The following is a 272,801-nucleotide window of genomic DNA, read 5'->3' as shown; positions in this document are numbered from 1 at the left end:
GCACGTAAGTATTTCACTTGATCGACTGTGCGAATAATTAATTTTTTTCGTTACGGTTATTCTTGCAAGCATGATGCTATTGTCCACGCGTACCCATGCGAATACCATTTTTTACGTTCTAACTTGCGCTGGCTCATTTAGCGCATTTCTACGCCATGCACAGTTAGCGCATTACGGTTCCCGAACACTAGCACTGGTGCTAGGCCGCGCTGATGAGGTTGACACGTTCGTTTTTGCATTCTCTTGCTGCCCAAGCACATAGACAACGCTCAAAGATGGGTGAGCTCGATGCAGCACCACACTGTTGAAGTTGTTAACTTTATGGGCAGGGCCGCGCAGGGTGCGTGTGAACACAGAGACAATGTTTTGGTAGACACAGGGTCTGCATACATCTTCCATAGGACACGATTTTTCCAGATAGTTGCGAAGCGTATTTACCGACTAGTTCTCTCGCAGAGTGCTTCAATTTGTCTTATACCGGTGTCACACGGCCACTTTTGATAGTGATCGAGAACGATCTGGATCGGAATGTTCGACCGCGATTGGCTCCCTTCCGCAGATTGAGCAAGGAAGCCAATCGCGACCAAGAAATTTGACCCAGATCGGCCTCGATCACGATCAAAAGTGCGCCGCGTGGCCCCCGTATTAGGCACTGGAATGAAGTCGTGTTTGAAAGAATAACAAATGTAGCCTCTGCCACTACATACGAGAAAATATTGCATCGAAGAGCTGACAATTCTCGCAACCTATTGGGAAATGTGCCGAAAAAGGTTTACCAAGATGCGTTATTTTACTGATGTGTGCATTGGTTCACATTAGACTGGAATGCCAAGTCATCAGGTGATGCAGGAAACCGGCGAAACGTGATGAACATATCACATCGGCAGTGGTCTTGCGGAGTGCTGTGTTATGAACACACTTAGTCCCCAAAATCGTTATTTTCCGCTGGTTGTTTGTGCACCCATAAACTGCACAGTGCTGGCCTGTAGCCTTTTGATGAGTATATATGTCATTATTTACGAGCGTAAGGCATTCGTGACAAAAATAAACGGAAACATCGAAGGAAAGCTACCACTCCGCAATGCAAGCGCAAGGCAAGCTCACAGTCCAGACCGAACAGGCAACACTGACACATACTCTCCACGCCAGACCGTCGGAAGCGCCCTCATGAAAACGTTTATAGACCGACACCACGGCGCTACGTCACGAAAATGCGGTGGCGCTGTCGTCGGAATTTAGTTTCGCTTGGTAGGCACTCCGCCGCCGAGCCGCCGCCCGTGTCGCGCCTACCACAGCAGCCGCTGGGTTTCGCGGGTGGTTGTGCGGTTCCATCTGTGAGATCTTTATTCTATAATTTTACAATGAAAGAAACGCAGTATGTGGATGAGCTGAGTTGCGTCGAAATGCGCAAGAGACTAAAGTTTTCATAGGTTTCCTGTTGATGAAAACCGTCGCAAGCAATGGGCCGCCGCGGTAAAAAGCGAAAGTTGGATTATGATACCAGATCATCCATTATGCGCAAAACATTTCGTAACCGTTAAGCTTCTCTTTTATTTTGATTGGCGTGCATTAGCCGATCTTAGGATCGTTACGATCTTAGGATCATATACGATCTTAGGATCCTCATTAGCGTGCCATTATAATTGCTTGCCGCACTGTGGGAAAGCTAGATTAGGATTAGCCTTGAATTTAGGTCGAGCGAGCAGATGCCCCACAAAACACTTCACATTCCAATTTGTTTTCATCTCAAAGAGTTGAGCCACCAGCAGTGTAAATATCCTGTCACACGTTCACATACGCAGGCAGCAGGGTCACAACTGCGTTTATTGCAGTGTGGAAGTCATAAACGCGCCTAAACGTGTCAGTTAAATTTCGAGCGCGAAACAAAATGTACAGTGTTAGTACAGAGTCGGAGCGATCGGACGGCCGCGTACAACAGCTAGCTCACATTGCGCGGGCCTACACAGGCGGCGTCGCCGTAGGGCCGGTACCTTGCCGGTCCCATCACCGAGGCGATCGCTTCTATCGCCGCTCACGGCGACGTAGAAATCGGCTACAGCTTGTTATTAACATAAAATAGTTCTTAATAGAAAAGCTATCTCGAATTTGCGCGTGTTTCGTAAAGCAGCGCCCAGTACTAAACCACTGGCGCCATCCGGAGCAACGACGCGACGGCATTTCGTCTCGCATACGGAAACCGAAGCACCGGCCGTCTCAGCGAGGCGGCTCGGCTACGTGCAAGTACTACGTTTCGTTTGTTATTCGCACCAACGACACCGACAAAACCGATTCATTTAAGCCTACGTTAATCGTGTTGTCAAAAAATGTGGTTGATCCCTCTTATATAGGAATCGGTATAGAACACGAAAGTGAAACGTGTCTTCACAGAAGTAGTGTAATGTTTATTGCACATTGATATATAATGTCTATTGGTGTTTTGTGGCTAAAGCGCCCTTAGGCGTTGATGCACCCACGCTGACGCCTGGTGGCACGTCTCCTCCATCACGACTACCAACGTCGATGACCACGAGCAACCGTCGTGCATATGGAAGCTGCACTACGCTGCACACGCTAGCACAACGCGAAAGACGAAGCACGTAACTGACACACTAATACAACGCGCAAGACAAAGCACGTAACTGAATCGTCACCGAGTCAAATCAGCGCGTACAGCGCGTCGTAATTGCAGCCTCCGCGATCAACTTCAGAAACATTTTCAGAGCTAATTGCGGAGGCCACGCTCCGCTGTGCTGAGTACGGTGAACGCCACCTAGGTGGCGTTGGTAGCGCTTCTTGATGCCAGCGTCCCTTCGAATGCTGGCATCGAGGCGTCGTAGTGCTGAGACCACCGAAGCGTTCACTGTCGGTGCGCGTTAGTGTCATAATGCAGTACTTCTCTTTTCTGCTCGTAGGCGGCGGCACCGCCCCGAGCAAGAGCGCGGGTACACGGAGGAGTGTTAGATATATAAGGCGCGTCTGTGTAGCTCTCTGCAAATGGGTTAAACGCTCGGCGATCTATCGTCGCGGACCGAGAGGTCGTGGGTTCGATTTCCAAATTTTGCATGTTTGTGGAACTTTTTCTTCTGGTTTCTTTATTTGTATTATGTTCTATGACGTATTTCCGTGACGGAAATACGTCAGTGAAGTCTTGGTGGACCCCGGCATAAAACACTTTCGTGTTAAAATAAGCGCACAATGATGAGCAGCAGGCCAGGTCGCAAGCGCTGTCGGCTGTCACTGCGGCGGTCAACGAGCTAGGCCTAGCGTCTCGTTCGGCCGTATCCCGATGGGATCGAGATGCAAGAACGTGCACTTGGGTGCACATTAAAGAATCTCACGTAGTCAAACTTAATCCGGCGCCCCCATTACTGCGTGCTTCATAATGAAATCGTGGTTTTAGCTCCCCCACGCCATTAAAGAAAATGCGCCAACCGCGCGTGCAAGCGGTGGCGGCGAACGTGGGCGGAGCCAAACGTTGGGCGGAGCCTACACTGTAAACGGAAATAACTCTCAGGTGGGAGTATAATGCTTGTCCTCTAGCGACCCCCCGGTTGGGAGTTTATTATGCTCCGAATGATCGGAGTATAATTTTTACTCCGCGCGGGCGGAATTTTTGCGTGGTGCCTTCGGAGTTTTTTTTTTTCTGTCATTTTTATTTTTTACTTCGAGCTGGACGGAGTTTTTTCGAGGTGCACCGGGAGTATAAAAAAAGAGACGTCAATTTGCGTGGAGAATTTTTATGTAGAGGCTTCGGGTCAAATTCCGAAATATACGCACAAGCATAAGCCAAATTCTGCGAAACAAGTGAACGAGACCAAACAGAGCAAGCAATACATACACACAAACATTTGAGCAACACCCGACGAAGAGCTGTGAAAGCCATCCAACGCACACTCGACACACAACAAGAAGCAACCCTGCCAGTATATATAGCCACGATAATGTGGGCCTCGAAACGGCCTAGCGAGCAGCTGTAGTGTTTCCAGAGTTACGACTCACAGGCTCGCACATATGAGATCGGTCTCTCTGAAAACAACATGAAACATAAATCCACACGGAACTGTTAACTTAGAATATTGAAAAAACAACGTTCATGGCATATTTTTTTCAAAATTAGAATGCCATTCCGTGAGCGCTGAAGCGACTTCGCACACTGCCGGCGTCCACGGCCAAAAAGTAGTGCGTTAGTTACAGTACGCAAGAAAAATGTACGTGCGCGTGCTTCATGACAAAATTAGCTTCATGCGAAAGAATTGTGGCTGGATAACAATTTATTACATGTGACCATGACCCGTAGCAGCCTACGTAACACCGAAAATTGCGTAGTCATACATTTTTTTGACCGCACTACTTGCTCCGCGTCCAAGCAACGTCTCTCGGCTGTGAAACGGAGCCATATCGCTCATCTGGCAAACGAATCCTCACGCTCGGAGCCAGCAGGTATGCTCCTAAATCAGTATGTTGGATGGAGCTGATGTTAATGCAATATCCGAAGCAACGACGTGATCAAAACAGAACTGCGCGATAACGATTCAATTCACATCGCTCAGTATTAAGAAGCTTTATTGACAGTACGTACTTACGTCCTACCGTATTTCTTGGGCGAGGATATCCGTACACAGATTCATAAAAGAGTTGCTTGCACCACGGTCTAACTTACTGGCAGCACAGCACCGTGACGAAGTCGGAATATGGCATTCATGTGCGGCTATCACGGACGTTGTCGCTCGAACCGTAGCTGCTGTTGCCATTGCTACGCAGCACTTTACACCGGACGTTGTCAGAATATACTCAAAAGGACATAAAAGTGGTATTGAACTCACTGAGGAACACAAGTCAAGGTCACGCAACACGGAAGCACAGCCAGAAACCCGAGCCGACATCACGAGTCAACCGGCAGCTTCGTGGTCACAACTAAGCCTTTTTCCGCACTTGAAATCGTTGCTCTTGCATTCATCGTTGCCAGCAGAGTGATCACAGCTAACGCACATGAAGATGAGATGCAGTGAGCTTCAGAAAGGCCTATAACACTTTCTGGAAGGAAGTATAGGAAAGAAAATCGGCGAAACGCTGGCACGGAACGACACTTCACAGATGTAAACAAACCGTCAGCCATGAGCACCGCCGACTCCGCCGAACGCGGCCGGTCGCTGGCGCGGCGCACAGCCTTATGGGAAGCACCACGTGACCAACCTGTTCTGGCAGGGGAGTTTTTTAAAACTCCCTGTCCGGAGTTCCCGGGGAGAACAAAATTTTGAAGGCGGAATAAAATCACGTCATGTCCGCCCTTATCCTCCCACAGGTTGTGAGCGGAGTGAAACGAGGGAATGCCGTTGTATTCCTCCCATACATCGGAATAAATATTCAAGGATGGGAGTATATAGGGCACATCACCTCGTTAAAATTCCCATGCGGGGGTATTTTCGTTTACAGTGTACGCGACGTCGCTATAGGGCCTAAAATATATCGACGGCGCCTACCGCTGTTTACAAACATGGTGTAGGTCTATATGCCACCAATTAATGCCGTAATATATAGCAATATGACGCGATTCTTTTCATGTATATTTATTATTTTACTTTTTTATGCTTTTACAATGCCATCGACTTCATAGGACAATGCAAGCGGCACTTATAAATCGAATAGGTCCCATTGTATTGTTGGTAATTATATTTCAGTTGTGTTAGTAACTGCACTACCGAGGTAGTATTTAGTTACTACTAAGTTAGTGCTTTTTGCTAGCTTCAGCAGGTAGTGAAAAGTACTAACCATCATTTTACTACCTGCATTTACTAAGAAGGTAGTGCTTTTTGGGACTAGTAACGTGTTAGCATTTACTTAGTGAGTATGGCGACCTTTTTTTTAAGAGTGCATCCATCCATTAATTCACCCATCCATGCATGCAGTTTTCCATCCATTCATCCATCTATTAATCCACCCATCCATGCATGCATGCATTTATCCATCCATCCATTCCAACTGTCTGACGTAGATAAAGAATGCTAATCGTAGTAAAACGTCCCACATTCTCATTCGCATTAGTTCAGGCTGGTCAACAGAAAAAAATAACGTTGCATTCTTCCTTATGTTTCTCTACCACGTTTGAACAAAATGTGAAACCGTCTCACGTGGAAGCTACGCTGATTCAGTATTTCTACCAAGGCACCGAAAGCGCTGTAAATCTCTCGCCCGGATGTGCAGTAACACATGTGCGGAAGCTTCTGTAGTTTTCCATTCATTGCCAGAGAAAGCATAGAGAAACAAATTGTGTACAAAAATGTATACACCGTGATTGAAAAGGGCCTGTGGCTCAGCGTTGGGATAAGGGGGAAGTGTAACAAAATGGTAGGTTGAAACTGGAGAAGATAAGCACATGAATTGAAGAAAGGAGAAGAAGACTATAGAAACACATGTTACAGTTGCACATTCTGTTCATTTTTTTCTCAAGAAAGCAGCATTGGCCATACTTACCTGACACGCGGAGTATTTTTCCCATGGACCCAAAGAAAAGTTTTCGGAAAGTGGCCGGTTGTCGATGAATGCCTAACCCTTTTTTGACGGGGAGTACACAACTATGTAGACCATGATAGTACATAAACAGCAAAAGCAGTGATTAAAGTAGGGTTATTTAAAAGTGTCTCAGTACATCTTGAAATGCTTCTGATTGAAATAGTAGTGCTGCAAGTTTGAATTACCCAGGCAAATTGTTTTAGTAAAACGAGTATGAAAGTAGATGGTTGGGTATTTTGCTTGGTGTGAGTATGCCATTGCACGGCCGCCTGGATCGGCGCGCGCAGCAGGGTTGCTACGGCCGTCCCATTCGAACGCGCGCCCCATTGAAAAAAATGTAATTGAGGAAGTTTCCCCGCGCGCCGCGTGGCGCCGCTGTGCTCCCACCCCTCTTAATAACCCCTATATAAAAAGTACCGCCATCCTTTGATAAACGCCGCTTCACTCTCTCCTGTATCTCCGATTGGACGATGATAGCGCGCGCTTTTCACTTCTTTATATTTTATTTTTTTCCGCCTCAGAGCCATGTTGAAAGTCCTCTGCGCAGCCGCAGTCGCCGGCGGCGGTGGCGGCGCGCGCCCGGCCTGAAAGCTTCAACGTGGACTTTCTAGGTGCGCCATCGTCGACTTGGCTTTCGCAAGCAAAAAGTAAAGAGAAAAGCAAGCGCTTTAGGAGAGGAGGCGGCGGAGGAAAGAGTAGATGGCGGTACTTTTCTCATATAGGGACTTTAACCCCCCTTGGGGAGCCTACATGCAAGATCTCGAGCTTGCATGTACGCTCCCTAACCTCTCTGCTGATGGAGTCGCGGCCATGGAGATGCTTGAAAAGATGCGCACTTGACATCGTGCACGTGGTGAACATGGCTTGATCGTGGGTGGGTAGGTGGGATAACTTTATTGTAAGGTCCTACGGGCTTGATCGTTGGCCCAGAAGTGTATTGACAGCTGCAGGAAACTGCGCGATAATCAAGGTACGTGGTGATATATTCTTCAGTCGGCTTTACACAGCGAGGGCGTTTCTCTATAGCATAATACGATCGAGACACATAGGCAGGGTGTTTACGCGACTGTGTGGCGCATTGCATCTGCCTTGAGACATGTATTCTGGCGAGTGAGTTGCCGCTGTGCCTAAGTGCTTCCCTTGACCATACTTGTCATTCTTTTCTTGCGCTCGCTTTTCGATTCTTCCAAAAGAAGCGTATTTCATTATCGTGGTCACTATATGGCTACGTTCTTGGGTCGAGCGCTGCGTTCACAGAAGTCTTCATATACAGGCATCACGGTGGTAATAATAATTTTTCAGAACATTTTCTCCGGCCTGATGTACCGGCCAAATTAATTATTCGGGGCCCTTGCACATACGCGCGTGACATTTATATGGTGAAGTTACCGCGATACACCGGTGCTCCAAGAGAACGTAGCAGATATGGCTAGCTCATGCTAACGCTTTTTATACCCAATCGAAACCTCTCTTTTATTTCATGCATTCGATTTGCTTTACAAGACTGCATCCCGCGCTTTGCAGTTTCTTTATTAAGGTGAAATCCTTAACTGGGCTCTTGGGAAGCGGAATGTGTCCGTCGGCCGATGCCGCGGTACCAAAAATATATACAAACCGCGTAACTCTCGCGGCTCGTTCACTTGGTATATATACCAAAGTATAGTGTGGAAAGGCACAAATGTGGGACATAAGATGACTGATGGGTCATGGCATTAGTAACTTGATATACTCGCATTCACGTCGCGATTAACGACAACAATATGACGTGTGGTGCAAACCCGCATTTTTCGTCCAGAAATCCCTCTTATGGTTTGGGTATGACGATAAGAACGTGTTGAATGCCAATCTCGATCTCAACGTGTCGAACTTACCCATGTATCATGAGGTGAGAGCACAGGTAAGGGATAATAATAGTAATGATAATTTCTAGGGTTTTACATCCGAAAATCACAATATGGCTATGAGAGACGCCGTTTTGGAGGGCTCCGGTAATTTTGACCACCTGGGGTTCTTGCACACGGGTGTTTTAAGCATTTTGCCTCCACCGAAATGTTAGCCGCCGTGGCCGGGAATCGAACCCGCGTCCTTGAGCTTAGCAGTCCAACCTACTAAAGCCACTAAGCTACCACGGCGTGTAGGTAAAGGGTACGCGAGAAATATACGCGGCAAAAAAACAATACAAACCAAAATAGATGAAACGCTAACAGTTGAACATCGTGTACGTACGCCTCATTTCATAATTACGAGCGAACGTCAGAAAGCGAACGTGATGTATTTCGCATGTGCAACTCGTCTTTCGCCTTCTTATGTTGCAAGAGCGCAAACACTAAGCGAATTTTCACATGAAAGTAACTTTAGGAATATTTATTGCGTATGCTCGCTGGTTCGTACACAGCAAATATACTTACTGATAAATAATTGCATTCTTGTAGTTACGTAGTTAGTTTACTGATTTGCTGATTGAAGGTAACTATTTTAGGGATATGGAGAATCAATAGCGATATTTGTTGTGCATCAAAGACAGCAATTTTCAAGACGATTTTCCACTCAATATAATGCAAGCACAAACATCGTCACGCGCCATGAATGCTTGTTATTTTACGTAAAAATGACACGTTAAGCAATAACTATGATATCATGAGAAGTTACATGTTGGTAATTTCAGAGATGATTCACGGATTATTAAAACAAGGCTATTGCAGCAATAACGTTTGCATAACAAATGAGTAAATGGCTAGGCCAGTAGTAACTATCTATTCATTTCAATGTAGAAAAATATATATTTGTTCACCTTTTTTATGTTTGTTTACCTATTGGCTGGAATGGCTTTTCTTTCGAATGTCTGAATTTAAAACAAGCTTCGCTCACGTAGAACCTTAAGGTACATCGCGCGCGAAGTTTGTAATGAAAAGATAGGGTGCAGCAAGAATTGTTAGTGTACGCTATCTCTGAAGCGAAATAGGCCAAGAATATTACGGCGTTAGGGCCGTCTCTGCTCCTTCTCTTGTTTCCCTTACACTTTTTCACTGCGCTCTGTTCATAACAAAGCATTGCCGAGGCTAAAAAATTCATGAATAAATACATATGCATATGGCTCTAAACTACTACTGACCGTGAGTGAAAAGCGCGTAGTGGTGAGCGAAGCGGTCACTGCACGCGCGTAAGTATTTCACTTGACTTCGCGAGTAATTTCCTTTTTTCGTTACCCTTATTCTTGCAAGCATGGTGCTATTGCCCGCGTAGCCATGCGAATACCGTTTTTTTACGTTCTTTCCTTGCGCGGGCTCATTTAGCGCGTTTCGCACGCCCAGTTACCGCATTACCGTTCCCGAACTCTAGCACCGGAGCTAGTCCGTGCTGATGAGTTTGACGCGTTAGTTTTATTGCGATATAGCAGTTATATGGACACTCCAAAGCGGATTTCTGCCGTCGTCGTCGTCGTCGCCGTGAGGTTCCGTATGATGTCAACGGCGATGAAATCGTCGCCGCTCTCCGGACGCTGTATGTGCGAGTGAAAGGGCGCGAGGGACGCGCGCTTTCACGGGGAGCGAACGCACGTCGGAGAACAAACGCGCGTTCTGCGCCGTGCTCCCTGAAGGGCTGCAGAATTAAGCGTCTCTTTCCTCCTTTACAATCACCTTATATAAAGAGCAAACGCGACTTCTTCCGTGGCGCGAAAGGCCGTGGGGGGACGGGAGGGAAGGAGGGGAGGCGACGTTTAGCTGCGGCACCAAATGCGTATTTATATAAAAACGTTGCAAGGTGAGAAGGTGGGTAAGATTTCCGACGCTGCTCGACGAGTGTCCCATTCTGATCTCGTCGAAAACCTCCGAGCTCGGCGGCTAAATCAGAACTCCTAGTGATGAACCTAAAAAAACAGGATATCTCTAACATTCAAGTCACACTAGATGACACTCCCATCCGCAGGGTTAATAAAATCAAAATCTTGGGTCTCAATATTTCAGACAATGGCTCCAACGCTGAAACCATAAAATTAATCCGCACTGCGATTCTCAATACAGCTTCACTAATTAAGCGCATCTCCAATCGTCATCGCGGCATGCGAGAAGCAGACACACGTCGCCTTGTTCAGGCCTTCTGCCTTTGCAGAATCACCTACTCCATCCCTTACCTCTACCTCACACCCACGGAGACCGAGCAACTCAACAGACTCATCCGCACTGCCTATAAAACTGCTCTTCATCTCCCTAAATCAACGCCCACAGAGAAACTCCTTCAACTGGGGGTGCACAACACCCTGGGAGAGCTCGTAGAAGCGCACCTCATAGGTCAATATCAAAGGTTGTCACATACGCAAACTGGTCAAATATTTCTGCACCGACTCGGAATCAACCTACCCGGTCATACCACGGCCACGCGCTCTCCTCCCACTGCTGTTAGCAATAACCTCTGCATTATGCCACTTCCCAAAAACACCCACCCGGAACATAATCGAGCAAGACGGGAAGCTAGAGCCAAGGCTCTGCAGAAGAGCTTCCCTCCTCATTCACAGGCAGTCTATGTAGACGCGGCTGAATATTCAGACCGGCCAGCTTTCGCATTAGCCGTTGTAGACGGATTCCAAAACCCCATTGTCTGTGCGTCGATTCCAAATTTGACAGAATCCCTAGAAGCGGAAGAGGCAGCAATTGCCTTAGCAATTGCTCACTCCTCCGCTAAGTATATTTTCTCAGATTCAAAAACCGCAATCAGTAATTATGCCAATCGCAAAATCCACTCCCCGGCTGCTAAAATACTCGAATCAAATCCCCCTCCTAATCACCATATCACCCTCCTTTGGGTCCCTGCACACAGCGAACACCCAGGCAACATGGCCGCTCACACCCAGGCCCGAGCACTCGTCAACCGGGCTGAGAGCGACCCGCCTTCGTCTCGCAGTGCAAGAGATCCACTCCTCAGCTACCATGACCTCACCCTGTTCTACAGAAATTCCCGCCTAATCTACCCCCCGTCGCATAAATCTCTTCCCAGAAGTGACCAGGCTTCGTGGCGAAGACTTAAAACGGCCACAGTTACGACTCCTTTCCTTCTGTCGATTATTACACACGGGGAAACCTCTCCTCACTGCCACTTGTGTCCTAGCACCAGAGCTGACTTTGGCCACATCTTTCTAAATTGCTCGAACAAGCCCAGGCCCCCGTGGCGAGGGTCAGAATACCAGGAGCGATGGGAGGCTGCTCTGCGCAGCTCGAAACCGGACTTACAGCTTCGGACAGTGGGCTGGGCCAGAGGGGTCGCCGAAGCACAAATGTGCCCGGCCATCTAGAGCGGCCTGAGGGCCCATCGTCGTCCTGCTTCCCTTTCTCCCCTCCCCCCTCCCCCTCACATGATTCTCTCGTGAATTCGTGAATCAATAAAGTTTACCCACCCACCATCCCCCAGAGCACGGCCGCCTGGATCGACGCGCGCGGCAACAGTCACCAACGCCGCGCGCGTTCGGTGCGAACGCGGGTAAAACACCGACGGCGTCGACAACAGTTCTGCGCGTTGCTGGTGCTGCTGCATGTCCAAGTTTATACAGCTGATAGAACTACTATCCTTACTCCGTATGGCTCTCTACTAATTTGCTATCGCAATTGATGCTTCGCCTGTCGGGTGAAACTGCAACAATTTTTTTTTATTCTCTTGCTGTCCAAGCACAAAGAAAACGCTCAAAGATGGGTAAGCTCCATGCAGCACCACACATTGAAGTTAAATAGACTTTAAGTACTTTGCGTGGAAACTTAACGCAAAAAACAGCGCGTAGCAGACGAAGCTCGCTTCCCGCGCGCTTCGCGAGTGCGAAAAGCCCACGGGTCTGGAGCAGCAGCGGCGCGGCGCGGCAGTTCACAGAAAAAGGCCCTCGTCGGAGCGGGTGCTTTGGACCATAGAGTTTCTCACTATACGTTATAGTGAGAAACACTATGCTTTGGACCACGGTGCTTTGGACACTCCCCAATTATTCTAGAGGTGTGTTCCAATACTCGCCTTAGACGGCTTAGACGCCGTAGACAGCATCGCGAAGACAGCATCGAAGTCAAGAACGATGCAGGCTACTTTCCTGTCTAAACAAGATGGCGACTGAGCAGGAGATTAGAGCAGGACGTTAGAGTTTCTCACTATATTAGTGAGAAACTCTATGGAGCAGGACGTAGAAACTCGACGGGAAGGTTGTCTGCGCACACAAAAACGTAGACACGCTTTTCTAAACCCTAAAAGTAAGTCACATCATGTTTTTCATAGATTTGCAGGCGGAAAAACTTAAAATACAGAACTAATGTGTGCTTTTCTCAACTTTCTTTTTGTCGCCGCGAGGTGGCGTCACGTCGCAGAAGCGTCTTCCAGACGGCTCGAAACGCGTTCCTATACTTGTCCTCAAAGCTGTCTTGGCTGTCTTCGTAGACGTCAAAGTAGACTGTCTACGATGATGGAAAGAATTGGAACACAGCCTAGGTCACTCTAGCCGTAGTGTGAGTCAGGGAGCACGGAGGGTTGAGTCGAGTCCGGCCGTGGTGTGAGCATGGCCTCCGAGATGGCGGGCGCGCGGCGGGTTTTTCTCCGGCCGTCCCAATCGCACGGAGAGAGCGTATTTCCCGAGGTGGGCGTGGCGCGCTCTTTTCTCCGCACCGCGGCGCACTTACTTGGGATCGGAAAAGCTGCCGCGCTGTTGGCGCAGCTTGCATGTGGCGAGGAAAAAAATGGTTTTGCGCTTTTATTAACCTCGCGCTGATTTGGAAATGTCTGGTCAAGGTGTACGAGAGGCCAAGTCCATGTCGGGGCCTATCGATTCTCAAATGGGCTTTTTTTTTTTTTTTTGCTGTAGATTTGCGCCGCCTTTATTAGAGCACTTAGAAAAGCGATGCATCTGCAAGAGATCCGCATGTGCTAGAAACTTACTACGAAATTTGCGGGCTGTATAGTATGGGGGCGCTAGCGAAGGAGAACAAAAAAAAAAAAAGAACGATGATGAGACTGGGCGTGATGACGCCCGGGCCTCGCGCTCGACCTGCCGCTAAAGACCGATCAGTCGTTGCCGAGGCTTCGTAAATTAAAGGCGTTTTTCTTGTCGCCTATGTGTTCTCTGAGGGCTTCGGCCGACCACTGGCCCCGAGCCCACAATAGATATGTTGATAATGTTGTAAGCTAGATTGAAGGCCTGCGACGGAAGCAGTCCGTTTGGAAGCAGTATCGCAAAAAGCAGGTATCGGTGCTTGCTTCCTTTGTGCATTTTTTCCTTTGGTGTAACAACATATAGCGAAATGAAAACACACGTACAGCAGCACTCAAATTTTTCATTAGGAACACTTTGTTTATATTTCCTTTATTAACAACTTGCAGGCACTTCCTTCTATGCGGAATGCTTTACAGGCATTGTATAACAGGTGAATGCCGTCACAGCAGCGTAAAGAAGTAAAAAAGTGACATCGGCATAAAGGAAGCATTATCCGCACAGAGTGAAGTGGCAGATTGTGGCCTTCATGCAGTCAATATACATCGTAAAACTGAAGCGAAAACTAAGATCATGAAAAAATCACGCACGCAAAGCTGCTGGTAAACACTGCGCAACGACCATTGCACTGCAATGCATGCGAGGAAATAAATAAAACAAAAAATGCAAAGACGTAAGAAAATCATTCTTCGCATAAGACAGCTCAGTGCTGCATGAATACAATACCATAATACAACTAAAATGTAAACTAAAAATAGGAAATATGCACAGAACGAAGAACAACGAATCTACGCAGTCAATACTGCACGAAGATTACGGCACCACAACGTAGCTGCCCAAACGCGACAAAAATCATGATGGCTTCATTGGGATAACATCTTAGTCGGGAAAGCATTCCCTTACTCACGAGACAGCGTTGAACTATTGTCCGATGTGTCAATATAACCTATACACGAAGCACTTTGCGATGCAGGGGCTTTGACATAAGCTTTTTACGGTAGGCTGCCCTGTCTGTAAGAGTGGTGCCTATTGTCACGTAGTAGTGACGCTGAAGTAAACAGTCGTAAAACTGTGTATGACGAAACTGGTTGTTTATTGGGCGAACCTGTGCCCACAAAAACAAGCTACTCTCAAAGCACAACGATAGCGGCGAACACAGTCGGCGATCGTCGAAAAATCTGATCAGCGGCGAAACGCGTCGGCTTTTATACCTGAGTCATCGAAGGTTCCAGATTAATCCCTGATGCCCGCGTGTCTTCCAGAAAGTTCTAGACAATTCGCGTCGCTCATACAATCAGATAACATAAGCGTCGGTGAAAACGGGCAACGGAAAGAAGCATCGATAACGTTCCAGAAACTTCCGATGCAGGCGCGTCCTGCGCCGAGCGATAACATTTGTTAGCTGGTGGAAAGCGGCCACCAGTGAAAGTCAAACATGTATACGTGTCAATACCCTCTCCTTAAAAAGCATCGTCCCGATGCTGCAAACACGAAAGCGAAAACAAAACCACGCGTACAGAAAGGGACAAAAATAACAAAGCAACAGACCTAAGTTCGTCAGCGGGCGTAGAAAGGCTTAAGACGCACCACGTGGATGACTTCAGGTCGTGCGCGGCGCCGCTGTGATTGCGAAATACCGTCTGGCACGACCTCATAGTCCAGTGCGCCAATACGTCGGATGATCTTATATGGTCCGAAATAGCGGCGTAACAGTTTCTCGCTAAGTCCTCGTCGACGTATCGGAGTCGAGACCCAAACATGGTCTCCGGGCTGGTACTCGACGTAGCGTCGTCGAAGATTGTAGTGCCGGCTGTCGGTTCTCTGCTGGTTCTTGATGCGCAGGCGGGCGAGCTGTCGACTTTCTTCGGCACGCTGCAAATAGGTGGCAACGTCGAGATTTTCTTCGTCGGAGACATCCGGTAGCATGGCGTCAAGCGTCGTTGCCGGTTTCCTTCCGTAGACCAGGTTGAACGGTGCCATGTGCGTCGTTTCTTGCATGGCCGTGTTGTATGCGAAGGTCACGTACGGAAGGATGGCATCCCACGTCTTGTGTTCGACGTCGACGTACATTGCCAGCATGTCGGCGATGGTCTTATTTAGGCGCTCGGTGAGGCCATTCGTCTGCGGGTGGTAGGCGGTGGTCCGGCGATGGCTTGTCTGGCTGTAGTGCAGGATGGCTTGAGTTAGTTCAGCCGTGAAGGCTGTACCTCTGTCGGTGATGAGGACTTCTGGGGCACCGTGACGCAGGAGGATGTTCTCAACGAAGAATCGGGCTACCTCGGCAGCACTGCCTTTTGGCAAGGCTTTTGTTTCGGCGTAGCGGGTGAGGTAGTCCGTAGCTACGACGATCCATTTATTCCCGGACGTCGACGTCGGAAAAGGCCCCAGTAAGTCCATCCCGATCTGCTGAAACGGTCGGCGAGGTGGCTCGATCGGCTGCAGAAGTCCGGCTGGCCTTGTCGGCGGTGTTTTGCCTCGCTGACAGTCTCGGCATGTCCTTACGTAATGGGCGACGTCAGCAGAGAGGCGAGGCCAGTAGTATTTTTCTTGTATCCTTGCGAGCGTGCGGGAAAAACCGAGGTGTCCAGCCGTTGGGTCGTCATGGAGAGCTTGCAGAACCTCTGGGCGCAATGCTGAGGGTACCACGAGAAGGTAGTTGGCTCGGAGAGGCGAGAAGTTCTTCTTTGGGAGAATGTCGTTTTGCAAGAAAAACGACGCCAATCCTCGCCTGAACACCTTGGGCACAATGACGGTCTTGCCTTCCAGGTAGTCTACAAGGATCCTTAGTTCTAGGTCGGCTCGCTGTTGTTCGGCGAATTCGTCGGCACTGATGGGTCCCAAGAAAGTGTCGTCATCCTGGTCGTCCTGTGGCGGCGGTTCGACGGGGGCGCGAGACAAGCAGTCGGCGTCAGAATGCTTCCGCCCGGACTTGTAAACGACTGTGATGTCGAATGCTTGAAGTCTCAGACTCCATCGTGCGAGGCGACCTGAAGGTTCCTTCAAGTTAGCTAGCCAACACAAGGCGTGGTGGTCGCTCACAACTTTAAAGGGCCTGCCATAAAGGTAGGGGCGAAACTTTCATGTAGCCCAGATGATGGCGAGGCACTCCTTTTCTGTTGTGGAATAATTTGCTTCCGCCTTCGATAGCGACCGGCTAGCGTAACTTACAACCCTTTCTAGTCCGTCAGTCCTCTGCACAAGCACGGCGCCGAGTCCTACGCTGCTTGCGTCGGTGTGGACTTCGGTATCGGCGTTTTCGTCGAAATGCGCAAGTATTGGCGGCGATTGCAGGCGTCGCTTCAGTTCTTCAAATTCTTCGACTTGCGGCGTCTCCCACTTGAACTCGACGTCGGCCTTCGTGAGATACGTCAGTGGCTCAGCGATCCGTGAAAAATGCTTGACGAAGCGCCTGTAATAGGCGCACAGTTCAAGAAATCTACGCACTGCCTTCTTGTCAGCGGGCGGAGGAAAGTTGGAGATGGCCACAGTTTTCTGGGGGTCGGGGCGCACTCCAGACTTGTTGATGACGTGGCCCAAAAACAAGAGCTCCTCATATGCAAAGCGGCACTTTTCTGGCTTTAACGTGAGTCCGGAGGATTTGATTGCTTGAAGAACTGTTTCAAGGCGCCGCAGGTGTTCTTCGAAGCTACAAGCAAACACGACGACGTCGTCCAAATAAACCGAGGCAAGTCTGCCACTTCAAGCCTGCCAGTACTGTATCCATGACGCGTTGGAAAGTCGCAGGTGCCGAGCAAAGACCAAACGGCATGACCTTGAACTCGAACAGTCCGTCTGGTGTTATAAAGGCAGTCTTCTCCCGGTCCCTCTCGTCGACTTCGATTTGCCAGTAGCCGGTTTTGAGGTCCATCGACGAAAAATACTTTGCGTTGTAGAGTCGATCCAAGGCGTCGTCAATCCGTGGGAGGGGGTATACGTCCTTCTTCATGATCTTGTTGAGGCGACGATAATCGACGCAGAAACGTAGGGTTCCATCCTTCTTCTTCACTAACGCCACGGGGGACGCCCACGGACTCTTGGACGGCTGGATGATGTCGTCGCGTAGCATTTCGTCGACTTGTTGCCTTATGGCCTCGCGTTCGCGCGCCGAAACTCGGTACGGGCTCTGACGGAGTGGGCGGACATTTTCGTCGGTTATGATGCGGTGCTTGGCGACAGGGGTTTGTCGAACTTTTGACGACGACGAGAAGCAGTCCTTGTATTGCAGGAGCAGAGCTTTTAGTTGTTCTTTGTTATGCCTGGGAAGGTTCTGATTGACGTCGAAAGTTGGCTCAGGTACTATAGTCGTCGTTGCAGGTGCACTGGGATCCGTGAAGGCGAAAACACTGCTGGCTTGTACTATTTCGTCGATGTAGGCGACCGTGGTACCTTTGTTAATGTGCTTGTATTCGGAGCTGAAGTTCGTGAGCATCACCCTTGCTTTCCCTGCACGTAGCTCAGCTATGCCTCTAGCGACGCAAATTTCACGGTCGAGCAGTAAGTGATGATCGCCCTCGATGACGCCTTCCATGTCTGCAGGCACTTCGGTACCGACGGAAATCATTACGCTGGAGCGAGGCGGAACGGTGACTTGTTCTTCAAGCACATTCAAGGCATGGTAACTTAAGCTTGTATCCGGTGATATCGCGTTGTGCGTTGAAAGCGTTATCGACTTGGACCTTAAGTCGATGACTGCACCGTGTTGATTTAGAAAGTCCATGCCTAGGATGACATCTCTGGAGCAGTTCTGCAGGATTACGAAGCTCGCCGGGTAAGTGCGGTTGTTTACCGTGACTCGTGCTGTGCAGATTCCAGTCGGCGTTATTAGGTGGCCTCCCGCTGTCCGGATATCGGGTCCTTGCCAGGCTGTTTTCACCTTCTTCAACTTGGCGGCGAACGGGACACTGAAGACGGAATAGTCGGCTCCAGTGTCGACGAGAGCGGTGACGTTATGACCCTCGATTAGCACGTCTAAGTCGGTAGACCGTCGTCTGGCGTTGCGGTTAAGTCGTGGCGTCGGATCACGGCTGCGTCGGCTTGCTCCGCTGCTGCTATGTCGCGTCGGCAGGTCTTCTTTCGGTGGCGAAGTGTTGTCGTCAAGGCTCTTGCCAGGCGGCGTGCTGATATCTCGTCGTGATGATTCGCGAATATTCTTCGATGGCGGCGGAGGATCTTCGGCATTGCGTCGTACAGCAACCGCACCTCCATCGGTTGCTGCTTTTAGTTTCCCGGATAGGGGCTGACGGACCGGCCCCTGGCTGGGCCAGTGTATGGTCGGCGCTGCGGTGACAAGTAGCGTCCTGGTGACGGCGAGCGTGAGGGTCGTCGTGGTTGCCACTGGGTTCCGGCTAGGTAGTCGGCGATGTCACGTGGCCGCTCCCCAAGTTGTGGACGTGGCGCGTTGACGGCGAACCCTCGTAGGCCCATCTCGCGGTATGGGCATCGGCGGTAGACATGACCAGCTTCCCCGCAGTGATAGCAGAGCGGGCGGTGGTCGGGGGCGCGCCAAATGTCCGTCTTTCTCGGGTAGCTGCGCTGGACGACGGACGGGCGTGCTGACGGCGGCGGTGGTTGACGTCGGAACTGCGGCGTTACGGGGCCCTGGCGCGAGCGCGGAGGGGGGCCTTGACGACGGGCGACGGCGGCGTAGGTCAGCGCTTCCAGTTGGGGTTGCGGCGATTGCGGCTGCACATCGGGAACTCCAAATGAGCGTTGAACTTCCTCATTGACGATGTCGGAGATAGATGCCACTTGAGGCTGCGACTTGGGGAAGAACTTCTGCAGTTCCTCGCGAACGACCGCTCTGATGGTCTCGCGCAGGTCGTTGCTGCCAAGTGCATGCTTGAACGTCGATGTTGTTGGCGGCCAGCGTTCGGCGGTTATATTGCCTTGTCCGCATGTCGAGCGTCTTCTCAATGGTTGTGGCCTCGGAAATAAATTCAGCAACAGTCTTTGGCGGGTTGCGTATCAATCCCGCGAAGAGCTCTTGCTTGACACCCCTCATCAAGAAGCGAACTTTTTTCTCTTCTGGCATGTCGGGGTCGGCGTGCTTGAACAGGCGAGTCATCTCCTCCGTGAAAATCGTGATGTTCTCGTTGGGCAGCTGTACCCGGGCTTCTAGGAGAACTTCGGCCCTTTCCTTGCGCACAACGCTTGTAAAGGTCTGCAGGAAGCCGTGGCGGAACAGGTCCCATGTTGTCAAGGTCGACTCCCGATTCTCGAACCACGTCCTGGCAGCATCTTCCAATGAGAAGAAGACGTGGCGCAGCTTGTCGTCGCTGTTCCAGTTGTTAAATACAGCGACCCTTTCATACGTCTCCAGCCAGCTTTCCGGATCCTCAAATGTTGATCCGCGGAACGTCGGTGGCTCCCGGGGGTGCTGTGACACGATCGGTGTAGGCGGCACTGAGGCTGTCATGGTTGATGCGGTCGTCGCGGCCATGCACTTCCTGGCCTTCTCGGGAAGAAGTCCGTACTCCGGGGGTTGGTTTTGTAGCCTGAGGCTAGCTCGATGCTCCGGGACGACGTTGGTACTCTCTTCGAGGTTCGGGCTTGGATCACGGCTTTTCGGGGGCGTCCGCTGCATGGACACAAAAGCACCTCCACCAGATGTCACGTAGTAGTGACGCTGAAGTAAACAGTCGTAAAACTGTGTATGACGAAACTGGTTGTTTATTGGGCGAGCCTGTGCCCACAAAAACAAGCTACACTCAAAGCACAACGATAGCGGCGAACACAGTCGGCGATCGTCGAAAAATCTGATCAGCGGCGAAACGCGTCGGCTTTTATACCTGAGTCATCGAAGGTTCCAGATTAATCCCTGATGCCCGCGTGTCTTCCAGAAAGTTCTAGACAATTCGCGTCGCTCATACAATCAGATAACATAAGCGTCGGTGAAAACAGGCAACGGAAAGAAGCATCGATAACGTTCCAGAAACTTCCGATGCAGGCGCGTCCTGCGCCGAGCGATAACATTTGTTAGCCGGTGGAAAGCGGCCACCGGTGAAAGACAAACATGTATACGTGTCACTATGTTCGCGAGCAGTATTCTTACATATTTGTCAATTACAGTAGACACTGTACATTCTACGTGTTCATCTTTGGCCGGGCACATAAATAGGGGGCACTTAATTAAGTATGGAGTGATGATGTTTGGAAGTTTCTTGCGTACGTCCTTCGTTCCAATGTGCGGCACAGCAAAATCAACAGCTTTTTTTCACGGCTGCTAAAACCGCTACAAATTCAGGCTTAGGGAATGTGATACCTCCTCGTGTGGAGAGGCTAATCAGCCCTACAAGTTCAGGCGAAGAGGAGTGCGCTTCGTGAAGGTAAGGGCAAGCCGTGCAAGTTCTCCGCTCTTCAGACTTCAACAGCCTTTGCCACGAAGCCGGCGATGTATGCGATGCTCGCATTTGTTACGGTTGTGAGCAGTTTCCGCGCTGGAAAAAAAATTGTGAAGTGCATGATCAATAAAAAAAGGAAATTTCATATTGTAGTAACTGGGCATTGTCAGACAACGTCGTTAGTGAGGTCAGGTTGATTTGGCGTCCATGAATAACGGGTATCGAACCACTTTCGTTGCGCAAATTACTAAGTTAAGGCCTCTTCATGCACTAATTCGAAACACACAAGGCTCAAGTGAAACTTGAAGGGCAGCTTAACTTAACAAAGAATGCGCGCCCATCTCAGAGACTGTCAGCTCTGAAACGAAAGAAACTTTAAAATTAACAGTCGAGTAAAGCATTCTGCGTATAGGAGTAAGCTTCTACTAATGTAGCGTACGATGACCTATATATTTCAGCCTGCCTGCGAGCGCAAATATTTGATATGCATAGATGAAGTTAAGGCGACAAAACAGTGCTTGACATCAGAGAAAGAAGCTGTGGACGTTATCTTGCTTTGATGTGAAGCGTTCTTTGCTTGTCTTTTATTTTCTTTCGATAAATGACTTCAGAAAGTGAATGATTGCATGCGTACTAACCGGGCATTGCACTGAGGACATTGAGCGCCGCGTCAATGTTGTCCAGTACGTCAGGAGGTGGAGCCAAACTGAAACAGTATAGGACAGGAACGTTTCTTTGCAAAGAATGTAAAAAATTCAGGATTTCTTGCCCTATTAAGAAAATAAGGGAAAGCGAAGCTTTGCGCGTGCATGCCTGGCGTGCTGTTCGCTCGGCGGCGCCGGGTTTTCCGTGTACGACGCCGCCATCAAAATGTGAGTTATAAAATATAAAAACTTCGCTTGAACTTTACCGAAACAGTGAAATTGTGTGTAGAGCTCAAGCGCAGATGATACGATACAAAAAAGCATACCTCGCTCGTACGGCTGATGCAAGTAGGCCTTCTGGTGCAGATGTGGCAGGAAACTTCACAATGACAGATGGACTATGTATGCTGCAGGCAAACCACCCTTAGTGAGCTACGTGCCAAGTAAAGCTGACATTGTATAGTCTACGTAATGAGACAATCTGCTCTTTGTGCCTTAGACATGGGTGGAACTTCCCAAATGATAAAGGTACAATATAGAGGAGTGCTTGGGGTAGGGACAAAAACTGGCGAAAGCGCACAATAACACGCAGAAATAATTTTGCCCTATGAGTAGAAGAAAATACAGCCATACCTGGAAACACTCTGCTTTGTCCCAACGTTCGAGGCATGTGATGCGCACAGAATCCCAGTTCGTAGTATCTTTTCCAGACTGAAGGTGACAGCCCTGGCATCTAGGTAGTCGTTGCCTCCTGACATTTGTCGCAGCGCACTGAAAAGCAGCTCCACTGAGTCACTTGAAAGGTCTCTTGTCAGAACATAGAAAAAGCCGCTATCTAGCAAATACTTCACACAGAGTACGGTGGACTGGCTGGTAAGGAGCAGCGCTCCTTACCAGCCAGTCCTCTTCAAGCCACTGCAGGCGCTCATCAGTTTTGCAAAAGAACTGCGTTTGGTCTGGATTTCTAAGCTCTACATGTGCGGTTCTATTGGCGACGTTGTGAATGGCAAACCACTTTTGTATCATTCTCATGAAATTTATTGTTGCGCGCAGCGCCAGCATTCCGGAACATTTCTGCTTTTTGGTGATAAGAGGGATAGTCCTTCAGAAATTCTACTGCAGAAATCACTTCGTTTGAAAAAAAGCTGCACCGCTCTTCCGTCGTGCATTTTCTAGAAGTTTGTGGGTTCAACATGCTTCTGAGTGAGGAACCGCACGGGCTTTACAGTCTCGTTCTTTTGAAGTTCGTAGAGCTGTTTCACGAACTTTCCCGTTATTGGTAGCATTCCGTCGGTCATATCGCCTTCCATAAAGAGACTTCGAACGTTCTTTAGTACGTGGCACTGATCAAAAGATAAGAACAGTTTCCTTTTTGCATTGGATGGATATGTTACTACTGGTTTAAGAGAACCATTGCCGAGGTGGCGCATCATAATAACATTTATTTTGTGATTGTCCGTGACGATGCGTACAACCTGGATTCCACATTTTCCCACTTCTGCAATCACATGAGTTGTTAACTGATATAGATTCATACAACTCAACCTATTAGTAAAAAAAAAAAAAAAGCCGCATGGGATTTTGTAGGCTGTTGACAAACCTGCGGCCACATAGCAAAGCAGGCTTGTTTGCAAGTGTTGTGTTTCCTTGCGCAGTGGGGTCATCTCTGGCAGTTTGTTGCCCAAAGAAGCAGTCCATTTTTCGGTCATATATGTATTTAGATGATATGGCCATTTCATCTACAACCAGTGAGCAGAGCCGTGCTTCTTTTCTGAGTCCATTCACTTCTGCTTTGAGACGTTCTTTCATTAGTGGAGTGACACCACTGTCGCTGCATGACTTGCCAACATAACGCAACAAAGTATTCTTCGACGGAAGTTTTATTAGACCTCTAGTGCGTATGTAGCGATATGCCTTCGGAGAGAGGTAATAAGGAACGACACATTCCCTAAGAAAATCTGGGGACCACACAGGACGTTGTCTCCCTGCATTCAAGATCTGCTCAATCAAGCAGTCTTCAAGGCAGAAGGTTGAACTGCCCACCCTCTGCAAACATTTTCTTGCCGCTGAATGCACTGTGTTATTTTCGAACTTTGCAAGCTTCTTTCTGAGTCGTTCATTTTCTTCTCGTAGTTTTCGAATGTTCTTGTTAATCCTAAACGTTTGTGATCTCATCCGATTTATAGCCATGACAGCAGAACGCTTACGTGGCGTAAGAGAATGAGTTTGTACGGCAGATTCTATTGAAACCGCAGCTTCTTGGGTGGCGTCTGAATCGACAGGACATGGCCGCGTCGGGGTTGATGAATGACTTGCCAGAACGTTTGTAGAAACAAGTGATGCGCAAATATCTTCACTGCGGAAATCTTCAGCAGCATTTTCCTCGCGTCCTTCTTTTGGTGCCGTGGTTGATGTCGGGGTTTTCTGATGAGAGATTGAAAACTGTCGCTCTAATTTACGCCTTTTCTTAGGCGGAATAGGCTGCATGTAGCGTGGGTATTCGCTAAAAACGCTAGGCACAGCATCTGGCTTGAGGCGTCGCCGCTTAATTGTGGAACTAGAGAAATCAGAATCGACAAAGTGCAGACTGCAGACTAAACTGGTGTTAGAATTTTCATTCGGAACGAAATCCTTTCTTGATATAGCCTTCAGCCATGCCTGCCGATACGTCTCATTTCCCGGAAATTCATGAAAACTGATCCCAAGCTTCTTTTTGCTATTCGATTTGCAGAAGGGTACGCAGCAGTAAGCCATATTCATGAAATTAAAGAGAAGACACAGGACCTCACAGCATTTTCTCTAACAACAACAACGAAAAAAAAAAAAGACAGCACTGACAGAGTTTCAGTTATATAGCCCCGTAAGTAGTCTGCAACTTCAATTAATAAAGCACTGCTATTGAATCAAACATTCATTTCCATTTCCACGCCAAAATTTTGTCTTCTTTACGCAGAACGCCTGCGACACAAGCATGCAAGATAAAAAAAAGCACAGCATATCCACGGGGTGAATGATGATGAGTGGGCGAAGCTCCGGAGGTTCATGACTCTTCCGTGAAAATTCGCCCATTACATCATCATGAAAGACGTGAGAACCAGTGTGTGAGGTTATATAAGAACTTTTATTCATTTTCTTAGATGAGGGATGACCGATACCGTGACGAGGTTGTTGGCAAACCACAATCTGTCGCAGACATTGCAGCTGTGGCCGAAACTGTTGTCTAGAAAGTCGCGCTTGAAACGCGCGTCTGCGCCTTCGGGCAGAGCTCGCTTGAGGCTCTTGGCAGCAGCTTCCCGCGCTCGCGCAGCCTCGGGATCCGCCCGCCTGTACGCGCGTTTCCTCGCCGCTTCTCGGGCTCTCACAGTTTCTGGATCCGCTTCTCGGCGTCGCCGTGCACCTTCTGCTTCGCGGGCTCGAACGTCGGGATCCGTTTCTCGGCGCCTCCGTGCAGCTTCGGCTTCGCGGGCTCTCACCTCCGGGTTCTGTCTGCGAGCGCGCGCTGCAGCCGCTTTCCGTGCCCTCCGCTCCGCCGCCTTCTCTTCCATATGGCGCAGCGACTCCGAGCGAAAGAGGAAGCGCGCCAAGAGCGAGCGCATTTTATAACTCTCACCCCTAGCGGTCTCCCATCGCACTCCATCGAAACATCTCGAACGATCGCCTCTATCCAATGATCTAGTGATCACTCATCACACTGTGCGCTCCCATACATCTGAATGGAGCGAGCGCCGCAGCGCCATCTCGTATTTTAATGCGTCAACTATGCTGCGCTAGCGCCATCTAGTGATATCCCGTCACACTAGCCTTTACCATGTATCTCGATGGATGGATGGATGGATGGATGGATGGATGGATGGATGGATGGATGGATGGATGGACGGACGGACGGACGGACGGACGGACGGACGGACGGACGGACGGACGGACGGACGGACGGATGGATGGATGGATGGATGGATGGATGGATGGATGGATGGATGGATGGATGGATGGATTAGGCTGAACCCTTTAAATCGGGCGGTGGCATACGCCACCTAGCCATGACTATTAACATATTTTGTACTTTGTGGTGGGTGAAATTTCACCCCTGCCTTGATTTTATCCACCAATCAGATAACCTCCGTTTGGTTATTTCTACCCGCTTAAAGTCTATTTTGCCTTCACTGTCCCTAAACCCCAATGCTTTGAAAAAATCAGCCCCGTTGCTTTGGACTGTAGGGTTAAGCCCTTTACAGAAAAGTATGAGGTGTTCAGCCGTTTCCTCTTCTTCTCCACACGCACAGCACAACGTGTCTATACCTTGGTACTTGACTCGGTACATCTTAGTCCGCAATACTCCCGTCCTGGCTTCAAACAATAAAGAGCTTCCCCTAGAATTATCATAGATATTTTCTTTGGTAATTTCTTGCTTGAAAGTTCTGTATGTTCCCAGTGCTGATTTCGTCTGCATCCCTGTTTTCCACAGACCCCTCTCTGTTTCTTTAACCTTTTTCTTAACCGTTGTTTCCTGGTTCGCACCCCTCCTGCAGTCCAAATATTTGATTGACAATTTTCTGGTCCGCTTCCTCCATTTTGTGTCAACATTCCTCATGTACAAATAACTGAAAACTCTCCTTGCCCACCGCTTTTCTGCCATTTCTCTCAATCGCTCCTCAAATTCTATCTTGCTGCTGGCTTCCCTGCCCTCGAATGACGTCCATCCCATGTCACCCTGTACCCCCTGATTTGGTGTATTTCCGTGTGCTCCCAGAGCCAGTCTACCTACCCCCTCGCTGCTTAACTTCCAACCTTGCTCGAACCTCTGATCTCATGCACAGGACCGCATTGCCGAAAGTCAAACTAGGGACCATCACCCCTTTCCAAATCCCTCTCACCACTTCGTACCTACTGTAATTCTACAGTGCCCTATTTTTCATCACAGCTGCATTTCTGCTACCTTTAGCCGTCACATATTTTTCATGTTCCGTTAGGTACTCAGCCCCATTGTTTGTCCACATTCCAAGATATTTGTACTTATCCACTACCTCCAGCGTAACCTCCTGTATCCTATGTTCGCTGCCCTGATTATCATTAAAAATCATGACTGCCGATTTTTCTTTACTAAACTTCAAACCTAAGCTATCTCCCTCTTTACCACAGATGTCCATTAATCTCTGCAAGTCTTCCTTGCTGTCAGCCATAAGTACAATGTCATCCGCGTGCATCAGTCCTGGTAATGACTGTTTAATCCATTCTCCTTGCTTGAAAAAGGAAAGGTTGAAGCCAAGTCCGCTCCTCTCTAATTTTTTCTCTAATCCTTGTAAATACAGCATGAACAACAGAGGTGACAGAGGGCACCCCTGCCTAAGCCCCTGCTGTATCCCTATAGGTTCAGATACCTTGTTTTCCCATTTTATAAGCACCTTGTTACTTTTATAGATATCTTTTAAAAGATTACTTACCCCATCTTCCACATCTAGAGTGCCCAGTATGTCCCACAAATCCTTTTGGATCACACTGTCATAGGCTCCCTTGATATCCAGAAATGCGAGCCATAGGGGCCTGTGTTCATTTTCTGGTATTTCAATACACTGCGTCAATGAGAACAGATTATCGTCTAACCTTCTTTGTTTCCGGAACCCATTTTGTAGTTCCCCCAGCACCTCCTCGCTCTCCACCCATGCCTGCAGTCTGTCCTTTATAATCTGCATCACCACCCTGTAAACCACTGACGTCACTGTTATGGGACGGTAGTCGTTTATGTCGGCTTTGTCCCCCTTTCCCTTATATATCATGCTCATCCTGCTCAGTCTCCACCCGTCTGGGGCTTTACCGTCCATTATCATTTTGCTCACTGCCTTTCTTAATGCTTTCTTAGATTTTGGGCCCAATGTCTTTATCAACATAACTGGGATGCCATCAGGACCTGTCGACGTGCTGCTAGGAACCCTCTTCTCTGCCCTTTCCCACTCGCTTTGTGCAAGTGGAGTCACTGCACTAACTAGTCTATCCTCACCTGTTTGAGCACATGCTATGTTTCGTTCTTTAAACTTTTCTGTCATCATTGTTCTTATATGTTCCATTGCCTCATCTCCCTCTAGCCGAACACCTTGAGCTGTAACTATAAACCTCTGCTCTAGGCTAGTCTTATTACTCAAGGAGTTGAGATGTTTCCAAAATTTCTTTGCTGCTTTTCTATCATTTTTGTTTACTTCTGACAACCATTTGCTCCCCTTTTCTTCTAATCTTCTCATTGATCAAATGGGATGCTTCCCTTCTACAGTTTAAGAAGTTATTCCATTTTCTGCCTACATCAGCTTCTGGTTCACCCCTCCGCTTTGAATATCTGTTCCCTGGATGCTTCCTGACGTTTCTCTATGGCCTTCTTAACCTCCTCATCCCACCAGCTCTTGGGTTTACGTCTTCTTCTGTTCCCTTTTGACCTGACTCGTACCTTAGCAAGCTCTAGCTCAAATAGCCCTGTTAAATTTGCATATGTCCATTTTGTTTTTTATCCCTTGAAATTACTTCCTCAATTTGTTGGGTTGCTATTTCAAGCTGCTTTTTCGAGTAAAATATCCCACCTGGTTGTTCATCTTGCCTCCTACCTACTTTCATTTCTCTTCTAAAACTCACCTTAATACGTTTGTGATCACTACCTAGACTTCTGGAGCCATATTCATCTATGTTCATTACGTTTAGCCTATCGTGCATCCTATGTGACATTAGTGCATAATCTATCGTTGACTGCAGGCTCCCCACCTCCCATGTTATGTGCCCTTCACACTTCTCAGTACTGTTGCATACAACTAAGTCATGCATTTCACACATATCCAGCATCATGTTGCCTGTTGAGTCTGTGTACCCATCCATGTCTTCTATGTGTGCGTTCATATCTCCTAGTATAATAATCTCGCACCCTCCTCCTAGTTCATTAATGTATGGAGCGAGCGCCACCAACGTCATCTAGTGATCACTTCACGAACTAGACGCGGTGGCTACGACGGAGGAGAGACTGACCCACGGCGCGTAAGGAGCTTCGCCCCTAAAAACCGCGCAAACGCCGCAGCATGAGCGCGTTACAAAGACATAAGGCCGAGCGCACGCTGGAGGGGAACGCTAACTGAGCCGACCAAACTCGGCATCAGCAATCGTCATGCTCTCTCCTCGCGATGTCGCCGGCGCCATCAAGTCTGGCGCGAAAGCCGCGCTCGCATAGTGCACAATACTTCGCACTCGCCCACGAGGCTTCCCCAGTTTCCCTTTCCAACGATCTCCCGTCGCGCCGCAGGAGACAGGGAGGAGGTTGCGGGCGGTCGCCATACGTCTAGACTGTGGTCTAGACAGAAAGTCGCCGGTTCTGCGACGACCACGGACTGGTTACAGGCGCGTTTTGTTCATTTATGATCGATTAATTGATTTGGATGCAGTCGAGAGCACAGTAAATGAACACGCTACTGATATTGCCATTGTGCTACCAAAACGTAAGCAAAATCCGGATGACGGAATAGGAAGCGATGACAACTCAGGCACTTTCACTGTGAACGACGTGTGGAGTAAATGTAGGTCGGCTAATCGAAGCCTTGAACAATATTCCGGCAAAATTACTTATCATCTTACTTCAGTGACATCACCAGGGCACTCAGTTATCTAGAGCGTAACCATGCTTCGGTTGACCAACTCATAAAATATCCGTACGCGATCAAATAGTAAAACGATGTGTCACGATAGGAGGGCAATATGATTCAACGACGAAAATTAGCCCAGTTTTCACCCATACACGTCTCCAGAAAGGAAGATTGCCAGAACGCCCCTGTATATTTCTCAAATCACGGTATTTTGCGCCGAGAGAAACCGGACCGTAATGAAAAAAAAAGTAACGCTACCACAGACGAATTGATAACTCCTTACAATAATTTATATCAGGAAAATTCAGCAGTTGACGTGCTGTTCTCCGTAAATTGGGCCAAAGTAAATGCAGTAACAGAAAAAAAAATACTTGCCTTCAGTGCATCCAGAAGATCCTGACGGCAATGCTTGCTCGTACGCAGAAAAAAAAAACATGCACACGCTGTAATCCCGCGCGCTCTGCTTTCTGCCGCGGTCTCCGCTGCCGCCGGAATCCTAAACTTTACGGAATCCCAAGTGAGTGCGCCATCTCGCGGTAGCCGGGCGCACGACGCGATGTTCGTATTTTTGCTGGGGAGCGCGGCGATTGGGATGGCCGGAGAGAAACGCGCGCGCGCCGCCATCTCGGAGGCCATGGTGTGAGGCGCCTAGTTGTCTGCGCTACCGCAGCGGCGCCACTGCCAAGGTCGATCTAAACCCCTATATTTATAAAAGTAGCGCCATTCTTAGATCTTGCCGCCACCGCGCTCACCCCGGCGCTTCCTCCTCGCCCTCTCTTAGCCGCCTCCTGTCGCCCCAGCCTCCTCCGCTCCCCCATTGGCCAATCCGTGTCACGTGGAAGTTCGCGTCGCGCTTTTGTATATTTTTTTCTTCCCAGCGCGCTCCGACTGCCATTCTCGGGCCTGTGCGACGAAAGTGCTGTACGCACAAATGGATCAAACGTGTTATGGACAAGAACTTCGTTGTGATGGCATGCTGCTGCGCCTTAAGTTGCCGCAACCGACAAGGTGAGGGCAAAAGGCTTTTTTTGTTTACTATCCGGCGTGCACAAACGCTTGCTGCACACTTGATATTTGCGCCGTCTCGCATCGTCGCGTTGCTACTTGCAAAACGGCATTATTAAGACCAGTTACTGACTGACGAAGCAAAATCGCGCCTCAAAAACGTCTCCGCAGGGCGCGATCGAAGTTTTCCTCGGATTTCCTCTGGTAGCGCGTTAGCTGTCGTCTGCCACGGCAGGCCCGACGCAGGCGGCGCCACTGTCGATATCGCGCCTCGATCGCGCTGGTCGCGCCGAGCGCGATAGTGGAACGGAGGAGGAGAGAAGTGGATGGCGCTACTTTTATAAATATAGGGGTTTTAGGTCGATCTAACTTGCCACTGCTCCTGGAGAGGCGCGCGGGTGGGAGCCTTTCTTTGGCAGCGTCGCACGCTTCGCGCAGCGGCCGCGCTTCGCGTTTACATTTTACTTTACACTGACGCGAGAGTTGTGCCCTTTCTGTTTTCAAAATATAAAATAAAATCTCAACGCTGCTTGCAAGGCTATCAATATACTCAGGAGTCGGTATTGGGTCGCTAATAGGCTCACCGGACGGCGCACCTCGGCCGCTGGTTTCGAGCCTTATGGTTGGCTCACCGGATGGCGCACCTCTGCCGATGGTTTCGAGACCATCGTTCAAGAGAACTGGCTAGTTCTTTGTCGAGAGGCAGTACTACTGATACAGTGGGCGCTTTTGTTGAGTGTGCTGATTTACTTGCCTCGCTTGACGCGCTTGTTTGCTGGTTAAAAAAAGAAAAAAAAGAACGTAAAATGAAACTTCCTACGCATGTGCATAATGACATTGGCTTGTATAACTATTTTCTGCCAGATTTCTGTAGTTTCATCTTTCTAGAAAAATGGGGTTAATAGCCGGTTTATAACGGATCACACATTCAGCTACATTGCCGGTGTGTGCCATATTTATGTAAAGACGATGCAATGAAAAAACGTTGTTCAGCATGAATACACTTGCAATTGTAAGAAAAAAAGAAAAAAACAACCCTGTAATATGAAACTATTTACGAATGCGTGCATAATGACATAGCTAGGTTTGTATAACTATTTTCTGCTCGATTTCGTTAGTTCCACCTTTCTAGAAAAATGCGGTAGATAAGGGATTGTACATATACAGCCAAATTGCCGATATGTGTAGCATATTTATGTAAAGACGATGCAGTGGAAAAAGTTGTTCAGCGTGACTAGAGCAATTGCAATGGTGAAAAGAAAAAAAAAGATTGAGAGAGGCTGTGTCAATTGTTATTTTCTTTATTTACACGATGGCCACGGAACATGCACCTCGTTCGACAGCTTTAAATTCGTACTACCTTGCGTGACGGAGGCTTGTAGGCGAGTTTTAACCGCTCCACAGTTGCATTCAGGTCCCCGGTCCAGTTCGCTAGTAGCGACTTTAACAATTTGCTTAGAAACACCTTACACAGTTCCACGGTGTGGCCGCCGGTGAAGTGAAGCGAACACACCAATTAAAAACGTTTTCCCTCGGCTCCCAAATGCTTCCTTTGCCACTTGTCCCTGTCGCGAAATGTTTTCAGCCAAACTGAGGGTACCGCGGATTAATGGTTCTTTGCTTGCGTTAGTAACGCGCTGGCGCTGAGCCATGCTCCCTCAAGGGCTGCAGAAGATAGTGACAACCTTTCCCTTTCCATACGAACCACTTACTACTTAGTAACGCACAGCGGCACGCAACAGTTGCACGGGATGGTACCACATGCAACACTCAAGGACCTCGACTCATTTATACAAGTTTGTATGGGTCTTCTGTGTTTATACTACCACATGTGCGGACAAAAGGCGTGCAAGCGGGACGCGAAATCTCTCCCGCGGCGCCTTCCAGGAGGGAGAGCATTGATGATGATGATTTAATGGCATCCCCTTTGAAACGGGGCGGCGACAAATAGTCACCTAGCCTGCTTGATTTAATCAGGCATATACTATACATGTTCTATATCTAGCATTTTTGTATACCTCTAATTAACCTTTCTTTTTTTTTTCAAAATTTACCGTGTACCGCTACTTATGATTTTAAGAGATCAGGTCGTATCAATCTTTTCCCTGCTTTTTTTCCCACCAGTACTCTAATCATCCCTTGCTTATCTCGACGGCGGATCTGTTGATGTTTCCTTCCACTGTAAACCCAAGCGCTTGTGGAAGTTGCACATTATCTACGGTTCTCGCTGGGTGGATCCCGTCGCATTCCATTAGGATGTGCTGAGTGGTCTCTTGATCTTTACTGCAGCATACACATGCCTCATCTAGTTCCGAATATTTGCTCCGGTATGTTTTGGTCCTCAGGCAACCGGCTCAAGCCTCAAATAGCAATGCACTGCCCTTTGAGTTATCGTACATATTTTCCCTTCTAATTTCTTTCTTCTCATTCTTGTAAATCTCCATGGTGCTTTTTGTTTCCATTCTTTGCATCTAATTCACCGTCTCTATTTCTCTCACTTTCTTTCTGATGACCCCTGGTTGTCTATTTACAGTTTCGATTATTCCGTACTTGGTTGCCAACTTCCTTGACCTCTTCCTCCATTCTGTGTCCACGCTTTTCATGTACTTGTGCACTTCAGCCACCCATTTATTTTCATCCATGTTCCTGAGCCTTTCTTCAAAACTAATTTTGCTCTGTGCTTCTCTGACTTCAAAAGAGGCCCAACCCATGTCACAGTGCACTGCCTCATTTGTGGTATTACGTACCGTGGGCTCCCAAAGCCAACCGGCCTACTGATCTTTGGTTAACTTCCAAACCCGACAAGATATCCGATTTTAAGCATATAATGGCATTTGCGAATGTTAGCGCTGGCACCATTACTCCTTTCCCGATTCCACGCACCACCTCATACTTATTGTGGCCCCACAGTGCTCTGTGTTTCATTATTGCTGCATTCCGCTTCCCCTTTATTTTAGATTATCTTGGTGGTTGGTTGAGTAATTCTTTCCTTCATTTATGTGTATACCGAGGTACGTATATTGCTTCACTATGGGTACAACTTGCTGTTGAATTGACACCACGAAGCTACTCGTCTCTTCATTAAAGATCATAATTCCTGATTTCTCTGTGCTAAACTTAAGGCCTAGATTTCTCGTTGCGTTGACACAGATATTTGCAAGTATCTCTAAATCTTTTTTATTGTCCGCTAGTAGCACAATGTCATCTGCGTACATCAGTCCAGGGACCTTCTGTTGCACCATTTGTCTATTACGCATGTAGGATAAATCAAAACATAATTCGCTGTTTTCCAGTCGTCTTTCTATACCCTTAACGTAAAGCAGTCCCGCAGCAGTGGCGCCCCCTCTAAAAGGGCGGCGGCAAATGTCAACTTTCGCTTCACTGCTGCGCGCTCATACCACGGCCGCTCGATGAAACGCTCGTCGAGCGGCCGTGCTCATACTTCGCCGCGCGACGTGAAACGCACCTCGTGAGTTTCATTGAGCGGCCGTGCACGGTGTCTGAAGACTGTGATGTTAAACACTGTGAATTCTTGCGCTAAAACTTCTGATAGCACCGGCATATTTTACAGCATAAGCTGTTATGGGCTCATTCCAATAGCCGTTTCGGTTCGCGATGATGCCGCGCGTAACCGCTATCCCCGGAAATGCGAAAAAAGTACGCAATTCCCGCCGGGTTCTAACCCGCGCCCGCAGCGTGGGAGCCAGAAATTCTACCACTGAGCCATGGAAGCGCTTGCTATCGGCCAGTGGAAATGCCCTATGAGGCAAGCGCGCAGGGGCAGACGACCCGAGCCTTCGCCAGTATGGTGGCGCCATCTGGGTAAAATGCCTGTAAACGCAGCGCGCGCAGGCGCAGACGACGATATGCGATTCAGACGAGGCGCGCAATCAACGCGCTCCCGAGCCTCCGCTAGTATGGTGGCGTCTTCTAGTTAATGTGCCTGCAGACGCGTCGTGCCCGACATGCAAGTTGCAGTTGTAAGGCTTGATCGGGCTCAGCAGACTGCTGTGCAGAGAGCATAACAAGCCGCAGCTCGCCGTCGACGCCAGGTGGACAGTTCAGATCGTTCTCGTCAAAACGAGGCGAACAGACTGCCGCGAAGACCCTGTTGAGCATGGTGCCCAAATTGGAGCTACTCTTGAGCCAGTCCACCAGCTTACGCTGTGACTGTGCTGCGTGTGCCGCGCAGGCCTGCGACTTTTTTTTTTTTCGTTCCTGTTTTTTTTTTTTTGGAAGGACCGTCCCGGATTCCGCAAATGCTTTCCTTACGCGTACAAATCACACGAATATCGCGTTGATATGTTCTCGGAATTAATTTCGTGGATATCCAAAGTGAATTTCGCACAGCAATCTTTTGACAGCTCCGGGTTTTTATTTTTCTGTTTTCCTTAAGCTGCCTTTCAGGTTTCAGCAAATAAATTCCTTACGCGCTCAAATACCACAGATGCCACGTTGAAATGTGGCCGTTGTGAGGCTATCCACAGCAAATTCTTAAGCAACAAGTTTTTAGCGTGTCAGCATAAGGAGTGCCAAAGTGTGGGTGAGTGAATTGAGAAGCCGGTGACGTAGTAGAGGTGTGTGTATAAAAAGTCAATATCCTGCTCTCACGCACTGCGTCGTGATGTCACAACACAGTTTCCTCCAGGAACCACAACCGAAACTGGCTGTGGAAAAATAGTTATATTAAATTATTAGCAGCACTCTGAGGCATGTCAGCCTTGCATGTCAAATCCAGGATATTTGTTAGAAGCCTGTAGTGGCATGCTTGAGTATCAGATCACTTTTCAGGAGTGTTTGCGAGATTTTTGTTTGACAGTAAACACATTATTTGGAGGAGCCGTTGTAAGCGCACAATTTTAGAAAGTGTTTGTACCGTTCCTTTAACCCTTATTTTCTATCTAAATGCGCAAAACACATGAAGAATAAGCATAACAAAAAGAAAAAAATATTTGGCGGTAATTTGTTCAGCAATAGGGGGGGAAACCCCAGGCAGGAAACTGGAAGTACTTCGAGTTTCACCCCAAGCCACCTAAGGCTTCGTTTTCAATTTATACAGACATGTCTCATCATATGTGAATCATAGGCATACATTTTGTTTGCTTTACATGTGTGACACCACTGCAGCTGGATATCTTGCATCAGCCTGTTTCCCCTTACCTTGCTTTCAAATAACAGTGAGTCGCGTGCCAAACTTCTTCGTCCTCCTACAGTGTTCCTGCTCTAAACCAACAAATGACGCTTGTTTCGTGTCATTAAGTGTTGGGCGAAGACATTTAGCCAGAAACTTTGTACTCAAAACTGAAACTCGACAAAAAAAAAAAAAAGATTTTCTGGTAAAGGCAAAGCGTTGCTGCATGTCTCGCATGTGTATTCGTAAGACGACAGTGCTTTGAGTATCGCTTAGAGCGTGCGTGGAAGTATCTAGAAATAAGCTCGAATTTTTGTGTAGTTTCGAGCGTGTAATTTACACTAGAGTTTTTGGCTTCTTGGTTTAGTTAGTGTCCTTCGTGGACAAGAGAAAAAAATGTTAGTGCAAGGTTCGCACGAATGAGTTGTGGAAGATTTGAGGAGCCTTATTCGGAACATGTAGATTGTTTTGAGAAGAAAGCTTTGTCTTCACGGCGTGTGCTTGTCTCGCCAGACTTTCGTTGAGAATCCATTCTCCGGTGTGTCGCCGGCAACCATGGTCCAGGTGTTGTACTTGCCCAACTTAACGAAAGCGGTGAAGAGCATCCCATGCCGTATACTGTCGACAACTGACACCGCGAAAACAGGCGTTCAGCACCTCTGAGAACGAGTGTTTGTGCATAGTATTGGCCATTAAAAAGCTAGAATGCTATACTCAAGGCACTAAATTCAAGGTCGAGAGCGACCACTGTCTTCTTGTATGGCTGAAGCAAATTTCGGGAAAAAACAGGCGACTGCTGAGATGGAGTCTCATTTTGCAGGAATGCAACTTTGAGGTCAAGTATAGAAAAGGGAGCCAGAATAAGAAGGCAGACAGTCTGAGCTGGGGATGTTCAGCAACGACTCAAGGTTGTTTTTTTTTTAAGCGTGTTTTGTAAGTATCGCAATCAAAGTTATTAAGATAGGCAACTAAGTTCTGTCTTGCTGAGGGCTGACCACGACAAAAAGAAGAGAGACGGAGAGAGGGGTAGAACTTTGTAAAGCGATGCGGGGATCATAGCGCCCGGTAGGCGTGTCGCTTGGGCACGCCGACCAGAGTGTGTGTGTGCTTGTGTTTTCCTAGGAAGAAGGCCACAATGACATGAGTGCTAGGATCCCCAGCGGCAGTGGGTCCTCAGCCATCAACTCAGAAGGGAACCTCGACGCTTGGGGCAACCTGACAGCAGGTCACTCTCATGTCGAATCTCGTGGCGGCGGAGGAGTCCGTTACGTCTCAACATAGAAAAAGGCATTCCTTGGATGTTTCCCACGAGGCAGTCCGTTCATCAGCGCACGCCCAGACGGCGATCGGGCCTGTCATAGACTGTGACATGTAAACAATGGAGCTCACGTCGAGGCAACAACTGCTGCCTTCCGTGGAAGCGGTAGTTACCGTGAAGACCACTCTACCTAATCCTGATCCTGACAAGCAGACCGTCACGGAGAACCCACAAATTGATGAAAGGGGCCAACACCGTGGGAACTGCGTCGACCTCAGTTTTCCAGATTGCCATGCGGTTGCACGGTATGCGCCGACGAAACGGTGCGACGTCTTGGGAGGGATTTTGCGAGAGGTTCAACGATTACGATTGGCTGAGATACAGTCATCAGATTCTTCAGTCTAGTCTCCTAGGGAAGACGACTGTTTTAAAAGCAGACACTTTTGACTCCATAGCTGGAGTCAGTGTAAATAATGTAAATTAAACCCATCTCTTCATTTCCTTCAATTTCCCGAATTGATCTCTTCACCAGTGACGCCCGAGTACAATCTACGAACCCCGCAACACTCGTAACGCTCAGTATTTGTCAAATTTAACAGGCAATAACCACCTGAGAAAGCTATATGTCCATAATACCTAAAGCTACCTGCAAGTGCTGACACTGCTGAAGAGGTATACTTGCAGGTGTATCTTACCATTTAAAGGGACACTAAAGGCAAATAGAAAGTAACGCTAAAGTGATAGAGTAATGCTCTAGAACATCTAAGGTGTCAATATAAATGCGAACAGAGATTTAGTAATCGAGAAATTGAGGTAAATGCAGGACACGATAAGAGACTCCCCAGGGACATTCAGGTACTTACCCGACGACAAAGGCACTCCTCAAAAAAATTATGTCACTAGTACTCAACCACTCGGATTAAAAATGTAATTTCGACGGAAGAAAATGCTACTTGTCTACTTCTATTAGATTCTTAGAAAAAAATTGCTTTTTGGTGTTACCCTTCATAACGACATGGGTGGTGTAAAAGTTTCGTTTTCCCTCGTCTCTGTGCCGCGCGCTTTCGAGTTTCAGTAGTTCCGTTAACGCGTAATGCTGCGCTGGTGTTACTGGCTCGCTAAACTCGCACCTGAAATTTCAAGAAGCAGAGAATGCCACGTCCATGGGATGTCGCGGGCTGCCCGAACAGATGGTGACCAGCTTCGTCGCCTGACGTCGGCATTGCTTGAGTCGTCTTCGGAAAAGCCGGTGTCGAGGCTGCCGTCGTAGTACGCAACGACGCCGGCAGCGCGAGCCCTCAGCAGCATGTCACGCTCATCGGAGCTTAAATCGGTGAAATCGAGCCCGGCATCGCGAGCCAATGTGCCGTCAGTGTCGTCAACAAGGTCCATTGTGATGAGCGTCGATGATCATCATCATCATGTCGGCTCTGTCTTGGGCGCTAGAGGTACGCAGACACTTCAGATGCAATTTTCTCATAAAATAAGTATTTTCTTGGCACGAAACAACCGTTTTGAGGTTTCTGTAATCGTATTTTAACATTCCATGTTGACTTAATATTTGCCTTTAGTGTCCCTTTAAATAAATAAAGCAGCAGACACAGTCCTCTTCAAACTGAAGAAGCTTTTTATCCATATTTTCTACAGCTATCTGCGAGTAACACTGTTGAAGATCTATTGCAAGTGTGCTACAATGTACCTCCAACGGTTATGAAATGATAGACCGTGTGCCGTGCTTTGCAGGGGGTTTGGGAAAGTCGTCCTCCAATTTCGGTGTCTGAGGGTAGTTGTCACGGTAACCCTTTTCCGGTCTTGGCCGCTCAGTGTGGTGAACACGAGGCATTGAAAAGTACCCAAGGTGCGGCCGTTCAATGCCCAGTTGGTCAAGCATGCAGCCATCCAATGCGGCCTGGGTTTTCCGGCAGCTGCGAACAAACAAACAATCCATTTAAATTAGAACACGAACTTAGCACGGAAAGGAAACATAAGAAGGCTGGCTGAAAAAAGCAGCCACCGTTTTGAAAACCCAGCACTAGTGTTACATTTTGACTAAGGTAACATGTTGCCATACATACTGTTGTGAAATAGCCGGCACACAGACATCTGTTACACTGGAATGCTCCCATCTTGCTACGATGGTCTCTACAGGTTGTTATGCAAAGCCACCGATGTTGCTGGATTCAACAATTCGTTATGACCATGTAGCTAATCTATGTGGCTGACCTGTACGTTGTGTATGGTGGGTCTGTCATATTGTATGCTATTGTACACATTGTACAACTTAAGCCATACATCATGGCTACTTTTGCAATCGCTTCGCATGCACCAGGATGGTGCTCTCACCATGGACGTTAGTGTTGTGGGACAGTAGAGGAACAGATGCGTTTAGTCAGCTGGCAACGACTTCTATGGCAACGATGGCCTGAGATGGGCTCAAGCTTCATATCAGTCATGACTGCCACTGGTTCGCCTCAAACCCAACTAGGAACAATGCGTGGCAGCCACCATTGAAAACACCGTGGAAAAGAAGGGGCTGTTAAGTTAAAGGGGCCACGACACGGTCGTTTGACTGTTCTCAGTTTATCATTCAACTGGGAGTAGAGAGTCCAATAAGGTATGAAAAAAAAGCGGCTCTCCGCACACACTTAACTTGAAATTTCAATTTGAAATTGCTGCCTCTATACCCCTACCACCGACAGCGACCCACATTTTGGCATGGCTATGTGACATCAGGAAATCAGGGGCCACCGCTGTGTCATCCGCTTTGAAACTGTTCAAGACCACATCGGACGTTTTGCTCCGCACACTCTGGTGGCTAACAGTGCAGCAAGGGCATCGCTGTTGAATTATGCTCGTAATTCCTTTACTTGCCTGACAAAAAGCAGCAGCTGTGGTGTGTGGTAGTGCGCGAAGACAAAGTTTAAAGAATTGTGCGCGTGTGAACGTGAACATGGTGAGCGGAAGACGACGACGACAAAGAGCGTCAAGCACGAGGCGCTGCGGCCACAAGAAAAACAAACAAACAAACCAAGCGCCATCCAATTGGAAAGGACCACGGCGCTCACGGGGGCCAATGACCGATGCCCACAGAGCCAGAAGATAACCAATCCAAAAGTAACACATGGACCAGAGGGAAGAAAAACGAGGCACGCTGGCAGACAGGGGAGAGTTCCAGAAGCGGCACCAAGAGAAGGTCGGCCACCGGATCGGGGGTTCCAGACCCGAGCCACCAGGACTTCAACCGGCCGGGGCCTCCTGCCAACCCATTCCTGGGCGTCGCTACTCCATCCATTCGGGAACTGCTGCCCGAGGCCGGCGAGCGTCTGCGCCCGTGGGCAGAACGAGAGCTGTCGGGCTACGGGCCCGAGTTCCACAACCAGCTGCCCGGCCAGAACGCCGCCGCCGTCTGCTCGTGCTGCCGAGCCGCCTGCCTTCCTGGGCATTGCCACTCCACTCGGTCGTAGACTGCTACTTGAGACCGGCAAGCTCCAGCGTCTGTAGGCAGCGGTTGAGCTGTCGTGCTACGGGCCCGAGTTTGCGCCCAGCTGCCTGGCGAGAACGCCGCCTCGTTCTTCACGTGCCGCCAGCTGCCCGTGTCTCCTCCGCGAGCCGGAGCCGATGCGATCTGGCGCTCTACCCAGTCGTTGACCAGCCCGTCATCCCAGTTGGTGAGAGGAACGCCCTTCTTTTGTCGCCTTACCACCACCCTTCCACATCGAACTGTTACGCGCGCTGTCACCTATGACTAGCCCTAGCTCTGTGTGTTGTCTAACTTGGATTTTACTTGTGCCTTCCTTTCTATTCATTTCCTATGTTCTTCAATTAATTTCTCCTACTTGCCTTCATAACGTGTGTATTAAATGTCTCGTTCTGCTCTTTGAAACCAACGGCTTCGTCCTTTGATTCGGTTCTCTGCCTCAGAGACCTGCTTTGAAACAAAAACCTGCACATCACAGCAGCCAACCGCCGAGACATACATGCAAAAACAAGACAACCCATGGCAGCCAAGACGTATTTTCCGCTCCTGCAATCTTCCGGTGTTTACAGTACACAAAAGCACGGCATTCAAGATCGGCTCCTGTCACACGAGAGAGTGGCTTCTGGTGGTCATTTCGCCACCACTCAGTGCCATCAGACTGCTTTACGAGTCAACAGCGACATTAAAACACTCAGATACAAGTTTTCTATTGCACCAAATGCACTCAAACTTCGCCAGCTTGCTGTGGGACACGTAAGTCTTGCCGTGCAATGCATAATTCAAGATCTAAAATTTAGTGTTATGGCCCCTTTGAACGGTGGGACTCCCTCATTACCTGTATTTCTTAGAATACGGGAAGCATCTCATCAGCGGGGTGCGATATTAGCCCTTACGTACTAGGAAGGGAGGTAATGTGTTTGAGTATAGCAATAAACATCGCTGTTGTGACAATAGACCGATCCCACCGACCGATCTGGATGTAGCACTACCACCATCTTGGTTGTAGTCAACTGGTCAACCACACCACCGCAGTCCGCGCTCATTGAGTACTGCGCACGAGCTTCCCAGACATCGCTGCGACTCCACCACCGAGAAGCATTCGTCATGTATTTTAAGAAATTACATCGGCTGTTCATTGCAGCACGCGAGGCGAACGTTGAACTGCTGCTCTTTCATTTCAGTATTTACACGCTGATTATGCGTTGAGTATCGTATTTGTTCGAGCTTTGTATGTAGTACATGCTGATGTACGCGGTCGTTTTGCATTACTATTTTTGCACACGTGCATCTCGGTGACTGCAAGGTTATGTTTGCTTAGTGACGGACATAATAGGATTTGTATACCTGTTGGAGACAGGTCTGAAATGCTGCGCCGAAATTTTCGTGCCCTAATGACGCTTACCTACATGGGTTTCGCGCACGACTTGCAGACTTCGGTAACAGCGATATCAGAGTCCTTCCATGTTTTTCTGGTCACGAAACTCCGCCGTCACGCTATGGGAGAGGTTCATACGCTGCCCAAAGCTGCCGCGACGCGGCGCCACTGCGCACCGGAGGGCATCGTTCGCGTACCGAAACGCTTGCGCAGTGCGAGGCGAGCTGAGTGATCGGGTGCGTTCTGTGCATGTGCTGCGCTATTTTTCGAGTGCTGGACTGTTTAGTTGAAGTGGCGGGGTGGGACAACGATGCCGAACACGTGTTGCGTGCCGGGTTGCCGTTCCGGCTACAAGGGAACGACCGAAAAGGTGTCGTTGTTCCGTTTGCCTATTGACAAGGAGCAGCGCGAGAAATGGAAGCAGGCCATACCACGGCAGGAAGATGGCGGTTTTAACTTCGAATCGAAGTATACGCGTGTGTGCGCGAAACATTTCGACGCCTCCGACATCGTCTACAAGTGCCCACCAGCCAGCTAGTCGCTCTCCTCCAAATTGTGGAAGATCATTTGGAAGTGTACACAGTTGACAAAACTGCCTGTTCTGATGTGTACATGAATATTGTGGAGAATGTTTTGATGGACAGTCGTACTGCTACAGCTGCTGTCGGCTGCAAATCGCACTTCGCATGCACAACTGCAGAAGTAGTTCAGTTTTTTCTTAAGACCCGCTTGCATTTTTTCACAAGAGAAAAAAAAACAAGCAGATGCAAGCAAAGGGACGAGCTTCATGTCCAGCAGGGGGTGGTAGGAAACCAACCAGTTGAAGAGGTACCAGTTAAAGGGGCGCAGTAGGAATCACGATTATCGTGTAAAGGCGACCACTTATAAACAATTGCAATGCTGATGAAGGAGAACAAGGGTGTTGCAAGGTCTGATGAGGGCATTGATGATAAAACACATTTGTTTCATGATTTGTTGCAACCTCAATTTGTGTTATGCTAGTGTAGCGTAGTTCACATCACAACAATAGCGCCTTCACCACGACAATCTATGAAATGTATAACATTAGAATTCGTTTAAATGCAAATGTTAACAGAATAATATGCATTGTTTCATTTTCCATTGTCCTTTGGGCTATTGATGGGCTACAATTCTTCAATTGCATGTACTTTTAAGTATATAAGCAGCTATAAGTAAGGAGGTTATTAGCGCACTGTTGTTAGCTATATTTGCATTATGATTTGTTGAGCAAGTTGTGTGTGCATGATTAAGTAACAGCTGAAGAAGTGGAATGGTGGTATCTCTAACCAGCCATTTTTTTAAAATTGCTGTATTTGTGATGTGGCTACTTGTGTTCGTTTGAGAGTTGTTTTGCCATGTGTTATGAAATGCCTATGCTTTACACTTTCTTGTTTATAGAAACAATCTTATGCATTGTGCATTTATTGCTATTCGTTTGCTGGTGTTTGTTTCCTGCCCCTTAATACATACCTCTCACGTTTGATGTTTTTTCTTTATGCTTATTATATCATATTATTATATCTTTATGCTTATTATATCAGTGCTTTTAACAACTTCTTGCATTGTGAATGGTGGAACATTCATGACCGGACACCTCTTTGTGCTGTTTGTATTTCGCTCCACTTATTTTACATGATAAGTAAATGATCATGCTTGTATGTTGTTTTTTCACCAACACGTTTTATTTCTTTTCTTAATCGAATTATAAAGCAGTTTTCTTTAATTTTTCGACCATGATAAGAATATCAGGACCGGTGATTACAACATTTTAACATCCTGTAAATAGTTGCGCATTAAGAACCAAAATACCTAGTCTCATCGTTTCTGCGTCGAAACCACGAGCAGATTGAATAAGTGCTGGGCTTACTGACGCTTCTAAAAGACCGCTTGCTAAGGCAATTGCCTAATTACAATACAGCTAGTTTCAACTGTGCAGGTCCTAACACTTCACATTCGCCTTAATCCGTTGCTAAAAGCCGCACCGAAGACATTTAGTAGTGAATTTTGTCTTGCATTTATCCTACCTAAATCTCATTCAGAAATGGCATCGTTTTGCAGAGAAATCTGAAGCACACGGAGCAGCTCAATTTCCTTTTCATTGTCATTAAGTATTCTACAGAAGCATCCTTTTGCAATAACAATTTCACACTTTTGATCTCCGGATAAGATACTGCCCACAGTTTAACAGAAAGTGAACAGCTGTGCTCGGTAAACAATTTGGCGCTATGCGCAATGGAGAGTTGGCGCTTACTGACGGGTGAGCGGGGGTGCAACAGCCCATATGTTTGCATCTGGTGATAAGTGGGACCACTGGCGCTTTGTGCGAATGCGCGGTGTCTAATTTCAGGCAAATATTAAACAGCGGAGCCTACCGAAGTGTTGAGGCAAACGGCGATGACGAAGAAATATGGACCGAGACCGCCCGGCCGTGCACAGCGGACGCATTTCGACGGGGGCAAAATGCAAAACACCCGTTTATTTAAATTTAGGTGCATTTTAAAGGATCCCAGGTGGTCAAAATTAATCCTGAGTCCCCCACTACGGCGTGCCTCGTAATTGTATCGCGGTTCTGGCTCAAAATCCCAGATTTTTTTTTTTTTTTGGTCCGAGACCGCCGCAAGCTCCATGTTATAAGCGGCTTTTTTTTCGTCCCGGGCGCTCATATCATGGCAGAAGACGCAATCAGGCAGTTATTTAAGCATGTGGAATGTTAAAAATAGTTACGTGAAAGTAAACCGACGGTTGTGGAAGTTGAGAAAGCTAGAATACCGAGGCTGCCCCACACACAACCACAGCGGTAGCGGCGTTCGCATGCCCTCCCATGCACGGTTGCGCCTCTAGCGGCGGGCGCTGGCTCTATATGAAACTGAGGCGGCAGTTTCGTGACCAGAAAAGCATGGAAGGACTCTGGCGATATCTAGAATCTAGGCTAGTCAAGCTAGGCGGCATTTTTAACATAAAACGCCGATAGCCAATTATCGCCACGTCAGCGATAGCCAATCAATAGCTAATCAATAATCGATCAATTAATAAATTCCGGAAAATTCTGGTAATGACTTGGTAGTGCTTAGCCTAGCCCAAATATGTGGCCAATACCTTGCGATAGCCAATTATTAGCTAATCGATAATCGACAAATAATCAATAAATTCCGGGAAATCTAAGTACATGCGTGTTTTCGCATTTTGCCCCCATCGAAATGCGGCCGCTTTTCATCCCCGTGTTTTTTTCCGCGCTGTGTATTACCAGTACCCCCTATTAATCCCTTGGATCCACGTCTCTCGAAGCTTTCGCTCTTTAGAAAACACATAGAATCCGAAGCCTTTGTCCCTTGTGTGGTTGTTGTAGCACCCAGGAACGCAGCAGGTCAATTCTCCCGTCGCACGATGGCTCTACACAAACCATAAAAATTGCCAAAAATTGTTCGGAAACACGACGCACAGGCACTCCGGGCGGCTGGAGCGGTCGGATGACTACAAGTACCAGCATGCACCGCGGCAGCGGTGGCGTCGTGACACTGGCCGGTGGGACCGGTCTATTCCCACTGCCAATGACAATGTGAGTGGCGATGAAAATAAGGACAGGCTTATTGATTCTGTCTGCTGCCAACATGATGCTACTCACACTGCAGAAACAGAATGTGGTAGGAGAGCTATCAGTGAACGTAACAGCACACCCTTTTCCCCTTTGTTCTCGATGGCAGCCACCATGTATCTACCCTAGCTGGGTTCTCATTGAGACTACCTGACACGCATGCCAGAGCGCCTTTTTCATAGTGCTAACGATACTACTACTTGCACACCAGCCAACCTGTGAGCATTCAAATTCGTAAATATTACTCGCGAACTCGACAATACGAGATGGTGGGGGGGAGGCAGCAGGCATTTTCTTAAGTTTGCCCTGCGCGTACATATTTTGTGGGCTACATATGCACTTTATAATGATCGTTGACTTTTATGGGCAGCACAAGAGCAGCAGCAAACTTACATAAGGGGTTGACAAGTAACATGTTCCTTTTAGATCGCTTACTGTATCAGCAATTACACTGTTGCCGATCTCACCTGCTTAAGGAATTATTTTTAAAATAATCTTGCTCGAAGCAAGCATACTCTCTGGTTTATGTGGTGTCCTACACTGCCTCAAGAAGCCCGTGCAGGTATCACCTTATCTTTTTTTGCTCACATTTTTCGTAATCTCATGTGGCCCATTTTTCGAGTCTTACAACATTTTCGCGAACAGGATTTATTTTTCGTAAAAGCTGATGCAGTATTTGTAAAATCACGAAAGAAGCACAAATTCACAAAATTAATGAAAAAAATCGGGAGAGTTGGCACGTGCTAACCGCATAGCAGTCTAAAATGAATTTCAGGGCTACATTAGCTAATGGTTCTCACTATGCTATTAAAACGACACTGAAGAAGAATTCACTAAGCTAGGCAGTACTAGCAAATTAGTTTCCACAAAAGTGAACTTTTCTCTGTCTATGAGGGTAGGCTCAGCACGAAAGACTGGCAGCACCACTGCACTAAATTTCCTGCACCAGATTGCCAAGTTGTCATTTATTTTGAGATTTACTTGGTGCCTCGTTAATTGTTTATTGTGAAGAATTAACACCAGATTCTACAGGAACCAAGGACAACCTAACAAGTCTTGCAAACTCTTCTTACACAAGAACAGCCCAAATACAAAAAAAAAAAAAAAAAATTAGATCTGTTAGGGCAGATCGACGTCCCAGCTCTGAGCTTTCAACAAAAATTGAAAAGAGGGCAAGCCCAGCCATACATTTTCTCCACGAGAAACCCAATCGCTTTTCAAGAAAAAACTTTAAGGCATACTCTAGTGGTATACGTTGTAGTGCACCACAACTTCCAATTTCATTCCATGGTTATAGTCTCAACAACCACTTTCAGCTTTGTAAAACACAGTTCATGATTATCTATAACATCACTAAGCATACTGTTGCAATGATGGCCCAGACCAGAAAACCTCTGCTGACCTTTAAAGGGACTCTACCACTCAGAATGTGTCTTCGGATTCTGGAGGGAATTAGATACTGTGTGTCACATTGACGGAAACGAGCATGCTTTTTTTCTCCCCCCCCCCCCCCCCCAAATAAGGAATTTTTTTATCTGGATCAGGCAGTGGCGCACAATAACATGTGGCATCGCTTGACAGTGAAAAGGTGTAAACCAAACTTAGTGCGATCATGTGACCTAAAGCTTGCACGAAGAGAGTTATTTTGCTTAGATACATTGATGAATTGTATAAAGTTGTATTTTATGCACTTATGTTAACTTTTCTTTGCATCAGACAGTAATTTCTTGTTTTTAGTTAGCATGTGTTCAAAAGTGGTGCTGCCTTCGTGCAGACAGATTGGTGCATCAGTAGGTCCTCAAGAACGTCTTCTTGAAATGGTGACGTACAAAAGTGTGAGTCATGTTGTGGGAGTGGGTCTTTTTCAGGATGTCGAAAATGCATTGTGCTTTCATCGTAATATTTCTGCAGGCTTCCTTACCACAATGTATCTGCTAGACCATCACACAAAGGGCAGCAGCGTCAACTGAAAGACACAGACTGTGCCTGTAGAAAACACGTGAGGTTACAGCCGACGCCATAAAAATTTTTTTTTTTAAGTAAAAAGGAGAAGTAGAACGGACCACTCACGCAACCAATCATATGCTGAGGACAGCTATTAGGGACATCAGTATTCAACACAAACAAACCATTCCTTCAGAAGCCCTATGTGCTTCCAGTTTCTCACATTTAGGAGCATGGCATTGCCACTGTGTCCAGTAATCAGTGTTGTGAGCATTCATATACAATTTTAAGATTGAGAAATTTCGTTTTGAAAGTTTCTACTTGTTTTCCAAAGAAACCACTGTACGTACAGACCCTTTGAATGGTATGTTTTCTATTGCACTACAGAACAGGAGGTCCTTGAAAAATGGTAGACAGTCCTTTTACAGACCAACTGCTCCAATATTTCGATCTGTGTAAACAACCTAGTTTCATAGTGTAAATATAGAGCAAACTCCATGAAAATTTTACGTTTAATGTGTAAGTGACTGCGCCACGGAAGACTTGCAAAATTAAATACCAAACTGAAAAAAAAAAAAAAAAAAACAGCACAGCTTGCGTAGTACTACGCTGCGGCTAGAGAAACAGCGGAGCTGGTGATCACCTAGCTCATAGGTGACCGAGCTCATAGTAGAGTGATTGGTGGAGAACCAAAGCCAGTCACTGACTGTCACCGCTACTTGGGAGTAGAAGGGTTACACGCAGGCGTTACCCGCGATGGAGAAGAGATACGACTGGCAGCACAGCAAATAAGGATTTAATATGGACAAGATCGGGAAAAGCGTAAAGCACACAAAACTAAAGCTATAACTCCACAAAAAATGCTCACTCAATGTTAAATACAAACTCAAAAACAATTATACACTCTATCTCGGAGCCTAACTCCGTCTTAAGGTCTCTAAGTCAGTCTTAGCCCTGACTCATCAAAGTCTGGCCACCCTAGACTCGGCCTAACTGCGCCACAATGCATAAATGCGGGTTCTTACTGACCGTCGGCTTGAAGCTCTTCTCGTCGAGTCCACGTCGTATTCATTCGGAGTGTCGCTGGTGCCATAAGTGCCAACGACTCGCGGTTCCGTCGACCTGACCGAGTACGTGGCCTGTGGCCCGGTAGCCGCTGCTGACGTGTCAACTTGTCAGTTAGGCTTAACGAAGCATTCTTCACCCTCCGTCTGTCTGTGTGGCGACCCGGTGTCACGGTGATTAACGGTTGATCAGGCTTCTCCCTCGCGGATTACACGTCGGTTCGCGTGCCTCGAGCACTCGCGCGGTTTCGAACGGTCTGCAATCTTCTTCTACTTTGTTCTCGTATGCCACTGGCATCTGAGTCATGACACAGACGCTGCAGCTGTGGCCAAACTCGACGCCCAAGAATTCCCGCTGGAATCGGCCATCGGCGCCACTTGAAGATTGACGAACTCGACGTGGAAATTCTCTATGACTCGGTAGCCTGGATCACTTGCCCGACGCCGCTGGTCATTCAGTCGCCTACACTTGCTTTCCTGGGCTCAGAACTCAGGATCCTCGGCCATTCGTCGCTGTTTAGTAGCAGCGGCTTCGGCGTGATACTCCGGATTAGCACGCAATCGCCACATTCGTTCTCGGCTGGCGGCACGACGAGCTTCCGGCTGAGCGGCTTCTTCTTCGGGAGTCTTGAACTTCTTCAGCCGTCCCATGTTACATTTACTCAGTGTGGTCTACGAGAGTTGTGTGTGTCGCCGTCGCGGTGACATGATTTTTATAATCAGTGTGACGTCATGACCAAGCTTCACAAAGTGTTGTCATGACTAAGCAAAGCAATGACAGGGCTGTGCGAAGCTGGATAAGTGATTGCTAAGCTGTGCTATGCAACACGCAGTGACGTCATCGCTGACACGGCGGCGGAGAAGTGTTGGCGGAGCTAAGAGAAGCTAGGCGCAGCTGTGGCAGGTGGTTGCTAGGCAACGCGCAGTGACATCTTCGCTAGGCGAGTTATTGCGAACGCTACGCAGGGAAACGAAAAGATTAAACAACTTCGCTATTAAAATTGTAGCCCTTCCCCTGTCAAGGAAATGGGAGTAAGCGAAGCTTGTAGTGTGTTTCTTCGGTGTTCCTCAGAACGAACTGCACTGCAAGTACCACGTTGTGCTCGAACCACAACTGTCACACGCACTGCAGCTGGATCCGAAGTTCCGGTTGAGAAACTCACGTTGAAACCTGACCGTCGCACAGAGAAAGGTGGCGCTAGCATTGCCGAGTCGTGCACCACCGTTGTCGGGTTCCGGGAGGGCCAGACGACACTGACTTTTGGCCTCAACATTGCATTCCCGCAACTCGGGATCGGCGGCTCTTAGCTGACGTTAGGCCTCAACATCACGCTCCCTCAACTCGTAGCTCCAGACAGGCACTTACACGAACCTACACATATTACATCGCATGCACCCCACAGCCTACAGGGACGAATGCCTGTGGTGCAGGGCCACACCAACCCTATACCACATTACGTGGGAGTGCATGCTAAACAACATAGAACACCACGAAACGAACACCACGAGGGAGCAATGGGAGGCACTGCTGTCCAGCTCGGCCCTCGACAATCAGCTCAAGCTGATCCAGAGAGCAGAGAAGATGGCAAGAGCCAGCGGAGCCCTGGACTAAGGGCCCCGACCATTAGTGATGCCCCTTCGGGGCAAGACAAAACTCTGATTGTCTTCCTAATAAAGTTTATCTATCTATCTATCTAACTATCTATCTATCTATCCCTCAACTCGGGGATCCGGGGCTCTTCGCTGACGTTTCACCTGGGCTTTGGAAGTCCTCACGCTAGAATCGGCACGACGACATGTCTTTTCCAGAGCGTGTTCATTCTGACCGGATTTCCATGAAATTTCTCCACAATTAAATCTGCCCCTTACGTAGGACAATGAATGGCTCATACCCCCTAAGCAATGGCTCATACCCCCGTAAACGCGGCCTCCCCAGTACGACGACAGAAGAGAAGTGAAATTCTACATTGGAATGATTAGCTGCAACGCAGCCAGCTGTGGAAGCAGATGGAGCCGACTAACGCGGGAGCAGTGGCACAAGCACGTGCCGACCACCTGTGCAGCTCTGAGAGCAGCTGGGTTTTTTTAGCGTTACATCGCTGGCACAGGCTAGCATATTGAAGCTTCGCTTGAAAAAAAAAAAGTTTCCCTTACAGCTCCAGTTTCCCTCCCTGCCGACTCAAGAGTGAAACTCGAGATACAAAGGAACCATGTCCTCCCTCAGAAGGCAAAACGCTGACCTGATGAAGAGGAATGAAGGGCTCATGAAGCGTCTAGAAGAGCAAGAAAGACGTCAGAAGGAAAGGGACAGAAGAAGAGCTCAGGCCAGGGAACAAGCCCTGGAGAAGAAGCTCCAACAACTCATTGACCAACTGCAGAAACAGCAGCAACCGACCACAACACCAATGCCACCGAGGGAACATACTCTCGTGATAGAGGACCTCGAATTGAGAATAAAGCACAAGATAAATAAGGGTCGAACGGAAGACAAGGCCGAACTGAGAAATCAATTCCGAGTCGAACTGGCTCAGGCCGTCGACACCATAAGCAAATCTGTGGCAGCCACCGTCCAAGCAGCCGCACAAACGCTCTGTCAGGAGATCACCCAGATGGGCAACGATCTCGGCCAACGCATTTCCGTCCTAGAAAAGGACAAAGAGCAGGCAATAAAAAAGCCAAAATACCCCATCAGAGAAGCCGAGGCTCTGGGAAGCCAAGATGGCGAGTAAGATAGTTGTAACAGTGAGAATATGTCGTGTTTTATGTGCTTATGATTTGAGGCACACCGTAGGAGGGCTCCGGAAACTTTGACAATCTGGTGTTCTTTAACGTGCACTGACATCGCACAGTACACGGGCCTCTAGCATTTCGCCTGTCGAAATGCGACCGCCGCGGCCGGGATCGAACCAGTGACCTTCGGTCAACAGCCGAGCACCGTAACCACTGGACCACCGCGCTGGACTGGCTACGCTCGTAAAGACTCCACACTGGACCAAATGGACGTGTTCCTTAAAGGACCAAGTCGTAATGCTGTCTCTGGGCGACTGTGTAAGACACAGTGAAAAATATTACTCGGATAGCAAGAGAGAAGAATTGGAAACACATACCGACCCCTGTAAATATGTATCCCCTTCTCGCGGTGCCAAACCAGGATGTTTCTTCATGCCCTAAAGCGTCGTAGGTGCATCAAACTTAGCTGCTGGCACTTCGCTAAATTCACTGTTTTATGTGCGACAAGCTAGCGTTAACAAAAGGTTGTATTCATCACACATTTTTTTAAGCGTGATCAACGACTGCTAATTGCTTCGAATGGTTGAGACAGCAATCGACAGTACATTTTGCTGCGGTAATACTATGGCTAATAAGTTATATTTGTCTAAAAAGGTAAGCATTACTTGAACAAACAGAACTGACTTCGGTCTTATTTCAACACGACTTCACTGTCATAAGTTTAAATGCACGATTTCACATGTCCGCATGCGAAGGCATCCTCCTATCGCGAACCTTCGAGGTGGTGAATTGAACATAATCAACAGATATTTATGGCTGTATCGTCAAAATCTCATATTTGTTCGGCGTTTTTATCTTTTTGCGCTCGTTATAGCGTGAAGGCTCAGTTTTTTTATTTATTTCGAGCGGCGTTCGCGGCCCCGAAGAGACCATACATGATACCTTGCACCGGCCACAGGTACTGTGGCGCCATCTTGGGCTCTCTGCATAAAACGCAGACCGAAGTTCTCCCTTCCCGGAGGCGCCGTTGGTCCACCTAAAATACTTCAAACACCGTGCTCTGGGCAGTGATCATCACATCATCCAGACTGAAATCACGCACCACAAAATCCCCGTGAGATTAGGTCAGGCCAAAATTACAGACTGGCCCGCTTCCCGGAAAGATAAACACCCCAGAAGCCTCGAGGACATCAAGGAGTGGACCAAGAACGTGATGAACTTGGTTACCAAGTACACAAAGACCATCCAACTCACTGAATCCCGAAGTTGACCCACACCTACTTCACCGCTGAGAGGCCAGACGAGGTCTTTTGGAGAGATGGAAGAAGAGGAAGAGAAATCGCAAAGATCCACATTGCCGCAGTCTCGCGACAGGCCGAGGAGTATGCTGAAAAACTCGGATGCCAGAACTGGAATCAAGTGTGCGACCAATTACAGAGAACCCTAAGCAACCGAAAGGCCTGGGCCATTTTAAAAACCCTCCTGGCCAAAAAGGAATAAAAAACTGTCACCAGGCAACACATACAAAGACTTATACACAACTTCCAGGGCACCGAGGAAGAAGTGCTAGAAGTGATCACCGAGAAATACCTTGGAGAAGGCACAGCCCGTCATTCACCCAGAGTACGAAGGGGAACCCAATTCGGATCAAGCCCAACCTTTCACCAAGTCGGAGATCGTGGCAGCCTTAAGAAACCTCACGAGAAACACGATGCCCGGCTGGGGCAAAATTAACAAGACCCTCCGTAACCTGGACGCCGGGGCAACGGAGAGCTTACTAAAGTACATCAATGAAACCTGGGAGACCGGCAGTATACCGGCTTCCTGGAAACACGCGGATGTAACGATGATCCCGAAACCTGGCAAGCCCAACAAGCTACAGAACCTGTGCCCTATCTCCCTCACGTCGTGCGCGGGGAAACTCTTCGAGCACATTGTCCACAATCGACTCTCGCCCTACCTGGATGAAGGGGGGCACCTACAAACACTATGTTCGGTTTCTGGCCTACCCTCTCCACCCAGGACATCCTACTTCAGCTAAATGAAGAAGTAATCGACGGCCTCAGCACACGCCACAAGAGTGCCATCCTAGCGCTCGATGTGAAGGGGGCATTCGACATCTCACACAAAGCAGTGCTAAACAGCCTACAACATACCAACTGCGGACAGCTGACGTACAACTATGTCCGCGACTTCCTGACGGGTAGAATGGCGACCATAGGCGTGGGGAACCTCAGGACCGACAAGATCCAAAAAATTAAATTAAATTATGGGGTTTTATGTGCCAAAGCCACGATCTGATTATCAGGCATGCCGTGGTAGGGGACTCCGGAAATTTGGACCACCTGGGGTTCTTTTAACGTGCACCTAAAGCTAAGCTCACGGGTGTTTTCGCATTTCGCCCCCAACGAAATCCGGCTGCCATGGCCGGGATTCGATCCCGCGACCTCGTGTTCACCAGCCCAACACCATAGCCACTGAGCAACCACGGCTGGTTCCGACAAGATCCAAATACCGCAGAAAGGAATCCCCCGGGGGTCGGTGATATCCCCTTTGCTGTTCAATGTAGCGATAAGGGGATTGCGAACCTCTTGGAGAACTTCAGGGGTATCCATCACGCAATGTACGCAGACAACCTGACTGTGTGGACGTGCACGGGATCGGCGGGCGAACAACAAGACGCCGTACAGGAAGCCATCGTGAGGACCGAGCGTTATCTACACCGCTGCGGCCTTTCATGCGCCCCGGAAAAGTTGGAGCTCCTAATCCTCAAAAAGAGGACGAGAGGGCGGCCGCCCAAGGAGACACCGGACCCAACATTGACCCTGCACGGAGCCAACATGCCCAAGGTGGACGTACTCCGTCTCCTGGGCCTCACTTTCCAGAAGGACGGTGCCGGTCTCGCCGCCATTAAAAAGCTGCAAGCGACAGTTACCAAAGTCACGCACTTGGTGCGAAGAGTGAGTAACAGAAAGTTGTGAGAAACTTTCATTGTTGTCTGAAACAATGCTATCATATGCCCGTAAGAAAATCTGAAACGTGCCGTGCACCCAACATTTTAGCCAGAGGCTGCTACACATCTAGCTTTACTATGAATTTCAAAGTGAAAATGAATGAAAAATGAATTTCACACCGCCCACGGTACATGTGGCGCCATCTGACAGCTAGAAATCAAAACACTTTCATGACTCTATGGCCTCCGGATGGTGTGCACGTGCACAATCTCAGATACCTTGTACTCAGTGGGAAATGGGATAAAGTAAAGGCTCATTTTACCATCTATTTCTTATTGTGACGGAGAAGAACAAGTAGCAAGAGTGAATTCCGATCAAAGTGGGCAGACTAGTTGCTGTCATGTTGTTACGGAAACATGTAATGGGCGGGCTGCCATGCAAACTTCCAGATGACAAGCATAATGCCGCATCCATGTAATGTCTTGGGATGCTGTCAGCTTTGTCTTCACTTGGTTTCTGGTTGCGCTGTCGTGTTTTATGCAATATACCATAGCACCAGCAGCCGTTTGATTCACCGACGGCCATAATGGGTGGTGATGACATATGCAGCATCACACCTCGTCGCTTGTGGTGGGGAATTTTATTTGTGCGAAAGGAATGTTGACCCTCCAGACGCTATTTTCTCTTAAAATAAGTGTTTTCTTGGCATGAAACATGCGCTACGGGTTTTCTGGAATGGTATATTAACAGTTCACATTGACATAATGTTTGCCTTTAGTGTCCCTTTAAAGACTTTTTTTATAACACCCAAGGAAGGTTATATATGCATTAGGCAGCAGGCTCCAAAAATAAAGCGCAGAAACCTAACCTTGGCGTGATGAGACGCATGAACATTTGTGAAATTTCAGAGAGAATCATATTCATCCGTGGCACAAAGTTGACAAATTATGCACATTGCTGACACTCTCCCTTCTGAAAATAGTTTCGTTGATTCATTTTCTCGATGTCGGATATTTCCTGTAACAGGGGTGCTGCTGACCAAAGTCATCTTGAATCAATTTTTAGTGCAAGTAAAATTGCATTTTGGAGCAGCTTGGAGCAGATTAAATTTCATTTTGGAGCAATATGGAGCAGATCAAACTTAATTCTGAAGCAGTCTGGAGCAAGCCAATCTTAATTTTGGTGGGATAATGGAAAATAGAATATGACAGCGCACTTCGAAACCACAACGAAACACAGAATAAACCAACACGAATCGTGTAGTAGAAGCGCGCTTTGCAGCTATAGTGTATTGGAATATGGAACAGTGGGTCGAGCGGCGGCACGGCACATGCTTTCCTGTAAAATCGAAAACATTGGTGGCACTACGATTGAACTACATATTCCCGCGCCGACGCTCATGATGATAGCGGAAAATGTTCTCAAATTATGCGGTCTGATGAACGCGGTACCACAAATTTCTGGGTCACCATACGTCAACGCAGACACAGAAAGCCGCAATAAACCCTGGACTGGTATAACGTAAAACTATTACAATCTGTTTTCATTTCGATAGCAATTATATGGACACTCCAGGCGCATTTCTGCCGTTTTTGTAGCCGTGATATTCCATATAAAGTCCAGGGGTGATAGCATTGTCGACGTGTACCGTATGCTGTATGTGGGAGTGAAAGCTTGCTGCATTGAAAGCTTGCCGTCGGCATTGAGCCGGCTATGACGGCTCAATTTCATGCGTGCAAGGGAGAAAGCAGGCAGTCGTGTCTTCCATCGTGCGCAAGGCACCAGGGGGAGGGGAGGAATGGGAGTTCTACTCCAGCAGCTGCTGTGTATGGTGCAGCTGATAGCTTCGTGTGTGCTAAGTTTTCGCCGATTAGTTCACGTTGAAGCGAGAGGCTGCACGAAGGTCGATTCGCTCGCTGCTGCTGCCGCGCTTCCTCACTCCAGTGTTTTGACAGCGAGTTTCCACGGCCATCGAGTGAGATGTGTTCATGTTTGCTTGTGTGTGCGTGTCACCATGCTTGTTAATTTAGTTAGTAAGCGAATGCTTACAAGTTTATACGGCCGATAAAACTACTATCCTTATTTCGTAGAGCTATCTACTAATTTGCTATCGCAATCAATGCTTCGCCTGTCGAGTGAAACTGTGACATTTTATTCCAAATCTGCTGTTAGCCCTTTGTGATAAATCAAAATGGCTGAGGCCTCGCCCACATGGGCATAAAAACAGATTGGAATAGTTTTACATTATACCAGCCCTGGGGACAGAGGCCCCCGCCCACTGAACCCGCAGCAGTGCGCGCCTCCCTACTATATAGTTCCATCGCAGTGGCCGCAGCCTACTTTTCGTTGTTTTGCGCCTCAGCTAGCGAGCGCTGCTCCAGTCGGCCCCCTCAACTGTATTCTAGTACACTAAACACAGCCGCCCTGGCCGTTCCGGCAGCAGTGACAACAGTCACGAGTTTCCGCATGCGTGCCGGCCACTTGCCGGAAGTGCCGAAAAGTCCAGTGTTATAAGCACGATAATTACAAGAAACTGTGTGGCGCAATTTCGGTCAATTTTCTGTGTTTGGAACAGTTTGGTGCAGGAATTTGCGTCTGTATCAAAGTGGTGCAATCGGGGCAGGAGTCTTACCCCTGCCTGTAAAACATTACGGTTCGTACAGGAATTGTTGAACCAAAAAGGGTTAAAGGTCCACTGCAGCAAAACTTCTGACTGCATAAAAAGCCCAGTTTTGAATACTGTAAGACAGAACCGTCTCCGTGCAAAATTTTACCTTAGTAGATGCATCACGAAAAGCAAGCAAGGATAGAGAATTTTGATACGGAAACTGAAGAAAATTAGGGCAGAACCCCATCTCTGCGATCAATGTCGATGTTAATGAGATCATAGGATTGAAGCAATGTAGCGACACACTGTATTTCCACCGCCGAATCACTTCATGTACAAGGCATGTATGCAGTCGAGTTCCTCTCTCGCGCTGCCCAATGAACAGTGCTGTGCTAGATAGCAGAGCACAATTGCTGTGCCATCTTTGATGAGCCGCACACACCCAGCGATACATACCCAGTGACTCAACAAGCTGGCGTGAAAAAGATTCACTGAAGAGTGCCACATACCCAGCGACCCAAGTTGGTCCAACGGTTAGTTTTGAACCCTGCTCCCTCGGCACAGCAGCCCAATGCTGTACTGCCATGAACTACCCGTGACCCAAGTTGGCGGGAAAATGGTTGGAAACCCAGCCCGACCGATAGTCAGTTGGTCCCTTCAAAGCACGCGAAGTTACCAAAGAATGCTAATCGCATACAAAAAATGCCGCCACCATTGATGTCGCAGAATTCTGCAATGATGCCGAACCTGGAATGTCGAAAATCAATGCAACGCTTGCACAGGGCCTCTTAGATCTGGCACTGGCTGTTACGTGCTGAACATTTCAGAGGCCAAGTACTGGGCTCTGTTTCACACCTGCTAATCACAAGGTACTCGCATCATTTGCTTAGTTGCTGTGTAACGACTGTTAATTTAAAGAAAGAGCTTGATAATTTCAAACATTTGTAATTAGGTTCTGGGGTTTCGTGTGCTAGAACAAAGATCTGCTTATGGGGCACACCGTAGTAGGGGGACTCCGGATTAACTTTTACCCCTTAAGCTTCTTTAACGAGCGTTTTTACATTTCTCTCCCCATCGAAATGCAGTCGAGACTGAACCAGTGGTGTCGAGCTCAGCAACGCAATGCCATTGCCACTGAGCTATTGCAGCCCTGCAGCTTTGCTTCAACAGTAAACTCTACTCATTTATAACCAATTCATCCCAAATTCACTGCAGTTGGCATTTAAGCATGCATCTACCGAGGAACTTACTGGTGGTAGTGCATGTCACTGCTGCTCCACTCGAGGCAGTGTGCATAGTCGTCATACTGCTGTCGGCAGGCTTTCTTCGCCTTGCGGAAGAACTCGAGGGCGCACTTGGTCACTTCCCTGCCTTCAGCGAGACACTTGCGTGGATCCCTCTCCTCTTTCCGGCAAAGCATAAACTCCTGAAGGAAAAAAAGAAATGATGCAGCACAGACAAAAGTCAGTGTGATCGATTCAACAAGATGTGTGTTCGGACAAGTTTGTGAATTGCATGTGTATAAGTACCGATATGACATTTATGGCTTTCGTTTGCGTTTTTGCTTTAAATAAAAGTCCTCAGCCTCTAAACTTTAGAAAAACTACTCGCAAGCCCTGCAGCCGCCCAAATAAATTACCCTATGATAGCTTTTCTACTAACGACTTTCGGCTTCCTTCCTGGAAGCTGTATAAGTCGTGATGCAGAAGGTAGTCACATGGAAGCAGGACAGTGCAATATTCTGGCTCTCTCTGTGTTGTCTGCTATGCTGCTATTGATTGTATGGCCCGATGTAGCAGCATAACAGACGACCGAACGAACTGAAGCGAGAGCCAAAACATCACAATCTTCTGCTCCCCCATGACCATCTTCTGCATGATGACTTATACATCTGCCAGGGACGAAACCGAAAGTGGTTTGTAGAAAAGCGGTCATAGAATTTATAAATTGTTTAGGCCACAACTAGACTTGCAAGTAGCTATTCTAAGGTGTCGAGGTAAAACCTTATTCCACTTCAGGCAGCAGGGAGCCTGCAACCTTGCATAAAAGTTTGTTCACTCTCTCCTGCAGCTTTCGAGGCTCCCTCTATTATGCCACGATAATATATGACATCATGATATGTGTGACAGTTCAAAGACAACAGCCATTGGGCGATTTACTCATGAGTTAAGTTTAAGTGAAAGCTCATGCAGACATGTGCATGCCTCCACTGTTCTAGCATACTGGAAAGTGGTGGTTGTTAACACGTCCCACCCATCCAGTCACTAATCCTTTCTTGCTCACTGGCATGTTTGCCAGACAAGTTACCTTAACAGGTTACCATAAGTGCACATCAGAAAAAAATAATAAGTACAAAAGAAAACAGACAGGACATTCGCACTGGTGATGTCCCAGATTGAGGGAGGAATGAAAAAAAAAAGCATTGCATTTTTATATATCTCTCTGTTAGGAGATTCCCAAAAATTTATGCGAGAATATATTCATTGAAAGGCATCACACTCATTCCAGTGTGTTCTCAAGTTTAAACAACAGGTATTGGAAGGCCCTTTTAAAAATAAGGGGAGAGAAAAAAGAAGAAAAAAACACTGACAAGACAGATGACAGCACAAGTACTCAACTACCAAGTGAAATTGCTAGTTAGTAAAGAGCGGTGGATGAGAAATACGCAAATGTATATAAATATATTTAAATATAAATGCGCATATATGCAGAAGAAACGGTGCCACAAGCTGTTTAAAATCAAAACTCGGCCAGCTTTTTATCAGAAAGAACTCATTGCATATGTATTTTAAGCCAACCTATGCTCGTCCTTGTTCAAATTGACCAACGTTATCACTAATACAATTAGTATCCCTCTACCTAACGAAAAAACAAAATTGTAATGCCTTGAAAGCCTGTAACTAATGGTTCTCCTGCTTCTTTCTAATACTATAACTACATGGAAACAATGGAGCGTAGTCGCAGCTCTCGCAGTGCACGGGCAGATGTGCATACTTCTTATTTTTCAGTGACACAGATGTTATTGGCCCGTTGTTCTTGCATCTACTGATCTGCCATAAGCACCACTTCCAACATGATAGAGGTATGTTGTAACTAGCTTCCTTTCTCACTCCACAAGCTCATTTTTTGAAGACAAGGTCTTCTTAGCTGACTTCACACAGGGTTCGCATATCTGGTTATCTTGCAACAGATAACCAGGAAAAAAATCCAGGAAAAAAATGGTCGGTTAGGTGACTTGTACATGTTGTACGAACATGAAAATGGTATCAAATGATCCTCTCCATCCTGAGAACATATAGCAACAGTCAGCAGCTAAGGATATGATAAAATGAGAAAGTGATTATAATTAGCCGTAAATGGGGTGGGATGTGAGTTCCTGTGCCACTGTCGCCCTCTTATGAATGCTGCGTGATGGACTAGTAGTGGTTAACGCATAGGCTTCCGGCTACAGATTGCCGCAGGGGCCTCGAGTTCGATTCCCAGTGGTAGTGGGCTAAGTTTTGCTCATCTTCGCTGCATGGTGACGGTGAAGTTGGAGATGAGGATTGGATTGCTAATCCATTGGGCTACGGCCACGTGGGTTTGGATTACACCCTTGTCCCCAATTGTTTAATAAGCCAAGAACTGAAGAGCGACCTAAGCTCAATTCCAGAAATTCTGCTTGCTTGATGTCTCGTGACCTTGTTATATGGGCCACACCTCTGTCACTGGCGTCCCTTGGTCACCGTCACACCTGACGTCACAGATATTGCACTGTGTTACAGAGGTGGCCTGACGATGATGCAATTTTAACAGTGGCCTGTTGATGACGTCACAATGAAACGAATGGGCACAGCAAACTCTGTTTCGTGCTCTCAACTGTTGTCACAGTAAATGATTGCTTTTCCGTGAGGTGCCACCTGAGGTTGCATACATGATCTCCAGAGTATCACTTAGAATTTCATTAAAGTCTCACATTAGGTCATTTAACATTGACTGTAAGTATAAGTCAGCATGTTAACTGATCTGAAGCAGTCATCTTTTGCTTTGTTTATGCAAACGCTTCTGCCAAATTCAGCTCCCCACCCTTCGTTTTTCCTGTGCAAAATTAAGTCTCAAATAAAACTTAAATTCGGTTTGGCTTATGGCTTGGATTCCCGCTTAGCTCCGCACAAGCCATCAGTTGAGTACGATTTGATGAGTTTTGTGCTTCTTAATGTGATTCACGTGAATCTAATCTGATTCACATGAATCTAGCTGCGTTTTCCCGTGTAGTAAATAATATTTATTTGCACATAACAGGATAACCGTGGACGGCGTCCGAGCTGTGAGAAAGGTACCCGTACGCAAGTGCGCCTGCCAGCCAGTCAATATGTTGATACATCCATATTGCAGTGTTTCTTGTGGATACTCTGTACTTGTGGACGATGCGCGCGGGCGCCCCGACGAAGAATACGAACTGCTCCTTGCTCTCGAGCTGTCGGCTGAGCTGGTCATGCGCTGCAGTTGTCTTTTGCAAATATACTTTGCAAATAGTCTCCAGCGCTTTATCCTTCGTTCGCATAACAATATTAACGCTGCAAAGCAGTTTAAGGGCCCATTCACACTTGCGACTAGGCGAGGTCGCGCGACCAAGTTGGTCGCAAAGCGACCATTCGCAAGTAGTCGCTCACTGCTAGATTTTCCAGTCGCGCGACCACAGTCGCAGAACAGATGAACCAATCAGATGCGAAGGAACAGGACGTCCGTATACGCTGACGCTTATTTTACGCGGCGATGACATTTCAAGCAGACGTGAACGGCATATCGTGATACATTTCGGTTTAGCGACTCGTCGGTCGCATTTGTAAGTGTGAACATCGTTCGTCTTGAGTAGTTTTCTGGTCGCCAGTCGCAATTGGTCGCGCGACCTAGCCTAGTCGCAAGTGTGAATGGGCCCTAAGGGGTGCGACTAATCAAGCAAACGATTCGAAAAACTGCGCATGTAGGGAGTAAAGTGCCGTAACGTGCACTCTGCTGGTCAAGTAGCCTCGCGGAACATGTGGCACTGAATTTGGCGTTGCCGTACGTTTAGAAACAAATATCTTCATTAGCTAGAGACGATATAAATAATGCTCGCAGGCTTTGCAAGATATGCCGAGCGAAGTTTAATTGAGCGGTCGCCCCAATGCTTGGTTTCGTAGTACGAGGCTGTCGCTTCGCTTTCTGAACGGCGACCCTCCAAATACTGCCTGCGGATAACATTAGGAGATAATTTGACCACGTTGTCCAGGCGAAACCCCGCTTGCTTTTGCTGCGCCCTGCCTTATGCGGTGACAAGCACTCATCGCTGGACCATCCTACAAGAGCTTGAGATAAATTCAATATGCCGGTTTCGGCCTTTACAGAGCGGAAGGTCACATTAGGCAATTTCGACTTCTTCGAAGTGATCTAGCCAACGTATGTGCATTCCACGGCAATAGTTGCAAAGTTTCAACATTACATACAATTCGGTTTATATAAAAGCTTTCATTGGACGCCTATTATTATGAAAATTTGAGTGATTGAAGAGCGCATACGGCCGTTGCTTCCATACTACCTTGCTTGGCTCTTCGCAGTATTTTCCAAAATAGTAAGCTCCCGCACGTAGTGCGGGCGTCGAGATGTTGACTTCTTCAACATTTAACTCGTTATCACTTGGAAATTGGTATCCATCAGTGAAAGGCATCCCGAAGACAGCACAGCAACAGAACTTGAGCACAGAGAAACCACAAAATCTTGCCCCCGTGCACAGCGAACCTTCACCGACCACCTAGACTGAGCTATCAAGCAGCTGTAACAACTAATGGCAGTCACATTGATGTTTCCAATCGCGCTTAGTATGGTGACTAGCGCCTCGCCGTAACTGTCGCTATTTTATTTTGCATTAAAATTAATTTAAATAAAATCAATACACCTGCAAGTTAACATTTTTGTTATATTGTTCATTCATTAAATAAATAGCTTGCAAAGGCTAATGGTTTAAGAACAAGTGCCCCAGTGCAATACAAATTTTAGCTAAGCATCCAACTAAAAAGTTTCTTTTTAAACGTAGACCAAAAGGCGTTGAAGTGTTTAATAAACTACAAGCTTTAGTTGAAGAAGCTTGAGCAAGTAAATAATAAAACGGCGTCATTTGCAAATAACAAAACAAAGAAACAATATTTCGGGACGCCATTTTGGACGTTTTCGATCAGCAGCGACCTCTACTCCGATTCTCGCACTTGTTTAGGTCGAGAGTGTCAATGTTGGTGTTATCATGGCGACAAACGACGATGAGCCAATGCATTTGTATGAAGTGTTTCAAAATTGTTTCAATAAGATAGCGAATAAACAGCCAGGTGAGTAGGCCAATGCTCTTTGTTCCTATCGCGCGGCTAACGGTTTCACGCGATCGCCGCGCAGAGCCGCACGGATGGTGCATGCACGGAAGACGCTCTCTGCGGACAAAAGCATCACCAGTGAGGCTTAACGAACGTATTAGCCGAGGAAAAACCGTTAATTGGCGATGGAAAACGTCGCGGACCGTTGCGTTAGTTAGCGTTTTATCTCAGAATGCAAACGTGAGCTCGAGAGCGGGTCATCCGGTGACGTTGTCTTGGAAGAGACGCGCTCAGGTCGGAGCTTCGTGTGTCCGATGTTCAACGCCGCTTGGAGGAGACAGCGGATAGCGAAACTTTTTTTTTTTTTTTTTTCCTTCGCGCCGATCTTTCTCATCGGCTTGTGTTATTATACCGACCTAACCCAAAAACGCTTTAGTCTGCGTCATGTCGGCTTTAACGTAGTAATTTATGGCATGCTTAACACGTAGACGGGTGTGTTTGCAGTAATGCTTTCTTGTTTACACTTGACAGTCGGTAGACTTTCTTCTGATCTCGCCGTCCAGCTTTGACCGCGGGTAGACTTTCGCGACTTCTTAGTGCTCGCCAAGCTATTTCGTGGTTGTTAAAATTTCCTCGCAAGAGCGCATGATGTCCTCTTGTCAATAAACTGCTACGTCTGCGATCGCTTTCTCGGCGCACCGCGTGCTTGCTTGGCTTACAACAGCTTGCGCTCGCGCGCATTTTTACACTCCTTGTGAGTGCACGCTAATTTTGTCAGTTAATAAAGACGTACGACGTATTTTCTTTTGCGAATTCCTCGCATGATCGTCTTTAGTGCACCTTGGCGTCTTTATCGACCATTTGGAGAACCGCTACCAATATACGATGGGAACTTCTTGCCGTTTCAGAAAAAAGTCGAGAAATGCCTTATGGAATGCCTTACTCCAGTCAAGGGGAAGATGCACTACAACCTGTAAGTATTCACTTTCGCTTTGCCTTCTATATCGTGTTGTAACTTCAGTACGGGCTTCTTGCGTTCTGCGATTGTAAAAATGCACAGATGAATTTATGTTCCCTCCGTACATGAAGCAGACACATAAATTTACCTATGTATCGACGTCCAAAATATTAGGCACTACTTTCTTGAAACGACACTGACAACCTTGTACAACGTCAGGTGAATCCAGTTATAACGGCACTCCTATGTAAACTCTGGGAGATTACATGTTGCTGTGGGAGTTGTTGAAGCTTCTGGTCAGGAGAAAACGAAAAGCTTCAGGAGTAACCTTAGTGTGTAAATTTCCACGCTGTTAATTCATTTATGGATTAATTTTTAGTTTTACATTAGGAAAGAAGTTAGTTCAGCATCGTACCTTCCTTTAGGAGTTCGTAAAGCGAATTCTTCCTAGCAGCTGTGCTGTTTTACTTTGTTGTGACACTTCCCACGAGACAACAGCAGCTCCTACTACGCTAGGAAATATAGTGAGTGAACTGCGGCTGTTATCATAGAGAGATAGCCGCCAGGGGCATAGTGCATTTCGCATGCCTGTTTGGAATACAGCTTCCTCCTCTCTGTGGTATAGATGCTCTCTGTGACAGACAACAGCCAAATTTTGTCTCTAGTGAATGCTTCTGGCACGTGAAATTTTCAGGAAATGACGGAATGCATGTCTCTTTTTTTGTGTGGTAAAACGAAACATTGCAGGAGTTTTGAGTCGTAAGTATGCAAGACACACGACACCTGAACCATTTGCTTGCGTATCAAATGACGCGGTTATATTTAGTCTAAAGCTTTTTTTCTTTCTTTTCAATGTAGCATCTTGTGCAAAAAACCTCCTTTCCTTTTATTGCTGGGTTGCTCATTTGGTTTATAAAGGGGCAATGCCATTAAAATGCCAAGGCCTCTGCCACCACTGCCGAGGATAAAAGAGCGGGTTGGTGATTGATGAGGTACAGAACATGAAGACAGCGACACTTGAATGGAGGCCAGTAACATGCTGCATTTATTGCTTTACGCCTTATGCCCTTAGCACTGTGTGTGCACATGCGTAGACAATTACTATGCCAACATCTTGCTTTTAGTGTCAGCCATTGATTATTACTTTGGATTGTATTTTTAAAGTGCTATTAGTGCATTATGTTGTAGTGTTGAAGGCTTTATTAAGTGCTTGGCCTTAATCTTCATATATATATATATAGACTAATATGCAGGGAAGAAAAACTGCTGCATTTGTTGTCTCGCGTGTAAATGATGCGTTTGGAAAATAAGTCAGATATGATGACAGTCATTTCACAGCAGTCTGTGTTAATGGTATGGTAGTAGAATTTATTATTGGAACTTTTCACAATTGTAAAGCTAGTCTTCCCATGAGGCAGTTTGCCAAGCTAATAGCATTGTAGTCATTTTTGCCCTCAGTGCATATGAGCACAGTTCGCTTGTTTAATGACGTGGAAAATTTCGGCATGTCTCTAGTGATGAAGTGCAAGAGGCAAGAGCCAGCATGTGCAGCCACTAGTTGAGCAAATATCCTCCTGAGACCCCTTGTACAATACATTGCACATTGCCTTCCACTTTTTTTTTCGAAACTCACTCGGAAGTGATTACGCAAAATATTCACTCTGGTTGTGAAAAACGGTGCATGTGTAACTACTGTAAAGAAGTGGTTTACTCATATTCTTGTCATCCGCTTTCGAGAAATTTGACAATAAATTGGTCTAGACCTCTGTGTCGTCCCACACGGCCGAAAGACTTCGAGGCGTATGTCGAAGTCACCGAGATTTCGTGAAAATACCGGACGCGGCAGCAATATGGCAATGTACTTCACGTAGTTCCGTCTTCATCTCAGCGTTCAAACAATGAAATGCAGTTTTTACCACAGCTTACATGAGGAGATGATGGAGATAGTCATTTTTTTCACGTACATGGAGGTGGAGCTTTTGGCATCTTTCCGTGGTATTATAGCGCCCACCGACGCCGCAACGCGGGGCCCTTTGGTCGGTGCTCTCAGCCGGTGCCTTAGCGCCGGCTGTCAAAGAAGTGAAAAAATTAAGAAGCACAGCGCGTGCTCGAGGCGCAAGCTCGGCACGCCCAGTGTCGTTCTAGAAGCTAGCCACGCTGGTCGTCGCAGCCGCCGCTCGGCTCACCACCTTCGCCATTTTGAGTAGGGACGACGGCACGGCTCGTACGGCCGCTGTCACGTCATCCTACAGTGTGCTACACTATTGAAATTTTAAAAATTGTTTTTCAAGTTCATGAAATAACAGTAGGCAATAAAAACTACCGTGAAGAGCGATTATGTGCCGTTGTTGTGTCCGGGTCTCAGGAGGCTATGTATTGCTGACAGGGGGGGGGGGGCACACATGCGAATATGGAAAAAGGTCTTGGAGGAAACTTTGAAAGCACATTATATGGGACTGTCTTGCATTGTGTCCATAGCTGCGAGTAATTAGTTGCTACTACATTTCGTTGTCGCTTGCTCACTGGGAAATTTGCAACACTGTCGATGTTGGAAGGCCCTACAAAACTTCATTTCACTGAAAAGCTAGACTACTGACCAAGTTCACCTGCCGTGGTGGCTTAGTGGCTGTGGTGTTGCGCTGCTAAGCCCGAGGTTGCGGGATCGAATCCCGGTCGCGGTGGCGCATTTCAATGGAGGTGCAATGCAAAAACACCCGTGTGTCGTACATTGGGTTCACATTAAAGAAACCCAGGTGGCCAAAATTAACCCATAGTCCCTCACTAAAGCGTGCCACATAATCATATTGAGGTTTTGGCACGTAGAACCCCAGAATTTAATTTTTTTTTTTTTTGCAGACCAACTTTGGCATTTTCTCTTAAAAACATACGGTTTATGCTATCCGACCTCCACGTTTCTGAACGATTTGAGATCCCTGCCAGTTTTGAGGTCCACGCAGTGTTTAGTGAGAATGGTCAAGGGTTGTCTGTGCACGTGAAACTTGTCGCGAAGGAGAGTTACTAGGTGGAGATGGAACGCAATTTTTGATTTAGTGGTCTGAAGACAAAACAGTAATTAATAAATAAGTAAGCATGTTGCTAACTATGCCACTGACCCGCAGTGCTCAGCGGCAGTGGATGAGAGTTTTTGATTAGCACTAAGCCTTCTTGCAAGGAAGCCAACATAGAGATCTTTGCTAATTGCCCATTTACACTAAACACTTGCTATCGGCTGACTGGACAGGCTTGACCCTGGCACCTTACATTTCAGCCATGAGGTTTGTCTTTTCTGATGACAATAGTAAAGTGGGGGAGAGAACTGTAAATTAGCACGTTTGAACAGCAACAACTTGCTATTGGTAAAGGGCTGAAATGCTCAAGTGGCAGCCTTCTCAGAGGAGTGCCTGCTGTTATGCAGAGCCCACCATGCAGTCTTATGTTTGCAGCATGTCACTTGTTATTATAGGTCTCAATGCACATGGTGACATTACAGATGCACTAAATAGAAAAATGATTTTACCTGTATTAGTATATTGCCCTTCTGCAACACAAAACCCCACTCTTACCATGAGAAGAGGCTTGGTAGATCAGAAAAGCCGCAAAAACGAAAGACAAATGGCGACACCTCCTTGAAGTTCCCCCACCAGTTTGCCGTGACGCCGCAGATTCTGACGGCATCTGCTAGTGCGTAGTTTGTTTATCTGTAGAAAATGAGCTACATTGGATTCTAAGAGATGAGGGTCGAACTTGGCAAGTTTCATAAACTTTTGCTGAGCCATCAAGGCCCAAATACGAAGTCCGCGATGTTACACAGGCCTATACTTTAGTTGTGGGTGAAAAAAAAAAGTACAAAATTAAAATTGGACCTTCATTTCCATTCCTAATTAAGTTAATATCACGAAATTAGCCAAAATATAAAGTTTTTAAAGAACACTTTATCAGTCTGAACTGTTTCTCTTTAGTGTGCATGTGAAATCACAGTTGAACCATGTTATAACAAAGTCACATCTGAGAAGAAAGTGCCTTCATTATCTGTTGCATGCTGATATTGGCAAGAGGCACATTAGATTTACTTTGTTATATTCTTTATTTCTTATATTTGTGTTGTTTATAGAAGTATTTCGACTATACTTACAGGTTCACCTTTCAAATGGTGCTTCCGTTTCAGTGGATCTCCTATAATGTTCTGTGTTGAAAGTTATCTAGTTTCACTTAACTGAGTGCGAATCCGTCCCTTCTTTCTTTTTTTTTGCTTGATGCAGGACGGTCTGGGCAACTTTCCCGGCGCAGAGCCAATAGCATCGAACGACCCAGCCTACTTCCAATATGGCAATGCAGCTCAGCAACGGTTACTACCACCGGACACCAGCAGAGGTATGGTGACCATTACGTATTTGTTGCAGTTGAGAGCAGTCCGATTGGCAGAGCTGGCGATAAACGAGAACGGTGGCTGCACAGCCCTCCTTTTTGAGGCACGGGTGGGAGTGGTTTGGAACCCTGGCCCAGGAGTTCAAAAAGTGTTGTGCCAAGCCTGCGGAGTGCAAGAAGGAACTGCCGAACATCCGACGCTGCATTGTGTGAAACTGGTTTCACCTCCAAGAGAAAACACCACTTTTTCTGGATGCACCTGGACTCGCAAATGAAGACACCTGAAGCTGCTGCCATCAGCAAAACCAGACTGCGAGAGTGATAGGAGACAGAGCCAGCAATAAACTTTTTTTGTGTGTGTGTGGTCACTTTCGTTAGGACAGCAGGTACACACACTCGGAAAGGGAAGTGCTTTGTGTGTAAAATGTGAGCAAGGAAACAGTTTGCTACATCCACAGCGATAGAAAAATTATGTGCTGCTCGCTGGAGCGCGTGGCACATGCTGTTCTTGCCTTCGTTGTGGAACAAGTGACGGAAGAAGGTGGGCTGCTCTTGGATTCATTCTTGCGTGTGGTGCTTCAATGCTACTGAAGCATGGTCAACACGGGACATGTGTTGGACTACAAGGTCTTCTGCCTTTCCAGTGTCAACACCATGCCATCATCATAGTGTAGGTAGCGAAATGGCAGCTGTATGCAAGACAGAGTACGAAGCACAGGCCTGCGGTTTAACAAGATGTACCAACCAGCCCAAGTGAACACTCTGGTAATGACTAAAGGACTTCACGAACACGAACCTGCTTAGAGATGGGCCACTACGATGGCTCTGATGCCATGGACTGCTGCCGAGCATGAGAATGCGGGTTTGATTTTCTACCACGGTGGCTGTATCATGTCGGGGAGGGAAACGGCTCGTGTACCACGCTTTAGGTGCCCGGTGAAGGACGCCAGCTGGTCAAGATTAACCCAGGGGCCCCCCCACGGCACTGTCTCTTACGGCCCTTGTGTTGCACCGGGATATTAGACCCCGCTTTAATGAGCCTTGAGGATTTCGAGTGCCCGTGTGCAATGTGCTCAGCATCTAATTATGACCGGTTTGGCTGAAACGTTTCTGGTGCTTTCTACTCGACCAAATGGTACCGATGCATGCTGCCTTGCCGGTAACCTGTCATACTTTTGTGCGTGTGTGGACAAGGCACAATAGGGCAACATGGGGTTGGGAACATTATAGAGAATGACTGTGCAGTTTACCAGATTGTACCGTAGTTGCGCCGAAACGGCGTCAAATACCTGGCGGGTGCAATTACGTGTGCGGGACATTTTGCCAGTTCCCATGCAGGCACTCGCAGAAGCAGAGGTAGCCTCTGCAAACAGGCGCATCAAAGGCATGTCTAATGTCACCTGCAATGAAACTTCAGTTTGGCTGGTTGTATGCGAGTGGTATCTACTGTCGAAGCTGCCTTGGCAGAGCTGCAGGGCTGGAAATTGCTTAATTTTGTTTTAACAGCCATTAAATAATACCTAGCAGATGATCTGGGCACCTGGTGGCTGGTGGATGTGGTGCAGATACTACTAAAACATGACTTCGGAAATCTTGAACTCGCCGCATGGTGCCTATCTCGGAGGTCGCACCCGAGTGCTGCACCGGTTGTGAACATTCCAGGTTCAGTGTTATTTCCTGCAAATGGTAACTGCAATATTTTCTGGAGCTCTGTATGAAAACATTGATTTATTTGAACACCTTGTGAAACAGTAACTTGCATTTCGAATCCGAAATTTTGCGCTGAGTCTATGTCTACACTATGTCTACGCTATCAGAAACTAGTGTTCTTGTGCAGTTCAAAATTTAATAGCAATTGTACCAGTGTCAAGGTTTTTAAAAAGCTGGTACTCTTTTTTTTTGGCTGCTAATAACTTAAATTTGATGTCTGTGTAGAATGTGTTTTCTGGAGAATATGTGCATCTTAACTGGAACACTTTATACATAGTTTAGCCACTCTGATAATGCAAGTTGGCTTTATCAGTATAAATGAAAATGAATGCCCATTTGTGTGCTACTTTTCTTATTAATCTCACAAACCCCCAACGTATCATTTTTGATACATTGAGTTTGATTCCTAAACATTTGGTTTTAAGTCGTGCGATAAGCTTTACCAAAGTCCATAGCAATGTTATTAATACCCTGGAGCAAGATTTCATTTGTGGGTAGTCCAGCAAATCAGTTAGCAAATAGGTGATTAAATAATTACTATGTTAATTATTTTTCCTAAAACACTTCATTAAATTATGTATTCATCATGGAAAAAGATAAAGGGCAATGAGTTCTTCAAGTTTTCCTTGATGTGAATTGTGTTTGAGCTTTTGGGGTTTAGTAAGCTCTTTCATTAGTTAATTACCAGCCCTGCAACTTAGTCAATATTGCTTCAATACTACTAATTTATAACTAGTTAAGTGAAAATAAAATTTTGTTTCAGTTGGCTTTTAAGCTGTGCAGCGAAGACAAGAGTGGGTAGTCTGGCCATATACTTTGTTGTTGGACGTGTTTGTTTTTAATTTTTTAGATGTGGCTCTAAGTTGACTTTACCATCTACATATTTCATATAATGTGAGTGAGGTGCTCCAGTGGTTGCCACATACCGGCTCACATTATCAGAAGTCTGGTCTAGTGAACGTGGTTGCTCTGTGTTTTTTCATTGTATGCATTACTTCTGTATCTCTAGAGCCCTGCAACACTGTTTCGGCACAACCTTCCTATGATGGGATGTTGCATGCAACATGACGGCATCTGTCGCAATTGCCAATACATACTTTCAACTGTCGTTTCTTGCTTTCCTGCTTTTGCTGTAGTAAAACCACAGCTGCAATGCTACGGGCATGTCCTATCTACTCATGATAAAATAATATCTTGTCACGTGGTACTGGTGCCAACTGGGATGCACTTTGCTTAGCTGTTATGTTTCAGTTCACATATTGTGTTTGTATGTGTGTGCATGTATAAGCTGTTGGGACTCGCGTTGATGTCGGGTTCCATCACACCGCTATCCGCCAGTTGTTACGACGCCGGTTACTACAACCTCGACCGGCATTACTACTAGGTAGCGTGGCAGGCGTCCGGTAGACCATGGCGACCAGGCAAGGGCGAGACGATTTTTAGTGCGAAACTTGCACTGTTTATTTCATGGTTGGTGAAGGATAAAAAAAAGAAGACAATAATGAGAAAATACATTGCGGGGCCGCTTAAATAGGCCCGCTAAAATCGTAGGCAGGATTTTGCTGACATCAACGTCACGTGACATGTACCGAGTCTGGTCGGCGATTGGCGGCTGCTCCCTCTCTCTTAGGCGACGTTGCACGTGCTTGCCTCCGCTAGCGGCAACTCGTGGGTCCCGTTTGGTACGCGGAAAGGAGCCTTCCCTCCTGTCACGCACGCACACAAAGGGGCCCGTAATCACTGCGGGGCGCCCGCCAGACCAGGGACCATTTGAGACACCCATAGCAAATTAGGGATCCATCCTCCGTTTCGATTAGGCATGGTCTTCTGATAATCTTTTTTGCACGGGGTGTCACACGCCAATCATAACAAAGCATGGATTTTTAAATATTTTTTTTCATTCTGTGGAAAGTGCTAGAACAGGGTGTCTACCAACCGGGAAAACCGGGAAAACAGGGAATTCTCAGGGATTTTGAATATTCTGGAAAAACTCAGGGAAAACTCAGGGAATTTGTGCCTCTATCAGGGAAAATTACTGTAGGGATGGGCGAATATAGGGTATTGTCGAATATTTCATTGAATAATTCTATGTTCGTTATTCGCTTCGATTCGAATTCATGGATTCAATATTTTCGAATTATTCAGCGGTCCCGAATAGGCAGCCAAAAGCCGCGGACGGTCGGTGCACATCTCGGAGGCTATGCTTCACGTCATGGCTGACATACATCAACCATAAATCTCGAAGGCTATATGTTTTTGCATTAAAGAGCCTGAAATGTGCGACGCAGAAGAGCAGAAACGGCGCTAGCGCACAACCGAAACGAAGCGGCGGAGTCAGCATAGCCATAGTCAGCAGCGGAAATCGTACGTGAATGACAGCAACGACGGAACGCTTCGTGCCTATTTGTGCCTTTATTGCGTTTACCGCCGCGCATAACAACGCGTTGGCCGCGGGATTTCATAGTCGCTACCCATCATCGCGTCGATAGCTGCCGCGGTTTCTTTCGCAGCGGTTTCGTTTAGTTTCGTTTTGACTCAATACGCACGTCGGCCGCGTGCCTAAAGAGCTGCGTAGTGGCCATCCATGATTGCATAGATAGCGACCGCGATTTCGTCTGAAGTTGTTGCAGTGAACGGTAGTTTCGTTCTGACTCGGTGCGTGCGTCGGCCGGGTAAGGTCACACTAGCGGCAAGTTGCCGTGCGTCAGCGCCTTGCCGCCAAGTCCACCGTGGCAATCGCGTCTCGCCGCGCGGCAGCGCGATATGATCTCGCGCGCTCTCGGAACGCGGATTCACCGTGAGCGAAAAGGGTGCGATCGGACAGCGTCCAGAAATCCCTCTGTAGAACCGCGAGAGACGACAATCGTCGATTGATAACCCGGCGCGGCGCGGCGGAGGTCCGGTTGCCATTGGCTCCGTGACGTCACCCTCGTCGCTCGCGGCACCCTCGGCAAGACACCCCCGATTCCTGCCGCTTTTGCCGCGCGCGTCATGATGCGTTTTTGCCGCTATTCGTGGCCATTCCCTTAAGCACCGCAAAGTCGCCGTTCATAATCGTGTCGATAGCGGCCGCGGTTGCGACAAGCAGTTGTTTCGGTTTGACTCGGGGCAAAGCTGTCGAGGATGAAGCGCACCGGCTACATTACGATGGACGTGCGATCCGTTGGCGTTGAGCTTACTGGCGAAAAAATTATCGGGATGTGCGCGCGGTAGTGCAAAGCGTGTCGCAAATGATGGCGCGCGCCGCAGCCGTGCTGCGAAGGAAGTCGCGAGGCTTCGATCGCCGCTGCGAGAGCCAATCAGTCACGAGATGACGAGAATTGCAGCTTCCGCACTGCTTTTGTGCTAAATAGCGAAAAGATTTGCTCATCCATTATACTAATAAAATCGTGCTGACGTAGTAAGCATTTGCTTATTGTTTTCTGCATATCCTGATAATTCGGACATTTTTTTTTTTCAATCCCGTGAAGTTCGAATTAACTAGGTTTTACTGTAGTATGTGATATATACTGTTCAAACTATTCGATTCGAAATTATTTGACCAAATCACTACTTGCTTCGAACCTCAAATCCACTATTCGCCCGTCCCTAAATTAGCTGTAATTTAATTGAAAGGGAACGAAAGTTGCGGTAATGGAGGGAGGGAGGGGGGGGGGGCGACGTTTAGCTGCGCCACCAAATGCGTATTTATATAAAAATGTGGTGAGGCGAGAAGGTGGTAAAGACTCCGGACGCTGCTCGACGAGTGTCCCGTTCTGATGTCGTCGAAAACTTCCGAGCCGCCCCCAGAGGCACAGGCAACAGTCACCAGCGCCGTGCGCGTTCGGTGCGAACGCGGGCAAAACGCCGACGGCGTCGACAACAGTTCGGCACATTGCTGATGCTGCAGCATGTCTAAGTTTATACAGCTGATCGATAAAACTACTATCCTTACTCCGTATAGCTCTCTACTAATTTGCTATCGCAATTGATGCTTCGCATTTTTTTTAACATGCTTACTAAAGAGTGACAGCATCAGGCAACATGGTGTCAGCCCATCTTGATGTAAAAGAAAGTTCCGTTTCACTCAGGGAATTTAGCAAAATCACTCAGGGAAAACCTGGAAAACTCAGGGAATCTGAAAATGTCAACTTGGTAGACACCCTGTAGAAGACGTGTAAGAGAAATTTACCTTTTGCTACCATGGCACATAAAGGAAGCTCTGTCTTACAGAAACTCAGAAGAATGTGCAGCGTGGCATACTTTTCAAAGGAATGCCCAGTAAATATTCAGCTAACACTTATAGCATCAAGGTAGGCAGAATATTTTTAATCGTAGTTTCATTGTAGTGCGTCCTGTCAGTGTTCTTTTAATGTTTCCTGGACAAGGTATAAGCATTCGTGTTATAGAGGTTTATTAACTTTTAAGGGCGTTCCCTTTAATTGTGAACTGTGCTGTACCTCATGGTGAGCAATGGCTAGTTGGCACAAGCTGCGGCATTTGAAGTTCAGCATAGCGGGCCTTGGTATTTCACATTTCGCAATTGCGCTATTTTAAAAAAATGTATTTTTTTTATCTTGGCTTTATTCAAAATCAAACATTATTACTTTGATTCTATGTCACAGTTTAAATTTAACGTAGTCCTTGTTCACGCCGTGCGTGCAAGTGAGCCGTCTAACAAGAAAAACGAAAGCTGCAACAGACTTTGCACTTTGTACAAACGCCTCTACAACGAAACGATTTCTATGACGTATGATTCTGTATGTCCCTAGTGAATTCCTGCCTTGAAAATGTATTGTGAATGCTTCTACATCAAAGACTACTGCAAAGAATTTGCCTGTACAATGAAGGAATTTAGGCGTCCCCAACAGCTGATTTGCCACTTTACAACAAATGCATGTAGTGCAACCACCACTGCCTTCCATTGCCACTGCTGAGCTGCACTGGGTATAAGAGAGCCAGTTGGCTACACAACAAAACACCGCGCAGAAGTGCTCGAACTCTGCAGTATAGCTACAGTCCCTCACCCCTCCTTCCCCCACGGACAAGATGATCTCGAATCTGGCAACCGACGACATCATCGAAGTCTCATCAGGGACGGGAAACATGCGAAGAAAGATGAAGGAAACAATGATGCAGAGCCTGCACACATACCAAGAATTTTTACAAGGGAGCTGAATAGGGAAATTTGACATTCTGCAGCTCGTGTCGCTGTCGGGTTTCGGCGTGGAGCCTGCTGTGAACCGCGATGATGCAAGGTCAGCTGCCGGTCAGGTATTCTACTGGTACAAGTGTGCAGCGGAAAAATTAGTGACTCCCTTTGCTAATGGTGTTTTCTGCTGGTCAATCTTGGGCAGCTGCCGAAAACTTGGAGCGGGCGCTCGGATTAGATCAATTTGAATCTGCCAGCGGAGAGCAAGAATTCCCCTCGGGGGATCATACGGAAAGTTATTGCTTACACAAACCGATTTCAAAAATGGTGCCGAACTTGTGCTCTTTGCGTTTCCATGGCAACCAGAGTCATCATCCCACAGCGGACACATGTTGTGTGCCGATTTTACATGAAGACGGATGTGACGTATGCTTCTCATGCTGCTTGCGCCTCTCTATCCGAGCCTCGGCGGCAAAGCAAGTGTGAAGGATCTGGCGCTGAGTGAGTTGGTCCCGAACGACCAGCGGCAAAGCACGAACCCGCGCCAGATCGATCATTGGAAAACACTATAAGTATCGCTCCAATTCATGTTAAGTAAATGTTACCTCTTGCTGAAAGGCCTTAAACTGCTCGATAGCAAGCGGTGCAGTGTGCAATCTTTACAACAAAGTATTTTGGAGGTCCCAAGCGCTTTGTTGCTTGACTGTACTTGCTTTTCAGCATACAAGCACTGGCAAGCATGGGCATATACAGGGTGTTTCACTTAACTTGGGCCAAACGTAAAAAATATGCAAATGCTACTTAGCTGGACATAACCAATGTAATGTTGTTTGCAGTAGCTTGGAGATACTAATATTATTTTCGCATTCCGCTTAATTAGATAATTAATCAACTTTTCTATTATAATTAGATGAAAAGTCTGAGAATATTGCAGAACAACATGAGAAACTCCCAATACAGCTTTCCGTTGCTCAATATGTGGTACGTAGTTTTTCCTCCATCGCCATTGCTGTTCCTGGAAATGGTGAATGAACCAGAAAGTTGAGATCCAACTCAAGTTCTCGACATGATCTCCAGCATTAGGCGACGCCCGTAGTGCACTGAAAATTTTGGAGGCATCGTGCTGGGATTTGCATCATATCCGCGGACCATCAGATGCACGCGTCTGCTTAGGTGCTTTTTAAAGGCTGTTAATAGAAGAAAATTATAGGATTAACGGCCCTGCAGGCTTTCTTTAAGATTGATTCAATGGTATATATTACTCATTCTTTTGATAAGATTGCTTCAATGGTAGGTATTACTCATTTATAACCAACTTTGCTAGCAGGAAATTTTGTTGCACTTGAACTTCAAGAACCCCAGGTAGTCAAAATTAATCTGGAGTCCCACCACTAGAGCATCCCGTGTAGCCTGTGGATTGCTTGGGGATGTTAAACAGCACAATTTGATATTGATATTGCATTGATATTGTTTTCTTTCTTCTGGACTTCTCGAGAATGTATGCAAGTGCCAGCGCTATCAAAAAATTGTGTTCTGCAGTACCTGAATTCAGTTTCTCTTCTGTTCCTGTGCAGGTATCACGAACAAAAGGAAAAGAGACGTAAGTGTCCTGCCACTTATTCATTGTAGATTGTGGGATTTGGGACAGGGGCCCCTAGGTTTTGGCTTCCCGGGTGATTTCGTGCTGGCCCGAACTGTGACGGGGAGCAGCAAGCTCTAGAGTGGGGTTTTGTGCTTGTTTGTGCTTGTGCCAACTGTCTGAGCTTGTTTATGTTTCGCTGGTAATACTAGTTATTAACATAGACATTTCAGAATGTTCATGTTTAAAAATTTCCTTACTACGAGGGGCCTCATAGAAAGACTGGGAGTTGAAATACGTAAAAATAAATACTCACGGTAATTACTTCAGAGCATTGTACAATGAGAAGCACTTCTGGAGGCAAAAGTGGTGAAATTACACAGTCCATGCACCAAATAGAAACAGCAACGATAAACACAAGTAATCACTCCCACCCCAGCAAATAAGGATAAGAAGTGTGAAGAAGGTAAAAAGCACAAGCTCAGTTGTACAACAATAGAACTTGATGGTAACCAAATTAGAAATAACACAACGTATAAATATTACAGAACATACACTACAGGCTGTCCCCACAATGCCTTTGCTGTGCAGGAAATTTTGCTAAGCTGAGTTGTTTAACTTCCGAAACAGATTCATTCATCCTTGTCAACCTAGCAAGAAAGGGTAATGCTAGTTTGACCACTAGCATTACCATCTTAGGCGCATGAGTTCTTTGAATCAAACAGCTAATCTCTAAAATAATAGGTTGAATATATTTATGATTTACACGAGATGGCTGTGATAGGCTTCATCAGCATTCTTTCTTTACAAACTTTTGAATGGCCCTGAAAGTGGTCACACTTGCTTCTATTGAAAAGAAAATGCTTCACTGGAAGCTTCCTCAAAAGCTTTTGTTCCCAGCCATTGGTGGCTGCATGACGATGGGGACAAAAAGCCATATTTTAGATCTAGGTGCGCTATTAAAGAACCCCAGGTGGTGAAAAATAATCAATCTGTAGCCATCTGCTACGGCGTCCCTCCTAACTTACTTGTGCGGTTTCGGGACGTTCAACTGCACAATTTACTCAAAGCTTTTGGGCCAAGTTCGTGGCGGTCTGCTGTCACTGCAAAGTGGCATGCTCATTGCAGACTTTAAACATAATTTGTGTCCCACTCACGTGCAATGTCAGTGACGCAATTTCCTTGCTACCCCAGAGCGTTTGGGTCCCCTATTCTAAAAAAGAACTTTCTTTTGGCTGCAAGTGGAGGCGATGCTGGGCAGATGTTTTGAAGTGCAGACTATCATCTTTATTTTAATCTTGACAGATGCACACATTGAATGTGGAAGGGGGTGGGGAGAGAGAGAGAGAGTAAGAAAAAATGAAGGTTCACTCAAGTAATGTGTACAGGGAATGCTGTCATTACTGCAACGTGAACTTTGCAGTCCAGAAATTGTACTGAACTTCTGGTTCAATACACAGGTAACAAACAGCATGTCCTTATGCTTCGCATTCATAGGGGATTGTGTTTAATGTTACTGCTCCTAGCAACACCCTTTTCACAAAGTGTGCCCTAAAGGTTATTACTACTGAAACGTTGCATATGCAGCCCAGTGATTCCATTTGTTTCCCGTAGGATTATTATGGAAAAAACATAAAATTTGTAAGGAATCCATTCAGATTCTGTAAGAATTATAAAGAAATCATATGTAAAGATATAGAATTATTTGAATGGCATGTGGAATGGTTCAGTGGGCTTTACTGGGATTGGAGCTCACTCCTCATTCTGCTTGTAATTACTGAATGTATCAGGCAACATGCAACACAAATGTGAAGAAAGCACACTTAGACAAGGAAGGTGTAGCACCTGTTGATGCGCTGCACATTTATTGTGCTCTTGATCTTCAACAAGTGTGCCAAACAGTGCCATTGAGTAGATTATGGAGATTTTCTCGAGCCGCCTGCTGTTGAGTAAAATGTATTGCGCATCTGAAAAAATAAATTTGGGAGTTTGGCTTCATTGTAGGCTTTGTGTGGCTTTAATTACTGGTAGCAGGAAGTTTGTTAGTTTGTCACTGAATGTAGTTTTATGCAATTTTGTGAAGTTTGTGCTTGATCACTGACGAAAAGGCAGATGTAGAAGCCAGCTGAAGTTGTTTTGTGAGAAAGTTTGCAGGTTGTTTGGCACCATTGTATCATTGTTGTCTGGCTTTCAACATTGGGAACTACTTCATTTGGAACAGGGTTGTCTAAGTGTAACAGTCCATGAAGGAATGTAAAGAAAAAAAAAGTGCCCATTATTTATAACAGAACTTGAGGCCATAAAATACACCATTGGAACTCACTAGTAAAAGGCTGCTTGGTTGGTAAGTGACTTGTAACCAGCAGATTTTCTTACTTTGCTAGAGTCGTACCTAGTTGAACAATATAAGCATAAATTCTTAGTCTGCCTGTAAAATGGATTCTATAGGGCTGCACGCATGCATGTAGTGACCTCTAAGAAGGCAGAAATATGAAGTTTCTGAATGGATAATTCTGGGCTAACTTAGTTTTAAATATCAATACAGTAAGCCTGTTTAAAGCTTAAAGGAGGAGTAACATGGGTTGATGTATAATGCAGGACCTTTTAATTGAATCCTTGCAGTGCATGTACCTTGATCATGAATTGAAAGATAAGCAGGAAGAAACTGATTGGAGCGCCTGTTACGCGTTGTCGCGCAGAAGTGCAATGTGCAATCACTCCGTAGCCAGTTTCTCGGTATGGTGTTGTCCCAGATCTGTGTATTGGTGCATGAACTAAGCCAGTGCTACCAATGCAAGCACATACCCCTGAGTGCTACAGTGCATTCAAATATCATATGACTTGTTTGCATTTGATTGATGCTTATTGTACATTCAGCAACAATAATAAAAAAGATGTCCAATCATTGATCAGCACACAGCACTACAAAGGCTGCATATTCTGGCAGTGACTGGAAATGTGGTTCCAATTTCAGCAAGAATGTATTGGCAAGTTACTAGATGGCCACAGTGTTACTTTGTGGTGCATAACCCAGTTCTATTGGTGCTGAATGAAAGTTCATGTCAAGATCACTCGCCTGCATTAAAATGTTGACAATAACCAATAAACATAGCATAAAATGTATATACATATATATAATAGAGAAGCTAGGAGTCACAGAATTCCAGACCATTTCTTGCATGTTTCTTGCATATTCCTGCCTTATTCCTTGATACTTATTTTGGTATTGAGGTATGCATTGGCACTAGCATGTAAAAATTATCAATATTAATTTGAGTAACTATCATAAACAGCCATCAGACACAGATGTCACGAAACTTGGAAACGGTGCTCTTTTAATTGAGGCAACATCTTGTTAATTTAGCAGAGGGTAAACACGCATTAATCTTGCCAAAAAGAGAAAGGAAACAAACACGAAAGAAAAGCAACTTTGCTGCCATTGAGGAGTGAAACCGAAAGTCTCCTCATTGTGGATCTGGTGCTCTTCCAGCTATGGATGCAGCTGTCTCTAGCCATTTTAAAGAGCTTGCACTGTGGTGCATGACAATACGTTGTGTTTATCTTGTCGTTTCACATACGACTAAGTTTACTTTGCAAAGTTGTGGGCCATTGATCAACTTTTTTTTTCTCTCTCATACCCATGGTGCCATGGGGGGTGGGGAGGAGTGACTCACACAAAAATGAACAAGAAGTTTATTTTCAGGTGGACAATTGAAAATAAGGAAGTACACTATCATCGGAGTTAAGAATTTGCTGACGGACGGGAAACAGCATGAGATGTAACCTCGAAAGAGCTCCGAGCACAGCACAAAATAAAATAGAAGCAGGAAATGCACATGCAAGAATACATATCGCCCGTAGCCCACACAAAGGCAAAGAACAGCACAAATAGTTTCGCTTAGTCATAATTTCAGGTGTGCACGCACACACGCACACACACACGCACACAAACAAACATAAAGCAAGAAGCCATGCAAACTGCCATTTCTCTCACAAAATTCATTAAAATACCAGTCCTGCAGGGTTAACCATGCTGTACTTAGGGAAACGTATTTGACCCAGTCAATGAGCAGCATGTTTGTTCTGTCACTGTGTAACTGGCAGTACATCCAGCCATAGCACACTAAACTGGGTATTCAGTGCATTTAAAGTAGCACACCTTGATATTGTAAGAATTCCTTGGTTTATTGGGAGGTTAGTTTTCTTCCTTTGGTGATCTCTCTCTCTGTGATGCTGCACTTGCTTCCCTTTCTCCGGATCAGTCTTGCATTTCACGGGCGAAGTCACTATACACTGCCAGTCACCACCGTACTTCACTAATTTCCCGCAGGTTAATACAAGCAAACGGAACATGTTTCTGAACACTGAGTCACTGTCATATAAGCCATGTACTTGGGCTCATTGGAAAGATACCCTTGCTTCCGCAGTGGCTTTAAAGGGTATCGCTGTCTGACTCGTGTGACCTTTGTTTTGCGGACAGGTCATAGAGCCAGAAGATTTGGACGTCCATTGGGTGAGTGCTGCATGGAATTGCATGACTTCTCAGCCTTAGATGCTTCTTCCAAAATTTGGAAGTGCGCGACCTTCCTCCCCCCTTTTTTTCCCCCCTTTTAAGCCCTAGCTAGACACTCGCGTCTAAACGCGTCAGGCGCGGAGAGCGCGTCGCGAATTGACGCGTAGCAGCGCCGATACCCAGCACTGCCAGATTCTCACGCGCGCACCGAAGCTGCCCGCCTGCGTGATGTGACACCACGTGAGCATGGCGAGCCAACGTGACTTCCGGAACGGCGCTTCTCTCGGCGCGCACGTTTTGCTCCAAGCTGCATTGTACTAAAATTGTGGATCACTTTATCAAAGCTCGGCGTGTTGTGACGGGCGTGCCGCGCATGCTTTGTAATCATTGCAGCCACGCCCGGCGACTCGCCGAAACTCCATCATCGTGTGGATACTTGCCTCCCCCCCCCTTTCCCTCGTCGGACGCGACGCCGAGTGCAGCGCGACGCGTGCTGGCGCGTGCTGACGCGTTCCGACGCCTGCGTCTGGCTGTGGCTTTAGGACTGGTGTAACGCACTCGCGCGTTTTTTGGCTGAATGCGACAGCCGCTTTGGCCGTTTGCTGAGTTCTTCGTGCCTTTTCTTGAACCTGTACGAACCCTGGCTGTACGCGAAACACGCGGACGTGCACGCTAAATATGACATCGCGACTTTTCTGTGACTCGGAATCCCGTACGATGTGCTTCTGTGTAGAGTTCATGGGGGTTTTGAGCGCAGTGTGTATTTCCTGCACTGCGCCTGATGTCGTGCTGGCCTCTGCCAAGTGAAGTGCTTCCCAGATCACTCTGACCCTATGGCGCTCTTGGGGAACAACTCCAAGTTTGCTAGCTATACGTGCCGTGTTGCACCCGCATTCTTTATATTTAAAGTTCGAACTTTTTGGTCACGTTACTTGCCTCAGATAGCGAACTTTTTTTATTGCTTTTCTTAGTTTTTTTTTAAGCGCGTCGTCTTTGGTGTGTCTGTATACTGAAGTTGAAATGACTTCGAGTTGCACGCAGTGACCCTTGGCCGAAGCCGCGAGCTTCTGCGCGCTCAGATTACGTGTTTCAGTTCTGACCGCAGGATTTTTACTGGGCGCCTTTGATTGTGACAGTAAAAGGCGCGAGCTTCCGTGTGTGCGTGCGCACGTTGAGGGATGTCATTGTCTGGTTACCACCATGCGCATGTGTAAAGCACGCGACATTATTTTACCGTTCGTGAGAGAAGTAGAGGCTGGCCGAGCGAGGAATGCGTGCTGCTTGTGTAGTCCCAGCCAGTCCCCGTTGACCCAATATGGCGGTATTGCCAGTTCGGCGAGCTAGATGAATAGCGCGCCGCGTCATTATTGGTTGGATTCACACTCGGAACTTACCGGCGCGCGTGCGCTTTATTCTGCAGTTTGTGAGGGTGAAGACGGGACACTGTAGGGCTAGCATTCAGAAGGCCTTGGAAGTGAATGATTGTGTTGATGTTTAGAAGCTCGTTGACTCTGGAAAGGCTTGCGCTAATAGTAAAGCGTGTTATACTGTTCTACTCGGGGCTTCGCTTTTAGCGGAATCGCGAAATGGCCGAGAGCTTGTTTTTCGGAGTCCCGTTCTCGTAATGAATCCCCCCCCCCCCCACCCTCCCAAATGAGCACTGTGGCCGCCGGCACGATCGGCCTTTCGATCTACCAGTGTACTGGCCCCTGAACGCGCATTTTGATGCTGCGCGCATGCCATTCCGTTCAGCCGTAAAGGAAAAACGCGGAATCCGTGCTACCACCACCACCACCACCACCACACATCGGTGCCGACCCCCCCCTTCCTCGAAGCATGGTGCGGGCCCGACTCGCTTGTCGACCGGTTGTCGAGCGGCCTTGTAGATACCGGCACCCCTCCTCCCGTTCTGCCGCCCGAAGAACAGCTGGCCCCGCCGCGCGATCCGACACGGCAGCTGGTGCCTGCTCGCCCATCGGCGCCCCCGGGGTTGTTCCTATGTGCACCTTCGGGCCAGCAGCAGCCGAAGTTGCGGGGCCTCTGTCTCTGGGCCGGCCTCGCAGGGGCGACGCCGGAGGTCAAGGGTTCGCGCACCTTCCCCGGCGTGGAATCGATCGACTGCCCTTGATCTCTGACGAGCTGACGCATCTCTTTCTTGCTCTCGCGTGGCGGACGTGCGTCTCTCGTGTGACGGCTCGTCTTTTTTTTTTTTTATTTCCACCCTTGGGGAGGAAGGGGAAACCTATATTGGGTCTCGTTGATGTCGCGCGGCATTGGGCAATACGACGAGCCGTGCCGTGGCTCGAACAGCGCAACGCAGTGAATGTTTGTCGAACGTTCGTCGCTCAGCATCGCCCGCGTACCGTCCTGGAAGCCTCGAGAGAAAGAGAAGAAAAAAAATTAATGATGTGGAAGACAGAGGGGTGGACCCGAGGTACATTCCTCTATATAGCCAGCTACTCTGCGTTGGGAAAGGGGGAAATGAATAGTAACGTGATAGATGATGACAGAGGGAAAACACAACGGACAGGTCTACTCATGTAGCCTAGAGTCCAGGCCCGTACTTTTTAAGAAGTCAAGTGAGACCTAGGTGCCCTGAACACCAGATTTACCGTCACGCCAAGTGCCCAGTGTAACGTCCTCTTGACAACGGCCGATTATCGAGACAGGCACGACCGTCAGTTGGCGTCTGTCGATCTTCCCTGCATTATGAGTAGTCGCGTATCACACATTTTATTGTTTGGCTGAGCTTACAGTCTGTGGACTTGATGCGTTGCATCACTGGCGCATACGAGGACGTAGTAAACGCCACTCCCAGCCCAAGCCTGCGCAGACGATTTTTACTGCTGCGCTGAATTTTCGGGTGGTAATCCTAAATTCGTAGGTCGTGCGAAATCCTAGCGAATGTGTCGGCGCATGTGGCTAGCTGTCGCATTTGTTGTTGTTGCCTCAAAACATGGCTCGTACCCACGAGTTTACCAACGTGACAGATCCGAGCGTTTTCTTCCTCTTCGCCGTTTCATGCTTTGGCTAGACCGCGTAATAAGCATCGTGCGAGGGAGAAGCAGGCCTGCTGCTGCTACTACTAACCTAACTTGGCCAAGCAATCCGGCTACTGCTCCGGGTTTGATACTAGGTTCTACGACCTCTCGAAAGCGCGAGTCCCAAGTACGCGCTTCGACTACCTCCGCTTGGCGCGCGCGCTGTCTGAACGAATGTCCGGCGAGTAAGCTGTAATTGAACGCTTCCGAGTCCACGAGCGAAGCCTTAGCGAACGGGAAACACGCGTTTCTCCTGCGAGCGAGCACGCAAGACGACGAAGGCAGCTGCAAGATGAAGAAGCAGCCGACGCTATCTTAGCGCAAGTGTGTGCGTATCTCCCGTCACATCGTTGCATTCGACTGAGGCCGGCGAAGCATCTCTCGAATCCTTGGAAACGAATTACGCTTCGGAGATTGCGTGAAAGGTAGTGGGCGCACGGCCAGATCTCGATGCGCTCAGTCTCCCGCTCTTTTGAAAAAGTTACTTTGCGTCCATTTCCCCGGGTGTTTAAGATAGATCCCCCGTCGATTTCGATCGCTGGCTGTATTTCGCGCGGGAAAACGAGGTGGGGGGGGGATCGTTAGGACTCGGCTACCGAGTTGGCACTGCGCGCGCACTCGATCGGGACAGCTGGTGCGATCGGCACGTCGTGTCTTTCTGGCGCTCTCTGGTCGCTCCTGGATAAAGCCGGAAAAGCGCGGACATGAACAATTTTTCTTTTGTCTCTTCGCTTGCAGTGATCATGTGTAATCGTTCATCGTGCTGGTGCCTCGTCATATTAGATAGCCCGTTCTGTGGGCGAGCCACTTGCAGGAATACTGACATATTTTCAAGTTGCGTAGAAACTTTACTGCTCCACGTTTCTCGTACGTAAAGTGATTACACGTGGCGCACAGGAACTTTGAGAAACGTGCACTTGATAGCTATTTAAACTAAATGTTGGTCTTGAAATTATGAACCGGGGGGTATCGTAACGTGACGACACAAAGCTATATATATTTATATTTTTATATATTTGCCCCCCTTCCCTTTCTTGTTCAGACGCGCCGAGCTAGGTCTGATTACTCCGAACATAAAATTCGGACGATAAATGACCGTGGCCGTCGCCACGAAGGCAGATCCGTGTGCGTGGTCCGTTCCCCTCTTTCGCGTTGGCGGAAGGCGGCCTGTGTGCGTCTACAAATCACACCCTCGAAAAGCTGGTCTTGTTGCGCGCTCAGGTGTGAATGTGCGATGACGGCTCGGCCGACGCCGCGCAGCTAACGTGGCTGTCTTTACGAAGGGAAGTCATAAAACACGGTCTCGGGCTTTCGTGGGCAAGGTGTCTTAACGGCTACCGAGGAGAGCCAACCCGGTCGCGGACGTTGTTGTTGCTTCGGCGTATCATTGCGCGTGCTCGCTCTATTGCTTCTGTAGTCCGTGGGATCGCGTGACGAAGACCTCGGGGAATGTAAAGCGCCTTCCTGTGTGCGCGCGTGACTGCTTGGCCGGGGTTGCTCCTGCCGTCGGCGTGGGAGGGGCGGCCGGGATGGACGATGGTGTTGCGGCCGCAATGTGCGCAGAGGTCGCCGATCATTTCTCTTTCTTTCCTTTCTTTTTTTTATCTTTTTTCTCAGCTCCTACGCAGATCCTCCGCTCGCGCTTTTGTCTAGGTGCTCATTTTTCAGCAGCGACGCGATCGCGTTGGCCCTCCTGCGTTCTGTCGCTGAGCGCGACGAGGTCGAGGGTTCGATTCGCGGCCACAGTGGCCGCGTTCCTATCTTAGGTGGAGTTGGGGCATAAAGGCTGTAAAGGAAGCCGCGCCTGGCTTCATTCTCGTGGCGCCCGTGCGTCGCCTGGGATGTCAAGGCCCACGATTTCGATCAAACGTCTCGGCAGCCGCATTCGGGGAAGTCTCGAATCCTGCAGCCGCGCGTTTTTTCCGACGCTAGTCGAGTTGTACTACCTGCCCATTTGTGTTTACGTCTAACCTGGCGAACAGCTCAGGCGACAGGGCAAGTGATACGGCCGTCCCGTCCTGCCCGTATCGCTTATCCCGTCGCCTACATATATATTAAAAAAAAAAAAAAAACATTCATGTCAAGTTGAGTGTATACCGAGTAAAATGACCATGTAACCATTGACATCCAGAATTATTTACTTGGCGATATCCGTTCCCTCCTATTGGATGAACTTTTTACTGCGTAAGCTGTTATGGGCTCATTCCAATAGCCGTTTCTGGTCGCGATGATGCCGCCGCCGCCCCCGAGCGTCCCCGGGCGTAACCGCTATCGCCGGAAATGCGAGAAAAAGTACCCGCTCTCCGCCGGGATCGAACCCAGGCCCGCTGCGTAGGAGCCGGATACTTTACCACTGAGCCACGCAAGCGCTTGCAGAAGAAAAATTCTCTCTATAGGCAGGCGCGCAGGCGCAGATGACCCGAGCCTCCGCCAGTATGGTGGCGCCATCTAGTTAACGTGCCTGGAACCGCCGCGTGCGACATGATGCGATTCAGACGCGATGCGACTCAGACGAGGCGCGCAATCAACGCTATCCCGATGTTAGATGTGCGCCACGTATTCTGAGTACCTCTTCGGTACACGTTATGGCGTCTCCTCGCAAGGTACGAATCGTAGAGCTGCGTGCGCGGCTACAACCAGGCATCATCGGGCTCAGCAGACAGCTGTGCAGACAGCCCCAGCTCGCCGTCGACGCCGGGCGGACAGTTCAGATCGTTCTCGTCATAATCGAGGCGAAGACACTTTGCCGCGAAGACCTTGTGCGTGGTGCCGAAATTGGAGCTACTCTTGCGCCGCTCAACCAGCTTACGCTGTGACTGTGCTGCGTGTGCCGCGCAGGCCTGTGACTTTTTTGACGGCGCTTGATAACAATGTAACGTGGTGGATGGATGGATGTAAAACTTTAATGAAAGTCCTGAGGTACGGGACTCAGCGCGCAGCGGGCCGCTCCCACGTTGGGACAGTCAGGCCATGCCCGATCGCCGCATCGCGGGCCCTCTGGACAGCCCATAGTTGCGCCCCGGCATCGGGGCTCTTGATATGTAGCGGAGAGCCACTTGTCCTCATTGACTTGTTCCGTGCCTCGCAACGAGGGGCAACGCCAGAGCATATGTTCTAGGCTAGGGAAGTCATTGCAGTGACTGCAAGAACTACTGGCATAAGTGTCGGGATAAAGCTTGCGTAATAAAGCCGGGCTGGGATACGAGCCTGTTTGCAGTAATTTGAGGGTCAATGCCTGCGCTCTATTTAACTTCTTGTGAGGAAGGGGAAAGTCTCTCCTGCCGAGATACAAGTGCTGCGTAATTTCGTTATATGTTGTCGGTTCATCTCTGATGTAACATGGTAAATTTTTTTTTCATTTTTGTATCACTTCTGATCATGTTCGTTGTTGTAGCATGTCCGCACCTTCCGAAGCGTACTTTTCTTACCCTGTGACCGCTTTTACCCTGTGTCCAAGTAGCCATTTCTGGGCTGCAGTAGTGCCTTGAAGTGAATAAATGTAGTTCGGCTCCCCTGGAGGCGGACGTCCGCCCGCAGCAGCCCATGCAGCAGCGGGCGTTGGCATGCTCGTTCCTTTGGGGGGGCCGGTCGTCGCTCCGCAATAGGGGTGCACGCAGCCGCGGCCGGACCTACGCCGCCGCGTTTCCTGTCCGCAGGTTCACGATTGCGCAAGTTGCGCCGGTGTTCCGAAAAAGCAGCGCAGAGTCCTTTCCGGAACTCCGCAGGTGCATGCGGGAGACGCATGTCGTATCCTCGTCGTACCCGAAGACGGCTCTACTATAATCGGTTCTTGTTACGAAAGCGGGAGAAAAAAAAAATGTTTTATACAGCGTTGTTATCTAGATGCTGAAAGCGAACGCCTTCAGTGCACAAAATGTGTTCGCTGTATCAGAAATTCGTAATATTTGGACTTTCTCTCAACTCTACCGATGCAGGACTCAACAAGGCGCGGAATACATGCTTTATTTCCACAAAAAAAAAAAAAATAATAATGATGACGCGCTCTGCAGTTACTGCCGGAAATGGGTGATTGAGCTTTGTTTAAGTTGTTTCCACCCGACAGTGAGTTTGTCAACTGTCGACGTGGTTGTAGGTAGAGCCCCAAGCAGGAAGCTTGAGCGAGCTATGAGTCAGGCGATGTCAAGACCGCTCGCCGTCCCTTTGCCTGCTCGTCGAGACACTGCCATGTTACGGTTCATTTCGTCCGTCGTAACCGAACTGAACGAGGTACATACATTATAAGCGGGCTGTTCTCATTGACCCCTTGCGAAAAATTTCGGTTCTTGCGAAAGTGTTCGTAGTAGCCGAAGATTTGCTCGAAATGGTATCGTTGTATGTGGGTACACGGTCTTTAGTGAGAAGGGGGTTGGGGTGACATAACCTCTTATTAGAAACCACCCGGTATACATTACTGACCACGTGTCAAGCGGGATATTTCGACCTACTGGGCGGCGTTTGATTACGGTTTTGAATCCCTAACGTGATTTATCGAACCACGTGCTTCACTAACGGTCCGGCGATGTGTGATATTGCTAATTTTACAAGAAAAAAAAATCGCTTAACCTTGCACTCGGCCGCGCAACGCTTGAAACAGCGAAGTTGGGCGATCGTATACCCCAACATTTTCCGGAAGTGCGCGCGAACTTTTCATCTTATTACTCATGATGATAATTTCTTTTCGCGCGTTTCGGACTTACGGCCGTCACTGCGCATTGCATAGCGCAGCTTACAACACCGACGCCGCGTTGCAATGCCGACAACGCGTTCCAGCAGACCCGCTCCGTGAATGCGTCTCTCTATCTCTCGCTCTCATTTTCTCTCTCCCGAGCTTGGCGTGCAAAACCTCTTCTTCGCCTCGCAGAGCATTGGCACGAGCGCGTGCGAACGCAAGCATATGGTTCGCTTAAATGCATGTTCTGCAAGCGTGGCGTAGCTTAGTGGTTACGATGCTCGCCTTGGGACCGCGGGTTCGAATCCCGCCTCCGCAAGAAAGTTTATTTCAATGCTGATGATGATAGTTTGTTGATACGAACCACAAATTACGGCTGTCGTAACAGCGAAGCTGTTAATACGCGTTTACTTTTGTTCATTGCGTGGCGTTGGCCGTTTTCCCGTGTGTGTTCCAAGCCGTTTCTACATCCTGCATGCTGAAAACTTCTTGACGAAGTTGCCGCCGGTTTTCTCTTCTTTCTGTTTGGCTACTACATTACAATACGAGCACTGTTGTATCGGAACATGCCTGTGTGGTGCAGAGGTGAACCTTCGGGCAAAACTTGAAGCAGAAAGCCTTAAAAAGACCTAAATTCTGAGGTCAGCTGACCTCAGAATTCTTTTACGTTGTTGTCTTTTTACTTATTATTATTATATTTTATTTCTTTAGTATTTGTAAATGCTGTGTTGGAGATACCTGTCTGCTACAGTCTTTTCGTTTGATGACCTCAACTTATATGCATTGTCATTTCCCCCGCAGCGTAATGCCATAATATCGCGCTGTGGGTATACGTGACCAAATTGATACACTATAGCTACCACCTGTTCCAGGGCAACGCTAACACTGCGCCCACGCGGATTACTTTTCTCTCCTCTTCGCTTCGTTCGATCGCGGTCATAATTATGCTCGGCAGCGTTTACCGGCGCTTGCACTCGCGTGTTGTCGGCCTTGGGCGTTTTCGATTACCGTGTGTAATCGCACTTCGTCATTCGAAGCGAGACTCGCTCGCTGAGCGCCTGAAACACCGCTTCACCGCCGGTGTGGAAAGCGAGAGTCCGGGGGCCGTCATAGAAATCCATCGAACATCAAGATTACATTCTTTATGACGTTAAAAATAATTAAACATTAAAGAGATACTAAAGGAAAATATTAAGGCGAGTTGCGTCGATAGATAATTCGTCTAGAAGTCCGTAATCGTTTTCTGTGTACTATAATATGAGACTTAGTTGCGTCGAAAATTTCCGCCGAAGGTCCCGCTTCTGCTCTTCGATATGAACTGCCCACGCCTGAACGGGTGAGTTGACGTACGTATAGCACCACCCACGTGACCCACCTATCTGCCGCTTTGAAGCGAGTGTTTAGTCTTAATAGTGGCAAAAATACCTTGTCAGGGTGGTGAAACTTCAAAAGCTAATTAAATGTCCGTGAATGTATCGCCCGAAATGCTACGAACCCTGTCATAAAGTGAGACTCGTTTGTTGCAAGGCATAGCTGTGCAGGTATAGTACAGGTTTACTAACGGAATCCATCGTCTCGCTCGTTCTCTGAGCTTCTTATACGCTGTCGGCATCAAGTCTTCGACTACCGCGGGCTACGGCAAGTGCTCCTCGTACGTGCGCAAACGCTCCCGTTTTATTTTATTTTTCACTCGCGAACGCCCGGTCCCGTCACCGCGGCGGGCTCGGCCTTGGCCTCTCTCTCTCCCTCCCGCCTTTGCTTCCCTCTCTCTCCACGTACTACGTGCGAGTTTCATTCATCCCGAGCCGCCCTGGGAGACGTTCGGAACCGGCGCATTCAGGCTGCGTCCTTCACCGCCGCGATTCATATTTTTTCTTTATTATTACTATTTGTCGTCGTATCTTTCCTCCCTCCCTGCCTCGCTAGAAACGTGTACCGGAGCACGGAGAGAGGGGGGGTTACATAGCAGTCGATTTCCTGCCCGTATCGTGTGTGATCATTGCGACCTGCTTTGATCTCTCTCTTTTTTACTTTCCCCTACGGCGTTGTTCGCGTACGGGCGCGCAGGTACCACTGTGCTTTCGTCGGCCTACGTGTGTATACCTTGGCGGCTCCGCTTCGAGGCGGAAACGAGGCTGGGCGAGTGCAGCTCGTTATTTTTTTATTAAGATTTTTTTCGCGCTCCTCCTCCTCATCCCTTCCTCCTCGCTCCTTGCTTTGCTGCGCGCTGTAGTGTGCGCGACGCCGGCGCTTCTGGTTAGAGAGCCGCCCCTGGCGTGCCTGCCGTGCCCGCCTCGGGCTCAACCCGGCTGCAGCCGCTACCGCTAGCGGCAACGCCAGCCAGCAAGCTGTGGCGAAGCCGGGCGTGCGTGACCCCCCCGCCGGCGCCGCCGTTCCTCGCGTGTCGGTCGGTCGCCGCATTTCTGGGCAACCCACGCCGCGGCTTACGCCGGGCACACCCCCTCTCTCTCCTCACCTTGTCGCCGTGCGGTAGCCGCACCTATCGCGTCCACTCGTTGTTTTCCTTTTTCTAGTGCGCTTTCTTCTTATTCATCCGGCAACTCGTTCGACCTCGGTCATCAATCTCGCTGCGGCCAAAAAAAGACGCGCTCTCTGTTTCCGGCGAAGATGACGGGGAGTCGGTAGCCGCGCGAGCGCTCGACGGAGGAGGCTCCGCTGTGTGTGTGTGTGCTTTCGAGCGTAGTTAAGCCACGCGTCCGTGTCTCGGTCCGTCTTGGCGCGCCCGACCTTGTGACTGGTGTTTTTTGCTGCCGCCGAGTCGGCTTCTGGGTTGATGACGACTTCTGAGGATGCCGAGGTTGACGCCAGTTGTCGATGGTAACCTGTTTTAGATGGGGCTCAGACAGCAGAGATAGCCTCGTTGGAAAAAGTGTGCGTTTAATCTCTAGTAGCCGGGATTTAAAGAGTGGACCGAGTTTCAGTCAATACCGAGCTAGCGCATATCGCAGTTCGACTGGCGTCCGTTGCTCGAAATGGAACCCAATCGACGCCGCATTTACTGCTTGAAAAGACTGTGCTACTTCAAAGTGTCGGACCTTAGCTGATTCCATTTGCATTCCCTGTTATACATCTGGGCGCTTGATTCATTGCCGATTTTTTTTGCTTGCTTTGTCAATCTACTGACGGCTGCGTGTTGCTTCCGAAGAAGGCATGTACGCCGTCTCTGCGACGGCATGCCTCGAAGTATTGGCCAACAGCATGACGCTTGCCTCTTGGTCGAGGGCAGAATTCGCGAACTATAGGCTCCCTTCAATGGTCAGGCGGCGCAGCGATCGGCTCAGCCATCAGCGCCGCCGTGTCAGTTCCGCGAAACACCGAGGCGGCCACTTCTACGAAGGCATGCTTCTGCGGCGCTCGTTTGAAACAAGTCGGGCGTTCAAAACTGTGGTTTTTAAGGCAATTGATAACATTGAGGTTCATTTTCGACCACCGACACTCGAGAAAGGACGTCAACTTTACGACAACAACCATATATATCGTGTCAAAAAAGTAAACCGGACGGACATCGCAGCAAAGTTCTTGTCACACCAAATAAAGCACGTTCACGACGTCGAACTCAAAGTAAGTTAACAAATAAATAATTTATTCCGCTTAAGTGGGCAAATACGGCCGTAAACGTTTTTCAACTATCATTTGTAGCTTCAGTATACTTCGAGTGTGCCTTGTTCATCACATTTGTCGAGGTTTTGGGGAGTTGGAAGGTCACTTGAATGATTATGGAGCTTTTTTCTCCGTTGACAAAGTACCTCGAACATAGTCTGGTGTTGTCATTCGCGCTCCAGTGTGAGAGGTCATCACTGCTGAAACATAACAGAGAGCAATCAGCTGACACTCAACACCAAGACTGAATAAATGTGTGCTAGCGTGCGCGAGAGAAGTGCTAATTTGCGAATACTCGATGTGTGCTGCGGTGCACTCCAGCCTTAGTTCTGTTCTAAACGCGAGAGAGCATCGGCATGAATGAGCCCGTTTTCAGCAGTCGCGTCTTGATCCAGGCGCAGAAAGGAGCTGCACGTTAACTTATTAATGCACAAGAACTACAGTGCGTACAAAGGCCCAACGCGGAGTGCTTACGAAGCTAGATTTGACACATAACAACGACTGCGCATTTGTTTCGGAGCGAGAATAGCTCAACAATTATCCAAACCAATTTACAAGAGCGGGAATCAGATCACGCGTGTTTATGCAGTTGTCGCTTTATTGTGCGTTTTCACGGATGCTGCCTTGTGTTTATTTTTTCTTTTTATCCTTTTTTTAAGTTTGCGTTTGCGTCTGCGTCTTAGTTCATCAGAAATTCGCAAGAGCGACTCTTGACGGGCCGAACCGCGACGATCCACCTTCAGCCGCCGGGTTTCTCCCCACAGTCTTGAAGGGAAGCGGCACAATTTGATGCCGACATCCCCTTCACGGTTGTCAAAATACCTAAAACAGCAGTATATGCGCATGTTCTTTTTGTTCACACTTCTTACGGAGGAGCTGCCGAGTGGTCGCGGTGAATCCATTGAAAAATTGGAAAAGGAAGCTTTTAGGCGCGCCTGAGCGCAGTACGGACCAAGGTGAAATGGCAGTGAGGGCCTACTCGCGGGTGCTCACCGCCGCTGCTAGGTGGCGCGACATGTACAGCCAAACTGCATTGGAGGGTGCCTATACACACGGCCGTCTTGCTAGGTAAATGTATAACACGGCAGGAAGTCTTTCGCCGATACGTGCAGCTGACATGTGCAGCTACTACGCGACAAATGCATTCTACGGTATATGAGTGTTTATTTCTAAAATATTGTTTCTCGTTAGTGTTTTTTTTTTAAGAAGTTAGTAAAAGTGTAACAAGAGTATTCGGCAGGTAGACTTCACGAATTTTGACGGTTAAAACAAGCTGGCGCGTTGAAAACCGACCTAGCGCGAACCACATGATCGTCAAAGTCTTCTTCCACACTGGCTGGCGCAGAGCTGGTGCCGATGTGCTCCGGTACAAAAGTAATATTGATTTATGAACTAATCTCTTCTCTTGGTGAATGTGGTCACGTTTTGGCAAAGTGCCTTTACTTGATCGCCTATGCGGCTAATTAATCGTGTTACCTTTATCGAGCTCTTTGAATCCGCATGTTGTATTGTTTGATCTGCTTGCGGCGGCACCCAAGCACCGGGTGTGTTGAGGGCTGCCTCTTCATCAGTGCTCACTCATCGTAGCAAGGACGCCGGAAAGGTGAACGAGTCAGGCAGCGCATCTATAAAGAAGAAAAAAAAAACAGCAATAATAGTAAAAAAAAAAAGACCCCGCTAATTTCTCAGTGACACGCGCGGCCTCCAGCGCGCGTGCGCGCACACACACACGTGCCCCTAACTGCACTTGCCTAGGCAAAGGGCTGCCGACGGGGCGGGACGAATTCGCGCGTCGTTTTGACGTCGTTCGGGAGACGACCGTTCAGCAGTAATGCCTGGCGGCCTCTTGTTCGTGTGGCTGCGAGAAGAAGGGAGCTGCCAGCGCGGCGCCTCCGCCTCCGTCCGTCCGGAGGAGACACACCGGAAGACCTTGACGGCGCGCGTCGATGCCCACACACGTTCGCGCTTTCTTTGTACGCGCGGCTTCTTCGCCTCTGGTTTCATCCGCTCGCGCGCCGGTGGCAGCGGTTGACGCGTCTCGTTGGCGGCGGAGGGCCGGCCATTACGGAGGAGCTGGCCTCCGTGTTTTGCGCCGCCGACTTCTTCACCTCCTTCCCCCCCCCCCTTTGTGTGCGGTCCGCGCGCGAAGAGCGGTGTCGGTGCCGACAAGCCAAAGGCGTACTACCGCAACGGGGACCGCACCAGCCCTGCGCAGCTAGGACAATCTGAGGAGTGTGGCGTCGTTTGGATCTCTCGGTTGTGAAAAAAATAAGTATAGATGAACGTTCGGGGGGGCGTCACAGGCGAGCCGAGACCGCCGTAGCGAATGGGCTGTTTTTTCGCTGACCTTCCGAAGGTGTGTGACCGCTTGAACGAAAGACTTCAGTGTCGAAGTAGTAAGTCAGTGGTGCGACAGGGCGTGCGAGTTTTAAAGCGATGCGGCATGGTTTGACGGCGCCCGTCTCTGGGACGAAAAAAAAAAAAAAAACTTGGCGACTAGCATACCTGTGTCTGCGCTGGTTTCTAAGCTATCCCTCATTCTATATTTTTTTCTCTCGCGCTACGCCGCACACGAGGTGACCTTCGGCGAAGGTGGCGCCGTCTGTGGCTTTGTGTGGACAGGTATTCGCTTTCAACTGCACCGGACATTTTGTGCCAGCCGGCGACGTGCTGTTTCTAGCGCCGAATCATTCCCATAGATTATGGGTGTTCTCGGGTGGCTGACTCTAAAGGACACGACTCTGAACTGACCGAGGTCAAAGGTGACCGGTCTGTCGCTTGTCGCGTTCTTTCCTGGCTTATTGAGCCTGCTTTCGCGGTTAATAGCGGTCGTTGTGGTATCGCAGGGGGCGTAATTTGCTTGTACAGCTAGCTATATAGTATTTAACGTTCTTCTTTAGTTTGCCCCCATTCGAGTCGGGAGTGAAATTGCTTCGTTCTTCTTGTCCCTTATCTCTCTCTCTCTCTGCTCAATTCGCGCGGCCCACGGTTGGTGCCATTGACACTGTTGTTTTTTTCCGCTCGCGGCTCGATTTACGCACGCGCGTCATACGCGTAATCCGAGTTGTCCTATTTGCCGCAGGCGCTCGCGCGAGGTAAGCGAGCCAGCTATCTCTCATTCTCCGTAATCCGTGTATTTGTGTATGGAACGCGTATTTTGTAGCGCGTAACGTACTCACTCTGTGCGTATTCGTCGGCGTTATTTCGCTTCGTCAAATCTGTATGTTATCGCCGCCACATATGACGGCGCGCGGCTCATTTCACATCGCGCCCGCCGCGTGTGGGCGGCGGCAAAGCGTCACAGCCCGCGCTCTCGTCTGTCGCGCGCAATGTTCTTATTGTTAATTGGCCGCCGGCGTTCTTTAGCGTATACGCGCGCTATACCGTAGCGCCGGCCCCGCTGTGTATATATACCAGCCCGGTGATCGGTATCAGCGGTTCACCAGCACGCGCCCGTCAGCGCGCTCTGCATGCGACGGCTCACGTACGGCGAGGGCACGTATATATATAATACACTATATGGAGTCTGCGCAGATCAGGGTTGTATTATTCCAGGGAAAACTCGCGCCTCGATATCGCCCCCCTCTCTTTCTCTCTCTCCATTCAGTGTCTCGGGAATTTTCAGGCTCGTTCCGCCGGCTTCACGCGTAGGTGTGCGTTATGCGCGTATCTCGCGGCCCCGCTAGCTCGTTCGTTGCCACTACTCTACCAACTCTGGCGCGCTTCGCGTTGTACGATATATATATATATATATATATATATATATATATATATATATATATAATATATATACTTCCGAGTACTGCGCCTGCGCAGAGAGCTTGGTTCGGAGTGAAGCCGTCTGTGACCTTGGAAGCAGCGCTTGGCGCACCTATAATATACACGCACGGTCGTGCTCGTAGTATAGCGAGTCGTTCTGAAACCCCTGGCGTATCGTATCCTAGCTGAGTTTGCCCGCAGCGCGCGCGAACGCTGCGACGGTGGCAGTTGGAGCAACCACTTCTCCCCTCTCTCAGTTCGATTCGGTTCTCCTAATCCGTGTCACCATTGAGTTATCTCACGACGTGTCTACCGAAGTGCGCGAAAAAGCCCCGACTCCCCCGTCGCCGCGCGTGGCGAATTTTGCATGGGACTCGCTGTGAAAACGTCGTTCCAACGAACTTATCTGCTGAATTGTGCTTGAACGTTTCGTTTCCCGTTGACGAAGGGGTTCTACCGTCCGAGTGATTCAGAAAGCGTGTGCTGTGCGGGCTTCGTTAAAAAAAGAAACTGTTAATTTGGAACCTTGCAGCCCGAGCATGCAGTGTCGGAACGGATTTCTACATGCAGCGTGTATTCATTACAAGCGGCCGGGTCCGGCTGCAAACTGTGCCCGTACTATTTTATTTATTTCTTTATCGCTGCCGTTGTCCGTGAACTTTACCGGTCGACGGTGTGTCGACCACGCGGCATGGTGCGAATGCAACCGCACGGTCCCGGGCCAGCTCGAGATTTTACGTGCAGTCGTGCATGGATTCATATGTGTGTTCGCTCATTCTGACACGACCTGAGAATGTCGTCAAATTGAACCTTAATGGCAGTACCGTCTTAGTTGTGTTAAACCTGAAAGCCTGAATGCCGTGTTATATCTCACTTTGTATGAAACGCTGTCGAAACGGCGTCGTTAAAACGGTGTTCAGTGAAATGCGCAGAACCAGTCTGTGTCTGTGCTGCGGCGCACGATAAGCTTGCCTACCTTACGGTCGCATGTGGTGTGGTAGCTTGTTGCTGCAGAGATCGGTCGGTGCATGATCCATAAGCATGGCACCGTCTGGTGTCTCTTATATAACGTGACGGCATGCGATGGTTCGTTTTGGTTGACTCGTGGGGTTTAACGACACAAGGCAACACTGAAGATTACAAGAGAAGCCCGTAGTGGAGGGTGTCGTTTTTTTTTTTTTTGAACAACTGACGTAAATTTAAGCGCACGGCCATTTTCGCTATTCCGCCCCGACTGGGAATCGAACCGCGGACCTTCGTGCTGAGCAGCAGAACCCCATATAGCCACTGTACCACCCCGGCGGGTGACGACAAAATGGAATGTGTTCCTCTGTGGCCTCAGAGATCGCACGTGCGCAGCTGCGATCTCGGAGGCAAGCGTTCTTCGCGACGCTTTCGTCGTCTTTCTATCGCCCTGCGGGCCCCGTTCGCGCCACACCTCACGTGATGCAGTTACTTGACTGGTGATCGCGCAATAAGGCGAATGTGCGTACGCTGACCATGCAACCGCGCATGCTCAGTCTTCACGCCAAATACGATGCCATCGGTAACTGATTGCGCAGGTACACACGAGGCATTCTGCGTGAGCGTTCGTCTTCCTCCCACCTCTCCCCCTCTCTCTTTCTCTCTTCATCTTGTATTGCGCAGTTCTCATCGACGTTGGGCTCACTCCACTGCCTCATTATTCGTGTGGTGCGGCATCGTCGTCTCCGAATATTCTTGTTTATTTACTTTCTTTCATTTCCTCCCCGAGTGTCGGCACCGCCCAACTTCCGGCCCCGCGCTCACGTCGAAATTACCACGTAGTGTACGTATACACAAAAAGAGAGGAAAAAAAAAAAAAACACGGGGCGTCGCGGATCTTTTCTTATACGCAGTGCCCTCTGCATCTCCATGCCCCCCTCCCACAATCTTCCCCCTCTGTGTAAATAATAAAGAAGTTTGGTCAGAAGGAAGAAACATCGTGAGCCTGGAGAACAAAAATAAATAAAGTATGCGAGATGCGGAGAAGCGTAGAGGAGGATCCCTTTGCCGCGCGTTTCAAGGTTCCGCCATTATTCGAATTGGTGGCGTGTGTGTCTGTCTCTATATTCCCGCGTTTTAGATCATTTATTTACCCGCAACGCGAGAAGAAAGAGGTGTGTATGGAAGGGGGAGGGAATTGCTCACGACTCCATCGTTTCCTCTCGAGCAGCTTCTTTCCCACTTCCCGGTGTTTATTTTCCCTCGGCGCCCTTTAACAAAGTAATAACAAATGAAAAAAAAAAAAATCTGTAAGTTCTCGCGGTTTCTTCTCGTCGCAGGATTGAGACTCTCCCCCGCCTCCTCCCCCCTTCTTTCGTTTTCTATTCGCCGACCGTGCCGCAGTTTTCGGCCAACGCTTATGCGAGAGGGGAAGATTCAGCGGGGCGTTGATTCTCCCGCATTTTCCATCGTTATTATTTCCCGAGGCCTCGACACTCGCCTTCTCGCAATTTCTTACTTTTTTTTTCTTTCTTTCTTACTTGCGTAGTCTCGCCCGCGAAAGATTGTAGGTCCTCGTTTTTCTGAGCCGTTGGTTGTTTCCTTCCTTTGCCTTTCGTGACATTTGACTTGGCTTTTCTAATCTCAAGACTCGGTAGAACGTTCCGCCTATTTAAGTGTCACCGAAGAACAACGCCAAGGCGGATCAGTCGGTGTTTGAAGTTAAACCGAAGGTCGGTGGGCCGATTGGCGTTGGGTACCCACAGTGTAACCACGAATGTGAGGCAGTGCAGGGGGGGACATAAGTTCGGCATCTTTTAATGCCGGAGAAACGCACAAGAAAGCTTTTAAGCATTTACGGAACACCCGGGAAGATGGACTTAAAAAGGAAAGGGGCGGCTAGAGTGCGCAAATATCCGCACATCAAACGCGTGGACACGGAATGGAGGAAAAGGTCACGAAAGTCGGCAGTCCAAGTATGAGGTTATTGGAAGTGCAAGTAGACAAACCGGAGTCATCAAAAAGAAAGTGAGAGAAACAGAGACGGTAAACTTGGTTCAATGAATGGGAGATGGGGGAAGGGATTGTCACAGACATAGGCAACTTTACGATATAACGCAGCGACAGACAGGATGCTGGGTTGCACAGTACCACCTAAGTATTTCGCACAGGCTAGGTGACCATTTGTCGCGGCTCCTTATTCACGGGGGATGTCATTAGCGATGCTCGTAGTCATCCTCCGTCCACGTTTGTGGCGTTCCGGTATTTCGTAAAGTGTAATACCTGTAGGGACAGCCGATGGAGATGCTGCCTTTAATGAGGAGTCGCAGATACTTTCCTGGCGAAGGCCTTAGTATTGCTTTAGGTTGTGACGGATATGATATAAACCGCGATCGTACAAAGAGGAAAACGGCGGCACATACAACCACCAGACAGGCGCATTCGTTTGACAACTTAGCCTTGGGGAGAAGCCGGCGACATGTTGTACTAGTTGCCAGCATTTCCGATCTATAATTATCAAGCAATCACACGTTCGACCTGTTCGTAAAGTCTCGGTAAAGGCACGTAGTTCTCAAACAAGCTAGAAGCGTCCTCGCCCCGCCCAGTGCGAAAACGGTGTTTCTCCTCGGGCGAAGAAATTCAAATACTGATACTTTGACCCTTATTTTCTCACCGAATAGTCAACCTATTATCTTGAAATGACCGCCTGCAGGGTTCTGAAACAATGCTATATCAGTCTAAATTGATTTAAGTATTTACTTTAGTGGCCCTTGAAAGTCACGGCTATAGCGAAAAGAGGACGGACGGTTTAGTTTGCGCCCTGTCATCCATCTCTCTTTCTCTCTCTCTCGGCCGTCTCCACTTCCACTAGCACGAGTCTCTGGCCTAGAGGACTAGTCCAATTTTTCGCTCCTTGGAGGCGCTGCTTTGGCGACTGAAATATATATATTTTTTTCGTCACTCTGGGCGCTACAGCGTATCAGCGCGGCGGCCCAAGCTGCTGCGGGCCAGTGCAACTGGTTCCTTTGCAACGCGTGCTTGTAGGCGTGGGTTGAACGCGTAATTAATGCCGGTCCGCTGAGAGAGAGAAAGTTGGCTGCGTGAAATCGTCCGGGGCAACGCTTCGAAGGGAGCGTGGGAGTGCGGCGGAAAGTTACTTTTGCGGAAGACCTCGTAAGCGGTACTGCCTGTTCTTCTTCCTCGAGCGATCTGCGTATGGGCGTGCTTTGGTGGAACGCGATGATGATGATGACTCGATATGAATCTGCCGGAACGAGGACGCCTCGGTGAAGCTCAAAGGAGGCGTTCCCGCTGTGAAAAAACGCGCGTTCTCTTGCCTGCCGGGGGCGCCCTGACAAATGTTCTCTCCCGACGCAGCGGAGGCGCTCAAATAACGGGACGCGCGGCGGCTCGGTGCTCATGACGAAACGGTTTTTTCGTTGGCGCTTTGTCTCGTGTTGGGTGTCTTTTGAAAATTCTAGACCGGACCCGCCTTGCACTGAAGCTACGAGTCCCGTCGTGCAGTTAGAAAACGAAAACCGCAATGTGAGTGCTCATCAATTGCCCGCCTGAAATCGCCCTCCGCGCGACTGCATGCGTGGGTCCCGAGCTGCATGTACGTGAACCCGAGTCGGGCAGGAAACCGATCGCGGTGTTCCCGTAGGCTGGTCGGGCCGAGCGTGCGCCGAAGCGAATTCAGTCAAACCGCCTGCGAGATGTGGGTTGACCCGTTCGACCCGCTTGCACGTGAGCGCGTTCGTTTGGTGGGTGGGGTTGGGTCAACTCCACTTCCGACGTCGAGTCAGAAGTCGAGCTGACCCAACCGGAAATCCTCTCGCGTCGAATTCGTGTAAACGAAGCTGCGGAAGGGTTAGTGGCGCGCAGTTGAGCCCTCCGCGGTTCTCTGGGGCACGCAAACAGCTTTCGTTACCGATTGGTCGACGCCAGTTCTAACCTTCGCTTGTACTGCTCGGAATTGGTTACACGGCAGTACGTCTTCCGTGGTGACCACGCGCGTGGCGCGCGCGATGGTGTTCGTTTCTGAAAGGCGCCGTGGCACTCGCAGGTTTGGTGTTTTGGCGACGTTGCGTAAGTGGCGGTTTCTGCGCGTGGTCATTCGCGTAAAGCGCATACGTAAACACGAGACTCGTGGACCAAGCCTTGCTTGCTGTCTTTGTCACGTTCTCTGACGTGGTTCGTTAACAAGCGGTGAGAGAACAAAAGTATGCCAACGGTGTGTTTTAAGTGTTGCGAATTGACGGAGAGGTCACGTCACAAGCCGCAGATGTGCGTCCTTACGGCTATATCCTCCTAAGATCCCTTGTACAATACATTGCACATTGCCTTCAACTTTGTTTTTCGCAATTCACTCGAAAGCGATTACGCGAAATATTCATTCTGGGTATGAAGTACGGTGCATTTGTAACTACAAGAAGTGGTTTACTCATATTCCTTTAATCCGCTTTCGATAAATTTGACACTAACTTGATCTAGACCTCTGTGTTGTCCCAGACGGCCGGAAGCAACATTGAAGTATGTTTCGAAATAACTGAGATTGCGTGAAAATACCGGACGCGGCAGCAACATGGCAATGTACTAGACATAGTCACATTTCACATCTGCGTTTAAGCAATGAGATGCTGTTTTTACTGTAGCAAACATGAGGAAATGATGGAGATAGTTTTTTTCACGTTCATGGAGACGCAGATTTTGGCCATCTAACCGCGGTATATAAATTTTAAAAATGGTTTTTCAAGTTGGTAACATAACAGCAGGCAATAAAAGTCACCTGGAAGAGCGATTGTGTTCCATAGATTGTGTTCGGGTCTCAGGAGGATATTAGCGATGCGGTGACAGAACATTGTGTCAGGAAGAGAAAGGCAGCGAGGTTGACCACTCGAGAGTTTTCCGGTTTGCTACTTGCACGAGGGTTACAACGAGAGCCAGGAAGGCGTTTTCATTTCATTCGATCGCACAGGCCGGTGGATCGCCTCAAATCATAGTACTAATATGTGTTCGGTATTCGGCTGTAACGATGACTCCCGTGGATATTGCGAACATTGTCAGGTTTATAGCGTACAGTTCGTTGAATTCCGCAGAAAATACGGACCATGACGGACCACGATCGAATCCATCCCGGTAGAGTGAACTCGGGTGCGTACCCTAGCTGTAGGGCCTGCGTTACGTAGACGCATCTTCGTTAGGCAGGGGCGTACTGTAGGAGCGATGATCCACGATACACGTGGCGCCGGCCACTGATAGCCTTCTCCCCCCTCCTTCTCCCTCGCGATCCTGGAACAGGTGGCCCGGCTCGCCCTGTCCCCCCCCCCCCCCCCCCCTTCCCCTCTCGCGTGGTTTCGTGTCATTGTTGGGGTCGCCGCGCGTGTGTGCCAGGGATTGGAGGAGTGCGCGGGGCGTCGCGTAATCGGACGGCCACCGCGGATCCATCCGGCAATTTCCGCGCGCGCACTTCCTCGTTCGTTTCCTCCCCCACACCCCGCGCGCTCTCTCGGTTCACTTTTGGGGGAACAGTGGCGGGCTGCTGCTGCTCTTTGCTGGCGGCACTATTGTGTCCTCGGGCTCCCCTCGTCGCTGCTCCACTTCGTCCCTTGTTTTCTGATCCCCTCTTTCTATCGCAACGACCCCCCCTCCACTCCACCTTGGGCGGCGGCAGTCACCCGCCCTCGCTTTATTTAATTCCGCGCAGTTTTTGGACCCCGAAACGCGTCGTCCTCCCCGCGTGCGCTGCCGCGCCGGCGGCGGTATAAATAGCGGGGAAGCCTCGCTCTTTTCATATTGAGCCTCGTTCGTCGCGCGAGGGGAGGTGGAGGGAGCTATTCCTCTCTCTCCCTAATTTCCATGAGCGTTCTGCTCGTCTAGACGAAGCCTTGCCTCCCCCATCGCCGCCGCTTCTGGGTGCGTGCTAGCGGGCTCGGCCCCGCCGTGATTCGATATTTTTCAATGAGAAAGCGTGATTTCGTGGGCGTAGTATAGAATAAAACCGGCATGGAGGGAGGGGCGCGTATAAGCACCACCGCACCGTGCACACACACTCGGCGCTGCTTCCCTTCCTCTCCCGTTATACGCGCCCGAGTGCGAGCTCGCTTGCAGGGATTGACCTCGCGGCTAGTGAAGAGCTCTCGCGCGAGCTCGGGGATTTCGGTTCGCTCGCTTTTTCGCTGGTTCCCCGGGGCTCGCACTTTTCAGCGGTGTGTGTAGAGAAGGGGGGGGGGGGGGGTCTCGCAGTTCATGATGGCCTTCTTTTCTTTCGGCCCGTAAGCACTAGAGCGCCGAGCCGGCCCGGTTTTGGGCCCCGTGTTCGTTGGAGCGGCGAGAAGCTCTCTCTCTCTCTCTCTGCTCGGTGCGCCGCCGGTTTTTCTTTTTAGTTCGTTCTTTTTGTTATTTTTTCGTCAGGCGTTCGTTGTGATCTCTCTCTGCGGGGGCGCCGCTTATACGCGCGCGCGCTTTTTGATGTCTCGGCGTGCGGTGCGTGTCTGCGGCTCGCCGGTTTTTCTTTCCGGGGAGCTGCGCAGAATGGCCCTCGTTATTCCGGCCCCCTTGTCTGCTCCCCTTTCTCCCGCACCTAGATGTGTTCTGACTGCGTGAACCGTGCTTCAGCCTCCCCCCCCCCCCTCTTGTCTTTCGCCTCGGCGTCATTCGCTTCGCGGTGTGTTTTAGTGCGAGGGGGACCGCCGGTTGCGTACGCGCGCTCACCGACGCGTAGTTAAGGCCGGTGCGTATATGCAGGGTCCCTGTGTATGAAAAGAGAGAGAGAGCGCAAAGAGAGACCTCCACGTCGGCTTTCGATTTTGTTGTGTTCTGAGGCCCCTTCCACGCGCTTCTTTAATATAGACATCTATGGATGGCATCGCTGAATGGCCCTGCGGTGCGTAATGCGTCTGCGCGGCCCCGAACCAGCGCGTCGTCGTACCTCCTCTCCTCCCCAACCGGCACACCGCCACCGCGTTCGAACGTGTACACACTGTGGTGGTTTTCGCCCGTTGTGCACTCGCCCTGTTACGGCGAGTGTGTCCCCTCCTCCATTTGCCCATTCGAGTTATTGTTTCTTACACTGCTCAACGAGTCCCGCCACTCAGCGTTATTCTGGTGCAGAGAACTCGTGTCGTTCTTCCAGCTTTCGTCTCCGCCGTTTGGGTCCTCCGCTGCACTCGGGAGGTGACGTCACCTTTGTAAGTCATCTCCTCCGCGGATGTTGGATCGGTGAACTTGCGCAAGCATAAGGTGATCGACTGACGCATGCGTTTCGACTGGTTTGGACTCTGCTTTCCGCGTTCGCTCGCAGCATTTGAAAAAAATTCTGACTTTTCGATCGCGTTTCGCGTCTGGCGCCACAGTTCGCGCATTCAGGAGGTGACGCGCATCAGTGGTTAGCTGGAAAAAAAAAAGTAAAAAGAAGCAAATGGAATCCACCTGCGCAGTCCCGAGGTAGCTGGTGTGCTGAACCATAATCTGCGCCGCTGTGGCGCCGCGTCTGTTGCCGGCCTCGGAACGAGGAGAAAGAAATGAAAAAAAAAAAAAAATTAGCTGGTAAAGCAAAATACAAAGAGGTTGACGACGGTCGAGCGCAAGCGGCTTGTTGAACCGGAGCACGCGGCTCTTCGCTCGGCGACGCAGGTGCGTTTTAGGAGGAAAGTGGAAGTCCCCCCTACGGGCGCCAGTCCCGATAGTGTGACGTATACAAGTGCACTTTTGTATGCCTGTTTTCTACGCGTATTTCAAGACTCCTAGCAAAATAGAAAAAAGAAAGAAGCTCGTGTCACGAATTATCACCGCCGTACTTTTATCGTCGTTATTTTCGTTCTTTATATATATATATATATATATATATATATATATATATATATATATATATATTTGCTTTAGAATCAAACATTGAGCGATAGCAGTGGCAAGTGCGTTTTACCGCACTCCTGGGGGCCAAATTCCCGAAGCTTTTCGTTAAGTGTGCGAGGTGTTCCAGAAATGTGGTGTCTCAAATGCCAGGCATGAATGGCACCGCAGATGAGATGCCACGGGCTTTTGATAGTGGTAAGGAAGCTGCAGGCAGCGATGATGAATGATATGATTGGTTCCACGTGGTAGGGGTTGGAATAATCTTTGTATTTCTTCAAAGTGAAAATAGTGTGTCATTACGCTCTCTCTCTCTCTTACAATGAAAATCTGGTAAGTCAACATAGTCAACGCCACTGCATTGTTTTTTTTTTTTTATACCAGACCGTGAAAATCATGCGCGCGTTTAATGAACGGCGCAATTAGATTCGCGTTAAAGCCTTGTGGACTTTATATACCGCGAAACGCTTGAGCGCTTGCTATTAAAATGCCCAACATTCAACAGTTGTCGCTCTGTGCAGCTGAGCATGTTCCAGCGACTTATTAATCTCGCACGAACTGCGCTCTGTGATTTCTTGGTTCCGACAGGTCGTACTTAAGAACTCGGTACGAGGCTCACAAGGCACTTATTCTCAATCAAGCACGTGTAGACGAGACTCTCGTAATGCTCTTACTTTGCGTGTGAATCAATATGATGCTCGGGGGGGAGATGGGCTACCTTCTTTCTTTTTATACCTTTCCTCGTTTTCTCATTTTCTTCGCTTGCTGAACAGTTGCTAAAGCCCGCTTCGTGGTTTATACGTTTACACGATTGTCCATAATAATGAGAATCGCGTACGCCCAGTACACTCGCTGCCGCTTTTAGAACCGGAGTGCGATCTCCGCCCACAAAACTGCACCGCACCTGGTCCTATGTGCTTCCGCGCTACAAAACACAGTCCGCGAGAGGCACCGTTTGTTGAAAGCAGCTTTCACCTCCACCGTGACGTCACAGTAATGTGAGAATGTAATTGGTCGGCGCGCCTGTACGGATTCTCATTCGAGTTGGACACGGCGGTGCGTTTGTCTCTGCATTCCCAGGCTGCCGCCAATAGGTATTGTTTAAAACACATGACGCGTTTCCGGCTCCGCAAACACTTCCGGTGCATGCGGCCTGCAAAGGCGCATAACCTTCGTGATCCATTTCGGTTACTCAGAGGAAACCGTCGCTGCGTCGACCGAGCTCGTAAGGACAGGTAAACATGCCACGTCGGGGAACAAGTGGAAAACACGTGGTTTGTGTTTTCGGTAAGCGAGTCGCGGCTTTTTGTGTCTGCTTATTATGTTTATATATATATATATATATATATATATATATATCTGTATATTTAATTCGGAGTTTTCGCATGCGCACTTGCTCGCTTGGTTGCGAGTCGCGGAAATGGTTGGCAGAGCGGGTCTTTGACCTCTGCGCTCGTGTCCGATGCGTCGCTTGCCGTGCATTACATCTGTTGCCAAGTCAATTATGCGTACAGGATGCGCATTAAAAGCGTGGTAACGGGGGAAGGATGCGGCTTTTGGCGCACACGAGAGGAGATTGTCGTTGCGGTACACGTTGCGCAGCAGTTTAATTGTATGTAGACTGTCGTGCGTAATCTTGGCGAGGGACATATGCGCAACCAGGGTGTCTTCCATCAGGGAGAACCTTAAATTTTCAGGGAATTTGGCAGTTCTGGAGAAATTACGGGGGGGTGTTCGCGTAAGTTGCTTTAAAGCCCTTCTCACTAAGCCACATAGCAAATTTTGGTTATGCGCTGGAAGTTGTTAGGTGCCCTCTGGGGAGTGTTTTACTGCAAGATTTTTTTCAACGTAGTTCATCAGAGCAGATATAAAAATATTTGAAGTGCCGCGAACCCATGATTTCAAGAGGCGAGCATCACCGCCAACGTAGACACTCTCTCCAGTTGCCCTGTCTAGCCTCCGCAAGCGAATTTCCTTACCGGAGCCGCAGGATCGCGTGACGAATACGTCACGGGCCCCGTTTTCTCTCTCGCGCGCGTTTTTGCTGAGTGGCAAAACCGTCTGGTTGTAATATTAAGAAACAGGCAATTCAGTCAAATCTCGCACTGCTTCCCACTTGATTTGTAGTTCTGTGGTAATGGTTAAGGATTACGTGGGCTGACATAGTCACTTTATAAACCCATCATTTTTTTTTATTTTCTTTTGTGTCTGAACCTCTAATTTGTCACTGTGCCACAGAATTTTCATAAAAAGCGGTCTGGGATAACATGAAAAAAAAAAAGGGGGGGGGGGTATTTGCAAATACAAACGTAGTAGACATTCTGGGAATTAATTTCGGACATACCCGAATTACTTTCAACGCAGCTGTCAGAAAACTTCTTAATACCGACGTAAAAAAAGGTATCATTTACCCGGTATAGTTCAGTGTGCTGTTAGGACAGCTGCAATGAATTATATTACGTTTCACCTAAGTATTAGGCAACGTTGTGCGGTAGCTGTACTAATAAAGCGGTAAGGGAAAGAAGCGAGATATGTTTAACAAAATAAAAAAAAAGCGTGGACTAACACGGGTAGCGGTCGCTTCACTGCCGAACAGATTGCAGGCAGGCATTAAAAGTGCAGAACAGCGACAGAAAATTAACGTTAACCATACCGCGTTTGGCAAAATGGCTTTGCCAAAAACAACGGCGGAGCAAATAAGGTTAAGGGATTACTAGCATGGCTTGTACGACTTTTGTAAGTTATGTGCGTGTGTGTTTTAGAGAGAAATGAGTAAAAAAAGGGCACTATTTGCATATATACAACAGGGCGACTCGGTAAAAGTTATGCGAAACGCAAGAACACTCGTGCACTTAGACATAGGTTCACGATAGAGCCCCAGGTGGTCGAAATTAATCCAGAGTTCTCCGCCACTGCGGCGTGTCACATAATCAGATCGTAGTTTTAGCAGCTAAAACCCCAGATTTATTTTTCTCTTCCTTCAGAAACATTCAAAGGCAACGTGCAAGGGGTCTCGGGGGAGGAAGATTTAGCTATAGCGTGGCCTCGCAATCATTCTCCTATCGGAACCGGAAATCGGTGCAGCTTCTTTCACCGGTCCTAAGCTTCCACCATCGGGCCAAGACGATGCTCCGGCATCGCCCACTCGCTTCCGCCATAGCCGCCGTCGGTGACCGCCACAGCCGGACGACGGCCGGCGACAAACGGTGCTCTCCCTCCGTACTGGTGTGGGAGGACGGTCGCCCAATCGAATGCGCCTTTTTTTTTTTTTTTTTAAATGTTTTTGTGCTCGTTCGCGCGCGAGCGCGGAGACCTCGTTCGTGCCTCTTTCTTCTGTAATACGGGGTTGGTGGGCGTATCTGGCGTCTGGCGCGCGTAACGGTGCTTTGCCCGCTCGCTTTTGAGGGAGACCCGACGGAGCATCCGATGCCGCCGCCGCCCGAGGTTGCGTGAATCTTTTTCTCCTCTTCCGCGCCTTCGTGATGGAAATACGAGAACGCTGCTGTCTCTTTCTATCTTTCTTTCTCTGGCGTGCCTCGCGCGGGCGGAGTCGTGCGCGCATGGAATCGCTACGCGCTTTGACGGGGCTGGCGACAGTGCGCTCGTGAGATATTTGGGGGGGTTCGCAGGTACGACGATTAAAAATATATATATATATATGCTGGTCTCCACGTTGCCGGTTCGGCGTCGCGCTGCAAAAGAGGGATTCTGATTATTGCTCCTTTTTTTATTTATTAGTCAAACCCGGATGGGTCGAATCTGAAGGTCGATCACAAATCTTAATCTGAATCGATCAAGAAGAAGTTCGATATATAGGTAATTCGATGTAGAAAATAAAAATTCTGTACAAAAATTTTCAAGGGGATTTTACTGCTGTTCGTTGTATACAATAATTCGTTACATGTAGGTTCGAGATATCCGGGGTCGACGGTATTATATGAAGAGCTAGTGTTCTTGTCCCGGAAGCTTGCGCAACTCGTGGCCTCTGGCCTTTAGTGACAGCACGAAACGGGGAGAATGCGTCGATCGAAGGAAATTGCGTGGTTTTACATCCAGAAACTGCACAGCGGGTTTGTAACTGTCTACACTTGGGTCCATTTTGTTCTCCGCGTATTTAAAATTAAATTATGGGGTTTTACGTGCCAAAACCACGATTTGATTATGAGGCACGCCGTAGTGGGGGACTCCGGAAATTTGGACCACCTGGGGTTCTTTAACGTGCACCTAAATCTAAGTACACGTGTGTTTTCGCATTTCGCCCCCATCGAAATGCGGCCGCCGTGGCCGGGATTCGATCCCGCGACCTCGTGCTCAGCAGCCCGACACCATAGCCACTGAGCAACCACGGCGGGTTTCTCCGCGTATTTGTCCTCGACAGCCGGTGAATAGTTAAGCTCGCCCGGTTGAATCGGCGTGGTATGACTCGCCATTTTTATTGGACATTTCCAGCACAGTGGATTCACCCCTATACCGTTACGGCTGCCAACTTGGTTACCCTGGACCGTTTGTGTTTTATATAGCGTAGCGGCGAGGCTGTGCTTGACAACAGTCATGTTTTACGGTTCCCGACTGGTTACTATCTCGAGAGTGAATAAACGCAGCACCCTTCCCTTTACGCGGTGAACGAGATGTGAGGACGTCTTTCACTGCGGTAACGTTGCGGCCAACTTTTGAGTCTACAATTTCTAAAAAAGCGCCCTACTTGGATGGCTTTTTTAAAGTATAGCGCCGTGGTGTATTTCGATGTAAATGGGGTCGTCGACACTGCGGAACCGAAGTCTTCGTCGTTTCGTTTGTACGCAGGGTCGATAGCGTGAACTAAAGTCGCACTTCGCGGTTTCCTAAAACTTCCCGATGAAATGGAAGCGAGCATCGCGCTACGGGGGCGGTGGTATCCGCTGAACAAAGGGGGAAAAAAGAATTAAAGAAACCTAAAGACAGAATGAAAGCAGATGCCAGCGTATAGTACCTCGTTAATTGCGCATTGCGCCCGTAGGCGGCCGGGCGTTGTTCGCGCGGAAGAACGAATCGAAATCGTTTGTCGCGAAAAAGTGCTTCGCGCTGGTCGCATCCGACGCGCTCTGCTTTGCATTCATTTAAAATGGGGGCCGCAGTCGTCGCTCGCTCCAGAAATCCCGATATGCGACCGCGTGGGCGCCTATAGTACGAGGAGAACCCCGAGGGTGCGCGGTTCTGCTTTCTGGGCACGGGTTTTTCCGAGCAGGGGTTTCTTTCGCGCGCTTCGCTGCGAAGCAAAATGCGCGCGAGGCGCCGGCAGTTGTTTCAAAGCGTGCCATTACGCGGGCGATGACGAGGTTCAAGCGGCGTGTGGGCGTCCATCTTGTTACTGAAAATACTGCGGCCTACCCCTCCGAGCGCACGTTAGTGTGGGCGTGAAACGATTTTCGGCACGCCGTCACCGCCCTGTAATGAGAGGTGTATAGCGTATAGCGATCGAAGGCGCGAGGTGCTGAAGTCGCTGCTCACCAGTGTTGATGTTTGTGGTTTTGTCAGTAGCTTTGTTTCACTTTGTTGTGTGTGTGTGTTTGTACCCATGGAAGGAGGAAAGAAACTAGGAGGGGGCGTGACGTCACTCAGCCGGCCATGGCAAGCCAACTCCCCTGTGAAGCCATTCCATTGTCTTATAATTCCATACTCCTTTTCCCCCAACAAAAGAAACAGCCTAACACGTGACCTCAGAGACTCAGCGTATTGGCCGAGAATGTTTGGTTCCCGGTAGTTTTTTTAATCGGTGCTCTCTTGTACGGCTGCTACGCCTCCTCTCTGCTCGACGTCGATAGGACCGTTTGTATAAACGTTGGTTCTGCCTGCAGAGCGGGAGCACTGAAACCTACCGCGTGATCTGGCGTGACAATCACGTGTTGGGCCGACTCGATCGCTTGGCGTCAGTCGTGTTGTGCAATGCTTCCTCCATGGTTTTTTTTTTTTTTTTTACCGGGTTTCGGCTGCGCGTCACAAAGGGGCTCCGGGTGGTCGAAATTCATAACGACGCTGCGTCGCAGAACGATAGTCGAGTTGGTTCTCAATTCGATTGATTACAAACGTTCGGGCACGAATTTGCCTCACTATGGATACATGGCGATTGTGCGTGTGACGCCGAATCGACGCTCCAAAGGCGCCTCCTTGTGGTTAGACGCTGAGGCTGGATATTTTGCGTGCTTCTTTAAATGGGCACGCGCGAACGTTTTTATTCGCCGCTTCGCCTTTCTCGTTACATCTTGCAAGATAAGAGCTGTTTCTTGTTTGTCGCACACCGGCGCGATGCCCGTGCGGCTGAGTCCCCCCCTCAAATTTTCGTCAATGCATCTTCGTTTCCCTTGTGCACGTTGCTGTGTTTGCCATTCACGTTCCTCGCTTAATGAACGCGGAAATAAAACATAAATAAATAATAAGCGGGATAAATAAATAAGCGGGCGTAATCGCGGCTACGCATTTTCTCTTTCCGCTCGGATAGCTTTCTGCCATCGTCGTCCGTTTCTTCGTTCTCTCTCTCCCTCTCGGAACAATACGAGCGTTAAAGATCGTCGAGGTTTTCGCAAGCGCGTATTATACGCGTTCGTCGCATCGCCGCCCAGGATAATTTAAACGCAACTCTATAGCGCAAGGCCAGCCCAGCCTTCTTTTCCGGGGGAACGGAAGGAGGAGCGACCGCGGATAAGAGGCGGTGTGTCTGTCGCGGCGTGTATTATGGTGTTACAAGCGCGCACGCGCGAAGGCGATCCTCACTATACGCCGACAGCGGCGATCGCTGCCGCAGCGAAAGACAATTACGTTGCCGCAGCCGCGGAGCGCTGCTGTGTGTGCGCGCGCCTTCTCGGGCGTGGGGGGCGGCCCCGTTGTGTTCCGGCCGGGATCCGCTGTTCTCGGTTGTTTTTTCTCTTTCTATCCGGGCCTGCGCGACGCGCTGCTTGCGTGCCTGTGTTTCTCGCTCGCTGGCTGCGCCAGCGATCCAGTTCATTGCCGCGGAAAATGCAGCAGCAGCGGCGAAGGGACGAAAATGACGACGATGATGGTGACGGCGGCAGCGCATTTAGGAACCTCTCCCTCGTTCTCGCCTCTCATGCCGCCGCCTCGGTTGCTGCTTCGACGACGGCGTCGTCTTGTGCCTGGCTCTCGGCTAGGCTCGGCTCGGCTCTGGGCCGTGGGTTGCTGCCGTGTTCGACATTTTTTTTTTCTCTCGTTTTCTCTCTCTCTCTATGCGGTTGTATGTACGTGTTTGTTTTGCTGCCATCTCCTTTTTTTTTTTTTCGGAGCCTTGCTGGCCTCGGGACGCATCGCTCGCGCGTGAATCCCAGGCGCTGCTGCCGCCTTTCCTTCTTTTCTTTTTCTTTGTTGTGTTTCGTTTAAATATTTTTTTCCTCGTCGATATTACTGTTTCCTGCAGACTCCTCTCGCGTCGTCGTCTCCCTTTTCTTGCATCCTGTTTCTCTTTCTTTTTTTTTTTTTCTTTCGCCTTCGTTGTATTTGTGCCCGCATTCTCGGGAAGGAGCGACTGTTCTTGCGTGCATCGTCCTCAACGTTTCTGTTTCTTTGCTTCATTGCGCGGGGTCCTCTCCGAACGCGTCAGTTGAGAGAGGGGGCATACGGGAGGAAGGGGCGGGACACACTGCGCGATTATGTTAGGTAGGGGATGAGAGGATGCTAAATAAAGGGGAAGAAAGGAGAGAGAGAGAGAGAGATGAAGACGAGAAATACAGAAGCGAGAAACAGCCGAAAGGCTGTGGGGCCCGAACGCGGGAGCAGGCTCGCGTCTGCTACGCGCGTGGCGCTTGCCTTTTGCCCTCCCTTTCCCTCGTCGTGTTTCTCTCGCTCTCTCTCTCTCTCTCTGCTGTCGGATTTTCGTCTCCGTGCAGCCCCCCCCCCTCCTTTCCCACCCTCGTTTCGCTCGCGTTGGTTATGCGGCCGCTTTTCGCGTTTGTTACCTGCATCGGGATGTCTCCTTTCCTTCTTTTTCTTTTTTTCAATTTCTTTTTTCTTCCCTGCCGCCCGCTATTCGCACTACTCCCCGAAATTCGGTGCTTCCTTTATTTCGCCGCCCCCCTTGTGTTTCACGCCGCGTTTTTTTTTTTTTTTTTTTTTTTACTTTGCTCTTTTTGTGTCTGATCGCGGTGTTCCTCTCCTCCCTCCTCCGAGTGCCGCGCTGCTCCCTCCCGAAGCACTCTCATCGGGCAGAGGAGGGGGGGGGGGAGCTCTCTTCGGAGCAACGTCGCTGTCGAGCAGGGGCGCACCACGACGCGTCCTCCCCTCTCTCTCTTGGCCGTGGTTTCCCCTCCTCTTCCTTCTCCCTCCTCTGGGGATTCCTCCTTTCTGCCGGCTTTGGGGCGATCTTCCTCCTCTCCTCTCTTTGTTTCCCCGGCGGTGGTGGAGCGCTCTGCTGCGCTCTCCTCCTCTGTCTCTACGCACTGTGGCGGCGGCGGAGAGCCAGCGAGACTCGCCAGCAGCAGCAGCAGGACGCGCCGCACAAGTCGACCGGGTAGTAAGCGCGTGGAGGTGTGCGGGCGTGCTCTTTCCACCTCTCTCTCGCGGCGAAGCCACCGGCTCGTCGTCGTCATCCGCCACTGCTGCTTTTTTTTCCGCCGTGTAGAGTAGCGTAGTGTATAGTAGTCGCGACTGGCGTGGTTGTCAGCTTGCCGGTCAGTCCTCGTCTCCGAGTGGTTTGTGCCGTCCTCGTCCCTTGACTTCCCGTCGACGAAGGAAAGAGAGATTTCGGGCCCACCGTGTGATCGCATCCACCGTCCTCGTCCCCGTATCACCTCTCGCCTTTCTCGGTGTCTTCCTCGCGTGGTGTCTGGGCGCGCGCGTCGCCGGCATGGTGATGATGATGCCGCGGTGATTCGGCGCTTGATGTGTTGTGCGCGCGGCGCTACCGGGCCAGCGTCGTCATGTTTCCCTACGAGAGCGGCGGCGGTCAGGGCTTTCTCGAGGTCGGCGGCGGTGGTGGCACTCAGGTGCACCAGCTGATGACGCCGCCGCCCGCCGCCGCCTACCAGCACCACGGCGGCATCATCAACGGCCACCAGCACCTGCACCATGCTCAACACCAGCCTCCTCCTCCGCCGCCACACCACCACCACCACCATCAGATGGTGCACTATCAGGTGAGGTGCAAGAGAAGGAAGACCACATGTGGCTGTATTGTTTCTCGCTGCCTTCCCGTGGCGAAGACGTGCGGGGGTGGGGGAGGGTTTGAGACGAGCGAATGGCGTCACGACCCCTGTCGCTTCGTGGTGCCGTCTACTATTTCTTTGTGCGCGTTTCGCGCCGCTTTCTAGGAGCTCCCGAGTGTTTACCACATGGTCACAAGTGCCCGTTCGTGTTCGGCTATATCTTCATGTTTATCTGGGCGATGTCGTTGAAACGTATTACGTTTGAGGCACAGAAATGTGTGTGAACCCGCGGACATGCTTTAACCGCACTTGACAACGCAGCAATGGGCATATTATAACACGTGGTGTGCTTACTGGCGATACTCGAACCGCTATTAGTGGCTTGCGCAAGTCCAGTGTGTGTACGCGCAGTTAGTATCAGTTAGTTTCACAGTTAGTTTCAGTTAGTTAGCGCAGTTAGTTTCAGCCGCTTGTAGTTTTTTTTATAGTTTTTTCGTAGTATTTTCATAGCTCGGTAATTTGCAGCACATCTACTACGGACGCGAGCCACGCGCGAACGGAAGGCGCTCTTTTCAAACTTATTGCACTTTCAACCATATCTACGTTTGCTTTCGAAAAAAGCGTAGTCCGTGAAACCTGTCACGCTTCTGTTGCGAATCGCGCCGCGGTGTTCCGCCGCATTCTCGACGACGTTTGTCTGCGACGTTGCCCGGGCGTTTCGCTGCTGCAATGTCTCTTCGTACCGCCTTTCCGTGTTTTGCAGCAAAGTACATTCAGGTTTGCCGCAGCTTCTTGCTGACGGGGAAGGATGCCTTCGATGTCATCCCACCTTTTTTTTATATGTATATTTATTTCTCGTTACTTGGGTCGTGCGCGGTGTCATTGTTGCGGCCAGCCATTGCTAAGCTAAGCCATTGTCAACAGTCTCGATAGCCGTGCGAAACTCCACCGTCCGTACCTTCATTTCGCGACGCGTTTCGCAGTTGCGGCGAGGAGGGAGGGTATTGCGCCTCGTATTTCACCATTGTTTGCGGCGTGCTTTCGTCTAAGCTCGCTGACGTCGAGGTCGCTAGCCGGCGAGTCCATTGTGTTCCATCCTTCCGAGGCACTACTGGTCTTCGTTTTATTAGCTGTGCCTCGTGAGCGCTTTGGTGGTTGGGCTTTTCTCTCCCTGAGTGCGAAAGACGCGGGTTTCTTGAGCTATCTGCGTGTTTACTCATGAATGCGACAGCGCCGCACCGGTGGGACCGGCGTTAACCATTTCCGTGCCGCAGGAAGTCACGAAAACCTGGTTCATACCCGATGAAACCATTGCAGCGCAAATAAAACAAGGCACAAAGAACAGGAAAAGGTATCCGGTCTTCTGTTCTTTGTGTCTTGGTCTTATTTGCGCTGCAGTGCTTCGTCAAATGACAAAAAATGTATCAAACTTCCCGTGGATAACCAGAAACGTGGCCTCATGACGACTATAGTTACCATCGGCTGAATTGGAACCAATTCCGGTGACGGTTATGCTCGTCAGCTCTAGCGAAAGTGTTTTAATGCGCCAGGGTATGATAGGTCGTGTTCTTTCCGGGGTGGTCGCGCTGCCGTTCGAGGTGTACGCTGCTATGTTTGGCGTATTAGCCGAAAAGCGAGGGTCATTGTGGTATTGATATCAGATGACATTTCCACCGAATCAAACGTAGGCACCGAGATGCTGACAAATTCGGCGCCCCTACAAGAGAGCGCGTGTCTGACTCGTAACCTCGACCACAGACTAGCATGAAAGAACTGTTGCTCCCATTCAATATGCTCCCCTTTGCCGCCGGCGAACCCTGCACACACTTCTACTCTGCCAGTCCCCTACGAGGACCTGGAACGGTCGCATTAATTTTTGAAAAGCCCTTGTGCTCGCGCTTCATTCCTGGAATGGTGCGAGATGGTTGCAGGGCGTGCTTAGAGGGCCAAATGCAGTCTTTGAACAAGAGTGCGTGGCTAGAAAACACGAGGTGGCGATCGCTATTTTGCAAATCCCAAAACGTGTACCAAACCGGCTATTTGAGGTTTGAGCTTGGTGCTTGAGGACCAAAACGTACCGGGCCAAATATTCGCCACAGGATGAGGCACGTGAGTGCTACAACGAAACCAGGAAACGACTTGACATCGTAATGGAATATCGAAGTATTCAGCCAGCGACAAAGGGGCTGCCAAAGATGTCATCGCCATCGTCAATTACCAATGCCAAAGTGTTGTGCGTCATGCCAACCTAGAGTGCCTAGATAAACGTTTACAGATACTTTTTTTTTAAGGTATCTATAAAGGTTAGCCAGTGGCGGTCGAGGAGGACATTGAGGCACCCTAGACCAAACCATCAGGCCAGTCAAGGAGTGGTTAGCAATTTCGGGGTGCGGCTTTCCTCCTGGCGGTTTGTGTTGTTGACCTCTCCCTGTCATCGCCAGGACAGTAGGTTGTACTCGTTTCCCCCTTCCCACGATAACCTCAGGGGTGGCCCGTGTGGTTGTGTACATTCTCCTCCCTAGTGGTGGTGTTTTGCGAAGGCGTCATCATTGGCCATTGGATGGCTCAATGATGACGACCTGTTTCCCTAGCAAGTGATCTAGGGAAGCCGGAGTTTTTTAGGGGCGAAGCTCCTTAGGGTGTGGGTCGTTCCCTCCTCTCTAGTAGTAGTAGTAGTAGTATGTAGCCACCTGTAGTTTTATGAAGTGTTCACTAGATGGCGTTCCACTTCCGGTTCCACTTTGCGCGCGTTCGGTGCGAACGCGGGCAAAACGCCGGCGGCATCGACAACAGTTCTGCGCGTTGCTGGTGTTGCTGCATGTCCTAGTTTATACAGCTGATAAAACTACCTTGAGTCGACCCCATGGCTGCTTCGCATACTACTCAGGTCAGGGTTCCCCTACGGGAAGATGGTGTAATTTTCTCTCTCGTTCCCGACGCGCGCTCTCTTATCTCTCGTCCGTAGCTGTGGTTTACCCGAATGATCCCCCGGTGCTTCGCCCACTCATCATCATTCTCTTCGTGGATATGCTGTGATTTTTTTTTTTATTTAAGGAGCCACCTTGCATGCTAGCGGGTATGCTCCTCCAGAGTGATTTAGCCTGCTCAGACAGAACGATGTAATGGCGTGCTACGATGTACTGCGCTCTCTTACTTCTGCTTGTACGGGTACGCCTTCACTTGTAAAACGAAGCTTGCATTAAATTTTGCAGTACCTATATAAACCCCATGTTCGGTTCCTTCGACCTCGCAACTCATCGCCAAGCTATCAACTCTCGTCGAGGAGACGACTGCGTGGACCAGCTTAGCAACTCCGTGTGACGCCCCATCTAGCGTAGGCCAGAATTTTTTTTTTTTTTTTTGCTTGTTTGTTTGAGGCGCAACGGTGGTGCACGAGTGACGCCCGACTCCGAGACCATGGTGCCCAAATCCTAGAAATTGGCACATGGCAGCGCGGCGCCGAATTGATCGACGGATGTCTTTATTTCTGAGCAACTCGTATGCGGGTTTTCTTTGTAGCTTCTTTCTGGTGGACAACTTGCAATATCCGCCTATAAGTCGGCTGCACCTGCAAGGTTGTTCTCCAATCAAAAACTCGCGTTCATAGTATGTTTACCCCTACAAGAGCAGTCTTGCCAAGAAGGAAGCACGTGTGCAAAGGCTTTCCACTAGTTATCCCAAAAATTTCACGTCGTCGTAGTCCTGCATCTGGCGCTTTATGTCATGACGGTGTCCTTGGCGAAGGCGGACATTATAACAAGTGGCCTCCGAGATCAGTTGCTACGAGCCGCCAGCTCAGAGGCCATGTATGAAGTTCGGCACGCTTCCACAGCAGGTGCCCCCTGAAATGTTCTCCCCATTGAGTCAAATGTGTATTTTCCAATCAATAGCATTTGCCATCGCCGCACCTCCTCCGCAAAGCAGAATGTGCGCGTGTTCGGTGGTGGTAAAGGCGAGGTTCTTGAAAGCGAGCGATAATTTGTGCTGCTATACTGCGTGGAAGAAAATGTTTAGATGGCAAACCTTCTTTCTCGCGCATGCGGAGGGAATGTTTTGTGTAGCCGACAATGGACTTTTTTTTTTTTTTTTGGCAATTCCCTGGGCTGTCGTGGCTCGGCACTCCGCGCAGTGCACGCTGAGCTATGGATGACGTCAGCCACTCAGAACAGAGGACCGCAAGAATGACTCGCGACGTCGACTGAATGAAAAGTCTACGGAAGGAGTTGCCGATCACAATGGGAGAGCCATTATTCCTTCCCTGAAACACGCAGCCGGCTCTGTCTAGTTAGTACTACTGCTTCGTTCACAAATTTTCCAGGACGGCTTGCAGCTATTGTTTCCTCTCGAGGGCCCATCATAACAGTTGTGCGAGGCGAGTCAAACAAGCCTCACGGTTTACAGGTGGCTTCGAGAAGATTAACATGGACAAAGTGAACGTAAGCGAAAAGCGTTTTGGTCGATGAGTGGCGCAAAAGTAGAGAAGAAAGTGAGTGGCGCCCAATGAAGATGTGTACATGGCTGGCTTCCTCCACATAGCGGATGGATTTGCCCGATGGCAAATACGGTTGCTTAGACATGTGCAATGGCCTTCAAGCGAAGACTAATCTTGAGGGTGGTACGACGAAAGGCGTGGGGTGTGCGCTTTTGTATTGTTTTATTATTATTGCGATAGCAATTATATGGACACTCAAAAGCAGATTTCTGCCGTCGCCGTGAGGTTCCGTATGACGTCATTTGGAGAAGAAATCGTCGCCGCGCGCCGAACGCTGTATGTGCGAGTGAAAGGGCGCGAGGGGCGCGTCTTTCACGGGGAGTGAACGCACGGCGGAGAACAAACGCGCGTTCTGCGCCGTGCTCACTTAAGGGCTGCAGAAGTAGGCGTCTCTGTTCTCCTTCACAATCACCATGTATGTAGAGCAAACGCGCCTTCTTCCGACGAGCGAGAGGCCGTGGGGGAGGGGGAGGGAAGGGAGGCGACGTTTAGCTGCGGCACGCAGTGCCTATTTATATCAGCAACAGTCACCAACGCCGCACGCATTTTGAGCGAACGCGGGCAAAACGCCGATGGCGTCGACAACAGTTCTGCGTGTTGCCGATGCTGCTGCATGTCCAAGTTTATACAGCTGATAAAGCTAATATCATGCGTCTTTCCCGTGGAGTGAACGCACGGCGGAGAACAAACGCGCGTTCTGCGCCGTGCTCACTTAAGGGCTGCAGAAGTAGGCGTCTCTGTTCTCCTTCACAATCACCATGTATGTAGAGCAAACGCGCCTTCTTCCGACGAGCGAGAGGCCGTGGGGGAGGGGGAGGGAAGGGAGGCGACGTTTAGCTGCGGCACGCAGTGCCTATTTATATCAGCAACAGTCACCAACGCCGCACGCATTTTGATGCGAACGCGGGCAAAACGCCGATGGCGTCGACAACAGTTCTGCGTGTTGTTGCTACCAAAGCCGCTCACCTTACTTCGTATGACATTGCTGTGTTGCTATCGCATTCATTGCTTCGCCCTTAGGGCGAAACTGTGACATTTATTTATTTAACGACCAAAGCTCCACCATCATATGGTGCGCGCAGTCCTTTCCCATCCTTACCTGCACAGTTTCGCAAGGTGTCTGTGGTCTCTCGTCGGAGCCGCTGGGATCGCAGGTGCGTCTGTATCACGCGCTTCAAGCAGCCGGTGTTGCACCAAATGCTATAAGCCTGTCACCGTGGTGGTGACCGCGGAACGCACAATGGCATCCCAGTTGGTATGTTTTGCGATGCGTCCAGCGCCGATGTGTGACGCAGGTGGCGCCTGCAGTCACCATGCCTGCGATGTTCACCTGGAGGGGTTACAAGGCGGGGAAAAAAAAAAAAAAGAGAGACCGGATGCACGGCGTAATCCGTAGTTCACTCAACTGCTACCGTTTGGACTTCCTCGCTCCGTAATACCCCCTTGGCACCTGCTGCCCAGTTGACCGCGTGTGACTTGTTCCTGGCTTTTGACGCTGGCGGATGTTTGGGGGGACACCTGCTCGTAGCCGCATGAAGCGAACATCTGCGTCTTTTCGTCGTTAGCGCTGCGAGAGAGGGGTGTCTCCCCAAGAAGGATGCAATTTTAAAACCTCCTTGGCTCCTCCTCCCCCCTTTATAATTTTCTCGTCGCAAACAGGATTTAGCGGTTGGGTCGGCTCGGCTTCTGTCTGACTAGACACCCTCGCGTCGAGTTCGTGTAAGCGGAACTATAGTACGATGGCTATGAATCATGAGGACACGCTTTCGATCCGTTGACGTGCGCACGTCGTCACCATCAGCCTATTTTTATTGCGATAGCAATTATATGGACACTCAAAAGCAGATTTCTGCCGTCGCCGTTGCCGTCGCCGTGAGGTTCCGTATGACGTCAATGGAGATGAAAGCGTCGCCGCGCGCCGAACGCTGTATGTGCGAGTGAAAGGGCGCGAGGGGCGCGCGCTTTCACGGGGAGTGAACGCACGGCGGAGAACAAACGCGCGTTCTGCGCCGTGCTCCCTTAAGGGCTGCAGAATTAAGCGTCTCTTTCCTCCTTTGCAATCACCATATATGTAGAGCAAACGCGCCTTCTTCCGACGCGCGAGAGGCCATGGGGGAGGGGGAGAGGGAGGGAAGGGAGGCGACGTTTAACTGCGGCACCAAGTGCGTATTTATATAAGATGCTCCGGCAACAGTCACCAACGCCGCACGCATTTTGAGCGAACGCGGGCAAAACGCCGACGGCGTCGACAACAGTTCTGCGTGTTGCCGGTGCTGCTGCATGTCCAAGTTTATACAGCTGATAAAGCTAATATCATTACTCTGTATAGCTCTATACAAGTTGGCTATCGCAATTGATGCTTCGCCTTTTAGGTGAAACTGCGACAACTTTTTTTCATGTCCACTGCAGGACGACGGCCTCCCCAGCGATCGTCAATTATACCGCTGTCCTGTGCTAGCTGATTCCAACTTGCGCCTGCAAATTTCCTAACTTCATCACCCCACTTAGTTTTTTTTGGCCGTCCTCCACGGCACTTGCCTTCCCTTGGTACCCATTCTGTAACTATAATAAACCACTGGTTATCTACCCTACGCGTTACCTGGCATTCCCAGCTCAATTTCTGTCTCTTAATGTCAACTATAATATCGGTTTACCCTCGTTTGCTCTCTATTCCACACCGATGTCCTCCTAACTTGCGCCTAACATTTTTCGTTCCATCGCTCTTTGTGCGCTCCTTAACTTGTTCGCGAGCTTCTTTGTTAACCTCCACCAATTTTCTGCTCTATATGTTAGTGCCGGTAGAATTCTATGACTGTACACTTTTCAAAGATAGCGGTAGGCTCCCGGTCATGATTCGGTAAAGCATGCCGTATCCGCTCGAACACATTTTTATTCTTCTGTACATTTCCTTCTCATGATCAGGGTCCTCTAGATAAACGTATTCCTCCACAGATTCCACAGGCTGACGGGCGATCACGAATTCTTGGTCCCTTGCCAGGCTGATCAACGTTACCTTTGTCTTCTGCATATTAATATTCAACCCTACCCTTACTCTTTCTAGGCTAAGGTCCTCAGTCATTTGTTGCAGTTCATCCCCAGCGTTGCTCTGCAGAGAAATGTCGTCTGCAAACCTTAGGTTACCGAAATATTCGCCGTTCATCCTCACGCATAACCCTTCCCTGCTTAATAGCTTGAATACTTCTTCTAAGCATGCAGTGAATAGCGTTGGAGAGATTGTTTTTCCTTCCCTTTCTTGATGTGTATTTTTCCTCGTTTCTTGTGGACAACCAAGGTAGCTGTGGAATCTTTGTAGATGTTTCGCAATATAATCACGTATGCCTCCTGTACTCCTTGATTGCGCAATGTCTCCGTGAGTGCTGCAACCTGCTGAATCAAATGCATTTTGATAATCGACGAAAGCCACCATAGCGCTCGTCATAGCGGGGATGAGAGCTGCTTGAGACAATGATCACTGGCCAAGTTGCTATTTCACGTGAGTTGCGTCGGGCATTTTTGCTATCGTGGCGAAACAGATGTTTCGTGAGCCGTTGTGAAGTCTTGAAAATGCGCGGGTCTGCATGTACGAGCACTTGACCGAGTGCACTCGCGAACTGCCAGAACGATGCATGACCGTTTAGAAAGGCCTTGCACAGTGAGGAAAAAAAAAAGGGGGGGGGGGGCATATAACACACGTTAGCTTGGCATCGGCTTTGTATTGAGCAAGCATAATGCGCTTCGCGTTAATTGTCCGTTACTGGGAGTCGTGCGTACAGTATACGATGTGCTATAAATGTTTTATAGGCCGAGTGTACAATTGGCGTACTCTCTCGCTCTTCATTTATTTTGACAGTGAGTGAAAGGATCGTCGACCTCCGTAGCATTTTTTTTTTGTTCATTTCTATATTGAACCGATGTGTGCTGCTCCAGCGGATGGTACAGGTGCAGCACAGTGCTTCTGATTAACTGTGTAATTCCCGAACCGGCTGTGACGTCACTCTTGGAGTGACACTGCCGTCACGCCGATGCGTTAGGGTGCCGCTGGAGACGCGGCGGCTGCTCCGATTTACTTCGTCGTGCTGATGCGAGCTGCACAATTTTTAGCGCGCCAATCAAGGTGCGCAGCCAGGCTGTCGCAAGCGTTTCCGCCGCGGCCTTACTACACTCGGTAATGAAGCGAGGAATCCGCTCTTACTGGAGCACCACCACGTGACCATAAAACTGTTGGCGACTGTGCGGTTGCACCTGCTCTGACTGGCGCGCCGTTAACTATATACGCGTAGTCCTGACAAGTCAGGTGCCGGATCGCATGCGTGAGCGTGATTGATGTGTGACTAACCGTTTGGCGGCGGCGCGTCGTGCTGTGGAGCATGGGAGAGCGATAATTAATACTTCGGCAATGTTGAAAAAAAATTTAAAAGGAAACAAATTAAGTTGTTTTGGGGCTCTTTGACGGCGTGAAAAAGAATGACGTTGGTGAAGTGCTTGGCGTTACACTATGACGGGAAAGTGATAACGTTTGACTAGTATTGCACAGCTGCTTGCCGGTGATACAGCCCGTGTCACGTAGTACATGTCACATTCGTAAGCACAATGGGAGATTGTGTACGCCTAGCGCTTGCACTGCTCTGTGTGCAGCCTCTTGTGCGTCCGAGAAGTGAGCTGAGCCGTGTTAGGGAATTTACACCACGCTGGCGCACCGCATTTACAGCGACAGGTACCATGACCTTGGTAAGGTCAATTAAAATTAGAATAGAACTGAGGAAGGGGTGAAGTGCCAAAGTTCATGACGACTACGCGAGCCGCAACTGGAGACAGCGGGTTGGGTGTCTCGGTGTCAAAACAATGCCTGGAATGTTCGTTAATTCGTGTCAAAACAAGGAGGAATTTGTTAAGATCAGGGCTGAAAAAAACCGCCGAAACGGAGTAGTCGCTAAGGCTACTTGCTTTGCGCGCAGTTTTAGCGGCTACTCGTGTTGTGAGAGCTCCACGCATTGTGTACCCGCTGTCGTCGTGGTTCCGACTGGCCCATCGAGGGCTCACCTTCCACCCTTTGCTCCTTTTTGACACGCGCGCGGCACCAGATTCGCGGCATTATGTGTCGCAGCATTAAGCAGAGAAGCGTCAGCTGCTCCTAGCCGTTCGGTTGTTTCGCGAACTTATGCCATTTTCTTGCTTTCCCAGTGAAAGGCGTGCAATAACCCGATAATACCGTCTGGCTAACCTCCCTTACTTTAATCTCCTATAATCCCTCGTTTAATCTACGGTTGCGGGACACACGACAGGGTAATAAACCCTGCCCTGTCGTGTGTCCCGCAACCGTAGAGAAACCGCAGCTTATTTCAAGCTCCGGAGCGGGCACAGTTAAGAGATAACCTGGGGATGCCGTTTACGTTCCGAGATTTAAATCCTGTCGTGTCCTCCTATGCCACGTGTAAAAGAACCGTGCAGCTTTGATCAGCATACATATTCTAATAAGGTATGAAAGCACCATGCTTTTTTTTACACGCTTAAGCATGCTAGTTTCCTTATGGCTAACACCTTTACCCTTCAGGCTATTAAAAAAAGATGATGTACATGACTGCGAACTCGAACTACACCTGCGATGAGGTGAACTGTAGTTGAATGCTGGGTTATAATCCTGACCAATCTGGCGCGCACTGAGGTATCTTATGCAGTGTGTCAGGGATAGCTATTAAAGTTTATTCCATGCAGTTTTGTCGTCTGTCGCAAATATCACCATGCTTACTTGCCACAAGAAAGTATCTGAAAAATAAAGGTTCATCTGAACCAATCGACGATTCGATCTTAGCACTCTAGACTGAATGTGTTTTAGCCACGGGTCCAACCAAGCGCCATTTATACGCCCATAAGGTTGTCACAAAATTTGTAATGCGTATTGCGAAATTTATGCATTGTCAGGGTCAAATTTATGCATTGTCATCGACCACTCTTCCAATCTTGGGGAGTGTTGTGTCTGGCGATCCTTCGGCACAAAGGAGGTCCTCATCGGCAGACGTGAAGCTGTCAGGTGCTCTTCACGCTTGTCGTTTCTCGCGGCCGGGAAGTGTCACCGTCAATCACCTGGGACTGATGGATGAGCAATTAGTCCCCAGACTGCAATGGGCCATCGGCCTCGTGCGTAGCTAAAGCGGCAACGTCGCTCTTGGTGGGTTTCGTGAAGCACCAGCGCCCGCTCTAACTACGACGAGACCCGGCGCCGACTGTGACGCACCAACCTGGAGCCCTTCCGAGACAACAGCCACCGCCCTCCCTGGAAACGGTGGCTTCCGCGAAGTGACCGTCCCGAAGGGGCGACTAATTTTTGAAAGGGGACAGCGTCGAGCATTCCCGTGGAAAACACGTCAACGTTTGGTTCCCAAGGTGTCGCCCGTTACCTGGTGTTCAGGGGCGATCAGGGGACATTGCAGGCGGAGCTCGGCGGGAAACGATGCCACATCACGGGCGGGAGATTACGAACTGATCGAAGACAGTGATTGGCCTAAAAGAACTTCAGTGAACTCCCTGAACGAGTGAGAGGGGGAAATTAGCTGGATTAAAAAGGGAAGCCTGGGTGTGGGGAAGCGCGCTCGGACATGCAACGACATCGCATGTAGTAAGCAACGATTATCATAGAACCCTTATTTGTTTGAAACTATGTGCATATGTATATAAAAGTTTTTTTCTCAACTCTCTGGATACCCCCTTCTCCCGGCACTTGGCACGACACCACACATGACTCATTCGTGGCTGCTCGGACTTCGCAATAGGGGGAAAAAGAAAAAAAAAAAAAAAACACAGAAAGAAAAAAAAATCAACAGAATCAATTTCGTGAGAAATGTTGGACGTTTAATGCGATTAACGTTCAAGCAATTGTAGTTGCTGAAGACACCTTTATTTACAATCCCTAGTGTGGGAGACGTAGGCTGAAAATGCGAATTGTATTAATAGGCTTGAAAGTTTTAAGTTTCATTGTTGGGTAGAAAGCGCGCGTGCTCACCTTTATCAGACGCGCTTTCTTTTTTTGCGCGAGTGAGAATGGTGTTTCAGAAGCTCACTAGCAGAACAGCAGCAGCATGCCTAAGTGGACGAAGTAGGGCTAAGAATGCTAATCGCATTGATTCAAAAAAAAAAAGAAGAAAGAAAGAAAGAAAACTTTAGTAAGTTAGCTTCGAGGTCCGCGGCTCGGGCTGGCCGTGGTCTCTGTTCCTGGTTTTATCCGGGGCGACCGCGCTAGCGCCTCCCCTCCCTCTCTTTCTCTCCCCCCCTTTCTTACACATCGCTCCAAGATTTGCGGCCGCGGGGGCGTCGATCTGTTTGCTCTGCGGGATCGGAAGCCGCTGCTTGCTGCCGGGAGGAGCTAACACAGGGGCGCGCGCTTGTCGGAAGGGGCGCTGGATCACCCCCTTCACCTCCATCCTGCTCCCTGTTAGCTCATTGATTTATTCCGGGGCTGGTGGTGAATGGGAGGGCCGCCCGGTGGATTTATTGGCACCCCGCAACAGCAGCGGTCGCCGCCGCCGATCCGAGATTGCATTATGGGGGGCAGCTAGCTACGCGACGGGCCCTTCCGTCCACGGTATGGCTACGAATAATAAAGCGAGATAGGCCTTGTCTTTTCCGCACTCTCCAGGAGCGAGGAAAGAAAGGTCCGTCCGGAAATAGAGCGGATGGGTTCTGACTGAGTTTCGGAGAGGAGGAAGAAATCCAGGGCGATTAATGAGAAATCAACGTCCGATTTTACGTCAGGCGCGGCGACTTCCGCGGGAACTTTTGAGAAACGACTGTTATTCCATTACTCGTTTATCGCGCGAACTTCCAAGCTGTGGTGTTTCGGTCGGAATATCTTGCCACACGTTAACGTATAACAACACAGGAATGTGCGTCGGAGGTTAGCCAAAAGGGAGTCTGGTTTGCTACCCTGCGAGGAAGGAAAGACATTGCGAGTTTGGTGCTAGTGCGCATGTAGACACCAAAAGAAGCGAGTTATTTTTTTCTCGTATATATATATATATATATATATATGTCTAATGATTATATTTGCGGTGAATAACAGTGGTCGAACGAGGGTTGTTTCTAGAGCCACAGTTTCGACAAGGGGACTCGTCTACGTCAGAGCAATCTAGAATTACACTTGAATTCTAGAATTTGACATTTATCGCGTAGAATCTTGGAAATGCGTATCGCGAGCGTTCTTATTACTCCGAGTAAGAGTCGGGGCACTATATTGTTTGCTGCTTTCTCAGCGCTCCGATGAAGTAACTTAGTGCCAGCTGATTTTCTTACGTGTCTGTCGGCTAACTTTATATTTGGCCTCGTGCTTCTTGCGGTTGTCCTTCCGGTTGTCGTTCGCCGTTGCGTCCCAATCTGTTGGCGGCTGACAGAAGCGCGAGGCGACGAATGTTTCCGGGACAAGGCGGAAAAAGGAGACGGCGATTGCCGCCCCCCCCCCCCCCCCCCCCCCACCCCCGCGTGGCGGAGGGTTCGCGCTCGTGTCCGGTTACGATTTACGAGGCAGGAAGTTACAGCGTCTTTCGCGCGCTGCTGGCTGACGGCCACGAGGCTTCGGGAACTGCGTGGGTGGATGGTAGAAGCACGGTGACGAAGGAACGAAGAATTAAAGAAGCGTTAAACGGATATAATAGATAAAGTTACCTTGAAGCTGCGTTAGTAAACTATGCTTCTACAATGAAAAAAAAAAAAAAAAAAAAAAGGGAAACACTTCAACTGTGAGAAGCACGGAGTTTCCTACTAAAGTTAACTACAGGGATCTCTGACGCTGAGGTCGTTTATCTATCCTGGCAATGGCGGTGAGTTACACGGAATTGTTTCTCATCTTCGAACTTGTAGCTTCAAACGGTCTTGTGGCTCTTTATTTATTACGCTTCATCTCGCTGTTCCATACTTCTAAGTGCGAAGGGAAAGTAGAATCAGCTAGCATGCAGGAATATGGCGAATTATTACATTTACAGCGCAATATTCTCTTTTGCGAAGCCTTTTGAAGCCAGAAGGGCGAAGCTAAGGCAAATCCATGTACCAACCAACGTTCCCGTTCTGGGCCTTGTTTGTTGCTCCCCCTATAGGCGCTAGCTAGCGCCACAGTTTCCTCTGGTATTTTTTGTAGTCAACTCCATAGTGAAAACGTGGCCTCTGAGATTGCGTGCGTGCGCAGTCTCGTAGGCCCTTGTGAGAAGTGGCTGGACAAGCCAGGAAAAAAAAAAAGGAAAAAAAAAATTAAAGAAATAAAGAAAACGCAAAGACGGTGGTACGATGGGTGGCGACGCCGCCTTGGAAGTGTCCGCAGCAGAGCGCTGTTACATCATGGTTTTTGACGGCGTCCGCTCATAATGATTCGAAGAGTCAACTTCGAGAACCTTTACTATACGCATATGTCATATACGCTGTGTGACATTGTATATGCCGAATCAGTCCTGCGGAGGCCTGCCGTATATGCAGTGTTCTCGTGCTTCCGAGTTGTCGATCAGTTCGCGCTGCGATCTGCTAGCCTCCTTGTTATTGCACAGATAGAGGGAACGACCCGAAGAGGGGCTTTCTCTTATCGCTGCCCTGCAGTGTAATCATTCGCAACAGTGCCCACCTGCATCGCTTTCCTCGGGGTCTCCACGAGTATTGCTTTGCCGTTATATTCGAACAGAAACGAATAGGCGACAGTTTCGAATGTAGCGTAGCAAGGACTGTTCGATTCGCATTCGAAATTTCTCGGAATATTCGCGCAGCCCTAGAACTTATTAACCGCGACACAGTATCTTCGCTTAGAACTCGTTCGTACAACGTCCTTCTCAAGCTCTCTGATCCACGCTATGGCTTTTCTTTTTTTCGATATCCGCCGTGGGCGCGAACCCTGCGACGCGGCACAAGCACGGGGTGGTGTGTAAAGTTGGTCGAGACGCGAAGAATTAGTCTCGGAGACCGCGACATCAATTAGCCGCGCCACGAATAAACGGGAGAGGACGACGAGCGCGTCTCTTAATCGGCTTACGGAGCCTTGCGCGCTGCTTCCCCACGCTGCACTTTGCCGAGTGTTATCTCGTTCTGTAAGCAGAGGGGAGGGGGCGGCCGGTCGCAGTGAGCGCGGGGTCGACACCCTTGGTCCGCGAGCACTGTGTGCACGACACTGCGCCCGCAGAGTTTCCTGCAAACATTACTCGAGGGAACTGCCATGGTCAAGCTACCGTGGAAAAACGGACGAGTACTCACTAGTGCGCGGATTTGTCTAATCTTCGTGTTTTGTGGCTTCGAACGTTTCTTGTGGCGGTTTTATTTCCGGGGTGTTTTTTTTTTTTTTTTCAGCTTTGGAAATTTGCCGAGCAATCATTGTTTTTTTTTTTCTCTGGACTCCCGAAGGTCAGTAAGTCTCCGCTGCCCACGTGCATAAAATCGTTGCGAAATAATTCGTTCGCAGCGCGGTATTTTGTTGCGGAGTTTCGATTTGCGAAGTCGCGAAGCCGTTTGAAGCCTAACTCGGTGCCGTGCTGGCCGAACAGCCGTACGTGTGGTTCCCGTAGACCACTAACACCAGAGTTGACTCTAATATATATATTTCTTTCTGGAATACCGTCGAACCCGGATATATCAAATCTGAAAAGGAACACAAAAAAGTTCGGTTTGCACGTAATTCTATATATAAAATAAAAATTTTATACGAAATTTCAAGGGGATTCTACTGCTGTTCGCTATACACAGTAGTTCGTTATATGTGTATTCGATATGTCCGGGTTTCACTGTATCTGCGCGCGCCTCGCACGCAGACAGACAAGCAAACGCACACAGGCAGGGTGGACACCCTTCTTCCACGAGCACCGGCCCCGCAGTGCACACGACGCTGTGTGCCGTCCCGACCCGTACGCTGCACGGAGTGCGGACTGGGCCCGTAATGACTTCTTTGTGTCCGCTCTCCCGAGCGCGCTCTGGGCCCACGAGCATTATGGAAATGGCGATCACCCGCACGGCGAGCTAGCTAGCGCTCAACGCGGGGGCTGTGCGGATTCGTTAGCGCAGGTCGGTCGCCAGGCTGGGCTAGAGACGAAAGAACGAACAAACATAGTATGAAGAGAAGGGGGGGGGGGGGGGGGGCGAGTCGCTGCCTGCCTCGCGGGGGCCATCGGTCGGGCTTGCCGAGTCGTCCCCGGAGCGGCGGGTGGTTGGTGGCGGCGGCGGCCGTCGTGCATGGGATAGATCGCGTCACGGCTCGGGGGAGTTCCCGCTAACGGCGAGCCGGTTATATTTGTATTATTGTTTATTATTTCTTTTTTTTTTTTCGCGCTGGTCCTCGCTCGAAGCGTCGCGCCGCTGTGATAGAAGGCTCTGGCGCTGCTGAGTTCGACCGGGTTTGTATGATGATGGTCCGTTTGTTTATGGGTAAGTTTAGGGCCGATCTTATAGTTGACTCCGCGCTGTAGGAATCCGGGTTTTAGGATGCCGTTGCGGACCGGTTAGGGGCTCTAGGTATAACATCTTCCACTGTTCCGTTTTAACAGCTGTAAGAGTTTAATGAGACAGGATGAAAAACTTCACCTTGTTTCAACGATAACATTTAAGTTCCAAATCATGCACGCCCGTCTTGCACTGAGCGATAACATTAAATTGTTAGCCTGCGAAATGCACTCCCCCGAGAAAAGGTTTTAAAAATGTACACGTGTCAACATGAAGCATGTTCATTCCGTTTTACCTGATATGTGAAACATTGTGTTCTTCGCGGCATGGTTACAGAGCCCATTTTAACAGCGCCAGTGGCACGACCTCCCCGTCGTTACTACACACTCGGTTCTTTTATGTCGCTGTCAGCGACTTCCGGTTGGATGTAGCTCTCCTACCACAGAACCATGAAAACGGGTGAATGAAAACCTTTATAAAAAGATTGTTATTTTAAGAAAGCTTTATCTGTGCAGCCATGTCCACGTTTTAGGCGAAGCCTCGCTCAACGCAAGCCCTGCACACCCATATACCGTCGTTCCCATGACGGCACAGCGCTCGTTCGAAAACTCCCATAGACGGTGGCGCCACATTCCCCTCTAGGTAATATTGTGAGAAACTGTTACGCTCACTCCCAACCCATGATCGACTTTCGGTAAAGCAGAGTGCTGGCAACGGTAAACAGCCTCTTCGCTTTCCTGCTGCAAGAACGCTGTCCTCGCGTTATTGGCGCTCGGGTAAACTGAATCCCCGCCCCAGTTCAGCAGAGCTCGGGGTCCCTCCCGAGTGTTTTTACCCGCCGCTCATCTCCCCCGGGGGTCTTCTTCGCGAGACAGCTGGGAACATGTGTTGCTTCCTCGATGGGCTGCACTGGCCGCGAAAGCCTAGTCAGCGCGTCGTGCGTCTGTCTCTCTCTCTCTCTCTCTCTCTTTTAACGCACAGGCCGCCAAATCGACGCCGAACGAAAAGAAACTGGGTTAACGGGCCTAGTAGCTTTCTCCGTCGTGGTTGTCTTCGCCGCAAGGGCCCGGGCGTCGGCCGTGAAGCTGTGGCTCGTTCCTTCTTTCGGCGCTCGCTGTTTCGCGGTTCGCGCGGCGTTTCGGGAGCTGTTGACGTGCTCTGTAGGATACTTCGTAGGGAACCAGCATACGGACAGCACAGCCGTGCCGTGCCAGCTGCAACCGTAACTAACTTGCCTGGTTTGCCATTCTTCTGGGGGCTACTAAGCATTTCGGTGCAGAAGCTCTCTGCCCTTGCCTTTCTTTCCGTGTGCCATTCTCTTTCTCACCTACATTTTGAGGTGGGTTGGCGTTCTACCCTTTCTGGAGGCAGTTGCCAACTGGTCTTGAATTTCACAGTTTTGGCTTCGAATAAGGATGTAGTGCGACTGTTTTTAGCAGTAATTTTCCTCCTTTCTTTCTTTTTTTCTTTTCTCGTGTAGTTACGTATTCGCACGTCGCCGCCTTTGCTCGCTGGGATTGTGCTTGTCGAAACATTCGGTCACGCTTATGGCTTCCCGAGTGTCGCCGTAGTGCAAGCAAGAACAAGAAGAGAAAAGAAAATGGAGGGAAACCATTGGAGGACGATCGCAAATGTCAAGCGTTAGCTTCCCCGGTGACCTTTTGAGATAAGTTGCTGGGGATGCTTATTGGTTAGCTTTGTTTACGAGGCGTCTCTGTGATGTGACTTGGCACTGCCTCCAGGATCGGTTGGTGTTACGAATCAGGTTAAAAGCCTTGGCAATACCAAATTTGGTGCACTGGTATCAATGATCCGTACGTGTGTGTGTTGTTTCGTGGGGACGCTTCTCTTAAGCTTCTATGGTTAGTGGACATATTAGTGCACACATTCCTGCGACACCAGGGCCGGTATGAGGTAGCGATCGATTTCTCTCGATTCTATTCTTTCTGTTTTATCACACGCCGCTCACGACTCGTCGGCCCAGGCTGTGATAACGTAGGCGCAGCGCAGCCCGAACCACCAACGACGCGCTCGAAAGAATGGCAATAGAATCGTTAGATCTCTTCCCGGCCGCCGCACTACCGACTCCCGTGTGAGCGGCTCTCGCGTCTTCGTCGTATTGACCGCGCACCGAGCGATCCGTGGCAGCCGCGCGTTCTTCGTCGTCTTATTCTTCGCTCCGCGACTTATATAGAGAGGCGTGAACGCGGCGCGGAGGTGTTCGCGGCCAGAGGGAGTTACAACGGCGGTTCGTGGCGGCCGGGCAGAAAGAGACCCCTCGAGAGGCAGGTCTCCGCTCCCGTAGCGTCGGTGTTCGCGTCCCTCCCGCTCCGTTGGCCGGGCAGCTAGGCAGGCGCCGCGTAGCAGTAGCGGCGCGGCTACAGGTCGTTAGAGGCTGCTGCACACATCCGCGGCGGCGGCGGATTGCCCGAGAGAGAGCCGCGGCGCTCATCATTAGGCCAAAGGGAGGAGGATCGCCGCCGCCAGATGGAGAATCGATAATTGACTCGGGGGCCAAAATGCGACTGGGGCTGGGCTCTTCCCCCCCTCTTCTCGCCCGCGGCTCCGCTGTTCTCGCCAGCGAGGCGGCCGGCAGCGGATGGTCTTTACTTCGCTGCCGGCTCGCTTGCTTCCACTGCTGCTTTCTGCTGTTAGCAGGCCGCGCCGGGCTCTGGCGGCAGCAGCGCGCTTGTGTGTCTGTTTTGTTTCTCGCGCATGGACCGTTTCTCCGGCTCTGCTGCTGTGGCTGCGTTCGTGCGCACACACTTTCACCGCGTTGCCCGCTCTGCAGCCGACCGACCTCCCTACCCACCCTGTCCCCGACTTCTAAGACATTCCCGCGATCTGAGGAAAGTTCGTGTGCTGGAAATTTGTCTCTCTACTTTTTTTTTTTTTTTTTTTTTTTGCCGCTCCGGTGATGTCGGCGTGATGCGGCTTGATCCTGGTCATGTCGCACGTAGGTTCCGTGAGTCATTTTTCTCGCAGTAGCTAGTTATATCGTGTGTTTGTACTGGTGCATAATGCATTTTGTCTGAAGCATCTCGCGCGTCAAATGAGCCTCTGAGATGGTTACATACGCATAGGGGTTTTCCGAAATCTCGGAGAAAATGAGCTGTTTTTCACTTAAGATGCTTAATGGATAACGCTATTCTTGTTAAAGAATGAAAGTAAATTTTGCTTGCCATGGGCAAGGTATGTTAGCACTGATTCGTAAAGCCTCTTCTCTGGACAGACTCGTCTAATATACGTGCCTCCGAGATTTTTGCGGACGCAAAAACGCGCATCAGTATTTCGGAGGCAGCAGCAGTCTTTCACAAACGCGGAGGCGTTACCGAAGCGCGCAGTGTCTTCGCCTTGCTAGCACGAGTTCGCATTCGTGCACGTGAAGCGGCGATCGAGGAACCAGAGCGCGTACGTCGGCAGCAACTTGTGCAAGAGCCCTGAGCAGGCTATCGCCAGGCTTTTCAGTCGCAGTTTGAGGAGCCACATGACACACAGAAGATCCAGTACCTGCTCACAAAGCGCCAACTTGCGCAGCATATGTTTGCATGGATTCCGAGTACCAAACCGAAAAAAGAAGGCAAAGAGCAAAGGGAAGAAAATGATAGATAACGAAAGACGGATCAAACATCACCACCTAGACCGTATCATCGAGCGATACCGGGCGCGCAGGACTGTATTATACAGATGGCACCTGCACAATATCGGTCTGATATTTATTCCGCAGGCATGGAAGTAAATACTCCATCTGCAAGTTATCCCTTCGTGTGCTAGGTCTCTATCGCTGTCCTTCGTAAGAACGCGCGTCGCCAACTCGCCCCCACGTCGTGCCCCAGTGGCTCTTCGGACGAAACCAGGAGTCGCGAATCGCCATCCGAAGAAGTCAGTATTGCTGTAGGCGCGCGGATGTAGAGTCACCTGTTTTTTTCCCGCTAACGGCAGCTGACCGCAGCGCAAGTTGCCAGCCTTTGCGTGCGGCCAAGTTAAAATGGGCCAGTGGCGCGTCGGTAGGCAACCTTTCGTTTCGCGGTCGTCGCGCCGAGCAGGAGTGGTACGCGATGATGTTGTGGCTAGCGAAGTACTTCTTCACCCCCCTTACCGGCTGCCGATCTGTCTGCCGCACGGGGGCGGGCGGCCCTGCCGGTCACAATGGCGCTCCTTTGTTTCCCACTCCCCGATGCTTGCGCCCGTGTGGGTGCACTGGCCTCTGCGACCAGCGCAAGACACCCACGCCTCCCCCTCCTCGACCGACAAACCATTAGGCGACTCCTCGTGCAACGGAAAAGTCATGACGGACAGAGAGCGGGGTTGCTGTGCCCCGGTTTGTGTCTTATGCGCGCTCTCTTCTCCAGACTGGCGGTGTGTTTATACCCGGGCGCATTCATCACTTTTGTCAAGATGAATCGCTGGCCGGTCCGCACTGCTTGCCGTGTGCGCACTGTTGTAATGAGGATAGCGGGCGCGGTGCTTCGCAACGTATTACTTGCGCACGTGATTTCCGGCCGAGATCTTCGAAGAGGTTTCGGCGCCTTTGCCTGTACGCGGTCGGGGATTCTCGCGGGTGGTGCGCCGTGTGCATTGAATACTGAGCTACGGGCGTGCGCCCCGGTGTGCGGAAATTGATACCCGCCTGCGCACTGCGCGTGCGCGCGTGTGTGTATGCTCGTAACCGTCGTCACACGGGGACCTCGCAGAGCGCTAGTACGCCCTCAAGTTCTGTAATGGTGTGCCAGCGGTATTCTCTACGCGCGGTGGACAATTACTCTTCCACGAAGTACCTTAGTGAAGCATATATGGCGTCGGTCAGTCTGCGACCGAGTGATCCAAGGACAACGCCTGCCGCTTCGCCATAGTGCATCGTTACCCGCCGTGGTTTCTCAGTGGCTATGGTGTTGGGCTGCTGAGCACGAGGTCGCGGGATCGAATCCCGGCCATGACGGCCGCATTTCGATGGGGGCGAAATGGAAAAACACCCGTGTACTTAGATTTAGGTGCACGTTAAAGAACCCCAGGTGGTCCAAATTTTCGGAGTCCCTCACTACGGCGTGTCTCATAATCAGATCGTGGTTTTGGCACGTAAAACCCCATAATTTTTGAGTGCATCGTTGGCTTCGCGGTTGGTCTTCGGCCAGTCTGCTTCTCCCTTGATCTCGCAGTCGCGTTTCGTGTTTCATATGGTCCAACTCCTTACGTGCGCTCATTTAAGAACGGCATTTATACGTGTACATGAAATACACAGCATCTGAACATATAACCTGCATTCCTGCTGGGAAGCTGCACTATGGATCAACCATATGAAATTGAAGTGTTGATTTCGTAGACTTGACATTGCGTACCTATTGGCCACTGACCTGTGAAAACAGTTTTCGTCGGAGCTCATGCGTCATCTGTAGCATTCGGAACTTCTGCATCTAATACGTGCCGCTTACTGTATTCATTCACCGGTTGGGGTGATTTGAGTTTGTCGCCTCCGTGGGTCCAGTAGGAAACTAAACAATTTACCAATGAGGGGTACCCGTTTAGCTTAGTGCAGTTTCACGAACAGGACGATGCTCTCGAAGTTCTGTAAAGCCGTGAAAGAGCGCTTCGAGGCCTTAGCCAAGGAGTTCCTGGAAGTGACAGCACGTTTTCAAGCGGCAGTCTGAGTGGTTCAGGCATTTCTCGCAAAATTGTGTGGCGCTGCGGATCTTTATTTTCGTTTTCATGTCACCAAAAGTTAAACAACATTAAAACCACTTAAAAGCACTATAATTTCTTTTATGTTTGTTTATACGGCGAAATGGCGGCGATATGACGGCAGCCGGCAGCACATTGAGTAGAGGGAGAGTACTAGACAACATGGAGAAAGGAATGAACACAAGCACGTCGCTGTTGTCGAGAGTATGTACAGTTTACACACGTCAAGTGGTAAAAATACTTTATTGAATAATTAATAACACTCATATATAGTGTTTTTAGAGCATTTTGGTTCGATTTGTTCTTTCTAACCATGAGTACGAGCACACTGTGTACGAGAGGGCATGTTCGCGCTGTTTCCGCTTCCGTAGCTCAAAGGCCATCGAGATTTCGATAGAGTTGTGGAGTGCTCCGTTGACTCGATAGACTATTGACTCGACGGCCTTCGAAACCGCTCGTGTAGCAGTTCGATACTAACCCATATGCCCGTGATGCGGAAGTTTATTACCCATTTTCCATGCCTTAATCCCCGATGCCGTCATCAATGTGATCTGTTTCTCTTTCATTTTTACACACGCACATCCTCTTTTAAGCGTACTTTTCAGGTTTTACTTTAATTTCCTTGCAGGAGAAGCTTTGGTTACCTTAAAGCGGTGATTTCAAAGGGCAAAGTTTTACATTTTGGATTTCGCGCCCATGTCACAGTTCCGTACGTAAGGACGACGTCAGTTGATTCCAATGCATTTTCCCCTTTCGAATTGTTTTTGCGCCGAAAAAAAAATTAAAGAAGCGCCCGTTTGAACTGTAATTGTCCGCCTCTGGGAGCGTTGTCCTCTGCCCCTCGAACCGGTCAGCCTCGCAAAGCAGGGAAGGCGTGCGAAGGTGCGTGGAACGGTCCTGGCGGCGGGCAACGGTGGCACGAGACAAGGCGCGGGGCAAGGTCCTCTCGCCGGCGGCAGATGGTCCGCGTCGCCCGACTGCCTGCCCCGGTCCCCCCCCTCTCCCTCTCTCCTAGCTATTCGCCGTGGGGCCGTTGTCTTTTGCCACCGAGCCGAGGCCAATTTTACTGTCAGCTTCTTTCTTCGCTTTCGTATCTCGTCTTTGCGTTTTTATACGCCGCTCTTACGAGGGCGAATCTCTTACTTGAGCACGTGGCGTCCCTTCCCTTCTTCTGTTCCTTTAATGGACGTTTAAGTGTGGCGCTGGGTGAGTTTAGACTCTTGGCGTATTCGTTGCACTTAATTTCGCACAATGAGGTTGATTACGAGCGGAGTGGGTGAAGGCCGAAACTTGTTTTCACGCCCGAACGGCAGCGCCGCCTGCGTGTCGTCACGAGCTTAAAAATGAAAGCATTGAAACTTTTCTGCTTTTCTCTGTGTAGACGTTGTCAAAATTTCGTTTGGTACAAAGTCCGTGAGCACGTTTTAAAATTCGACGCAATCTTTTTCTCTTTCTGCACAAACGATAGAATGTCTCGAGCGGGCGCTGTCAAAATCCGTGACGGCACGGAGAGAGAAGTGTTGGTGCGCAAACTTCAAGGTGGCGTCGCCACGAGTCTTCTGTTCTTTCCTCTGACCTGGCTTACTATGGCTATTATGCCTATGGTAAATATTTGGTTAGTTAATTATTCAAGAAGTGAAGTTTATTAGTCGATTCGAAGCAATGTTCGTTCCTCTTTTAGTGGCCGTTTGAAAAAGGCAGCAAGGAGAGAAACAATTCGGGCTGTATTAGTAAATTATCTTCTACGATACAAAAAAAAAAAAATGCCATCCCTTGCCGTTAGAAGAACCTTGGTAATCCAGAAAAACGCGCAAAGACGATGACCTGTTGCGGCGCTGCGAAATAAAGTCAAATGGTATTTGCAAGAGTACTTGATCAGTTTAAACTGTTATATTATTTCTCTTTAATGTCCCTGTAAGTGACCACGGCTGTACCGAAGTGGACGCGGATGTTCTTTTTTTGAAGCTCTACGTACGACCTAGTTCGAGCCATGTTTCAAGATCAGTGCGAGCGTTCGAGCGAAAAAAAAAAAAGTAAATCTAATCGGCCAGGTGGTGAATTACTGCTGCTCCCCGTTTGCACAATGCTCGCTCGAGCTGTTGCTTTGTTGCGGCTTCCCTCGGTGTCCCATAACAAATGGCCATTCTATTCCAATTCGCTTTCGCCACTACTGTCCGAGCTCGAAAACAACGTGGCCGTTTACATTCGCGTAAAGTTACCTGTTTTCTTTTTTGTTTGGGAACAGGACGGTTTCTTTCGCGTGCTGAGCATGGGGGGGGGAGGAGGAGGAGGGGGAGGAGGAATGGATTTGGGAAGAATGGAGGAAAGAAAAAAAGACAACGTAAGAGGGAGTCTCACGTGACACTCTTGAAGTTTAGTCGCAAAAAGGGGGAATCGTGGGAATAGCAACCGAGCAGTTCACGTGATGGCAAGCGGTCGTTTCTAGCCCGCGGCTCTGCCGGGTTCGTCGTCGTGCTTCTCTCCTGGTCTGGGTTGGAACTTGCGGCTCATCGTGCCTAGCACTTTCCCGCACTAAGTGTGGCTCGACAGCGACAATGTTCGAGAAAGCGGCGGCACTAAAAGCTACCGCGAACCCGAACAACGTCGTGATATGTCTAGGAACATTGGGCCTCCGCGATTATCCGTCCCGGATTGTCCGAGACGTTGTGTACGCAACGCTCATTGGCTGGAAGCACCGCCTTGGGCAGTCTGGGACTGTCAGGGGCGGATAATGACACGGTACGGCGTACTGTTCCCGGGATTCAGTGTGCCATGTATAGAGGAAAGAAATGAACTAGAAGGAAGCATGACGTCACGCCGTGGCCAATCTTCGCAAGCCAACTGTACGTTGCTTTTTCTCACTCAAGAAAAGTCGACCTAACGCGTGAACCTGCCTTCGGCGGACGTTGCGCTTGGCTCCCGGCAGGTTTTAATCGACGCGCATGTGTCCGTGTGCTTTGCCAACCTCTTTGTGCACATGTATCGTCTTCTTTGAAGCGTGCCAGTGCGGAAACCGCACCCGTTGTCCTTTCTCTCGAGCGTGCGCCGAGCACGGCTAGACGAAGACTTACTGCGACGGGATCACGTGTTGGGGCCGACTCATTCTTTCTTCACCTTTATCCGCGACGCTACAACACCACCTAAAACTAGAGATAGAACTATAGTTCTAGGTGACGTTGGACGTTCCCGCCTAGTTGGTTTCCCTCCTCCATACACCTGACGCAGTCCTCCTGACAATGGGTGAGGGAGATCAAGGTTGCCAACACTCGTGAAGATGCGGTAACTTCTCCTTGAAAGACGGCGTGCACCTCGCGCTGGTCGTTCGTTTCGTCTGACGTCCACAAAACAATGCGTCCGATTTGCCTCTCTCTTTTCAAACCTTCCCTCGATATCCGCCGCCCGACCTCTGCGGGGGTCTCGAATCGGGAGCCGGCGCGCGCTGCTGCGTTCGTTGCGTTGCGGTCGGCGGCGTCGACGTCACTCTCCCGCGACGCCGACTTGTTTTGCTTCTCTTCGCGCCCGCTGCCGGCGGGCATATCGGATGACTCTTTTGTCTTGCCACGGGGCGGTTTGATGGAGCGTCGGCCCTCGTCCCTACTTCTCTCGCCGAGCAGCCCTTTGTTCTGTGCCGTTGTTTGTCCATATTTCTAACCCCCCGCCTTTTTTTCTTCTTTATAATCTTGCTTCTTCCGTTCCGTGTTCGCGCGTATTATTTATTGTTCGCGGTATGACGCGCGTCCCGCTGCGCTAACGGGGGATCCAAACTCGAGGGGCGCGGCCGTTATATCACCTTCAACGGCGTAAGCGTATTTCTATCCGACGTTGCTTTGAGCGCGGCGTCGCCGTTTTGAGCCGCACAATTGGAGGGACGTGGAAGCGATACGCCACGTGAAGTTACGTTTCGCGAGACCGCGTTTTTGGAACGATTCATTCAATTTTCCATTGTTACGAAATGCCGCACCGGCTGGCCGATCGCGGCGAAGTGAAGGTGGTCCTGCGGCATCCGGGCGAGTGGCGATGGACAAGAAAGAATGGCAAATTAAACGGATCGTTGCAGTGCGAGGGCCTGTTCGGATGCCCCACAATGACACAGGCCTAGCGAGGCGATGAATAAGCGGCGCCACCGCTACCCGTGACGTTGTAGATTTCGAGTAGCCCACATGAACGCAGGAGTTGGAAACGACTCGACGGGGACATCAGTTGACTCGACGCGGCTTTCAAAGAGATGGCGCTTAAGAGGGCACGCACAGAGAGAGGCACAGATACTCGCAGAGTCGCCGCACCGCGGCAACTTGTGCTGCGCACGAATAACTGCAATACGCCTGCGTAATTCGACAGTGGAATAAGCGACGTTTGTATATAGCTTATCAAGGCTGCCGTGTGAGCGCTTATTTCACACGCGTGAAAGCGGCAGACTTAGGCGATCGCCAAGGCTCTCAGCTCACTGAGACAGAAGCATTCTCTCGCTTGCTTGCTTGTACCTCAGATAAGTGCGCTCACGAAGTACATTTTCTTGTTTTTCTGCTGATGAAACGCAATCGAAGCTCGGAAAGAATACCTGTTCTCCTTATTGAGCCCTTCATGTTTCGCCTACGGACAGTGTTCGTCTTTGCAGCTGCACTTAGTTTGCAGTGCATGTACAGGGAGGGGAGAAAAAAAAAATACCGCTGGCATGTTTATCTCTGCTCTTCTGAAGATCGTATAGCTCAAGTATGCCCGTTCATACATATCTGTGAGCGTGTGTCTGCCGTAGCCGTCTTGCTCCTTTATTTGTTTATTTTTTTTTCCGCGTGCTTGCCTGCCAGGTGTTTCGCCTTCGCGGGCACTAGAGACCCGGCTAGGCAGGCATGCCTACTTCACACAAACGTACGCAATTCACGTTTCTCCTCTTGGAACACATGCTGCACCTGTCTGTGTACGAGTGGTTTCGAGGAGCTTATAGGTGATTGGTGTGAGGGGGAGGGGGGGGCGAGATCAGTGCGTTCGACTGACTTTACCTGCGTGAACTAGAAGTTGGAAGATCCTCGTTAGCAGCCCCCCTGCTTACCTTCCTGGCGGGTTGAGCGCCGCGCTGTAGGTGCTTTATCGGCATAACAAAGTGTGAGCGGTCTGGCGCACGGTTTTACGTCAACCACGTTGCCAAGGTGCTTGCCGCGTTCGAATCGGGCGGCCTTGGAGTGCTGCGTCTTTTTTTTTTTTTTTTTCCGCCCTAACCGCGAGCAGTGTCGGTTTCTTTCTTGCTTTTCATTTATTTCCTTTTCGCAGCACCTGCCCTGCTCTGCCTTCTCCGCGACTAAAAACTGCCTGGAGCTTCAATGTCATCTTGCTCAAGAGAGATAGCTTCCTCATTCTCGCGTTCGGGGCGATCCGATTGTGCATTGCTTCACATCAGATGCCTGGAGTCTGTCGGGTTGTCTTTAGTACCTCTTTTTTTGTTTTGTTTTTCCGTCGCACCTGTCGCTTTGCCGTTGTTTGTGTGTGACTGTTGCGAGGTGCTCGTCTCATACCGCCGAGTCTTTTATCGTTCTCACAATTTGTACAATACTATGAGAGCTCGCCCTAGGCGTGTGCGCTTCTCCCGCTGGCTTCCGGTTTGAGGGGGCCGGAGACGCAGCGGCGATTGCGCTAGGCGTATTCAAGCGCCAGTAGCTCTGTCGAATCCGTCTGTGCACGCTGCTCATTTCTAACATTTCCAGTTTATTTATTACCAGTTTTTTGTGTTAACTTCTGATCTGACGTTCTTCTCGAATATTCTCCTATCCCAGTATCATACCCCGTCTGTCAGAGCCGCGACGCGCGTGCGCTCTGGAAGTTTTCATTTCCGGCGGGACACAAGGCTCGGAACGCACCACGGTACGATGTTATGAAGCACCGCGCTGGATGCGCCTTCGGTCGTGCAAAACGCTGTGGAGGAACGCGGTTGTCTGTTGTGTTGGTTGGCAGAATGAATCGCCGAAATGGCCGTGCAAGAATGAGGGGCAAAATAGAAGGAGAGAGAAAGATCTGCACGGGACGTTCTCCTCTTTTTCACCCGTGTCTTTTTTTTTTTTTTTTTGGCTGCCAAGACGTGTGTAGGGTAGCTTGATTGAGGTGGCATCTACTGAGCGAGATAGAAGGGGGGTAGTCAAATAGTCACCTGCCTGCCCCGTCGAGTACGTTGCCTCCGGTGCTCCGGCACTTTCCAAAGCCGTTCTTGTGTGGCACGTCAGCGAGAAGAGGTTCGGAAAGGGGGGCAAAACAGCATCTGGCGCGCCATCACCTGTTGCCCTCCCTCTCTCGTGTGCGCACGCGTGCGTGGCGGGGGACGGTGGTGTGCTGGTGCTTTCTGGCGAGCATCGCGCGGCTTCGGCGCCCGGTGGGCTGTTAGGCTTGGGGCTGAGGCACGCCCTCTCTCTTTCTCTCTGGCCGTGTCAGGAGAGAAGGGAAAGGGAAGGGGGTGCCGGACACCGCCGCCGTCTCGCTCAGTTGAGCAAGGCGTGCGCGCGCGCGCGCGCCCCCGAGGACCGGAAGCGGCACGCGCCCTCCGCGCGAGTCTTTCTCCCTTGAGGTCGCAACGCCTGCCATGCCCCGCTCCCACATGAGGCTCGAAGCATGACCTCAGAGATCGGCTGGCGCGTGCCGCGCCCGGTCTTGAATGCCACGCTCGAAGTCTCTGCTGCCTCGTCCTTCTTTTTCCTCCGTCGTATATAGGCGTCACTCGGTCCCCGACTTGATAGTGGTAAACGTGAAAAAGCGCCCTATGTTATGTCTGTCGACGGCTGGCTACGAAGACCTCTCTCGGAGATCTCGCAGCTATACCCTTGCTTGGCGTCAACACAATCCACCCGGTGTTGGCCTGTGCTCATTCTTCCCTCGAGCGTGAGAATGACGAGAATTATTCTAAATTGCGCACGGGATTAGTACACGTGGTCAATTCGAGCGTCCTCGGCACGGGAAATAAAATAGCGTTCCGAGGGCATAATGTGCTATAAATAATTCGGACGATGCATCTGGTGTTATACTTAGCGCAACATCTTATTCTGGTCATGGGCTTCGGAAGTGTGTGTCACTGACTTCCACGACAAATTTCTCGAGCGCGCGAGGAACCGCTTCCAACAGCGCCCACAGAAGGACGAAGGGCAGGGCTCGTAGCACTTCGAGGCGTGCCGCGTCAGTCCCCGTTCCTGCCTCATTTGCTAGCTCGCAAAGTCTCGACGTGGGCGCAGCCAGCGCGCGCATGACTCACCATTGACGCACCAATGTGCGTACTGTTAATAACTGCGCAGGTTCGTTCCCGTTCTCATGCGGCTTCAAAGAACGATGCCATGTAGCTTACTGCGCCGAGTTTCCCGCTCATAATGTTCTCTCTTTCCCCGCTACTTTTTCGTGCTGCCGCGCGGGTGACGCGATTATACGAGACCCCCCTCCCGCTTTGCGGACACGTCACGTCTCCGGATTTAGCCTCGGGTGGTGTCGACGGTTACAGGCTTTTTCACAAAGTGTGGACGTATTGGCGCTAGGACGGCTTCCGAATTGAGTGGCGAACGTTCGTCATCGTCTTCGTCAGGCCAGTTTTAATTAATTAATGTTCACAGCCTACGCGACTAAGGCGCCTTCCCTCAACGATCTCGCATCTTGAGTCAGCCGACTGTATCGTATGCCTGCGAATTTGCTAGTCCGATCGCACCGCGACTTATACCTACGCGGTCCTCAACTTTGCTTCCGCGCACTTGGCAACCATTCTGTCATAATAAACCAACGGTTACCTGCTGTATACAGCACGGAACTGGCCAACTGAACTTGGACATCAGCTTGTCGTCTTGGCTTTCTGGTTCTTGCTTCACCCTCTTATCATCACACACGTCATTTTCTGTTCCACCGCTGGTTACGCGATGGAACGTTAAGCTAGAAATTTTAACCATGGTAACTCGCACGTGTAACGCGTTTACGCTTTCCTTCACGAGTGGGCGCAGCTGCGGGTGGTCTAACATGCTTAGCACGATCGCAGTGGGCGATATCGTTTTAACCCGCAATGCGCAGGAATGTTTGTTCTGTTCCGCAACACTACTTGGCGGGAAGCGTGGTATCAGGAAGTCTGCGTCCTCGCACGCACCTTTGCCCCAGCTGATAAGAGAAGGCAGGTGCTCGACAGAGGTCCGGGTGGTTTGGTTCAAAACCAGCGTCGCGAGAACGCCAGCCCTATTCGCGGCTACGTTTTGGCACAACGGTGACGTTCTATACGTAGCCGTAGTTTCCTACTAAAATTGCTAGGGGGAACTGTGGCGTTCTGATCGTTCAGGTGCCGTGGGAATTGCGGATTTGTCTTATGTTCGTGCTTGTGACTTCGGACGTTCTTGTGGCTTTGTTTACTGCGCTTGATCTGCTTTTACAGGAAATTTCAAAGCGATCACATTTTTGTTTTGAAAGCACGGAAGGTGATTAGAATCTGCGCTCATAGGTAATGATCGCGAATTGTAGCGTATATAACACGATATATTGTTGGATATAATGAACTTGCAAAGTCACGAAGTCGTTTGAAGCAGGAAGGAGGAATTCTAAGCAAAATTATATATACTACTCGTTAGTCGACCTTGAGCGAAAACAGACCGTCAGCGCGTATCGTATAAAAAGGATTCCAGCGAGTTAAAGGCAGTTAAAGCGGGCCAAAGCATGACTTGACATGAGTGGATGACAAAGCGAAGAGGAATCAAAGCGAATTAGGTAGGAGGACAAAGCGATTTAAGAGAAATCGAGCTGAATTAAGAGTAATTAAGGGGATGCCTAAGCGAATTAATAGGAATCAAGGGGTTGATTACGAGGAATCAAAGCGAAATAAGAAGGATGACAAGTGAATTAAGAAGAATTAAATCCAATTAAGGGGGATGGCAAAGCGATTGAATTTGATGACTCAGCAAAATAAACTCGCCAATTAATGCATCGGCAATTGGGCTTTCACCTTCAAGTCGCCTTAGGGATAACATATGAGAGCCTGTGAATTGTTTACATTACGGGTGTGACACCTCCAGAGGCTATAGCGACAGGATTTCTCTGCAGTAAATTTCGCGCGAAACTCCATGCCGGGTATGTTCGGGCCGAAAGAGGCGCGTATTCCGTCAGCTGAACAATGCCGCGGTAGATTTGTTACGTGTGTCGAGGGTGCGCGGGAGAGGAGGGGAGGTGGCGGTAGTTGCGCGTGCCCGGTGTACGTCACCTGTCGAGCAAGGCGGCTTCCCCGAGAGGTCGACCCAAGGTCGACCCCCACTCGTTTCCAAACGCGTTTAATCTTTCTGTATTTTATATTCTTTCCCCGCACACGAGCATCTGCTCCACCGTCGCCGCCTTCCGGAATTTGGATCGGGCCCCAAAATGCAGCCACGACGCAATAACAGCAGGTGCGAGACCGCGCGGCAGTCAGCCACGCTGGTTGCGGCTGCTGGTGGCTCCGGGATTTCCCCCCGCGGCGGCGACGGCGTTGACGAACGCAGCCCGGCACTTTATTTTTATTTTTCTTCCCAATGCACTGCGTTGTGCTTCACCAGATCCCCCCTACTGCTCCAAACGGGGCTCCCTCGAGGAATAATAGTTGGCAAGTGTCTTTGCATGAAAGCGCGGTTGTGTAATGGGCAACTGCTGGGTGTGCGCGAGCAGAAATTCTGCGAATGACTCTGCTACTCGCGTCGTGGCTGCCACCGCTCCTGCGGACGGTTCGATCCGATGCAACTTCATTTGACAGCGAGGCGTACGATGCAATTGCAATACTGTTTGCACCCGTAGCCGAAGGCTGCAGTAATGGGTCCAGTATAGAAGCGCAATAGTGCGCGCATTCAAAGCAGTGATTAGGTTACGACTGCTGTTACGTTTCGTCCTGCGCCGAACGTGCCTGCTTATTCTACGCTGCGATATGTACTTCCGTAAGAGCCGCGTGATTATTGATATTCCGGTGGTTGTTGCTCGGCGTATCGAGAGTAACTTGGAGTTGTACTAAAAGGACAATGATGTACTTAGGAAGTACAACACACGAACGCACTGCATGTTCCCTTTTGTCGTCGCGATACTCAGTTTCCCAGTAGGACAGACCAATTAACCCGAATTAATGTCTAGTTAAGGTGCGTCTTTTAATCCGCATATATGGCGAGAGAAATAGTTATGATCACGGGCGCTGACGATTGCTGTTTTGCAGTCTGTGTCACGTTATACTATATGATGCAGGACTAATGCGTGATATATGAGCATGCTAGCGGATTTATGCATACTTGTTTTCCCGTGTACCTGAAGGCGATTTCTTTTACCGAACGGGCATGCCCGCTGGATCGTGAACGTTCCGCGTGGCCGCGAATATCTTTGTGGTGGTGGCGGCGCGGTATTGGTCCACTCACGTTGCAGTAATTAAGAGCCCGACGGACCGAAGTCAAGTAAAGTATTAGTCAGTCAAGTATATACGCCGATTCGTCCGAATCGCGTCTAAGCGATAGCAATGCCAAATACAGCTAATCGCCGTAAGAGCGCGGTCCCGGTCCAACCAGGAGAGGAAGATCGAATCGTCTGCCGAATGACCCCCCGGCCTCCTGAAGTGAAGGCATGGGCGCACGGCGTGGCAAGCAGACGAGGGGTGGGGTGGTCGTTCAAGTGCAGGCCTTTCATCCCGTGTCAGGGTCTCTGGCCCCGCTATCCGTGCCAGACATAGCGGAGAGGGCAGCCGTGAGTTGAACTGGCGGCACGCGACCCGTGGCGGCGGCAGCGGCGCTAATCCATCCGGCAGGCGGGCCGAAGCCGCCGGTCGTCGCTGTCGAAGCCCCTTCCTCCTCTTCCGTTTGCCCTCTCCGCAGTCGTCGGTTCGTGCGGGGGGGAGGCAGTGGTCACGCCTTGGTCGCCGCTTGCACTAGCTGCTTGCGTGCCTCGCAGCTTCTCGAAGCTCAGTCGTAGTGTTCCGTCGTGTGCAACGGAGCGGAGCTATTAGGACACTTGTGCTCGTGCGTAGGGTTCACTATGTGTAGTCTTATCTATCACTGAAATCTACTTTCCCCGGTAGTGCAGCTTTTGAAAGTAGGGTGTTTGTGAGCTACGTCAGCTAGCTAAGAGAACGGCTTGCTCGGGATAGATTTCCGGGCTGAGCAAACACATATTGTCACGGAGGTGTTGGCCGAGCGCGGCCCCGCGTCGTCTTCCAGAAGAGGACCAGACGCGACGGCACCTTCGCGGATTAGTGTACCAGTTGGCGTAGTAGTGTACTTAGTGTTTTCATTAGGAAATGCAAGCGGGCATTGTGATGAGCCCGTTTGGACCGTACCGCGGCGTTCACCTTGCTGCGGAAATCATCCCGACACTGAGCATTCCGTTTCCGCGACGAGTCAGCCCTTGCACTTCGCAGGCCACTTTTGTCGCCGGTTCGTATACAGACGCTAAAAAGCTCAGCCCGTTGCGTCCGCGTCACCATCCTCGCATTTTGTCTTCCTTCCTGGTGTAGCAGTCGGGTGAAATGCTGCTCACTGCCTGCCCAGTTGACGCCGCGCCCGCCAACCTCCTCTGCCCTGGCCAAACGGCAATCCGCGCCTGTGCGCGTACAAGCAACCAGCATTCGGCGGCGGCGCCCGGTGACCGCCACTCGGGACGCCACCGCGCCGTGCCGTGATGCCGCTTCCGTTCCGGGAAACCCCGTTGCGTGTCTGCTTTGCCCCCCCCCCCCCCCCTTACCTCCCTCCCCACTGCGGCTTAGTTGCTGCTCCTGCTGCTTTGTGACTGCTGAGGAGGAGGCTGGAAAGATGTGGATGGGGTGCGTCGTCCGCCCCCACAATCCAAACCCCACTTTCGTTATCTCTCTCTCACCCATTCCCCCCCCCCCCCTGCCCCCTCCGTCTACGCCTCTCTTTGGTGGCTTCGGCGTTCGCGTGCGTGCGTTCTTTTGTCTCGCGGCAGCCTTTGTCCTACTGACTGCGTTCTCCAACCGTTCCTCATCGTTGTGTCTGTCTCGATCGGGAAAAGCTCGCTGTCGACCAAGTTCGCGAAAAAAGAACTACTTGTAAAAAAACCGTGTATACGCAGTATCAGTGGCGCACCGACGCACCGAGTACAACGCTGAAAAAATAAGCATCGTCATCATCGTTGGTGTCATTATTGTAATTATTAGTCATTTTATTTGCTGTTGGATTCCTCTCGCTAAAGCAAGGAAATTGCATATTATGCAAAGTGCTTGCTTCCCCCCCTCCCCCGCCGCACCTGGCAGAGATCCTGGGTGCGCTACTGCGCAGTATCCTATCATATCTGCTGTTCTCAATCTCTCTCCTCTCACACTCCTGTGCTGGCCACTGGTCGCGCGTCAGCCGCCTAGGCTAGACCAGATTCTTTCTCCGTGGGCTAGACAGAGCGCGACCAGCAGCAATGCCCTTCCTCTTTCCATTACGAAATGATTTCAAATAAACAATCGATTACAACTACATTGTATTCGAATTCAGACGTCGTGTCGGGCGCGTGTTTCGACGTTAGCTTAATGATTGACACGCTTGGCTGTGTGTATATGCTTTGCTTCTCAAAAAGAAAAAAAAAAAACGAACCTCGTCGGTTTCGTTAGTTCTTTCTGCGCATCCATCTTCCTAATTTATGAAGAACTGGGCTGCGCCATCGTAGTTCGATTGATGTCCTTGTATTTTGTCCATGTCCGACTTGTTAAACGATTCGCGTAAAATTTTGCACCGGTGTGAGCGCTACGCCCATTTTGAACATATCGGTCTCGGTGACACCGGAGTGTCGCGCATTCATATCCAGCCGCCGTTGAAAAAAAAAAAAAAAAAAAAAACCGAGAGATAGAGAGAGAGAGAGAACATAAACAAAAGTAAGGACTGCCAGAGCGTCCTGGAGCCGGGTGCACGTGGTCCAAGTCTCAGACTGGAGACGTATATACTCACTCTCTCTCGCTTACCAGTAAGGTCTTGGTAGAAAGAGAGAGAAAGGAAAAAGAAAATCAAGATGGAAGTGAAGTGTGGGTGGGGGGACGGCGAGGATGCGCTGTTTACCGATAGCTCGAGTTTCGCTCGCTTCCGGTGTCGTCTTGCAACATCGACGTCAGTGTACTGCCGCCTCCTTCAGCTGTGCCCCTTCCACCTTTCTCTCTCTCCGTACTCAACCGTTCTGCTAGCTTCGTATCTACTAGCTTCGTTAGGTTCGCAGCAGTTCGCGTGCAGTACTACCAGCACGGTCGTTGCGATCCGGATGCTGCGTCTTTCTTGGGACAAGCTGCCCGCGTGCTTTTTTAGCTTCTTGTTCGGTGGCGACCACGCGTTTCCTTTCGAAGTACAGACGCGCCCGCACGTTGCTTTGGATGCCCGTGAAGGAGCTGCATTTCCTTGCAACCCGAAGAGTCGAAGGTTCGCACTCGTTGCTGGAGAACTTCCGCACTTCGGAAACGACCTTAAACACCCGGAGGCGCAGCATCCGTATATCGATATATTGATCACTGCACCTTGATGATCGTCGGTGATGGAAGTGCTGCTCCAATTGCTCCTGTCATTTCGTTAGTAACTGCTCCGGAACGGCCCTGGGAAATTCAGCTGATTACCAACTGCTGCTGCAGTAACTGTGATGTTTGACTGATTACTTTTACGTGGTGATGCTCAGCTTTATCGGCTTTGATTTCATTTATGCCACAAGAACTGGCATTTTAAATATATCGCCCACTTAGCTGTATTTTTGAACTTGACATGCCGACTGTGGTGAAATGGGAAAGCGAGTGAGATTACTTCGATCTCATACCGATTATCAGCTGCTGCTGTGGCAACGGTTATATGTGACTGTGGTTACTTTTATAATATCCTGATCAGCTTTACCGGTTTGTTCTCATTCTTACCACAAGCACTGGTATTTTAAATATGTAGCTCATTTTACTGCGCGTTCGATAACCACCCATTTTCCTAATTGTTTGTTTATAGCAATTAGCGTTGAATATTGTATGTTAATATTTATGAGACGGTATTGATTTTAACTCCAGGCGTCGTATGGCATATTTTGCCATTTGCTCCGAAAACACCAATAACTGCTCCAAACAGCACTTTTTCTGCTCCGAAAAAACTTATGGCTGCTCCAAAGTGGCATTTCTTCTGCTCCAAAAAGTAAAATGTCGCTTCCGTCACAGTCAATGTGTAAACTTCGGATCCCATTCACGAAAGTGTGAAATGTGTACTTCTCTGGCGGTGCGTTGTGTGGTCAAATTCAATGATCGTGGTTTGCCGATAGCAAAACGGGGGAGTTGCTGTTCTTATTCGCGACCTGTTCTTTTCCGGCCTACTTGTGATTTTTCTTGTTAATTACTCGTTTGCGTACACACAAACATTATTTGTCTCTCGTGTACCTAGCTATGAGAGTCTAGGCTTCAACTCTACCGATCCGGACGTCTCGTTTAGCTGAGTGGCTGGCATCAGTGGACTGACAGGGAAAGTTTTGCTTAAACGAATTCGCGGATCGTGTTATGCAAACGGTTTTTTGTTCTTAGCGGAAATGAAGCCGACGAAATTATGGTCACATTGTTCATCATATCCGAAAATTCGGCATAGATGGGTTTGTCTTAACGGAGCTTACTGCATTGTGTAGAGCCCCGCTCCATCGAACGCTTCGCACTGCTTGCTCGTACTGGCAACGTATTTTTGGCATGGCGAAATAAACAGCTCTCTCCGTATATATAGATTTATCTCTCTCTCCTTAACTCCCGGCGCAACATAACGCAACATACCTAGCCTGTATTCAGATGGTAACGAGTGTGATTCTCCAGCAGCTCGAGTTCTCCTTCCCCCCCTTTTTTTTCATTTCATTTCTTTTCTTTTATCGCGTTTTAGTCATCCTGCCGCGTGCTGCAAATGCAAACGAGGAAACCCGAAAAAAGAGCGATGAAAGAAACATCCACCGTGTATCAATTCGCTGAATTCAGTGCGCGCGTCGTAAAGTTTAGTCTTCCCGCCTTCCTGCTCCAAAGGAAGACGAACATAATCGCGTTCAAATGATTTGTTCGAGCGTCGAACGGAACGGGACGCGCGTGAGCAGTATCTCTGCCCGGGCGGATCGCTGCGCTCGCTGAACGAGGTAAGGGTAGAGAGGGGGGGGGGGGGGGGGTGTAGGAACCGGAGCGAAAAAAACGCGTCCTTCTGCCGCCGCCTCTTCTACTAGGCGCGCGCAATTTCGCCGCTCAGCGTCGGATTTACCGCTCGCCGTTCGGTTCACTGCGCCCGGAGGAAGAAGAGGGGAAAGATGGGAAGCGGCTCTGCTCTGGTCTTCCGAGGAGGAACGGAGAAAAAGAAACTTACCCTAGTCGGCGGCAGGAGGCAGCAGCAGCGGCGGGAACGCCAGAAAATCTGCGAGCGACAAACAAACGACGCGTTCGCCCAACGCGAGAGCAACATCAGCAGCGGCGAGAGGCGGGCGAAACGAAGCCCGGGAAATAAAGAAAGAGAGAGAGAGAGAGAGAGAAGCCAACGAATACTGTCCTCCCTTAACTCGTGCGTCTCCTCCTCGCCTAGGAGAGAGCGAAGCCTTTATTGTTTCTTCCTCTCCGACCGAGTGCGCGCGCGCTTCGTTTTTGCCCCGAGAGTTATTCACCGTAAAAGACGCGATTCCAAATTGCCGCCGGATCCCACTCCTCCCGCTTTCTCTTTTTTGTCTCTGCGGCTCTTTCTCTCTCCCTCTCTTTATCCGATTTCGTGTCCCTTTTTTTTTTTTTTTTTCGTTTTGTGCGTCTCTCCGGTTCACTCGGCACAGCGACGGCAGCGGCAAGCAACGGTTCTCTGCCTGCGCGTCGCTTTGTTCCAGCGGCGGCTGCCCCGCGGAGGAGGAGATAAATAAAGGCGAAGTCGTAAAGGGTGCGCCGAAAATAAATAACGCGTTTCGGGCGGCGGCGCGCTGTGCATGAGAGCGGGTGGGGAAACGATATCAATGCCGCCGACGACGCTGGCGAGCCCGGGGACCGACTCTGGGGCCCGGAGAAGAGAAGTTTGGGAAAAAGAGCGGGCCCCACGCTCGACTCGCCGCGGTGTGCGCCCAGCGAATAGAGTGGCCGTCGGTGCACTTCACGTGTGTACAGTCGAACCCGGGTATATGGAATCCACATGTAACGAATTATTGTGTATAACGAACAGCTGTAAAATCTTTATTTTATATATTCAGCTACCTATATCTAGAACTTTTTTTTGTGATCCCCTTCAGATTCGATATATCCGGGTTCGGCTGTAGGTGTTCGTAGGAGGCACTGTCATTACAAAGCGTGGTTATCATTTAAGCTATTCATAAGCGTGTTTTAGTTTGCGGAATATCAAGAACACCGAGGAGAGAGAGAAAAAAAAAAGACGTCTACTTGTGCACCGATGCCGCTATCTTGTGGACAAGGCCGATGTCAGCTATGCTGGAAGTTGCTGCACTTTCGGCTGAAGCTATATTGGCATCTATGCAGCTGTTCGAAGTTAAAACTCCATGAAATAATGGCGACGGCGATTTTTATTGGGATATTTTACACCGCTCCGCCGCGTTTCTGCGGTGCCGAAGCAGAGGTTGACGTTCCGCGCGGATGCTTCTCCACAGAGCACGTTGGCGGCAACCGTGGCGAAGGTGTCTCTCGGGTTCTGGAGTAGCCGACCTGCAACGTTTCGCTAGGTGTCGTTTAGTTCAAACGTGACGTTCGGTTCAGTGATGTTACGATTTCATGTACCGCGCGAGGAAAGCGTCTCTGGACAAGTACCAGTGCTGTAACTAAAGTGTCAACACCTTGAAGATTTTGCAGCAACGGGGGTTCCGCAGAAGAAGAAGCGTCATTAGGCAAATATCTGTGACGCATCTGTCCGTGTCTTGGAAGACGAACAGCTGGTTGGTTGGTTTGTTGTTTTTGTGGTACGGGTCTCGGTCGAACGTTACCGCTGAGCAACTCCGGTCGTCATCGATGGTTTCGCTATGTGTTTCCGGGCTGTTCTATCTTTGCAATTTTTTGTAGTGCTCCGCGTGCCTCCTGCAGTGGACAACACGTGGACGTATATATATATATATATATATATATATATATATATATATACGAGAAAAGGGAGACCGAGGTGCTCAATTTTCTTAATCGTGACCATATAAAGCCAAAGAAAGCATCGGGAAAATTGACTGTGGTTGAAATTAATATGTAGAAAATAATAAAGAAAGAGGAAAAGAAAGTAGACGAACATGTAACTTGTCTCCGGTGGGAGCCGAACCCACAACCTCCGCATTACGCGTGGCGTTGCACTGTCAATTGTGCTACGCCAACGGCTATCAGTCCGACCACTAACTTGGGCATTTATGTTTACTAGACCTAGCCGAAGGAGTGTTAGCCAGTGCCACTCAGAGCCATGGTGGGCGGGTGTGGAACTTCCTTTTTTGCCCGATGGCGTCATTTTACACTATGCGAACTTACGAGAGCAGGCATGTGGCTAAAACATCCTCGTATGCTGCTTAATGGCATCAAGACCGCCAGGTTCGGGACCCTCGCTATGAATGAACGATATATATGTATAGTGTATTGACAGATCAAATCTCGGTTTCCTTGCTGTGCGCCTGCGCGTGCAGTGGGGATAACAAGGTTTCAAACAATGGAACTGCAGCTTGCGAAATACCTTGCTGACGTCTATCGGCTGGCCAAAACGCATTGTGTTTGCCTAAAATAGTCCATGTCATAAGACAAATTTGGCAACGAGGCGGCGGCATTTGCGTCATTAATTCGTGTTTTCCGTCGCTGGGACTCGCTTTTTTTTTTTTTTTTTTTTTTTGCGAAGCTTTTGTGCGAAGAAAGATCCCTGGGTCGACGAAGGCAAACGGGTCGCACAGTTCTTGTATGTGGCGTTACAGAACGACGCTTCATTCTCTCCTTTGATTGGAGCACGAAAGACTGACTTGTGAGCACACCTTTTCTTCTAGACACCTTCCTTGCCGCTTGAAGAGCGTACTGACATAACGGCGTGTGTCCTGCAGGAATGTGAAAGGCGGCAGTTGAATCGGTATTCGAACAGCGATGCCTGCAAATGTGAGCAAACCTCGCTCAGTGCTATTCGCTGTATGGTTCTCGTGTTGAAAAATGCCTCTCATTGAACATGGTTTTCCTTTCCGTTCCTCTTCTTTTTTTCTTTTTTTTATACTTGAGTGTTTAAACCGCCCTTTAATATGATTTTCAGCATCCTTTTTTTTTTCTGTTAAGCAAGGACCGCGTGTTTATTGCGTCATCCTGCGAGGCTGCAAATGCGCGTGCGCAGTGGACGTTGCGGGACTGCGGTCGCATTAGTGGTATATATGCCATTTGCGTCAGCGGCGATGTGTGTTCTCCGGCGGCGCAGCACTACCGGTCACGCACCCTGTTAGTTAATATTTTACTTTGGATAGCTCTGGTGAGACGTGAAAACCTTTAAAAAAATTATGGGGTGTTACGGGCCAAAACCACGATCTGATTATGAGGCGTGCCGTGTAGTGGTGGACTCAGGAATAATTTATACCACCCGGGGTTCCTTAACTTGCACCTAAATCTAAGTACACGGGTGTTTTCGCCCCCATCGAAATGCGGCCGCCGTGGCCGGGATTCGATCCCGCGACCTCGTGCTTAGCACCCCAACATCATAACCACTAAGTAACCACGGCGGGTCAGTGACGTGAGAACCGACTACCGTTATGCCGGACCCGTAGACTGGAAGAGCAGTACTGGCATTCTAATTGCTGTGTTAAGCACCTTGTGTCTATCTGTTGACGTAACGGTATCGGCAGGGACGGAACCTTTTGAACTCCTCGTTGGTACCTTCTTTTCCGCAGCAGGTAGCTACGCGGCTGAGTGTTTATGAAGCGTTGTAGCAGACCGCATTGTCACAACGTGTCGACCACAACTTCCTTTTTCCATAATAGAGAGATTTAGCTTGTCCGGTAGTCGGGTAAACGCGGGCGGACCGGGCGTTGGGGCGTTTTGCCGGAACCGTAAACGTGAGCGGCCTGTATGGTGCGACCACCTGGTGGCGCAAAATCAAACAGACAAAAAACAGCTAATATTGCAGTAACCAAGTGTATTCTACTTCGCTGCTGGTGTCAGTGTTCGACAGTGGCGTAATCGTGTTGCCGCCGAAAATTTACACCGGCAGAGAAGTAGAGTACACATGGTTACTGCAATATTAGCTGTTTTTTTGTCTGTTTGATTTCCGCGCCACCAGGTGGTCGCACCATACAGGCCGCTCACGTTTACGGTTCCGGCAAAACGCCCCAACGCCCGCTCCGCCCGCGTTTACCCGATTACCGGACAAGCTAAACCTCTCTATTATGCGGTTTGGGCTACGTAGACGCTAAGTGATTGTAGTGGTCTCCTGAACAATGATGGTGTTCCGTATCACAGTGCTCACGGACGAACTGCAGTTTACTGTTGTAGAAACACGTGCTAGTATTTTTCTACATGGCAAGTTAATCACTCGGATCTGCAGCAAGTCACTTGCAGTTGGCGGCTCTGGCGCATTTCTGCACACCTGTACAGTGCATTGGCATAGCTTCAGCTGCCACTTGAAGCTAGAGCCCCAGCAGAGTGAGTCCATCACATTACAGGGTGGTGCTGTAAGGTTTGGCGCCAGTACCCATTGTGGGTTATACAAACCAAATGCGCGTACCTCATCACAGCCCCCTCCCCCCTCACTTACAGTACTGTAGCACAGTGATGCAGCAATAAGGTAACGATAGACCTGGCCAGTGGCGATGATGATGCCTGACATCGGGTACAGAGAGCGATGTCAGAAGATACCGATGAAAAACAAAAGCAATGACGTCACTCTCGCAGGTTGCCAGATGAACACATGGGTGGTGTACTTAAGCGGCCACAGCAGTAAGCAAGGCGTTGGTTGCTGCCGCAGACGAGGAAGCCTCGTTAGCCGTAGCCGCAGACTAGGTCCGTGAGAGTCGCCGTAGATTTGTACTGCCCTTCTCTCTGGGCTCATTGATCGTATTAAGTTCGTTTATTGGATACAGTGGTCTTGCCTCGGTCTTTTCCAAGCAAAGACCAGCGGAGCTTCGAGAAGCAAGAAGCTTGATATACAGCTCCCTTCAGCATGGAGCTTTAGCAAATAGCTGCACTGTAGTACATCAGGAGCTATCTCGTGACCTCGTGCGACTGGAAAGCGGCAACCGCGGGCGTTCGCTCCCTCGCGGTTCGCACCGCCGGAGCCGTCGGCAGACCCCGGGCTCCGTCGCGGCCGCCCCCGCAGTGCGCTACCCGGCCACCGGGGGTCGAGCCCCGGAGCGTAACGACCTCGGGAAGGAGCCAGCGGGCCCCAAAGGGGAGAAAGCGACGCTCTGGTATTGCGGAGGAAAAGAAATAAAAAAAAAGAGAGAGAGAGAGAGAGAGAGAGAAGAGAGGTGCTCGTAATTCGCCCGTTTTTATAGGGGCGACCCCCGGTTTGGAGGCTGGCGGGCGCTGCCGCCTCTTGCGCTGCCGCCACGCCTTTTGCGATGAAGCCCCCGGGGCCGCCGACGCCACCACGCTATGCTCTCGAGACGCTTCCGTCTTTTGTCTTGCTCGGAGAGGAAGGAGCCTCCGGCGATGAAGAGAGAGAGAGAAAAGCACTAGGAGGAGGGTTGCTTTCCCGCTATCAATGCTTATGCAAACAGCGCCTGCGGGGGAAGTCTCGAGAGTGTGCTGGTATAGGCGCACAAGGCATTGGACTGTCAGTGAGGCGCACAAAGGCGCGTACGGAAGTGAACTAACTAAAGTTTTTTTTTTAACTTTATTTGTTCATATATCGGATGTATTGAAGATACATGTTAATCAGCGAAGCTCGTGAAATACGCCATAAGTTTTGTTGTCGCAAAAAAAGTAATATGCCTCCTAAACTCCGCACTAAGATGGACCGAGCGTACACATCACGTGACTTTGGGATCATGTAACCTATGTAGTATATACGAGCGTGTCAGATTGCTTCCAACTTCAGTTACTACCTCACGGCCGTACGTGTATAAGTGTGGCTCACTAACGGTCTACTGCACTGCGTCTTCTAGCGCACAGTATAAATTTTCAGCTCGCCCGTGGATCAGCACTCCTGAGAATGGCGGGCCTTGTTTTGCACGGTGGAGCATGATACAACTACTACCGCTTCTCTCTCTCTCTCTCTTTTATTCCCCTTTGTTTGCCGTTTTTCGGCGGTCTTGTACTGCATCGCGTCGTGCTGTCTATGCCGCCTTTCCTATTTCCGCCTTGTGCGACCGTTGGGTCACGGCCTCTCTTCCACCTGGTTACGTCACCTTCTTATGGCGCCCGAGATTGCATCTGGTGCGGTGTACGTTTTGCGCAAGCAACTCCCGCAGTTCATTGGAGCTGTTCGGTGTGTGCCGAAGCCGTACTGCGTTGGCGAATTCGCTGATATCCACCGTCCTGACCAGCATTTTCGAACAAAGTTAAAATTGGTGTGGCAAAAAAAAAAAAAAAAAAGTTACTATAGAGCATATCGTCAGCCCAGTGGGACGCGGCCTTTATTCGAAAGCCAACGCTTTCTCTTCTCCCACCCCATCTTTCCACAGTCTATCGAGTTTAAACGGCTACCGCGGTATTTCTCCGGCGCACTGTTTTCTCTTTAGCTAGTGGAATGCCGCGGTGCTCTTGGCATCAAGGTTCGCCATGTCGGTTGTCCCGGATCGGAATCCGGACTCTCCTGCTGCGCCTCGGAAGCCGCTGTTGGCGCTCGCTTCCTCGCGTTCTCTCCTCTTCGTGGTCGGTATTTATCGCCGCCCTCTCCTCGGCGCTGTGCGACCCAGGAGGCGTTTTAGATCATCGGGCGGTTCTTCGGGGGGTTTCGTTGCGTCCGGATGCTCTGCGCGTCAGAGCGGTGCGTTTCTTTCTTGGGTGTTCTTCATGTTTTTCCCTTCCCGCTAATGCTTTCCTGTGAAGAACTCGTGGAAGCCGGAGCAACGGCTTTCGGTGGGGAATGCGTGCTTCTGTCTCTCACTCCCTCGCCCCCGGAGCTCCGCTCCAGGGGGGCGTGCTCGCGTGTCTTGTTTACCCCCGCTGTCACGTTCCCTCCTTTCCCGGGGTCTCGCTCCTTTCTCTCTCTCTCCCGTAACCCGCGTGTAGACGTTTGAGTTGCGGCGCTTCGGAAAACCAAGAAGAATGCAAGTCGGGAGAAAGCCGGGGAAGGCCTCGGCAGCAATAACAGCGGGTCTCGGTTGTGCCAGACAGCCTGGTGCCACCAGCGGCAGCTTTACTTATTTTTTTTTTTTTTTTCTTTCTCAATGCGTGGCTTTCGGTTTGCGTATGTTTTCTTTCCGGAGTCTGCTCCCGCACGGCTTCCCTCTCACTGTCTCTGAAGCTTTGCATTTACGTCGAGGAGGCTGGAAGGCGGGTGAGGGGATGGAGCGATAGAACTACATACGCGCGTATATGTGGCCTCTGCTGCAGCGGAGGACGCCGTCGACCGAACGCTCGCTCGGCGGGCTTGAGTTGCTTGGCTGTCGGAAGGGGGATCGTGTCGCTCGTCCCTTGCTTGGCTCGATGTTTGCGTTACGCGACGCGGCAAGCAGCGGCTCTCACATGCATTTCTTTTTTTTTTTTTTTTAATTTTCTTCTGCGTGTGGCCTTACTTTGTCCATGCCCATTTTTCAGTGATCCCTTTGTCGCGCCCCCACCTCCTGTGTCTTTCTCTGTCTTTTTATGTGTGTGTCTATATATAAATTTTGTTTTTCCAAGCCTTTGCGCACGCTCGCTCGCACCAGCTTCCTCGCTGTCCAAGGCCATTTTTTTTTTCGTTCTTGTCTTGCCGCTTTTCTCTGGAAGTTATCGCGGTAGTGTGTGTGTCCCCCCTCCCTTTCAACTCATTTATTTTTAAATATTTTCTTCATTATTGATAAGAAAGTGATGGAAGGCGGCTTTGTCGTTTTGCTGTGCTGACGTCTGCTCGTATTCGAGTGGCAGTAAGGACAAATAAGATTTCAGGAAACGTGACAAGTTCTGTAACGCGAGCAATAAAAATGGCTGAAAGACACGGGGCGTTCACAACACGTACACGCGCATGCGTTTATCACGGTAGTGCTTTGGAAATTTGCTTACCTTTCATTTCCAACTCACTCCAGTTGGCGGGTGTCTCGCGTAGAGATCTCGTTTGCACCGGTTTGAAGTCAGCTTAAAGGATACTCGCGGGTCACCAGCAAATGATTTCAGTATCTTTGCACTCGTTTGATTTGTCGTCATTTCATTCGTTCGCCATCTATCGGAAAGTTCAGACGCGAAAGTCTCTGTGATTACGCTACGCCAGTTGGCTTGACGAAACATTGTACGTAAGGAGCGACTGACGGAAAGTTCGCAAAGGAAGCCGCGCGGCTGTAGCCGTTTTCAGAGCAGAGTGTGGAGCTCTAATGAAGAGCTGCCAATTTTGTCGACTCAGAACCCATTGTCAAACGCGCCGTCTTCGAAGGGGCAATCTAAAATGTCATTTACGACGTCAGCAAGGAGGTTGTATACTAAAACTACTGTACTGGAGGGTAGCGCTCCAAAAATGACGCCTTTCGCCGCCATCTTGATGGAGACAAAAAGCGCGAACCGCCATGGCGCCAAAGCGCGGGAGTGAGCTGTCGTCGTCGTGCGCTGTTGTAACGCTGTTGCACTGATTGTGGCATACTTTCCGAAGGCATTGCGACACATTGTCGGCGAGCTCGTGTTTCGCTTTCGGCTCCACTAATCGAACGGGGATAATCGTTCACGCGTCGCTCGCTCGAAAAACGTCATGTCTCTTGTTAGCTTCGGTTGCGAGGGTGCAGTTCGTGTCCCTGTATGGAATCTAGGTTTATACGCTCGTTGGCGCGTCCTCGGACGGTGAGTAAGCAGGAGTCAGTCGCGGTGGGCCATATGCTGTTGCTGCTGGGCACGAGGTCGCGGGTTCGATTGGGGGGCTTAGGGCGCGCCGCATTCCGATAGGGGGCGGAGTGCTAAACGCTCGAGTAACGTGATTTCGGTGAACATCAAAGAGGCCCCGAGATTCGAAATTAATGCGCCGATAGGAGCGAATGTGAAGTTCTGTGGTACCTCTAGTGTCCGGTCTAATTCGCTCGCTAGCCGCGATGCTCGCGCCTCCTCTAAGGGCCAGGCAGCGTCGTTCGTATATCCTGTACTCTCTCTCTCTCTCGTGTCCAGCTGCGACTGCAGCGTCACTTGTACTCGTTGTGTTTTTCCACCGGCACGTTTGATGTTCCCGCCCGGGAGGTGTCGAGACGGAGTAGAAGCCCTGCGGTGCGCGTGCTACTACGCACTGCCAACCGACCACTTTTGTCGCCGCCGTTCGGTCGGGCGGCCGCAGCTGGCTTCGGCGCTTTGCTTGTGTTTCGGTTTGCCGCCGCTTGGCCTTTCGCTGCTCGCCTGTGCGCCCGCTGAGCGTGAAATCTGATCCGACCGGCGAGGACGGCGGCGCGGCGGAAGCGGCCTGACGACGACGACGACGGAGCGTGGTGCGCTGACGGAACGGAAGTGGTAGCGGCGTGTTTGAGTGTTGGGGGGCGAAAGGACGAAGCGTCGTTGCGCTTGCTTTGGAATCGTTGCGGACGTTGAGTGCCTCGCTCTCTCTGGCTGTAAAGTCAAAAGGCGCCGCCCTCCTATAACGCGACATTTTTATTTTTATTTTTTTACAAAGAGGAAAGGGAGCGGGAAATGGGAATCGCGTGGCTTTCCGAGTGCGCGTACACGCGCCGCTCGTTGCGAGATGACAGGGAACAGGTCGTAACGAGGCGGGCTTGCAGGTTGAGGAGGACACGACAAGCCACGGCGTTCTTCTTTTGCCTGCGATTTTTTGTTATTTTTATTATTATTTTTTTCCATCTTGCTAATGCTTGCGATAAACGCTATTTTTGCGTTCTTGAGATGCGGTGGCGGCGCATCTGCACGTTTCGCTTGTCCTCCGTAAATTTTTAGGCTGTATAAATCTGCGGGAATCGCGAGCCAACAAGCTCAGGTGAAAACCTTGTTTGCGTTTCGCTTGTGTGCGGCGGCGCCTAGCACGAGCAAACGGATGACGAACTTTTAAAGGGCTTCGATAATTTATCTAGCTCGTTGCCTCTTGGTTAATTAACGTGCCGAGTGCGCGATTTCCGTCGATTCTTCTCGCACATTACACAAAGCGCGTCGTGTCAGCCGTTGTAGTAGCGGATTCGGCCGTCGGCGAAAATGCTACCGGGGTAGAGGGGTCGTTCACACTGTGGCCGCAAAGCGGCAAGCGAATCTGTACAGGCGCGATCCGAGTGACCGATATATATATAAAGAACTGCCGCGTCTCCTTTCACATCATCAGCTGGAGCTGACTCGGCCGCGCTTCGCAAAGAGGAGGCCTCGAACGTGGGAACAGTTGAGGCATAGGACGACGTCGTATACTGTGCCCGAGACGAGAAGCGGATGACAACGGTTGCGAAGAAGGCGGGGAAAGGCGATGGTCGCGGCCGTGCGTGTTCTTCTCGGGTTGCAGCCGCGTTTCCTCGGGTGCACCTGCGTCGGCACTCGCCCGCGGTCCGTCTCTCTCTCTCCCTCCCTCCATGCAGGGCTGGTACGACGTCCGTGGTCGTTGTTGTTGTTGTGCTATTCGGGGTCCTCCTTTGAAGCCGCCGAGTGGCAGGCTGCGGAATGCGGCCCTTTTTGTGGGACCTTGTGAGGAGTGAGGCAGAGTGCGTGGGTGGCATGCCGCTTCTTCTTTCTCTCCCCCCTCAATCACTTCACGTCGGATGCTTTATTTTCGCGTTCACGCCTCGCGAACCGAAGACGAATGCGCGACGCTTTTCTTGGCTGCGGCCGACTTCGGCGCGCCGTGACCGACCACGGGACGACCCGGTTACGGCTGCGTCTGTGGCAAAGCGCCCGTTTCTGTGGGAAAGTTGGAACGCGAAGTTCTGAGCCATTCGCGTTGCGTCGGTGAAATTTATATCGTCGAACTTGAAGTGAAGCATTACTTCGTGTATAAGAATCTGTAGGGGTCGGCTTTGAATAACGAATCGAATTATTAGACCCTCGAATACTCCATATTCGAAAATTTCGACGAGTTTTCGAATACCTTGCTTCGCTTATTGTGCGCGCGGTCAAAGATCAAATTGAAGCAGAACAGCGATAACTTTCATCCCATGCACAGTGGACGACAGCACGCTGCGTCGCGCAGACAGCCAGACTTGTGCGTCTAAACAGGATCACACGCAATAAATTGTTTAGACCGACGCCATTCGGCAGCCAACGGCACGAATGCGCCTGGCGCGTCCGTATAATTGCTGGCGCAATAAAAATTAACTTGAGTGACGCTGATTCGCGTCGGTAGTTCAGTGCTTGTAGCTTGTTCATTGTTTTTTTAAATGCCTAAGCATTTCTGTGCCTACCCAACGAGATTCCTGTCCGTCACGTAAGACGAATGCAATGTCTCATATCCGCGTATACGGAGGCTACAAGCGCTCAGCAAAGTCAAGTGAACAGTGCGTGCATAGTCATTGAAATCACCCATACAACACACAGAACAGCATACGTTTCAATAACGAACAAGCTCAAAACAAGCATCCGAGCCATCACTAAAACATTGCATGCCCCCCTCAACAGTTGTAGTGGTGGTTTTGCAACGGCTTTGCTGCACATCCAGGTTGGTAAGGACCGATACGAGTTGTTAAGGGTCGGATCATGTTCGATAAGCTTGGTAATGACCGATGAGGGTTGATAAGGGTTTATACTGGTCGGACCAAGTTTCAGAGCATTGATAACGACACCGGGCTGCATGGAGATGAGCAAGTGGCACAATGCTTACGCATACTTAGACAACTCCCAGAGGAGTTTCTGCGTGAACTTCTTGCGATGGGCCCTGCGCCGGCCGAACACGCCAGCATTTATGTTGTACTCTTCTTTGTCTGTCACGCCATTACATAGCGAAGATGTTGCTTTCAGGGTGCATTCGGCGGTGGTCACGGTGCCCTCTCGTCAAGGCGTATCCGCTAGGCATTACGCCTACCCGAAGTGTCTCCGAAAATGACCGTTGGTCAGCGCGGCACCCGGTCATTCGTTCTCGGCTCGATATCCGTCGGCGAGAATCTCGCAATCGAGTGGCCAATCGTAGTCCTTTGAGACGAAGATATGCAGGAGGGTGGACAAACGGGCTTTAATTGGTTTACGTTCCTCTTCAGAACTTTTTTTTGAGCGCAACGAAAAGACAACGTTTCCTGCGGCCCCGTCTTCTCTCTGAGCTTCGAAAAGTTCTTTGAGAGGATGCGAAGATGTCTGCCGCTTACTTCCTTCCGTACGCGCTGATGCCCTTCGCTCACCGTCTCTACCAATCTGATGCGTTAATGGACCAGTCCAGTTCGCTCTCGAAGCTGAATATGAGTTTTCTTTAGTGTGGAAGTGAGGCCTGTGGCGAGATCGTGCAAGCATCTCGCTTTCCGAATGTTTGCGTTGAACGAATACCACCGCTATGCGATTTTGTTTCCGGCCTACCGTCTCCGAATGGTCCCAGATGCGAAGCTTTCGGGCTGGAACGACGATATGCCTGGTTTGCGCCGAAATACCGTCCCTGTACGGCAACAACGCGGATAGCTTCGCAGCGGGACGGCTTTCGGGGGAGTCAGAACGCGCTGTCTGTTGTCGCCGTGTCTTTTGTCGCTGCTGCTGCTGCTGCTGCACGGACGGTTGGCCGCGCCTGGCCGGACGCGAGGAGGAGAGGACGGTGCTGGCTGAAACGCGATGCTGTCCGCCTCACTCACCCTCTTTCCCGTACACAGCGGCAGTAGTCCCCATCCTTTCATTATCGCCCACCCCCACAGTTTCCATCTTGTCACGAGTGCTGTTGTGCCGTGCGGCGGTAGGAAGGGGACGAAAGCGGTGAAACCGAACGTGTCGGTTGCCGACGCAGGTGCAGCCCGGCTAGCCACCCGAAAAGACGCGCGAACGAGCGGGCCTTTCGTCCGCTTTCTCGGCGCACCTGCAGCAGCTTCGGTTGTCGCCGTCGGCCTGACCTTGCACGTGGTGTCGTTGCTCTTGTTTGTCCCTGGGATTATTAATTAAAGCCCCCGTCGGGGAAAGGGGGACCTTCTTTTCAGGCCGCGCGCGCGCCCACTACCCGTCCGCCGTTCATTTATTTTATTTTTTACGTGTCTCGCGCGCATCCCTTTTCTGGAGACGTGTGGACACTGTCAACACGGACACTGGCTGCGCGCGCGCTTTCCTTTTCTTGCACGTTTCTTCCATTCTTCTTTTTTTTTCTCTCTCTCTCTTACTGCCCGTTTCTCTCGCTCTCTCTCTCTTTGGTCCAGCTTTCGGAGCGCGCCGAGTGTTGTTTGCCAGCTTCTCCGCTTCCCGTACGCGTGGATTATGTGTGGCGCTGTGCTTTCCTAAACCCCTCCCTGACCGACCGCCGAACGGGATGGACGGGTGGCTTTCCCGTGTTTTCCCGCATTCGTCCCTCGCTGCCCCCTGCTCTTGGCAGATCAGCGCGCTCTCCACAATCTCCGTGTCTTCGCCTCGCAAGCTTTCTCCGTGTTTACCGCCCTCTTCCTGTCTGCGTTTTTTTATCACTCCCTCGCGGACGCGGCAGACATTTTTAAAAATTTATTTTGCGGATTTTTGTATGGGATTTGCGGCGCGACGTCCACGGCAGGATTGTTGTGTTTCGTCGCACGACGTAGTTGCGGCCAGATTAGCGCCGTTCTTTCCTGTGTTTTTCTTGTCTTTTTTTTTTTTTTCTTTCGGCTTTCGTTTGCCGGTCGACACTGCTGGAGATGGAGCGAGATGGGGAGGCGTGCTGTGGCACTGCGAAAGAATGCGAGGTATGTCCCAGCGTGAGATGCGTCCCGCGGTGTATTTTATGCAGCGTTTTTCATCCGGCGACTTGGCTATTTACGGACGCGTGCGGATTCCGGCCGCGCGGCTGTGCTTGTTTTCCCTGCACGACGATGTGTCCGCGAGGAACGGAAGAAACGCGGTGTACCCGGTGAACCCAACCGCGGCTCGTTGGTGGCACAACCGTGTGGTTCATTGTTCCCGACTGCAAAGCGATGCGAAAGGGTGGAAAAGCCGGTGACTAGGAAGGTATCGCTGACGTCGGGACTGCCTCGGCTTTCGGAGCCTCCGAACCTGAACTGTGCGGCCACTGGTTCGGAGAAGGAGGATGTTGGAGTAGGAAGATACGATTAGATATAGAGGGGAGGGGGAGAGTGTGTCATTGCGCACTGCACCAAAGTCATTCTGAGGGATTACGCACATGTCGAAGTAGTTAATTTTTTGTGTGTGTGTGTGTGTTCTGCGAGGCACGCGGGCTCGTGGACTGACAACGTTCGGCGTAACTTCTCTTGGGAATCGCACGTGGTCGAACGTTAGGGGAAACCACCTGCGAGCAAAAAAAGAAAAGAAAGAAAGAACGAAAAAATTATAACAAGAAGAAACATGTAACCTCGACGAGGTCTAAGAAGTTAAAAGCGCATTAACCGAGGGCGAGATGACCAGAAACACAGACAAGCGTCGTCCCCGTCTTCAGTTGCGCTTTTGACTTATCAGCCTATGGAACAGCAACTGGCCCAAACTGCCACCCCTGACAAGGTCTCTGATTTTAATTGAAGCACCGAACGGCGTTTTCAGACCCTAGCGCTGGCGCCATTAGACTCCTCTGCTAGTTTCTCAATTTTTTTTGGCAACCCCAAAGCGCTCGCTGTTTCATTGTAGCCACGTTCTGCTTGCCCTGCATTCGTGGCGGCGGCGACACCTTAGCCCTAGCGTCAGGACCAAACCGGCAGTGGTGGCCGCATGGGTGGGGAGGAGCCACGGAAGAAGGTTCCTCGCGTCCTCCTCCCGTTCATCCGGCGAGGGGCTTGAGCACGTTCCCCGCTAGTCGGACCCCGGTTTCTCGGAAGACCCCGGCCAGAAGAGGAAAGGAAATGGTTCGGGCCCCTTCGTTTTGTTCCGCGCTGCGCTCGCTTCTCACTGTTAGTGCTCGCTCTGTTGCTGCTGCCGTTTTCAGTTCAGCCCGCGATCGTTCTCAGGCCTCCGGTCCTCGCGCTTCCTTCCGGTGGTCCCCCTTCTCCCCCATCATTCCGCGCGTATCAGGTTATCGACAGCTCATTTGCTTCATCCGCCGTGGGGGGGCTTACGCCACCCCCCTTCCCGGGCCGCAATTCTCGAGGGTCCGGGCCCGCGGCCGCCGGATAAGTCTGTCGTCCAAATTACCTGCTGGTCCGTGCGATCCCAGACAGTGTCACTTTTTTGCCGATGGACCGTGTGCGGCAATTTGAGAAGAAACCCCACCCCGTTTTTGGGTCAATCTGGGGGGATTGCCCGTGCACGAATGTGAGCTGATGGAGCGCCTGGTCCCTCCGCCGTCGCAATTTGCACCGCCTTATACGCGGGGTTGTTGTGCCTGCTGTGCAGGAGATGGGGTAAAACTCTGCGGCCGGGGCGGATCGTTTTCGAACGTGTCAGCTGGTTTGGCTCTGGTCAATTGATGAAGACGTCGAGTTGGTTGGTAGGTTAACGTCGTAGTAAACAAACGGGGCGAGAGGAACAGGGTAAAACACAATATCATCGCCCGTGTATTCCGATTCCTTCGTCCTAGGTTCCTGTTCGCGACTGTTTTATTTCTGCAATAATGTTTGTGCACAGCGTTGAACCGAATGGTTTAGCACCGCCGCATCTTCTGTCGTCGATAGGACAGCGGTCTGACTTGTGCTTGTTTTCATAGGCGTCTTTGTTTGAACCTGATGTTCGTACCCGAATTAGGTACGCGAGTTTCAGTTTTCTTGCTTCTTCATCTGTTTGTACACGCTTGAACGTGTTCTGCAGGGAGCCGTCGCCCCTCACGCGTTCGGGAACATTTTGTTCGGCTGTTTCGACGTTCGTGCAGGACTTTCAAGCACGTTTGAAGGCAATCATTACACCCGCGCGCTTCCCTTATTAATCACGTGGGCACAGGAGTTATGAAATCGTCGCATTTGGATTGCATGAATGAGCACGTATCTGGCGACGCTGTGCTCGTCTAACTACTATTGTGCATATGACGTTACGGGCCCGCTGCGGCGGCGGAATGCCGAAGTGTTCGTGTACCGCGTTTTGGTTGCAGGCTAAAGAAGCCGCATGGGGTGTCGTGATTCACCCGGAGTCCTCCGCCACGGCGTGTTGCTTCGATACGTTAAGCCCAATTCAATCAATCAATAGGGGCTTGCCCATCTTCAGCGCTGCTCAATGGAAGGAGCCGTTTCCTTTCAGACGTACCGTGCTTTCGGGGTTCGGGGCGTTCCTTCTGGTGCCGCCGTACGATCGCACTGGAACAGTAATTATCTGTATCCCGCGCTCGTCATCTAATTACCTCTCTGAGGCGTAGCATATTAAAATTGAACTTGCGAGTGCGCGGGACGAAGTTCCCGATGCAGCAGCTCTTCATCCGCGCATTAATCACTCGAGCTGTCCTCGGGAGTGCTCTCTCGTAAAGTAAATTTAAAGGGGGGAAAAAAAAAAAGAAAGGCAACGGGCTCAAAATCGATGCAGGCGCCCGATCCGCGCGTCAGAAGCGACCCTTCTTTTGCGCTGACAGACCGAGTCTTTCTTCTTTACTCCATTGTCTTATTTCATAAGCTCGTCATCCTTATAAAAAGAAAACGTGCACGTTTGCACACTGCCGGCAGGCGAGTGGTGGATGGGAAAGGGAGGAGGGGAGACAGAGGGGTTAGGAGGCCACTGACGGGTCCGTTGTCTACGAAAGGACGCGAAGGAAGAGGCTCTCGCCCATCAGAGCCAACTTTCTTTCAAGGTCCTCCCCCCCACTCTCCACATAGCCTACGTACGTACCTAGTCTTATAGCCCGCCCACGCTATTGGGAGCTTCACGGCGGCGGCAGCAGCTTTGCTCTGCTAAGTAGCAAAACAAGCGCGTATAGTGTCGGGCGTTTTCCTGCATTCTCCTTCCCCACCCCTCCCCCTTAAAATCGTCCTCGCTTCAAGGCTGTGAAAGGCAAAGAAAAAAAAAAAGGGGGGGGGGGGGGGACAGTAAGTGATGCCTCAGTTACGCCGGGTTCAATGGCGGCCTTTGCAAGGCGGACGTGTGAAGGAGATGGGAAAAGCAAAAGCGGTTCCTTGCACGATGAAGCGGAGGTGAAGCGAGCGCACCCTGCACGTCGACGCCAAACGAGATTTAAAGTGATCGAGAGCCAATGATGCACTTTGCAGTGGGCCTTCTTCCCGCTCACTGTTCCTCGCCCTCCGCGTCCGTTCGCTGCGAGCTTCGAGGCTTCCAGAAAATCGACGAGCGCGCGACAGGCGCGTCAGTGTGAAAATAGAACGCGCGGATGAAGAAAGAAGTACACATAAAAAAAAAGGAAGGGGGGGGGGGGGGACAGATTATAAGACAAAAAAGAGCGCCCCCCTTTGCCTCTGCAGTGAGGGGAAGCCTCCTTGACGGATGACTCGAGAACGAGCGGCAGCTTGGTCCTCCTTCGCCGGGACTCGAGGGGTCGTTTCTTTTTCTTTTCTTTTCTTTCTCTCTTTTTTTTTTTTTTTTTTTTTCGGGCGGAGCGTCGACTTTGCGCGATTCATCGGCGATTTCTTCAGTCGTTCGCGCTCTAGAAGCGTTCGTAGTGCAGTGGCTGCTGCGTTCCGTGAGACCAACGCGGTTGATGATGCATGATGGCATGCATGTTGGCATCCGTAGTTCCTATTCCGTTCGTGTCGCCGACGAAGCACGCACAAGCTCGATATCTGCTTGCGATTCCCACGCTAAAGACATGCTAAAGCCTGTGAATGCGCTGAAGAAAATAGTGCTAGAGGGAAGGAGATCAGAGTGGATTTAAATCCCATTATGGGTATTTAACGTCTCGGAGGAAATCTCAGACTGTGAAGAATGGGAATTAGTAGGTAGGGGTGTGGATTATGAGTTAAGAGCAGTGTAGATATAATTTCCCATCGGAGTGATTTCGTTCTTCCACGCATGCTCCGGTTCCATCTTCCTGCATTTTTTGTCTGTCCGTTACGTGCGTCCTGCTCTTTTCTTTTTCGTTTTCTCTGTTTTTTGAATTCATGAACCAGCTAGCCCTCATGCGTACGCTTCTGTAGAACTTCTGTAGTTTCAGCGCTGTGGATTTCAGGTGCGTAATTAGATTGCAGTTGCAGCTGGCCGACCGCGTACAGCGTTACAGCAGAAAACAAGAAGTTGAACAGAATTGTTCTGGTCCCTTTGCTGCAGCTTCGTGAAAGTGGTTCAAAATTCAATTGAATTGTTTTTCCTTGATCGCTTTTTCGTCGTGGCAAAAAGCAAGGTATGCGACCACGTGTGAAGCGCCCGCATTTTTCATCGCATAAGGGGCATTCTCGGATGTACAAAAATGTGTCAGAACTGCGTTGAGGTTATTTGAAACTTTTTTTTTTTTTTTTTTTTTACGTCTTGCCTGTAGCGTGGGAATTGTTTGCCGACTACGGAAGTCTTCGACCCTTTGCCCAACGTTTATTCTCTGGCGTGTCATAGCAGATGGTACACAGGTCCTTCTCAGCCGTTTGTCGTACCGGTTCGGAATAGTTCGGAACGGTTCCTCCAGTGTAGGTTCCGGTTCTGTTCCAGTATGGCGGGATAATAGCGGTTTCGTCCGGATCCGTCTGAAAATAACGGTTCAGCTACGGTTGTGGTTCAGCTCCAACTCTGTCGCCAACACATCGCAAAAACTAAAATGCTGCGACGCCATATCGTAGACCGAAATCGTGGCACTTTAGCGCCAATGACGACGGCTTTCGTTACGCCCTTACAGCGTCAAAATGGTAAACACTCCGTTGCCAATGCATTGTCTTCGAGCTGAGAAAGCGAAATCAGGTTTTACCGTTTAGTTCTTGTCATGGAAGTTCGCATAAATTATATAAATGGAAATGATGCGCTATACCGTCTTCTGCTCGTATTTTCAGTGCAGCGGTTCACCCAGCTTGTAAAAAATGGCTACTTCGTGATTTTCTTTGAACTGCGTCCTTTCGGTTGTTGGTTTCGTGTGTTAACCTAATGAGTCATCTTAAATTTATTGTGCGACTAGCTTCACTTAGCCTATATTTCCCATCATCCTGCTGTTTCGAAATCATTACAGTCTTAGAAACAAGTGTTTCGAAATATCACAAATAATCACCCTTGACGCGCCGCTGCACAAGCAACGGCGCGTAGACTCAGAACTCAACGACGACACGGCGCGCTGACTCAGCAACGCGTCGAGACTCTCCAAACTTTACACCCCAAAAGTGTCGAGACATTCGCACGCTGAAAAAAAAATAATAAAAAGCACCTTAATATAAAGAAATAATTGTGAATGTAAATAAGTCTACTGCTTTACTGCTACTCTACTGCTAAGCGTAAGATACAAGAGTTCCGACTAATGATGTGCACTACATACAAAGCGGCAGCGTGTGTCTGCTGTGTTGGGAACGGGTAGCGTTTAGGCCGGTGATCCTTCAGCCAGGGGGATGAGTACGTCCGGGAGTAATAGCGAGAGAAAAAGAGGGTTTATTTTACAGCATTTACAGTGGCTCCAAATATGGAAGCCCACTCCATGGGAGAACACTTTGAAAGTCTCAGCTCACTACATGTCTGAGCACATATCAGAACACGTCAGGACACACCACTGCACTCAGGGTGTCTCCTTATAAAACATCGGTCTTCAATCGGATGACCTTGATGCGGCCAATCAGACGGCCGTCTTGTTCGCTGAACTCCGCCTCTACTGTTGCACCTTCGAAGCAAGGACGAGGCAGTCTCCCAGGACCTCGGCTTGTTTGTTCGTACAGTTCTGCATTGAAAATCGTCTCCGGACGTTTTCACGCACCAGCTGGAACGCGCCGACACGATATTATACATGGCACGAGTTTCACTCAACGCGACACTTTGCCTGAGCTTGTAAAAACGGCCCGTTTTGAGTTCCCTCACACGGGATTCGTCTGTATCCTCTCGCCCGGAGTCACGTGTTTCTCGCGGCGATGACGTGCGAATTGCTGCCGCCCTCACTGCGAGGTATATTCCTTTCGCTTCTGTATTTTCTTTATACTTCGAGTTTCGATCCTTCGAAGCTGTTTTGTTCACTTAGTCTCTCATTGTTTTCGGGTCCGCTTTTCGTCGGCTCTAGCAGCGGCGGCAGCAGCAGCCTGACTCATGATTCTGCTATTGAGAAATCACATTTCCCTTCGCTTCTTTTTCTTTTCTTTTGTTGGTTCGTTCTTTCTTACCGTATATGTAATGAAGATTTGTAGCGGCAGGCAGGCGCTATTTCGCCTTCGCCTTGGCGCCTACGGCCTGTAGCTTTCGCGCGCGCGTGTTGTTTAACCTTTCGCTCGGCATTTTAAACGTTCCCCGGAATTCGTTTCGCCCGCTCCTCGTTGCTAGCTCGGCCGAAGCCTGCCGTTAACGTTTTTTGTGTCTCTCGCCCGCGGAAGCCGTACGGGGGCGCTTTCCGTCGTCGTCGACGTCGTCTCACATTCTTCTTTCTGCTTGCGTTGTACTGCGCCGTTATAGATGGGAAATAATGCGCGTACCGGTGCGGCCATAATGCGCGCTTTCTAAAATCCGCGAAAAACCTGCAACGTCCCGTTTTTTGTTTTTTCCTGTGGCCTGCTCGGCGGGACCGCGGTTCAAGACGCCTGAACTGTGGCCGTGGTTTTTTTCTGTCTCTGGAAGTGTGCCTGGATTTGTGCCGGCGACTAGGGGCTGTACTTGCGCGCAGAGGCGAAGCCGATCGCCTTGAACAATGGGGGCCATATAGGCCTCGGGCCTTCTGAAGGTGCGTACGACTGTTCTTTGACATCGTAGCTCATCTTGTCTGCGCGTACACGTTCTTGCATATTCGGTCGCTGTCGTGTAACTTGTCTCTTTGATAAAACGTTAGCTATGTTAGGTGCACTCTAATTGCAGCAGCTATCGATTCTCGGTGCATAGAACTTTTTTTTCTTCTCTTCCTCTCTGTGTTTTCTCGCCTTATAGCTCTTGCCCTTAGTCTCCCTTGACCGTGATGTGCCTTGATCGTAAATGTTGGGTGGCTCGAGCGTTGCCCCGAGGCTAAACGCACAGACGTCGTTGGGTTCTGCCGATAACGAACTCTTATAGCCACCGTAGTCGTTAACCACTGAGTCTGCCTCAGATTATAGGCATGCGTCGTCACAGTTGGGGTTCAGTCGGACGGCTACTGTTCAAGCGCAACGGCGGCAAGTTGTACATTTCAGCAGCTAACGTGGCGCCTGGGTTTGAAACGTGGCAGGACGAACACCGGTCGAAACAGTGGCCGGCGCGGCCATTTTTCACCGTTTGGTTCTACGCTTGCGATTGGAAAATACCTTCGTGTTTCCCATAAAGTCAACTCTTCTACGTCGTGCCCAAAGGCATTTCTCTCTCTCTCTCTCATGTGGAAAGGGTAGAGGGCGGCTTTGTTGTCGTGCTTCTTCTTGCTTCTCCTGGATTGGCTTGGCATCGTCAACCTCTTTTAACAATGCTCCTCGGAGAGTCGTTAGCTTCCGCGGCTGCAGCTCGCCGCATTGTGTGCTGCCTTCTGGTGACAACAGGTGCTCGCACGGCATTTACCCGCGCGCTTGAGCGTCCGTGCCAGCTGAATTCGAGTGCCTCTCAAGCGCGCGCTGTTTCCGCGCGCTCGCACCGCGGAAGACGTTTGCCGGCTGCTTGCCTGCGACCTTTGGCGCGCGATCGTGACGGAGTCGCGCGGCCCTCCTCGCCGATTGCGAGCTGGCCTGGTTTTGGCGGCGATTGTCGATTCGAGCGAGCCTCCGGGGAGTCTGCCGGCAAAGTCGATTGACGGACCCCGTCCACTTGGGCTTTGTCACTTTTGCAGCCAAACGCATAGCGCGCGTGGGCATGCGCAGGTATCGCAACAAAAGACAAAAGAAAGTTCTTCGCTGGGGACGTATTCGGAAACGATGCACTTCGGCGAAGTATCGCCTTCAAACGCGCGCTGATTGGGTGGTTGAGCAAAATTGGATGACGTCGTGCTCAACCAGCCAATTAACGCGCGCCGTTGGTGGAGGTGTGGCCAAGGCGATAGTATCGCCGAAGTGGATCGTTTCAGAATAGATCCCCTGAAGACAAGTACGTCTGCGGAACGTCATCCGTATTCCGTGCTCGTTCCGTAGCTGGGACTGGGAGTGCGCTAACGCTGTCGTTTGTGATAGCCTTTACCGCTTGCCTCCAGTGTTTTCGTGTGCGATGTGTGTGTCCAATCTTGAGATTCGGCGGCAGCGCCGTCCCCCAGCCCTTGGCGTGACGGCGCTCCCGCCCACGCGTGAGTCCATGCGTAGCAGTCGCTGTAGCGCTGCACTCTGAAAAGCGCGTTGCGACAAATTGGCGACGGCCTGGCGCCTCGTCGCGCGACAGCTTATCGGAGCGTCATCAGCGGCAGGCTTTTAGCGGTACGGTCGCAGCGGCGGCAACGCGAGAGCATCGCCGACGTGTGTCAGAACCGGCGGCCCGCTCTATAGGACGCGCGCCAAGGAATGCGTCGCGTGGGCCCCGCCGTAGTAGCATTGCTTGGGCGCCCGGTGCGCGTGGCTGTCGCCGCACCGGACACTTTTGAGTCGTCTGTGGGCGGCATCGTGCGCAGAGGAAGTACGCGTCTGAGTGTGGACGCCCAGGGAAGCGGCAGCACCGACTCCTGAATTGTGTTTTCAAGCTTTGGTGACTGCCCGCCCATATGAGGAGACGCCGGCGAGGGTCGAATTAACCGAACGGCATGCTTTCGCGATCGAACAAGGTTTTCCTCCTTAGCAATGCATGTTTTCTCGCCGGGACATTCCCAGCGCGTTCGAATTAAGCGAAGGGTCGAATTAACCGAGGTCGAATTAATGAGGGTCGACTGTACGTGCGGCCATTGCCGTCCTTGCTGAACAGCCACACTTGCAGCTTCCGTAGAAACTAACGTCAGAGTTCCCTCTCGTTCTTTTATTTTTCTTTCTTCGTGGGAAACTGCGTAACCGACAGGCACTCTCGACGTGACGGTTCCGTGCAAACGAAAGCCGTCGTCCGTGACCGTATCGAGAGCGATGGCGTTGCTCCACGAAAGCGTGCGTAGCGTTAAGTTACGCGTTCTCACATTTACCGCCGGGATACGTCGAAGGTCAGCGCTTTACAGTCATATTTGTGTACGCTTCCACCTTACCACCGCCATTTGAGAACGTCAACGCCCGTTGCCCCTACACCGCATCCTTTTCAGGCGGGCCTCTCTCGGTCGATCCCTTTCGTCGCCGTGTCGCGATAGCTATTCACTTGTACGAACAGTCCAAGGGAAGGCCGTAGGTGGCGGGGGGCTAAACAGAGCTAGCGGAAGAGCACTGCTCTTTTTTCCCGCCTCTTCCCTGGCTTCCTTCCGTATCACCGAGTGCCTTGTACGTTGCGTGTCGCACTCGCATTGGCGCTTGTTGCTTCGCCATTTCGCGCTCATTCAGTCATCCGGGGCTTCATCGCGCGGTTGTAGTACAACACGGAGGAAATGCAACATAGTTCGCTTACTCGCAACACCTCCTCCCCACATTTTCTTATTTCTCTCTTCTGAGCTTGAAGCATATTCGCTCGCGTTGCAACGTTTTCTTTATAATCTTTCGGAAAGAAGAAAAAAAAAAGGGGGGGGGGGGATCGCACTCCATCCCCGCTTTGCGACACCCGCTTTCCTGTGCCACCTCTCGGGGACCCCATTTTTTGTCCACCTTTCCACCCCGCAACCTTGTTGGAGTGCTCTCTCTCTGTGTCGAGAGCATTGAGACCCGAAAAGTTTGAGGGAAAAAAAAAAAAGGGGGGGGGGGGGGGAATCGTGAGTACCGCTGCTTTGCGAGTTTCACTCGTGAAAAACCGGTAGCGAATCTTTCCCGCTTGTGACCGCGATGGTTAGCCGTATTTGTTGCCGCCTCCCCCCCCCCCCCAAAAAAAATAATAAAAATAAATAAAACAAAGGTATAAAATAAACAGGCGACTAGCACGTGGAGATACGAACATCCCGAGTTCGCGTTGGTGCGTGTCTTGTGTTGTCGAATCTCGCGAGACGTGCGTGTGTTTGCACTGCCCGTACGTGTCGGCCGGATAGATTTCTTCCCCTCTCGCTCCGGTCCTTTTTTTTTTTTTTTTTTCACGCAGAATGAATATTCTCGGCGAAGAAGGCCTTGCCTTGCCAGCAAGATTGAGGGACACCGAGTTCGATGACACGAATGGCGACATGCTTTCCTCTCCGTCAATTGTTGACGTCACACGCCTCGGACGTGCTGTATGATAAGATTAAAAGATAAGCCTTGAACGTGATGAGCATTTCGGGAGGCCGGACCAATTAATGAGTGAAGTCGCGAAAATCGGCGATGAAGAGAAATTGAGACGCATTAGGAAATGGGCTGTTGTAACCACGTTGTTTTTACTTTTGTCATCCCGCTGAATGATAGGTTTGTGTGCAGATATTCGGAACATTCGAATAATGAATCGGATATTCTCCTATTCGGTTGGTTCCTCGATTCGAAAAAGTCACCGCTCGAAAATTGGAGCATTTTTTCCAAATACTTTACGCCGTCGACTGCACGCGCGTTTAACAAGCTTGATATTGAAGCAAAAATGCCATCATTGTCATCCCATTCACAGCGAGCATAAATGCCGCACATGTGTCCTCTCATCGGTATAAATAAAAAGACCTTTCATTGCAACACACTTTGTACAGCAGAGGCACCATCTGCCGCGATCATTTAAGCTAGAGAAGTGCACCCCCCCCCCCCCTATTTTTTTTTCTTTTCTTTTTGAACTCTGCCATCGCCGCAAGTGACACGCATGTCAGGTTTGGTCGCGAAGCTGGTATACACAGGTATTAATTATCCCACAATATTACCTTTGAAATCTTTGTATGACAATGCATCACCGCGTGTACTACGAAGAATTCAGAGTTGGCAAAATATCTGCTTAGCTATTCCTAATGCCCCCTTTGCGTTTTTAAATAAAACATGCTTTATAGTGCGCACTGTATAATGATAAACTTTCTAATGGTGTGACTAGTAGGATAAGAAAATTGTTTGAGGTTAATGGTGAGAAGGGCTCTACACTATTCGCAAACTATTCCAGAGATATTCGATAAGACTTCTGGCCGTGTTCGATTCGTATTCGGCATCAAAGACTGCATTAGCAGCACAGCCCTGTTTCGACAAGACGAATCGTTGCCGACGCAGCATTTAGTGCGAGGATAGGCTAGCAAAACCAGACTTCTTGGATCATACAAATATTTCGAGAAAGACGCCTTATTCTGATCTCGAAATTTGCGCGATTGAAGACCTCTTGCGGACCCATATATGTTGTGCATTGTTATCGTTGTAATATTCTGCGCGTGCTGGAATTAATTACAACTTTTACGTATGTCCAAGTACTCGCTGCTCGAACTCGTCTGCGTCATCTGTGCTAATAAACAACCGTCTTTTTTTTTTTTTTTTTTCAACGACGATTTTTGTCGGGACCGAAGCAGAGAAGTTGGTTGATACCTGCGTTGCGCCACTCTATTTCTCATGGCTTCCAGCGACATTGTAATTTTCGAGTATAATCGGTGAAAACGATGCACGGTGTTTACACTGGCGTTTTTGTTATAGCGCCGCGCGTTTCCTGACTTGTATTCACAAAAATCGCTTAAGGATTGTTCGTAATAGCGAATTCCAGCCAATCCTGACGGAGGGCAAATCACGTACGAACGAGAACCTCTGCGAATGTCCCTTATTGGCCGGCATCGATCATGCGATCACGTTTACTCCCAACTGTTTTCGTCTTGCATGACATGAAAGCGGGGATGTTAGCGGCGGATTGTGGTTCGCAGATGTTCATATTCACCTGCCCTTGAATTAAGTGCGTCTTGATGTTCGCGGCGGGACCGTCTGGCAAAATTGTATCGGTCAAGCTTTAGCCGTTGTCGCATGTCTCGACAGACGTGTATCGCCCATCGATCTGAGCGTTTACAGCACATACCTCATCGGTCGCGGCTGTCGCCGCGTCGGTTTATATATGAGTGTATAATAGATTTCCAACTCCATGTGAAACCTATTTTTAATGACCGTGTATATTACGAAGAACGAAGCTGATCGGGTACTGTTTGTGTGTGCGCTGGAGCTTTTCAGCACCCCCCCCCCCCCCCATTTGCTTCTTTCTTTCTTTCTTTCTCCTCTCGCCGTTCTGAAACGCTTCGCGGCCCTTTTTGAAATGGCGAAACAATCTGCTGTCCACATCCTGGCTGCTCGGCAAACGCGAAAGAAATTGCTCGATGAATTCAATGCGAGATGAGAAGTGGGAGGCGGGGGGGGGGGGGGGGGGGGGATTACGCTGCTTATATATAGGTGGCGCATGAACGGTCTGCGCGTGGGATTGCCTTACTCCTGATCATCTTTATATGCTCTTAGACGAGTGACTTTTTTTCCTTTATTAACACGAAAGTGTTTTATGCCGGGGTCCACAAAGACTTCAGTGACGTATTTCCGTCACGGAAATACGTCAGCTTACAATGTACACGAACATAATACAAAGAAAGAAACCAGAAGAAAAAGTTCCACAAACATGCAAAATTTGGAAATCGAACCCACGACCTGTCGGTCCGCGACGATAGATCGCCGAGCGTTTAACCCATTGCGCCACAAACGCATTTGCAGAGAGCTACACAGACGCGCCTTATATATCTAACACTCCTCCGTGTACCCGCGCTCTTGCTCGGGGCGGTGCCGCCGCCTACGAGCAGAAAAGAGAAGTACTGCATTATGACACTAACGCGCACCGACAGTGAACGCTTCGGTGGTCTCAGCACTACGACTATAGTGCCTAAAATATACTTACTAGTGTGCCGACCGCCGGGCGTTTCTAATGGGAGACGCTGGCACCGCCGGTGATGCCTTCCGCCGGAGGCCACCAGACGGCGACACTGTTTGGGACCGTTTTTGTTTCTTGCTCTAAGAGGAAGCTAGAGGAAAACAATGTGTAGTGTTGTGACTTGTTCCACGTAGCCGTGGTGCGTGTTTTGACTTTACTTTTCCGACTCCAGCGGCATTTCGAGTTTTAAACGTTTCACCATCTGCCAGTGGTTGGCGACATTTTGATTCCTCCTCTTTGCGGAATGAATGACTTCTTTATATATACATCCTCACTTAAAGCAACTGCATACGGCAGTTTGTCTCGGTAAGAGAGCCGGGTTTATCAACGATAAAAAAAGAAAAGAAATGGAAGTCCTCGGAGCAGGCGAGAAGTGAAAAGGCCCTCGGAAGGCGCGGCCTCGAAAAACACTCCGCAAACTGTAGGGGCGGCGGTGCAGGAAGCTCTCTTAAAGAAAAAAGGGATCGGGATAATAAAAGACAGAGAGATAAAAGGCAGTAAGGAAGAACAAAGGGTGGAACATCGTTGGAGTCGGTGACTCGAGCACAAAGAGAACGCGGCCGTTCGCCGAGAAGGAAAAAAAAAAAAAAATCCTTAGGAAGCGGCGAAAAGGTTTTTTCGCGGGCGTCGGATTGGGATCGAATCAAGTGAGCCGCTGGCCTCCGTGGACGGTTGGTTGTTGGTGCCTCGCGGTCATTGGGCGCCCGGCTTCCCCCTGACTCTTCTCGGTTTCTCGATGCGAGCGGAAGCAGCAGCAGCAAGCGGCGGCCCCTATGGTTTGTGTCGTCGTTAAAACCGTGCACCACGGTGGTGGCGGAAGCCGCATTCCCTGGCGTCTCAGCCGAATCGCAACCACAGTTGGAGAAATTAGTCGGAGCGCGTGTTATTATTGTGATTTACAATTTACCACCCGGAGAGTGCTCGCGAGGCTAATCGGAAGAGCAAGTCAGTTGCAAGCCTTCGACTCTTGCCACGGAGAGCGCCGCTCTTTCGTAAGAACTTTTGCTGTCGTAAGGACAGCTTTTCGTAACCGTGTTCCGGAGTGGCTGGTTACATACGACGCAACGGTGCATTGCACGCTTTTAAGCGAGGCGGGGCGTCCTTTTCTTTTCCTTCCGGGGAACCCCGGCGAGTCGAGGTTTTCGTGCCTTTTGCGCGAGTGGGTGTTAGTTTATGCTGATGACCGCCGGCATCGCCCGTGCCCTTTTACGTAGCACGCCCCCCCTCCCTCGTTTTCTCCTCAGCTTTTTTTTAAATTATTTTTCTGCGGCAGCGGCGGCGTATTCTCCTCTCGCGGACTTTGAGGCACATTTGTGCTTTGTGGACGCTGTATTTGGGAAGCGAGTGGGTATCGCAATGCGGTTCTGTGTTTACACCGCCGACAATGTGCGCTAAGCTCGGTACCGTTGTTCCACTTCTTGTCGGTGCTAGCATTTGCGTTAGGCTTGGAAGTCTTCTCTAAACGGAGTTCTCTCTCTCTCTGCGTGTGTATGTGCGGGCTTTTCTTACTTCTGGCGATCTGGGCCACGATCTTGACTGAGTTCGTTCTATATGAGAGTTTTACCCCGTGCGATGTCTCCGTATCAGCCGTACAGTGTCGATTGCCTTATCAGAGAATTAACGACGTACGCTGATACGGTGATCCATATTTCGTAGGGACGCCTTGCATCCCTTATAATCATCACTACACAAGTGCTCCCTTTTGTGCAGTCAGGTGCTTCTAGGCAGAGTAAGTCGTCATGGCTAAAACTAGTCAACCGTACGTAGGTGAAGCGTCCGGCACGAACGCTGCCATGCTTTTAGCGGTTCACAAAGTGCGCGCGCTCAGATGCGACTCTGCCTCTCGCCTGCTTGCGTGACCCCCGCCCCTAGTGTAGCTGGTTCTGGGACTCGGCAATATTTGGGTCGCGCTTCAGCTAGCGAGTTCTCGGCGGTGCCGCCATTTCCGGCGCCGTCGATACTATGCGTCCTCACCGATTTTTAAAGAGAGGGTCGGTGCTGAAAAGTGTGTGTGCGTGTGGGGGGGGGGGGGGGGGGGGATCCTGCTCTTCAAACGAACGGCAACTGCATCTTTCTTTCTTTGTTTTGTTTGTTGCCCCGAAGATATTGTAACGCTTCTGCTTGTGAGTTTGCTTATTGTTTCTCTCTTTTGCTCTGGCGTTTTCGTTTTGGCCCGTTCTTTTCGCACCGATGCGAGGTTGCACATGCGTCGGTTCATCGCAAGCACGGGGGAGGGGGGGTGTTAGAAAGGGGAAGTCCCACGAGGGAGCCCGGTGGTTGCGGCGTGGAGTCTGCCGTAGAGAGAGGTGTTCTCTCTCTCTCCTTCTCTCTCGTGCGTGCGTTCTCAGCGCGCCTTGCGAGCGAGCTTCGATCCGGCGCGTGTGAAGAAGCCCGTCCCCACGAAGCTCCTCTGCCGAGAAGCCGCCCTCCCTGCCAGGGGAAGAAGCGCATGCTTATACGGGTGGTATAAGATGGGGCAAAAATGTATATATAGAAATAAAATAAAAAGGGGAAGGTGGCCGCCTCGCACTTTGCGCGCCCCCCGCTGAATTGGAAATCGAATCCGTTCTCTCCGCGCGCCCTGGCCTCCTTTGGGAAGAAGAAGCCTGGCGCATAACAAGCCGCCGCCGAGCCCGCTTCGCGAACGCTTCCATGTTGTTTTCTTTCTTTTTCGTGCGAAAGCCCGTTTGCTGTGCTGCACGACCGGACTGTGTTTTTCGGGAGGCACGCGCTCGCCGGCCACTTTGTTTTGCCGCCCTTTTATCTACCGTTCGGCAGCGAGCGGGCTCTTCAGCTAGCCGATTTCACGAGAGAGAGGGGTGGGGAAAAAAAAAGGAATACCAGTGCTTCGTTTCGACCTTTTCGTTCATTCACGCCCCTTCGTGCAACTTGTCGGCTTCCCCGTTACGATGGATTTCTCGATGTAGAACGCGTTCTCTCTGCTGCGGTGCGCCAAGGTCCCGGGTTCGTCTCCCGACGGCGCTTTCGGGGGGACGAGATGCGTAGATGGTTGCGTGGTCTTGTCGAGCACGATGAAAAAAAAAAGAAAAAAATCAACGAGTCTATAGCCGTGTGGCCTGGAAAAGGACCATCTTCGGCTCGTTGAAAATAATCGCAGTGCATTGGCGACCGCCTTCTGCGTTACGTCTAGGGAAACTGGTTTGTAGGAAATCTACTATAGTACAATATTTAGGGCGCTATGAAGCTTGCCAATTTTTCTCAAGAATTTCGATCTCTGGATCTTCATTGCGCGCGCGCGCACACACAAAAATAGTCTCTAATGTCATGTCAGTAGTCGTTCAGCGTGTAGTGACAGTTTTGCTGAAGAATAGCTGTTCGTTGGTAAGGTGTATGATCGGACGTAGTACATATACGGCATAAACCGTGGCTCCTCCAAGAGACGGCGATGCCCTTGTTGGTGTAGTCGAGACACGCCTTTCCTCATCTACCTCTCCGGTACTCCGTGAACGTTCATACGCGCTATCCTTGGACACTAGAGTGAACTAGAATACTGCAGACTGTAAATTGTCAACTTCTCCCATATTGTCGAATTCACCGTTCTGCCTGCTCTGATTGACTAAAAAAAATGTCGCAGTTTCGCCCGAAAGGCGAAGCATCAATTGCGATAGCAAATTAGTAGAGATCTATTCGGAGTAGGGATAGTAGTTTTATCGGCTGCATAAACTTGGACACATTCGCTTACTAAGCGTGGTGTCAGCGCGCACAAGCAAACATGAATAGATCACACTGAATGACCGCAGACAACGACTGTCAAAACGCTGGCAGCAAGCGCATATACGTCGCAGCGGGCGAAGGTTCGCGCGGTCTATCGCTTCAACGGAAACTGAGCGGCGAATGCACAACGCATACAAAGGTCAGAGCCGTGTGGAGATAAGAGACGGTGCGGGCGACCGCCACCGCCGGGCAAAGTGCAGAGGAGCAGCTGCCCCCCTCCTTCCCTCCCGCGCTGACTTCCCGCTTTCTTGCTTTCGCGTGGAAGATTGAGTGGCCAGTTCCCCTTGCGCCCGGTGGCAAGATAAGCATTTGGTGAAGCAGCACAGCGTCGCCCCTCCTCCCTCCCATACCCCCATGGCCTTTCGCGCGACGGTCGCGCTTGCTTTCCGCCGTGCGTTCGCTCTCCGTGATAGCGCGCGCTTTCACTCGCGCATACGGCGCGCGGCGACGATTTTATCGCTCTTGGACTTTATGCGGAACCTCACGGCGACGCCGACGGCAGAAATTCGGTTGAAGTGTCCATATATCGCAATAAAAATGCCGACATGGCGGGATTCGACAGCGTCCGGAATAGCATCCCGGGGCGATCTAAAGCTTTCGAAGGTGACTGCTACGCAGGCACCTTCGTGTCACGGCCGAGATGAGATGCGCTGTGCTGAGTCAAACGCATTGCCACAAATGCAGCAGCGGCGGCAGCAAACACTACAGTGGAGCGCCACATTACTTCGAAGGCCGAGCAAAGTAGTCTCACCTCCTCACCCCCACATTTCCCGTGTTCCCCGTTTCCCCGAGTATTACCATCATCATCCCCGGCAGTGCCGTGGATGGAATCGCTTGTTTCCCCCTCCCTCCATCCTCGACGTCATTTCCTCGCCGCGAGCAGTATCCCCAATGAATTGGCCCGAGCCGCGGCGCTGGTGTCGCTTCTGCTTTCCTCAACCTTCTCTTCCCGCTCGGCGATGCCCGGGCTTACAGGCGGGCAACAACAAAGCCTTCCCGACTTTTTTTTTTTTTTTTTTTTTTTGCGTTACCCGCTCTGCGATCTGGTCGACGCGCACCGGAGCAGCACAGGGGCTCATCATCGCTGTCGTTTCGTTCGCAGTCGTCGTCGCTTGCTGCTCGCACTTCGCGTTCGCTTTCGCCGCCTCTCCATTTCGCCGGAATTTATATAACTTTTTTTTTCTTCCTTCCTCATATCGCGATGCTCTACCGTTGCGGCGTTTGTTTAGATTCATTCATATTTTTGTTGTGTGAAGTTATGTTTTTCCTCTCGCTGAACCATTCTTTCTCGCTGCATCCGCAGCCTCATCTCGTCGTCGTGTTTCGGTTCTGCTCCGTTGCTCGGTGCCGGTTCTGTCGCGCGTGGCCCCCGCGAGCTGTTATTGCTTTATTTCCATTGCGACAGTTTTTGTTTCCCCTTCTTATTTGTTTCTGGTTCTCTGCGTTGATTGCTTTGTGTTTCTTTCGTTGTTTTGGAAATGCGCCGAGAAAATAAAGAGAGAGCGCGAGTGAAGCCGTTTCCAGTCTCCGAGCACTTTCTCTCCAGGACCCCCGCTGATGTTTCGGATGTGCCTTCTTCCCCCTTCGGTCTCTTCATCATCTATATAGTCATCTCCCTACTTTCATTTAATTTGGTCTGTTTTATTCTTTTTTTTTTCGCGCTTTGCGCGACTGTCTCGGTTACGTACTGGCGCTTGTATTTATTTATTTATTTATTTATTTATTTATTTATTTATTTATTTATTTATTTATTTTTGCTCACGAACCATCTCGTAGCGGTGCATCGGCTGCCCGATTCGAAGAGCGCGTCTCTCTAGGCTCCTGATTGGTTGCATCCGCCGCTGCCGAGTTGCGCGGCCGTTTTTGGCGCCGACACAGCATGTGACGGCTCGCCGGGTTGAAGTGCCGCTGGATCTAAGATGCCAAGAAACCGAGAATGGCGCGTGAAATTGAATTTGATTTGGTGGCGTGTTCGTTGATTTCAAAGCGTGTTGCGAATGAAGAGCTCTCTCGCTTTTGCCTTTGTCAGTTTTTTTCCCCCTTTTCTGTGTCGTGACGTAGCAGGTTTGTTAGCGAATTCTATTATTAAGGCGAAAGCCTTATATGTCTCATCGCTCAGTCGGCCTTTAAAGTCCTTGAGCGAAAACGCGTCGACGACACGAAACGTACAAAAACTATCATCGTCAATGGCTCATACCCCCGTAAGCGAGCGAGATGGGTGATACAGCGAAGTGAGATGGATGAAACAGCGAATTAATTGGATGATACAGCGAATTAAGTGGATGACTCAGGCCAACTAAAGGCAATCGAATTAAGATTGACTAAGCGATTTAAGAGGATGACTAGCCGATTTAGACCAGTCGAATTAAGGGGGATGTGTACGTCATGTGTCCGCCTTTAATGGATCGGCACTTGGGCTTTCGCCTTCAAGTCGTCTTGGGGATAACATCAGAGACCCTGCGAAGTTTTTCGTCGTCCCGGAAGGGATAAACAGATAGGACAGAGAAGTTTTTAGCTTCGGTTGGCCTGGAGGCCGCGCTTTGTAAGGATCCATTTTCATTCGTCCGTTCTGCTATTAGACAATAAGTTCAATCGTTGCACTCCTCTTATCACCCGTGGCACCGTGACTGGCCGGTCGCGGCGATAACAACGGGTATTTGAACCCCGCGACCGTAGGGCTCGGCAACTTAGCGCCCTTTCGACTGAGACCATAGGCGAGTTGCGTTGAAGGGACACTTGAAAGTCTACCCTCACGTCGCGCCGCGCTCACGGTCTACGCAAATAGCGGTGTTCGCCGGTCCCCGTAAACTCCGCGGTTTTGGGCGTCGTTTTGATCCGCCGCCGTGTTTGCCGCGAAGCAGTGTTTGTGACTTTAGCGGGTAGAGTAGAACTTTAGGGGAGGACGAGGGTGCTTCTTCTGCTCGAGCGGTAGCGTGCTGCTTACGTCAGGTCGTCTCCTTTGGCATGTGCGCGTGGTTATATATCTCCGGCAGCGGCTGGCGGGTGCGTATAAAAGGGAGTCCACTGTCGCCGACGCCGCTGCTATAGGTGCGCGCCCCGTGTTTATAAACAACGCGCCCGGGGTGCTCGAACGCTGCGGCCCCCGGCGGCAGCCTCGGGCCGACCCGTGTATATTTTCCCAAGCGATTTGCTCGCACCCCGAAGAGCATGGCAGCCGAGGCTGATCCTTGCGCCTCGCTGTCTCTGGCAGGCGTCGCGGTAATTTGCCCCCTTGTTTTTGCTTCCTTGGCGAGCTTGCCTACGCCAAAGCACCTGCACTCTGCAACAATTTTTAGGAGTAAAAAAAATTGCGGGAATATTTGGTACCTGCTCCGTCATTGCGGACATTACAGCATGGGGGGCACAATGAATAAAACAAAACACAAGACAAAGATGAAATCCTTAGAAGTGCCGAGATTCGGGCAGATCAGCCTTCGGAGTATGGAGAATAAGTTCGGCAAGCAGCATCTTTGTGGAGAAGATGTAGACCCATTTATTTGATTGTGGTATGGGCCGTGTGGCAACCCGTAGGCCCGACAAACGGAAAACATAGACAAGATCACTTTCCTTAAGTATGGAAGAAATAATCATGACGAATATGAATATCTGGCGACAGAATGTTACAGTCTCCCGATACTTCTAGTCACCTACAACTACCATGCTTGTAGTGCATTATGGAATTTTTCTTTATTATTTTACAGTGTTTACAAAATGCTGCATTAGAATTATTATTATTGCGCCTGACCAGTTTCTCCCTTTTTCTATTTGCAGCCTTACGGGTCGGAAGGCTTCGACCAAGATTCACCAAGGTATTCCTCTCCGAAGCCACCGGGCCTTTATGGGGAGCCTTATTTTATTGGTAAGAATTGTACATTTTATTTGGCTGCGGGGTAGCTACTTATATGTTCTGTTTCACACATCACATGTGGAAACAAGGAAGTCTTTTCGCAGTAGCTGCGTTTGCTCCAGAAAATAATTCAGTGCTTTTTTGCAGGCAATTATGTGAAACTGCTCTTCAGTTAGGCTCATTAATCAATGAGAAACAGTTCTAGTTTTTTTTTCCCTGATTTTTTTTTTTTTTTTTTTTTTTGTCGTTGCTTTTTGTTGCTTCTCGCGAGCATACGCTGCTGTAGCGCAGCAAGGCACAGACTGGCCAATAGCTGTGCCTGTTTTGCTGTGTCATGTCTAATCTTACAAATCTAATATATGATACTCAAAAGATGCCATGCAATCTTCATGCCACAGGGCAAATTTTAATTGCAATTAAAAAAAATGAAGATAATCTTCAGGTGATTTGTCAGACCTACATCCTTTTGAGTCACAGCTGGATGCCTAACATGAAACACGCCAAGTGATACATTTTTATGACCAAACTTAATGCCTAGCTTCCACAGCATTGTACGCTAAAGTATGAAGCGGAGTGCATTCTACTGCCAAAATCTTCAGCGTACACGGCTGAAAGATGTCAAACATTGCCCCACAAATCTTGTGCCGTGCCAATGTGTGCTCCTGTGCAGACGGGGGCCATGGTGGAGGAGGTGACCCTTGGTCCTCAAACCAAAGCCTGCAGCCTTCTTCATACTCTTACCTGGGGAACCAGACCTCACACCTGCCCTCCACGTCGTCTGCCTTCTCCTCCATGCACCTCCCTCCCGAATCAATGGTGAGTAGTGGCCGCAGCACATGGACAGTCTTGATGAAGACGGATGTTAGGGACATTTTTTTATTTTTCTAAGCCTTAGGCTTCTGTTTCTTGTAGCTGGTACTGCTTCTGCTACTGTTCATACTAGTAGTAGGCAATGAAGGGAGAGCTTATACTAGAGGCAAAGCACATGTGTCACAGCGCTCCCGGTATTAGTCCCATGGTCTCATTCGTGTTTGTTGAAGCTGGGAAACAGAAAACATTAAACATCTTACTGTCTACAGCCTTCTCCTCCATGCACCTCCCTCCCGAATCAATGGTGAGTAGTGGCCGCAGCACATGGACAGTCTTGATGAAGACGTGTATTATAGTAAGACATTAAATATGCCAGTGGCAAATTTGACTTCTATTATTTTTTCTTGCTATGCTCTTCCTCGTTTTTGCAAATCTGAAACTAGCAACTAGCAAGCTACACTGATTCATTATCCGCTCCAAGAAATCGAAAGAGCACTCGAACTCTGCCATACTACTTTGGGCAGTAACACAGGTGCAGAAGCTATACTTACACTAGCCGGCACTGGTTAACCTCCCTGTCTTTCATGCCCCTTTTGTCTCTCTCTCTCTCTCTCTCGGCCCCCTTCATTGCCACCGAAAGTTGTCTGCGAACATGGCAAGGCTACCGAACCTTTCTGTGTCTGCGTGCAAATGTCTACAGAGTATGCATTCCAACGTCTTAATTTTAACAGCAGAAATGTAATCATAGGGCATTTCTGAGCTAACGTAAAGAGACACCATGCAAAAATGTATCTTCAGCAAACGGCAACTATACATAATTGGAAAGAATATACAGTAGTCATCTTATCACACTCATATGTGTTTGTCAAGGAAGGATATTTTGGAAGAAAACGGTAATATTGTTGTGTTGCTTACACAGGCATTCACATTTTTTTCTAATAGGCTTCCAGTACTTCGCATGCATACGTGTTATTGCTTTTTTCTAGGATTGAAATTCTCTGAAGTCTTTGTTCACATTCCTTGCCAAGTGCTCTTCTTCGAGTGTTCTTAAGTCGAAAGGTATATAGCTCTCAGCCTCGCTTTTACAGCAGTAGTGGCCGAATTCTGAAAGCTCACCGTGCTCATGTTCTGGCGATGGTGCTCGTCTCCATGCAGGCATATGGTGCCGTGTCTCCAGGCCAGGAGCCCACAGGCCTAATGCCTACAAGCCTTCCCCCCATGTCGAGCTTCCGCGGGGCCGCTGCCTCCCCGCTCTACTCCTCGCAACAGAACAATGGCAGCAGCGGCAGTGGTAGCACAGCTGTTGCGGTTGCAGGCAGCACAAACACCGGCACCGTGGCACCCGCGTCGGTGCCGACTCCCACAGCGGCCACTGGTGGTAGTGGCGCCGTGGCTGGCAGCACCAATCAGGGCACCTCCCCGGCGCCCGCAGCAGCCGATGTCCTGTCGTCTCGGACGGCGGGCGTACCTGTTGCCGCCTCCGCAAACTCCTCCGCGCACACTCCGTCGGCCTCTTCGCAGACGGGGGACACCCTGGGCAAGGCTCTTGCCTCGGTCAGTCTCCCTCCACGCTGTCTGTTTTGCCCGTGCACATTTCGTTTCACCCCGATAACTATTGTGGGCTGTTCGTGTAACACTTCAGCAGTATTGGCAGTTTCCGAATAGCTGGTGCTTTAAAACATGGCGGTCATGACATTTCTCCGGCACCTGCAGCACACGAAAGCATGGCCATCGAGATTAGTTTTCATTACTGTGAGGGAGCCGTTGCTGAAGGGTGGGGAGAGGGACCCAGTCTATTTTGCACGACGCGCTGCTCACTTCTGTTGCCCGCCGGGCTTAGTCCGTAGTGCAGGCCAGCATGTGGCAGACAGTGGCAAGAGGCCACACACAACGTAGCCGTTGAGGTGTGCGCATGCACACTTCCGAGCCACACGTTGGCGACGACCGCAGCGCCACTTTGAGAAAATTGATGGATCTAGAAGGCCATACCACACTTCAAACTGCCGTCATTGATTGCTGTGTGTGCCAGCACAGGGGATTTTGCGAGGCACGGTGATCAGTGGAAAGGGATTGTGCTTGTGCTGCTCTCCAAGGTGGAGTTTGTGAATTGGTTGAAATCAATGAAAACTTCTCTCGGCACTACTTGTAAGTATTGATGTATATCCTTGACCAAAGTTGAAAAGAAAAGTACTAATATGTCTCCACAATGGACTGTCTGTCGCATCTTTAAAGGTAACCATCGCAGCCATCTCATTTGGAAGCCATGTTATCACAAGTGACTAATTCATTAGCCTGATCATTCTTGAATTTACCAAAACACCTGTAGAATTGAAATCCACTGGCATAGTGACCTGCAGAAAAGTTCACCTAAATGCTAAATGTTTGGTAACAACTGTGAATGGAGTGTGTGTTTTGCTTTACCGGACGTTATGGTATCTGGGGTGGTATATTCTCGCACAATCACTTATGAGAGATTTTGCCCGGCTCTGCACCAGACATGTAGGCGTAACCAGCCGATAGCATTCCCGGCACTGTGCCAAGCTTGCTATCTTTGCACAGGGCCGGTAATGCTGCTGGCCATATACTTCGACGTGACCAATGCCGAGTTACGCAAAATCTCACAAAAGTTATATCGCGCGAGAATGCCACCCCTGTTTCGTGAGGTGACATGTTCTTACACATCCTGTCTTTTCCTTTCTTCCGGCATGCAGCAGTTGTATTCAGCCGACCACCCAGGGAGCAGTTTTTCATCGACGTCTTCCACACCTGTCAGTTCACCTCCTCCCCTCTGTGGTGAGTAGTTCTCTGAGCACGTCTTGCAGCATAGTGTTTCCCTCACACTATTGGTGGTGTGTCGCTCATTGAAATTAGTCATGATCACTGCCTGTTGATCCACGAGTCGTATTGTTTACCTTTTGCTCTTGAGGAGACTGTAAATGACCTCGAGTGTGGAAGCAATGGGGTCACACAGGAGTGAAACTCCGCAGTGAATGCATACCTGCCCAACTCTCCGTAATTTTGCGTAATGTTTACAGATTTGGACTTGGTCTACGATATTGCGGATGTTTCGTCTAGTTTTTGGAAGAAAAGTTCTGTTTGTGAAAAACTTTCAGGTGTTGGTCTCCTACCATACCCACGGAAGTCTTCTGGTTGTGATAGGACACCAGTGGGATGCCTGCTTCGAGCAAGTTTATTTAGACGAATTCCCGAAGCAAGTGAAATCAGGAAGGGCAAAGTCGCTGAAAGCGCGTCACTGTGATTTAAAAACAGTGTGTCGCTTGTCAGTTTGTACTGTTCCGAGTTTGCTGCTGCTGCTTGTGTACTACACCTAAATTTAAATCATTGGTAATAATGTGCGCACACATATGCCACAAAAGGAGTGTGCTCAGGGCACACTTAAAAAAAAAATCAAATGCATGCTATTTCCCCCTCCCCACTACACTTCTTTTGTGTTGGGTCCGCAGAATTTTCACCTGCCGGGGTAGCTTAGTGGCTATGACGTTTCACTACTGAGCTTGAGGTTGCAAGTTCATTCGCGGCCGCGTTTCAGTGGGGGCAAAATGAAAAAAAAAAACAAAACAAAAAACTTGTATATTCAGTTTAGGTGTATGTTAAAAAACCCCAGTCGGTGAAAATTAGTCCAGAGTCCCCCCATTATGGCATGCCTCAGAATCAGATTGGTGCTTTAACACGTAAAACTTCAGAATTAAATTTAATGAAATTCCTTGGATTTTGAACAATTTTATGTGTAGTTCACAGGTTAGCTGGTATGTAAATGCATTTTGATGCCACATGTGGTTGCATTACTTGCTCACCTGTTTTGTCCAGGACCCCATCATAAGTATGCGTTGCCTGAGGTGACGCCATAACGAAAATGTAGAATTTGCAGGAGTGGAACGGCGGCCCCATCTGTAGCAGTAACGGCGAAACTAGGTGCAAGCCGTGCTTAGTCCTAACAATAACGGATTGCACTGACGCCTGGGTTCTGTCCTTTTTTTTCTCTCTTGCAGCAGTATCTCAATGGCCAAGGAATAATGCACAGTCAAGCCAACCTCCGTCTGGTTTCCAGGAAGCTACAATGCACCAGCTGGTAAGTGGGTAGTACTACTCAACTGATTTAAGTTTGTTTGGGCCCCTACTCTTGACTGTTTCACTGTTTGCAAGCCTGCATATTTCAAGTTATCTTGCTTGTTTTTAAATTGCTGATAGTGCATGAAAAGGAATAATTTCAAAAAATTTATCGTCAGTTGGAATCCACCTCACACTGACTCCTCTGCTCTTTACTAAATTAGTTCTTTTTCCTCTCCCCTCGTAATGTAAGATACCCCGATAGCTTAATTAGCATGAGGTCCTCTTGCTGTAGCTGGCCATATTTGAAGTCACCAGATATGATTGCATGCGATGAAAAAAAGAACAACTTTTTTTATTTCGTAGAAACATTTCTTCTTTCTGTTACATTTTTTATTGTTAACGTGCGACATGCATGGAAGCACTGCACATGACTGTTGGTGATGAGAATGCCATGTTGTCCTAGATTCTGTTCTTTTAATTCCATCCATCTTTCATGTTGGAGGTGTAACTCTCTGAAGGCTATCCTGAATTTGCAGTGCATTCCACTTATAATGTACCAGATGTAATGACAATAACAGCCAAAACTATGATAGCGATAGAATCGTGATGACGTATATGTAGAACATTCAAATAGTCATACTTTATAAGTGGGTGCTCCTGACTCAATTCAGGCATTTAATGAAATAAAGGAGTGATAAATTTCAGTGTTGTTAATTTGACTGTGGCGGGACTGGCAGAAATTATTGAATAATCTGGCAGGCAGCAAAAATTAGCCAAACATGGTCGAACATGGCTGTTTGCCAAATTGTAATGTGCGTGGTAATTTAACACACCCAGTTTATATTCAAATTTTTTTTTGCATGCCTCTGACTTTAGCTACAAGAAAAAGATGAAACCTGCAGAATTTACCTTCTGAGACTTAAAATATGCACCTAATGTCGATTGTTGTATCTCGGACACCTCTTTATTGCTATGGGGTGCAATGCATTGCCTTCTGGTGCAGTCAACTGTGTTTGGTATTCCCCATTTCTTGAACGACCCTGCAACCATTGCGAATGGGACGGAGGCCCACGCCTAGACTAACCACTTCAGCATGCCAAAATCCAAGTCGCTCCATTGACACTTGCTTGGCAAGTAACATAACTTCTCTTTTGCATTCGGTTTCATAATGAAAAGCAGTGAATCACCACCACCAACCTATGCAAAAGCTTGTTCTACTACCATCTTGTGATAAAATGGCAATGCCAGTGGCTTTGACAGTAGGCTATTGCTAATGCTACAAACACTGTTTTGGTTTCATATCTGATAGCAACATGTAGGCAATTTCCAAACAGATTTCTGGAAGAAAAAAAAAAGATGCACATTAGAATTGGGTTATTCTGTATTCGTTGTCAGCTTCTAGGTTTATTTGAAATTCCGTCATAGTCAGACAGAACATTGATGTTTTCAGTGAGCAATAAATAGTGTGACTTGGTTGTATTCAGTCCCCTAGTTCAGTCGCCAAGACTGATGCTGCAGCTATTGGAGTCATGATTGGGGGCACCGTTGTAGTCCAGCGAGGGCCAATTCAAGAAACTAAATAACAAAATTCCTGGCCCGTATAGTAAATGTTTGGGTGCTGGCAGCAACCTTCGGTTGGGTTTGATTTAACAGAAAAACGAATTCTACGATATCAGATTAACTAAGTCTGCTGTATCAGTGGCTGGATATTAGCGATCAGACATTTTCTGCTTTGGAAAATGTCATTTGAAGTGTACTGCTCTGTGTTTGCAGTTGCACCTAATTGGGTAGTTCTAGAACAGTCGCTGAAGAAGGTGGTTTTTCGCCAATTCATGAGCTGCAAAAATTGTTGTCGCACCTTATGCACGACCTGACTGCACTTTCTGTTGACCCTTCTCACGTAGCACCATTCTACTACTCTGGCTGATGACACTTGTGACGGTGACTTTCATTTTTTTGGAGACTCTGTGGAGGTAACTAACCGCATGTCCGCCTACGTTGTCTCTTGCCATCTGTGGGAGTCCCGCGTCCGCTGTGCCTGTGTTGTCCTTGGCCGTGCAGTGGTGTCATGTCACTGGTCAAGTTGCACTGCTAGGATGAACTGCGTGTCTCATTTGTCCATTTGCATTTTGTACCGTTTCCTTGGAATAATCAGTGTGGTGCTGCTGGCTTTCTTTGAATAGTTACAGTGGTCATGCTAAACTTCATTGTTTCTTTGCCCATTTTAGTTAAAGTATTGCAATACTTTTTTTTTTACTTTTTGCACTGATCTTAAATATGTAATTAGTTTTTATGTACATGTCATCTAGCGTGGCATCATGATCACATGTAAATGAAGTGTTTGTGGCCCCATTTAGAGAATTAATGGAAAATTTCATCCCGGCAGCTATAGCACACACAGAACGCGGGAAGTTACATGGAGTGTTCTATACATCACTCAGGAAGCTAGATGTCTCTTTCTGAAGCGCAATCATTCGCACTCTCCGAAGAGTCCGCCGAGTCCTGAACAATCTGCTTACTATTTGATCTGAATGCTCTATTTGGGCTTCTATAAGCAATGCTTCATAATGTGCAGTGTTATGACAGAATCTTGCTGACATTGTTAATACTATGGGATATTAACGCCATTTTATATTAATAGTGAAAACGGAAGTTTTTTTTATTGGAGAAGTACTCATTACTCAGTTCGTTTTGCTTCCGACACTATTTGATTCAGTCTCGTTAATTGCTATCGCTAGGGATGTGCGAATACCCTAATATTACCGAATCGCATCAAATAGTGAATGTTCAATCAATTCAATTCCCAAATTGATTAGCTGTTCTTCGATGTTTCATAGATTTGGTATATTCGGTGTAGAGACTGCACAGTGCCTCATGTCGCATGCCCTGCAAGGTCCCTCGTGCTTGATGTTGTGCTACCGAGCGTCTCGCTTCGTCGTTTTCATCGTAAAAGGAGTGCCAAACATTCCACAGACTGGCCGCCCCACACCGGTTGCGGACATTGGCTCTGCAAGCCCTTTTGCCAAGGGCTTGCTCAATGCGGGGATCACACGCACAGCGCCCAAATGCCTGAATTTGAAGAAAGGCACCGCGGCAGGCGGGGCTGCTTCTTATGGTACAAGGTTCATCCAAGTCGACGGATAAAATTTGCTTTCTGATAAATTTTCTGGTATTCGTTATTCAATTCAACATTCAGCTTTTTGTTGAATCGATTTGATATTCGACTTGCAATCTACTACATTTGCTATTTGCATGTGTCGAAGCTTACGTCCTTATTACAACAGCTAAAGCTTTCTAGAGTGTCATGACCTTCCTACCGCAGTTAGTGCCAGCAGTTGTAGGTCGTGGATTTGTATAATTCATAAGTGACACAGAATGTTGTTCGCAATGCCCGAAACATTGCACATTGTGCACAATGCTCTTTTGCTGAAGAATTTTACAAATTCATATCTTGCTGACATTTGTGTCCACCACGATTACATTGCCAACAGCCTATCGTGATTGAATTTAGTGGCTGGTAAAGGTAATTCAGGTAGTGAAGCAAATTGTTTGGTTTCTTCGGATAGCAGGCTTTCAAGCATGGTGCGTGGTATTGTTTAGCTTTTGTAATGTGCACGTGTGCTGTACTGCGTTACCTGTTCCTGTGGCTTTCTTGTTTTCAATTATAATTGTGTAAGGTCATCTCTGTCTGCATTACCAGGGTTTTCCTTACTTTTGTTCGTGCATCGGCTTTAACTAACACTCTTGCATTGCTGCGTCAACGACTAGGCCTCTTTTATTTCAGCTCTTGCTTTTTCACCATTACATTGGCAGAGATATGAGGGTTACAAGTCAAGAAGAATTATCAGCAGTTTGACAGGTAGCAGTTACTGTTTGTCGCAATAATGTCAGTTAGTTGCAGCTAGCGCCCTTTGACGCGCCACAGTAGCTTAGTGGCTGTGGCTGTGCACTGCTGGGCTCGCACTCATGGGTTCAATCTTGGCCACGGCGGTCGCATTTGGATGGGCGCAACATGCAAAAACACTAGTGTACTTAGATTTTGGTGCATGTTAAAGAACCCCATCTGGTAAAAATTAATCCGCAGTGCCCCACTGTGGCAGACGTCATAATCAAAGTCGTAGTTTTGACGCATCAAACTCGGAATCAAATTTTTATAGTTTAGCTTCCTTTGTTCAATGTCATGCAAGTGTTCTGTGACAGCTTTGAGTCCATTGTCTGTCTGGTTAATCGCAAGTTTAATACTTGTCGATGAACGTTTGGTGCTACTGCATCGCTAACTCTCGGTTGTGTGTGCATGTGTGTGTGCAGCAGACACGAGGGGTTCTAGAGGAGCGGCTGGACGATGCGCTGAGCATCTTGCGGACTCATGCCGAGGGTGCCTCCCTGGGTCCCGCGCTGGGGCCTGCGCTGGGGCTCACGCCCGGTGCACACTCCAACGGACTTCTGGCTTCCTTAACAGCAGGGCACCCCTTCTCACCTGGCATGCCTACCCTTGACGCACACGGAGTGAGCATCAATTTTTTTGCCTTTTCTCCCCAGCAGCTATTTTATGCATTCTGTTGTCCATCCAAAAGCAAGTTTTGTCCAAAAGCATAGGGTGTACGGGGTACGAAGTCTAAGAGAAAGCTGGTATTTGCACATCTAGTCTGGCCTGGTACAGAGGAATCTCGATGATACGTATCTCACGGAGTCACGAAAAATATTCGTATTAGCCGAAATTCGTCGGAGGAGGTGAACTCACTCAGGCACACGTACGTAAAATGCATTTACAGTATAGACCACTTATAACGTAATCGTTTATAGTGTAGAACTGGCTACAACGTGGCCTTTTCCGACTCCCGTTTACCCTCCCATAGAACTCCATGTATGTGCATAACGCTTATAGTGCAGCCGCGCGAGACGAAATACCAGTTATAATGCGGCTTCCACGGGAAAATCTCGCCGACAAGGGCGGTAGTGAGAACGCTTCTCAACGAGGTGCACCCGCCGATGGGAGAGATCAACGAGGGCGATGCGGAGGTGGAGCATGAGACGTGGAGCATGAGTCCAAGGGCGATAAAATGATCGCCGTGCGCCATATGTGCGAGTGAAAAACGCGCCTTCATTGAGAGAGAACGCACAGCGGAAAGCAAACGCGACTTCTGTCGTGCGAAAGGCCGTGGGGGTTTGGGAGGGGGGGGGGGAGGGGGAGGGCAACACTGTGCTGTGGCACCAAATGTGTATCTTGCAACCGGGCGCAAGGGTTAACTGGCGACGCAATCTCCCACACGAAAGGAGCAAAGCGGGAAGGCAGCGCGCGATGGAGGGAGGGAGGGGGGGCACTCTGCCAACAAATGCGTTCTTGTAGTTTGTGCCTGTGCTGGCTGTCGGTGTTGTCGCGCGCACCGTATCTTGAAAGCCATCTCCACACGGCTCTGACCTTTGTATGCGCTGTGCTTACGCCATTCTGTTTCCGTTGAAGCGATAGATCACACGAACCTTCGCTCCCTGCGGCGGCTACGCTTCCCCACGCCTTCATGGGGAAAAGCACAAAAGCAACAAAAGCGCCACCGCTTCAAACCCTTCGTGCCCAGTCGCAGCCTCCGCACCAAAAGATAAAGGGAGAAAGCGCGTGACTGTGCGCTGTTCTCTTTCGCGGCCGTCGGTGGGGCGGCGTTTATTCGTATCAACCGACGCGGGTCGAAAATCGATTCGTAACAACCGTTCTCTAGCACATTGCAAAGTAATGGGGCTCGGCCGGGACCACTGAAAAATACGTATCATCCGGAAATTCGTATTAGCCGTGATTGTATCATCGAGATTCCACTGTACAGTGTAGACGCTTATAACGTAAGTTGCTGGAGTCGTGAATATCTGCACTATAAGCAGTACCGCACTATAACCAAAACGCTTTTCAAGCCCTGCACGTATGCAACACATGTAGACCATGGGTTCTCAAAATGGGTTCCGCGGAACCAGGGGCGTAGCCAGAAATTTTTTTCGGGGGGGGTTCACCGGCCCGACCGGGGGGGGGGGGGGGGGGCAAGCTTCTGCTTTCCTCTAGGTCACGTGATAAATGTCGGTAGTTTAAGCACACACTCTACATGTATATCAAAGACATGGGACCCCCCCTCCTCGCGTGTGCTTGTGAAGAAATTAAGTAAAAAGTAAAGTAAGCTCAGTAAATACAGTAAGTACGACAGGTACAGTGGGCGTTTGGAGCAACGGTCTCTCATCACGCCACTGAATGGACCAGTCTTCGAAAACGCATCATTGAGATGACCCGTGCGATCGGAGAAGACATCATTAATTGGTAATTTCCGTTAAGCGTAGGTGGCGTCGTCCTCGTCGGGGCGAAGTGCGTTTCACAAGTCAAGGACGGCTATACGCGTGAAAATGCACATGTGACCAGGCTATACCTACTCCCATAGCAATAGCTTGTTCGCTGCGTCTTTGCGCTAGAAAACTTAAATACGCGCAAAAACGCGTCAGGCTTTTTTTTTTTTCGAAGCTTTCGTCGGCCTGCTCCCTCATACGAGAGGGTTGCATTTCCTGCGGCAAGTGCATGGGCCGCTGTGTCTTCCGCTGTGTGCGAGCGTGCAGCCGTCATTTGCCTTTACGTCAACAGATTCAGAATTGTGCAGAATATTTCACCGCACAGCATAGATATGGCATGTGTACGCATTTTAAGTAGTGCGTGCAACTCATTTCTGCTTCACTTACGCCGGTGCAAACAGGAAGCGGCTTTGTACCTCACAGAATCTCGACTGATTGGTGTACTAGTGATGCAGGAATCAACTCCGGTATTGTTCAGTGCATAGTGCACATAATCAATTTCTCAGGACGCGTGAACTCCGACGAGAACTGTCAGCGCCTGCAACAAGAGTTTACTTACGCTGTACTGCGCACAGCAGTAATTCATGCTTGTCGGCTGTCTGTTTCGTGCATTCTATTGCGAGTCGGTGGAATTTCACTGCTGTCATCAACACCTACGTGTGTACATTGCTGGTTAGGGATTCCACAACTGAAACCGCAACTACCAGCCTTCCGTAATTGCTGGTTTGTGATTCAACATCACAACAGTAATCACCAGCCTTCCGTAGGGGCGCAATCGCAAACAAGAGACGTTTCTCGCGCAGACTAAGCCTACGTTCACACTTGGGAAGCGGCAAGCGGGCGGAAAGGCCAAAGCGGCCGGAAAATTTTTTCCGCGCCTGTCCAAGTTCACATTTGTTTTGCTACCGCCGCGGCCGCCGCTGCCGTTTTCGTCCAGATCCATCTCGTCTGCGTACGTTTGTGGGCGTGGTGGCGCTCATTATCGCATTATGTCTAGCGGTATGTTCATTCTTTGACCCACGTACCGTCATCAAAAGTGATCATTTTACGCAACTTCGCGTGTCATCTGCGACCTTCGGTAAATTCCTCGTTGGCGTTCCGTAATTCTCCGCACACGGGCGCGGTAGCGCTGAGTCACAGGTTGGTGCCTAGGCGTGAGAATATTTCTTTAATAGCTTTTATTTACAAGTTGTAATAACATTTCATCATTTGGTATTGTCGGCGCCTCCAGGACACCAAAGGGGCAACGGGAACACCACAGCTGAAACCCGAGCTGGCCCTTGTGTTGGGGCTCGCCAAAGCCTGCGCGTCCTACGTGAGACCTATACGCTCCCAATCTATCGTCGCGACGAGAAAAGCACCCCGCGACTTCTGCAACATACCGTACACGTGCGAGGAGAATTATGGAGCGCCAACGAGGAATCTGCCTAACTATTGTCTGCCGTGGAAGTGGAAGAAGAAATGGCTCTTATACTTCTACCTACTTGTTTTCTAGAAATGGACATTGAATAAACGGAAGACGCGGACACCTCGGAAACGGCGGTGGTGGGTTCGCCTGGCTTTGCAAAAGCGCGAGAAGTTGGCTCACGCCAAGGCTTCGTTGCCGCACCTCCGGTCGCGCGACATTGAATACTATCGCGAGTATTGCTGACAGTACGTTTTAGTGCCACTCTTGTCGTAGAGCAAGGGGTGGTTCTTGATCTCGTCGATCAGCATTACAGCCTGCACTTCTGGTGCCATGTTCAATTTTACGACCAGTTGTTTACATAATAATGCAGCTTGCAGTGAAGCAGAACGACTTTCCGCTTCGCCATGGCGAAAAAATCGGCCCGAGACTGATTTGGCTCGCAGCCTGTTTTTCTGCCTGTTTTGCCGCCTAGGCGGACGGATTTTTGCAAGATTTTGCCGCTTCCTACAGCTTCGAGACCAAGTGTAAACGTAGCCTAAGATCCTGCGCGAGCGCGGCCTAACCAGCACCTGAAGGGAAGCGGCGGAAATGTATACCGGAGATTTCGACCACCTGGGGTCTTTAACGTGCACCTAAATCTAAGTAAACGGGCCTCGAGCGTTTTCGCCATCATCTAAAATGCGGCTGCCGCATTTGTTGCACATTTGTTGCTTCAGAATGCGGCCGCAACATTCTCGCCCAAAACTTCACAGAGTGTCAAAGCCTTGACAAACAGCGTGACAGTTTTTTCCATATGCAGACATGATTCGCTATAAATTACCAACCAAACGGAAGCGCCCAGGAATGAAATTGTGATAGTAGCACCGGTTTCATGAATTATGTCAGCGCGAAGCGACGAAAACAAAGGGCGGGTAAGTAGGGGGGGGGGGGGGTTGAGGAAAAAATTTCGGGGGGGGTTTGAACCCCCCCAACCCCCCCCTTGGCTACGCCACTGCGCGGAACCTTGGGGTTCCGCAGGCCCCTGCTCGGGGTTCCGCGAGCCACTGATAAATTTCCATGGTTCCGCGTCACCAAGTGGCTAAAACGGCGAAAACGAGGTGCGCTCGATCCCCAGAACCTCCATTATTCATGCCCGAATGTCAAAAAGCACATCACAGCGCGTAACAGCAACGCGCGAACTGCGCAATAAATCCACAAGCAGCTTGTAGACATCTAACCTCCGAAAACAGGCAGCGCGCCTAAGCTTTCGCACTTGAATCTCGGAGGCCGTAATTTACCAACATGCGCATTTCTCCCGTTTGTAGATAGCGTAGGTGCCGACTGCGTGCGCACTGACGTATTCGTTGGAGGAATTAAAAAATGAAAAAAAAAATCCGCGGAACGTCGCAAATACGCTCCACAGAAGAGAAAGAACGGCGCTAGCGTCCAACCGAAACGAAGCTGCGCAGTCTGCATCGCCATGGTCCTCAGCGGCAATCGTGCGCGGCACTTGATTGACAGCAACGCCGGAGCACTTCGTGCCTAATTGTGCCCTTAAAGACTTTATTCTTGCGTTTATCGCCGCGCATAACACCACATTGGCGGCATGCCACATGCCTTCATAAGTGCGTAGTCGCCATCCATGATCGCGTCGATAACCACCGCAGTTTCGTCCGCAGCGGTTGCGGCAAGCAGTAGTTTCGTTTTCACTCGGTGCGCGCGTCGGCTGCGTGCCTTCACAACTGCGTAGTCGCCATCCATGGTAACGTCGATAGCGACCTCGGCTTCGTCCGCACTTCTTGCAGAGAACGGTAGTTTCGTTTGGACTGGGTGCGTGCGTCGGCCACCTGCCTTCTGAACCGCAAGGTCGCCGTCCATGATCGCGTCGATAGCGGCCACGGTTTCGTCCCCAGCAGTTGCGGCAAGAAATAGTTTTGCTTCGACTCAGTGCAAAGCTGTCGAAGATTAAGAGCACCGGCTACATCGCGATGGACAGACAATTTGTTGGCGAGCAGCTGACTGGCGAAAAAATAATCGGGATATACGCGCGCGAGGTCTTCGCCGCTGCTAGCGCTAATGAGTCACGAGATAAATGAGAACTTCAGCTTCCGCACTGGTGTTGTGCTAAATATAAGCAGGATTTGCCGATTCATTGCGTAAATAAAAGCGTCTTGACGTAGTTAAGCATTTGTTTTCTTGATACCTTCGACATTCGGTTATTTAGGACATCTTAATTCGGTTATTTTGGGGGGGGGGGTTCCTTGGCGCGTCATGGAGTTTAGCAGGGTTCCCTAGAGCGAACGTGCTTGAGAACCCCTGATGTAGACCAAGCAGCCGCACGTATCCGAGAATCGAAGCGCGTGACTGGGAGTTTTGTATCCATTTAAATTTACGAACATTGAAAGGTTAATGTCCAAGTACCCACGATTTTCGCATAAGGCAAGGTAATAATGAAAAAAATGTCTCAGTTTTGCCCGAAAGGCGAAGCATAAATTGCCATAGCACATTAGTAGAGAGCTATAAGGAGTAGGGATATTAGTTTTATCGGCTGCATAAACTTGACACATTCACTTACTAACTGAATTAACAAGCGTGGTGTCAACGCGCACAAGCAAACATGAATAGACTCGATGACCGCAGACAGCCACTGTCAAAACGCAGGCGTGGGGAAACGCGGCCGCCGCAGCGAGCGCAGGTTCGTGCGGTCTATCGCTTCAACGGAAACTGAGCGGCGTAAGCACAGTGCATACAAAGGTCAGAGCTGTGTGGAAATCGCTTTCAAGATACGGTGCGCGCGACAACCCCGACAGCCGGCACAGGTGCAAACGCATTTGTTGGCAGAGTAGAAGCTGACCCCTCCCTCCCTCCCGTGCTGCCTTCCCGCTTTGCTCCTTTCGCGTGGGAGATTGCGTGGCCAGGTCCCCTTGCCCCAGTTCATGGAGTAAGATAAGACAGGAGCGCCGACTCCGCTCGTCTGGAAGGGACACATTCTGCAACGCTGGCTCCTGCTTCACAGCGTGTTCGCCAGACGGCGCTGCGAATGAAGAAAAACTCTGCAGCGGAGAGGAGCAAAGGCGCGGGGGCTATCTCGCGGCACCCGCTTGTCGGCTGCTCCGCGCACGCCCTGACGCCTGTACCGCGCATAGCTCTTGCGGTTCACGGATTGACGTTAGCAGGAGAAACAAGTGATGTATCATTTTATTTTTTTATTTTATACAGGCCAAATGCAGGGCATTTGTCAGGTGGCCTACATGGAACTTTACAAGGCACAGGAACAGAAAATAAACAAAGACGGAAAGAAAAACTATAGCAAATGGTAAGGTGATACAACGGCAGTTCGGGTGGTCCCAAGCAATGACAGACGACAGCGAAAAGAAGTTTTTATGCAAATACTGACGTTTATCACTTTTTTTTATCTGAGCACGCATCAAGTGCTAAGATGCTTCGCTTGCTTCTTTGTTTCTCGCGGGGCTTTTCGTGTCGCCCGGTTCTCTTGCGAGCAGAATCGCCACATTCTCATTAAACATAATAGTTAGGAATTCCTGCCAGTGTTTCCTGCTCATTATTTCACAAGAGAAGCTCTGATTATGTGTCTGTATAACTGGGGGAATCATCTCGAAGGCAAGGCTGAGAATTTACAGGGTAGCCAGCCGGTATTTACACTGGCTAACCTCCTTGTCTTTCTTTCCCTTTCTCTCTCTCTCTACATTACTGCATGTCTCTGGACAAGAAAAGGTACCTGCACTGTGTGTAGTTGTAGACAAATTTAAATTGAGCTCCTCCCGTCCTTCCGCATTGGTGTCTTCTGGTTCCTCCTGGCATTCAGCATCATTGAGCTACGCTACGTATACATGGAGTGCTATGGGAAAATTAGCGGGAGTCTGAAAAGACCGTACTATATCCGGTCCTGCACTATAAGCGGTTACGTTATAAGTGGTCCATACTGTATATGATAACATAATACAATCGTATGGGTCCAACTGCACTGTTAGAAAATATGACTTTTTCAGTGAACTCGGGCCCCAAGTTCACTTTGCTGTTTCAAGTTTCTTGGAAAGCTAGCATTTAATGACGTGTAAAAATTAGGACGAATCCATTTGTTTACTATGACGGAAGTGCAAGGAACATGGCACCTTCTCGCCTTCGTAGATTCTTTTTCTGCGTGTTGCTGTGCTTGTATTCATTGCACATTGCTTTTGTTCAGGCAAGCCCACCTGCCCTCTCTGACAGTTCTATGAGGAGCAGGACATCGCTAACGACTCCAAACAGCCAGAATCCAACTCATTATGGTAAGTGTTTATGCTTCAGGTGGCAAATTGCGCCACATTTCTCATCTTGTGTCTTGGGCACAAAAATCTTCACAACAGAGGGAAATTTGGCAGAGTGTAAATTGTTACCATAGGCTTAGTGCACCGGTGTAAAATGAATTTGTGAGAATAATAATGATTGGTGCATGAAACAGGCAAATTTTATTAGAACAGCTCTCCTGACTACTCTCCTGGCTTGTCTGTACGCAAATTTTGTAAGAGACATGGCATTTCCCTATGTGTCGTGTTTCAATGCCATGTCTACGAGCAGTACTTGTTCATTTAATTCATAATTAATCAGGAATGTGCATCATGCAGTAATGCTGGATAAAACCCACAAGCCTCTGCGGCAGCAGATGGCTAGCTGTACCTGTCGCTTTTACAGTAAGACATGGCATACATCGTGTGTATGGCCATATCAATGACAGATGGGGGCGCCATTCCTCTCACTTAGAAAACAACTCGCTTGTTTCTGTGTCGCCAGTCACAGGTTCGATACTGCTGGATAGCAATGAGGCTGGAATGTAAAAACACTGGGGTGCTTATAGATTTAGGTGTGTAATAGAGAAATCCTAGGTGGCATCTCCCATAGCCAGAGTGACGCTTCGGTATGCTAAACCTCTTAATATTATTTAATTCGAACTTCTGCATTGTTGCAGAAGTTGTGTGCTTCTCAATGTACAGTGGGACCCCGTTGATAAGTCGCCTTTTCGTGGTCCCAACCTAAAGCCCATTGACTCGTATGTATTATGATCCCATTTCATATGTTGGCTTTCGGTAATGTTCCCGCATTTTACGTTGAGTTTAAATGTGGAGGTCGCATACATTTAGCAGTGCAGAGGTAAAATCTAGAGTACGAATGCCAGAAGTACATCGTCGTCAGTTCTGATAAGTATGTCACTACGAGATTGTAGTTCTTGCTGGCTCCCTAAAGTCAGCTTCGCCGCAACACAGCGGTTTTATGCAGTGAAGCCTATTAAGAGTGGATAGGAACCACTGTTACAGCACATAATATGTGTCCCTTAATTATACATGCACACAGATCTGTTCCAGAGCTATTTCCAGTGTTGCTGTAGCAATTTGGGGCCTTTGTCACTGTTACATTTTCCCAGTTGTTACATTTTTTTTTCCTGTGGACCCTAGAAAAAAACGTCAGCAGGGTTCTACTGTTATCCGTATTTTGATTAGGTCGATGTGGTGATGTGTAAATGTCCCCTTGCTCAACAGTGGAGAGCAGCCCGGGCATCAAGGTTGAGAAGTGCAAGGAGGCCGCCGACAAACTGGAGCACACCAAGATCAGCCCCCCGAACTCCCCGGGTCCCCTGGGCGCCAGCCTGACCACCCCGACTGCCACGTCTTCCTCTGGGGGAGGAAAGTCCAGCAAGAGGTCTCGGTCAGTTTGTTGAACCCCCTTGGGCAGCTTACGAGAGAGGTCGGGTTGAATTTCAAGGCAGAGGAAACGATGTCCATGCGTACCGCTACCTTGTTTGACAGTGTTTAACGTTACCTAACCAAGCACCCGATGTTAAGCCTCCGATTCTGGCGATCGGAAATAAGATGACACTTTCACAGTTTACCTTCACTGAATGGATTTTGTTTATGCTTGATGTCTGTCGTCATAAACAGCTCTTTATGGCTGCCTACAGAACACAACACACCGTTCTCGTTGCGGTTCATCACGTCTCGCATTTCCTATTTTGCTTTTCTTGAGTCACTCTTCTACAATCGCAAGTGGGGCGGTGGCCCATGCCTAGAATAATGATTTTGTTAGTTTGTCTCGGGACAGTTGCAGTTCTCAGGAATGCCAGACACATGCCGTGACTTCTTGCAGCTAGCTTAGCATGTAAAATAATGTATCTTTTGTATGACCTTTCATAATCAAAGCCTGCAAGAGGCACATTGTTTTTGCCATCCTATGTGAAGTGTGATGACAATGGCAATGATGGCATTGGCTGTTACGGTAGGCTATCACAAACGTCGCGAAGGTGATTTCGGTTTCGTGTCCAACTGTAAAGCACAGGCGATTTTCGGAACAAATTTCCTGTAGAACACTGTGCGTGTTAGAATCGGGTAAATACTAATCATTCACTGTGAGGTGCCATTTTTGCTTTGAAATATGGCTGATGTGGACCTGCCTAAAGTTCAACTCATTCCCTGACCTCTAGTGCCCCTAAGGCAGACACTGTAGTCATTAGAGCCATGGTTGGAGTCAGGTGATTGTGTGCTAACCAGACAAGTTCAAATTATCTGGCGACGCCCGAAATAATGAAAGCTTTGACACGTAGAAACGTATGGGTGTCAGCCAACAACTTAGGTATGAATCAAATAAATGAAAAAATTGGACAGGAGTCCAAATAATGTTTGTATATTGCCAGGTTCAAGAGCCTGACCTTTTGGTGCAGTGTTACAATTGGAAAACCTTTCTTGGTGTGCATACAAACGTTTCTTGTGCATTTAGTGTCCCAGGGGACATAACAGGCAAGCTGAATTTCCCGAAATTTTCTCTGCCTACATGATTCTGTCACTTGCGAAACTAGCTCTGAAGCCTTTATGAATACTGAAATGACTGTATTTGAGGTCAGTCATGCCTCAATCTTACATGATCATTCATGCTTCAAAAAACATTAAATTGCTTACATTACGTCAAGGTTTCTAAGTAGCCCCTTGCCTTTTATGTGAGGGTGACAGATTCACTTATTGGTTAAATATGACGGTGTCAGCACCACAGTCTTGGTAATCTTGTTTTTACATGGGTGAGACTGTTTATCACTCTATATTATTGTGCACGTTTTCCTTTTGGCCCTTATACCTTATACCGCACCTTATATACTGCACCTTATAACCTTACCACCTTATAATCGAATAGGAACTGTGCTTCTTTGTATGCAGTCACTGCAAGTTTGGAAATTCACTAACCTGTTCAGTGATATTAATGCGCATAGTGTTAGCCTCCTGAAGTTTCCCCCCTCTTATTTTGAGGGGGGGGGGGGGGGGGCTTCTTTGGCACTGCTTCATGCTTAGACGTGACATTAATTAGGGTAAAATTTTAAAAAATATTTTTTGGTCTGCAGGAGCCGCTGGCAAGTAGCTGCTGGAAACAATAGCAACAGCGGCCACGGTGACGCATTTGCCGGGTAAGTCATTGCTACTGTGTTTAATCCAATGTAAACATTTTTTTTCTCTTTTTGGCCACAATCACCAGTTTGACCCTGATTATGCTTTAGTTTAGACCATACATACAGCACAAACCAGATGAAGCGACTTGAAGTTCTATGTGAAGGCTAACCTTCTCACACAGTAAGTATAGGCATGGGAATAACAGCAGTGCAGCTTGGCAGGGTGAGGGGGGGGGGGGGGGGGGGCGTTGACTAGCACAGAGAAGTTGATTTGCATATTAAGTCCTTATCTCCAGACTTTAGGTGTAATGGTCCAGTCCACTACCAGTGATGCTTGTCTGCACAGTAGAGATACAGGCACGACACCTGTACAGTGGCCCTATGCTTGTCTGGCCTCTCAGTACAATGCATTGTGCTTATGTAGCGATACCCGATGCAGTGGCTAATGGCATTCTGCTGCTGGCACGAGGCCCAAGTTTGATTCCAGGCCACAGTGGTCGCATTTTGATAGGGATGACATACAAAAAACACTTGGGTGCGCATTTTAATAGAGAACCCCAGGTGTTCAGAGCCTTCCACTATGGCATCTTGCATAACCCCAGTGTTGCTTTTAGATGTTAAGCCCCACAAGTCCATCAATCATTCAGTTGTTGGTTACCACTTGGAAGCATGCTCGCCACGCTCGTTCTGTCTGTGTCTGATTTCGCTGCCTGGCGCTGTGTGTTCTTTGTGCAGCTCCGGAGATGAGGACGAACCCCCAGAAGTTAAGGCAGAGCGAGAAAAGGAGAGGAGACAGGCGAACAATGCGCGGGAAAGGTAAGCGCTTTCTGTATATGCACTGCTCTGGCTTTTCAGTTGCACACTTTTTGCCAAGAGGGTGTTGCACCTTTCGTCGCACGAGTTCACCTGAGAGTATTGTTCGCACAAGCATTTTATGCCTTGACAGCCGTGGTTAGGCAAGAGATGTCTCTGACTGGAACAAACGTTTTGACAGGGGGTCTGGCCCTCCAGAGTAGCCCTCTTTTTCAGAACAAGGTCGTCTAGTGCACCTGTTGCTGATTCATCATCTTAAAAAAAAGAAAGAAAACTGTGCTAACTGACGTTAGTTCAAAACATTGGCTCTAGTCCTGAGGCATCCAATGTACAACCACTGTTGACCACTTCAAAGATTTTGTCATCCTGTGAAACTGTATTGTTTGGAATCCTGCGCGCGCATTGTTTTTAGTGAGCCTGTGCAGGTTAGTACACCAGCACTGCATTTCTGTGACCTCGTGCTGCTGTTGCTGTGTGCAGGATACGTGTAAGGGACATTAACGAGGCGTTCAAGGAGCTGGGCCGAATGTGCATGATGCACCTGAAGACAGACAAGGCCCAGACAAAGCTGAATATCTTACACCAGGCAGTGGAGGTCATTACAAGCCTGGAACAGCAAGTCAGGGGTGAGTCTCGCCTGCGCTCTCTGTCTCGGCTGGAGTCTTTGTTTGAGCAAATGCTGTTGTTGATTTCCAATGCTCTGGTTGGCTTCGGATGCAGCCAACGCCCTGGATTTGGCATAGCCTTGGTGCACTATTCAGATTTGAATTCTAGGATGAAAGGAGCTGTGCCAAAGTTGGAACTAGATTCCATGTCTGGCTTGTCGTATAACAGTATGACCAGCTGATCTGAAGTAACTCAAACGAAAAGCATTGCAAGGATAGATAACAAGGTCACACACAGGGTGTACAATCGGCAAGAAGTTTGCTGACAATGGATGCCACCAAAAAGAACATTTCGCAGCCTAGACATGCGGCGTGAAATTGAGTAGTACTATGTGAGGGTATGGTGTTTCACCAATACATTGGTGGCACATGTTGCTGGTCTGGTAAGATTCACTGAAGTGATAAAGCAGCAGATGCCACATGCGTGGGTATCTGATTCAAGTAGTGGCATGTGCCGTAATACCTTCATGTAATGCAGGCGAAGAGGCAGCTGAACGTGCTTTATTAAAAGTGTCCGCCCTCACGGCCAACAGTGCCTACCAGAGGGTGGGGTTGGGCATAGTTATCACTAGATAGGCCAATCAATGCTGGTGCAACACTTCATTTGTATGGTAGATTTCCATTAATTCGACTCCGGTTAATTGGATTTTTCAGTTAATTTGAATTTGGACCAGTGAGCACGCACGTGCCTGACCCTTATGGTGACACAGATTGATTACAGTGGAACCTTGTTGATACGATTCTGCGTAATACGTTTATTGGGATGATAAGTTTTCTTTTTCTCTTCCCGATAATACGATTTGGTTGGATAATACATTGGATCATACGATTTTCAGATGATATGCTTTATTTTCCAGTTCCCGTGGAGATTGTATCAACGAGATTCCAGTGTAGATTATATCCCTGTTGCCCACAAATTGTCTAGCAATGTAAATATTTCAAATGCTTTTTGTTGTATCCGATTAAAAATGTGCTTGAGCTTGGGCGTCTTGCAGTCTTTTGGGAGCAATGTCTCAGCCAACAGGGCACCTAGAATCATAATTTTTTATAGCATTTACATAAATGCATAATGCAAAAAATGGTAGAAGCAGATATTCAAATTTTGGTTGTAATTGATTTTTTTTTTCTTAGCTGCACAATAAATTATGAATTAGCCACATTTTGAACACAGCCCTTTGGAGCGCTGTATAATTGTTAATACAAGTCATACCAAAAAAGGATTCTTACCATTGTGAACCTGATTATTCCTAGTATCTAGCTATTTGCCTAAAGTGATATTTTGGTGCTTAGTCCTTGCTGCATTTTACCTGAAAACAATAGTAATTGAATTTTGATTAACTTTTAAACTATATTTGGCCTATTATAAAAATGATTGCTTATTTGAAATAAGCATGAGAAGCTGAACAAGACTGCATTTTAATTAAATTTGGTAAAGGAGGCTTTAAAAAAGGCTTTTAAGAAGGCTTCAATACACGCTTCCCCCCTTAATGTGCTGAGCACAGGTCGTCTCTCGTCAAAAACGCCTATTTTCGGCCCGCCATAGTAAGATTTTCAAGCCATAACCATAGCTCACAATGTTTTATTATGGTGTTTACCTGATTCTAACCCATGCCTTTTCTTCTTTTTTTAAAAAAGAAGAAAATTGGGCTGAAAATTGCGTGCACAGAATCAGATTACCTGCACACAAAATCAAAACCGCCTTTGCGACATTTGCATGCTTTGCCGCATAACACCGATGTATTGCGGCGAAGCTGACTTTAGGTAACCGGCCGCCATTGTGCAATAATTTTTCTTTGTAAAAAATTGTGTGGGCGTTAGATTTCTATCTTGTTTAGGAGCTTTAATGTCATTTCTACGTTAGTTTACCACTTCGGACACGTACAAAGTCGGCGTCTGTTTGATTCGGTGGCATGCTAGAATCGGGCACATACTGCCAAGCGAATTGGCGTATGTTTCGGCGTTTTTTTTCTGGATCTTGTTTAAATCGACCTGCCAGATAATTCAACCAACTTTGTCGGTCCCGTCAAGGTGGAATTAATGGAAGTTGACTGTGCTGGTGGTGTACAGCGGTCTATCGGGCTTTGTCTCTCCGTCCTCGGTGCTTGCTGAAGTGTCGTGCGTGTGTTGTGTGCAGAGCGAAATTTGAACCCCAAGACAGCGTGCCTGAAGAGGCGTGAGGAGGAAAAGAGCGACGAGGGGGCCAAGCTGGGCGCCCACGGCCTGGCCCACCCGGGTCCCGCGCTCGATGCACTGGCACACCAGAGGCTGGCCTCGCTGCCTGTAAGTACCCTAGTAAGTACTCTCACCCTCTCTCTCTCTCTTTCTCCTCTCCTCATGCATGTCTCTGGCACTGCACAGCTAAAACTTAAGCAGCCATTTTTGGTGGTGCCGAAAGATATGAGCTACCGTGAGCCAGTTTGTCATCATCATACCCAAATTAGTGTCGCTGGTGCTCTCATCATTCTGATAGCAACGTTAACCCTAAAGGCCAGCGTCTGCCAAATGCGAGACCACAGTGCACCGCGCTTTGAAGTGCTTATTGTGTATTTTTATTTGGGAAGCGAACCAGCCTGCGGCGTGCCACCATCAGTCCACTTCTAGTGCGAATCGCACATGAACATGCCCGTTACAATACGTGCTCTCAACCATCGTACGTTGGCAACGAGTCGACTAGAAAAACGCTGTTAGATTTGAAAGTGGCTTAAAGATTGTAGAACATCTGAGTGCATTCCCATGCGTGTGTAAACCTGCAAACACGAATGAAACCCGTTCAGCATTGACTGTGGGCCCGCAAATCGCTCAGCAATGAGCCGTGACGGCCTTTCCGCAAAGTGTGGATTTGGCGTGTGGGGGTTTTGCTAAAAATGTAAAAATTCGTCCCATAATGTGGTTGGGGTCGGATTCGTTTTGACTGCTTGTGGGAACCCTAACATGCTGTTTGTTGGTGGATACCCCTGGTCTACAGGAAGACAAACCCAGCATCTCCATTTAGGCATCGCATACCTGGAGCCACTCAGTAGAAAGATTGAATGTCATTCAGGCCTCCTTGTAGAACGTGTATTGAACCAAGAGGCCTTTCACATTCTTGAAGTAGCATGGCTATGCGTTCTTGTGGTAAAAAGTGTCCACAGTTTGCACAAGCCAACCATATTTGCAAAGAGAAAAACTGAGACGAGCAATCGGCTCATTTTTCCTTCATGGCATGCACTACCTTTGAGATTCAATGTCTTGTGGGACAGCATCTGGCAAAACAGTGCTGTTGGCACTGAAGTTCCTCGTTGGGACAAGTGCACGTGCAGGAGTGCAGCATTTGTTATATCGAATGTGGTAGTGAATAGGAGATCGGTAGATGTGTAGTACAGCACTGTACTTTTGCATTGGATTTCCAAGAGGATCTTACGACTGTTCAATGTAGATATATTTATAGGTTTGATATACTGGAACTGACTGTATTCTAAATGATGCACGATGCTATGTTGTCTGCTTCTCGGGCTATCTTGTAAACGTGCACATCAGTGCCCTCTTCAACTGCCACATACTTTGATTCTTTCCTTCCCTCTTTCCATTCTCAAGGGTCGTAACTTGGGGGTAAGGGTTGTGCATGTGAAAGTGCTGTTAACTGTTCATAGAGTGGCTCTCAGGGCAGTGCGATGATGCCATGGTGGTGACTTGCATTCTTTTTTTCTCTTGTGTTATCAGTGGACCGAGTATTCGCAACCCATGGATGGGGAAACAAGTAACTCAGAAATGTGAAGTTCTCAGCGTTACGAAGGCAAGTACTATTTTGTGCCCATCTTGACTTTCTTCTCGCAACAAGAAAATGAGAATTTGTGATTAATAGATATCCATGAAAAAAGCTTTTAGAATTGTCTCAAGTTATCTAGGCCAATTAGTAACAGGGAAATTGAATCATGAGAAGGAAATCTAGAGAAGAATGAGAATGAGTTGGAGCGCATATGGCAGGCATTACCAACTGATGACTGGTAGCTTACTGCTATCCTTGTAAAAAAATGTCTGCTGTCATCGCATTCTACTCGTGCTAACATGTGGGACAAAAACTTGGAGAGTAACAAAGAAGCTTGAGAAGACTATAAGGACCATGCAATTAGCGATAGAACAAAAAATGTCAGGCGTAATCTTAAAAGACAGGAATACAGTGGTATGGATTAAAGAGCAAACGGGTGTAGCTGATATTCTAGTTGACATTAAGAAGAAAAGATGGAGCTGGGCAGGCCATGTAATCTGTAGGGTGGATAACCGGTGTTCTAATAGTTGCAGAATGGGTGCCAAGGGAAGAAAAGCGCAGTCAAGGATGGCAGAAAATTAGGTGGTGTGATGAAATTAGCAAGGTGGCACAAGACGGGTAATTTGGGGAGAGGCCTTTGTCCTGAAGTAGACATATGATATGCTAATGACTGTGCTTATTGTCTGCCGTTCCGCTTAGTATCACACTCTAATGCATTGCATCTGGGACTGCTTGACTGCGAGATGAGCGAAAATTTGGAAAAACTTACCTTCTATTGCGGTTGCGTAGCTTGGAATTATGATGCGCCCAGCATCGGTTGAATACAAACTCGGTCATGGTGCTTACTGTCAAAGAATAATGGTCGTGGAAGTGTACCCTAAGAAAAGTTTGCACTCTTTGGTGCTTAGCTTGTCCTTGAACAATAACCGTCATCTATATTGTGTGCCATTTCTTTGTGTAATGGTTACAAACAGCATGTGTGTTATGAGCGTGACATAGCATTCTTGACAGGAAAGTAGCGAGTGCAGAGTTTTCAAGAAAGGAAACGCGAGCAAGACTGATTTGGAATAAGATACAGTTAAGCCTGCTTATAACGAACCTCCATATAACGAATTCCTGGATATAACAAAGTTTTTCTATTCCCCGCCGTTACTCCATAGAAGCACATGTATTTGAGACCTCTACGTAACGAAGTGGCAGCAGGAGACCCCCTCGATATAACGAATTTTCCCCTCCGACAACCTACAGATGTCACCCCAAATTTTGTCATTTTTGCGCGAGCAGCAACCGGAAGCACCTTCTCCGCCACGACGGAATGCGAAGCGAGCGCACGTGTGCGTGCGTGTGCGAGGCGGGCCTGCATCCCTCGACCCGGCGATCTTGCCGTCGCGGGCGTGACCTTTCCCCCTCCCTTCATTCAAACCTGACCCTGCCGCTTGCTGCAGCTGTCCTTGCCTGCCAAGCCGGCACTCTCTGCTTTTCCAGTTGATGTTGCCGACGCGCTGGTACACACTGTGACATATCACACTCGATGAGCGCGGACACACGCTGTCAAACGCTGGCAGCGTGTGGAAGCGCCGCTGGAGAAGCGAGCGAAGTGACCTTCGTGCTGTTGTGTATCGCTTCAACGCAAACTGAGCGCCGAGAACACACTGCACGCACAAAGCTACGAGCCGCCGACGCACCTACACTGCTAGACTCTGCCCCAACGCTGATCGCTTTTAAGATACGGACTGCGTGCCGCCACGCAGTACGCAGTTGATGCCAGAGTACAGTACAACGCCGCCCCGCTATCCCTTCCCCCTCGCCGGCGCCTCGAGCGCAACGGAAGAAGGCTTCCTCCCTGCTTTTCTTGCGCGCGCGAGATTTAGACGCAGTCGTCGGCTCCCCTCGCACGATTTCACTCGCACATACAGCATACGGCGCGCGGCGACTGCGTTATCACCCTTGGACTTTATACAGAAGATCTATGGACCAAAACCAATTTTAGGGCCACAACGCGTCATAGACACCATCTTTATATAGCAAATACGGATCTCAAGGGCCATACTTTTGCTGGCGCAAACCGAAAATACGTCATAGTTGTCGCCCCCAGCACTTTGGGCGGCCAATGCCATCGTGAAGCCACCAAGCCAAGCAACATGAAAAGTCAAAATGGCCGCTCGGGCCGGCGCGGGGTGGCAGTTCGCAACGTATGATGCGGGAACGGTCCCACAGCTGCGACGCAACTGCGGGGTTACCAATGCTATGGGTTCTATGGGAGCTGTGCCAGGACCGGCTGAAAATGACGTAACAGCAGGGAAAGCGCAGCCCCCGGGAACGTAACACCGGGGTTCTACTGTAACACTATACGACGCTACGACGTCATCGTGACGCTCGCTCTTCGTTTCCGATGCCTCGTGCTTGTGCGAAACGACATGAGTCCACGCATCTGGTACCTGGTGGGACATTCCAAGGATGAGTGTTTCGACGAAAACGTAAAATGGGTGCGCGTTACAATTGAGAGCGAGTTAGAATCGAGTAAATACGGTAAGCGTTTCTTTTTCGAATTTTCGTGCCGAACCTGCATATAACGAAATCCTCTTTATAACGAAGTTTTTCAGGAATTTGTCAATTTCGTTATATCCAGGTTTAACTGTATGCCCAAAAGGGTGTAAACATCTTTTAGAGCATATGCATTCTTTGCAGCATTGTTCTTAGAAACCCTCTTTGTGAGAGAATCGGGTCGTGATGCAGCTTGTTACTCTTTCTGGTTCTCCAGGGTTCCGCCAGGCCTGTTCGACAACACAAGTTCTTGGATTTTGAAGGAGAGACTTCTTCCAGCTTCCAGTAGAATGAACGAGCAAAAGAAAAAGGGGGACGCGTTTTACTCTGCAGCAGCCGAAGAGGAAAGCAGCCACCGTTCTTCCTTCCCGACCAGCACCACCTTTTCTCGACACCTGTTGTCCTCCTCATTCTTGATTGATTTTTTTTTTTTTCTTTTCCATTTACTCTTACACGATGAGATCCTCGTTCCCTCATTGTTCATCACGCCCGTGCCCAAAAAACGCACAGAGAAGCAGGTTTGGCTATTGCACCAGGACTCTTATGACCTGCTTCGTGCTTTTTTTTTTTTTTTTTTGACAAGTGGGGGCGGGACTTGCTGTCGCGACTTGTATACATACCATAATGCATCTCTCATCGCAGATCAGTGCATTTCAATGTTTCACGGAGGAGGAAAGCAGCGGCGGCGAGATTGAAAAAGGAAAAAAAAAAAAACGGAGGGCAGCGCTTTTTGTTTTCTTGCGCGCGTGTGCTGTTGTAGAATCGCTGACAATGCTGTATTTAAAACAAAAACGAGCGGAGCAGGCGACGCTCCCATCTACGTGGCTCAACAAAAACGCACCTTGCAATTGTTTCCTCCCAGTGGGAAGCTCGTCGAAGCACCCTTCTTCTTATCTTACTACAAGAGAGTTTTTAGCTGGTTTGCATCTATGTTACTTTTTACAGAATAACCGGTTACTGGAGACGTGGGCGTAAGGCACAAGATGGTGCCTTGGTGGCACCATCTTGTGGCGATGGATTTTAACCAGAAGGGACACAGAGCTGTTATTTCACACCGCATTCTGCTCAACTTCTGTTGTAACGCATCGGTAATGGCATAGATAACAATCCGTCTGTTCCCCTCGACAACAACGCTCGTGTAACGCGAGAAACATTTCACGTTTGTTGCATGCTTGCCAACTTGTACGATTTTATTGTGCAATGCCCAGTTCTTTTAACTTTTTTACTGTTGTCATTATTACCACAGGTAATCTAATTATTACCACAGGTTTCATTTGCACCTAGGGCAAAACGTATTTCAAACAAATATGAAAAAATACAGCCGGTGACGCCGTTTTTCATATCCACCCACGGAGCTGCTGCACCAACTTTAGAACCAATGTACAGCGGCAACAGAAATTACATGCACATTTAATGAATGGAGTTTTTATGAACATTAAATGGTTTAAACAGCTGTTTGTAGCCCTTAAGTTTCGTGTTATTCTGAGATGGAAAATTTTCCACTTGTGGCACTGATCATTCTAGAGCAAAGCACCTATTGTCAGCGACCTTGGAGATGAAAGCCTGCGATTCTGTAATAGCCAGGCAACATCCCGAGGAACCAAGCAATTTATAGTGTATTAGTACTTTTGGCTACGATTGTACTATTTTTATCAACTTCCAAGGTTGGCAGGTCTGACATTGCACTTGACCACCGTGGCGGCTTAGCGGCTAATGGCATTGTGCTGCTTAGCATGAGGTCCCGTACTCGATTCCCAGCCACGCCGGCAGCATTTGGATGGGGGTGAAAACACTCATTTACTTTGATTTAGGTGCACGTTAAAGAACCATAGGTGGTCAAAATTAATCTGGAGCTCCCCACTACAGTGAGCCTAATAATCAGATCGTGGTTTTGACACAACCCTAGATATTATTATTATTATTATTTATATTTTTTTGCATTGTAGTTAACAAAGCATCACAATGTCTCGCTACCACTGTTGCTACTGCCATCCGCGGCTCCAGTAACTGGGCATTTCGTAAAAGGGTAAACATTTACGGACAAGCTACAACTGTCTTTCATTGTTGTTTTCTTTTCTTTGTTTCTTTATTTTTTCGTCTCGCCTGCCTTGAATGATGCGTGTTCGCTGAGCTGCAAGGCAGGTTTTTCATGCAGGAATTTCAACACGATTGTTCGGTTTCTGTCTCATTTTTATTTCTCCTGTTTTAATTTATTTTTGCGGAGATTGATCACTCAATTTATTTCTCCTTTCTTTTGCTCACTGTCGTACTTTCTTTTTATTTTATTGCTCTCTTTTTGTTTTCCCCTGAGGAGAAAAAAAAAATGTGTGGCATGACTGTCCTTTTTCGAGTGCTTGTTTTTGTGAGTTTGCGTGCCTCTTCATGGACGTGTGCATGTGTGTGCGAGCAAGGTTATATACATAAAGAAATATAAATATATATATATATATATTATACACGCGGACACACTCGAAAAAAAAATGTATAGAATCATCTGTTTTTTCTTCATTGTCATTTCTATATTACTGTATAAACTTTTGACGGGAGGCTTTTTTGGGTGTTGGCTTAGTGTTTGTCGACGAAGAAGTTTGAAAACAGGCGATAGAAAGATGATGATTTCTGTTTTGGCGCTTTGCTGAAGGCAGTGTTCGGTGTCTTTTTGTTTTTGTTCTGCTTTTACGACTCTTAGGCCCCATTCCCCCCCTCCCCCTCCTCACCTCTCTTCTCCACTCTATTGCATTTATTGCAGCTGCAATTTGGGACTGGATGCTGCACTACTGGCCTGTCTTGTCTTTTTTCTACGTGGCTTAATTCTTCATCTATTACGTGGGCAGCCATAATTGTCGCAAAACTGGCTACTGTCTCGGTTTTAGGTGTTCTTGGCTCAGCTTTTGAACAACTTGTACTGAAATCGACAAGAAGGTTGAGACTGTAGCAGGCAGTTACAACTAGTCATCTGATGGTGTGGGATCCTACCTACCCTGTTTCGATTAACGCTGCACGAGCATTGAAAGCCTTGACAATAACGCTCTGGATGTGAAATGCCCAGGCATCGAGGTATCTTGCAGAGGATTGTTGCATCTTTGCTGAAGCTTTGTATGTGCTATCGTGGACAATTTAAATACAAACAAGTTAGGGCTAACCAGAACACATTCTTTCAGGTCTGCTTTCGATAATATGTAATATATCAGCGTGGCTTCCAACTTGTGTGCTTAGTGTTCGGCCGCCTATAGTGTCTTTGTCACCTCATGAGTAGCTGTGCGAGATCATGCTCTCGATTGATTGCTTGCAAGAGGTGCTCTGCTTTGTAATCTCTTGTCGTTCATATCTCAATTGTTCACGACTGTGCCGTACGGGACCTCGCGTTTTTATGTTAACCACATTGAAGGACGATATTGCAGCAAGGTTGCATTTTGTTGTCCGCCCTGTTCAGTAAACTTAGCACCCCTGCCTGGCTAGTTTCTCCACAACAAAAGAAAAACCATGGTCGTATGTGCAGCCTTAATGCATTGGGGAAACGAGCTGTGTGGATACGTGGTCCCGTTTCACTGCCTTAAACTTGAGGTTTGAATGAAATGGTCAAACAATGATGCTGCATGTCTTCAAATGACGCGGACCAAAAGCTGCAATCATGTTATCAAATTTGAGTGAGAGCAAAACAGCGCTAAATCATCTCTTAAAGTTAATAAAAACGCGGGTCACTACATGTGGCAGTGATGTGCTTTGCCATTCACGTTTTCTGTTCAGTGCTGTTAACAAATGGAATATTGTTTTAAACGAAATTACGTAGAAACTGCATTGGTGGCTTGCAAGGTGCCAAAGGTGCTGTTCACTTGCATGCCTTCAGTAAGCTTTACACCGGCGGTCTTAATGAAGAGCTGAACGTAATTTTTTCAAGATCGATAGTCGATGGTTAGAAATGAAACGCTTCTGCGCATGCGACTAAGTACACTTAGTGTGGAAGTAGCATGAAGTTGAATTATCACCGAAAGTGATGATAGGTTAGGAACGTAGCACATAGTTTCACACCTGCAAGTTAGGTTGGTAGAAGCAGCGACAGTGAAATATGGCTGGTTGGCAGACCATCGCGGTGCAACGTTATACAATGCCTCTTTGGCCGTGGCAGTCTGTTGCTTGTTTCAGTGGCCAGTGGGACAATTATGGCTTCTCATGCACGACAGGCGTATGTCAATGCCTGCACGTAGGTGCGGACATTTCTTGCATACTGTACTGATGTACTTTTTGACAGTCGAAGACTGTGGCTCGGTTGTCTTCAGCTGTAAATTGTGCAGAAAAAAAATAACTTTGACGAGTGTCTTTTATTTTTGTTTCGCGATGGTGATTATTATTCAACCGTACTCTTGTGTTCTTACCCTTTGACGGTAGCCCATGAACTTGTACAGCAGGTGATTTGCGAAGGATGCATTTATGTAATGCGCATTTCTTTAGCATTTATATATATATATATATATCTTGCGATGAATGTTGAAATTTCCATTGAAGGCTCTTTTTTTTTTCCCCCCTTTAGCACGGCGGGTGTTACGTAAATTGCAGTGGAAAGGCTTTTTTGCACTGTGGAGTTGCCAAAAGGAAGTTGACCATAACACAGGGTTTAGAAGGTTGAAACAGGTGCAGTTTGTCAAATACCATTCAGTCTGGAAACAAACTGCTCAAAAGTGTTGCTTATCAACTTGACATCAATGCAGCAGTGGGGTGTCATTCCTGCGAGACACTCTGTTTCATATTTTGCCTGCAATCTGTAAGATCTATGTAAGTATCACGTAAACCAAATTAGCCACAGACTGAAGCTTACGGGAGTCTAAAATATTTCATCAAAAATAACAGCTATGACCATCACACGAGAGACTGCTAAAAAGTAATGCATTGCAAAGTGACGAGACACCCACGTGTCTTTTATCTGTTACTGCTTGACTTGTTCTGTTAACGTTAAGTTCAGTCACAAAATGTTTAAAAATTATTGCTTGAAATGTGTCTTGACTATTTTTTGGGCCCTAAATTTTGTAGTATGCATGCAAAGTATGAAACAGAGTATGTCACACATCAAATTGCAAGTGACAACTTTCAGAAGCCACGCTGCATCACCTGTCTGGCAGTTGCGTTGTTGCAAGCATGGCTTTTTAAAATGTCCTAATTTGCATGTACTGGCTGAGCCATTTCTGGTTTCCGTATCTGTACACGCTCTTCAGCACGCAAGTTATTTCTGAGGCGTGGCTCATGACAGTATTTGCAGTCACTGTAGCAGTTACCTGGTACTTCCACTGAGGATTAAATTGTTGCGAAGACAGTATAGAATTTGCTTGTTACTTTGCAGTGGAAGACCTTCTTGAGAAACTGTTTCGCCTGTTGATATTCTCGCAATGGGGAACATATTTGGACATTCAAAAATACATGTGCGCCTTCCACGAGGAACTCTTATGATCCACTGCTGTGGTGACTCGGTTGCTATGGCGTTGTGCTGCTGGACACAAGGTTGTGCTTTCAATCCTCGGCCACAACTTCAAGGGGGCTGGAATTCGGAAACACTCGAGTACTTAAATTTAGGTGCACGCTAACGAACACACGGTCAAAATTAGTCCAGGGCCCCCACTACGACGTATGTAGCCTTGCATGGTTAAACCCCACAATTGGACTTGCTATTCTAGAAGAAACACAATGGATATTGCCTTGTTTTAGGTTGAACTGTGGCAGAAACTGGCTGGTTGCACTGAAGTAAGCCACAGGGAGCAGTTGCAGCCCTCGCTCTCATGTCCCACCCTCACCCCCGCCCGTAAATTTTGGCATATGGAGACATTCGTTTTGGACTGGAGAAGCAACGCAAGAGAGCTTCATGCATTAGCCCCATTCAGTTAATCTCGGTACGTCCAGGCACTGTTTTGGGAACACAGGCCAGTTCTGAATATGGCAGTGCCGAGCTTTTCCCGAAACAGTTGCATATGTGAGAGGCCCAAAAGGATGTGCTAGCACTGTCCGAGCTCCGACTATGAAAGGTGAAGCCAGCTTACAGGCGAGTTCGAGGCAACTGTTATTCATAGTGCAAGCTGACATTGTAACCGCCTTTTACAACACGCAAATGCCGATAGCAGATGCCGCGTGCATTGTTAAGGTATGCCATGCCCGCTGCTGTTCTTGACAGTGCCGAATTTCAAAGGAGCAGGGTTTGGGAACATTCTCAAGCAAATTTCAACAACCACCATTGCACAGGATGGGACAATATTATATTGCCCTTACACACGGTCCGCGCCTGGATAACATTTTTTTGCAGTGTGCACCGCCGCTTTCGGTAATTTTACAATGCCAAAGAAAAACCGATGCATTTTTGATTGCTCGTTCAGTTCATGTATTTGTGTCGCTTATATGGCTTTCGGGAAAGCAGCTGAAATATGTTGCTAGGTTTGGTTCCGAGTACTTAACTGTGCTTCCTTCTTGTTGTTTTCGGGGGTGCAGTGCTTTCTCGTTGTCCAGTTAAGAGAGTGCAGCTGTGCAAGGCATCTATAAGGCAACGTTTGGCGGCAATACATGAACCATTTTTGGTCCGCCTTTATTACTTTATTTCCAGAGTCAACATTTTGCCGACGCCTTTAGATCCTACCAAATCGACAAATTATTGTTATCACGATTTGGTGTGGAATTTGTTGTCACTTTTTGGCGACACCAAAAGAAAACTTCGACGTCCTCGTTAAAACTGCAAGAGCGGGCAAGAACCAAAGCAGGACTGCTACACTCTCTTAATGACGGAGTTGAATTCAGTCGCGTCACTGCTGATGTACTTCCTGTTATTTAAGGCAGCCCCACCCTTATCCCGCCTCGCCCTTAAATCACCATTTTCGTTGTTGTTTTTTCAATTTTTTGCTTTCTTGGCAACTTGATATGTGCGCACATTTGTGTCAACACATCGTGATGCACGTTTATTATTTTGTAATTATTAGGGCACGTGCAGCATCTCAGCCGCAACACGTTTAAGAAAGGAAAAAAGATGATTTTTGTTACTGGATGCATTTGTTTTAAGTAGAGCTCCGTGTTCTGTTCTGTATTTTGCGATTGTGTAATTTAACAAAGCTACATCGAATCATGCGCGTACATCAACAAGTAACTTGTCCTCCACATATACATTTTTTTTCCCCCCGTCACATTCATTTCGATGTCTCAAACTCTGAAAAGTTGTCGCTCTTTTTTTTTTTGCCTTTGTTATCATTTTATTGTACACAGTATTCTTGCTTTTGCCTGCTTTTATTATTATATTTTTGTAAGCAATCCTGTCCAAACGTCAGTTTTGAGTTGTGTGTGGCCACCGATGTATACCAAGTTGTCCATATGCATACCTGAGCTTCTGTTGTGTTCTATCCTCCGTGCGCTTTTTATGTTGGCTGTACCCACTGTTTGTTTTACTACACCTGAGTTTTTCAGGCTGACCATTTGCACATACACTTGAGTTGTCCTCTGCTGACACTTGGTCCAGTCATCCAGAGTAAAGAAAAAAGTGCCATTTTTCGTAAAAATGTGTGGTGGTTGTATTTCTTCTGCCTGCTTGACACACGCACACATGCTTTTAAATGAGCAACACTAAGCAAGCATTTTATTAAAGCAAAATATGAAATTGCTTGAGTTTGATATAAGTTGACCATGTTGAACTGTAGTGCAAAAAAAAAAAACTGAGCACAGAGAAGAGTCTCACGCATAGTGCGCTACACTCTCAACTGAATTTTTATTATAAAATGAGGAGCTCAATTGCAAATAATGTGTGCACTTTCTAATAACGCTCTGGTTTTTTGTAAAAATGACGATTTTTATTTGTCTTTACTCTTTTGAAGGTCTTTTGTTTTTTTTTTCTGAACGAAATGTTCTGTGCCTGCGCTTCTGGTATTTATTTATTTAAAGTCTTGGTTTTCTAATAAAAATTCAATTGTGAGTGTAGTGATCACGTGTATGCCTATTCAGTTGTGCTGTTTTTTTTTTTTTTTCCGTTCCAGTTCAAAATGGTCAATTTAAGTTTGCCATGAGCACACACCTTTTTGGTACACATGCCCAGTTTATTAACCGCAATTTACCTTTACACTGACAAGCAACACAATTTTTAAATTGCAGTGATTTTTGTTTTTATCGACTATGTGATAATTTCACCTACTTCAGGAACTTCGAGTAACTCGCAAGAACCGCTCTAGTCTCTGATAGCGTTGACTAGTGCCTGCCACAAAGAAAGCGATGTAGATAAAAAAAATTTCTTGTATGCAATTTTTTATTTTTTTTTTCATCTGGCACCACCCCCATCATTTGACACCTTTAAAGCTTACTCATGAACTTGACTTATTTTAATGCTATCCCGTTAAAGGCCCTGTGTCACAGAAAATCCGGCATCGGTGTCGGCGTCTGCCACCCAAAAAATCTTCCCGAACCACCCCAACCACGCAGGCCCTCCGCGTGGCGCAGAGGCGTGGGTAAACTAAGTTAATTTCTCAAAGTACAATGCGTTGGGAAAAATTTTAATGTATGACTTAACCACAACCTGCAGACCTGATAGCGTTGAATTGTAATTTGAATATACGAGAAAACATAATTTTCTTACGCGGAAACTCAAACACAAGCCCCTTTTCCAGCATTTCTACAATTCATACGGCAGCATGCTGTGGTTTGTTCCTTGCAAAAACACCATCCAGATGGCGCTCGCCTCCACGGCAGCTGCACGTGGAGGTTAAAGTTGGAGGAAAAAGAAAGCTGCAGTTGCCGGAAAGGCTGATGAGCAACCAGGGATCTTTGAATGCCATCGTGTTCCACTCTTAAAGTCGCCACGGATGCATGGACAAGCGGAACCACAGCAATTAGCAGCGATTATGCATGCTTCCAGAGTATTGTTACCCTCTGCATTAAAAAAGTATAAACTGCTTTGACATTTAGGCCAATTGATAAAGCATTTAGGCTTTGATAAAGCATAACAAACCAAGCCACAGGAGCGTATGAATACACAAGCACAAAGATCAGACAAATCCGTGTACTTCCCATCATCATTCCCATGGTGGCTGTATGATCGCAGCGCCCTAGTTCCCTCTAGTAATTGTAGGAAACTCTAGGGCTTGGTGAAATACACAAGCCATATTTCTGAACAAGAAAGAACAAGCACAGAAAGATGGATGCAGGCTTGAAGTGAACAACAGTGGTAGTACAAGGAACATTTCAACAAGGAGAATGCGCCTTCATCAGAGAAGGAACTCTGACAAAGACCCTTGCTGCCCCGATAAAGACAAGTCCTTGCCGAAATGTGAGCTCTAGTGACATGCTTTGTACTACCATGGTTCACAATTCTGGACACCCCAAGGGCAAAAGGCTGACTTTGAACAGTAAAACTACAATGAATTCTAGTAGCGTTACTAGTCCAAAAGCACTACCACTAATGAGAAAGGCAAACTTTCCTCTTAACAGCTCAATCATGACTTCTGTTTTCCAGCAATAGCAGTGCTAAATTGCCCAAGTGTGGCATTCGTATTGCGTCGTTCAGAAGTGTGCAAAAGTTGCATGCACTGCTATTTCCTTTACAATATAATGCATGTACACTTACTGGTCATAAACTGCAGCGACACACTGCAGTTAATATAGCACTGTTCATTTGCAAAGGAATCTACATGTTAAACTGAATATACTGCAGTGCACGAGGGGGGTGGGGGCAATGTTGCACAAGGCACGCACACAGGCAACATATGCCCACCGTAAGCCAAGCAACAGATTGGAACAACCGTATTACTATACTGATTTCCTACTATATTTACATAAAGGACCTCTGGCACCGAGATCATTCAGCCATCACCAGATTGATGGGCAGTACATGGATTTGTCTAACCTTTGTGTTTGTAGCTTCAACATTCGTCTGGCATTATTACGATTTTAACTTTCTGAATTTCTAAGCAATCACAGTTTTCCAAACACTGCTAGGCAATAAGTCTTTGTTGTAGAAAATGACCAATTTGCCAAGACTCAAGGCTGCTTGAAGCCTGAAGGCATGCAAATCCATGTACGATTCCAGACTACACTTGGGGGCGGATCCAGGATAACCTCCCGGAAGGGGAAGGAGGGGGCGCGCTGCATGCTGTTACGAATGTCGTTAGCACTGATGTGCCCAGTGGCCCTTCGGGACAAAGGATGCTTTACTGGAAAATCTGCAACTATGGAATATGCCATTCTCATTTTTCTGTCTTTGCAACGCCAAAGAGCTGGCGACTAAACCAGCGTCACATGAGGACCACGCAGGAAATTATGTATAGCATCTTCGTCTGGTCGACCTGGAGCTCATGAACGAGACGAGCTCTGGAACCTCAAACTGTGAAGGGGTCATCGGCCCTGTGCTACCTGCGAATTGCTGCAAAGAACCTAGGCTGACAGACCTCGTGGGAACAGCTTTGACCCAAGTTTCACATGAAATTGCATCTGCATTGCACCGAGGGTGGGTCGAAGTTTGGACACCAGAGGCAGAGTCGGGCAGTGTGGTGCGTCACCGTGGGTGGGATTTCGCCAACTGGGAGACTGTTCCAATTGGCCGAGAGGAGGGACATCGAGTTCCCTCGAGACAAAGGGGAAAACAGAGGTGCTTAAAACAGCAGATCTTGAGTGTTGTGAGAGTGTGCTCGTACGTGGAAACCATCAACATGTAAATAAATCCTTCTTCTCATCTCTTGGACGTCACACCGGACCTCTCGATCGCCCGGCACCTGGCACATCACCAGCCATGCAACATTAATGGCCGCTTGGATCCCAAGCTGCAACAATGCTCAATACTAGGGCTCAATGTCAATTAAAATGTTTAACCAAATTAATTGATACCTTTAATTGGACATGTGCATTTACGTACATAAGGGAAAACAATCAAAGCCAGTGATATTGTAGCAATGCAAAAAGAAATAAAGAAAATCATGCCATATAATAGGCAGTTGCTTTTACTATTACTTGTGCAACACTGCGCAAATAGACATTTCAAGCATCGCAAACTCGGTCAAACACAATCAAAGGTCCAGCTGCGGAGGCAATTAAGCATGTTAACATTCTTTGGCAGTTGAAAGTTTCATTGCTTATCAAGTCATGTGAGCTGCAGAAAGACATGCTAGCATGGCGTTGATGTTGCCAGGACAGGCAGCATCGTCCTTGCAACTGGCGTTATATCCTGCGCGCCATTACTGCTAGCCATCGTCAATTACTTTCGTAACCCAGCGATATAACAACACGAGCACTTGGCTTGGTATAGTTTTATCGTCATTTTCCGTGGTAAACGAGTACATCCAATTTTTTATCAGGTACGTGGGACCAGTTTGAGCACAATTCATTAGCTGGTTTCAAACGCCAGGCTCTTGAATTGAGACAAGTAGCACCAGCTCATAATTATTGTAGTGTTGCCATGCAAGCTTAACAGATTAAAGCCTTGATTAATCTGAAGGTTAACTGATATTGCCCAGCCTTACTAAATACCTGTGTTGTCAAATTTTTGGGAAGTGTGCCGCTAAATGTTACTGAAAGGTCACTAAAACTGTGGAACGAGTTTCAAATAATGTAGCCATTTTGGAACACCGTGATATAAGCAAACGTGGCGTAAATAATTTACGGAAATGTTTCACATTTGTCAATGTCCAAGCAGGGGAAGAATAAACAGTATTTACCAGCAGTGTAAAGAGCTCTTACTTTACTAATACGCTGCTTCAATTCTGCATTAATCTTCGGACTGCAAGGTTACAAATACAGCACGATTCAAAAGAACACGAGTAAACCGATTTTTCTAGCATGAAAAGGCACTCAGTCCACATTATCCAGCAAATTTACAAGTTCTTGGAGCTTGTAGAAGAGCTTACTTTTACGACATGTGCTTAGTCGCAGTGTTAACAAAGCGATGACAATTACACATTTATACACGTCTAATCCTACCCTTTTTCCCCCTTGACCTATCGGAAAGCTTTGTACAGTATTGATTGATCTAAAACCCATGCAAAACAGAAGCCATGCATTCAGGTTTGCATGAACAAGCTCAACAATATCTCAGTCTTAGTTCATTTGATCTGCCTTATTATTCACCTTCTGCATTGTAAGTATCACCAGAAAATTTACTGGAAGAGGTCCTAGTAAATTAATTTACAGTAACGCTTGATAACACCCACCAATCAATTGCACTTAGTGAAACTGCACAACCAGCATCATTGAGACTGATTCAAATTGCATTTGTAAAGAAATTTTATGAGAATGTGAAGCCTGTGATAACCATCAATGTGAAATGCAACTGTAGCTTTGTCATGATCACTGAACTCGTGCATCGCACAGGTAATTTTACCTGTAGCTCTGGAATAATAAGTTGCGCTCCAGAAGGCCACTTTCAAAGCAACTTGTAAGTTCAAAGTCACCAAAAATTCGCCAATTCTGTCATGTTGCTAAAAAAAAGTAGCTGGTCGTTAAATTGACCAAGTCACTAAATCTAGTGAAAAAAATTGCTAAAATGGCAACACTGCTCAATATTGCCAGCTGGCATTTCTTGGGGAAAGGAGTCCAGGGACTCTCCCCCTCCCCTCTGGATCCCTGTAGTAAATCGTAATTTTTGGAAGGAACAATGGGTACAATAGGCTGTGTTTCCGCATAATTTTGGGCACAAACACCTATGGGACACACAACGTTTACAACAACTACTGCTCATCAAAGAAACGAACAGCAACCAATGGGCTTTACAATTTATTGTAACTGTTCACAACACTGTGAATGGGAAGAACACCCTGCCAATCAACCTACTGGCAGCGTAAAGATGAATTGTCTTCCACACTCACACACATTTCTTTTTTACAAGGCGAGGGAGGCAAGGAGAAAAAAAAATCTTTTCGGAACATGGCCACATGATTTTGGGAGCCTTGAGCACACTGCTACATGGTCAGTTCCTGCAAGAAAAAGAAAAACGACTCAATATCTCATGCAGCTCTTTTTTTTTTCGTACACTTCCCACCACGGTAAAGCTGCACAAGTGTGGGCTGGCAGTGGTGCTTCAGGACAATGCACTAGAGAAAAACAAATTTGGGGTGTTTTACGTACCAAAACTACAATAAGATGAGGCACGCTGAAGTGGGGGACTATGGATTAATAATTTGCATCACTTGGTCTAAGAGCACTCTTGCATTCCTCGAACACTACCAGAATGTGGCTGCCACAGCTGGGATTGAACTTGCAATCTTTAGATGAGCAATGCAATACCATAGAAACTAAGCTACTGCAGCAGGTAATGCACTTGAGTAATATCCGAGCCTGCTTACATAAACATTCGTGCACGGAACTTTGCTTTGCACCAAGATAGTTTTCCAATAACGAGTTGAGCACACAAAGCAGTAATTAGCAAAGATTACACGATGTAGATCACGGTAAGTAGTGTATGAAGAAGGAAGCTTTACGTTAGGGTAAACACCAATTTCCAAATAACGAAAAAAAAAAAAAAAGAAAATAGTGAGACCATAGGAAATGTCCTCATTTCACACAGCCGAATCGATTTGAATGGAATTTGTTGCATTTAAGAGATAAAGCTGAATTCTACCAACTGCAAGCAGCAAAACTGATTATGGCCTCAAAGCTTGCCGAAAACCAGGAAGCTTAAAAAAAGTATTGAAGCATGAAGTCCACACAACCTTTGTCAAAAACAGGCGTAGTGAAATCCCAATAATTTATCTCTTAATTCGAACTGACGGATAATTCAAACTGCTCTGCTGGTCACTGCAAAGTCCCATGTATTTAAATACCCCCCCCCCCCCCTCCCTGAATTCATACTTCATAAATGGCGCAACAATCATTTCGGACAACCCCGAGCCTAAGGCAAAGCGTGCTAGCTACCGTAATGCTGTGTGCTGTAAAAATGACCAGGAAAGATGCACAGAAACTGTCACTGAACCGGAGTAAGTAGAGCGTGTGTATTCTTCCTTTCCCATCCGACTCAGAAGGGAAGAGCCTCCTAGTGTGCACACACTGCGTATATGTGATATACGAGTTCACTGCTTACGTGAAATTGTTGCAATGTTTGGGAGGGTATTACAAGTCCCACTCACAAATTAGTGGTATATAATACATCACTTTTTTTTGTCTGCTCTAGTAGCTTACACATTTTGGTTACTGTAGAACCTCACTGATGCAACCCCGTCTTTTACAATTTTCCAGCGCCAGCACTTGCAATCGAGAACGCAAAAAATGACCCAATACAGTTACGCTGTTTTACCGGTTAATAATGTATCAGGAAACGCGATCTTTCGGCACCAACATTCAGTATATCACCAAACTGCGATCGTATGATACATTTTCTGGCCATCAGATCCCGTGTCAACAAGAAAAGGTGCAAATCGCACAGGATAAGAGCAACAGCCGCCCGCAATGGCAGCTTCTCTGCAGTACTTGTCCATCCGTGTCACGTGCAAACGCGGCTCCGCATTGAGTTTCTATTCCGATGCCAGCAAATTTAGCGGGTCGCCGCATGTTGCAATTGACAGCTATTGCCACCGACCCATTGTGATAAGCACCTTCACTAATCCGTTTCACAGCGCAAGTAGCATAGTGCCATTGGAAGTGTGCTGCATGCTTATAATAGGCGATAACGATGTGCTACTGTTGCCTGCTGCAGGCAAATGCAAAGTGAGCGTCATTTCGCTTTGGTGGCGTCGTAGCATCGTATTCCAGCATTGTCTAGTAGCTCGATTTCTTTTCGGTTTCCCATCGTGATTTCAGAACTACAATGCCCATCATTGGTCGCTTGGGCACTTCAAGGTCGACGCGCGACAGCGTCTCACCTTGTGATGCAACACTTCGCATTACAAGATGTGAACTATAGTTGAGTCTGCCGAATGTTTTACTGATTTTGGGTCAACCGATTTCCCGGTTGATACATTTTTTTCTTGCGCTTTTTTAAAATAACGAATTGCAGAGTCATAAGCTAACTCAGAAATATTTATAAAAAGTTTATGGCCTAAATAAAAAATCTACTTCCTACAGTCGGTAGAGTATAAAATTTTCTTTGACATGCAACGAACCTAATCAAATTTGGTGCCGTGAATTCTGAATAAAATGATTTCTCCATTCCCATTTAGTTAGACAGGATAACCTAGATTAACACTTAACATTTTTAGAATGTGGGCACCAAATCTTCAGTATGGTAAAGAACGTTGCATACCGTATTTACACGATTGTAAGTCGACTCGAATGTAGGTCGACCCCCCCAAAATTGCATGTCTCAAAAAACAGCACGTCGTCATCAAGTGTGAGTCCCACACTTCGCGAACGACCGCACCACGACATCGCGCAGTACAGCCGCCCACGCAGAGAGGACCCACCCGCACACAGTAGCCAGGGAGGCCAAATTTCCTCGCGCTGAAGCCGCCACTGCCGCACCACACGTTCACTGACTCCAGACTTGCGTCCCGCTGCGCAGTTGTTAGCTTCCTCGGCATGGAGGATAGCAGCCCGTTTGAACGCTACTGAGAACTAGCGCCGAAAGTTCTTGGCACTCATGACAGGCGCGACGATTCAGAACAGCAGAAGTGACAGATGCACGAGGCCATCAAAAACAATCGTATCTCAAAGAAAAGCTCTTCCGCCAACTACTAATACCCCCTAAACGACGGCTCTTCTGCCAATTACCAATACCCCCCTAACGGCGGCTCTTCCGCCAGCTACCAATACCCCCCTAACGGCGGCTCTTCCGCCAGCTACCATTACCCCCCAAACGGCGGCTCTTCCATGATCGATGCTCCCACAAGAGCCGTGCGCTCGCGGTGCGCGCAATCAAAATGTATGCAATACGGTAAATTAATACGCTACGCTTCTACCGTAACCATAAAAACGTAGGTGCAAAGTTGTAATCACGCCATAGCGCCCCTGATTTCTCGTTTCTCTTGCCGTTACTCGCGGTACACGGTTCGGTTTCGATTCTAAGTCGACCCCCCAACAGTGGATTGCCAAATTTGAAAAAATGGGTCAACCTACAATCGTGTAAATACGGTATGCTAGGTTTAGGGCACACAAAAGGCACGAGATTGTGAATAAGGTTCTGGACTTCTAGTATCCATCTTGCACTTGTACTGGCACCGCCACCAGAAAGCAAAGCTTCATTAATAATACAAAAGCTGATAAAGTAACTGCGTTTGAGATGCAATAGTTTTTACCCCTTAGTGAAGGCACACATAAATACCGGATTGTTTATTTTTTATCTAAATGTGCAAAACACGCAAGGAGAAGCATAAACACCGAAAAAAAAAAGAAGAAACAATTGTAGAAACTATCCTAGCCCCCTACCCATAGGAGTGAAACAAACACCAGGCAGCAAACTGGAATGTGGGCTTCACCTCAAGCCCCCCATGGCTTCATTTGGAATTTGTAGTAGAGATAGCGCTCGCCACATGTGAACCATAAACATTTCATTTGCTTTACATCGGGTGGGTGACACCACTGCAGACGGAAATCTTGCACTAGTATTTTCCCTCTGACCATGCTCACAAAAGAAAGCAAGACGCCTGAACCCCCGTCATCCTACGTTCCTTCTAAAACCAACGAATGATGCTTGTTAGCTGCCATTCAACGGCGGCTGAAGACATTTAGTCAAACTTCGTACTCAATACCGAAGCATCCCACTACAGCACTATGAACCATCAAATTCACGACTGACCATTATTTATCGTTCAGTCTATGTAACAATCCATTTCATTTTTCTGTTCTTATCCAATGAACAGAGTGGCTAATATGTTGGCTACAACGGCACCATGTGATCCAATGAGCAAGGGTAAAAAAAGATAGAAAATAAAATGAACCACTGTTAAAGATTAACCCACAGTACGAAATCGGTTCTATGTGAGATGGTGAAAAGCGACAACATACACGAGCACGTGTTTGTTAAGAATGTGACCAGTTACATTTATATCAGCTCAGATTTGGTGCTCGGCGAAAGCCATTGCTTCAATGGCTGCCGCCATGTTTGTTGATGCAACACTTTAGGAGCAAGTTTGGAGCTGCATGCTATAATTAAAATATAGCGAGATGCAGATGGTGTCTGGAGTTTAGCCCACACATCATCTGTGTCTCGCACATATGCAGCAGTGATGGCGCCGTTTCTTTCAGGCTCCTATTCGAAAGCTTTCCCCAGCACTTCCCTATACCGAGAAAGAATGGACTAAAGGAAGGAAAAGGAAAAAAGCCATATGTCCACTGCTTACCATAATTGCATTGACAATGTCGTTGTTATTGTTCTTGAGCGCCCTGACCGCTTTGACACGAGAGACGTTGGCTTGCGACATGACAAGTTCAATATCCTTGCCCTCCACTCCTGCCTCGTCCACCTGGAAAGAGAAACAGGATTTCCTCATTCATTCACTAAATAAAAGTGTGTTGACATAGTAAGCATTTCTTTATCGCTTTCTTGATACCCTCGATAATTCGACATTCGGTTATTTTGGACATCTTTTTCGGTCTCATAAAATCCAAATTAACGAGGTTTTACTGTAAACATTTCCATGTGGCAGCCTGCGAATGACACTAATATGGCAAAGTGCACTTGCTCAAAGTGACACCAAATTAGCCGGTTTGACTGGGGTGTGAGTCAGCAATACGGTGTGCGAATAAAGAATGCGCAACAAACCTCTTCCTCTTCCTCAGACTCTTCTTCGATAGGTTGAGACACCGCAGCCTGTGCCGGCTCGCCCATTGCAGCACCAGCATCAGGTGCCTTGAACTTCTCAGCCGCCGCCATCTGCGCTTGTTGACTGAGGTCCTCAATCTGGATAGAGAGAGAAAAAGCCGCGTTAGAAAGATAATCAGGTGCTGCATTTTCTAACAACCCATTCCATTCGGCATTCTTTTCGACCTTCCTCAGTGGCTCGAACACCACCGTGCCGAGTGGCCGATCTCCACGGTAAGTGATACTGTGGTCTCCGAGCTAAATGTCGAAAGAAGGAATAATGAAATGGATAGCTAGGATATAGTATGTCCCCAGTGGTAGTTTTTTGCAACAACCCTTTTCATTTTTCTGTTCTTATCCACTGAACCGAGTGGCTGATCTTGGCAACAAGGTTAGCGCGTGATCCAATGAGCAAGGGCAAAAAAGATGGAAAATAAAATGAACGAATGTGAAATATGAACCCACAGTACGAAATCGGTTCTTTTTGCTATGCTGATTGAGAGGATGATACAAAAGAGACAGAAGAATGGCATGAGGAAAACAACGTAATTCATACAATGGAACCTCCAGATACATAGGCACTACAGCTGTCATTTAAGACATACAAGGCCTGTCTGAAAAGCACACAATGATGTTCCCAGAAAAAGATACCGTATTTTCGCGTGTATAACCCGCCCTTGTATATAACCCGCACGCTTATCTGAAAAAATGAGGACTAGGAAGTTACAACTACGCGCAGTCATAATTTCGTTTTCAAAACAACCACCGCAACGTCAATGCTGTCCGATTCATTGCTGCCATCCAAGGCTTCATCGCCGCTCTCAAAGACATAATCGTCTTCGGAACCATCTAAGCTGTTCCTTATGGCCCATTTTTTGAAGCACTATGAAAGACTGCCGTCGAGACACACTCATGATGCTGAAACAAGGCTGGCCAACTGTGCAAACTGGGCGTACAAGAAACGGCACCTGACTCGTAGCAAAACTGCGCGAAAAGTCCTCCATGGCGAAAAGTGTCTAACCAGACTATGGATGTGGATCTGACTATAACCTGTGTTGGCCTCTTATTGGCTTAACACACGTCGATGTCGATAGGCATGCGGACTCTGCACGGCAGACCGCGCGATGCCGTGAAGCCAACCCCCACCCCCTCTCTTCGAGAATATTCGGAGATAACCTGCACCCCCACTTTTTAAGCAATGTTTTTTTCAATTTTTGGTGCGGGTTATATGCGAGAAAATACGGTAACCATTGTGTGGTGTTTTCGTCATGCTAGTCCCCTTGAAAATACAATCAAACCTCGATATAACAAGCCTCGATTTAACGAAATTTTCAATGTAACGAACTATTTTTATTTCCCCATCTTGGTTCTATTGAATTAACGAAACCTCAACATAACAACATTCTTGATCTAACGAACATTTTCGCTGCAAGTACAACTTCGTTATATCGTAGTTTGACTACTAGTTTCCTCCTGCTTCCACACCCAAGTCCCATGCTCCTGTCCAGTTTTCGAAACAGTCCTTGGGAAGTTCTGCTAGGGCAACCGTCACATTGCACGTCATGTCCTCTCAGGTTCAAAAGTGTGTTCCTTTCAATTTTTGTGAACAGCCAAAAGTTGCGCGGGCAGTATATGGAGGCTAGGGAGCTTGACTAAAGACAATCATTTGAGCTGCAGGAAGGGGCGCTATCCTGATGCAATTGCAAGGTCTTTGAATTCTTGTTTGAATTTCTCATGGCATCTTCGAATGGTTGTTATAGAGCACTCTGAAGTGCTCCCAAAAAGCCAATCTTGTTCGGATGATCAACAAGGGGCGCTCCGATTGATTTGAAGACTTCTCTCTCAGCGCTCTGAAAAGCAGCCGGCTGTTTGGTTGGCATAAGATCTCCCCTACTTGGACCTTGCACACATTCGGGATCGGTTCACATTCAAAGGAGCACAGCAACCAGCCGAAGATGCCATTAATAACGTCCACTAGGAAAGCTATAACTAAGCAATTATGGCTTAAAAAAAATTTAGCAATAAAGAGTGAATGCTTTTTGAAGTGCAACTGCGGGCTACCACTTTCTGTGCAGAAAATAGAAGTGGCTCGATTGTTAATGATGGCAATGTCTAGTAAGTGAGAAAGAAGGCTCATGCTAGGAAGTGTTTAAAGGGCCAGCGCCGCCTCTACTTTTTCAATGCCAGCCGGATGCGGCCAATGCAGCCGTTCACCACCCTCTCCCCTGTCTGCTAGCGTTCGCACCTTCATTACGGTCATGGGGAAAGTACCCTCTGGGTGGTGCTTAACGACCGAAGTCGGAGGAAATAATCCTGACAGACGTGCGAAGCGTCTACTGCTCCAGAACGGCAGCAACACGCGCTCAGACGCAAGCAGTTGTACCCTCTGGGTAGCGTCACATCAGGGCAGCTCACTGAACTAAGGCGTGCACCAACGACTCCCATTGCGGAGCGAGCGATTTCACTGGCATTGAAAAAATAGAGATGGCGCTGGTAGGGCAGGCACCTGTAGTGTGCATTTTAGCAAAGTACTTGAAGTGCACACATGTAAGTTATACATTAACGAACACAGACTCCCTTTAAGATGATCATAACATTTCATGCCAATTTTTTTTTAGAACATCAAAATTTCCTTATTTTTAAAAACGACCGCTTCAGTATGAACAGCTTTCGTTACTGCTATATCAGCAGTTAAATTGTTCTTTTCTGTTATTTGTTACTGCCAATTCTTGTCATGTTTTTCAGTTGCAAATAGGCACGGCCACAGAACTACTCTATGTGAAGCTTCCCATTTCTTGAAACAAGCATGCTTTTGTTTCCCTTCTTCTAACGTATCATCCCTGGCACTGTGAGGAAAGAAAATTGTAGGGGCACAGGTAGCAAGGCATTTTGTCAAGTTGCCTCCATATGGGAGAGTACGCCAGAGGTTCGAACTCTTCCTTGCAATTGTTTTCTAGGCCTAACTTTGCGAAGAAATGAACTACCGTTGTAGCAAATTTTTTAACAAAACATCGTTTTGTGCATTGAAGCACAAAAGTAACTGTGAAAGAAGCGTGGAAGAAGCCCGCGAATACACACAGAATTGCCGCGCGACTGGCCACTCGAGGCACTTGCGTGTATTCGCCCAGGCTTTTTTCACACTCGGAAAAACTTTTGCATAAGACGATTGCTTTCAAGATAGAGCCTGCCACAACAAGCGACTTTACTTTCGTGCCACCTTGTGCTTCAACGCAAGCGAAGCAGCAAAAACACAGCACACAGGGTTATCAGCAGTCAGCATTCTCTGTGCGCTTCGCAGATCGCTTTCAAGATACGGTCTGCACGACCGTGCCAGAGTACGTTTGGTCTGTCCGTGCCGCCGCCGCTGATGTAGCGTCATCAGCGCACAAGCTGCCACCTGCAGTACTTTGCTTACGTTATCAATACACCTTGAGCCTCTGTCCGCACTAGTTTGTGCTACCGCAGCGCTGTTTGTACTGGCCAGATCAAGTGTCATAACATTGATGACACCTGGCCGCGTGGAGATAGCAAGTGGCACAATGCTTACACATACTTGAGAACTCCCGGAAAAGTTTTTGCTTGAATTTTGTTTTGTTTTTTAAACCTTTACGAAGAACCCGTTTGGAAGCTCTTATTGAAAAGCTGGTCAGTAGTGGCGAACTCTTTAGAATTTGACTTTTCACTGCAATTTCCACAACATTGCTTATCTCGAAAGTTTTTCCGGTTTTTCAAGTTAACGAGGTACTACTATATATCTTGCCGTGAAAAACGTACTTTCAGAAGGTAGGCTTGACACTACTGAAAATGGTCACGTACTGGAAAAGTTTGAGAAACACCGGTCTAATTGATTACTTGAGGTCATGGAATGTACAAAAACACCACAATACTGATACAGTAGACCTGCGTTAATTCGACTTCTGCTAATTCTATTTTTCAGTTAATGCAATCCCAACCGAAGGTCTCAAACTTTCGTTATTTGAATCAAAGTTGGCCTGCGCTAGATAATTCGAACTTCACCAGTCAGCACCTACGCGCCTGACCCTTGGGCAGTGGTGCAACAGCCAAAATAGGATTTGGAGCAATTTTTGGAGCAGGAAAATCAAAATTTGGAGCAGTTTCACAAAGAACGCTTACTCATAAAATGCCATAAAATTTACCACGCATAATAAACCCCCCCCCCACTTTGCATTGAATTTCAGGGGAAAAAAAGTGCGTTCATTACGCAAGTATATATATATATATATATATATATATATATATGGTAATTCACACTAGTAGCGTAGGTGAGGGCAGGGGCGCAATCGGAGATCGTTGTTCGCAGGGCGCGTTCAGTTTCGCCGTGCACGGCTGACCTAGGCCGCGCCCGACGAAATTGAACGCGCGCTCCTAACAATGGCCTCGATCGCGCCCCAGCAGTGCACTGCACGCAACTTTTTCCGCTAAACACGTGGAAAGTACACATTCGCGAGTGGTTCGCTTTCGGTTTCTTTTCTGACGATATGTCGCGACGTTCCGGCGGTAGTCGAAACATGCAACGACCGAACCCTTGCTAGTTTTGTGCATTGCGTTGCCTACAAAGCTCACGCCGTCAGTGCTGGGTTGCTTGCTGTACCTTACAAGCGAGTTTTCCGTGGAGCATGGGTTCTCAAAGCGGGTTCCGCAGGCCCCTGCTCGGGGTTCCGCGAACCACTAATAAGTTTTCCGTGGTGCCACGCTCGCCAATTAAGTGGCTAAAACAGCGAAAATGAGGTGTGCTCGATCCACAGAACTTCCATTACCCATGCCCGAGTGTCAAAAAGCACATCACAGCGCGTAACGGCAGCGCGGGAACTGCGCAATAAATCCGCAAGAAGCTTGTAGCCACCCAACCTTCGAAAACGGGCAACGCACCTAAGCTTTCGCACTTGTATCTCGGAGGCCGTAACTCACCAATATGCGCATTTCTCCCGTTTATAGATAGGGTAGGTGCCAATAGCTTGAGCACTGACGTATACGTCGGAGGAATAAAAAAATTAATGCGCTGAGCACCACAAATGCGCGAAAGAGCAAAAACGGCGCTAGCGTCCGAAAACGAAGCGGCGCAGTCCGCATCGCTAGGGTCGTACGCGATACATGACTGACAGCAATGCCAGAATGCTTTGTGCTTATTTGTGCCCTCAAAGCCCTTATTGTTGCGTTAATCGCCGCGCGTAACACCGCGTTGGCAGCTGCCGCGTGCTTCCATAAGTGCGTAGGCGCCATCTGTGATCGCGTCGACAGCCACCACTAGCAGCGGTTGCGGTAAACAGTAGTTTCGTTTTGACTCGGTGCGTGTGTCGGTTGCGTGCCTTCATGACTGCGTAGTCGCCATCCATGATCGCGTCGATAGCGACTGCGAATTCGTCCATACTTGTTGCAGCAAATAGTAGTTTCGGTTTGACTTGGTGCGTGCGTCGGCCGCCTGCCTTCTGAACCGCAAGGTTGCCGTCCATGATCGCGTCAACAACGGCCGCGGTTTCGGCAAGCAGTAGTTGCGCTTTGACTCAGTGCAAAATGTCAAAGATTAGGAGCACCAGCTACATCGCAAGGGACGGACGATTTGTTGGCGACCAGCTCCCTAGCGAAAAAATAACCGGATGTGCGCGCTGTAGTGAAAAGCGTGTCTGCAGATGAAGACGCGCGCCGCGGCCACGCTGCGAAGGATGTTGCAAGGCCTTCGCCACTGCTAGCCCCCCCCCCCTTAATCAGTCATGAGATGACAAGAATTTCAGCTTCCTCACTGCTTTTGTGCAAAATCAGCATTTGCTGATGCATTCAGTAAATAAATGTGTGTTGACGTATTAAGCATTCATTTAAGTTTTCTTGATACTCTGGATAATTCGACATTAGATTAATTAGATTATTTTAATTCGGTTAATTCGGGGGGTGGGAGGTTCCTTGGCACTTCATGGAGCTTAGCAGGGTTCCCCGGAACGAACATGCTTGAGAACCCCTGCCGTAGAGTATTCGTATCCGCTCCGCTCGTGACCGCGTGCACAGATACGGCGAGGATCTTGTCGAGTCAACCGGCAATGGGAAACTGCTATTGTTACTGCAAGCAACGCGCACTCCGCGAGATTTTACTGCATATACAACACGCCGCACTGCAACCAGCAGCGAAAATATTCTTCGGCGCCCACCACCAAACATGCCAACGTCTTGTTTGGGCACTCCAGTTCGGATCTCGTCTGCGCTACTGGTACTGTAATGGCGTGTCAAGCTGCAAGTTGCCAACGCGTCCTTTATTTCTCGCCAAAACTAGCGTAACCGAGAAATTTCCCGGCCGGTCGGGCGTTTTGGCGCAGCTCGGCGCAAAAATACGAAATTGTATCAAAATAGCGCAATTGGCACAGCTGTTGCACCCCTGCTTAGGTCACCCTAAAGCGACCCTTTCAATGGCAGCATCTGCCTCAGTGCAGCTTAATGGCAAGTGAATGTGTTAACACAGGTTCTTCTGGCACTGCTGTGATACACACCTTGGCCTCTCCAAAGACAATGTAGGTGTCCGACGCAGGGCTTTTGTACACGTCTGGCTTTGTGATGACAAAGAGGATGTTTTTGGACTTTCGGATGGTCACCCGGCAGACTCCCTGGACCTGCTTCAGTCCCAGCTTGGACATCAGCTTGCGTGCCTTCTTCTCACTTCTGCTCTGCTTGGCCTTGCTGACCAGCTCCTCTGTTATGCCCGCTGCCTGTGCAATCTGCGAGGAACATTGCGACAATGAAACACAAACACACTGAAAGTGTATGCAGATTCTTAGGTAACTTTGCATTTTAAACTCTTGTTTGGACATTTAGTGCCTACACATTCAACAATCCATTCCTTTTGCAACAATTTAAGAATGGAGCAGTCTACCTGAAGCTTTACTCTTTGCATATTCCCAACAACTTAAGAGTCGCTAATGGTACACCATTTTTAACTTTTACTACTAGAACATTATCGGTTTCTTTATTGTTGCTTAGTCTTCCATTACTGATCAGCTTGAACTGTCTAGTAGTTCAACCACACTCACCAAACACAGAACTTAATCATTAAATCGTTTGTTACCTCTTGCTATTCAATGCTATTTGATTTGATCAAAATCTATGTTAGCAGTACATTATGCTTCGTGTTCCCAACTAAATGTTGAATTGTTTCTTGCGTGTTCTATCTCTGCTGTAATTGATATGCTTGCGCCGCCTTGCCCTTTACACATTGAAAATTCCGGGATGGTGAAGTGTAAGTTGAAAAACTGAGTATTACACCTAAACCTCCAAGCAAGGGTACTAGAACAATAAGTGCATCAACATTTCTCGTAACAAATGCATCACCAATACTTGCGCTGTGCTTTTAGTTTTGCATGCACTATTTATGACAGGTGGGTTTTCAGCCATTATTAAGTTGAATTAGTTGCCAAAGATGAAATGAAACTTGTACCTTGTCACACGTGGCCCTTTGAAAACAAACGATCAGGATAGAGATCGAATTTCCCTATCTCAGTTGGTTTATTTGCGCAAGCTGCACAAGGGAGTCAATCGAGATCAAAAGTGGCCGGGTGACTGGGTATAGAAATAATTGAATCGTTCAAAGTGTTTAGCAGCACTAAAAGGAGGCCACACATTTAAACTTCAAAGCTCCCTGTTGCATGAACCAAGAAAGCTATACACTCCACAATGGCTTTTGTATGCAGCTGTTCACAAATACGCTATCAAAATAGAGATTGTCACTCAACGACTGATCCAGTGCTAATGCAGCAGTGTTCCTCGCTATAACAGGTATCAGCCGATAACAGTGACACCCATGAAGTGGACTACGAACAAAGCAGCATGTTGCTCAGAATGCACTGCATAATATAGGGAGTGGCTATTCTGCCGGCAGCCAGGAGAAATATGTTTTCGAAATTCTCCCGGCAGTCGAACCTCATTGGCTGATGGAGTCACATGACAACACGTCATGTCTCGTGTCATTTTGCCACACTCCACACGTGCGACATGTTGTCATTGGCATGGTCAGCGGGACACATGTATGGCTCGTCTGATTGGGGCAAATATTGTTTGAAACAGTGCTAGTGGTGTAGCTATGGATGAAATTCGCTCCGAGTCGCTCCCTGAATCGGGAGCTACGCGAACGTCACCACTGCTGCCATGGAAATTTCTGTCGTTGAGAAGTTCGCAACATTGACGCAGTTGGATGAAAGAATGAAAGAAGAGAAGCGCAGGAATTCCTGTCTAGTAAGTACGCTAAAGAACACTTTATGGTACCAGGCATTTTTTGCAAGATATCTGCTAGTGAAAATTTACTACGGGCTGAGTGCGCACTGTGTTGACACATCAGGCTGTCTTCGCGCGATAAGACTTTTTTTCGGTAACAGTGCTACAGAATGGAGTCGTAAAAATACGGTCGCCACCAGAGCACTCTGGTCACGACAATGCACCTTGCGGTAACCCTAACCGCAACTTTTACAAAGTTTACTGTTAGGGGGTGCCAGCGGAACGCAGGCATCTTCGTCCCCCCCCCCTAATTCCCAGTCACACGGGCACTTGATCGCGCTTCCGAGTGCAACGCGCGAGTCACTGGATCCGGATTGAGACCCTAACGTGACTGTGTGCCGACGTCTGATCGGGATCGAGGCTCGATACGTCAGGCAACTGAACTTCACAAAATTTACCTATTTAGCTTAAGTGTTAGGAGAAGTCGATGTTATAGAAGAAGCTGCCGGCAAAAGTGCAATTTAGCCGGCGCTGTCGCGGCTACCGCGATGAAATCGAAACAGCCTTCTCCTGGCCGTCGCTTAGCGTCAGTCAACTGATATTCGCTAAATTAACAGATTTGCCTTGAAGCAAAACAAAGTTTCACCTGCAAACTGCCGAAAATGTTATTTTTGCTGGCACTTACGAGCTGCTGGCAGATTGCGATGTTTATTTTGCCGGTACTTCTGCCGTCACTCCATCAGCCAATGAGATTCGACTGCCGGGAGAATTTCGAAAACATATTTCTCCCGGCTGCCGGCAGAATAGCCACTTCCCGTAAAATACGCTTGATGAAGGTCTTCCAGTAAACACAAATACTGATAAAATGCAATATCATTGTTGCTCTGCCTACACCTTAATAAACAAGCATTTGACTTTCACATGCTTACCTGGCTCTGCCCAGTTGCCTTTCCAATGTCATCATCAAGGTCTGGCGCCGTGTCATCGCTGCCAGAGTCGGTGTCACTGGCTGAAACAGCAATGTTTTTCACACTTTAGATCAAAGGAACTGTCGAACATTCAACCGCTTTACCAAAAGGCTTATCACTTTCATTGTCGTAAACACTGCCGCAGCATAATTAAGTTCTATGAAGACGGTTACGATTGACCACCTAGGCGATTCATACGAGACTTGGTGGTCACACGAACAAACACGGGTCATCGCACAGCGCAATGTTAGGAGGTTTACGTAGTACGCCCAAATATACGTGAGCTATCGCACACCACAATCGCGTGAAACCGCAGAACGATATCGTCTCACGGCAGTATACATGTAAATTAGGTTTTAGATACACGGTCATTAATGGCGGGAGCACCGCTCTAAGCTCATTGTAACAGAGTAGCACTTGGCTACACACGCCTCCCTCGACACACGACAGCGGAGTACACTCACCGTCTTCCACAGTCACTTTGTCCTCCAGTTTGGACTCCCGCTTTGAATCCTGTGCGCTGAGTTCAGGCATGTTTTGTGTTCTTAAATCTGCATGAATACAATCAGGAATTAGGGCATGAGCAGGAACTACAGAAAGGCCAGTTCCATCCACTCAAAAAGCAGAAGGGGCCGTTCAAGCCCCACAAATAAATAATTTGTGGATGCCGGCGGCGTAGTCAAGAAACTAGTCTGTGACTCAACAGCAAACGTCATTCGCCTTGCGGCAAATAAAATAAAACGTGATAGAATGTAACGGAAGGAAGACGCTTCTTCTTACTGTTTTTAATAATATCTCAACGCAATTCTTAACGCGATTATTACAGTGCAACGCCGAAATTAAAAGGGCGCCGTTGCCTAAGGCGCGCCATGCCAGAACGCTAGGAAGCCGAGGCATCCGGCTCGAAATCATAACTCGAAGTAAAGCACTGCGTGTGACGCAGCCACGCAATTTACTAGTTAGCGAATAAAATTTTACCCATTGGAAGATGACAATGGATATAAATTCACTTGCCTGCAGCTGGATGCAAAGAAAAGCAGCTCACGCACAAAACATGCGACGAAAAGGGCCTCTGTGGATAGGATTACAAAGCTCTCACACAAACTTTTTCACTTTTAACAAATTATTGTAACGATCAAAACGATACTTTACAGAACAGAACAAAAATTATTTCTACGTCTTTTATATTACTTACTTTTACTTTCAAATGTTTATGTACGTACTCGTAGTTGGTCAGAATTTTAGTAGCGCCACCTAGAACGTGACAAACAGCTGTAGGAATTCGCGCGAAATTCGTCTGCGTGTCTCGTTGGTATCCCTTTCGGCCAAAGTGATAGAGTTAGCAAGGGAGCCTAAAAATTTAGAATTTGCGAACAGTGTAGCCGACTTCTTGGCAAATATAGTGTTACTCTAGTCCACGGTGTAGGAATAGTCACATCATCAGCCTTTGCCGATTTTCAAGCGAAACGTTTGGCGCTAACGTTTGGTGCTAGAGGAGCAACTTGAAATGCGAAACTGCCTTCGCTCGCGACGAAAATGGCGAGAAAAGAAGTGTTTTGGAGAGCCTTAAGGCATTGTCTGAAAATTGCAAACGTGAACAAGCAGAGCGAGAAGAGGTCGAACGAAGAAAGCAGCTAGATTTACTGCCGAGGAAAGGTCCGTGTCGTTTTCCGCTACAGAAGAAGAGGCACGACTCATTCGACAGCGGCGGGCTATTCTGTTGAAGGACGGTCTCGTTGAAGCGGCATATGTTCGTGGCACTGCGAACGTCAAGCTAAAAACAAGGAATGTGTCGCAGTCCTTTTGTGTGTTCCAAGAAGAGCAACAACAGGGAAAACCACGGATGCGAAAATATGCCAAGGTATGCTGGGGTATTTTTTTTTTTCTGCGAATATAAGAATTCAGGACAAGTTCCACCCGCGAAACCACACTACGCCTGAGCTCTGTGAATCCGCGCTCCAAAAACATACGCCTCTCAAAACATTGTGTAGACCCAATGCATGTTAGACAGATGTGAATTATATTGCATTAAAAAGCTTACTTTCTGCGCTTTAAAATGACACCAAGTATAATCGTCTAGCTTGAAGCGTTACCTGACGACAATAAAACCAGTGTGAGCAAAAAACGGTGTTTTTGGTGTACTAGCCTCCGTTGTACTGAGTTTCCGGCAAAACTGTTCAACATAACAAAATGAAGTTTCCTGTACCTTTAAACGAAATGTTACACAAGGTTTCTATGAAGAGATATTGTATATAAAGCAATTAGAAATTTATATAGGCTCAAAAAAAAAAGGTCAATACAAAAGTTTGTGAATGATTTTCTCCCCCTTTTCAACGCAGAACAACACTATTTAGCGGTTTTATAGGCTACAGTGTACTTATCATCTATGCGACGTTGTTTTGTGTTTGATGAACAGCTCATGAGGTATTATTCCTTCAAATTGGCAATTTATGGCTATACTTGGTCACGCATTACCTGAAGAAGGGACAAAACTACTCATGCTGGAACTAAGCAATTTTCAATAGTCAAGCAGCAAGCCCCTTTCCCGGATTCTATGGAGAGAAAATTGTCTTATGTTGTTTGCGAAATCTACAGTGGAGAAGTGAATTTATGAACTTTTTCTGCTGGCCAAGTGCGTGCAAACTGATGTTCTTTTTCATGTATACGCTAATTCACAACGAGCGTTGCACATTAATTTAGCCATACAGTGTCTTGTAATTACTAGCACTAACGAGTTTTACTAGACAGTGTTTGAAACAAAAGATTTCTAAAAATTATAAATCCAGTGTTGCCAATCTCCGTACTTAGATTTAGGTGCACGTTAAAGAACCCCAGGTAGTCGAAATTAATCCGGAGTCCCCCACTACGGCGTGCCTCATAATCAGATTGGGGTTTTGGCACGTAAAATTCCATAATTATTTGCCATTCTCCGAAGCCAGTTTTCCCCTAACATGGATGGAAAGTGTCCCCAGGTTTCCCTAGATTTGTGCTAAATGTGGTTGTTCAGTTTGTGAATTTGATTTCCGTAATGCTAAATGTTTGCTTGTGTTACGCAAATCACTACAAATGTTATAGTTTGAATTTATTTCCATGCTCTTTATATAAGACTCAAATAATGAAGTCACCAGACTCAACCTGAAATGATGTCGCAGTGCAAGTTGTGCTAACAACATGGCATCATAGTTAAAGCCGTATTATCAGAAGACGACGTTTGCTGTTGTCCAAAATTGTTTTGCACCGAGAGCGACGTGCTAAGATTACACGGAACCTTATTCTAATAGTAAGATTGGCACCAGACCTCGCTTACGAATGTAAGAGTGTCAGCAACGCAAAAGATATGAACGTTGTTGTTATTATTTTTTTGCATGCTGTGTACGACCTAGCAGCACCACATTTACGCACTTGCACGTCATTTTCGGCGAAGCACAAAAACACGCAACAAATTTTTATCTTTCCTATAAAGCGAAACTAGCCCTATCACATGAACATTACAACCAGTGATTTCCCTACACACCCCGTAGGGCGTGTGTTTTTATGAAGGCACCCCCTTAATTCGCAACGACTTTTCTTTCTTTGGTTTGTACGCGCGACGGAAAATTTAGTGTAATAGCGCCGGAAGAAGGGCATATGTACGCGAAAGGACACATTGTCCATAGCTTTCTTGTGGTGGGAGACTCCAACACGAAAGAAAGTACGGCGAATACGACGACCACCCGGGCTTCAAAGCGTCAGGGCCAGGGCGCAAGCGTGGGAAGCGTAAAGCAAGGCGGTGTTGCCGCGTGGTGACATCGAACAGAACGCCGCACCCGTCCCAGTCAACGGAGGTGACACGCAGTATGTAAGGCCGCTATGGACAGTGCCCAAGCGTTTACGGCGCGCGCGTCGGACAAAGAGAAAAATATGCTTCTCGAACAAACTCCTAGGCGCGCGCGCTAGCGAACATGTCCCAGCACACGGTCCCGGCCCTCCTCCTCTCCGCGACCTTGGCGCGCGCCGACGGCAGGCCCGAGAAAGTGTCGGAGCTGTCAAGAAGACAGAGGCACCCTGACGTAGCCTACCACGTACTACTACGCCCACCCATTTTCTCGGCGCCCTTTCCGTTTCTAGATTTTCCGAGCGCGCTTATCCGAGCGCGCATGATGTAATTCGGTTTTAGGTCAGACCACGGTTTTAGGTCTTTAGGTGGGGACACTCGCTAGGCGCGATCGACCAGATAAATTAGCAACAGCGCGCGTGAATCGGCCCGATGCTGGCAGCGGATACCTATCGGCGGTACGAGGCAACTTCAAGACAGAGAAGGTTTTATCTATACCGTTGGTATAGCAACAGGGCGATTCGCGGGAAATCCGAAATGGTTGCGCAAAGCGCGAATATAGGTCACCGTGATGAGGGCGCGAGGGAAGAGGGCATCGCCTCGACGGAGCAGATACGGCGGCGCGATCTCTGGGGCCGTATTCTGAAACGTTCGCCTAGGCGAAATTTCTTTTTTCGCTTTCAGGCTTGCGCCGATTGGCTGTTTTAGCAAAATTGGATGAGCTGATTGGGTGGTTGAGCCCGACGTCATTCAATTTGCTCAACCAGCCAATCAGCGCGCATGCTGATTTCGCCTAGGCGAAATTTCGCCTAGCGAACGTTTCAGAATACGGCCCCTGGTTGCTTGTGTTATCCGCGCGCTCCTTGTCCGCGCAAACTTTTGCCTGCGTTCTAAATGCGCCTCGGTAAGGCCCACCGTGACGAGGCCAAATCAAAACGCACCAAGCGGCGTTCAAACTCGTAAGACACGATTCACAGCACGGGACGGATCGCCGGTTTACTCTTCGGACTGGCGTGACGTGGCTCAGTGCAGCCGAATCACGTCGCACAAAAGGAAGCCGCTGACGAAATGCTCGCGGCACGATTCGTTGAAACTCAGCCATGTCACTGATTAAGTGGTCTATATCCCTGACACACGGGCAAAAGTAAAGTCCTTTGCAGAAAACCCCTTTTGTTACTCCGAATGACCCTTTGCAGAAAGGAGTTGCGCCGATGGCACACGGCATCGCACTAACTTCTTTAGGTGGTTCCTCAGATGAACGCGGAAAAAAAAAAAAGCATTGTTTGTTAAAGCAGCAAGAGAGAAAACATTTACAAAAAGCAGCTCTTGTAGAATACATTTAGTGATTGTAGAACCCCCCCCCCCCCAAAAAAAAAAAAAAAAAAAAAGAAATTCTTTTTTTTTTTTTTCATGTTTGATGATAATGCGTATGTTCGGAATTCAACACGGCGGCGCAACGACGTGGTGCGAGTGTTTGAGAGCATGGCTAGAGTAAATCTTCACTGTTCGACAATAGCATTACCGCCAAAAATTAAAACATTTTCTGAGGTAAAACAAATATTTACGGGGCACCGTAGTTCTGTAACAGGTTTTCTTCTATTGATTAGTTGTGCACGCTGTATGCGAGAGTACACCTTTCCGCTCGAAAAGTATATGCCCGATCTTCTTGGCGAAAATTTGCTACTTTGACACTATCTATCTATCTATCTATCTATCTATCTATCTATCTATCTATCTATCTATCTATCTATCTATCTATCTATCTATCTATCTATCTATCTATCTATCTATCTATCTATCTATCTATCTATCTATCTATCTATCTATCTATCTATCTATCTATCTATCTATCTATCTATCTATCTATCTATCTATCTATCTATCTATCTATCTATCTATCTATCTATCTATCTATCTATCTACTGTACGCGGACGATATTACCTTATGGGCCTCGACAGGCTCAAGTGGGCATAAGGAAAACACCCTACAGGAGGCAATAAACAAAGTAGAATCCTTCACAGACATGGCGGACATGTGCTGCGCGCCGGAGAAATCGGAATTTATTCAAATTAAAGCAAAATACACGCGCACAGAACCAGAGATCCGGCTAACACTCCAAGGCCAACCAATACGGCAAGTGCAAAAACTGCGAATTCTGGGCCTCTGGTTACAAAGTAACAGCAGAGTAGATCACACCCTACTCTTGCTTAAATCTACAGTACAACAGGTGGCCCGAATGATACACAGGGTAACTTCCACAGGAAGGGCTTTAAAGAAGACGAAACAATCAGATTGATACAAGCTTTCATAATCAGCAGGGTGACGTACAGCCTACCTTACCAGCACCCTACAAACACTGAAATACGAGCCATCAACATTCTGATACGCACGGCGTACAAAACCGCCCTGGGGCTACCTAAAAATACCGCCACAGATAGACTGGAGGCCCTAGGTTTGCACAACACGTACGAAGAGCACGCATCCGCGGTAATAATATCTCAAAGGGAAAGGCTCAATATCACCGCAACAGGCAGGGCCCTGCTCGAGCGCTTAGGGTATCCCCTACGACCCCAGTACCTAAACGAGGAAACCACCCCAATGCCCCGAGAAATACGGAATCGAATAACAGTTTCTCCAATACCAAAAAACATGAATCCTAAATATCATCAACCTAGAAGGCAGGCAAGGGCTAAGAATCTACAAAAGCGCTTCGGCTCACACCCCGGAACGATCTACACGGACGTAGCTAAAATACAAAATAACAGATACTGCCTAGCGGCTGTAAGCCAACGATCGACTGTAGCAGCCTCTACCAAAGCAAACTCAGCCAGTACGGCAGAGGCGGTAGCAATCGCCCTAGCCTTCAAGGATAAAGACCGGAGAGGAGAGTCAGCCTCGGTACTCACAGACTCCCAAGTAGCCTGCCGCCTCTATTTAACTGGAAACATCCCCAAGGCGGCCTTAAACATTTTGGGACATGGCTTACAAGAATATCATACCATTGTGTGGTGCCCAGCACACACGGGACTGGAGGGAAACGAAAGGGCGGATCGGCTAGCTCGCGTATTTCACATCCGAGCGCCGACGAGTCCTATCGACGAACCTCTAACAAGCTCACGTGACATCTTGGAAAACCAGCGACGTGACCGCCAAAAATTTAGTAATCCGCACCCGGACCTTACCGGGGAACAGGCTCGTGACTGGCGCCGACTACAAACGAACACGTACACAAATCTATACCGACAACACCATATAAGTCCCACACAATACGCGGACATCTGTCCATGGTGCGGAGAGCGGCCCACTCTTGCCCACATTACATGGGAGTGCAATTCGCGGCCCCTAAATATCAATTCCCCCAAATTAGGGCAAATACCCAGAAACAGGCAGTGGGAGACCTGGCTTGCTAGCACGGAACGGGAGAGCCAACTGGCTCTCCTCGACCAAGCCCAGCGAGCCGCTAAGGCCAGTGGAGCCCTGGACTGAGGGCCCCACCCACTCAACCTTCAATCCCCTTCATGGAATAAACGTTTACTACTACTACTATCTATCTATCTATCTATCTATCTATCTATCTATCTATCTATCTATCTATCTATCTATCTATCTATCTATCTATCTATCTATCTATCTATCTATCTATCTATCTATCTATCTATCTATCTATCTATCTATCTATCTATCTATCTATCTATCTATCTATCTATTGCGATAGGAATGGACTATGTTTGAATTGCGCGACCGAATCTGCGTGACTGTTCTGGTGCGCGATGGACGAGGAAGTAGAAGAGGGGAGCCAGGCGCTGAAGGGGAGTCGACCCGTGCAGTGCAGTGCGTTCGATTCCTGCGTTCCTGCGTTCGATCGCCGTAATATTAGAGAGTTTTAGATTAGGGGGACGCAAGCGTAGGGGCCCGCTAGCGCTTGGGGCCGCGGTACTGCGCACGCGCAGACCGGTCTGCGCGTGCGCAGTACCGCGGCCCCAAGCGCTAGCGGGCCCCTACGCTTGCGTCCCCCTAATCTAAAACTCTCTATTATCTCCTGCTTTGGGGGCTTGGGTCAAGTATCGGGTGGTATTTTCTTTGTTCACCATGCTCTTTTACGTTACTCTTTATATTTCCGTTTGAAGAATTCTTATGTGTTTTTGAGTTAGTCAGCCTTGCTTGATGTCTGTCTCATCACCTGGCCTTGGGGCTTCCCAGTGGTCAGCCTCGGTAGCTCCCCAGGAACTATCGAGGCTGACTCAAGCTGTAACTCAAGCAGTAGCTCCCCAGGAGCTACCGCTTGAGTTTTTTCTCTGCAGTGGAACCGGCAACGTTCCCGTGGCTATGGTGCCTACCGACGGGGGTATAATCACCATGAAGAACCACAAGACGATTCAGGTGGAATTGCAGAAGGCGTCAACCCACTTCCGACAGATCACTGAGGTCTGCCAGTTCGGCAGGGGAGGTATATTATGTTGCTCGCCAGACCACAACTGTGCCAAGGAACTGCTGAATTGCTAAACATTCGCTTCACATCCGATGCGATGTTTCGTCCCACCACATCTTGCATGCTCTAGAGGCATTGTACGAGGTGTAGACGTCAGTTTAACCCCAGAAGAGCTTTTAGAGATGTTTTCGGTGGCTGGTGTCATCTCCGTGTACCGGTGTGGCCGAGTGATTGACAATAAGAAGACTCCAACTGAGTCAGTGATAATCACTTGTGCTGGAACAATGCGTCCGACAGAAATCAAGGTTGGCTCCTAATTTACAAGGTTGAACCTCTGGCTCCACGCATTCTACAATGCGCCAACTGTTGGCGATTCGGTCACAACGTGAGGGGCTGCATATCTGCGCCACGTTGCCGTAATTGCGGTGACAACCACAATTTTAGTGATTGCTCGTCTGAAGAAGAGAAATACTGTCTCTGTAGTGGTGGTCACCCCGCTAACTACTCGAATTGTCCTGTGAGAACACAGGAACTTCAAATTATAGAAGTAATCGAAAGGAGACGTTGCTCACGCCGTGATGCTGTTGCTGAGGTCCAGGGAAGACCTAAGGAATATGCAGGAGTGACAGCCCGTCAACAAATGGTTGCAGACTCAACCCTTTGAAAAAGCACTGTCAAAAGCTATGAAACGACTAACATCAAACCTGTCGGAGACTCTAGCTCATGTGATGACATCTCAAATGATTCAGCTTTTCAGTTCTGTAGCGAGTTCTAACACTAGCTTACAGAATCCTCCACATCCTCTTACATCAAACGCTGGGCAGCTAATAGATCCCTCGCCAATCATTGCAGAAAACGTTGAAAATACAAGGCAATCAACTTCAACTCAGCAGACCGACAACGGATGCTTCTGTGGATCAGTGTCGGAAAACAACCAGGATGTAGAAATGGGTCTTCCAACGCTTAAACGTACAAGATCACCTAATGATAAGTCATCCACCTCTGTCCCGCACTCAAAACCAAAAAAGGTTGTTAAAGATAGTCTTTCCAAGACAGGTGCTAACCCTAACTCTTCAAGTTCTATTCCTCAATCAAAACCCACTAAACACGGTAAGACAGTCTTTCGAAGAGAGATTTTTTTAAAAGACACAATTTTAGAGCAAGTGATTTCTAAAGTAGGCATTAATTCATGATAGGTGTTTTAATGGTATTACAGTGGAACTGCCGTTCTATTATTTCTGCAGCTACAGATTTAACATATTTTTGTTCACAATTTTCTCCCGACATTATTCTTTTGCATGAGACTTGGCTCTCAAATGGCCAAGATTTCCACATAGGAAACTATCGCTTATTTAGATTGGACAGTCCATCGAGAGGCGGAGGACTTGCGTTCTTGATAACAACTAAAATATGCCACAAAGCAAACATATTGTCACGGGGATTCACAAGTACACGGTAGAGACAATATTTATGGGCTGCTGCTACCAGAGAATGGCTGACAGCATCTCCCGAGGCATGTCCCGTCTTCTTCCTCTTCGCGGTCCTTTAATGGCAGGCTCATACGCAATGCCTCGTAACATCACCCCCGGAGGACTGAGCGCCGTCACGGCGCCTTCTCAAATGAGCTGGTGTAGTAGGGTTTTATCCGCGACACATGGACAACATCAGCAGCAGACGCAAAAGAAGAAGACGGGCGATGTTGGAGCGGAGTGATGAGGTAGTCAACATCGTTGAGCTTACGGAGAACCTTGTAGGGTCCTGTGTAGCGAGGGAGGAGCTTCTCGCACAGGCCTTGGCGTCGAGACGGCGTCCAGAGTAGGACCAGAGATTCAGGAGGGTACTCTACTTCGCGGTGCCGGCTATCATAGCGCTCTTTTGGGAGGCCTGCGACGCACACAGCCTAGTGTGAGCAACCTGGCGAGCCATTCTGGCTCGAGAGAGGACGTCCTGAGCATATGCGGTTGGTACGGATGGATCAGCAGGAAGGAGCGTCTCTAAGGGCCACGCAGGGTTGCGGCCGTACAGGAGAAAGAACGGCGAATAGCCGGCAATGTCATGTCGGGACGAGTTGTAGGCAAAAGTAACGTAGGGTAGGGCGGCGTCCCAATCGCGGTGATCAGTAGAGACGTACATGGACAGCATATCCGTGAGAGTTCGGTTGAGCCGCTCGGTAAGACCGTTGGTCTGTGGATGGTAGGCTGTCGTAAGGCGATGTTCAGTAGAGCAGCTACGCAGAATTGCGTCAATGAGCTTTGCAAGGAAACAGCGTCCACGATCCGTAAGAAGCTGACGCGGAGCCCCGTGTATAAGAATGACGTCATTGAGCAGAAAGTCTGCAACGTCGGTAGCGCAGCTACTAGGCATGGCGCGCGCGATGGCATACCTGGTGGCGTAGTCAGTTGCGACGGCAATCCATTTGTTGCCGGATACGGATGTAGGGAAAGGTCCGAGCAAGTCAAGGCCGATGCGGAAGAAAGTTTCCGGTGGAATGTAGACAGGTGGAAGCAGGCCAGCCTGAGGAAGAGCAGGACGTTTGCGGCGTTGACAGCGTTCGCAGGCAGCAACGTATCGGCGCACCGAACGATATAAGCCAGGCCAAAAGAACCGCTGTCGCACGCGGTCGTAGGTGCGTGAAACGCCCAGGTGGCCGGCAGTTGGAGCATCATGTAGATGTTGAATAATGGTGGTGCGCAGGTGTCGGGGAATAACTAGCAAGAATTCTGGACCGTCAGGTTTCATGTTGCGACGGTAAAGGACGTCATCGCGTAGGACATACTGTCGTAGAGCAGGGTCGGAACGCGCAGAAGAGAGTCGCTGAATGGGGAGCTTTAGGGCTGCATCCCGACGCTGTTCAGTGCCGATGTCGCGTAGATCAGAGATGGCCAACACACAGGAATCATGCTCATGGCCAGCGAGGCTAGCAGGGTCCACCGGATGGCGCGAAAGACAATCGTCATCGTGGTGTAGCCTGCCCGATTTATAAATTACCTCAAAGGTATATATATTCCTGTAATCTCAGAGCCCAGCGACCAAGGCGACCAGTTGGGTCCTTGAGTGAGGACAGCCAACAAAGAGCGTGGTGGTCGGTAAGAACCGAGAATGCGCGGCCGTACAAATACGGGCGAAATTTTGCGACAGCCCAAACCAATGCAAGGCACTCGCGCTCTGTGATAGAATAGTTCTGTTCTGATGTGGAGAGCAGGCGGCTGGCGTATGCAATAACACGTGTGTGGCCATGCGGGTGCTGAGCGAGGACGGCGCCAATTCCATGCCCACTAGCATCTGTGCGAACCTCAGTAGGCGCGGATGGGTCAAAGTGAGCCAAGATAGGCGGTGAAGTGAGCAAGTTGGTCAGCGCCGAGAATGCGGTTGCTTGGTCGGGGCTCCACGAGAAGGGCACGTCCTTCTTGAGAAGGTCGGTGAGGGGTCGGGCTATAATGGCGAAATTGCGTATAAAACGGCGGAAGTAGGATCATAATCCAACAAAACTCCGAACAGCTTCAGTAGACGAGGGCACAGGGAAGTTCTTAATAGCGCTAATCTTGGCAGGGTCAGGTTGGACACCCGTAGCACTCACAAGATGACCAAGCACAATGATTTGTTGTCTGCCGAAATTACACTTTTTGGAGTTTAGCTGGAGTCCTTCTGGACGAAAGACAGCTAGAATGGTCGCCAAACGAGTGAGGTGACTTTCAAACGTTGGGGAAAACACAATGACGTCGTCTAGGTAGCAGAGGCACATAGACCATTTGTAGCCACGAAGGAGAGAGTCCATCATGCGTTCGAACGTTTCGGGGGCGTTACACAGTCCAAAGGGCATAAATTTGAACTGATAGAGGCCGTCCGGTGTGATAAAGGCAGTCTTTTCTCGATCCAAGTCATCAACAGAAATCTGCCAGTAACCCGAGCACAGGTCTATGGATGAGAAGTACTTCGCACCGTGAAGACAGTCCAGGGCGTCATCAATCCCTGGCAGCGGATATACGCCTTTGCGCGTTATTTTGTTTAAGGCACGATAGTCGACGCAAAATCTCCAGCTGCCATCCTTCTTTTTGACCAAGACGACAGGTGACGCCCACGGACTTGAGGAAGCCTCTATGACGTCTTTGGAGAGCATCTTGTCGACTTCTCGTTGTATGACCTGGCATTCGGAATGGGACACACGATAGGGTCGCCGTCTGATAGGAATCGCATCTCCGGTATGTATTCGATGACTTACGAGAGACGTTTGACCGAGAGGGCGGTCATCGAAGTCGAAGATATCCCTATAGGTCGTTAGGAGGTGGTGGAGTTCCGTGGCTTGACAAGTCGGAAGATCAGGGGCAATCATCGTGGTAATTTCGTCGGGGAGTGGACTTGCCGGACCGCTTGCGAGAAAGGACGAACAAGTGTCCACGTCTAGTGCCGCGACGTCGCATTCATCAAGCGCAGACACGTTGGCCACTGAGATGCCTTGCGGGAGAGCTTGAGTCAAGTTGCTGAAGTTGAGAAGCGGGAGCTGGACGTGGTTGTCGACAACAGTCACGAGGGTGTGTGGCACAGCAATATTTCTGGTGAACAGCACTTCAACTAGAGGAGACACTATGTAGTCGCCGTCTGGAACTGGGGATGCCGTTGTCAAGGCAACACACGTGGCGGCGTGCGGTGCCAACCGAACATAATCGACAGAGCATAAGCGTTGTGACGGTAAATCTGGAACATCCGCCAGTTGAGGAAGCTCAAGTTGAAGGACGCCGGTTGCACAGTCAATGAGAGAGGCATGGGCCGACAAGAAATCAAGTCCGAGATTGAGGTCGTTGGGGCATTGCTCGAGAACCGTAAACAAAACAGATATATGGTGACCGGCGATAGTGATGCGAGCTGTGCACATTCCAATGACTGCGGGACTTCTTCCATCAGCGACGCGAATAATACCAGTAGCGGCGGGGGTAAGTACTTTCTTAAGGCGACGACGAAGGTGATTACTCATCACGGATATTTGTGCGCCAGTATCGACGAGTGCGGGAACAGTTAAGCCGTCAACGTCAACATCGATCAAGTTTCGTCGCGTCGGCAATACGAGGAGAGGATTTGAGGTGGAAGTCGAAGATGCAGCGTCACCTCTAAGAGCTGCATCCCTTAGTTTCCCTGTTGAAGGTTGAGCGGCGATGTCGGACGTCGTCGTAGAGGCGAAGGAGACGACGGCCGACGCGCTGGCAGCGAACGGGACTGGAGACCTCGGGGCGACGGGGAACGGCTGTGCGGCGTAGGGGTGGCATCGACGTTGTACGGCTCAAAAGGCTGTAAGCGGCGGTAGCTATCAGTGTTGTATGGTTGGTATGGCTGAGCGGGCTGAAAACGGCGGTAGTTGTCGGTGCGGCTAGCGGTGTCATACCGGGTTAACGGCGACACCCAACGGTTGTTGCAATGGCGCGCGACGTGACCGATACGGAGGCAGTGGAAGCAAATCGACCGATCATCTGCCGTCCGCCATTCAGCTGGATTACGAGAGCGCGAATAAAACCGTTGTTCCTGGGGCGGTGATCTCGGGCGAGGCGGCGACCTAGGGCGAAGGTCAGTTGTCCGAGACTGAGCAACGGTGCAGACGGCGAAACCAAAGTTGCCGAGTTCCTCCCGCACAATGGACTGGACCAGGGAAACGGCCGGCACGTGAAAATCGCCGTGGCCGTTGTTGGGGAGAGCAGGAGCAATAGCTTCGATTTCCCGACGGATGATTCGTGTAATTTCCGAAGGTGGCGATGACTGCAGACGAGAGGCCTGTCCCGTCTTCGCATGATGACGTCGGGGTGGTGTTCGGTAGCCGAGCGAATGACCTCGCAATACGCCGACTTTTGGCCTGCTCAAAACGCCGGCATTCTTCAATAATTGCGTCGACGGTCGCACAATTTCGGCACAGTAATAGGTTGAATGCATCGTCTGCGATTCCTTTTAGTACATGACCAACCTTGTCCGATTCCGTCATGTCCATGTCCACTTTACAGCAAAGAGCCAAGACGTCCTGAATGTAGGAGATGTATGGTTCAGTGGACGTCTGAGCGCGGATGGATAGCTCTTGCGTTGCGGCCGCCTTTCGACCCATGGGCTTCCCAAACAAGGCACTAAGTTTTGTTTTGAAAGTGTCCCAAATTCCAATCTCTGCCTCATGGTTATCGAACCACACCTTTGCCGTTCCTTTGAGGTAAAACAGCACGTTCGCCAGCATCATCGTCGGGTCCCAACGATTGACCTCACTGATGCGTTCATAATTGGCAATCCAATCTTCAACGTCAACTTCATCCGTACCGCAGAACATTCCCGGGTCTTTAGGGTGCGTAACGACGATCGTTGACGTTGTGATCGGCGCTGGTGCAGGCGTCGCACTGGCCGGCGCAGTTTGCGTGGTCGTGGTCTCGTCTGTCATGATGATGACCCCGACTCGACGACCACTGCGAAGCTCCGTTGTACAGCGCTTCTTCTCGTACCCAGAACTTCCACCAAATTGTCACGGGGATTCACAAGTACACAGTGGAGACAATATTTATAGGCTGCTGCTACCAGAGAATGGCTGACAGCATCTCTCGAGGCATATCCCGTCTTCTTCCTCTTCGCGTAGCACAGCGGTCCTTTAATGGCAGGCTCATACGCAATGCCTCGTAACAATATCATATCATTATATGTCTACGGAGTGCGAGATATTAGCATTAGATGTAACTATTCCTGGTTATTCCCCGTTTCCTTTAGTTAATGTATATTTTCCCGCAGGTGTTCAAGACATTAGATATCTTGATACCGTTGTAAAATGTTGTAGGAAAGAAATTGTGATAGCGGGAGACTTTAATTCGCACCATGTGACTTGGGGTTTCGGAACAGACTCATGTGGAAAGAGATTGTCGGACTGGGCAATTAATCAAAATTTTTATTGCTTAAACACGAAAGCAGTAACGTTTATTCAATGCCTTTATAAATCAGCATTGGATCTAACATTTGCCAGTTCAGTGATGTCCGTCACTTCCTGGTCTGCAGTCGACTCTGCCTCAAACAGTGACCATCTACCCATTCGGTTTGATATTGTGGGCCCTCTTATTTCTTTAGAGTCTCCGGCGCGCACTTTTGTTAATTACCAGAATTTTCAGAGTATCTTAAAAGCGACCCTCAACTCCCAGATAACGGTGCCGGATGACATCAAAGCCATGAGCCTTTGCGCTGTATTAAAAAGTTCCTATAAAAGATCTCAGTTTAATGTTACCAAAGATAAAAGTACTCACTCTCCTTGGGGGAATTCGGAATGCACGCGGGATTATAGGCGACGAAAAGCTGCTTGGAAAAAACTACTTTACAATCAGTCTCCGAATAAGCTTGCAGCTGCCACATTCAACAGAACAGTATCCCATGCCAAAGACGAATATGATGAAAAACAACATACATTCCTCTCTAAGCTTTACAACAAAAAAGCTCTGTTCAGGTTCCTTCGGTATAGAAAATTCCTACCAACACCAGCGAATATCGCGTCGGTAATTCTTTCACCACGCGAGATATCTGCTTCATTAGAATTCATAGGAAAGGGCTTAGCACAACGCTAGCTTAACACCATGTTTGCCAAATGGGCCATTAAGACCTCCCATCGCGGATGACTTTGTGGAAGTTACAGTGCCAGAGCTTTCCAATATCGTTAGATCTTTGCCTGCCTCAGCCCCAGGTCCTGATGGAATTTCCAATGCCATGCTAAACATTTTGTGGGCAATGTCTCCTGAGGAACTTCTGAACACAGTAAATTATTCTCTCAAAAATGCTTGGATTCCTCAAGAACGGAGGACAGCCGAAATAATCCCGCTACTTAAAAAACAAGAAGCTGGCTACAATCTTGACAATATTCGGCCTATTTCTCTTACGTCAACCACGGTAAAACTTATTGAAAGAGTTCTATATGATCGCATGATGGATCATATATCTAAAAATTTGTTACTGAGCCCAAGTCAAATAGGTTTCCGACCTGGTCTCTCCATTTGGTGTGCGCATGTAGACTTGGAAAGCCGTATCCAACTTGCTCGGAATAGAAAAGAATGGAGTGCTTTAGTGACTCTTGACTTGGCGAAAGCTAATGACAGTGTCGAGTACGTACTACTACTGGACAGATTACATTCCTACAATTTTCCGAAATACATAACGACATAGATTTTTGCATTTATTCAGAGATACCCCGCTTTGCACAAAGGCGTGTAAGCAGGGGGGTTACAACTTGGAAAAAAAAAAACAAATCTTCATTAACACAGCACAATTGGTCACAAGACAATTGATTCCACTCTGTTACTGTTCGAGCAAAAAAGGAATTAGCATAGAGGCTTGTTCTAGTCCGGTATTCTCGAATTTTAAGGTCATGATCAGTTCTTTTAGATATATAACGCGGTGGTTTAAGATAAATGTCTCTGCTAATTGCGGTCTTGTTATTATATATTTGGAATAATAATTTCAAACGCAGTTTTCTTCGGCGAGAGGAGAGCGCTTCCCATTCTAGCTCGCTTTTCATTTGAGCGCAACTCTCTCCTCGCCTGTACCGCCCCAGAACGAACCTTGCCGCTCTATTCTGTAATCTCTCGATTTTGTCAATCAAGGTTTTTCTGGCAAGGGTCCCAAACACAATACGCATACTCCAAGATAGGACGAACGAAAGAAATATAAGCAGTGTTTTTTAGTATAAATGGTGAGAATTTGAGATTACATTGAATAAAGTTTAGCGCTCTGGCAGCTTTTGTAACTACATTATTCACATGCGCATTCCAGGAACAATCACTCGAAAACGTCACACCCAAATATTTATGCATAAATTGCTGGTTGATGATATCACTATTAAAAAAATAACAGGTTTCAATTTTTCTCTTTTTTTTTCGGGAAAGACATGAACACATTTTTTCGCTTTTAGTTGCATTTTTCCACTTCTCACACCATGATACAATTTTAGTAAGGTCAGTCTGCAAATCAATAGAGTCTCGTTCACTTGTTATTTTTCTGTACACGACGCAGTCGTCGGCAAACAAACGCAAACGTGAAGATATCCCGGCAGGAATATCATTTATATAAACTAAAAATAAAAGTGGCCCTAAAATGGAACCCTGAGGAACACCTGATGTGACCTCGACCCAAGGAGAAGTAGTACCGTTCAGTACAACACATTGTCGACGCTGCGACAAGTAATTGACGATCCAGTTGCAGACTTCCTGATCAACATTTGCCCTATGAAGTTTGCGAAGGAGCAATGGGGTGGCAAACCATGTCGAACGCCTTTCTAAAGTCTAAAAAAACGCAGTCTATTTGCCCATTATCATCCACCTCAGACACTAAGTCATGATAGAACTCAATCAATTGTGTTGTGCAGGACAGTCCCTTGCGAAAGCCATGTTGATTATCAATTAGTAATCTGTGTTGTTGTAAATGTTTCATTATATCTTTGTACAAAAAGTGCTCTAATATTTTACAGCAGATGGATGTTAAAGAAATGGGCCTATAATTGTTTACATCTTTTTTTGAACTACCCTTATGAACAGGGACCACATGTGCCATTTTCCAGTCCTCAGGCAACACTCCAGTAGAAAGCGACATAAGATAAAGGTACGATGCGATTGGCCAGGTACAGCGCTTCAATATGCGGGGAGAAATACCATCTGGACCAGGGTTCTTGGTTTCATCTATACTTTTTAACAATGATTCGATAGCATTCACACTGAGTTCTACAGATGGCATTACTGACTCAGTCCTCTCACGTAATTTTTCGAAGCTTGTTCTGGGTAAAAATACAGAATGAAAAAAAAATTATTGAAACAAGATGCCTTAGCTTTATCATCGGATAAGACCTGATTATTGTGAACAATCTCGTTTACTGCGGTTGAGTCATATCCGCATTCTTTCACGTATTTCCAAAAAAAGCTTTGGATTCGTTTTCATACTGGCACTGAGTCGACTGAAGTACTGATCCTTCGCACTACGTACTTTAGTTTCATATTCATTAGTTACCTCGACTAATCTGTTGAACTGATAACTACTTTGTGTTCTTTTAAATGTATTATATACTCGTCTTCTTTTCCTTATTTCCTTATTAATCTCAAAATCTGAGGCGTCACCCATGGCTTCTTGCACTTCTTCAGCTTAACTGAATCAATACTCGGCACATACTTTTCCGTCAGTTCTATCACTTTTGTTTTAAAAAGAGACCACAGTTGTATAACATCAGCATTCTCGCCAAGACAATCGAAAACAGGCAAATGCGCGAATAATTCCTGAGAAATGGCAGAATAATCACCCTTATAAAAAAATATACCTTCCTCGATTGGGTTGGCTTGGGTCGTTTAATCGCATATTTAATATTAGCCATGACAGCAAGATGGTCACTGATACCAGGGATACAAGTGACAGAATCTACAACATTTGGTGAGTTACAAAGCAACAGGTCTACTATGTTATTATTGCGTGTAGGCGCACTCACGTATTGAGTGAAGCCGAATGAGTCAACGATGTTTTTCATTTCTAAATTTGCACGGCAGGCAGTCATAGTAATACAGGTTTCGTTAGACCAGTTGAAGTCAGGCAAGCTAAAATCGCCGGCAAGTATTATCTAATCTGATGCATTAGAGACAATCTCGTGCAGTCGCTGCAACGTAGACGCATCAGAATTTGGCGGGCGATAGAATGCTCCAGCAATAAATGAGGTATAATCATCGAGGGTAACTTTGCTCCAGACTGATTCTACTGTCATCATGTCTGATATCAAACAAAGATGACCGTAAAGAAGAACGAACTAACAAAAACACCCCTCCGCCTGTGCGTGCCCTATCGTTTCGATAAGCGGTAAAGTGTTTTGGAAACACCTCATTATCACTGACGGACGGGATCAGCCACGATTCCATCCCAAACACAATGTCAGCCTTCATAGATTCGAAGAGGCCCGCGAATTCATTCACTTTGTTCACAGTGCTTCTACAATTTACAACAACGGCTGTTAGATTGCGTGAGGCAGACGTCGTCTTGCGAGCAGAGTGTCACTTCTTTAGGACTGGAACAACTCCCTCTTTGACTTAGTCCCATGTGAAGGCCTTACCGTCAACAATCAGCTTGTCAAAACTAAGTTTAACCTTACTGCTGGTGCCTGTTAATTCCGTTTTAGCATATTTCCACAATCTTTTCGGATATCTCGTGTTTCTTGTGCGTAATCCTGATCCGCGCTGTATTCAGACCCCTTGAATTTTCTAGCGTTTTTAAGGACGTCCATTTTTTCCTTGTCGGAGGAAAAACTAACAACAATCGGTCGTTTAAACTTCTTGTTGTATAGACCGACACGATGTGCTCGTTGCACAGACTTCAATTCTACTGCAAGATGGGTCTGACAGATACCTTTAATCAGTTCTTCTGACTGATCCCACGTTTCTACCTCGTCATCCTTAATACCATAAAAAACAAGATTAGTCCTTCGACTTCTATTTTCAAGGTGGACACTTTTTGTTTGCAGTTCCTTAACTTCCTTTGTGAGCAGTTTGACTGCATTTCCGTGCTCCTCTACTGCCTCATTAAGATTTACAATCTGTTCTTCTGCTGTTCCCAATTTGCCATTTATTTCGGCGAGCATGGCTTCATGCTCCGCAAATTTTGCTTCGGTGGCATCAAGCGTGTTCACGATGGTGCTCTGACCGGCCTGTAAACTTTTGAGCAATTATAGTTCTGATTCACTCAGGGGGACAGGATTGAGCTCCACATCACTGGAAAGCAACAATAGTAAAATCAAAAACGATACCCCATTAACAAAAAAAAAAAAAATCGAAACCTTCTACGGAGAGATTGCTCGCTCAGTCGCTTACTGCAATTACAGGCAACACATGCCGTTGTGGGAGGAGGCGGCAGTGCACAAGGTTGTCTACGTACTTGAACGGGATAGTGACCACTAACCTGCAGTACCAACAGAAGCGTGATTTTCATGTCGGCCAGCGTGCCGGCTCCAAATCCCACGAAAGCATGTAGTCGCGCGCTTAAGTATAAGGTAGGCCGTGGTCACGTGGTCTCTGACGCTCGAAGGTCTCCGGCATATCAATCGCTATGCAGCTCGTATCGTTGAGGCGCTTGTCGTCAGTGACGGCTGGTGATGCATCCAGACAGTTTCTTGTAGGCAGGTGGCATGATAATGCTGCTGCAAGCGTCTTTGAAAGGAACAGGACCACCGCCCCTTGACCGATCGTATATAGCGAAATCCGGCACTGTTCGAAATGCGGCAGCAACCTGCTGTACCAACAGAAGCGTGAGTTTCATGTCCGTCAGCGTGCCGGCTCCAAATACAGAAACAGAAAAATTTTATTGTTTTCAAAGCGGCTTTTCTTCAACAAAGTTCGATCAGACAAGAGGGGTGCCCCAGGGGGCTGTTCTGTCTCCTGTTCAATTCCACTGCGCCGGGAAGTTCATCTATATGTCTATGCAGACGACATCGCATTTTTCGCGACAGCAAGAGGCATAAATTCCCTTTACATGTCCTTGCAAACGTACCTATGTATTCTAGAGAAGTGGCTTCACACCCTTCACCTGTCACTAAACGTAAACAAAAGTGCAGTCCTTGTCTTTCCGCTTTCCGGGCCGATACATTTATCCTTAGATCAGAGAACCATCCCACAGGTAGAGTCACTTAAGTACCTGGGTATCACATATGATTAAAATCTTCACTAGCGTTTTCACATAGAAAATATTGCAACGAAAGGGACACGAGCTGTAGGTTTATTACGTAGAATCAGTAACCGGCGTTCTGGTATGCGAAGTGACACATTAATTATGATCTACCGTATGTATGTACGACCGATTCTAGAATGTGGCTTTGTTTTGTTTTCCGGAAGTGCAAAATATAAAATAAGGCCACTTCTTCTTTTAGAACGAGAAGCTCTTCGATTATGTTTAGGTCTGCCTAAATTCGTTGCTAATAATGTGTTATACCAGGAAGCACGATTACCTTCTCTTCACACGAGGTTCCGCATGCTTACGGTTCAAACCTACTTATAAGGACTTATGAATCTCCTCTTAGACGTACAGAATATATATTTATTAGTGAACCAAATTTATTTTTTGAGAACACGTGGCCACGGTTACATACCCCACAGGTTGTATTTCTGCAGGCACAATTAGCTCCTTTAAATGTTCGCATTAGGGAAATCACTCCGTTTGATAGGTCCACATTGTCCCTTAAAATAGAATTTGCGGACATTTTCCCCAATAGCGCAAAACTGCTGCCACCAACATATTTGAATGCCCTTTTGCAATACTATTCGGCCCATTTCCCAATAAATGTAATAGCGACTGATGCTTCCTCGTGTGAAGAGAAAGCAGGCGTGGGAATTTACTCACCATTCCTCGATTGGTCTTTTACACTTCGCCTGCCAGATTACACATCAATTTTTCAGGCCGAACTTCTGGCAATAGTTCTTGCATTGCGAAAGTTACCGCTAAATGTCACAAAAGTTGTTATCGTCACAGATTCCTTTTCTGTATGCAGCGCGCTTAACGCGTCTACAAATTCGACAGCTTTGAACACGTTTTACACATTAGCTCCACCCCACTTAAGGTTAGTTCATTTAGTATGGGTACCAGGCCACCGAGACATCCAACTTAATGAAACAGCGCATAAACATATTACATCGCATGCACCCCACAGCCTACAGGGACGAATGCCCGTGGTGTGGGGCCACACCAACCCTATACCACATTACGTGCGAGTGCACGCTACCCAACATAGAGCACCATGACACGAACACCACGAGGGAGCAATGGGAGGCACTGCTGTCCAGCGATCGGCTCTCGACGACCAGCTCAAGCTGATCCAGAGAGCAGAGAAGATGGCAAGAGCCAGCGGAGCCCTAGACTAGGGGCCCCGACCATTAGCGATGCCCCATTGGGACAAGACAAAACTATCTTTGGATTAAAGTCTATCTATCTATCTATCTATCTTAATGAAATAGCTGATTCTTTAGCACGAGCTTCCTTAGAGGGTCCGGCAATATCTGTGCTGCCGGCAACTGCGCAATCACTGCAGCCAGATATAGACAGTTTTCTTTGACCGAAGACAAGAAAAGCCTCGCGTTAGCAAAATCTACAGATTTTATACATCTCAGTTATTCTTGGAACCGACAGTGGTGTCCTAACCGGCAATTCGAAGTCGCATTTATAAGGCTGCGTTGCTGTATTCCACAACTAAATTTTTACTTGCACAGATGTGGTCTGGCGGCATCCCCATTATGCTACCTCTACAATGAACCAGAATCCATCGATCACTTTTTATTATCGTGTCGGCGGTTTTATAATCATCGACAACGATGTTTGGAAATCCCACTTCGCAATCTGGGACAGTCTTTAAGCAGTTCAGTTATACTCTCACTTGGAGCCACGGTGTTAGGATTTAGCCACATGAATGTTTGCCGAGCAATTTATAATTTTCTTTTTACACAAAAAGATTGCCTTATTAATATTTTCCCATCTTTCCCTGATTTATTTATTTATCCTACAATAAATTATAGATTTAGCAAATTCAAAAAGCAATGTCACAAAATCACAATTATATTAGTATTAATATTATTATTCAAAATTTACGTCTATCCTTTAGTGTATTTAATTAATTATTAAATTCATATTACTACTCCTATCTAGGCAAGGCTGACTAACTTTGTATAGACTACTTAATTATTTTATTATCGGTGCGTTTCCCATCTTCAATTATTTATTTCTTTTCCTTTAATTTTTATTACTTGTTTATTTCTAAACTAATTTATTTTAAATTTCGATCATAATACCACCCGGTTCGTATAGCCTATCCCCCACAGTGGGTTGTGCCATTGATTGAGGCATCATCATCATCATCATCATCATCATCATCATCATCATCATCATCATCATCGTCGTCGTCGTCGTCGTCGTCGTCGTCGTCATTGTTGTATATCAGCGTTTGGACGAGCGAGCGAAGACGAGGAGAGCGAAGTGGCGCACCCAAGGACTCTGAGCTCGTGACCACGCAGCCGCCTTGCAACGTTCTAAGATGCAATAAAAGGCACTTTACAATACTGGCGACGAGGGAACGCGACCTCGCGAAGCAAGTTTTCCTGGAAGGCGATGCCTAAGGGCAAGATACCAGAATTTGTGCCCGGCAAAGGACTGCAACTTTGGCAACGCTGACTCCACGATGGTGGGTCCCGATACGTCGGGTGGAAACGCGGAACTGCAGTCTCAACCAGGGAGTACAAGGCTTCCTTTGTAAATTATGCTACGAGACAGATTGGTGTGTGGGATCCACGATTCTCATCTTCAACAACGGTTGCTAGCTGAAGATAAGCTAACGTTTAAGAAAGCGTACGAGCTCGTTTTGACTGCTGAATCAGCAAGAGATCAGCAGAGACAGATTCAAAGCACTCAACAACAGGCCGAAAATTTTGATATACATCGTCAGAATGTTCGCGAGGGCTCTACAAGCATGGCGCATCAGGCGCGGCCGCGCGGGCCCTGTATTGAAAGCGATATGCTATGGGGACAGAGTGCGCCTAGTTCTGATAGCTTCATGTGCGCTGTGTTTTCGCGGCTTAGTTCGCGTTGAAGCGAGAGGAAGCGTGAAGGTCAATTCGCTCGCTGCTGCGGGCGCTATCTTGAAAGCAATCGTCTTACGGACGGAAGGAAGGACGGACGGATGGACGGGTTTCCTCTTGGGTAGACATAGAAAAAAAATTAAATCATGGGGTTTTACGTGCCAAAACCAGTTCTGATTATGAGGCACGCCGTAGTGGGGGACTCCGGAAATTTGGACCACCTGGGGTTCTTTAACGTGCACCTAAATCTAAGTACACGGGTGTTTTCGCATTTCGCCCCCATCGAAATGCGGCCGCCGTGGCCGGGATTCGATCCCGCGACCTCGTGCTCAGCAGCCCAACACCATAGCCACTGAGAGACATAGAAATGCTTACGCATTTAAAAATAACCAGAAAGCTCGCCTTCGAGCATCGCGTTCTGCGGAAGCGTTTCCCGGTAATGATTACGGTTGCACAAGCTGCAGTTGCCGGGAAGCGGCAACTGTAGCATACGAAGCAGGGAGGAACGTCACTACACTTTCATATGTAGGAGAACCCGCCTAGCAACTGATTTCATGTGTGTTGTGATAGCTCTATGAAACGCCACGCTTTTAGGACTCCCGAAGAGCAGCGTGAACAAACACCATGAGCGGCGACGGGAACAGCAACGTCAATACGCACCAGTGCCTCCTCTTATAGAGGATGCACTGTACACACACAGGCGTCGTGCTCAGGCTCGGGGTAGGGCCCAATACAAAGCTACGTCACATTGGTCTATCGAATCAGGTGATGCCACAGCTTAGCTGGCCAACCACCTTCACAGCGTGGATTGGAGCCCAGTTATTATTATTTATTTTGTGGTCGCTGGTCACGTCTGTGGCGCAGTTTTTCCACCGCGTAGACTGACTGTTTAAGGTGGATACATACGCGAGGGCAAAATCCCGCTGGCTCCGCGGGCCAAACAGTCACGTGATCACTCGAATCCGGCGCAGCCGGTTGCATTCCCACAGCCGGAGCGCCGTTTGCGGAATCCGCGTGCTTACTCTCGACTCCAACGCTTATTAGCAGCTGCGCGTTTGCATACTCGGCGTGCTCTATATTCCATAGCGCTGTGAATCCCTCAACAAGAGCAAAAAAAGTGACGGTTGTCTCGTCACTATGCGTTTTCTTGTGCACTTCACTCATGTTGAGGTCACGCAGGCTACGCGGTCTGAGTAAAATAGAAATGAGCGCGCAACCATGACTCGCGTTTCTCGCTGCACCGCAGCAAAATCACGTGTGGTCACTGTTGCACAACAACAACACACGTGGCTCCAAGCCGACAACACGCCATCGTAGCCACGCCAATCTGTCCAATGTGGACAGATTTGACGCTGACTAAGCTAAATTGACGCCAGGCGATCGCCAAACGGATGGATCGAAATATCGGCGAGCATTTTCAATCCGGACCGCGAGCGGAAGAGGCCGGACTAGGCGAGGGCGGCACGTTTTGATGACGCGCGCATCACGTGATAACCCCATCCGCTGCGAAAATTCCTCCTCCGTCCGGTCGTGTGAATCATGAAGGCATCTTTAGGGGCGCGTTCGTCGCCGGAGTTCTCTGCCAGTGTCTTGTCGAGAGGCCCCGGTTGGTCTTGCCGGCTCACCACAGCGTCGCCTAGCGCGTCTCTCGTAGTGCGTGGGAACTTCACGATATGAAAGCGAATGTTCGAATCTGCCATACGTGGAGAACACTACAGGAGAGGAAAGCGCTCGTGCGCTGCCGTTGTTCTGACATTTCGTGATGTTTTCGTCATGTCGCCGTCGTGACGCTGTCGTGTTCCCGCTTTCGTCACTCCGTCTTCGTTGCGGTTTGATCTTCGTCGCCATCCTATCGTCATCACACCGTCGCCGTCGTCACGCTGCCATGCTGCCTACCAAAACATGCTTAGTATGCCTTCACGGAACATCGTTATCGACATCAGCAGCGTACTTCGGAAGTATTGCTATTGTATCCCTTTGATTTCCGAAGTGCGCATACCTATTCACTCACCTATATGCAATCATATTGGAAAGTTTTTGCAAAGATTTTTTATTGCTATAGGAATTATAAGGTCATGCGAGGTTCATTCACGCCGCCGCCGTCGTGCTAGCTCGTCCTGGTATCGACGGTGCATGCGCATGGATGGTTAGAAGGCATCCAAAAGACGCGCAGTGCGTTTGGCTTCATGAAAGATGCCAGCTCAACTTACGTCACGCTCTTCTTCTCAACCGGCCATCATTCTGGCTTCCGCTGCTAGAAATATCTGTCTGTGCACACACATTTCCGCTCCTGCTGATTAGCTGCAGTGTGCATACATTTATCTGGGCAGAATGGACAGTAAATTTTAATCTAAATGTATGTTATCGTTCACTGGGCGCTGGTAAATGCCGACGGATCTCCTGCACCATTGAGCTGCGATTATGGTGACGCCGCTGCCGACGCTCCTGGTCGCGCAATTGTTGCAACTCTCCCAGCTGGTACCTGCCAAGATGTGATTCCCGATGAGCAGAAGCAATTGAAATGAATGTAGGCTTCCGTTGGTTCCTTTCACTGACAGGAGTCTATGGAAGTGGGTCTACCTTTAGTTCTTGCTCATCAAAGCCGCCGCCGGGGCAATGAACCGCTCGCTGGGAGCGTTGCCCCCAACCTACATTGTGACACTGAGAGGTGCCTTCTCAGTGTCACCTCCCGAGACAACCTCGGGCAGAGCCAGAAGCCGAACAACTAAAGCTTCCGAAGCCACCTCTGATGAAGGAGTCGGAATGACATCGAAACGTTGTGCAAATTTTTCATGAACCTTCTTGGTTGATGATTGTTCAGTTCGTCTAGTTTGCCTGATGCTTTACAACACCGCTGAAGCCGTCACACGCATTCCTTCCATGTCTCATAGCCGATAAAATGCATTTTTTAACGCAATCGTTGCATTTAGTCTCCAGAAGTTGAATTCTAGTTTTAAAATGCATTTCAGAGTTGGTCTGGCGTTCTCTAAAAAGCATTCGAATATTTTTTTCTATTGCTAAGCGTGGGCGTGCTCCGGGTCGCTATAGATGCCATCACAAACAACGGCGTTGCTTTTTCTCGACTTTCCCGACGATGCAACGCAAGTGAAAGTGCTGATTTGTGTGTATTTCTAGTAGGGAGCTTCGCGCATCGTTCGGCAGAACACCTCTCCAATTTTCGCAAAGCGAGAGTGTAGAACAACGGTGTCATTTTTTTTCCACGGTGTTGTTTTAGGGGCGAAGCTCCTTAGGGTGTGGGTCTGTCCCTCCTCTGTAGTATGTAGTAGTAGTAGTCGTCGTCGTAGTAGGTAGCCACGTCTACTTTTATGAAAAAAAAAATTCCGAAAGTTGTGTCCGTAGCGCGGAATCGAACCAGGGACCCGTCGCTTCCAAACGCGCGGCGCTAACCACTACGCCACGAAGCGCACATGGACTCATGCACCACGATGACAATAAATACCCAACATTAACGAAAGACTGCGCGTTTCTAACGCGTTTGTGCTAGCGCGTTACGGCCCGTGTAAGAAGCTGGTGTAAGACACTGTGGCATCTCCACCTTACCCCCGCATTCATAAACGCTCCTCGACTTGAACTTGACTTGCCACCGCCTTCAACGCGTTTCGAACGCGCTGCCCAAGGCGGTGGAAAGTCAAGTTCAATGATAAGTGGTTCTTGAGGGAAAGGGAAAGGTTGGCGCTATCTTCTGCAGCCCTTGAGGGAGCACGGCTCAGCGTCAACGGGGAGGGGTAGGTGGGAGCGAAAGAAGGGATAGAGTGGAGTCGCCATGGCTGGGCGAAACAAAACCGGCAGGCATAGGCGGCACGAATCAGGCCGAGATGGAAGGCCTTGGTGTGCTGCAGAGTCTGCAGGGGTGTTGTGCCAGGCCGGTCAGGCCCGGGGTGGGGTGGGAGGCCGTGAGGCCTTCCCGCTTGTAGAAATGTCCTTAGAGGCGTGCGGAGAGCCCTGACGAGTCAAGGAACTCCACGACGCCTCGAAGTGCAGAAAGGTGGTGTCGGCCGGGGAAGAGGAGATCTTCCTCCTTGCCAGAGGGGAGGCCCAGGCGGCGGAACTCCTGCAGGAGTGGGCCCCGCTGCTGGAGGTACGCCGGGCAGGCCAGCAGGAGATGTTCGATCGTCTCCGGCTCCCCGCAGGAGCTGCAGGCCGGGGACGTCGCTCGTCCCAGTCGGTAGCTGCGTGCTGCCGTCCAGCTGCAGCCGATGCGGAGCCGGAGAAGGAGCGAGGTCTCCCTGCGAGCCAGGCCTCGCTGGGGGAGTGGTCGTGGGGGGCATCCCAGTGCCACCCGTTTGTCTGGGTGGTGGGTCGCCAGGTAATCGAGGAGCGTTTATGAATACGGGGGTTATACTCTCTCAGCAGTCATGTGATGGCGTCGGCAAACGCGGTGCACGTTCCGGCATGTGTAAACGGCTGAGTAAGACGCTGTTGCCTCTCCCCCTTACTAGAGAGTACTGCACGTTTCTAACGCGTTTGCGCTAGCGTCCCCTTAAGCGGGAGATGGTGCAATTATAATGAAGGGCGCTGTTATAAAATAGGAATGACGTCACATATGGCGCGTGTCATTGGTGGAAGTCAATCGTTCGATTTAGTGCGGCGAGACTGGGCGAATTACACGGAATATTCACGGTTTACCGATGATTCCCTCCGGAGCTTCGCCCACTCATCATCATTCACCCCGTGGATATGCGGTGTTTTTTTATTGCGATAGCATTTATATGGACACTCAAAAGCAGATTTCTGCCGTGGCCGTCGCCGTCGCCGTGAGGTTCCGTATGACGTCATTTGGAGATGAAATCGTCGCCGCGCGCCGAACGCTGTATGTGCGAGTGAAACACGGAGAAAGAATACGTGGAGTGAAAGGGCGCGAGGGGCGCGTATTTCACGGGGAGTGAACGCACGGCGGAGAACAAACGCGCGTTCGGCGCAGTGCTCGCTTAAGGGCTGCAGAAGTAGGCGTCTCTTTTCTCCTTTACAATCACCATATATGTAGAGCAAACGTGCCTTCTTCCGACGCGCGAGAGGCCGTGGGGGAGGGGGAGGGAAGGGAGGCGGCGTTTAGCTGCGGCACCAAGTGCCTATTTATATCAGAGGCTCCGGCAACAGTCACCAACGCCGCACGCATTTTGAGCGAACGCGGGCAAAACGCCGATGGCGTCGACAACAGTTCTGCGTGTTGCCGATGCTGCTGCATGTCCAAGTTTATACAGCTGATAAAGCTAATATCATTACTCCGTATAGCTCTCTACAAGTTTGCTATCGCAATTGATGCTTCGCCTTTCAGGTGAAACTGCGACCACTTTTTTTGACACTCTACCAAAATCAATAGTGCGCAAGATAGTAAATATTACTTAAAAGGCCATGACATGCTCGTCAATCTATTCTCAATTTACACATGTAGCAACTCAATGTATAGGGGCCAATATCGTTACACCGCACGAGAAAAGAAAACGAAATTCTAGGCACTCAGCACACGTACTGACCAGAAATCAATTTTAAATAACGCCAGAGAATCAATTACAAAAGTGTTTATCCCTTTATCATGTTTTACGGGCTTTATTTCAGGCTTGAAAAAAAACTTTTATTCGCCCGTATTGAGCAACAGAAAGCTGGATCAACAATTGTTCAGGATGGTCAACAATTTTCTCAGTGAAAGAGTTGCTCTGAATATATTATTTCAGAACTTAAGTATTATTAATAATTATTATGTAATTAGGTGAAATACAAAAAATACTCCAACTTGCTCCAAGTCATGCAAACTATGCAAACAACCAGGTTCTGTCCAGCTGGGCAATTTCGACACAAGTTACGTGGTACACGTGGCATATCGCAACGTAAAGCTGATGCCACGCGCGGTCGGTCGGAGCACCGGGACGCAGCAGCTGCGTGCATAAGTTGCACAGCTATTGTGTTCAGATGTGCACGCCAACAGGTCTGGCAGGAAAATCTAAAAGTGTGCGAAAGCGATACACACCCGGGCCTCGAACACTTTCAAGCCACATTTTGCGACTTTTCGTGCACAGGTCCCTTTCTTTGCCTTGTTATGTCGAAACAGTAAACTGTGCCGACCAGCGTCAAAAGGATCGAATTCTTGACACTGCAGCAATATGATTCGAGCAGAGAGCAGAGAGCAGTGCTTTGAAGCGTCTTGAAGAATGATGCAGCCGTCATCGTCTTAGTTATGAGCTTCGTTGAATATCAAGCAGCGAACACTATACCTCCTCTTCTGGAGCAATGCACAGTGCTTCTATTGGCAGATTACTTGTCTTCGGACACTTTTCACACTTCCTAAGCAAACATGTGGATGCAGGCTGCGGGCGTATGCACAAAGAGCCCGCACATCTTCAGTGCATAGGGACGTCCCCATAGGATTTCGTTATCCGACAAGGCAGAGCTTGTAACTTTGCACAGTATAAGGAAACTCACGCTTCACGATTTTGCGATCATTTTACCGATTCCGTTCGCCAAGATGTAAACTTTTTCAGCGCAACTGCTGAGTTTGGGTGGGCAGAGGGGGAGGAGAGCGAAGAAGAATAAAGGGAAAGGCGGGTAGGTAACCATATCGTAATTTCCGGTTTGCTACCTTGCGTTCGGGGAGGGAAAAAAGGAGGAGTAATGACCAAGAGAAGGAGAGAGTACAAGACCATCAGGGAAAGGGCAGAACGCAGGCGCGAAGTAAAAAAAGTCACAGGCCTGCGCGGCACACGCAGCAAAGTCACAGCGTAAGATGGTGGAGCGGCTCAACAGCTCCAATTTCGGCACCATGCACAACTGAGCCTTCGCGGCCAAGTCTCTTCGCCTCGTTTTGACGAGAACGATTTGAACAGTCTGGCCGGCGTCGACGGCGAGCTGCGGCTTGTAATGCTCTCTGCACAGCAGTCTGCTGAGCCAGATGATGCCTGGTTGTGACCGCGCACGTATCTCTACGATTCGCTTCTTCAGCAGCGGTTCGTACCTTGCGAGAAGACGTCATAAAGTGTACCGAAGAGGTATCCAGAATACGTCGCGCTCCTCTCACATCCCTTGACCCGTGGAACGGTACGTTGTTGTTGATGAAGATTGTTTATTGAAATCTTCAAAACGGGCTGGTGACAAATAGTCACCTAGCCTGCTTGAGTTAACCAGGTCCAGTTACATGCAGCATGCAACTGCTATATGCAAATAACATGTCGGGCACGCTGCGTTTGCAGGCGCCTTAACTAGATTACGCCACCATACTGGCGGAGGTTCGGGATCACTTTGATTGCGCGCCTCGTCTGAATCGCATCTCGTCGTCTGCGCCTGCTGCAGGGCGCGTTTATAGGGCACTTTTCCGCTGCCTGCTAGCGAGCGCTTGCGTGGCTCAGTGCTAAAGTATCCGACTCCCGCGCAGCGTGCCTGGGTTCGATCCCGGCGCGGACCGGGTACTTTTTTCGCATTTCTGGCGATAGCGGTTACGGTCGCCAGCGGCGGCGGCGGAGCTGGCGGACACCATCGGGCAGCGAAACGCCTATTGGAATGAGCCCATAACAGCTTACGCTGTAAAACGCGCCGAAGTGTGCATAGTCGTTCGCCCAGGTACCGTAAAAACCGCAATATAGGTCGAACTTTTTTTAAAAGAACCATTGCGAAATGTAGACCCCCGTCTTATATACCGGACATTGGCGGAAAAACTACGGAAGTCTTGCAACAATGGGCAGATGAAGTAAACAGCCGCCTTCGCCATCGCATTCAGGCTGCTTTTTCACATTTTGTTTGAAAATGAGCGGAAGCCGACCGCAATTCACCGTCGCCTTCAAGAAGAAAAAGGCGATTGAGTACGCGGAAGCCCACGGCAACCTGGCGGGTTGCCGTGGGCTTCGTATCGTGCGACCATCAACCAGCGTGTTTGTCAGCACCTTATCATCACGGCACGGAGCAGCATTTAAATAAATACTGTCACCATTGTGCAACCGGCTGAGTCGCATTTGTTTAAAGGTAAGGGTGTCTTTCGGTACTTTTGCCATTGAAAAAGATTTTTTTTTTCATTTTAAGAATTGGTTAGTTTGGGGGGTCGACCTATATTCCGGTTCGACCTATAGTCCGGTTTTTACGGTAGCTGTCCAAAGGTAGTTGGGCACATTTGTAGGCGTAGTACGTCTCACGGGTCATGAAGCCCGCATACCAACTCACTGTGTGTCTCCGTCAATTGTTGCACGCACTACAGCTTTCTTGTTGGGGCTATGCTTATAAAGCAGCACAACTCGTCCATTTTGTAGTATTGTAGTACTGCGGCTACGCCTTCTTCATTCACCTTCGCTCTCGCGTATGGTTCGCTTGGTGACACACACATGTTCCGTGTATGGCTCGCCATACACGTTTCGGGCCAGCGAGCTTTCTGCCTTTTGGATGATGTGCTTCGTAGCGTTAGCAATGAACCATTGAACGTTTCATTTTCTTGTCAGGCTCGACGGTATGAGCGTCCGCAGGCGGTAACGCTTCTGGAACGATCTGCTCTTGAGTTAAGCTGTCCGCAGGTTTTCTTTCCAGATGAATCACGGGTGGAATTCGACCTCCGATGTATAGGAACTCTCTCCGATAACATACGCTCCACGATTTGCGCGTACAGATTTTCCCGTGACCACTGCGGTGCTCTCGGCGAATACGGCACTGTGGTGAATACGGCAGCCTCCGGCGTTTCTTCAGATCGCTTGGTGGCATTATAGAGGCGACAATATAATTGCATTGCACGGTTTCTTCCTCCGCCTGAAAACCGTCAGTTCGTTGCTTGGAATTATCTTGCATGTTAGCAATATGTGCCTTAAGAGTTGTTGCCATATATGTGTTTTGTCTACTTGAACATTTGTATTGGGACCTAGCATTCCTTTCGCGGTAATGGCGTCCACGTTTGTAACAAAAAAGAAGATTTCGTCGCATTTTTTATAGTTCTGTGCCTGCTTAGATACGCAGCGCAGTCATGTCTTTTTTGGGAAATTCGCCACGTGGAGGATTCCGGACGTAAGGTATTGCAGGTTCTCCTCAGTGTAACTCACGGGACTGCAGCGGCACAGGCTGAACCAGACCACTGCCGTAGTTTCAATAACGCGGAAGAAAAAGGTTGGAAGCTCGCGCCGTATGCTCTATCGATGCATTTTAGTTTCCCATCTTTCCGGCCTTCGCGATTATCTCGGATTCAGCTCGGGCGGCTTGGAAAGATTGTGGAGATAGTTTATGGCAAGCTAAAGATTAATTGAGTGTTGCATATATTCCCCAACAGACTAGAAGCTTTTCAAGAAAAAAAAAGAAAAGTGTAAAGAAATAAAAAAAAAAGGAACCATGGATTCAAATAATTTCACCCGTGGAAAAAATTCAAAAACAACGAAGGAAATTATACGTGTGTAGCACGCTGCGCTGTCTCTGTCGGGACGAAGCTGCGAATGTGCTGTGCCGTACACGTAAAACCGTGAATTGCTGTCATTTCGAGTGTCTATAGCGGAAAGAAACTCTATTAGCTCCTATAACTCGTACTACTCCATTTCAATCATCTCCACCTCCCCCCGTTCAAAGGATCGATATTCCACTGATAGGGAATACATATCCCAGTTTGGGCTAGCCGAGTATTTGAATTAAACAGATGGAGAAAAGGGGGGTTCGTATTCCTTCTATAGCACGCAACATTGCCTCTTAATTTTT

The 272,801-nt window shown here is 48.6% G+C and overlaps 3 protein-coding genes and 1 long non-coding RNA gene across 11 annotated transcripts; 2 read left to right on the top strand and 2 right to left on the bottom strand.

Annotated features, from left to right (window-relative positions):
* Window positions 1-38,050: 38,050 nt before the first annotated feature.
* On the bottom strand, window positions 38,051-61,990 carry LOC119455398 (NADH dehydrogenase [ubiquinone] 1 alpha subcomplex subunit 8). 2 transcript variants are annotated; one of them, XM_037716805.2, is made up of 3 exons: window positions 61,765-61,990; window positions 57,458-57,633; window positions 38,051-38,366 (listed from the first exon to the last, which is right to left on the bottom strand). In XM_037716805.2, the coding sequence occupies exons 1-3, from the start codon at window positions 61,891-61,893 to the stop codon at window positions 38,150-38,152; spliced, it is 522 nt and encodes a 173-aa protein (XP_037572733.1). In that variant the 5' UTR covers window positions 61,894-61,990; the 3' UTR covers window positions 38,051-38,149. The 2 variants fall into 2 exon arrangements, with proteins under 2 accessions (XP_037572733.1, XP_049524707.1); XM_049668750.1 differs by having other exon boundaries at window positions 61,745-61,878.
* A 422-nt stretch (window positions 61,991-62,412) lies between these two features.
* LOC119455397 (transcription factor 12) lies at window positions 62,413-220,119 on the top strand. 6 transcript variants are annotated; one of them, XM_049668745.1, is made up of 19 exons: window positions 62,413-62,545; window positions 63,436-63,500; window positions 67,745-67,856; window positions 76,266-76,291; window positions 80,751-80,783; window positions 184,645-184,732; window positions 185,391-185,536; window positions 186,686-187,084; window positions 188,245-188,323; window positions 189,541-189,620; window positions 193,910-194,107; window positions 201,508-201,592; window positions 202,838-203,003; window positions 204,682-204,744; window positions 205,462-205,542; window positions 206,020-206,165; window positions 208,339-208,496; window positions 209,904-209,976; window positions 212,711-220,119. In XM_049668745.1, the coding sequence occupies exons 1-18, from the start codon at window positions 62,464-62,466 to the stop codon at window positions 209,955-209,957; spliced, it is 2,061 nt and encodes a 686-aa protein (XP_049524702.1). In that variant the 5' UTR covers window positions 62,413-62,463; the 3' UTR covers window positions 209,958-209,976; window positions 212,711-220,119. The 6 variants fall into 6 exon arrangements, with proteins under 6 accessions (XP_049524702.1, XP_049524703.1, XP_049524704.1 ...); XM_049668746.1 differs by having other exon boundaries at window positions 188,242-188,323; window positions 193,913-194,107; XM_049668747.1 differs by having other exon boundaries at window positions 188,242-188,323; window positions 202,838-202,997.
* Window positions 170,526-174,650, top strand: LOC125946217 (uncharacterized). Its single transcript, XR_007467467.1, has 2 exons — window positions 170,526-171,058; window positions 174,406-174,650. It is a non-coding gene; the product is annotated as an uncharacterized LOC125946217 (long non-coding RNA).
* A 5,066-nt stretch (window positions 220,120-225,185) lies between the features above and the next one.
* LOC119455395 (nascent polypeptide-associated complex subunit alpha) lies at window positions 225,186-240,415 on the bottom strand. 2 transcript variants are annotated; one of them, XM_037716799.2, is made up of 7 exons: window positions 240,346-240,415; window positions 239,796-239,882; window positions 239,293-239,372; window positions 236,650-236,874; window positions 230,117-230,254; window positions 229,695-229,817; window positions 225,186-225,398 (listed from the first exon to the last, which is right to left on the bottom strand). In XM_037716799.2, the coding sequence occupies exons 2-7, from the start codon at window positions 239,863-239,865 to the stop codon at window positions 225,384-225,386; spliced, it is 651 nt and encodes a 216-aa protein (XP_037572727.1). In that variant the 5' UTR covers window positions 239,866-239,882; window positions 240,346-240,415; the 3' UTR covers window positions 225,186-225,383. The 2 variants fall into 2 exon arrangements, with proteins under 2 accessions (XP_037572727.1, XP_037572726.1); XM_037716798.2 differs by having other exon boundaries at window positions 240,310-240,373.
* Window positions 240,416-272,801: the final 32,386 nt, after the last annotated feature.

This window comes from Dermacentor silvarum, chromosome 6 (genome assembly GCF_013339745.2).
Source record: "Dermacentor silvarum isolate Dsil-2018 chromosome 6, BIME_Dsil_1.4, whole genome shotgun sequence".
NCBI lineage: Eukaryota > Metazoa > Arthropoda > Arachnida > Ixodida > Ixodidae > Dermacentor > Dermacentor silvarum.
Note: the sequence above shows the minus strand (reverse complement) of the source record. Positions and strands in the feature narration are given on the sequence as shown.

What these genes read in the sequence shown, in the direction of transcription:
- LOC119455397 (XM_049668744.1), top strand. Translation starts at nt 62,464, where the DNA reads ATGGCGACAAACGACGATGAGCCAATGCATTTGTATGAAGTGTTTCAA. An exon ending in TGGGGAGCCTTATTTTATTG is followed by an intron (nt 184,733 to 185,390) that starts GTAAGAATTGTA and finishes GCTCCTGTGCAG; the next exon opens with ACGGGGGCCATGGTGGAGGA. An exon ending in CCAGAATCCAACTCATTATG is followed by an intron (nt 201,593 to 202,837) that starts GTAAGTGTTTAT and finishes CTTGCTCAACAG; the next exon opens with TGGAGAGCAGCCCGGGCATC.
- LOC119455398 (XM_037716805.2), bottom strand. Translation starts at nt 61,893, where the DNA reads ATGCCTTTCACTGATGGATACCAATTTCCAAGTGATAACGAGTTAAAT. An exon ending in ACTGCGAAGAGCCAAGCAAG is followed by an intron (nt 57,634 to 61,764) that starts GTAGTATGGAAG and finishes TTTTTCCTTCAG; the next exon opens with GAGTTTATGCTTTGCCGGAA. An exon ending in AGTGACATGCACTACCACCA is followed by an intron (nt 38,367 to 57,457) that starts GTAAGTTCCTCG and finishes GTTTGTTCGCAG; the next exon opens with CTGCCGGAAAACCCAGGCCG.
- LOC119455395 (XM_037716798.2), bottom strand. An exon ending in CAAAGTGACTGTGGAAGACG is followed by an intron (nt 239,373 to 239,795) that starts GTGAGTGTACTC and finishes TTGCTGTTTCAG; the next exon opens with CCAGTGACACCGACTCTGGC. An exon ending in AGGCAACTGGGCAGAGCCAG is followed by an intron (nt 236,875 to 239,292) that starts GTAAGCATGTGA and finishes TGTTCCTCGCAG; the next exon opens with ATTGCACAGGCAGCGGGCAT.